This window comes from Schistocerca gregaria, chromosome 3 (assembly GCF_023897955.1).
Source record: "Schistocerca gregaria isolate iqSchGreg1 chromosome 3, iqSchGreg1.2, whole genome shotgun sequence".
NCBI lineage: Eukaryota > Metazoa > Arthropoda > Insecta > Orthoptera > Acrididae > Schistocerca > Schistocerca gregaria.
Genome location: NC_064922.1, coordinates 550,287,894 through 550,576,251, shown reverse-complemented (window position 1 = coordinate 550,576,251; position 288,358 = coordinate 550,287,894). Strand labels below are relative to the sequence as shown.

The following is a 288,358-nucleotide window of genomic DNA, read 5'->3' as shown; positions in this document are numbered from 1 at the left end:
ACATCGATATATTTACGATAATCTGTGGCACCTTCAGTAATGTTGTGATTGGAGCTCTGTAGTTTGCACCGTACTTTTCCTTTTCCGTCATATATAAACAAGTTAAACTTGGATTCGTCAGAAAGTAGCACTATATTCCAAAACTCAACGATTTACTGACGTAACCTTTAGCCAATTGCAAGCGATTTCTTTGATTAACTTCCGAAATAATTGGCTTCTTTCTGGGATATCTCCATGAGCATCAGCTGTGATTAAAAACATTTCTAATAGTTTTAGAGCTGACGTGTTTGTTGGACGTTAACTGGACGTCCGATACAAACGACCCTGCATTTTTAAAGGGTTCTTCTTGTGCAAGACGAACTATCCTTCGATGTTCCCTATGCCTAAGCTCTTGTACGTCCGGATCTGCGTTTATTGTCTTTTCTATCAGTGTCTTGAAATTTTTTTACCAAGCTTACGGTAACTTTTACCCTGCCAATGCATCACAACAGCCCTGTTGCAGATCGACACGGAACGTTTCTTTCTCTTCGGACTCATCGTGGCAACTTAATACCCCTTACACTGGCCATCATGCAAGCGACTGACTGTTTGAATCGCCGATTGCATGAATCTATTACGATCGTCGTTGTCTGTCACGTACATTAAAAAGTTATACAATGTGCCAATACCTTATAGAGCAGTAGAAAACCCTCGTTTAATTGATTACATGTGTAACTGTTGTGTTGGTAAAGTATTTTTATATATAAATTATTTGAAGATAGTAACTGTTCCGAAAGAATAGATACCAACACTGACCTTCCTTTTAATTTAGAAGAACAGCTTATTCATTATCTATGTGCTACATCCGTGCAGGGATGATAACATCATTTAAAGATGCCAGGTTGGCGGACGTTTTCAGAATTTCAGTATTTTGCTTTGATGCGAATAGGCACCTTACGGCCCTGCTACTACAGTACAGATGAAGACAGTTACGTGCACTCTATGCTAATACAGACGAGGGTTTCCATAAGCGCACTCCTCTGAAGACTGACTTACTTCACATCCGAAATTAGAATTATATATTAATACCTTCAGCTGTTGACAGGCGTTGATATACATCAACGGGGACAGGTGAAAATGTGTGCCCCGACCGGGACACGAATCCGGGATCTCCTGCTTACATGGCAGACGCTCTATCCATCTCAGCCAACGAGGACACAGAGGAAAGCGTGACTGCAGGGACTTGTCTCATTGGTATCTGTTCTTTCGGAACAGTTACTATCTTCATATAGTTAAAGGCTACCCGGCCATTGACCTTCTTCCGTGCGAATGCGCACACTTGCCCGAACTCTTACAGGAATCCCCAATTTAGTTGGCGTCAATAATGAGTGAATGGGCAAATATCATTTAGGAACATTACGAATGTACGTTGCGGACAGTTGGGAATGTGGGTCTTACGGGAAGCGTGCAAGGGATAAGTCCTTGCAGTCGCGCTATGCTCTGTGCCCTCGGTGGCTCAGATGGACGCCGGCACGGTAGCTCAGCGTGTTCGGTCACACGGCTACGTGCTCTCTGTAAAAATAAAATAAAAAAACTGAGTAGATAGATCATCAACGAACTTAAACGGATGTCTTACGACGCAAGAGAAGAGTCCCGGTGGGGCCAAACATTTTCAGCTGTCCCCGTTGAGGTATATCAACTACGCATGTTGGCAGCTCAGGGTTTCGATTAATTATAATTTCTTTCTACAGATTATGATCGTTTCTCAGTTTTGGTTACTGATAACTTGATACCAGTGCCTATGAGTTTAATTTGTACACCACAGCTCTGAAGATTATCACTATGTGATTGAAAATCGATTTTGCCATCAATAAACCATCAGTATTACGGCCAACGCTGACTTTCCTTTTAATTTAACATATATGGTCGTTGTGCACACAGCACTCCACGGAGTCGCCAGTCAAGCTGTTCTTTGCTGTGAGACTCTAATGGAGTACTAACGAACATCTCGAGTACATGAAAAACCCAGAAGTTTACGGATGTGCCATCGGCTTTTAATTTAAATTCTTTCAGGCAAAGCTTAAAACTGATTATAGAAATTGTATGCTAACGAACGTACACCTGCAGATCTCTCACGTGAAATAGCTCATCACCCTTCAATATAACTCACAATTAATACGTTTACTCTAATAAATATTGTAGGAATTGTTTGTCTTTCACAAATCACATCTTAAGCTTCATTACTCTCTGCCTTGCTAGCAGAATCGCGATTTTGTATGCACGCTCAATTATACAACTCGCCCCGGAGGGGTCAGGTATTTTCTCTGCCTCGTGATGGCTGGGTGTTGTGTGTTGTCCTTAGGTTAGTTAGCTTTAAGTAGTTCTAAGTTCTAGGGGACTGATGACCATAAATGTTAAGTCCCATAGTGCTCAGAGCCATTTGAACCAATTATACAACTCCTCCATGAAGACCGGCTTGGGTAGCACAAATAATTTCGTTGGGTGGTCATTCAGTGCGAAGCCAATGACGTGTGAACTGATTCGGCTCTATCTCTTTATTCAAATGCTTTGCAAAATAGATATTAAAAATGAAATATGGACTATGTGGGATTAGCTTATTTTTGAGAGGTTTTATCCTATGACTATAAACATATCGGAATGATACTATATTAATAATAAATGCGTACGCGCGCTGTCCCTACCTGTTCTATCACGGTCTCCAAGCAGTTTACAAGACCATAAAGCTCACTCAATTTTCTCCCTGTAGTTGTTTGAGGGCGTACAGAAAAGTAATATTTCCGAGTTTTTTATTCTGTTCTCAACATCGGCAGAGGTATTGCATATCGTGCATATTACTCAGTCAACATCCCAGTTTTGTTGACGCAAGTTGCAGTCCTCTGCTGTTAGCGGGCTCCGATCTGTAGCATGGCGTTTTGTAATGTATCTCTGTCGTTACATGAAAAACAAAGTGCTGTAATCAAGTTTCTAACCGCAGAAAACTTGCCTCCTTGAACTCCATGAAAGAATAATAGCTGTATACAGTGGTGATTACGTCGACATCAGTAACCTGCGACACTGAGCCATTTGTCCAAGTAATGAACGAGACGGTGATGGTAGCCTCAACGTGTGTGGCAGAGTTCGGAGTGGACGAGCGCGTACGGTGACCGACCAGGCTCATCGGAATCAGGTTGATGAAGTCACCAGAGAAAATAGTCGGATGACACAGACACTGCTCTCAGATAAGTGTGGCATCTCACTAGAGCGTGTCCAGGCCATCATTGCAGAACTACGGCAAAGAAAACTGTGTGTAAGGCGGGTACCACGAATGCTCATTCCTGATATGAAACACGTAACAGGGACGTCTTTCAACAATTTATTTTGCGTTTTGAGCGTGAGGGTGGTGTGTCCCTTGACAGCAGTGTGACACATGATGAAAGCTGAGGATCGTCATTTTGACCCGAAAACAATATAACAGCAGTGGAGTTCCGCTACAAAGGATCAATGACTCCCAAAAAGTTAAAAAGCATGCCATCAGCAGCAAAAGTCATCTTCATAGTGTTCTGGGATGTTAAAGGTGTGGTGCATTTCGAATTCACGTCTAAAGGCACCACCATAAAATCTGAAAGGTACTGCGAGACTCTAAGGAAGCACGAATTCGAATACTTCGCCACATATGGCGCACACTCTCCTTCACTACGGCAATGCCAGACCATACACCAAGCCCTGTGATGTGTGCAGCAATCAGATGTCTTGAGTTCACTGTCATCGATCATCCTCCCTAAAGCCCCGAGTTGGCTCCATCCGATTTTCATCTGTTTCCAAAGTTTAAAGAACATTTTCGAAGACTTCGCTTTGATACTGATGAATTGGTGGAAGCAGCAGTAAGGTTTTGGCTTCGTCAACAAACTGAAACATTCTTCAGTGACAATACCATCAAACTGGTATCTCACTGGGAGAAATGTGTTCGCCACCAGAATGACTATGTTGAGCAATAAAAAATGTAGACATGGAGAATAAAGATGTAGAATTTTATTTGAAGACTGGAACAATTTTCTCGTTAAAAATTGCAGAGTTACTTTTAGGCACACCCCTATTGTAGGAATTGTTTGTCTTTCACAAATCACATCTTAAGCTTCATTACTCTCTGCCTTGCTAGCAGAATCGCGATTTTGTATGCACGCTCAATTATACAACTCGCCCCGGAGGGGTCAGGTATTTTCTCTGCCTCGTGATGGCTGGGTGTTGTGTGTTGTCCTTAGGTTAGTTAGCTTTAAGTAGTTCTAAGTTCTAGGGGACTGATGACCATAAATGTTAAGTCCCATAGTGCTCAGAGCCATTTGAACCAATTATACAACTCCTCCATGAAGACCGGCTTGGGTAGCACAAATAATTTCGTTGGGTGGTCATTCAGTGCGAAGCCAATGACGTGTGAACTGATTCGGCTCTATCTCTTTATTCAAATGCTTTGCAAAATAGATATTAAAAATGAAATATGGACTATGTGGGATTAGCTTATTTTTGAGAGGTTTTATCCTATGACTATAAACATATCGGAATGATACTATATTAATAATAAATGCGTACGCGCGCTGTCCCTACCTGTTCTATCACGGTCTCCAAGCAGTTTACAAGACCATAAAGCTCACTCAATTTTCTCCCTGTAGTTGTTTGAGGGCGTACAGAAAAGTAATATTTCCGAGTTTTTTATTCTGTTCTCAACATCGGCAGAGGTATTACATATCGTGCATATTACTCAGTCAACATCCCAGTTTTGTTGACGCAAGTTGCAGTCCTCTGCTGTTAGCGGGCTCCGATCTGTAGCATGGCGTTTTGTAATGTATCTCTGTCGTTACATGAAAAACAAAGTGCTGTAATCAAGTTTCTAACCGCAGAAAACTTGCCTCCTTGAACTCCATGAAAGAATAATAGCTGTATACAGTGGTGATTACGTCGACATCAGTAACCTGCGACACTGAGCCATTTGTCCAAGTAATGAACGAGACGGTGATGGTAGCCTCAACGTGTGTGGCAGAGTTCGGAGTGGACGAGCGCGTACGGTGACCGACCAGGCTCATCGGAATCAGGTTGATGAAGTCACCAGAGAAAATAGTCGGATGACACAGACACTGCTCTCAGATAAGTGTGGCATCTCACTAGAGCGTGTCCAGGCCATCATTGCAGAACTACGGCAAAGAAAACTGTGTGTAAGGCGGGTACCACGAATGCTCATTCCTGATATGAAACACGTAACAGGGACGTCTTTCAACAATTTATTTTGCGTTTTGAGCGTGAGGGTGGTGTGTCCCTTGACAGCAGTGTGACACATGATGAAAGCTGAGGATCGTCATTTTGACCCGAAAACAATATAACAGCAGTGGAGTTCCGCTACAAAGGATCAATGACTCCCAAAAAGTTAAAAAGCATGCCATCAGCAGCAAAAGTCATCTTCATAGTGTTCTGGGATGTTAAAGGTGTGGTGCATTTCGAATTCACGTCTAAAGGCACCACCATAAAATCTGAAAGGTACTGCGAGACTCTAAGGAAGCACGAATTCGAATACTTCGCCACATATGGCGCACACTCTCCTTCACTACGGCAATGCCAGACCATACACCAAGCCCTGTGATGTGTGCAGCAATCAGATGTCTTGAGTTCACTGTCATCGATCATCCTCCCTAAAGCCCCGAGTTGGCTCCATCCGATTTTCATCTGTTTCCAAAGTTTAAAGAACATTTTCGAAGACTTCGCTTTGATACTGATGAATTGGTGGAAGCAGCAGTAAGGTTTTGGCTTCGTCAACAAACTGAAACATTCTTCAGTGACAATACCATCAAACTGGTATCTCACTGGGAGAAATGTGTTCGCCACCAGAATGACTATGTTGAGCAATAAAAAATGTAGACATGGAGAATAAAGATGTAGAATTTTATTTGAAGACTGGAACAATTTTCTCGTTAAAAATTGCAGAGTTACTTTTAGGCACACCCTGGTACTTGCAGTACTATCTTTTGCTTATACATCACTCTACTTTATGAGGTCAAGTGTCAACTATTGCATCTTCGTTCAAATGCGATTTGAAGTTTAAGAATAAATCGTATGACTAACAGAGTCAGAAATTTCACAATAGGCGTACTGTAACAAAATTGTGTAGCATGAGAGCGCAAGAGAGTCATAGGAAAAGGGAAAAGGTGAGAAAGGTAACAGAGACGGAGTGAAGTAGAAAGGTGACAACCCTTTGGGCACGCCGTCTTTCGCACGTTGTTACTTACGTAGTCCCTGCAGAGGCACTGCAGCCATCTCAGCTATGGAGCGAGTGATTATAGACATGGCAGGGAATAACAGAGTTAGTTTGTCTCTAGGAACAGTAGTTATGGCACTAGATTCTTCTGTATTGGAGAGGACGCCAGGGAGACTTGGCCATTGCGGCAGAAGTCAAAGAAACAGCCGTAGGCTCTTCTTGGAAAGCATCCGGGCCTTTACAAAAGCGTGACCGCTTTGCCTGTGAGCGCAGTAGATGTCTCTCCATAATGTCGGTCCACGAGGGTGGTCCGGTTTTCAGTAGGTCAATAGCCGGTGGACTGCACTCCGGAGGCGTATCGTCCACCTCTGGTGCGCAGCCAGCAGACGGACGATGAGCTTTGTCATTGCTCTGAAGGTAGTGCACTGTTCGTCGCTGGTGTGGAATGCATACTGGTTTCTCTGGCGCCAAGTTTAGCGGGAGAGAGCACGGATTATGGCGGCAAATTTTCTCACGCGAGTACCCCTAAGACGCATCTATGCGGGAGTTCTGGCGCAGTGTTATAAGTACGCCATTGGTGAACTTTGTGGTGGCAGCTTGGCCATTGGAGGAATACGTTTTGGTGATTCCATGTGAATATGATGTCGAAAATGGAAAACAGGGAAGATTTTGGTGGATTCAGTGGATGTTCATCGCAGAGGACGGCCTGGGAAGTTCGGCCGAGGTACACTGTACGCTCGGCAAATTGGCGGAGAGCCGCCACAGGGGAATGTCTCGTTTTTTTCTGCCCGTCAGCCGTAATTCTCTGCGCATCTCGGCGTGAGGGTATGCCGGCCGCGGCCTTTGTAGTTTCGCGCCTACGGCCAGTCTCCGCAGCGCCTGTTGGGCAGTTCAGTGGTGAGCTTATCGTCAGCCAGGAGCTGCTAGCAATCTTTGTCTGGTGACTTAGTCTTCCATCTGATTTGTAGCCCCGTATTTCAACCACCTTATGTCACATTGACCATCATCTATCGGTTCACGACCTCGGTCAGTACCTGACATACATAGTCACAAAGCGTAGTTGCTACTACCTTGACGGAGGCATCGGTTTAGCTTGACCTCCTTCCTCATCAGAATCATCTGTCACCGTGTATTTTGTTTCGTGTGTTTTTTAAAATTTGATCTGTGCGCTAATTTTGCGAATTCACATGCTGGCTCTGTAATAAACTTAATCAGAAAAGAGCAATATTTCATTTCAGTACCCAATTCATCTTAACCATTTGAATTACAGTAGATCTTTGTGAGCTGAGGGTACGTAATAAGGTTAGGAAAACACACAAAACGCAAAAGCGTCTTAGAATATTTAATGAACTGCAGTTGGCGATTGTCTCAGTCATAACTCACAGAACGAACACACAAACGCACAAACACCAATTCACCCCCCCCCCCTCCTCCCCCCCACCCCCTTCTCCACCACACACAGGTGTCACTTAATATGATCATAGACTTTAAACTTCGTTCCTGTGGTGGAAGAAAACGTTAACTATGAGGATCGAACTTTTTGCAAGAACACAGCGGTTTGTTTACCATATATCTATCCAAACGTGTTTCAGCAAGAGATGTTCATTTATTTCTCTGTAGATTAAATTTTGTATCTCCTGTGGGGGCTGTCTCTCTTCGATGCAATTTACTCAAAAATCATGTAGCTAAATTCGAAGCAGCTAGAGTAATGAACGTGTTCTAGCAAAGCCTAATCGAATATAGAAACGCAGCAGTAAGGTGTCGAAAAACGGGTGGCACCCCGTCAAGCAGTTACTATAAACATACGTCTGAAGTGGATCGACAGCCACAGTTTTACAACGTTGGGGTAAAGATTCCCACTGATGATGCTGTATCTACGCTGAAAGAAGTCTGGATGAAAAGTATTGTTTTCTCGCAAGGAGACGAATCCGACTGATCATTGTCATCTTAACCATTGATTGACTAACCTTATCATCGATTCCATAGATTTACGAGACAAATGCAGGTGTGTGTCGACGTGAGAGGTTAACTGTAACTGAAGGTTGTGTGTTGCCAGTAGTTACGAAAATTAAAGCTAATTAGGACTCAAGTGAAATCGTTTAGATGAAATTAATTGTTAGAAGTCCACTAAGTCTTACCATTCGGTTTTAGCTTACCAGTTGTCTAAACACTGTGATTCTAAACTCAATACTTGTGTTTTTAACATCAGAAAGAGTTGACCATCAACTCGCGGTTACTGCACATTTAACTTAATGTGCACACATGTTACATTGGGGAATTTTTACTGTAAGTTACAGTAGTTTTATGATATAAAATTACTTCATATCTATAGGCACATAAAGGATAAAAATTTAGCACCTACGGAACAAGAAATTCTACTAGCAACAGACCACCATTTGTTTCTTCTATAGCGAAGTTCTAACAACGATAAAACAGCTCACAAAAAACAAACATCACTGTTAGCAAGAGAGCAGTGAGAATTCTGGGACAGATAACGATCTTATCTCAAGGCCACTTGCAGTGTTTGGTTACACCGAAAGTATCTGAGCGTGTTACATTCAAGGTCAGCCCAGGGAACTCCCATCCTGCCCATGCACCTGCGGAAATTGTATGTCGACATCCAGTGTCATGATGTAAGCCAATAGTGATCGCATGGTCGTCGGGCACTTGTATCATATGCAGTCAAGGTCATCATGTACCAGGATACCCGTGCATACTTTGGACAATAATGTGATATAAAACTGACAGTAAAATGAAGTTAATCCTCTCTCCTCCCCTTGTATTTCTGGCCCAATAAGATTCAAGTTCGCCCTCGCCCCTTCTCGTTTTAAAAGTAGAGCAACTCTGTGGGATGTATTATTCGAGGGCTATACACTGTAGTGAAAGGATCAGGTTTCTTTCGGGTCAGAATTTGGCTATTTGTTATCAGTAATAATAATAATTTTTTTTATTATTCCAATTATTGAAGTTTTATCATTCAAGATCTGTGCACCGTAGTGAGAGGTCAGATTTGTTTCGGATTAGGGTGTGGGGTTTTGCAATAAATAATAACAATAAATAAATTTTATTATACACATGTTTTATCATTCAAGGTCCGGTCTCTGCAGTCAGATGAACATCAGCATCAGTACAGTCATCCCATTTAAAAAACGGAGGCCAATATTACTATAATTTAGTAAGTACGACACTTTGAAATTACATTGTGTGTATAAATTAATGAAGTCATGCCGGTTAACATTAATGTAATTTGCGATATAAGCTACTCTGACGGGCAGTATATGGCTGAATTACTACTCGTAAAATATGATGATGTCTCCGTATATTCTGCAAAATGGTGGAAAATATTAGTACATCCATTCCTCTAGACGAGTTGTGTGCGACCGGCCCTACTTACACTACTGGCAATTAAAATTGCTACACCACGAAGATGACGTGCTACAGACGCGAAATGTAACCGACAGGAAGAAGATGCTGTTATATGCAAATGATTAGCTTTTCAGAGCATTCACACAAGGTTGGCGTCGGTGGCGACACCTACAACGTGCTGACATGAGGAAAGTTTCCAACCGATTTCTCATACACAAACAGCAGTTGACCGGCGTTGCCTGGTGAAACGTTGTTGTTATGCCTCGTGTAAGGTGGAGAAAGGCGTACCATCACGTTTCCGACTTCGATAAAGGTTGGATTGTAGCCTATCGCGATTGCGGTTTATCGTATTGCGACATTGCTGCTCGCGTTGGTCGAGATTGTTAGCAGAATATGGAATCGGTGGGTTCAGGAGGGTACTACGGAACGCCGTCCTGCATCCCAACGGCTCGTATCACTAGAAGTCGAGATGACAGGCATCTTATTCGCATGGCTGTAACGGATCGTGCAGCCAAGACTCGATCCCTGAGTCAACAGATGGGGACGTTTACAAGACAATAACCATCTGCACGAACAGTTCGACGACGTTTGCAGCAGCATGGACCAACAGCTCGGAGACCATGGCTGCGGTTACCCTTGACGCTGCACCACAGACAGGAGCGCCTGCGATGGTGTACTCAACGACGAACCTGGCTGCACGAATGGCAAAACGTCTTTTTATCGGATGAATCCATGTTCTCTTTACAGCATCATGATGGTCGCATCCGTGTTTGGTGACATCGAGGTGAACGCACACTGAAAGCGTGTATTCGTCCTCGTCATACTGGCATATCACCCGGCGTGATGGTATGAGGTGGCATTGGTTACAAGTCTCGGTCACCTCTTGTTCGCATTGACGGCACTTTGAACAGTGGACGTTACATTTCAGATGTGTTACGACCCGTGGCTCTACCCTTCATTCGATCCCTGCGAAACCCTCCATTTCAGCAGGATAATACACGACCGCATGTCGCAGGTCCTGTACGGGCCTTTATATATACAGAAAATGTTCGACTGGTGCTCTGGCTAGCACACTCTCCAGATCTCTCACCAATTGAAAACGTCTGGTCAATGGTGGCCGAGTAACTGGTTCGTCACAATAAGCCAGTCAATGCTCTTGATGAACTGTGGTATCCTGTTGAAGCTGCATGGGCAGCTGTACCTGTACACACCACCCAACCTCTGTTTGAGTCAATGTCCAGGCGTATCAAGGCCATTATTACGGCCAGAGGTGGTTGCTCTGGGTACTGATTTCTCAGGATCTATGCACCCAAATTTCGTGAAAATGTAATCACATGTCAGTTATAGTATAATACAGTATATTGTCCAAAGAATACCCGTTTATCACCTGCATTTTTTCTTGGTGTAGCAAATTTAATGGCCAGTAGTGTAAAAATGGTGTAATAAATTTGATGCCTTCAAGTTTTGTATCTTAATTAACACGATTAGCATAAAAATATTGGGCATACTCTGCAAGCACTGCACCTCCTATTGTAATCTGCTATAATTTTAACCAATTTTTCCACAAAAACCCACCATAAGTACAAGACTGAGCAACTACCACAGTGAAGTTAACAAACTATTGCTACGAATAACACATCAGTACATTACTAATGTGTGATGTCACTGTAAAAGTGTCCACAGTAAAATCATTAATAACAACTAAAGAATTCACCCAGTGCTAAAATGACACTATAAAATCAATTACCCTTATACCAGGCAGAAAACTAATGTCATAGTGAACTAAAAAACGATAATGTCAATAATAGGATGCCTTAGAAAACTGAGACACAAAAAGAAGATAGTATACTTGTAAATAACAATAGAATAAAAGCAGGAGCGTTTCTACACATTGCTAAATTTTTGCTGGAAAGAGGATGGTCCGGCCGCAGTATACTAGGTGCTTCAGTCTGGAACCGCGCTGCTGCTACGGTCGCAAGTTCGAATCCATCCTCTGGCATGGATGTGTGTGATGTCCTTAGGTTAGTTAGGTTTAAATGGTTCTAGGTCTAGGGGACTGAAGACTTCATATGTTAAGTTCCATCATGCTTAGAGCCATCTGAACCATTTGAAAGAGGATGGATGGAGAAATTAAATGCACTTTATTTCAAACAAACTAAAAAAATTGTGATGCGGAGGCCTGCATGTAACGTCGTCACCATTCACCTCTCCAGCTGTCAGTAGCTGATACCAGGTCTACGCCTCAGCTCCAGGCTGGGGGAATCACCGACATGGACACTGGTACCCACAAACGGTAATTAGTGGACAGCAGGGAGAAACCGGCACATCCGCATTGGCCACGAGACAGAACCCACACCAGAGTATACGGGCCCAGTCACAATATACTGTCTGAAATAACTGTTGGTCTTCAGTCCAGAGAGTGGTTTCACGCAGCTCTCCATGCTACTCTATCCTGTGCAAGACTCTTTATCTCTGAATAGCTACTGCAACCTACATCTTTCAAAACGTGCATACTGTATTCATCTCTTTGTCTCCCTCTACGATTTTTCCCCTCCACGCTTCCCTCCAATACTAAATTGGTGATCCCTTGATGCCTCAGAACGTGTTCTACCAACCGATACCTTCTTCTAGTCAAGTTCCTCTTCTTCCCAATTCTGTTCAGTACTTCCTCATTAGTTACGTGATCTACCCATCTAATCTTCAGCATAATATGTAGCACCCCATTTGGAAAGCTTCTATTCTCTTCTTGTCCAAACTAGTTATCGTCCATGTTTCACTCCCATACATGGCTACACTTCATACAGATACTTTCGTAAAAGACTTCCTGACACTTAAATCTATACTCGATGTTAACAAATTCCTCTTATTCAGAAACGCTTACCTTGCCAAAGCTAGTCTACGTTTTATATCCTCTATTCTTCGACCACAATCAGTTATTTTGCTTCCCAGATAGCAAAACTCATCTACTACTTTAAGTGTCTCATTTCCTAATCTAGTCCCTCAGCATCACCTGATTTAAGTCGACTACATTCCCTTATCCTCGTTTTACTTTTGTTGATGATCATCTGATCTAACCCTTTCAAGACAACCTCCATTCCGTTCAGCTGCTCTTCCAGGTCCTTTGGTGTTTGTGACAGAATTACAATGTCATCGGCAAACCTCGAAGTTTTTATTTCTTCTCCATCGATTTTAATTCCTACTCCGAATTTTTCTTTTGTTTCCTTCACTGCTTGCTCAATATACAGATTGAATAACATCGGGGAGAGGCTACAACCCTGTCTTACTCCCTTACCAAACAATGCTTCCCTTTCATGTCCCTCGACTCTTATTACTGCGATCTGGTTTCTGCACAAATTGTAAATAGCCTTTCGCTCCCTGTATTTTACCCCTACCAACTTAAGAATTTGAAAGAGAGTATTCCAGTCAACATTGTCAAAAGCTTTCTCTAAGTCTACAAATGCTAGAAATATGGGTTTGCTTTTCTTTAATCTTTCTTCTAAGATAAGTCGTAAGGTCAGTATTGCCTCACGTGTTCCAACATTTCTACGGAATCCAAACTGATCTTCCCCGAGGTCGACTTCTACCAGTTTTCCCATTCTTCTGTAAAGAACTCGCGTTAGTATTTTGCAGTTGTGATTTATTAAACTGATAGTTCGGTAAATTTCACATCCGTCAACACCTTCTTTCTTTGGGATTGGAATTATTGTATTCTTTTTGAAGTCTGAGGGTATTTCGCCTGTTTCATACATCTTGCTCACTAGATGGTAGAGTTTTGTCAGGACTGGCTCTCCCAAGGCCGTCAGTAGTTCCACTGGAATGTTGTCTACTCTCGGGGCCTTGTTTCGACTCAGGTCTTTCAGTGCCCTGTCAAACTCTTCACGCAGTATCGTATCTCCCATTTCATCTTCATCTACATCCTCTTCCATTTCCATAATATTGTCCTCAAGTACATCACCCTTGTATAGACCCTCTACATACTCCTTCCACCTTTCTGCTTTCCCTTCTTCGCTTAGGACGGGTTTTCCATCTGAGCTCTTGCTATTCATACAGGTGGTTCTCTTTTCTCCAAATGTCTCTTTAATTTTCCTGTAGGCAGTATCTGTCTTACCCCTCATGAGATAAGCATCTACATCCTTACATTTGTCCTCTAGCCATCCCTGCTTAGCCATTTTGCAGTTCCTGTCGATCTCATTTTTGAGACGTTTGTAATCCTTTTCGCCTGCTTCATTTACTGCATTCTTATATTTTCTCCGTTGATCAATTAAATTCAATATCTCTTCTGTTACCCATGTAATTCCACTAGCCCTCATCTTTTTATTTACTTGATTCTCTGCTGCGTTAACTATTTCATCTCTCAAAGCTAAACATTCTTCTTCTACTGTATCTGCTTTCCTGTTCTTCTCAGTAGTTCCCTAATGCTCCCTCTAAAACTCTCGACATCCTGTGGTTCTTTCAGTTTATCCAGGTCTCATCTTCTTAAATCCCTATCTTTCTGCAGTTTCTTCAGTTTTAGTATACAGTTCATTACTAATAACTTTTGGTCAGAGTCCACATCTGCTCCTGGAAACGTCTTACAATTTAAAACCTGGTTCCTAAATATCTGTCTTATCATTATATAATCTATCTGAAACCTTCCAGTGTCTCCAGGTCTCTTCCACGTATACAACTACTTTTCATAATTCTTGAACCAAGTGTTAGCTATGATTAAGTTGGCTCTGTGCAAAATTCTACCAGGTGGCTTCCAGTTTTATTGCTTACCCCAAGTCCATATTCACCTACTACTTTTCCTTCTCTTCCTTTTCCTACTATCGAATTCCAGTCCACCATCACTATCAAATTCTCGGCTTCCTTAACTATCTGAATAATTTCTTTTAACGCATCATACGTTTCTTCAGTCTCTTTATCATCCGCGGAGGTAGTTGGCATATAAGCTTGTCCTACTGTGGAAGGCGTGGGCTTCTATCTTGGCTACAATAATGCCTTCACTGTACTGTTCGTAGTAGCTTATCCACGCTCCTATTTTTTTATTCGTTATTAAACTTACTCTGCATTACCCTTTTTTGATTTTGTATTTATAACCCTGTTTATATGGTTCAAATGTCTCTGAGCAGTACGGGACTTAACATCTGGGTTCATCAGTGGGCTAGAACTTAGAACTACTTAAACCTAACTAACCTAAGGACATCACACACATCCATGCCCGAGGCAGGTTTCGAATCTGCGACCGGAGCGGTCGCGCGGTTCCAGACTGAAGTGCCTAGAACCGGTCGGCCACACTACTACCCTGTATTCACCTGACCAGATGTCTTGTTCCCCCTGCCAACGAGATCCAATAATTCCCACTATAAGTAACTGATACTGATCCATTTCCCTTTCTCTAACCTGCCTGCCCGATTAAGGGACCTGACATTCCACGCTTCGATCTGTAGAACATGAGTTTTGTTTCTGCTGGTAACGACATCCTCCTCTGTAGTCCCCACCCGGAAATCCGAATAGAGGACTATTTTACCTTTGGAATATTATACCCAGAGGACGCCATCATAATTTAGCTATACAGTAAAGCTACGTGTCCTCGGGAAAAATTACGGCTATAGTTTCCCATTGATTTCAGTCTTTTTGAGTACCAGCACAGCAAGGCCGTTTTGGTTGATGTTACAAGGTCATATCAGTCAGTCATCCAGACTGTTTCTCCTCAAACTACTGAAAAGGCTTCTGCCCTTCTCAGGATCCATACCTTTGTCTTGCCTCTTAGCAAATACCCCTCTGTTGTGGTTGCACCTACGATACTACGGTACGACTATCTGTGTCGCTGAGGCCCGCAAACCTCTCCCAACGGCAAGGCCCATAATTTATGGGAAGGGGGATGGTGACTGAAAAACTAGACTACAAAAATATTCAGTCAGACCCTGATAAGCTTTCAAAATTGTACACCTCCCAATAAACAAAAAGTAATATTCTTGACTAAAATACCACTCATTTAAATACTAGATGCAACAATTGGTAGGAATATGAAATGGAACGATTTCAGTTCATTGTTAGGAGACTAAGAAAATCTAAGTTCAAATGGCTCTGAGCACTATGGGACTTAACAGCTATGGTCAACAGTCCCCTAGAACTTAGAACTACTTAAACCTAACTAACCTAAGGACATCACACACATCCATGCCCGAGGCAGGATTCGAACCTGCGACCGTAGCAGTCGCACGGTTCCGGACTGCGCGCCTAGAACCACGAGACCACCGCGGCCGGCGAAAATCTAAGTCTTCAAGATAAAGTGCTTTCAGAACACTTGTGTGAGACGACGCATAATATTGCTCAAGTGTGTGGGACCTATACCATACAGAATTAAGAGATCTAGAAGGGCTGGGCAAAAATATGGAAACAGAGGGAAATACATGTTTGGATATAAATGGAGATGCTAGACGAGCTCTCAGGTTGCGCCGTTGAACGACACCTGTGTCTTATCTTCAATACTTTGCAAATGTCACACGTGCTAGAACAGTGTTCTGTGTAATTGTGAGTGGAGTATGTCGAAGGTAAGTGAATTCGAACATAGACACAGGGAGATGACGTGTGGAAGAAGCGTGACAAGTGGCATCTTTGTTTACGACTCAGACAAGTAAGGCGAGGTGGCTGTAAGACCGTGATCTTGAATTCGACAAGAATGTGTTTCCAATTTCCATCCGGCCGTCAAGGTTTGGATTTTTTAAGGTTTTGCGAAATCGCTTAAGAAAATATCAGAACTTCATTTGAGAAGGCCGTGGCTGATTACTTTTCCTATCCTTCGACAATCCGAGCTTGTGTTCCTTCTTTAATGACCTCATGCTTGCCTCCTATTCCTCCATAGCCTAAATTCTAGTAAACGACTGCTAATGATAGTAGCTGACACTGCAGGTACGCACTGGTCCTGATCAGAGGCGCTATTGGTTAGTAATCAGCTATGTCAAACTGACGTGAGAAGGATTTGCCCAGGCATAATAGAATATAGTGGTTAATATTTTGAACGTATTCCGCATCGCTCAGTGTACCCTCAACAAACACCGAACGTGAAAAGATATTTTGATTTATGGCTTCTCATCAAATGATGCACCGAGTTATTCCAGTTTGACAGTGTATGACCCAGGCTTCATGTGAAGAAATGAAGATTGAGAATCTAGTAAACACAATACCAACTGTTTAAGAAGTCAATAGCAGGCCTGAGCAAAGGAAGTTTGTTCTGGGAACTTGACCTCATATGCAACAGAATTATTTGTTAGGCTGGAGGTGTAAATCTTTTAAATTATGTTCTGGGATGACAATCTCTCATTTCTCACTAGCGCAGGCAGAGTTGCAATTTTGTCATTTTGTCATGTTTATTGAACATCTTTCATTCGACAATGTTTTGTGGTATGAGAACTCGTTTAGGATGGCTTTCCCATGGTCTTCTTGCCGTTCTCGTTTTTTTTTTTTTTGTATGAAATGCTGAACATACCCTTTAGATCAGTTTCAGTTAAAGCACTATGTGTTTCTTTCAGAGAGAAACACTTCGAAACTTCTTCCCCTTTAATTGCCCTCTGTTACTACGTGTGCTATAATTATGAATCTGGTTATTTGACCTGGGTAAGAGGAGGCCGATCTCATGTCATGAAAAATATAATATTCTTGTTACATAAGTTTTATTTGCTCAGATCACAGAAATTACGACTAAGGACGACTATGGAAGATTTTTGCTGTCTAATATTCCAGCAGAAGGCCTGAACAAATTTAGAATATATTATGACTGTACAAAACTGTTGTCAACATAGTGTTATAAAAAATTTCGTTCAGATCTGAAGTTGGCAATAAAATTTGCCGAAACTAGTCGTCTACAGATGGAATTACTGCGATCGGGGGAAATAAATTCCTTAATAAGAAGATTACATTTTTAATTATGATTCTGCTTCACATTGTTATAGATGTTCAGTTTTCATCCTCCATTGATATACAGCTTTAGGTGGGAGCACGTCTTTGATGCTTGTAAAGCTCGATCACGTAGAGTTCGTAAGTACAGAGTAAAAAACAAAATTAGTCGGAGATCTGCTGTGCGCAGTGGGCTTTGGTGCGATTTGACATGTACTTCCATCCTGTCCGTTAATTATGTTAGTGTTTTCCATATGTTCATTTCAGCGCCGAGTCTACGAAGAACCAGCTCATTCCTTATTTAAGCATCCCACCTTTTTTCAACATCCGTCTATAGCACCACATCTTAATACCTTCGATTCTCTTCTACACTGGTTTTCCCACTGTCAATGGTTAACTACCATGGAGTGCTGTGCTGTGCTCCTAATGTACGTTCTCAGAAATTTATTCCTTAAATTAAGACGTAGCTAACTTCTCTTGGCCCGGAAAGTCCAATTTGCTTGTGCTAGTCTGCGTTTAATGTCCTGTTTGCCTCACCCATCATGTGTTATTTCTCTTCTAAGGTAGAAAATCCTTTCACTTTGTGCTCACCATTTTTTATTTTAAGTTTATCTTTCATCTCATTTCTGATACTCTTCATTATTTTCATCTTCCTTCTGTTTAGTCTCAACCCATATTCCGTGCCATATGCTGCACCCATCCTTTCTATGAACATTTCTATTTCTCTGTGCAAGATCTTTGTTACAAGCAACAGTTGTAAAGCGCTTGCTGGATGCTGGAAAAGTCTCGCTGTCAGAGTGTAAATTAATATAGTTTGTGTGGAAGTGTGTGTAGTGATATAACAACTGGATATCAGAATGGAGGCAGATTTTTTAGACGGACACTAACAGAAAAAAGCCGCCTATGCTGTCGCAGTAAGCAAAAAACTAAATTTACATCCATATCGATAGATAAGCTATAGTCATGGCGATACATTAAAGTGTATTCCATCTTTTTGTCATAGGATCAGCACCCAGCATTACGCTGGCAATAATGATGTATCTTCCTGAAACCATCTGAAGATGAACCTGAAAAGGTTCGAAAACCGGTTCATGGAATAAAACATAATTATTAAAAAAAAGTGACTGGTTGCAGTGTTGTATATCTTATTTACATTCAATATACAGTCACGGTTCTAAAATACCCGTAATGGATAAGCATAATTTCTATTTCAGTTTTTTCACATTTTTCCTAAAACCATTTCGCATTGGTTTTTCCGCCCTTCCTGTTTATTCCAATCCTGAGTGACATATTGCTGTGATCCTGTATTTCCCTGAACATTTGTGTAGTTCGTTCCCTCGTCGATCAAACGAAGTATTTTTTTTTTTTTTTTTTTTTTTTTTTTTTTTTTTTTTTTTTTTTTTTTGTGTCCCGACGGTTTCTCGGCAGCTATCCTCCTTCTACCAATACTTCTGTTTCCAGTTTCTGTGATTGTACTTTTAGTGATATCCATTCCTCTTCAACTGTATCGCCTACCGTGGTATTAATTATCGCAGTATTTTCATCTTCAGACACTTTCACTCGCACGCCATCATTCATGAGTAATCCAATATCCTACTTGCTTCCACACTGAATCTTCCAGACGATTCTCTTAAACTTCAGCCAATTCTTCACCTTTAGTAAATTGTGGTCTGTATCTATATTTGCCCATTGATACACCTTACAGCCCACTACAAGATCTCGGAATCTCTGTCTAGCCACGATGTAATCCAGCTGGAATCTCCCCGTATCTCCAGATGTTCTCGAAGTATACCTCTTCTTCCTGTCATTTTTGAATAGTATATTCGCTATTACTAGCTGATATTTGTTGCAAAGCTTAGTTACTCTATCTCTTCCGTCATTCCTACTACCGAGATCATATTCTCCCGCAATTCTGTGTTCTGATCCTTCCCCTACTACTACCTTCCACTCTTCCATGTGGTTAGATCTCTTCCCACTACATACTGATTTACCCCTTTAATGCCCTTATATAGTCTCACGTTCAGGAAACAACAGAATTCCTAGAAGATAGGACTTTCATATTCACAGAAGACGTACATTAGTATTTTCTTCGGAAATGATTAGCATTTCTACGGTCGCAGGTTCGAATCCTGCCTCGGGCATGGATGTGTGTGATGTCCTTAGGTTAGTTAGGTTTAAGTAGTTCTAAGTTCTAGGGGACTGATGACCACAGATGTTAAGTCCCATAGTGCTCAGAGCCATTTGAACCATTTGATTTGCATTTGGACCACGTCGGCTCGCGGATTCACGGTCAACATCGGTATCGTGGCGTAACACCACCTACAGGTCAAATGTGCCTGCGACTCTCGTTGTTACTATAGGCCGAAGGCAATGGATCAGTGAGACTTGAGCAGACGTGAAAATGGTTCACAGACGTATGCGCGAACCGTACCGTCAAATCAGTGAGATTGAAAGAGGGTGCATTATTAGCATGAGAGAATGTGATGCATCCATTCGGGAAATTGCAGCTCATGTGGAACGAAGTGTTTCGGCAGTGCAACGGATGTCTGCAGAATGATTCACGGAAGGCCGTAGAACAGGATGAGGTGGGTCAGATCGTACAACCCAGACCACCCCTCGAGCAGATCGACACCTCATCCGAATGGGCGAAACAGTCCAACAGAGTAACACACTGTACCCTCTATCAGGAGTGACAGCCCGGCACCGTTTATTACCAGACGACAGCGGAGTTAGGAAGGACGTCACTGGGGACAGGAACGACATTAAATACTGTTTTCGGACGAATCCAGGTTCTATTTGTTTGAAGACTATGGCCCTATTTTAGTTCGCTGCAGACAGGGGAAGCGGCATGATAGTAGCTGTTTCCGCACAAGACATACAGCGGCAAATCAAGGCTGTATGGTGTGGAGTGCTTTTGGGTACGACCACAAATCTCAGTTGTTGTGTGCCCAGGACACTGAGACCAGTGTGACTTACGTTAATGACATCCTGCGACCCGAAGCCATACCCTTCCATACAACACTCCACACGCCTTTTTTTTTTCATCAAGACAATGCACGAACACGTGCCTTCTTGGTGTCACAGGGTGTCAGCCTTTTGCCCTGGCCCCCCAGATCATCAGACTTGTCGCCAACCGAAAATGTGTAGGATGTGGTAAACCACGGGTGCAGTGCTGTGATACAGTGTCAACCACCACAGATGAACCTCGGAAGCAGGTGAATGCAGCGTAGATGACTATACCGCAGGACGCCATCCCACCTTATACGCGTCGATGCTACTCTCCTGGAAATGGAAAAAAGAACACATTGACACTGGTGTGTCAGACCCACCATACTTGCTCCGGACACTGCGAGAGGGCTGTACAAGCAATGATCACACGCACGGCACAGCGGACACACCAGGAACCGCGGTGTTGGCCGTCGAATGGCGCTAGCTGCGCAGCATTTGTGCACCGCCGCCGTCAGTGTCAGCCAGTTTGCCGTGGCATACGGAGCTCCATCGCAGTCTTTAACACTGATAGCATGCCGCGACAGCGTGGACGTGAACCGTATGTGCAGTTGACGGACTTTGAGCGAGGGCGTATAGTGGGCATGCGGGAGGCCGGGTGGACGTACCGCCGAATTGCTCAGCACGTGGGGCGTGAGGTATCCACAGTACATCGATGTTGTCGCCAGTGGTCGGCGGAAGGTGCACGTGCCCGTCGACCTGGGACCGGACCGCAGCGACGCACGGATGCACGCCAAGACCGTAGGATCCTACGCAGAGCCGTAGGGGACCGCACCGCCACTTCCTAGCAAATTAGGGACACTGTTGCTCCTGGGGTATCGGCGAGGACCATTCGCAACCGTCTCCATGAAGGCTACGGTCCCGCACACCGTGAGGCCGTCTTCCGCTCACGCCCCAACATCGTGCAGCCCGCCTCCAGTGGTGTCGCGACAGGCGTGAATGGAGGGACGAATGGAGACGTGTCGTCTTCAGCGATGAGAGTCGCTTCTGCCTTGGTGCCAATGATGGTCGTATGCGTGTTTGGCGCCGTGCACGTGAGCGCCACAATCAGGACTGCATACGACCGAGGCACACAGGGCCAACACCCGGCATCATTGTGTGGGGAGCGATCTCCTACACTGGCCGTACACCTCTGCTGATCGTCGAGGGGACACTGAATAGTGCACGGTACATCCAAACCGTCATCGAACCCATCGTTCTACCATTCCTAGACCGGCAAGGCAACTTGCTGTTCCAACAGGACAATGCACGTCCGCATGTATCCCGTGCCACCCAACGTGCTCTAGAATGTGTAAGTCAAGTACCCTGGCCAGCAAGATCTCAGGATCTGTCCCCCATTGAGCATGTTTGGGACTGGATGAAGCGTCGTCTCACGCGGTCTGCACGTCCAGCACGAACGCTGGTCCAACTGAGGCGCCAGGTGGAAATGGCATGGCAAGCCGTTCCACACGACTACATCCAGCATCTCTACGATCGTCTCCATGGGAGAATAGCAGCCTGCATTGCTGCGAAAGGTGGATATACACTGTACTAGTGCCGACATTGTGCATGCTCTGTTGCCTGTGTCTATGTGCCTGTGGTTCTGTCAGTGTGATCATGTGATGTATCTGACCCCAGGAATGTGTCAACAAAGTTTCCCCTTCCTGGGACAATGAATTCACGGTGTTCTTATTTCAATTTCCAGGAGTGTATTACGCATGGGACAAGACATTAGGGCCAATTGCAGACATTGTGCCTCCTAGGCAACAGGACGCTTACTGAACCGAGGTGACTGAAGTGCTAATCATTTCTGCAGAACATACTAATGTACATGTCCTTTGAGTATGAACGTCGTATGACTAGTCGTTCCATGTGTATTGTTTTCTTCTGAACATCAGTGTATTTTCAGCATTACGCCAACCCCCTCTCTCCCCCCTTTATCTATAATGTGCCTTCGTATTTCCCACATTAGATTTTATAACTTCCATTCCACGTTAAGATTTCTGACATTCCACATTTCGCTCATAGAATGTTATCCTTTCATTGGTTATGCAAACTTTTTTTCATGGCCACCTCCTCCTTGATAATCCCTTCCTGGAGATCCGAACGGGGGACTAATCTGAAATCTTTTGCCAGTGCAGAGATCATACTGACATTTTTTAAAATGCAGCTCACACTTCCCTTGTTCCTCAGATGCCGAATTGATGCAATTTCCATAGCAATGTTCGGTCATAGACTGGATGAGATGGGCCCGCATACAGTAGCAGTTCATATCGGAATTGAAGCATATTGTTGTTCACAAAGCGCAACACTTGTCTTCAGTCGCTGTCGGTTATGATCTTTTACGTTGTTTTACGGAACTGTGAGTGGTACACAATCAATTCTAGTCTCGTTGCGCAGTCCGTATTCATACACCAACAAATCTGGGAGCTTCATTCACGGTGCGGTCATGTGCATGTCCAAACACGGTATCTTACTATGCTGGTTCCGCACACCCGTGTGCCATATACGTACCACTTTACTGCCGTGATTTACGTTAGCAGTGGAGCGCTACGTGGCCCCATGGCACCAGTTGTACACATTCTGCTGCTCTTCGAAGCAACCAGAGAGCTCGTTTAAGAGTATAACTACTTTGTCCAGTGAACTTATCTGCGGTATCTAACCTTCTGGCTGTATAGCTGCTAGCCGGATATCGCGAACTTAATCTCATGCAGCAAGTCTGAGATGCTTCTGGAAAGAGAAGTTCCGGGAATAAAAGTCACAGAAATATGTCACTTAGGGAGGAAATAAACAGTTGCATTGCCTGCTCATAGTCCTCTTCTTTGGGGGCTGGTCTCACGGAGTGTATCGTTACAAGGAAGTGGCATTTACTTACTAGGCGGCTTACAGGCACCATTATGTATATAATGAAGCTGATATGAAACTTTCTGGCAGATTAAAACTGTGTGCCCGACCGAGACTCGAACTTGGGACCTTTGCCTTTCTCGGGCAAGTGTTCTACCATCTGAGATACCGACGGACGACTCACGCCTGGTCTCACAGCTTCACTTCTGCCAGTATCTCGTCTCCTACCTTCCAAACTTTACAGAAGCTCTCCTGCGAACCTTGCAGAACTAGCACTCCTGAAAGAAAGGATACTGCGGAGACATGGCTTTGCCACAGCCTGGGGGATGTTTCTGGAAACTGAACTACCCGATCAATATTCTCATAGATTTCATCTAGCTCTTCATTTTCTGTTTATGAAATCGACATGTACACATGAACTCTCGTTGTTGGCATTCACTAACTGCAGATTCTGATTACAATAACCCTACCACTGAACTTTTCTCAGTAACTCTCTCTGTACTACCTTCCTATCGTAATGAATCCTATTCCCGTTGTGCCACTTTCAGCTGATGTTGATATTATACTATATTCGTCTACTCTTAAAGCCTTGTTTTCTTTCTATTTCACTTTACTGCTCCCACTACCTATCTTTTCCTTTTTACATTTTCTAGCTTCATTACCACGTTGAAACTTCTGGCAATCCACGCTGCTACTCTTCGAATGATACTCTTTCATGGGTTATTCCATATTTTTCACACGGTCACCTCTTTCTTGGGAGTCTGCTCCCGGAGATCCGAATTGGGACTAATTCAGAATCTCTTACGAACGCAGAAATCATCAATATTCTTCTTCAATTTCAGGCCACATGTAATGTGGATATACATTATGCACTGGCTTCCGTTGCCTCCTGCGTTCTCATACCACTGATCACTGTGTCCTTTAGGAGCAGTTTCCCACCCCTAGGAGATCGGCTACTCCGCAGGCTTTGTCAACGCCGCTGGAAGAAAAAGGATGACTTCTTTACCTGAAGTCGTAGGCTGCCATTTTCTCAAATATTTAGTGGTTGGTATCGAACCGAGGACCCAATGTTTTGATTACTTGTTAAAGACGCTACCCCCTGACCAAAACGACGCTCTTACGCCTTGTACAAGAAATAAATGAAAGAAAATCCTGACTGGCAACAATAAAGGTTACTTTGTAACAAAACAAATTAGGCAATTCCTACCATAAATCATTTTGTGCCGTTAAACAATGTTATGAATGTTTACTTTGTAAATCCAGAGAAAGCAACAACTAAAAGCCTAAATGCAGTCGAGACCGGGTTGTAGTCGCGCTGCATCTGTTATACACTTTTGTTGTGAATTTATTATGAGCCGTGTTAATATCTGTTGGGCGTTTGAGAATAGCATCAATCCGAAACCAGACTTGTGTAGATCGCTAATTACAGTACAGTGGATTAATAGAGGAATTATGTTTTATTGGTTTCTGATGCCACCCATGACATTATGCACGAGAAATTACCTTTTTATGACACATTTAACAGGGTGCGTATCGCTTCAGTGTGCGGCAGTTAGGTATTGTACCATTTTCGTTAGTCACTAATCTTTCAACTTGTTTGTTGCTGTGCTCTACCTGGTGCTACTTAGCTCGTAGTATATTCGTGCTGAAAAGAATTTTGACGATGCGTTTATGTACATCGCGTCAGTGTACATCACTTAATTCAGAGTGACACTGTCAACAAAACGGGGCTGTATCTCTGGTGACAGGTATTTCCAAGTGTAGCTATCGCAGTGAACGAAGTTAATAAGAGAACCACACTTAACTGGATGATTTCTAAACCTGCAAGATGAGGTTATTTTGAAGAGAAGAGGCAAAACAATAAATAACAATCAGAATCTATCTTCCTCGTAACGTCCAGGAAAGGACATTTGATCTCTTTACATTTTTAGATTTTTGTTAGAAGAAAGCGTGTCAATGCTGAAAATGTATATAATAACAGGTTTGTTGTATGAAGACTCGTATTTAAAATATATAAACTACTTTAAAAGTCTTAATGCCGACTGAAGTGAAGAGAAGATTGCATTTATAAGAAAGAGCTATCGAGCGGCTCCCGTTGGGGCACTATTAGCTGAAACAAGACTTTAAGAAGATCAGGAAAGTTTGGAAGTCGTTTTGCTACAAAAGTCACACGTTGTTGTCCTTGCATTCCCTCTTTCACCTTCAAAAATGTAAGGGCACTTCACTTCTTGTACTGATACTTCAATGCAAACTGTAGCCTTTATGCGGTGTAATTTCGATAGTATGATTAACGAGGGTTTGCAGGTGCCGAATATCTGAAATTCTGTTTGTTTCAATATCTGATGATATAGAAATTAGCCTCTTTCTAAAAGTAAATATAGTTAAAAATTTTGGGGCCCCAGTAATTTTCCATTTTTCATTGCTGTAAATTTAAGTTTTGTAAGTATCAAACTACAGAACTGCCGACTCCCACGAGGGGTGGTCGGAGCTACGTTGAGAACGGTTGCAACGAGGAAGTGAGACGGAAGAGCGAAGCAGCGGACTGCGTCAACCTGCTACACGACATGTTCCGGACAGGAGATGCCGTTGGTCGGTATCGGTGACACCTTTTTGAATTATAGTGCGCCTTGGTGGATTGGAACGGTCGTCGCCCAGGGGTCTGAATACCGGGCTAGTTCTATGTGGCTCAGCTGTGGCATATACTTATCTAAGAGAACTCTGCGGGAGGGGGAATTCGAAAACCTGTCATCCGAGTCATATGTACTGTATTCAGATGGTTATTTTCGTTTCCCGTCCAGAGACAAATTCTGATAGTTGTGTTTTCTTTGTTAACAGTTCGCACTGAGCAAAGACAGACGAATGAGGAACTGCAGGAATTTTGACTGGATGAATGCATGTATTATACTAATTTCTTGTTGTAAAGTTTTTCTTGGTAAAGATACCACATTAAATTAAACTGAAGTTTCATTGTAAAGTTTTTTTGACATATTGTTTTAAATCAATTATTTCTTGTTGTTTTTACAAGTTTGGATGGTTATTACAATAAAATTATGATTAGAACTGTTGTATTACGCCCTCCTCCTCACTCCAGCCATTCCACTTAATGATCTGTAACAAACACTGTAGAGTATTCGACGGACGACTGTTCGATTTAGGTATTTCCTTACCTATCGTTCTGAGCTCGTTCCGACTGACTCCCAAACTGCTGCGATGATGACATCTTTTATCAACGTTTACTGTGGTTCGCTGAGAGCGTTCACCGTTGACAGATTCCTTTTTAGAGCCACACTCACCTCCTCAAAATTCTCAACCCGCCCCCGGTAGCCGAGTGGCCAGCGCGACGGACAGTCAATCCTAAGGGCCCGGGTTCTATTACCGGTTGGGTCGGAGATTTTCTCCGCTTAGGGACTGGGTGTTGTGTTGTCCTAATCATCATCATTTCATCCCCATCGACGCGAAAGTCGCCGAAGTGGCGCCAAGTCGAAAGACTTGCACCAGGAGAGCGGTCTACCTGGCGGGAGGCCCTCGTCGCACGCCATGGCGTGACAAAATGACACGCAACAATGACGTCCAAAACTGTAATGATGTTAGAATCACCGTCGTGCAGCATTCAGACTGAGACCATTTTTTTGAAATGGCCTTCACAGAAAATGCACGTTTTGTGTGTCCATCCCACGTTTACTGCATGGCAAGGAGTTGTGCGAAGAGATATGCCACCCCCACCTTTCTATCGACCACTCAGGGTTGCCGTTACTAATTTTAATTTTTTTCCGTTTCCCTGAGCAGTCTTGAAATTCAGTTTTGTTTTACACTAACTTTTATGTGGTGATGGGTATTCGGTTAGCTAAATCAGACAAATAGTTACTCTTTTCATAGATCATTTGAACGAGTCTTTGATCGAAAGTCCGCCCCGGTAGCTGGGTGGACAGCGCGACGGTCTGTCACGCCAAGGGGCCCGGGTTCGATTCTCGGCTTGCTTGGAGATTTTCTACGCTCAGGGACTATGTGTTGTGTAGTCCTCATTATCATTACATCATCACCATTCGAAGCCAACGGGAAACCTCCACTGGAATCACTTCCCTAGACGCTCATGCGGTGGACCTCTATGACGCTGTTTCCCCCATGGAAAGACCTGTCATTAGGAAGAACAGAAAGTGCTTTATCGAAATGATGTGCAACGAGTGAGTTTATAGGACATGCATATATGATTAGTGTACAAATGATCAAATAATTCTGGTGCTGCATATTTAATTCCTTTCTGAGCCTCTGATAGGTTCGGTAACGGTTAATAAAGACTATCTTTCCTCTAGCGTTGTAGATATCGACATCATTATTTTCTAAAATTGTGATGGATAATTTATGAGGAATTTCATAGCGAATGTACAGTACGTATTGTGATGGTGCAGGTACAATGCCTAACTCCTTGAAGAGGTACCTACACGACGACTGTGGATGAATACTACATACGATACTTACTGCTCGCTTTCTTTCTATGTGATGAGTTACCCCAGAAAATCGTTCAACAAGTAGTTAATTTTTGTATATATGCAAAGTATGTCAGGAAGTTGATTCGTTTGTGTTCCTGCGTAACAGCAAGCGCCAGCGCGAAGATGAAGAACGCAAGAGTAGAGAAGGCTGTGAGACGACGTCAGCCAATAGTACGCTGACTAGGAGCGGCCTCTATCCGACGATACTACACTCCTGGAAATTGAAATAAGAACACCGTGAATTCATTGTCCCAGGAAGGGGAAACTTTATTGACACATTCCTGGGGTCAGATACATCACATGATCACACTGACAGAACCACAGGCACATAGACACAGACAACAGACCATGCACAATGTCGGCACTAGTACAGTGTATATGCACCTTTCGCAGCAATGCAGGCTGCTATTCTCCCATGGAGACGATCGTAGAGATGCTGGATATAGTCCTGTGGAACGGCTTGCCATACCATGTCCACCTGGCGCCTCAGTTGGACCAGCGTTCGTGCTGGACGTGCAGACCGCGTGAGACGACGCTTCATCCAGTCCCAAACATGCTCAATGGGGGACAGATCCGGAGATCTTGCTGGCCAGGGTAGTTGACTTACACCTTCTAGAGCACGTTGGGTGGCACGGGATACATGCGGACGTGCATTGTCCTGTTGGAACAGCAAGTTGCCTTGCCGGTCTAGGAATGGTAGAACGATGGGTTCGATGACAGTTTGGATGTACAGTGCACTATTCAGTGTCCCCTCGACGATCACCAGAGGTGTACGGCCAGTGTAGGAGATCGCTCCCCACACCATGATGCCGGGTGTTGGCCCTGTGTGCCTCGGTAGTATGCAGTCCTGATTGTGGCGCTCACGTGCACGGCGCCAAACACGCATACGACCATCATTGGCACCAAGGCAGAAGCGACTCTCATCGCTGAAGACGACACGTCTCCATTCGTCCCTCCATTCACGCCTGTCGCGACACCACTGGAGGCGGGCTGTACGATGTTGGGGCGAGAGCGGAAAACGGCCTAACGGTGTGCGGGACCGTAGCCCAGCTTCATGGAGACGGTTGCGAATGGTCCTCGCCGATACCCCTGGAGCAACAGTGTCCCTAATTTGCTGGGAAGTGGCGGTGCGGTCCCCAACGGCACTGCGTAGGATCCTACGGTCTTGGCGTGCATCCGTGCGTCGCTGCGGTCCGGTCCCAGGTCGACGGGCACGTGCACCTTCCGCCGACCACTGGCGACAACATCGATGTACTGTGGAGACCTCACGCCCCACGTGTTGAGCAATTCGGCGGTACGTCCACCCACTATACGCCCTCGCTCAAAGTCCGTCAACTGCACATACGGTTCACGTCCACGCTGTCGCGGCATGCTACCGGTGTTAAAGACTGCGATGGAGCTCCGTATGCCACGGCAAACTGGCTGACACTGACGGCGGCGGTGCACAAATGCTGCGCAGCTAGCGCCATTCGACGGCCAACACCGCGGTTCCTGGTGCGTCCACTGTGCCGTGCGTGTGATCATTGCTTGTACAGCCCTCTCGCAGTGTCCGGAGCAAGTATGGTGGGTCTGACACACCAGTGTCAATGTGTTCTTTTTTCCATTTCCAGGAGTGTATAAGCGCTGCTCCTGCCACCCAAGGCCGCACAGTAGTAGACTCGGCCGAGAAGAAAGCACTAGAAGAGCCATGACTTGTGATCCGTATCCATTAGTTGCATGTTGCCAATAGCCTGCGAGACGACATTGTAAACCAAAGTTAGGTATTGTAAATTCAAATAATGTCATAAACTCCATTAATATGATTTGCTTGTATATTGTCTAGCTATCCGAGAAAACAGCTGCCCAGTCACCCTGTAAGAGACGAGTGGACAGGACACCACAGTTCGTTTCCAAGAATAGCAATCGTATGAAGAGCAAAAGAAGCTGAACTCAGCTGTCTGAAAAGTTCAGTAATATGTTTGTTGTAATTCATTTTTCACCAAATGTATATTCAGACGTTTGGAGAAATCTTCCCTGTTTACTGACGCCTGTTTATGTGCAACACGAATTGTTTTCACGACTCTGTTTGTTGTCCAGAACTGATGTTAGTGTGTTTACTCAACATTTTAATAGAAGCCATTTTAAGAGAACTGCTTAATCATTATTTGAAAAAAAATATTAATTGTCTCTTCGGTTGCTTTCTCTCTAACGTGATTTATTATAGCTTCAGTATCGTCTATAAAAAGTACCAAATCTCCTTGGTCAGTGTAGAGTTGGTCATCCACACTCATAAGGGGTAGGAATGACCTAGAGTGGATCCTGTAGGACTCCATTCGTGGTTTCTTCCCTGTGACTAAAATTTTGTCTCCTTCCAATAATGTCGGAATTATTCGTCTCAACATTTACATTCCGTTTTTTCTGTAAGATTCAAATGAATTCGTTGCAAAGCTATTAGTTTCATAAAACCTAAGTTTTCTAAGGAGGCAACGTGATCTATACAACGGAACCGCTTAGACAACTAGCAAAAATGACCAACTAGCGGTATTTTATTACTTAATGCTTTAAATATTTGGCGAATGCCTGTATAAATAGCATTCTCAGTCAAGCAATCCTTTTGGAATCCAAACTGCGATGTGCTAAGCATACTGTTTTTACTTTAATGTGAAACTGTTCTTGAGTACATTACTTTTCGAATATTTTGGAAAAATATGTCAGTAAGGAAACCGAACGATAATTGAGTTTTCTTGTCACCTACCTTATGAAGAGGTTTCACAATTGCATTTTTTTAATGCAAATAATGTCGGATCTTGACTTATACTGGTCTTTATGTACGTTTGCGTTCCCCCTCACGTGAGTTATTCATAAGTTATGTTTTTTTTTTCTTTTAATGGACTTTCTGGATAACTGTTTAGGAAAGCTACTTTCAAACAGGCAACTGACGCAAGTTTACTATGGAATATATAGACTTTTGGAGAATATACTATGGAATATGTTGAATTTCATACTAACATGTCTTACTACGTATACCTCATTCTACATACAATATCCTTTGACTTAGTCTTAAAACATTGTTACCTGCTCTCATCAGAACCTCACTGCTTTGTATGAGCATGCCCCAGAACTGTAAGATGCTACATTGTTCATTTCCATACCTTGTGAATCATGTCCAGATAGTTCGATAAAAGTTTCGTATATATTGTTTCAGCTTGAACATTATCTATAAAAGTACTATGAATCAGGGTCCTGCTATCTTGAGTGTAGTGTTAGTAATTTCAGGTAGATGCTCGCTGCGGTAGGGCCTAAAAAAAGGGAGGAAGCAAACATGGATGTACATAAGCAGATGCAAGAATAGTACAATTATTGAAAAATAAATAGAATGCAACATTATGTGAAGTTAACCATTCTAGAAATGTGAATTGCTCAATGGTGTTCATGTCTGAGGAGTTTGGTGTCAACGAAAATGTTTAAACTCATAAGAGCTTTCCTGGAACCACTGTGTAGCAATTCTAGACGTGCGGGGTGTCGCACTGTCCTGCTGGAATTGGGCAAGTCCGTCGGAATGCACAATAGACATGAATGGTTGCAGGTGATCAGACAGGATGTTTACGTACGTGTCACCAGTCAGAGTCGTACCTAGACGTATCAGGGGTCCAACATCACACCATTACAGAGCCTCCACGGGCTTGAACAGTCGCCTGCTGACATGCAGAGTCCATGGATTCATGAGGTTGTCTCTGGGCCGTACAAGTCCATCCGCTCCATACAATTTGAAACGAGACTCGTACTACCAGGCAACATGTTTCCAATCATCGACAGGCAATGTCAGTATTGACTGGCCCAGGCGAGGCGTAAACGTTTGTGTCGTGTAGTCATCAAGGATACACGAGTAGGACTTCGTCTCCGAAAGCCCATCTCGATGATGTTTCGTTGAATGGTTCGCCCGGTGACACTTGTTGACGGCCCAGCACTGGAATTTGTAGCAGTTTGTGGAAGGGTTGTACTTCTGTCACGTTGAACGATTCTCTTCAGTCGATGGTCCCGTTTTTGCAGGAGCTTTTTCTGGTCGCAGCGATGTTGGAGGTACGACGTTTTACCGGATTCAAATGGTCGTACGGGAAAATCCCCACTTCATCACTTACTTGGAGGTGCTGTGTTCCACCGCTTGAGCGCCGACTGTAATAGCACGTTCAAACTCACTTAAATCTTGATAACCTGCCATTGTTACAACAGTAACCGATCTAAGAACTGCACCAGACACCTGTTGTCGGATACTGGCGTTGCCGATCGCATCGCCGTATTCTGCCTGTTTTCATATCTCTATATTTGAGTGTACATGCCTATACCAGTTTCTTTCGCGCTTCAGTGTATATGTCATTCCACGCTGAGACCATTGTGAAACAAGAGTGGCGTATTGTGAGCAGAGTGTATACATTTCGGGCTTCCTGCAGAGGCAGTTCTGCAGCGGTGCTGATAACAGGTCTATAACAGTGTGGTATTGAAGTGGTACGGCAACTAGAAACGCACTCCAAAGTTGAAGTACGCGGGCCAATAAAATCCCTGTGAGCAAAACGTCTAAATTGCAGATTCACACTGAAAATGGCCGAATGCAACGTCGATCCAGCAGTAGGGAAGGGTGGCAAAAACGTGACCAAGTTGGCATAGACGTGGGTAATGCTGGCCGGGAAGCACTTTCAGAAAAAACCAAAACATCTTGAACGACTAGAGATAAGACGTTCATTTTTACAGGACATGTAGATTACTATGGGCAAAAGCTTTTCTGTATGATGAACAATATCTTTATCAGTCCCTCACAAATAACCGGCTGCAAGTCCTGTTTGTAATGTATTACAGTGGACGAGTGAAAACGCACAGAAACAAAAATGACTTGAAAATTCCAGAACAAAAATGAAACAGAATGCCATCGAGATGTATACGAAACGATTTCGTTTGATCGGAAGACTTTGAAAGAGAGACTGGATCTTGTCTAAGCAAGGTATTACAGAAGTCATCGATGTGTCTTTGTCGATGTTTCTAACTAATTAATATTAATAATCAACTATCAGTGATTAAAAATTCGTCTTCTAAGTAAAATTACATTTATTTATTTATTTAACCTGGCAAGATTAGGGCCGTCAGGCCCCCTCTTACATCTAACCAGGCATTCTACTTATTTTACATTCATATGTTTTAGTAGGCATGTTAAACTACATCTAGTACAAAAAGTGAAATAAACACTTAGAAAGGTACACCTGCAAAAATACATACATATAGAGTTTATATTCGTAGGTCATAAGTACTGTTATAATTAGACACTATTGAAGAGACAGATTTTAGAATAGGAGTGCAAACGTTTTTGTTTTGTGAGTGGGCACAGTTAGGATACCAAATAAGAGTGATATCGTGTTTCGATTATGATGGCATGACAGGTTTTTAATCTCTGAAGCAAGGTACTGGGGTGCTTGCGCGACGAGGAGTCGGTGAAGTAGACATAGAGTGTGGTAGTCACGCAATTTGTCCGGCCGCAGCCACCCTAGATCGGAGTAGAAAGCACTAGCATGATCATATCGGCGAATGTTGCAGGTGTAACGCACACAGGTATGCACGGTTAGCTCTAGCCGTCTTTTGTTTTCACTACTCATGCCTTGTTGAATCACTTCACAATAGTGGAGGTTCGATAGAACGAGTGCTTGCACGAGCTGGCGTTTCAAGTCCTGTGGAAATATGTTCCGAAACTTTTTGAGAGCATAGAGACAAGCAGACGTCTTTCGGCACACTGCGACTGTATTCTCCGCCCAGTTGAGATGCTCATCCATTTAGTTTAAGCCCCAGGTTTTTCGCCCATGTCACAACTGAAGACAGATCATCATTCATCTGAGAGATTGCAGTGTTTACATCTTCAGGTCCTACGCTTAGGTAGAGCTGGAGGTCGTCGGTATAGAAATGATATTTACAGGAGGACATAACCGACGAAATATCGTTGACATACAAAGAAAACAAAAGTGGCCCTAAGACTGGTCCTTGTGGCACTCCCGAGGAAACATGTTTCCAGGAATATTTTTCATTTATGCAGACAACACATTGCTGTCTGTCTTTTAGGTAGCTTTCAAACCATTTCATTGCACTATCAGAGAAATTAAGTTGTTGCATTTTTCTGAGCAATATGTCAAAGTTAACAGTGTCAAAAGTTTTGCTGAACTCCAGTAGCGTCAATATTGTTGCCTTTCGATTGTCGACGTCATATTTCAGGTCATCAGTTACTTTAATTAGAGCAGTGTTTGTGCTGTGATGTTTACGAAAACCGGATTGAAATTTTTCATATAGGCTGAATTCATGCAAGTGTTCAGTGATTTGGTCATGAACAATATATTCAAGTGCTTTGGAAGCAGCAGGCAATATACTAATTGGTCGGTAATCACTAGGCAGTTGCGGGTTTTGCATCTTAGGGATGGTTCGAATTATGCTTTTTTTCCATGCAGTGGGGTATATTCCGTTCACGAGGGAAAAATTAAATATGTCAGTTAAGACAGGTACTAAGATATTGGCAACATTCTTAATCATGGTTATACCGATAGTGTCGTTGCCCACTGCATCAGAAGAGATTCTCATTATTGCTTTTCTTGCCGCATTTGTTGTAACACGTTTTAGATAGAAGGTATCGTTGTTACTTATCCTGTTTGGGGATTCTTATGGACGGTAATTACCAGCCGTGCGGGTATTCAGAAAAAAAAACCAGAACATCTTAAACGACTAGAGATAGGTCGTTCATACCTACAAGACATTTACATTACTATGTTCTCTAGGAATGTTTATCATTTGAACCATCTCTGCTCTTGGGTTCAAGGTCAACATCGATATCGCGGCGTAACACCACTCACCAGTAAAATGTGCCTGCTGCTCTAGTCGCTGTAAAGAGAAGATAATGGATCAGTGTCATTTGAGCAGACTTGCAGGATGCTTTGCAGACGTATACGCGAACCGTACCGTCAAATCAGAGAGTTTGAAAGAGGGTGTGTTATTGGCATGAGAGAATGTGATACATCCATCCGGGGCTCTACTCCTCCTGTGGAACGAAGTGTTTTGGCAGTGCAGCGAGTGTGAGGAGAATGTTTCCCGGAAAGCTGTAGAACACGACGAGATGGGTCAGGTCATTCTCTCAGACCAGCCCCCTAGTAGATTGGCAGCTCAACCGAGTGGTATTGCAGGACAGATCTGTTTCCTCCTCGACTCTGGCGCAACAGTAGGACAGTGTAACAGATGGCACATCGTCAGGGATGACAGTCCGTCCCCGTTTATTACGGCGTGGGTTACGTGTGCGTCGTCTACTTCTCCGCCTACCTTTGACGAATGTGCAGAAACATACTAGACTGCAACGGTGTACGGAACGACGGCACTGGGAACAGGAATGGCAGCAGATAGTGTTTTAGGCCGAATCCAGGTTTTGTTTGTTTGACAGTGACGACCGCATTTTGATTCGCCACAGATAGGGGTAGCGGCACCACAATGACTGCATTCGCAGAAGACATACAGCGTCAGCTCAAGGCCTTATGGTGTGGGGTGCTATTGGGTACAGCCACAAACCACAGTTGTTGCGTGTCCAGAGCACTGTGACCAGTGTGACCTACGTGAATGACGTTACGCGACCCATAGCCGTACCCTTTCTGCGCAACACCCTAGACGCCATATTTCACCAAGACAACACACGATCACGTTTTACTTTACGAAGACGTGCCTTCTTGGTGTCAAAGTATGTCAGCCTTTTGCACTGGCCCGCCAGATCACCAGACCTGCCGCCAACCGGAAATCTGTGGGATATGGTGAAACGACGGATGCAGTGCTGTGACGCAGTGTCAACCACCACAAATGAATTTTGGGACCAGGTGAATACAGCATGGATGGCTGCAACACAGGACACCATTCGTGCCTTGCACGAATCGATGCCGTCACGCAGGGAACAGGTTACCAGGGCCTGTTCGGGAACCTGTGCCTACTAGGCAACAGGACACACGCTGAACCGAGGTGACTGAAATGCTTATCATTTCTGCAGAACATACTAATGTACATGCCCTGCGAATACAAACATCCTTTCACTAGTCATTCAAGGTGTTCTATTTTTTTCTCAATATGAGTGTAGCTATCACGATCGAAGTATTTTGACCTTGTTTCTCACTGAAAGCTTTTTCTATAAGTATCGGAAACATGAGCATTGTTGTTACATCAACCTTTGCGGTATTACCTGACGGAAGCTATCTCCTCCAAAACCTGTCATATCACTGCGAATAAGAGGTCGTTATAATTTCCGTTACACGTGTGTCAAACGGGAGATAATTTCTAAAATAGAAACAAATAAGAAAACTTGATGTACACGAAGAAACATGATAAATAAATACAGGCTAATACGTCGCTAAGGAAACGGATGGATAATTTCAAGAAATTTTATGTAGCGACCGAAAGTGTCTGCTAGATTACATCAATATTAACTTTTATTAGGTAGAATTTTAGATTATAGTTTACAAAACAGTTTTCATCTGAATCAATTGCCTTGGAACAAAGCAAGTGATCGCAGTCAAATTTGGTGTTTCGAAAAGAGCGGCGAGTTCAATAGAATTATATCACACTGATGTAAAGCCTGTTTTAGTAATTTTAGCCTATTATGAGCTGTTTGTTGGATGGCTAATAGATGGGGGTGCCATATTAATTTGCGGTTGAGCTAAGTTCACGATATTTTAATATGTTTTTAAGATGAGTGGGATTGCTGCGAATGGTGAGATGAGACTCAGAAAGGTGGAAGTGATATGATATACTTCCTACGGCTATTAATTTTGACGGGATTAATTGTGAGGTACCAAAGATTGAACCAGAAGATAAAAATTATAGTGGTGAACTTGGAGGTACTTTTGAGGAGCTTGGAGGAGTGAATGGAAGGCAAGGAAGTTGGTTTTGCCAGCATGCTGGCGCAGATGGATTGGGACAAGTGGATGGGGCATATCAGCTATGTAGAGGAGAGACAGAGAGAGAGAGAGAGAGAGAGAGAGAGAGAGAGAGAGGGAGAAGTGACGGAGGAGTGGGTAGAACTAATCCTTGGGATACTCCTGCAGGTGGATGGAAGTTGTGGGATAGGGTACAGTTGATGAAGCACTGATGAACCAAGACGGAATGACTACCTACTTAATAGCGTGTTGGTCCACCTCTGGAACGCAAAAGTGAAAAGATAGTATGGCATTGCCGGTCGGGAGGTCTCATCCGGGGAAGTTCGACCGCCGAGTGCGAGTCCTATGCAGTCGACGCCACATTTTTTTTAGTATTACAAAATGAGATTAACGATTTATTTATATATATAAACCGGACTGACGTAAAATTAACATTGTGATAAGAAGTAAGCTTTGAAAAAGAAATCATATGTCAGAAATGAAAAACACAATAAAATTACATTAAAAAGAAATACTTCTACAACTGTGCTTCAAAATTTCAATGAATGTCTTCCGCAAATTAAAACAAATCCTGGTTCAGATAAAACATTAAGGCGTCGTATCTTACTTTAAACAGTAGATCTGCACTCACAAAGGAATCGAACGCCGCCAGTATTCATTGTGCTATCGTCACCGGCATTACGAATACTTGAGCAAAATGCGGAATTCGTAGGTATTAATATACGTGACCCCCTGGACCATGTCTAATGCCCGTGCGATGTTCGCTCTAACGCCCGTCCGGATTACTGTAGTAGTCTCTTATAGTTGTGCGCTGCAGTGCGACATATGTCGTTGGAAAAACAATACCTAGACATTTCAAGGTATCCATGAGCCTACACATTCTTCAATTAGTCCAACGCCAATATTCATCGCTACAGACTTATCCATATTCATACGGTTGCCAGTGGCCGTTCCATATTTGCGTATCCAATCTAATGCCACACTCAAATGGTTTTCATTCTGTAGTATCACCACCAGGTCATCCGCATATGACTTGCACGTATATGTGTATCCTCGCATAGTCAGTCGTGTCAAGAGGTGTAGTAGTCCGCAAAGTGACGGGTCTACAGCCAATGCATATAATGTCGTTCATAAGGAACATCCTTGTCTGGCCGATCTTGCTACGACTAGAGATTTTGTCGTACTTCCATTGACGAGCAATTTGGAGGAGGCATTTCTGAGCAGCCGCATCACGACAGCGATAAATGGTCGTGAAATCGCATGTGTGTTAGGACTTCTGCAAGATAGTTATGGCTAACTCTATCAAAGGCTTGCACGGAGACGGCACCACTTTGCAAGGGCGATCATATCGCGATATTCAACAAGCGCCGTCTGGATGTTGTTATCTGCTCCGAGCGAAGTTTGATCAAATGAGAGTACTTGGCCCAATACTCTTCGGACACGTGCTGCTAATAATCTATTGAATATTTTAAAGTCGCACTTAAGGATCTTCAGTGGTTGGTAGTCCCGTATCCATGTACTACCCGAAGGTTTGTGTACCGGGACAATCAGCCCCTCCACAGAAGCCGGCGGTAAGGGCACGTCAGGAGACATTATTATTCGCGGCAGATAGTAGCCCATCGTGGTGCGATCACATAGCTAAAGGTCTTGTAGAATTCCAGAGGTAGATCATCTGGTCCCGGAGATTTGTTCGCCGCTGCCCTACTAATGTCCTCCATCACTTCCTGCTTTGTAATCTTCTCTATCAGTTGTGCATCCGCCTCTAGATCAATGGTGCCGAAAATCGTATGCGTAACTCGCGTGCCTATGATGAGGATGAAATGTTGATGGACAACACAAAACCCAGTCCACGAGTGGAGAAAGTCTCCAATCCGGCTGGGAATCGAACCCGGAATCGCTGTATGGTAGGTAAGCAGGTAACCACTGAGCTAAGCAGGTGGAATCTGGAACGCAGTACAGCAGCGAGTCGCCATGGAATGGATCCGACAGGTCCTTGGTAGGGTTTTGGAGGTACGTGGAACTAGATATCTACGCATAGGTAAATTATGGGCTCGTGGATTGGGGGCGGGCAGCTGGTGCGGAGCTAGTACTCGGTAGCGTCCCAGATGGGTTCCATCGGCTTCATATCAGGCGAATTTGGCACCCAAGATATCAAAATGAACTCACTAGCATGCTACTCAAGTCACTGAAGCTCCTATTCTAGCAGGGTGACACAGAAAATATTTGCTGAAACCAGCCATTGTGGCAAACATAAGGGAGAAGGGATGCAGGTGGTCCACAGTAATGTTCACGATCTTCACAGATGAGCCTTCAAGTGCTACCACAGATTTCATGAGAGCCCAGGTGAGTATTACCCATACCACAGAGGAGAAGCTAAGTTTGCATCCGTAGTGCGGTGCTTGTTTTGGGCAACCGTTCGCCTAGATGATGATGTGTCCAGACACGACCATTGACGTGGTGTAACTAGAAACGTGATTTATCCAACCAAGCGACACGTTTCCAATAATCCATGATCCAATCTTACAGCATACCATGCCGGTTGCATCGTAATCGTCGTTGAATCATTACAGAAACACTTAGAGAACGTCTGCTGCGGAGCTCCTTGTTCAACAATAAGCAAAGAATGGTGTACTTCAAAACACTAGAGCCGGATAGAGTGGCCGAGCGGTTGTAGGCGTTACAGTCTGGAACTGCGCGAAGGCTACGGTGGCAGGTTCGAATCCTGCCTCGGGCATGGATGTGTGTGATGTCCTTAGGTTAGTTAGGTTTAAGTAGTTCTAAGTTATAGGGGATTGATGACCTCAGATGTTAAGTCCCATAGTGCTCAGAGCCATTTGAACCATTTTGAACCAAAACACTAGCGCATGCACCATGATTGTATTCTGTTATGATATCAGCCACATGTCTTCGCCTATCCTTTGTAACAGAGGGGGTTACCTAGTCTCCACGATCTGTGATTGTGCGTGGATGTCGAACAACTCGTCACCTACTCGTGTTTCACTATCCATCAACCAGTTTCCATAGCCCTCACGAAAGTAGCAGGCGAGCTGACGACCACCTTCGCCATTTCAAAGATGCTTCTTCCCGGGCGGTGGACCATAAGAAGCTGCCCTTTGTCAAAGTTGCTTATGTCAGCGGATTTCCCCACTTGCGACCGGTATTGGCGCTATCATGATTGCCCATTCTTCTCCGGCTACATCGCCTGTCACCTGCTCGCAACGCCACCTGACGGTCGGTGGTGGTCAGAAATGTTTTGGCTCATCAGTGTCTTTGTCGAGACCGCAATGCCTTTCCACGTAGCAGCTCTGACGACAAAAATTAAGAATAGGGCCTAATCCCAATGAGTAACAGCCAGGAGCTAAACGCAACATTCACGCCCAGTAGCGCTAGGCCGCCCCGCACGGCATCAGGTGAATGTCGGGCGGTCTGCCGCTGCCCCAGCGCGGGCCGTGGTGCTCGGCGCGCCGGCGCCGGTCTTCTTCTTGTTTCCCGTTGGCGGCGCGGCGCTGTGACTTTCTTGTGATGCTGTTATCTGGCGGGCGGCCGGGACAAAGGAATGCGCCGCGGCGCAGCCGCAGCCGCAGCCCGGCCGCCCGCCCTCGCCTCGTTATGCCGCCTCAGCACCTCCCTCTTCATCTCCTACCTGCCACACGGACGCGTTTTTGCCCGTTCCTAATTGCAGCTGTTGCGGAGGCGGCGTACTACTGCGGCCGATGCACCCTCACGACCCAATAATTGAAAAGTTTTCCGCCACGAATCCATCAAGGAGGAGAAACTGATGAATCACCTATATCTATACTAATAACAAGCCTGTAAAACTGATGTGTCTGTGTGTTTGGCTGTTTGAATACACTAGTCTCCAAATCTACTAGACGAATTTTCAAGGGGCTTTCGCATGTACGAGGGGCGTCCAATTATTAATGCAACACATTTTGTTTCTTGGCTAATTTCCTTTGAGCAAACGCGTAATTTGTTGTTAGGCGTCGTGCAGTGTTCCCGCTTCAGCGGCTACAGCTTCACCAAGTTCCGGTTGGTGGCGGCGCTATACTTAGTCCTCAAATGGCCTCTGTAGCCGAGGTGCGTTCCAGGCAGAGAGCTATGATTGCATTTCTTCTGGTGGAAAATCAGAGCACCACAGATATTTATACGCTCTTGCAGAATGCGCACGGAGACCTGTCAGTGAACAAAAGTATGGCGAGTCCTTGGGTGAGGTGTATGTCATTACCGTAACAGGATCGTGCAAACTTGTCCGATCTCCCTCGTTCCAGCCGGCCGCACACAGCTACCACTCCTCAATGCTGGAACATGCAAACACCGGATGGGGTACTCAGTCTTGTGTGCCCGCTCTGTTTCTCGCCACCTAACGGAAGACCATAAAGAACGACGGAGGACCATCTGTCCGGAACTGCCTGCACGTTACGAGGCTGATCGCGACAATTTTTAGCCGAACACTGTCACAGGCGATGTACCATGGGTTCATCACTTCGAACCGGAAACAAAACGGCAACCCACATTGTGGCGCCATACCATCTCTCCTCCGAAGAAAAAGTTCAAAGCCGCACTCTCAGCCAGTAAAGTCAGTGGGATGGACTACTGGGACTCTAAAGGGTTTATTCCCTTTGATGTCTTCCCTCTGCAAAGATCAACTCTGAAGTGTATTGTGCTACTCTCATGAAATTCAAGAAACAACTTTAGCGATACCTCGTCACGAAAACTCAAATGAAATTTTCCATAACAACGCAAAGCCTTTCCAAGTCTGCGCAACCAGAGGAGCTCACAAAACTTCATTGGACTGTTCTTCCTCATCCACCCTACAGCCTGGATCACGCATCTTCCCCCTTCCATCTGATTAGCTGAGTGAAGGATGCACTCCGCGGGAAGCAGTACGTAGATGACCAGTAGAGCGGTACCATGCGGGCGCACAGGCATTCTCATTAAAGTGGATTAAGGCTATCGGATCGAACGGACGTTGTATTGAAAAATAGGGAAAAACGACACTACTCTGTGAAAAATGTGTTTGCATTATTTATTCGATGCCCCTCGAAACTTGAGCATAGCTTGTGGCTCCATATAGGAGCTATTTCATCAAAATCGAACGACAGACAAAGTATATTTCGTCTAAAATCACCGTATTTCTCTGTTTGTCTCTCTGAACACGTTAGTGTCACTTACGGGGTTTTGAACACAGCTTGGGGCACCATATGCGCTGTATTTCATAAAAATCTGAGCATGAAAAACGAGTAACTGTAAGTTTTATCCAAAGTAATATTATAAACGCAAAAGAAACTCTATCTGTCTCGAAACTTCCTGGCAGATTAAAACTGTGTGCCCGACCGAGACTCGAACTCGGGACCTTTCCCTTTAGCGGGCAAGTGCTCTACGATCTGAGCTACCGAAGCACGACTCACACCCCGTACTCACAGCTTTACTTCTGCCAGTATCTCGTCTCCTACCTTCCAAACTTTACAGAAGCTCTCCTGCGAACCTTGCAGAACTAGCACTCCTGAAAGAAAGGATACTGCGGAGACATGGTTGGCCACAGCCTGGGAGTATTTCCAGAATGAGATTTTCACTCTGCAGCGGAGTGTGCGCTGATATGAAACTTCCTGGTAGAGCACTTGCCAGCGAAAGGCAAAGGTCCCGAGTTCGAGTCTCGGTCGGGCACACAGTTTTAATCTGCCAGGAAGTTTCATATCAGCGCGGACTCCACTGCAGAGTGAAAATCTCATTCTGGATCTATCTGTCTCGTTTTCACTACTAACCCGATGAACCAATTCCGATGAAATTTAATATGGAAATAGCCTGAACCCTGAGGAAGTGTCTAGTACAAGATAGTAATTGATTTCAAGAATATTATGCGGATTAGGGAAAAATATTTGCCATTTGAAAAATCTATTTACTCTTTGACTTTTTAATCTTTATCATATTTGTGAAAATGCTCTCATTGGTTGATGTGTGCTACATGATACTATTCAAAGTAGTGAATACAATGCTTGCACAGTATTCAATGTGTTTAATTCATACTTCGACACTATTTGTTGTGTAACGTACATATTGTATAGTGTATAGCTCTTCAATAGCACGATGCATAAATGCGTGTTCCTGCCCACGCACCTCTGTGCACACTGTTCGGCAGCGACGCACACATGCCGACGCTTCGTACATTGGGGCATCTTGGGAGAAGGAAGACTGGGGCGCACATCGCGAGCTATGCTTACTCGAACAGGCAGCGTAACTTACTTACTTACCATCACTCATCCTAACAGAACTGGATACGCGAACGCAGCCACAGGTAACAGCTAGTATTACATATTTCCGACATCCTGTTGGCTGGAACGGCGAGTAACATATTAAGACAAAAAATTTCCTGCAGCCTACATGGTGTTCCAGGAGGAATGGCCAATATCCAGCATATGAAATGAACGATCATTCGAAGCCAAAACGTGCAGCAGACATGGTCTCTGAAATGAAAACCTTATAACCTAGGAGGACTTCATCTTCAATACTGTGAAGCAAATCTCTTGCTTTCGACATTTTTGCCGGACATTCTAAGACCAAAACAAAAAGAAATTGTGTGGCAAACATGGGGTTGGAAATGCATACCTTCTGGGCTACGAATATTTGTTCAGTAGAAGATATATGTTTCACAGTAGCAAAGATGAAGAAGTGCTCATAGCTCTTACGGTATGCATTTTAGACCCCATGTTTACTACACGTTTTGGATCGAATGATCTTTCCTGTCCTATCCCTGAATATTGACAATTCCTCCTGGGACACCCTGTATTGTCACACTTTTATTTAGCCTACTGGCTACAGATTTCGGTACTAAATACTCTCATCATTTTTCACGCTGTATATGACACACCTACCTGGGAATTGAGCTTGCGACTGAGCGCCAGGTGATGACCTGATGATGGCACTTGGTACCGAAACCGTAGCCAGTAGGCTAAATAAAACTCAGAATATCCATTAAAACAAATTACTCTTTTCAGATTAATCATAGGCTTATATTTTCCAGGAACTTCTATCCATACAGCTAAGCACATGTGACAAGTTCTCTCTGAAAGAGATCACACTGTTAAATTAAAATTAAATGTTGTACGGCATTGTTGGCTAGAATATGCAACGGGGTGGGTTCAGTTGCCTAGCAGAAAGGGTGTCTTTGCTCCATATATATTGGACCCTTTCCTTGCAGATATGTGAGAGTTGTGTTGTATGTGTATTTGCAGAGCGTAGGTGATGATGAGAGAAGGGTCATTTGATGGATGGATTACCAACAATTGTGCCACCTATCCTCACATCATAAGACGCTGTTGAGAAGTGTGGAACTCGATGCGGGACGACGGTGGAAATGCTGACGATTAGGAACTTAACGCCACCAGGTCTTGTCGTCTAGCTAGCTAAAAGTGGCAGTGGCTTATCTCCTAGCCACGCACCACTGTACAGACATGTTTGAGTGACCTTTGCTACAGAGGCAGGTTACATGATGCTAAAGCCCTGTATAACACTGTGCCGGCCGGAGTGGCCGTGCGGTTCTAGGCGCTACAGTCTGGAACCGAGAGACCGTGGGAGGATTTTATAAGATTATGAGCAGCAAATTTAACACTAAGTATGGAAGAATGTCACTTTTCATTCAAAGATGTTGTTGTTAGTGGCGTAGGTGTTACAACAGATTCAGTATTGATACAGGCAGCTTGGGAAATGGAAGTTCCAGTTATTAGTAATGCCAAGGAACTACAGTCTTTCTTTGGATTTGGAGATAGTTATAGAAAACTCATTAAGAGGTTTTGCAAAATTAACAGGGCCACTTGTGTGACAGTTAAAAAAGTGTGTAAAGTTCGAATGGATGAAGGAATGCCAGACGTGTTCAAGGAGATAAAGTATTGACATCAACCCCAGTATTAATTTTTCTTGAGTATGAGGAAGAGCTACTCTTGTCAACTGACAATTCAAATCAAGCTATAGGGGGCGTTCTTGATTAAGTCATAAATGGTGGGGTGCATCCAGCAGCGTGTGCCTCAATGCAGTTCAACTGAGCAGAGAAAAACTACTCTAACACAGGAAAAGACATTCTTAGCATGGACACTGAATAACATAATTCTGATGTTATTTGTATGGGAAGAAATTTAAATTGGTATCTAACCATGCAGCACAATGGGCTGACATGGAATGCAAACTGTACACATTGCACCTGCAATTCACTGCGTATGATAGGCTGTTGAGTAAGATAACAAGTCTGGGACTGTAGAGAGTAGTGGTAGCAGAGCTAAATGAGAAACTGCTGAAAGAATCACATGACCACTCATTGTCAGGACGTGTGGATTGGAGACCAAAAAATAGATGCGTAGCGGAATGTTTCTGGTGGAAGTCAAGAAAAGAAGATGTGGAACAGTTTATGAGGGGTTGAGTACAATGCATGCCATGACCAGAAATGAGCTATAAGTTAATACCTCTGCAGAGGTTACCATTACTGATGGAACCATTTAAAATTATTAGGTTGGGTATCCTTGGCCAATTCAGCAGGACTTCTGCTGGAAATCGATTTGTTCTAACTATTATTGATCATTTTTCTAGGTATATGGAAATGGTTGCAATCCCTAACCATCTGGAAACAATTGTAAGGCAAGTATTGCTCAACTGCTGATTGCTCAAATTTGGAGTGTCAGAAACTATGATTACAGATTTAAGGATAAACTTCGTCAGATTTGCTAAAACAGCTACATTATTTTCTAAAGGCTGGGAAGTTGAGGTCTATTCCACTTCACCCTCAGCCTAATGGTTTGATGTGGAGGGTACACCATACAGTTGTAAGTATGTTGAGTTATTATGTGACTTACACTATAACGTTTTGGACATGTATTTATCTTTCGTTGTAGGTGCATATAATTCAGGACTATCATCAAAAGAGGTAGTTTATGGGTGGTACATGCCTTTGTCACTTGACAAAATAAGGCCAGTTGGCAAGGATAGGCAGTCTGTCAAGGATTTTGTTAAAACAGTGAGGGAAATTTGGAAGCATGTTCAGGAGCAAACACAAGTGCCCTGAACACCAAGAGAGTTTGACAAATCGTGTGGGCAAGTTACTACAAGAGAAATTCAGTCAGTGGGTAAAGTTATCGAACCTTTATGTTCTGATGAGTAAGATCAAGAACTCTGTAACTTGATATTAGGGACCATATCAGGTAACTGAAGCATTGCTGGTAAGTGTCATGCTTTTATTGACTTGTACAACTATTGCTGATGCTGGATATCTGAAACCGTTTTAAGATGCTCCAGATGCATTGACACAAATGTCATCTTCAGCTGAGTGGTAAAATTGTTGGTAGTGAGAAGAAAGCCTGAAAACCTTGCACGACCTGTGTGGGAGATTCCATATGGATAAGACCAAGGAAGTAGGAGAGAATCGATTATGTTTTGTGTTAGAAGCTATATGGCTGGCTGAAGGTTTAGTTGGGTGTTCTGTTATTTAGAAACTTAAGTGATTAGTGTATCAGTTGAGTGTGAGGATAAGAGACAGGAATTTTGTTCATGTTATCAGCGACCTTAGTAGTCATTAGACATCGTGAGAGAGGAGAATGGGGTGCTCTGCGAAACTCTCGGACTTCGAACGTGGGCAGGTGATTGGATGTTACTTGTGTCATATGTCTGGACGCGAGATTTTCACATTCCTAAACAACCCTAGGTCAACTGTTTACGATATGATAGTGAAGTGGAAACGTAAAGTGACACGTAGAGCACAAAAGTGTACAGGCCGACCTCATCTATTGACTGGCAGAGACTGCCGACAGGTGAAGAGCGTCGTAATGTGTATTAGGCAGACATCTACCCAGACCATCACACAGGAATTCCAAACTGCATCAGCATCCACTGCAAGTAGTATGACAGTTAAGCAGGACGTGAGAAAACTTGGATTTCATGGTCGAGCGGCTGTTCATAAGTCACACATCACGCCGGTAAATGCCAAACGACGCCTTACTTGATGTAATCGTAAACATTCGACGATTGAACAGTGGAAAAAGGTTGTGTGGAGTGACGAATCATGGTACACAATGTGGCGATCCGATGGCAGGGTGTGGGTATGGCGAATGCCCGATGAACGTCATCTGCCAGCGTGTGTAGTGCCAACAGTAAAATTCAGAGGCGGTGGTGTTATGGTGTGGTCGTGTTTTTCGTGGAGGGTGCTTGCACCCCTTGTTGTTTTGCAGTGCACTACCACAGCACAGGCCTACATTGATGTTTTAAGCACCTTCTTGCTTCTCACTGTTGAAGAGCAATTCGGGGATGGCGAATGCATCTTTCAACAGCACCTGTTCATAATGCACAGCCTGTGGTGGAGTGGTTACTAGACAGTAACATCCCTGTAATGGACTGTCCTGAACAGAGTTCTGACCTGGGTCCTACAGAATTCCTTTGGAATGTTTTGGAACACCGTCTTCATGCCATGCCTCATCGACTGACATCGATACTCTCCTCAATGCAGCACTCTGTGAAGAATGGGCTGCTATTCTCCAAGGAACCTTCCAGCACCATATTGAACGTGTGCCTGCTAGAGTGGAAGCTATCATCAAGGCTAAGGGTGAGCCAGCACTGTACTGAAGTCCAGCGTTACCGATTGAGGGTGCTACGAACTTGTAAGTCATTTTCAGCCAGGTGTCCGGATACTTTTGATCACATAGTATATTAGTGAAGCACCTACTTTAAGGCACTAATTCAGGAGCATAATTTGAAAGTTCAGACCGATTAGTATTATTTATTTTAATATAAATTTAAAATGAAGTTACTTCTGTCTTGCACCAAAGTATGAAAAATATGTTTAAATATTCGAGAATGTCTCTTTATTTAAACCATTAAAATGGAAAATGACAAAGTTAATGTGAAACATAGACTTGTGAAGTCAAATAAAAAAAAGAAATAAAGCAAAAATAATCAACATAATAAACGAAATATTCAATATTTAAGCACTGTCTTCGTCTTCTGTAAGAGAGTCAGTATATTCTCCAATTGCTTCAAATGACTGGTTTGCGTCAGTGCCTCATAGTACCACACGTCATCACAGGGTATATACTGGTTCATCAGTTCCATCGTGTCTTTTAGTTTTAATGGCAGCTTTCCTTGGTATGCACATGGAGCAGTGAGGATAATATTCTTTGAGTGTCTCAATAGCCTGAACTGGTGGAAGAGAGACAAGCTTGCAGATACACAACATTCTTTCATATTACTATTGTGATTGTAAAGATAACCAGAAATCTGTCTTTGGTATCTCTTTTACAAATTTTTAGGAAGTAAGGTTTTAGGTAACTCACAAAGTCTTTTATCATAGCAGTGTTCACGCTGATTACATGAAACTTCGATGGTGGCGTCTTTTTTATTATTTTCTCATGCCCCTGTGGCAGAAAAATCCTCTCTGTTCTGCGCATGTTCTTCTCGATTAAACCGAAACACCTACCGCAGGGCATAAAACTATGACTTTTCTTTCCAGTCGATTTATCTTACATATAAGAATGTGCTGCCTTATTCTTGGCTTCGTAGACACAGAAGCTACACACCCAAAGCTGAAAACTGTAAAATGCATCAGTAGATTGTACCACGAAAAACACGACCACACGATAAGACCACCGCCTCCGAATTTTACTGGCAGTCAATACACAGTGTTTCAAGAGAAGCCTCCTCCCATGCCTCTGCTGATTTATCTCTCAGTTCCTTATACAATCAGTTAGCTTTTCTAAGACGCAACATTTTCTTCTTTTCTTCCTCAGTTGCAATACTTTTCATTTGATTTGTTGTTGCGTCATAGGTTCTACAAGTGTCCGTTTGAGTTCCCCTAAGTGCATAATTAAAGTTCTGTGGAAATACCAATAGTAGAAATCATACGAGACAATAGGTTTATAGATTCTACTCCCTACCTTCAAAATATGCTGGTCGCACTCATATTTTTTCAGATACATGTCATACATCTTGCTCAAACTCAGCATCTTGCTCAAACTCAGGAGACAAATAACTTTCATTACTCTGCTTCCTGCAATAGAGGAAAGAACGTTTTGGAAAACTTTTAATGTGACAGTCTATCTGTAGTCTAATGATTTGTGGAATGGGACTGGGCCTGATTTTATGTTTTCCTCTCTTGTCCTGTGGAGGTGTAATGTTTGCCGCTATGTAATTTGCAATGCGCTCGACTCGCTTTTTGGTGGGCACAAGGATTATCCTGATTCCTGTCCAGCACAGCTGTAGTTATTTTGGTCCTAGTCTAACCTAAAAAAGCAATATAGTACGAAACTCCACTAATCTACATAGTTACATATAAACAGACATAGATTTCAGAAAGTGTTGCATTTCACACGTACCTTATGCTCTAAACTGCAAGGTGGACAAGACCTTGCCCCTGTTGTTGGTCTGCACTCACCACACCGTGTACCGTTACTAAACCTCTTAAGTATGAATCTTGTTGTGTTTGATTTTGTACTTCACAGAAATATGTCAAGATATTACTTTCCTCATCATCTGTAAATCTCGACAAGCAGTTTCCATTGCATTTGTAGTCTTCAACAGGCTACTTACTTGGTGCAACTTTTCCAGTAACGCCTGTATATTCTTCACCCCTAGCACGTTTCAACTTTCTCAGATTCCTTTTCCACTTTATTTGATTTGTAAATCGCTTTTGACGGCTTTGACAACTCACATTTATATTTTCTCGAGAAGATCCACTTCCTATATCATTACTGCAGTTAAATTCACTGCCCGAAACCGCACAAGGTTCACATGACTATCGTCTGCCTTCTCCAAGTAACCTTTGGAGAACGCAACGAAATATTTATATGAGACAGAACGGTCTTCTCCGTACCGAACGATTGCTGAAACATTTTTGGGCAAGATAGAGGCACATCCTGGAGGTGCCCCTCTCTTGCCTCAAATGAAAGAGAGAGTAAAGCTGATAGGATGACCGTCAGTTTCCAGTCGACCTACCTCATTCTTGCATAAATATGCAACTAATTTTACTGCACACATAAGTCCGATAAACAAGTTTACGTGACTTTCTGAGTTACCCCCTTAGAGCACCAAACCCTTCACTTGCGAGGCCAGATGCAGCAGCTAACGGAAGTACTGCCACGCACCGTAAGGCGACGTAGGCGAGGTTGGTTAGTTGGAAGGGGAATGCTACTGAAACGGTTTTCGGGACTGCCGATGTCGGTGATATCTGGGAAGTGCATCGTATGATAGAGACCGAGTGATATAGCAAGGAGAAATAGGGCCACCACAGAATGACACAGTACACAATTGACCAGTTTGAAACAAGGGCATTACGAAGGTTAGCAACTGAGGTGACGCACGTGTGGAACAACAGTAAATACTGTGAATCAGGACCTGGAAGCTATACAGACTCGGGTGGATATTTCGGACAAGATGACGGCAGTATCAAGATTATTGCAGTCGTTAGCCGATAGCTTCTGACATGCTCGGGTAGTGGCAATGTAGTTGCAGGAAGCAGTCTTACATGCTACACGTGAGCAGCTGAGTCCAGTACTGTCAAAGCCGGATCACTTCTTGGCAGAGCTGCGGAAAGTGCAGCTACCGGAACTGCAACTCGTAACTGAACCAGACACACGTTGTAGCTCAAGACTAAATAAAATAAGTTATCAGAAAGGACGAGCAAGGCGAAGGAAACTGAAACGCCACATAGACAACAAAAATGCAAAAATCCATTTTGTATATTTATGTTAGATACCAGGCATGGACACAGAGCAAAAGCATTGTACCAACAACTGATGTGAGCTAATTATTATAGATCCTAAATATTATTGATATATTAAGTACGCATGTAAAGGTAAGTTGTATTTGGGCAGGGGGGGGGGGGGGGGGGGCAAGGAAGAGACTCGGTACTGGACTGATTCACACTGAACCGAAGTCTGAACTCACTCCTAATGGACCTTCTTTTAAGGGCACAACAAGACACAGAAACAAAGCAATCCGTTAACAACCTTGCAAAACATGTGAGCAGCTTCTTTATCGTAGGGGAACTGAATAATTCAGAGACGTTTTCTGCGGTGCCAAAAAAATCATTTCGTTGGATCGGTAGGAGTACGCTGAACTATAGCATGAGATTAATTGGTTCAAATGGCTCTGAGCACTATGAGACTTAACTTCTGAGGTCATCAGTCCCCAGATTAATTATTAGTGCAATGTTGCCGAGTTGGAAGACAATATTCAAACGTAATTTGTGACCGTATCCTAATAAACGTGCTAGAAGCACCGTTATCAAGTGTTTGATCCCTTTTCCCGTTTTCCTCTACCCACGCCACACTCTGACTGCTTACAGTGCCACCTGGTGGCAAAAAGTGGAATTATTACTTTTTTCAGCGTACTCCTTGCCATGTATACAGCCGGAACTACAGTACGTGGTATACCGTCAGTTTGATCATAACCATCTAGTACCTGAAATTAGTTATCTTTGGAATATCTACACCATCGCTCTTGATGTTATCCATGCTATTTGCGCCTGTTGACAGGTAGTAAGTCTGCTTTATACTGAGGTATAGTGCAAATTGTTAAAGGTGGTTCTTCTATTCCTGACCTTGTCGTTGAAGGTCATTCCTATTTTCAGAGGCCAGTAGAACATTTTTAGTATACACCCGTGTCCAAAGTGCTAATTTATGAAGATTTATTATTACTGTGAGAAGAAGAGTAAAAGATCGCTGGTGGCCACCCACAGAAACAAGAGTCATCCAATACAGCAGCAACAGCTAGTACTCACCGTTTAGGATTGTAGTAGAGCAGTTGGACCCATTCACTTACTTTTTCTGATATTCATGCCCTCGGAGGGTAAACCATATGAGATGTGATACTCCGTTGAAAGTCATTTCCAGGTCCAGGAAAGTTAAAATGATTAGATTTCTCACAGTGTTTTTAAACAGGCAAGCGAGTTGCATAGATGGCATCGGTAGTCCCGCAGCCTTTTACAGAATCACTTTTATTGGTGGTAATATTGAGAACTTTACTTATTTTGCTGTCGATGATGTGCTGTAAGACCTGCAATGTAAGTAATAGTGTTTGTTCTGTTCCGTGTCTTTTCTCCTCTGTGACACTTCTGCTGGCAGAGATACCCTGTGTCCTTCCCAAGTTTCACCTACTACAGGGCTTCTAAAATCTCAGGCGTGTTGAACGACATGACTACTCCTTGGGCTTGTGTCAACTGGCGTAGTGGGGAATGTGGGAACACCTCACTGCAGAATGCTTCGAAGTACCGCTCCCAGCCTTCTTTTAGTCAACGATAAGTTTACCGTTTCCGTCACTGACGGTTAGTGGAATTACTCAAAAAAATAAATAAAAAGCAAAAATGTGAATGTACTACAATATTAAATACTTAGTTAACCGATTTTCAACTCACAAGTCCACCATCAGACTATAACTGGCCACCGTGATCAAAAAGTACCCTCCTTTAGCACCTTCGTATGTTTACATAAACAAGCACAGAAAAGTACCCAACGTATAGGAGTCATCATGCCTTGGCGTAATTCTCTTATAAATGGGGCTACGTGATCTTAACAGGATGCATTGTTAAATATTTGTAAACCAATTAAAACTGTCACCTGTTTCTCATAAACTTCACTTAAAGAATCATTTCTCGCTCTTGGACTGGTCTTATAAATTATTTCGTCTATTTGTTCCAGAGCCACTGCGGTGCTGTGAGCACAGAGAACAGTAAAATGTAACGACAGTTGAATAGAATACTTCCGAAGCAATACTCTTAAGAATCAATTGTTTCAAACGGACGCATTTTTCATTTGATCACCGCCAAGACTGGAAGTTGCCGCGACGACAAACTCTCTGAAATTGAGGCGGTCATTTGGGATCATCTTCTGTAAGTATCGTGATTGTCTTCCACCGCCTTGTACCTCTTTGACGTATGGCTCCGGTGGAAACAATAAAATTGTACGGCTGCTTCGGTAGCACAAATGACGTGAAAAGTTGTTCCTTCCAGTGACAAGGTCACAATGACAGAATGGTTTCTTGGAAACTGGCCCAAGATACCTACGCCCGTTTACTCTCTTAGTAATAGCTTTCAAGGAACCTGAGTGCCTATAATGTATTTTATCAGTCCATCATCGAGACATGGGGACTAGCAATTTCTTATCATTACCTATTCAATTTCGTTTTTCTTTCGTACAGTAAGCTACAGAATACTTTCTTGAGACTTGTACAAATAAATAAATAATGGTCGGTTCAAGAACCAAAAGAAACAGCATGAAACCGCTTAATTTAATTTATATATTAACTATGAGTACTGTCTTGACTACCGATTATGTTACCAAAACTACCTGAAAATGATATCAAACAGCTTTCAAAGCAGTCTCATGAATTCGACTCACAGAGGTCAGTTTTAAGTTGTCCCATAGTCTTATCTCTGTGAAATTTTACTTCCGATCACATACGGAGAAGTCGTAATTTGAGACTTCCACCTTTTGGACGAAGAACACTAATGAGGGTAAATATCAGAGAGATTCTTTAAGCTATGGAGTGATAATGACGTACCAAGTCAATCCTCGTGTTTCAGTCATTTTCTAAACATTTTACTGCATAATAGTTACATTTTGCATAATAGCTACATAATAGTTACATTTTATTTCCTGGCCTCGCCCTTTGATAACCAAACTCATGTGCAATGATATGCCAAAAACAAAATTCGTAGGTGATCAATTCTTCGATGGTGAGTAGCTTGTAAATGGTCAGATATTCATATAAAATTTCCCACATAACGTTCTTAAGTAGCACAACAGAGGATTATATCTTCTAGAGGTTCAATGAACCTTCCCCAGGCACTTAAGTATAAATTGCGGAATAGGCACGTAGATGTAGATGCAAAACAGGACCGCAGGCTTTTCACTGGACATCCTACAACTCAAAAGTTTCCCTTGAAACATGTAATGAGTTTAGTTGATCTATTATTGGTGAAATATGAAAATTATTTCACTTCTGCTCAGTGTTATGTGGTTTTGTGATAGGAGTCTATACAACCTCATGAGTTGCTGTGACTAACATTGTTCAGAAACACAGTTAGGAGGAAACAAAATTTTCATCCCTCATTCCAAAGGTCCAAATAATAAAAAACCATACTGATAAGAAGTACAGTTAATTCGTTTCAATAGGGATGGAAATTTTCCTGTTGTCATTGTGGTTAAAATTGTCATGTAGAAGAAGGTGTAGTTAGATGAATGACGAACACTAACTTCACTTAACGAGGGTTTATTCAGCACTTGCACATACAAGAGTGCGGAGCGAACTGCCTCCAGCCAGAACACATACAGTATATATACAGCCACAGAACATTCCAATACAATGACTCTTGACATTTGTAGATACTTCTAGAATGTACTCGAACCGAAATACAGATATTAAAATTGGACGGCTTAAGTGCGTTTTGAACCCATGACTGTCCATGCAACAGTTTACTATCATAACCACTACACCGTGGTGATACTCAGCTTCCTCTGCAACAATATGATCAGTTTTGAACTATCAGTGTTCTTTCATTAGAAGTTTGTGAGGGTAAGAGAAAATGCTGTTCGTACGACATCTACAAGTAACTCATCCACGTATTAAAGTTTTGTAAAGCACATTAACCTACTTGGTAATCCGCAATTCTAGTGTTCTGCTTTTATATATAAAAGTAAAATGTATGTGTGTAAAGTCGGATCTCCTCCCAAACCCTTGGATTGATTTACATCACATTTGGCACAGAAACAGCAGCACTCATGACTATCAGCACCGTGGGGTTTATAAGTTCTTAGCTCCAGTAGGAGCAGAGATATGGAAAAAGCATGTTATTTGCAGGTTCCTGGCGTATCGGCTGCCCTGTAAGACAGCGATATTGTGTGGGAACTTCAGCCCACCAAATCAACCTTCGTTGCAGGGGCAGCCAATATGTCAGGGGCGAGAAAAGGTTTTCCAGGCTGCGACATGTGGGCTGCCCCACGTGACAGGCATGTTGTGTTGGCATAGTATCAGCTTGCTTTATTGACCTGCTTGTCTTGCAACTTGTCGATCAGGGACAAATGAATGATTTTCAAGCTGATATGTAGCCTGTCCGACATGAAAGTGGGAGTAGTATAGACCTGCTAACAACTGGAGAGCCACTTCCAAGGTTTACCTTGTGGGATAACTTCCCTCCCACCACCAGCTCGCCTCATATGTAGTTGAAAAACAATGGTCTGTGCAGTGTCTAGCATCTCGAAAAACCCGTTCTACACTTCAGGATAGAGAACAAAACGAATAAAACCAAATTTATAGTTTTCGAAATCTTCTGTCTCACTCCTAGAATTCTAAGGTATGTCTGGGAAAAATTTTCAATAGCCTGCTCCGCCCACTTGGGTAGGAAATAAAAAATTAAGAGAAGAAAGAGACCCTTAAAACTGTTCTCATTATTTAATTCCCGTCCTTGGTGTACGAGGTGGGAATCGAAAAATAAACAGAGCTATTGGGTTATACATTTTGTATATAACGGAACTGTGGTGTATAACCGGAAGCGTTTCGTAGTACAGGAACCTATTCTTTAATTTCTGCTATTAAGATAATTTTTATTTCTCACAGTACCTCACGCAGTCATTCCAGCAAGCGAAAATCATGAAGCTATGTAATTTCTACCCTTGAGGATCAGATTAATGTTTGATTACCGGTTGACGTGGAAAACAAAAACCAACATGGTTCATTTTAGGTTGTCGCTAATTAGATTGTTTTCGTTGTGTTCAGGCTGTTTCGTAACGTCCCGTGGTACTTGCTTGCTTGCATCAAAAACCGCGATGAGCAGTTATGCTGTTAGTCCCATGCTAAGAAACTGCTTTAAATATGCTACTTTTATTCTGCCCAGTTTTCAGTTACTTACGGAATGATAGATTTGTTGCATTACCCAGGTTGAGAAGCTATTTTATGTTGATGGCATTTTTAATGAGAAGGAATTGCAATTGTGTGCGACATTTGAGCTTTTTTTCGAGTCATCAGTTTTTGACTGATATAATGCGGCCCGCTACGAATTCCTTTCCTACGCTAACCTATTCACCTCAAGAGTAGGATTTGTACCCACGTCCTTAATTATTTGTTGGATGTATTCAAATCTCTGACTTCCTTTACAGTTTTTGCCCTCTATACTTCCCTTTAATAACGTGGAGGTTATTCCCTCTTGCCTTAACGCAACTCCTACCATTCTGTCCCTTCTTCTTGTCAGTATTACACATATGTTCCTTCGTTCGCAGATTCTGTGGAGAACCTCTCATCCCTTATCTTTACAGTCCACCTGATTATCTACATTCTTCTGTAACACCACATCTCAAACGCATCGATTGTCTTCTGTTCTGGTTTTCCCACAATCTATCATTCTCTTCATACAATGCTGTGCTTCAGACGTATGTTCTCACAAACTTCTTCCTGAAATTAAGGCCTATGTTTGTTACCGGTAGGCTTCATTTCGCCAGGAATGCCCTTTTTGTCAAAGCTAGTCTACTTTTTATGTCACATTTGCTTCGTCTTCATAAATTCACCTGATTCGTGGAGCCAAATTTTGAAATTAAATTTCCCACTATTCTCATTGCTGCTACATCTATTACCTTTGTCTTTTTCCGGTTTACTCTCAATCCATAGTCTGTACTCATTGGTCTGTTCATTCCATCTAGATTGTCATCAGAGAGTCTGATCCTTGATATCTTTTCACCTTGAATTTTAAGCTCACTCTTGAGCGTTTCTTTTGTTTCTGTCATTGCTTCTTCGATGTATGGATCGAACAAAAGTGGCGCAAAACTGCATCGCTGTCTTACAAATTTTTTTCTTCAAATCTTACTATTCCTTGTTGGTTCTTGTACATATCGTATATTACCCATCTTTACCTATAGCTTACTCCTATTTTTTTCAGTTTCTAACATGTTGCAGAAATTTACATCGTTGAACGCTTCTTCTAGGCCGACGAACGCTATGACCGTTTCTTGTTTTTTGTCTACAGCTTGCATCCGTGATCAAGTGCAACTGCCTCTCTGGTGTCTTTAGCTTTCTTAAAACCAAACTGACCGTCATCTCACAGTTCCTCACTTTTCTTTTCCATTCATCTGTACATTAGCTGTGCAGCAGCTTGAATACATGAGCTGTTAAGCTTATTGTGGGATAGTTTTCGCTTTATCTGCATTTGTCATCTTCGGACTTGTATGGATGGTGTTTTTCCGAATGTTTACTGGTTCACCTTCCAAAGCAATGTTACCTATTCCTTCTGTCTTCCAGAGCTCTTTGAAATTCTAATAGTGGATCCCCTTCGCCATCCCAATAGACTTGAGTGTCCTCTTCTTTCACGTCATCAGACAAATTCTTCCTTTCATAGAGGCCCTGAGAGTACGCTTTCCACCTATCTATTCGCCCTTCTGCGTTTAACAGTGAAATTGCTGTTACTCTTAATGTTATCACCATTACCTTTAATTTCAGCGAAGCTTGTTTTGACTTTTCTATATTCTGAATCAGTCCTCCTGATTATCATTCCTTTTTGGGTTTCTTCACATCTTTCCTGCGGCCCTATATTTGCTGTTTACTTAATTCCTAATGGATTTATATTGCTATACTCCTGTCGTTCCCTGAAAGTTTCCGTATTTCCTTCTTCAGTCGCTCAACTGAAGTATTTCCATTTGTTACCTAAGTTTTTTTCGCAGTTACCTTCGTTGTACCTATCTTTGTCTTTCCAACATCTGTCATTGCCCTTTTTAAAGATGAACTGAGCTGCCTTTTATGGTGTTTCTTAGCATAGTATCCCCACCCTCAGCGAACATCAAAGCCTCTCGCAATTCCTCAGTAGTTCGGTATCCCACTTTCTTCCACACTGATTCCTTTGGGCTATTGTCTTAAAACTTATTCTACTGTTTATCATTACTAAATTGTGATGTGAGTCTGGATCTGTTCCTAAGTAAGTATTTTAATCCAGTATTTGATTTCGGAATCTTCGCCTGACCTTGATGTAATCCAGCTGGAACCTTCCTGCGTTTCCCGGTCTTTTACAAATATGCCTCCTCCTTTTTGATTCTTGAACAGAATATTCACTTTTCACTATTCCCTGCAATTAAAAGGAAATAAAAGGATCAGTGTCCTAGCCGCTGGAATGTAACTAGATTAAATTATTATTAGTGCATAAGTTGTCTTTCTTGTTGTTGTCAGGTCCCGTTTTTACAGTCGAAGCGAAACAAGTATACCATTTTTTGCGATTGTAAAAACAGTAAAAAAAACGGCTCTAAGCACTATGGGACTTAACATCTGAGGTCATCATTCCCCTAGACTTAGAACTACTTAAACCTAACTAACCTACGGACATCACAAACATCCATGCTCGAGGCAGGATTCGAACCTGCGACCGTAGCAGGAGCGCGGTTCTGGACTGAAGCGCCTAGAACCGCTCGGTCACAGCGGCCGGTTGTAACAAAAGTCTTATTTAGACCATACTCGTTTCACTTTATTTCAACGCTTTGTCATTGGTCACTATAACAACGTGCCTTTTCTTACAAATGTGTTTGGCAAGGTCGTAGGACGATAGACCACAGCATCCTGCAATAGCAAACGAAAGTACATAAGATGTAAGAGGATCTATACAACATGATAACGTTAATGTATTCAATGTCATTCAAAATGCAGTGTTCTAAAATCGAACACTATGTGTAGAATAACATTAGGAATGTACTAAACGACAAAAAAATCTTAAATAGTAGGAGCAGTTTAATAGTGTTTCAAGGCAGCAATTTAAAACGTGAACGGTTTAAAATCTTGACATATAGATTTGCAAGAAAGACCACATTCTTACAGTAAGCAGTGCCGATGCTTTCATATAAAGCGAAATGCGTATGGTAGAAATGAGTCTTTTCTCACAGTCGCAAAAAATGAATGTTGGCCTATTTTGTGTTATTACTGTTATTTTCACATAATGTATCTCTTTAGATTCAGTGCTAGATTTTTTGCACACATCTGTCAGAAAACTTATAATGGGAAGTCGTCATAATTTCGCCATCCACTACGATTGTGCTGAAAACTATCTTAGAGTCTTCGTTATCACTCAAAGGCTACCAGAAGATTGGCAAGTGGACATTCATGGAAGTGATTTCCTTCCTCTAATTATCGTACAGTTAGCTGGTGTCATGGTGACATGGCAGCCTCTGCGACCGTCAGTTAGTTAGCGGGCAGCAGCCATTATGCCACTGCAGCTGTGGACCAGGCTGGGCCGGCACTCTGTTATTAGCACAAGTCACTCCCATTGACTATCATTGCTTGTGTCCTTGACCAAAGTCCAGCGACGTAGAGGGTAAGTCAAAAAGGGCTTCGCAACTTCGGAATGGTATAAAAATGTATTGAGATAACTTACAGAATCGGTTGATGTATTGTTTTGTAGGAAACAACCTCTAATTATAAATAAAAGTATCATTTTGGTTCAATGTGAGTACCATTTATGATGCTACAGATGTCCAACTGGTAATCATTTTCCTCCCATGCGTTTGGCCCTTCAAGGCCAATCCACCGACCTGAGAAATGATTATCGAGGAAACCTCGAACTTCCGTGAGGAAATGAAGTGGTGCACCGTCCTGCTGGCAGTAAATCGTCCCATCTCGGTCATCTTCATCCACCTGTGGAGTTAAAAAGTTTTCAAACATATACCGATACACAATACCAGTAACGGTTTTCTCCATGAATAAGAAAGGGCAATACACATTCAGTTTTCTATGGGCACGAAACACATTAACTTTGTGTTGCATGTTGATTTTCGCTGCACCATGCCGGCTACACAGTTTTTTTCGTAAAACCAAAACACATCACGAACACGCTTTGTACCAGTGAACGTAGCCATTATAACTGAGCTCTACACTGGCGCCCCCGGTGGTGGAATAGGATACTGATGCATTACTTGAATCAAACTTGAGGTTGTTTGTTACAAAATGAGACATCTACCGAATCTGTAAGTTATCCCAAGAAATTTCTGTATCATTTCAAAGATGTAAAGTGCTTTTTGACTCACCCTATATTCCATCCGCTTTTAAAGTGGCTCACATAAGACCTAAGAGGAAAACGATCCACACAAGAAGAATCTGATCCATAGTATTCTGCACAATTAGTACTGGTGTCTAGTATATCAAAACAGAAATATTACTTGTTAGGGTACGCACTCCTTACAGCTCCCAAGGCAGGTCGACGTCAGGGCTATTAGATTTTCATTTGTGTGCGAAGTGAAATCCACAGAGAATGAGTAAACTCAAGGGACAAATCAATGAACAGTACTATCTCTATAAATATAGGCAGACTAGCGGCACTTAACTTAGGAACATTTTGGAACCATAAGAAGATTCTGAACAACGTAACTTTGCTTCAGTAAACTGTTATTCTGTTCCTGTCATTTCAAAACTGTATGCTAGAATGGGCCTCGATCTCAGAATCTTGCCTTTAGCGGGCAATCATCTTGTCAACTGAGATACAAATTTAAAAAAAATTACTTTTGAATTGTAGACAATAAAATATTGCCACCTGCACAGAAGTCCATCCCACCAAAATCCATGGGGACCCTTGTCAATGAGGTCTGGGGATCTTGTGTTAAAAGAAAAATAACTCTTGGGGGACTTAAACATTGATAGTCCTACGGCTGCCAGAGCAGTGGCCTGTTAATCAGAGCGAAAACGTAATTAAAAGGATAGCAATTTCATTACAAAATGCAGGGTTCACTCATTTTCTGCAATAGTAAGTAGCCGGGGGAGTGGAATCGAAGGGGAAGGTGTGCTTGGTCGTGAATTAAGGCGCTCCATTAAATACCAGTATTGAGGTACACGTTGAGCGTTGAAATCTTCACTGGTGTGATGTGCGGTCTGTAGGGCGTAATCAGTTCGCTCCTAGCCAGACGCATCTGTAATGTTTGTCGGGTGGGAAGAATTCCCAATCCGACTGAACTAGTGTGGTACAATGATCGAGTGGGACGCCATCCTGGTGACAAGTTCCAAATGACGCTATGATCTCGACAGTAGAGCTAGCCCAGGTACGACTGACGATTCATTTCACCTATCCACTTCTGCTAGTACTCCTGCCTTTCTCTCTATCATTCCAGACTCCACAGAAGTTTATATTTATATGGATATGGTGTCTGACACCATTGATGACCTGCAGCCGTCTAGAACGAAATTAGAATTATATATTAATACCCTTAGCTGCAGACGGGCGTTAATATATATCAACAGGGACAGGTGAAAATGTGTGCCCCGACTGGGACCCGAACCCGGGATCTCCTGCTTATATGGCAGACGCAGTATCCATCTGAGCCACCGAGGGCACACAGGACAGTGCGACTTCAGAGACTATCTCGCGCACGCCTCTCGCGAGACCCACATTCTCACCTTAAATGTCCACACTCTACATTCTTAGTGTCGCACTATCCAATGTGCCCATGGTGGCTCAGATGGACAGAGCGTCTGCCACGTAAGTAGGAGATCTCGGGTTTGGGTTCCGGTCGGAGCACACACTTTCACCTGTCCCCGTTGACACAATATCAACGCCCGTCAGCAGCTGAAGGTATTAATATATAACTCTAATTTCGTCCACAGAAGTTGTCCTCCGTTCCCCGAGGACCATCCCACTTGAAAGAAAGCATATTGCGGAGAAATGGCTTGGTCATAGTGTAGAAGTTTGTCGATTCGTTAATAGCATGCGCAGTTGTCTTAACTCTACCATTTAATCGTGAACGCGACGTGTATAGGGAAGCTTTCTGTGATGGACTGCAGTGACAAGAGTATCGTGACTCCTGAGCATCACCTATTTCGCCCATATGCAGGTCTTAGCCGAAAATGAAAATAACTGAAGTTGGAGCTCCAGATGGACAAGCACTTAGAAAAAAAAAATAGCAATTTTGGATCGAGTTTGGTGAAAGATGAGTCATTTACCTAGCATAAATGAGCCAGTCTTTGGTGCAACGGTAAGAACAGAGAACGGTAAACAGAGGTTCGTGAGTTCGAAACCCTAGAATGATTTTTGAATTGTTTATTTCTACACTACTTACATTCAAATAAAGCGAAAAAATGCTCAATATACTGTATTTACTAACAATTTTCACAGAATTCATGAAAAGGGAAGGCAAAGCAAAATTAAGCATTTTAAATAAATTACAAAGGGACGATTGCACTTGGAGCTTCCACGAGGGCTCTGTAAATTACATTCCAAGAAGGGATGGTAATTAAAACGTACACGACTTCATATTCCGTTAGTTTCATTTTGACTTTCGAACAGCCCCCGACAACTAACGCATCCCTGCGACGACTGTTTTTGTCGTCAGGTAAGTAATTTGATCAAAAAGCTGTTCTTCTCTTATCGATAAGGAAAAAGAAGTCACATGTGAAGAAAGCCGCATCAAAATATATTCATTGTACATCACCGGCTGTCGTCCCCAATATTTGCGAAACGATGCGCTACAGGTGGTTTTTCAGCTAACTATCCGATGAGAGAGAACCTTTTAAGAAACATAAACCAAGTCTGCTTTTCTGTAGAAACTTCGAAACGACGACGTAATTGTAAAAATGTGGCGTTTACAATGTGTGCAAGATGCCATGAACATTACTGCTTCCCCTGTTTTTACGGTGAATGCCACCTCAGGACATCACTGTAAAATAATAGAAGTTTCTAATTTGTCACACGAAGTTCTCCTGTACACCTTATAATCCCGTCTTGGAAATTTACGCCCGCACACACACACACACACACACACACACATATATATATATATATATATATATATATATATATATATATATATATATATATATATATATATATACTCCTAACTCACTAAACCACTGGACCGGTTTCAACCAACCTTACTACACATATCGCTGTGGGGGTGACAACAGCCTACCTATGAAATGCACGGGGTTCGGAGTGAAAAAATACTGTAGCTGTAGACTCGCGAATTCACTGGCATTATTTGATAAAGAGAGCACTAAGTGATTTGCAACACTGAATGTACCTGCAAAATTATATCATTGTACAACACATTGTTCTGGAGATATGATGTCATACACAATGAGCTGCGTGAAATCGAAACATCTGGATCAAATTCTCTACAGAAACGGGTGAAATATGTATACAAATATGTGTGAAACATGTTAAATATATGTGAAATATATCTGATACGTGCGTCCTTTGGCAAAGCTGCAACTGAAATGCTGCTCCTGAGCCCCTGGATCGATTTCTACCAAACCATCCGGAAAAAAATACTGTAGGGTTAAGAACCAACAACCTCCTACTGTGTTGCGTGTGATAATGTGGAGGGAGAAGGGGTGAGGAGGAGAGGAACAGACTGAGAGGGGGAAAAAGGACAGGGACGCAGATATGACAGAGGGCTAGAAGGGTACAGTTAGGGGGAGGACGAAACAGACAGAGAAAGGGAAGAGGATGAAATGGACAGAGAGAGTGGGGAAGAGCAGATGGAAAGAGGAAGGAAAGAGGAGAAGATAGACAGAGGGGGGGGGGGAGGAGAAGTGGACTGACAGTGGGTGGAGGAGCACATTGGCAGAGAGATGGGGAGGAGGAAATAGAGAAAGGTATGAGGATATAGACAGGGAGAAAGTGGAGCAGGAGATGGACAGAGAGAGTGGGCAGAGTAGATGGAGAGAGAGTGGGGGGAGGATGATATGAAGAGGGAGTAGGAGATAATGAAATTGAGATGGAGGAGCAAGAGGAGACGAACTCAGACAGGGGAGTGGGGGAGAAGATGGAAAAAGAGGAAAGGAGTCAGGTGGAGCAGGTGGACAGAGAGAGTAGTGAGGAGCAGATGGGCAGAGAAAGGGGAGGGGGTGGGAATAGCATATGGAAAGAGAGAGGGACAGGTGGAGATAGTGGAGGCCGGATGGGGAAGAGGTGGGGGGGGGGGGGAGACTGAGATGGACTGAGAGGAGGGTGGAGGAACTGGACAGACAGAGGGGGAAGGAGGAGAAGAGTTAACAGAACCGCAATAATATACACATAACCAGGATACGCCAACTATTATGCTAATATGAATTGCTCACGCCTAGCCCGATCCGTGACAAATATACCATTATTTTCTAAACACTACGACATCTGGAGTTCCCACTTTTGTTACTTTCACTCGTGGCGAAGCCCTTTATATACCACGAATATGGACGAAACCGATGATGACGAATAGGCGCGATCCACTTGTGAGTGGAAGAAGCGTCTATTACGAAATGACGGTGGGGCTGCTGAAAGCACGTTGGGACCCGCGAGCTGCATCTGCAGGCCGGCGCGGACGGCCTCCGAGCTGTGTGCGCTGGTGGCCGGTGGCGGCTGCGCTCATTTACCGGCAGTTCGCTTCGCCACCGCCAGACATTGTCACGCTCGGCGTGAATTTGGGATCGCAGATACGGTGGAGCGGGCATGCGTGCTTAGCTTTATTATAACTACGTGCACGGCCGACTCGCGATGTAATGACCACCCGGCGACGAGGCGAAATTGGAACAAGAAATTGAGTTGCTTAGCGGAGCTAGAAAGACTTTAACCATGAAAATACCGGTTCTACCGCGGATACTCCTTTGTTTCAACACGCAAAATGAGCTGTACAGCTCGCCTGGAATTTAAGTGTGCACTTGATTCCGTGTCTTCTTGTTATGCGACGGTGAGAAACTGAAATCGGCAAAACACCAGCTCGACTTCACAGGAAATATTCCGAGTGTGACAGGATTCCAGCAACAGCGGAAGCAAATTACAGAAACTCAGAATGAAACTTCTGTGGTTGTAATGCAGTGCCCTTTGAATTGAACCTGTGAGGAGGGCTGGGGATGCATCCGTGCTTTCCGCTGGCAGATCTCTGGTGACTGATTTGGACTTTGAGAAACAAGAAGAGTGTTAGGTAACTAGGGAGATATTCCGTAGACACGTTATATATACTACAGTTATGCTACTGTCGTCTGATGCATGTATGTTGGGTTTGTTATATTTGACAATTTAATTTGTTCGTAAGGTGTGCTCTCAGTTTATGGGAAAGAAGAGTGTGTTGAAACCAAATTATTTCCACAGTGCTACATGATTCAGTACTCGTGTCATTTTTCTCCTTGTATGCCGATGACATCTTCTGTAAATTCTATTCTAAACTTATCATGTCCAGCCTACCTTATGTGCCATACCGGAAGACATAAGTACTTCTGTCGTCGACATGAATGGCGATCTGTCTTTGGTATTCAGAACGGGGTACATCCTCCACTTAAACGAAATGCTAAGACGTTCAAGAGAATTGATCTCATCCGGAGCTAATTGGTCTCCAATTCCGAGATTAATTGTTTCTTATTTTTCTCGACTGTATCACAATACCGTATCCTAAAAAGTAGAAGAACTTGGATGTAGGTTTGGACGAGTAGTGAAACGGACGGAAAACACTGTCTCTTCTCCATGTCAACGCTTGATAAACCCGGTTATGGCAGATTCTGCGAGAAGAGTAACGCGGTTACCATGTGCTATATTTACTTCACAGACTCCACATGTCAGTTTACGCCTTCCAAAATACCACTGTTCATTACCATGCATTAACATTTTGCCGTCACAGCACCAAGTCACCGTTATGTAACATTCTCAACCTTCTTCCCAAATGCTGCTGTCCATTTCACGAACAAATCAGTCCTACAATGTAGGCACAATTGGCTCTGTTGTATTTAAGAAAAGATTTAAGCAGTTACTTTTGTCATACGTTTCCCCTCAAAAATTAAAATACATCGCTATTTATTTCTGTCAAACGGCTTAGAAAATTCGGGGGAAGAAAATGCTCTCTACTACTTTTTCCGTTTGTCAGTCGTTTCATTGTCCATTCTCTCTTCTTTACTTGTCTCCACTCATAACTTTTATCCCTTACTGTTCCACGTCTTATCTCATGCCCAGTGCTGTCATTGACCACAGTATAAAGAAACTTTCCTGTTCATTTATTTTCTTATTTTCCCTCTCGTAAACAAATGTTAACATATTTTCCTGCGCCTATTATTATTTTTATTAGTTGTGAAATAACTACACTGTAGCAAAAAAAAAAAAAAAAAAAAAAAAAAAAAAAAAAAAAAAAAAAAAACGTTTGCCCTCTGCGAGACGGAATGCCGCTCCGTGGTATTTTAGTCACGTGACGCGGATAGGAAAGTGCATAATGGGTGCAGAGTCTAATTGGAAACAATCTAGCGACGATGCGGGCTGCGAATACGGAAATGCACTGACATGAACGACTTCGACTTTTTTTTTTTCAATAGTCTCATACGCGAGGAGTTAGCGTTGGGGGAACGGATGTTGGAATCCTGGTCCGCCGATCACGCAGGAGGCTTTCCGTCTCCTACCTCTGACCTGTTATGAAGTGTCAAGTGGGTATCGGTGTCGTGTGGTTGACTGTGACGAGCGCCTGTACAGGGTGGTGTTGTTATGGCTGGGAGAGGGTGAAACTCTCTGCCGACCACCACCTGCTCTTCTCGAAACGCACTAAGAGGTCCACCGAGGTGCACGTCTGCAACCTATGGACGGATCCCCATCAACAGTGTCACATACTATCACTTCATGAGACACTGCGGAGGGGTTTGGAATGTAATCAAGGACACTGGCACAGAGATTGGTGACCTGAAACTCCGTGCAACCGTCTGTCCTCTCCTTTCCGGCCAAATACTAACAGTGAAAATGTCGTCCACCACCAGGGTTTGAAAGAGAAGGGTGACTCTGATATAAGGCACATTATTATGGTTCGGCGCAAGGGAACATCCGTCAAGGAAACAGCGAAGCTGTTAGGTTGTTCACGTCCTGCTGTTGTGAGCATCTAAGGAAACTGGCTGACGAACTTTTGAAGAAAAGATTTTTCGCCATCGCCTGTGTATATTTAAATGTATTGTTTGCCGTTTCCGGTTTTTATAATCGTTTTCATTGAAGACTAACTGACAGCAACAGAAACACACATGTAGTGTGCACAGACGGAAAGGAGCGAAACATTTTTGACCGACGTGCATGTTTACATTATTTACCAGTAGTAATAAGTAAATAATATAAACTTGTTCATTGGTCAAAACTTTTTAGCTATTTTTTGGCAGTGTACACTACATATGTTTTCTGTTGTTGTTTAGTCTCCAGTTACGATGATTATAAAAACCGGAAATGGTAAAGAATAGAGTGGGATGAATACTGGAAATACCTATAAAAACGCTTTTCTTCAAACGTTCCTTAATCAATTTCCATAGATGCAGCACCTAAGATGTGGAAATAAGGAGTGTTGGGTTGGAGATATATGTACGATACATATGTATAGATTTGTTTCTGGAGAAGGTCCACCTTGAGAAGAAAAAAAAAAAAATTGTTTCTCCATGTTTTGCTGTAGTTTCAGTATCATCAGTGGGCCGTTTATCACCTTTCTATAGGAAAAATGTTTTTACTACTTTTACGTAGGTAAATTTGAGTTTCTAAGGCTTTATTTACATATCTGAAAAAGAGACAAAGTTCTGTATAAGCATCTTGTTACCACGCTCTCTGGATTTCCTGGATTTTATGTTATTTAATGCAGTTGTTTTGTTTCACAGTTTCTCATCTGCAACTATATAGAACTTAATGTAGAACAATTATTCGCTTCGATATTTTACGACTGTTCATGTTACGGTTATGCCTACCATGAACTAATACTGTGTGGAAGACTATCTCTCTCTCTCTCTCTCTCTCTCTCTCTCTCTCTCTCTCTCAAATTCGGGAAGTCTAGAGCCAGAATGTGGTAAGAAGGTAATTATACAAAACTCTGTCTGTTTTTCAAATGTATAAACACTATCTTAAAAACTCAAATTTATATGTGTAAAAGAAGTACAAAGCATTTTTCCTGTTTTCAGAAAGATAATAAAAAGCTACTGATGATGCTGAAACTTAAGCGAAACGTGTCTGGGAACTAAAAATAAAAATTGTGATTTGATTAAAGCGGACCGTCCCTAAAAACAAATCTATTTGTAAACAAATATGGACAGAAGAACTTCAGCCTCAACCTGATATGTATTTAGATTCTGACTTGCGCAGGGAAGTGACTCGACATTTAGATGTCGCTAAACTTGCAAATGTTGGCATCTGTACACTCTACTAATTGATTAGTATAGTAATTTCCTTCAGCAGGTGACTTGGGGCGCTGTTCCAGCGGCCTGCCGCAGAATCTTCGTTCCACTCAGGAACGTCTCAGGAGAGACATTTCGGATCAGATGAGCTAACGCTCCTTTTCACCACTCACCGATCGCTCACTCCTTACACGGATTTCTCTCTTTGAATCAATTCAGGATCGGATCGTCCATCTCTAGTTCATCAATGAATTTTTGGATTAATTTAGCGGATGGAGAAGAGAAATGGTGTTTCCTATCCAAAAACTCTGAAGAATCATTACGCTTCCTTTAGTTACCGTTTTCTTTCAAAGGACGCTAAGATCTTCCGACGATACCTCTTACCCATACGACAATTTTAAAAAATAAAAATTATGTGTTCACATATTGTCAGGAAGACTGGCCAATGACAGTAGACGGAACGCAAGAACAGATATTCAACACAGATCCTACAGACATCATGAAGATTGTTCAGTAATATATCCTCTAACGTGCTATATCCCTCGGAAATCGTCTCAAAAATTTTAGGTAAAATAACTTGATTATTCTGCTTTTTCGGTAGACGTTCTAATATAAGCTGTCACGGTCCGTTTATCCAAATGTTGACATACTTGTGTAAGTTACCAATAACAAAAACATAGCAAGAATTTCTAATCTGAATATGATGTACTGGAAAAATTTTTGGTCTTACACAATGTTCCGAGTTATATAGTCTAGGACTGTGTACGTTGTAGGCACAGAAGAACATGTCCCCAATGAATTATATCAACGCCTGTTTGCAGCTAGGATGTCGATTTAATTATCACTTCATTCTAGAGAAGCTGCATGGTCATCAACGGTGTCTGTTCGTTCAGGAACAGATACTACCTTCATATATAGCTAAAATATGGCTTCCCGGCCATTGAACGTCTTCTGCGAACGCACACTCTATGCCCCAACTCGTACGGGACTTGGTAGATTAATCTGCTACGAGTAATGAGTGTGATGGGCAAACATCTATAAGGCGCATTACGAATGTTATGGTGTGGACATGTTGGGAATGTGGGTCTCACGGGGAGCGTGCTAGGGATAAGTCCCTGCAGACGCACTATCCTCTGTGCCCTCGGTGGCTCAGATGGACGCCGGCACGGTAGCTGAGCGTGTTCGGTCAGAGTGTTAGCTGCCCTCTGTAATAAAAAATAAACTGAGTCAACGGCTCAGCACTGATCTTTAACGGGTGTCAGGGGACACCCGCACCGAAAGATAAAGATGGATACAGCGTCTGCCATGTAAGCAGGAGATCCCGGGTTCGAGTCACGGTCGAGGCACACATTTCCAACATGTCCCCAATGATGTATATAAACGCCTGTTCGCAGCTAGGGCGTCGATTTAATTATCATTTCACAGAAGAGTTGATTGTGCCTACATTTAATTTATGTGATACAATAGTGCTGCATTTAAAATCATTATTTTTCACGATTACTATACATTCATAACAAGTCTTTTGAATAATGACACACGGTGATATAAAAAGGAAACGAATTAATATTTTGGGTAACATGGAGAAGTAAGTCAGTGTTGAATCATAGTTACAGGCTTCCCCGAAATGTTCAGAGGGGGCAGCAAAGAGTGACAGAGATCTTGCAGAAGGTTGGGGAAGAGCATACGTAGAAATATACTCTGCGTTACAACTATGTGTCTGATGTTTAAGAAGCTACAGAACAACCATTGCTTCAGTCACGGCTGCTTCAAGAATTAATCCCGCATCAGCATTAAGCCATCCTTGTTGTGTTTATAAGCAAAAGAGGAAAACACCAACCTTATCTTCTTCGGTGACCTAAATAATTCTGTAAATGCTCTGCTACACAATCTACTGAAACTGTAACGTCACTTTCCTACTTGAATAACGTTATTGTTATTTCAAATGTCCTACAAGGTGTCCAGAGTTTTATTCAATACGTTTTACTTAACTTGGTAATCTGTCTTTAATGTGAAGTTATTAACCAAGCGTGTGTTCTGTTTTGTTAAATAGTAACAAATTGTACACTGTTTACTAGACTGCATAGTTTTTCTCGACGTTATAATGAAACAGGCATGTAGCACAGACTTATGTGTGGAGAAACTTTGTTGACACAAAAGAACATTTGGAATTAGCAAGCGAGGTAGTTCAGTGGTTAGGGAATTGGACTTGGGCTCAGAACGAACGAGGTTCAAATTCCAGTCCAGACATCCCGTGTAAATCACTGCATGCGAATGTGAGTAGAGGTCCGTAAATGAATGCTCATCCGCTTTCCCTCCTCCAGTCACACCTCCAGCTTTCCATTCATCTGCTAAGCTCGTGGTCCGCCTTTCGTGATCATAACCTCAATGAGTCGTCAAACTGTAACCTCCTTTTCGTTCCTGAAAATGATATCGGCACCCGAAAACTGTGGCAACTCTCTCTTACATCAAACGCTTTATAAAATATGAAAAGAGCCCATGAATATGCTGTACAGCGTGTTTACTGTTGATATTTTCCCCTTGGGCGGTGTAATTTGAATATTATACATGGAAGGCTGCACGCATTACAGTTAACTTTTACATCTTTCCAAAAAAGCTTCTATTTGCAAATCAGCACCGATTCAGATAGCAACGGTCGTGCAGAACTCGGCTTGACCTTTTCTCGCACGATATCCACGTATGAAGGGCAACAGGCGGATTCCATAGACATCTTGAAGCATTTGACACAGTGCCACACTGAAAATTGGTGACGAAGGTCCCAGAATGCGGATAGCGTCTGATATATGTGAGTGGTGTGAGGACTTTTCAAGTAACAGAAACCAATATTTTGTCCTGGTCGGTGAGTGTTCATCGAAGTGTCACAGAGAAAATGTGATAGGACCAGTCTGACGGATAGAGTGCGAAGGGCACTGCGACTGTTTGCTGATGACGTCGTAGCCTTCGGGAAAGTGTAGTCATTGATTTCCTGCGGGAGGATACTAGATGACTTGAGCAGAATGTCTATTTGGTGTGATAAATGACAGCTTGCTCTAAATATGGAAATATGTTAAGTTAATGCAGATAAGTAGTAAAAAAATCCCGTTATGTCCGAATACGTTACTAGTGGTGTGTTACTTGACGCAGCCACGTAATTTAAATTTCTTGCAAAGTGACATGAAATGGTGCGGGCACGTAATTCCGGCTGTAGGGAAGGCAAATGGTGGACTTCGGTTTATTGTGAGAATTCTAGTACAGTGTAGATAATCTGTAAAGGTGTGTGCGACACATTCTTGAATACTACACGAGTGTTTAGGATTCCCACCAGGTCGGATTAAAGAAAGGGGTGTGCTGCTAGATTTGTGGTCGGACAAGACCCGCGAAGACAGAAAAGTCGGAGCCGAACGGAAGCATATACGACGTGCATCCACAAAGTAAGTTTCCCTATTTTTTTAAACAGATACAACATACTTACATGTAAAACTTTATTGGCAACAGTACAGCAATGTTTGAGCTAATTTTAAACATAGTAATCAAAAGAATTGACACTTGTCATCTCGTGGGATAAACTTTTGTATTCCTGTGTCGTAGAAGTCTGGCGCCTGTGAATGGAACCAGCGTGTGGCAGTCGTCTTGAGATATTCGTTGTTGTCAAAACGCTGGCCAGAGCACAGGAGTTTCTTGAGGTGCAAGAACAGATGAAATCGCTGGGAGCAAGATCAACATCATACTGCTGTAGAAAAGTCAGTGGGGCTCCAAAGCGTTTCGTTCTACGATCGAGTGTCAGGTTTTTCGGCACCCGCCTGTCACACAATTTCTTGAACGCAGGTGCTTAGTTACAGCTTCATGCAACAAGGATCGCGATATCTGCAGAAAATGGCTGCTGAGATTTGTAATTGTGAAGGGACGGTTCTCCAGGGTGCGCTGTTTCACCAGCTCAATCAGATGATCATTGCTGAGGGACGGCCGCCCACTGCCCTATTCATCATGGACACTTTGACGACCTTCGGAGATAAGCCTACACCAACGTTGCACCATCTGTTTTCTCATGATATTCTGCTCGTAGACCTGAAAGGGTTGGTGATGAATTTCGATGGACGCTATGTTTTGTGCAATAAGGAACCTAATCACTGACCGAACCTCACAGGCGGCGGGAGAACGAATAGGAGGCACCATTTCGGGCCACTGTGTCCACGATACTGGCACCAGGAGGGACTTGTGTGACCGGAATTTGACTGTCACATTAAGGATCTGTTGCGCATGCGCAATTTTTCTGGCTAAAGGAAGCATAATCGGGAAACTCACTTTCAGGATGCGCCTTGTAGATAGATACTTTCCTTCGCTCCGTTTGCTTGTAGAACACCAAAGGGAAGGAGTAACAGCGTTGCAAGACACCCTCTGTGATGCGCTGCTTGGTGCCTTTCGGAGTATGTACGTAGATTTAGATGTGCTTGAGATCTCAAAGACATTCCAAAGCAGAAGAAGACTCTGCTTCCCAACTGACACTCTCTGAGCAACCGCTGCAAAGTTCTGGTGGTGTTAGCAGCGCGCCCACTTGAGTGACGGGAGACGTGGCCTGATTGTAGTCTGTTAGGAACATGACTCGGGTATGAGAATGTTAAGGCATATGTGAGGCTTAACCACCACTGAAATCATTTGCTTCAGTGATATATCAATGTAAGTCACAGTATTGCTTTCGAAGTGTTTAATGAGAACATGTTTCATGACTGAATCTAGTCGGTATGCACTACAGAACATGGAGATTTCTACATTTAGGCGAATAACTGGAAGACGAACAGAAAGAAAAGCGGTAGGCATAGTGGAGTTTGTTGTTTTAAAATGCAGTACAGAGTTTATAGTCAGCAGTGGAAAGATAAAAATATGAAAAATTACATTACTTTTTAACGTTTGAGGGCTTACAGGAAACTTTGGACAATCTGTAGTCTGAAAGGTGCTCGGAATTCTTAAGGGAGACAAGAAAGAGGATCTCTTATCACAATGTACGCTAGAAAAGGTCTTGTTAATTTTCTTGCAGCCCTTTGCACTACGAAGAAACATTAGAGTAAAATAAAATTTTGCATGGTGCATTAAAACGGATGTGTGAAAGATACCAAAGCTAATGTGTCCATTCATATTGAGTTTATGGCTAACAGTAAAACAGGCAGATAGTATTTTATGTGTTAAACATATTAGTTGTACATAATAGACTTCAGTTTCAGGAAAAATATGAGACAGGCAAACGGTTACAACGAGACAGGATGGTACACATGACAATAAATTGTAGTTAAAGTGTATTATATTTCAGACCATAACAGACAAAACGAGAACAAGCTGTAGAAATAACCGCACAAGAGAGAAGCTTTATGCAAGAATACCGTAGGTACAGTCGGCATTTATATATCGCAGGGATTATGTATATCTACTGTGCACGGTGAGACGATGGTTTCAGATACCCTCTTTGAACTGTCTTCCTCCGTGCACTCTTAATACAGTGATTTCATCCGCTTAGTCATTTTTTATTCAGTATATTCACATTCACAGCACTGTCCCCGACTGACCACATCGGAAATAATTACACTGATCCAGCCATTGCTACAAAAATTGTCCACAAACGCGCTAAATTGGCATTGCTAATAATCCACTGAAACACAGTATAAAACTGTAGTTCCTCATCCTGTTTCGTTGAACTGATTATTTCCTTTTAATTAAGTAGTGCGGATTGTAGAGCAACAGTTCAGCTCTTCAAAATGTGATGTGCGTGATGAGCATTGCCGAAGAAAATGGAAAGCTGATTCGACTGATAGCCATCTCTCAAAACTGAACCCCTAGTTATTTTGTTCTGGGTGAAAAACTGAAGCAGGTGTGTGCCGAAACCCTGACTGTTAATGCTTAAAATAGGAATATGAAATGTGTGATGGTAGTGACACACCAAAATACAACAGTAATCCGTTGTAGTTGCTCCATATTTTATTACAATCAAAAGCGTTATAAAATCACAACCACACTAATACAGGAGACTGTCTTACAAGGCCATATCACTTGGACAAATAACAAATAAATTTCTTTAACCGGAACAAGACCCATAAAACTTGAAATTTGAATATTACTAGATAAAATACTCAGGTAAGGCTTTACTTAAATAGTACAAATGTCCATACAATTCCCATCACAACTCTCATTACTTCCAATCAGCTGAGGAACAGATTAAGGGTAAGAACACAGATCTTTTACGGTTTGGCTAACCAACTTTCCTAAACAAACAAAATACAAAATGACTAAAACAATTAAGGAGGTGCTTTAACTTTGACCAAACCAATCTTCAAATTAACTCACTCGCTTGAATAATCAACAATATTCTTAGAATGATTACAACTAGAACATGACCATATGACAATCCCTTAACATGAAGATGCTTCAATATTGCGTGTGAATTAGCAATAGATGCGAGCAGACCAAGGATTCAGATCAATACGAGAGATCCACGAGACAGGAAATGACATAGAAATGTACTCAAATTTGCCCTGCACTTGAACTTCAGATGCTACAATTCTCCACCGGAAAGATGGAATCACTCCACAGTGACAACATAAACCCATATGTAAAGGAGAGGACTGGGCCTTAAATATCTCGCTGCTCCCGTGGTGCTCTGCTCCCAGTGTGCTCGCGTCGACCGCTGCAAATTATCTCTAACACAACACACATCAGCGGCAGACAGTATTCTAAAACATAAACGACACAATCTTATCTAGAGAACAGGTGATCAATACAACTGAATAGAAACCAATTAGCCTCCGTGAGTTACTTGGCCAGGGCCAGCCCTTGAACTTTGATTAATAAGTTCGCTAAAAATCATGCCTTAAAGTTAAGATGACAAGAATTATCTCGGCGCACATTTACACGCCAAACCACGAAATGAACTACAAGGTAGAATAGAGGACGTATCTCGGCGTCTCTTGAAACGCCAGAGCCGGATTTACTACTCGTTGCACTTCTAGCTACGTCTTTAACCGCGCTTCATGTCGAATGGTTGGGCGAAGCCACACTTTCTCAACGGCCAACAAGATAGTTACTCACGACACCGAGGTAAGTGATAAACAACTAAAACAATTCCAAAGTATTTTTAATACACTGGCATATTCAATTAAGCCGCACGAAACTCACTGAAGCAACTCGGCGACTCCAATTCAATCGGCCGGCGTAGCCTCTAACAAACTCGAAGGAGGTTGTCCTTCCGACCTCTAGGAAAACCAAATCACCACGGGAGGTGGATCTGCACTCACGACTCAACACGCCGTAGCCGCTGGCCGCGCTCCTTCGTTGTCCGACTCGTCCTCTTGCCGTCCTGCCTACGTACACAGTCGCACGTGACTCTCACTCGCCGCCGATCCCGACACACTTCCCCAGCAGAGCGCACGCGCTGCCGTTAAATCCGCGCCGCCAAAGACAAAGAGAAGACAAATAAGCATCGAAGTCGACTCAAAGATCAAAATGACGATCGATGGAAACTGGCGCCAGAAACGCACCAGCTCAGAATCTATCTACAAAATGAGAGAAATTTAATAAAAAAAATGGTTCAAATGGCTCTGAGCACTATGGGACTTAACAGCGGAGGTCATCAGTCCCCTAGAACTTAGAAATAGTTAAACCTAACTAACCTAAGGACATCACACACATCCATGCCCGAGGCAGGATTCGAACCTGTGACCGTAGCGGTCGCGCGGTTCCAGCCTGAAGCGCCTAGAACCACTCGGCCACTCCGGCCGGCGAAATTGAATAGAAAAAATAAACATGAAATGAGTTCAGCGATTATTTTCTGAAAGAAACTCACTGTCGGTCCATCCTTTCCACTATGTCTATAATTACCACAACGTCTCCGGAACGATAAACTCCCAAATCTTCCTTCCAGCTCACGCCCTCTTGGACACCAAATCATTTGAGAAGAATGGTAGTATGGTTCTTTCACCAAGAAGGCTGTCCCTTTGTCTATCTGCGACGCAAAGTCCACCTGTCACATACAACTTGTTGTAGGAGTTGAATATGCCTCAGATTCATAAGAAGAATCCTAAATAATTGCTCTTGATGCATGCTGCTAGATATTTAATGGTGTGAGTGTTTCGTGAGAATGGTAATATGCTCGGGTTTGCTGCCGGATACTAAAATCAACAAGACTCGATATTTCGACGATCCAACTGTGTGCCACCATCGTGAGAAGACTGTTGCTGAGTGCCGCACACAACTGATCGCAAGGCTGCAAATCGTTTTCCTATACAGGCCTTTGTAATGTACATGCCGCTTGCGCCGGTCACAGTCGTTGCCTACCGAGACTCGGCGGGTGCCAACGCCCCTAGTAGAACACCGGCGATAGCGATATATCGCACTCACACCCGGACCGGCCGTACCAAACATTCAAAGAACTTTGTGTTTTGATGCTTGATTATACAAGTTTCCGCGTCTTGCTAAGAGTAATTTATCAATCATATTGTCTTCCTACCTAATGTCAATCTCTGTATAAACACTATTCCAAAAACCGGAAGTACTTGAGACTGTCAGGGTCCTGTCAGATTTCATCCCGCGTCCTTCTGTCACAGAAAGTTTCGTATGATTGTTCACCAATCGTGTAATCGATCAATAACGGATCTTTCGGCTTTATCGATGAACAACACGTGACGGCTGATAGTGTTGATAGTCAATTTACTCCACTGAATTTCGATTCCTTGCAGGTCTTTCTGCATTTTCTACATTTTTTTCCGGCGCTCTGACTTCGTGTGGACTACAGCGAGCGATCTCGCGGTGCTTCTATTCTGACTTGTGCACCAGTTACTTATACAGGTTATTTAGAAACAGTCTGGAAACCTTTTAAGGGCATTGCAGATAGGTTGCACTGAGAAACAATTGTTCAGAAAAAAATCTGATGCTTTGCGCCGTTTCGAGTTAATTAACGCTGAAGTTGCCCGGGTTCGATTCCAGGTGGGGTCAGGGATTTTCTCCGCCTCGTGATGGATGAGTGTTGTGTGGTGTCCTTAGGTTAGTTAGGTTTAAGTAGTTCTAAGTTCTAGGGGACTGATGACCATAGATGTTAAGTCCCATAGTGCTCAGAGCCATTTGAACCATTTGAACGCTGAAGTTAGGCAACCAGGCTGTTGCGAGTGGAAAGTCGTGTCCTGCCAGAGATGGTGCCGCTATACACGCTTTTCGTCTGGTTTCCTAGGATGAAACAAGAGAGTGATACAAAAGTTGGACATGGGACAATAGTAAGAATCGAACACGAACAAAAGGCTGAACAGTGTCGTGCGCTATCATCTACAACTGAATTTACGCGTGCAACGAAGGAGGAGGAGGAGAATATAGGTGTTTAACGCCCCGTCGACAACGAGGTCATTAGAGACGGAGCACAGGCTCGGATGAGGGAAGGATGGGGAAGGAAATCGGCCGTGCCCTTTCATAGGAACCATCCCGGCATTTGCCTGAGCGATTTACGGAAATCACGGGAAACCTAAGTCAGGATGGCCGAACGCGGGTACGCGCGCAACGACATAATTGGTTGGTAATTAACTTAATCATAGCTAACACTTGGTTTAAGAATCATGAAAGAAGGTTGTATACGTGGAAGAACCCTGGAGATACTAAAAGGTATCAGATAGATTATATAATGGTAAGACAGAGATTTAGGAACCAGGTTTTAAGTTGTAAGACATTTCCAGGGGCAGATGTGGACTCTGACCACAATCTATTGGTTATGACCTGTAGATTAAAACTGAAGAAACTGCAAAAATGTGAGAAATTAAGGAGATGGGACCTGGATAAACTGAAAGAACCAGAGGTTGTACAGAGTTTCAGGGAGAGCATAAGGGAACAATTGACAGGAATAGGGGAAAGAAATACAGTAGAAGAAGAATGGGTAGCTCTGAGGGATGTAGTAGTGAAGGCAGCAGAGGATAAAGTAGGTACAAAGACGAGGGCTGCTAGAAATCCTTGGGTAACAGAAGAAATATTGAATTTAATTGATGAAAGGAGAAAATATAAAAATGCAGTAAATGAAGCAGGCAAAAAGGAATACAGACGTCTCAAAAATGAGATCGACAGGAAGTGCAAAATGGCTAAACAGGGATGGCTAGAGGACAAATGTAAGGATGTAGAAGCTTATCTCACTAGGGGTAAGATAGATACTGCCTACAGGAAAATTAAAGAGACCTTTGGAGAGAAGAGAACCACGTGTATGAATATCAAGAGCTCAGATGGCAGCCCAGTTCTAAGCAAAGAAGGGAAGGCAGAAAGGTGGAAGGAGTATATAGAAGGCTTATACAAGGGCGATGTACTTGAGGACAATATTATGGAAATACAAGAGGATGTAGATGAAGACGAAATGGGAGATACGATACTGCGTGAAGAGTTTGACAGAGCACTGAAAGACCTGAGTCGAAACAAGGCCCCCGGAGTAGACAACATTCCATTAGAACTACTGACGGCCTTGGGAGAGCCAGTCATCACAAAACTCTACCAGCTGGTGAGCAAGATGTATGAGACAGGCGAAATACCCTCAGACTTCAAGAAGAATATAATAATTCCAATCCCAAAGAAAGCAGGTGCTGACAGATGTGAAAATTACCGAACTATCAGTTTAATAAGCCACGGCTGCAAAATACTAACGCGAATTCTTTACAGACGAATGGGAAAACTGGTAGATGCAGACCTCGGGGAGGATCAGTTTGGATTCCGTCGAAATGTTGGAACACGTGAGGCAATACTGACCTTACGACTTATCTTAGAAGAAAGATTAAGAAAAGGCAAACCTACGTTTCTAGCATTTGTAGACTTAGAGAAAGCTTTTGACAATATTGACTGGAATACTCTTTTTCAAATTCTAAAGGTGGCAGGGGTAAAATACAGGGAGCGAAAGGCTATTTATAATTTGTACAGAAACCAGATGGCAGTCATAAGAGTCGAGGGGCATGAAAGGGAAGCAGTGGTTGGGAAAGGAGTGAGACAGGGTTGTAGCCTCTCCCCGATGTTATTCAATCTGTATATTGAGCAAGCAGTAAAGGAAACAAAAGAAAAATTCGGAGTAGGTATTAAAATTCATGGAGACGAAGTAAAAACTTTGAGGTTCGCCGATGACATTGTAATTCTGTCAGAGACGGCAAAGGACTTGGAAGAGCAGTTGAACGGAATGGACAGTGTCTTGAAAGGAGGATATAAGATGAACATTAACAAAAGCAAAACGAGGATAATGGAATGTAGTCAAATTAAATCGGGTGATGCTAAGGGAATTAGATTAGGAAATGAGACACTTAAAGTAGTAAAGGAGTTTTGCTATTTAGGAAGTAAAATAACTGATGATGGTCGAAGTAGAGAGGATATAAAATGTAGACTGGCAATGGCAAGGAAAGCGTTTCTGAAGAAGAGAAATTTGTTAACATCGAATATAGATTTATGTATCAGGAAGTCGTTTCTGAAAGTATTTGTTTGGAGTGTAGCCATGTATGGAAGTGAAACATGGACGATAACTAGTTTGGACAAGAAGAGAATAGAAGCTTTCGAAATGTGGTGCTACAGAAGAATACTGAAGATAAGGTGGATACAGCACGTAACTAATGAGGAGGTATTGAATAGGATTGGGGAGAAGAGAAGTTTGTGGCACAACTTGACTAGAAGAAGGGATCGGTTGGTAGGACATGTTTTGAGGCATCAAGGGATCACAAATTTAGCATTGGAGGGCAGCGTGGAGGGTAAAAATCGTAGAGGGAGACCGAGAGATGAGTACACTAAGCAGATTCAGAAGGATGTAGGTTGCAGTAGGTACTGGGAGATGAAGCAGCTTGCACAGGATAGAGTAGGATGGAGAGCTGCATCAAACCAGTCTCAGGACTGAAGACAACAACAACAACAACAATGGTAATTAACTCAGAAACAGCCCAACGTATCAAACTTTTTATTAAGAATTATTTCTCAGTGCAACTTGCCCTGGAACATCCTTACAAACTTTTCAGACTATTTCTGACCACGCTGCATATAAGGGGCATTCGAATCAAAACTAGACAGATGAAAAGAAAATATGACCAGTGTTTATTATTTCAGAAGTAAAAGTAATAGCACTGTGAGACAACATGCTCAGTGCCTTGGTGGAAAAATGTTTTCTGTTGGCTACTGGACCAGGATCGTGTCCAGGCGTGCTCCTCTTTGTCCGAAGCACCTCGACGACCACGAATATCTTTCTTCAGGGCCCAATAAAATTGGAATCGTATGAGGAAGATGTGTAAGGACTTCACAAAGAAAATTTCTGCCAGGATAGTCGAAACAGACTTGGCATCACGTGTCCCCGTCGTGAAAATATCCTAATTGACAAGGACACAGCTTGTCACTGCCAGTTGCATTCAAATGTGATACGAATTGCTGCTGTTTCTTAATGCAGGTCCATCTCAGTCAGCTTCCGAGCAAACACTGCGAAGAGAATTGCATCCATTTGGAAATGTTTATCTTTAAAAGACTTTGTTCACGTCAGCAGATAACGAAGCAAGTCTTCAGTGGACAAAGCAACACAAATACTAGGCAGTAACTGAGTGGAGGCAGTCGCGATATTACCTGTTTTTTTAGATGTTGAAAGGTGTCTAGTGCCTCGACCGCCCAATGAAGTGTTTAACCTGCAGTGTGCACTGGAGGATGGAGATGGTTCAAATGGCTCTGAGCACTATGGGACTTAACATCTGAGGTCATCAGTCCCCTAGAACTTAGAACTACTTAAACCTAACTAACCTAAGGACATCACACCCATCCATGCCCGAGGCAGGATTCGAACCTGCGACTGTAGCGGTCGCGCGGTTCCAGACTGAAGCGCCTAGAACCGCTCGGCCACACCTGCCGGCGTAAGATACTTATACCAAAATTCTCTGTTGTCCTTTCTCCTATGTCTTCATGATGAGTGCGCTGAGAAAACATTCAGGGAGATAGCAGCCGTGTCCACAGGGATGCACACATACTTTCATGGGTTTACGAATACTGGCCCTCTAAATCACCCAATTGTAATCCCATGGAAGAAAAAAAGATAAGTGTTTAACAAGGCCATTAGAGACCAAGCAAAAGATCAGATTAGGGAATGATGACGAAGAAAATGTGGCGTGCCCTTTCATAGGAACCATCCTGTCATTTGCCTTGACCGATTTTGGGAAGTTACGGATGTAGAGAAATCAGGAATTTATGGAGATGTGAATGATCGGAGGAGATATGAACCGTCGTCTTCTCGAATGCTCCTTAGCAATCCCACAGTATCGCAGCTCTACAGAATATAATGATTAGTGAGTGATTTCAACAGTATATCGCATACCTGAAGAAACCTGTGGATTCTCTTCCTTGCTGAATTGAGGCCATTATCAAGTCCTGAGAGAATGTTACACTGTATGACCGTGACGTCTCCAGTGAGTAATTTCCTCTTAATTTTTTTTTCTAATTTTGACAATCATTATTTATAAGAATATGCACACTTTCTTTTTTCGAATATCGAATAGCATAGGTGACAGTGCGCATCCCTGCCCCACTTGGGTCGTAATTTTGACCGGCTGTTGATATGTCTACACCTGTAGTGGAGGACCAGTCGCGGCGTGCTCGTCGACCGCGAGCGCTTAAAGAGCGCGAGAGCAGGGCGGGTGGCCGTCGATGTAGCGATGAATGGGCGGCGTGGCGGCGGCTCGGGTGTGGCGGAATGCCGGCCGGTGGCGGCGGCGGCGGCGGCGGCGGCGGCGTCGGGTTGCGCCCGGGCCAGGGCAAGCAGGCCCGCATGCGCCGCTCGGGTTTCCGCCGAAACCTAAAACAGTCGTGGGACCGCCGCGGGCTGCTGGCGCCCTCTCCGCCGCCATGGCACCGCCCGGAATGCGGGGCTCCCGGCCGCCTCTTTGTCATCAATGGCGCGCTACACTGGCCTGAAGTTGCCCGGAGCAGAAGAACGTCTCCGAACTGTGGCTCTAGTCGAGAACGGCGACACCCTGCGGAATCTCATGATTATACGGTTCAGTCACATTATCGTGTCAATAACCTAAATAACCACCTTCTGCAGCGGGAAACGTGCAGGAAGAAAGTCAGTGGAATTCTGGAAGAGACCGAGAGGGATATGAAGCCATGCCGACTCCAGTGGCGTGGCCAGCTGCACTAGGTTTCCCGGCTGAGAATCCGTGGCGCGAACAGCCCGATCGCAGTGGTCTCACAGATTCTCGATTAGATTTAAATCCGGTAGGTTTTCTGACCAGGGGAACAGGGTAAACTAATCCTGGTCCTCTTTGAACTACGCACGTATACTGAGAGCTGCATGACACTTTGCGGTATCCTGTTGGTAGATGCCATCGTAACAAAGAGAAACAAAGAGCTTATTTGGGGTGGACGTGGTCCCCGAGAAGAGATGCATACTTATGTTGATCCACTGTGCATTTCAGAATGACGAGATCACTCAGGAAATTCCACGAAAACATTTCCCAGACCATAACGCTCTGATGACTGATGCAGGGCGTTTGCTTTCAGATGTAGCAACCTGTACACGGCCCTTTGTCCGATGGAGCATAATAAGTGAATCGCCACTCAGTGGACGTCCAGTCAGTATGGGTGTGTGAACCAGGCACCAGCAGCAGGGGTACATATGCAGCCACTGAATAGTCACTGAGAAAATACTGTTGACAGTCCCTTGGTTTATCTGGGACGCCAGTTACTCAAATGTTGCATGTCTAGTCCAATTGCATCGGCACCGGTTTTGGATAGCGCCGTTATACCATGCAAGATACACTTTAACCATGATCGCACGCGGACAGTTTACAAACTTAGCCGTTTTGGAAATGCTTCTACCCTTGGCCCGAAAGTCAATGATCATGTCCTTTTCGACGTCAGATAAATTCCTCCTTTCCCGCATTACGATAACAACTGCGTTGTTTTCCGCTTCCCTCCAGCGCTGTCTATAACTCTCCAATGCTTGTATTGCCACCTGCTGTCTGTAAGTCGTTAGTGCACATTCACGTCGAACACTGGCGGCTGTCCAGTGTGTGGCGGACGCTTCTCACTATTTGTACCCTTCTCCCCTTTTCCATTTGCGGATGTTGCATATGAAAAACGATCGTCTATAAACTTCCAAATGAGCTCCAACTTCCATGATTTTCCCGTTGATGTCATTTCGCAACACGTACATTAGATGATCCAAAATATCCGGACACCTAGTACTATAGGGTGTCTCTATCTGTTGTTGGCTTGAACTCTGCTGGGGGATTTCCAATCACGAGCCAGAATTTCTGTGCAGGTCCTCAAGAGACGGAACCAAAGAAGACAGTGATGTTGGACACTAGGGTTTGGAGAGAAGTCGACGTTCTATCTCATCCAAAAGGTGTTCCATTGGGTTCAGGTCGCAACTCTGGTCATGTAATCCATTTCAGGAATGATTTTGTTTACAAATCATTGCCTCAAGGAGGCTGTTTTACGATAAGGTGCATTGTCATTGTGATAAACACTATTATTATCTCCGATGAGCAGTACACAACTACATTTACATCTACATCGCTACTTTGGAATTCACACTGACCTTCAAACTACTTCTCTACGTTCCGCTCTCTAAGAGCGCATGGGAAAAATGAACACTTAAATCTTTGTGTACGAGCACCGCTTTATTTTATTTTATTACGACGATCATTTATGTCTATGAAGGCTAGTGACAGTAAAATATTTTCACACTCGAAGGACAAAATTGGTGATTGAAATTTCGTTAAAAATCCCGTCGCTACGAAAAACGCCTTTGTTTTAATGATTGCAGTGTCAACTCGCCTATTATACTCGTGACATTCTCTCACGCGTTTCGGGATACTGCAAAACGAGGTGCTCCTCTTTGGACTATTTCGATGTCCTCCGTCAATCCTATCTTGTAAGGATCGCATACCAAGTAGCAATAGTTTAACAGAGGACGGACAAGCGTGGTGCAGGCAGTCTCTTTAGACCTGTTTCATGTTGTTAGTATACTAGCAATATAATGAAGTCTCGGTTTCTCTTCTCCACAAAATTATCTGTGTGATTCTGTATGTAACTGAATTGAGGGCCTGTGAATTTATGTAATTTGTTGTGTAACCGGAATTTATCGGATTTCTTTTCGCGCTCATGTGGATGACCTCACACTTTTCTTTATTCACAGACATTTTCCAATTTCGCACCATAGAGATATCGTGCCTAAGTCATTTTGCAATTGGTTTTTATCTTTTGATGACTTTACTAGACTGTAAATTACAGCTTCACCTGCAAGCAATCTAAAAGGGCTGCTAGGATTGTCTCCTATATCGTTTATATATATTAGAAACGGCAAAGGGCTTACAACATTTCTTTGTTCAATGCCAGATATCACTTCTTTTCTAATCGACGATTACCCGTCGATTACTACGTACTGCGACCATTCTGACAGGACATCGCGAATGCAGTAGGACAGCTTCAGAGATATTACACTGGCACGCAATTTGGTTAGAATGCTCAAAAATGTGTTAACATTTTCTTAAGCTTAGTAGGACAGTCGTTACCCATACCGTAACACCACTTGCTGCATGTTCCGCTGTTGTCACTACACATGGTGGCATCTCCACGAATTCGCCAAACCGGAACCCCTCCACCGGATTTCCACTAGGTATAGCGCGATTGATTCATCACTGACAATCACTCTTTTCCAGCCATCCACTGTTCCAGCGGCGCAGCTCTTTACGCCTCCCAGAGAGTTGCTCAGCACAGACCACAGAAAGTGTGACTTGCGTGACGGTGATCCACCATTGTGCCCCATTCTTTCTAATACGCCACGCACAGTCACTGAGTTAGCTGGCCTTCCGGTAACTCACTGGAACTCACAAGCTTTTCCTTCCGCTGATCTCACGTGATTTTGTATGAATACACTCCGCAATGCTTGATGGTTCATATCTGTCAGTACATAAGATCTAACTGGTCCTGCTTTAGCTACGGTTGTTTCTTCACGGTTCCACTTCTCTGCCACATCATTAACTGTCGACTGGTGCAGCTTTAGAGCGGATGCACTGTGCTTGGCGGACTTTACACTCATGTGGCACATTCTAAGTGAGCTCCCCTGACCGACGCCTTCTGCTTCTCTACTGACAGCACAGTACTCTCCTCCTCCTTTTGGGCTGACGGGTCCGCCTCGCATGATATCTAATAGTCATTTCCACATTACATATCTATGCCCGGGTACTTTTGGTCAGATAGTGTATGTGGCTTGTAGTAATATATTGTGCAACTCCTCTTGGAAAGTTCGCGCCTGTAATTTCAACGGCATACCTCCCGGTGATGGACGCGCCTCTCTTGTATATTTGCTAATGGAGATGGGTGAGCATGTGCATAATACTCTTTCGCCGTCTAGATGATGCCGTAATGAAATGCTCTATTCTTGATTCACTTGATCTTCGCTATCTCTTCCAGTACTCCAATTTGATCCTAGACCTATTAACATACAAGATAGTCCACCCCCGGTAGCTGAGTGATAAAAAACTTAGTGAAAAGATCAACAACGAACTTTAATAGATGTCATGTGACGTCCGTTTCGACAAAATACAAAGGGAAAAAAAGTGGTCAGCGTGACAGAATGTCAATCCTAAGGGCCCGGCTTCGATTTCCGGCTGGGTCGGAGATTTTCTCCACTAAGGGACTGGGTGTTGTGTTGTCCTAATCATCATCATTTCATCCCCATCGACGCGCAAGTCGCCGAAGTGGCGTCAAATCGAAAGACTTGCACCCGACAAACAGTCTACCCGACGGGAGGCCCTAGTCACACAACGTTTACATTTAACACACAAGATTAGATCGAACAATCGATTTGTAAATATTCTACATGCCATCTTCTTTCCTTTAATGTCTACAGAGCATGATGGTGTAAGCGAGGTAATACGACAGAGAAAGGAGCCTGTGACCACTAGGTGTACTTTTACGTTACTTATTTTACTTTCACATTTATATTTTCGTCCGTCTTTTTAGTCAGATAATTATAAGCCATGTACTGCAATTGTGTTTATTCCCTTTCCTCCGCTAGACAGGGCTACAAGTTATTCCAACGTCGTAACACAACACATACATGCTATATTAATCTTCATGAAACCACGTGCTGATCGATATTTAGCTCTTCGTGGAAATTAATAAACAGTGAGTGGTAACAGTACACGTGTTGTTTCATTCGATGTCAATAAAAATCATGGCAAAGCTTAATCATAAATGTTCGCATTTAAAGATTTAGCAAAATACGTTTTTATGTATTGGATCAACTCTATCTTGTATGTTTTATGGAAGATCATTTATACATAGCAAGTACAAGAGTGGCTCAAATATAGATCCCTATGATATCTCTTAAGCAATTATCGACAACTGTAAAGACACTGTTCATTATGTACATTCCCTGAGTTTCTTAGTTCACATCCTTTTGCTTAAATAGAATGAAAACCAGTTACTAGGAAAACGTGTGATGCAATATTTAATGTTCAGATGTGTGTGAAATCTTATGGGACTTAACTGCTAAGGCCATCAGTCCCTAAGCTTACACACTACTTAATCTAAATTATCCCAAGGACAGACACACACACACCCATGCTCGAGGGAGGACTCGAACCTCCGCCGGGACCAGCCACACAGTCCATGACTGCAGCGCCCTAGACCGCTCGGCTAATCCCTCAATATTTAATGTTTTCTAATACTATGAACTCCACTATAAAATGCTATTGAGAAGTCACAGAAAAATCAACTGTTAATATTTCTCATTAGAATTTTGTATTAAGTGATTTTCGAATATAAAAACAGCGTGTTCTGTGGATAGACCTTTGTTAAATCAAAACTGTAAGTATTTTATATTGAGAGAGGTATGTTAAGATTCTTGCGTACACATTTTCTCCGTTGTCTTCGAGGAGGAGTTAAAAATGTTTTCGCCTGGCGATCAGTGGCTGTTAATGGAGACTGGCGACTGGAGTGACATGCACTTCCTGCCCAGCACGTTAGCTCAGATGTGGCAGTGGCTTTTAAATGGCCGCCACGCGAAGCCAACCACCGCCCGGGGCGACCCGGGGCTGTCGAAAGCCGTAATAAAGTTACCCTGGGGGATACGGCCGCGCGGCCAGGTAACCCGAGAAGGCGGGTCGTTTGTTCACAGGCCACGTTAAACCAGTATTTACCTTGCGTCGGGTTTGGACAAAGTTCTCATGTTCCTACACAACACACTAAACAAGTTCTCTCGCCCTTTTTTACTTAGGGCCCTTAATGGTTGATCATAATTTAATTTAAAAATCTACTGAACTGAAATTCCGTTATGTAAATTTCGTCCAGTGAAGCTCCACCGCCACTGTCGGCTACGGTAGAAGGCAAGCAAGTACTACTTCATGCGGACGCTGTTCAGTGACTTGTCTTGTATTGATATGGTATGACATTAATAGTTAATAGTATAATATTGACAAATTATAAAGCAACTAATCGTAAAATTTGAAAAGATAAAAAGTAGAAAATTACGAAGTGGACACGGGAAGACTTTCTTATATAGAAGACTAGCAGAAACAGACTTGAAAGCTGTACGGCATGGAAGGGCTATAATACTGAAACTAAGTGGAATTCGAAGATTCTTTATTTCGTCCAAGGTGAACTTTTTGGAAGCTGCAACTGTTTATACCATAATATGAAAAATTAAAACAATTATTCGTGTCAATATCTGGTTTCTTCCACGGCCGTTTCGAGAGCTAATTTTCCGAGACAAAAACAGAATCGTTGAAGAAACTTGTAATGTACAGGTTTCAGCATGTTTATTTGATACTGACTTGGTCTGATGGATCGAGCTTCCTTTTATGGTTTCCCATTTCACTCATTTTTAAGGCAGAAAGCAGTAAAAGTTGTAGGATGTCATACGGTATGCTTCGATGCTTCTAAAAACGTTCATCGACAACATTACAACTTTGTTATCGAGTTCGTTCTGCCTCTGATTTCTGTTGTTGGGTTGCGTTAATTGGGGGAAGAGACCAAACTTGTTCTGTTGTGAATGATGATTTGCAGCACTTTAAATACACACCGTGGTCTATGTATAATGAAGTTTTATTTGATTACCGTATATCTTGTTAAAACATGGTACATACATGCACGTCAATACGCTGGTGCGGGCAGTTCGTTTTGTTCCTGTGATGACAGAATGACAAAGTAGTAAAACAGCTGATTCCAAGCATTATGAACCACTACAAAGTTCAGCACACGTATGTTCCTGTTTCACTTACGATGTTTGTGCTCGTGTTACTACTGTGCTACAATTCATACTACTTTATGTACACTGATGATTAATCATCTTATGGTACAGTCAGATAATGGCATGCGAAACTGTGGGTTAATAACAAAGGGTGAGTAATTGTTCGTATGCCAGTTCCAGACAATTTAATATCTCTATTGACAACTCTGCCTGAAGTAGGCATCACTTTTCAAAAAACGTATAACCTTCTGGTTGCTGTTCACTAGAAGGTAATGGTTACCTCATGTGGGCCCCTTCGTTCAACAAACGTGAACAAGTGACTACGACGCTGGGATGTTTCAGAATCCCGAGTCTCCTAACGCTGACCCAGTACATACGTGCTGGTCCCTGGTGGCTTTACAATTAATTATGCTAGAGCAAAAATAGTATTTGACGTATTTTGTGGCCTAATTGGTGGGCACTCGCCTATACTGGAACTGAAGAGTTCAAACGAGGTTGCTGTGGAAAGAAAGCACTGATATTATTATATAAATGTCTTGAGATGACAGTTTGCTGTGTTACGTTAAAATTTCTTTGTCTACGAACTACACGTGCGAAACTCTACGTGATCGGCAGAACAAGTTGGACGCCTGAAAGTCGTCTGCAAGGTTCTTGCAGTTTCTTTTCTCAGGGGGTTGCGGCTTCATGCTGGGTTTCCGGGATTTCAGCACGTTTCACTGCTTCATTTATTGCATTTTCCTATTTTTTACTTTCATTAATTAAATTCAGTATATTCTCTGCATTACCCTGGGTTCGGTGTGGGGCGGCGGAGGGGTGAAGTGGACTGCGGTAGTCGTCGTGGGGTTGTGGACCACTGCGGCTGCGGCGGGGACGGAGCCTCTCCGTCGTTTCTAGGACCCCGGTTAATACATACAATATTCTCTGCAGTCCAAGCAAATTTATGGTTATTGTTAAAATGTCGATTTTAGTGGAGGACGAAAACTGTGTTGAGAATACTGCCACTCTGAAGCTGTTTAAGTAATTATATTGTCACTTTTAGTCTTGTCACAACAGTCGTAAGCACGAAGATGCCTTAAACTGTAACTTGTCACACAGTTAGTTTTTGTAAGCAGGTACAATCCTGACTGAGTTACAGGTTGCCTATCTAACTACATCGAGACTCAACAAAATTTTGATTTTCTGTATTTCGTATAATTATTGAGCGAATGTAGAAATTTAAAATGCTGTCATACTCTACTCATTAAAAGGTACAATCTTACGTTAAAGGTTTAACACAATAAGCCAAGTATCAAAGTTAGAAACGGTACATATATCTTGAGATAGTGTAACATAGGAGCACAAATGACCCATAACATATTCTTCCACTATTTGTGAATGACAGCAGTTTGCGACTTCCAATAAGATTGACACATAATTGCAATCCATTTTGAAACTTTCTGTTGCTGACAAGCCCACAAAACAATTAAAAGAAAAAAGTTTATCGCTTACTACATTTCCGCTGTTTTTACAGTAAATATTCAGCATCAAGCAAGAAGTTTCAATTTTTACAGCTCTATTGGCAACACATTTTGCAGACAGAATCCAAATATAACATTTAATGTACTTGCAAAATTATAGAATTGTGCAACACATAGTCAGGAGACATGACGTCATAAATATTGTGATGAGTGAAAGACTAGCTTATCTTAAAACGGTGTGCAAATTACCCAGACTGTGCTTGACAAATTAACTCAATTGTAAAGTAATCAGAGGCTTGAAGTTGTTTTACAGACGGGAGTTTGGTTCTGTAAGGAATCATCGGCTGGGCAATGGGAGGGGAGGCAGTGGTTGTGAGGTGAGGTTAAAGCAGAGCCCTATGGATGTCAGAAAGATCTCTACCGGGTGAGCTTAGCAATACCCAGATCACTCGCCCATAGGTTTACGTGACTTTAATTAAATGTGTAGCGCAATGATTAACTTAATGAATTTAATTTATTAAACAGCATAAATGAAATAAAATATGGATGCTGTAACTCACAACATGATAAGAACAGAGAGTTCATAAAACTGCTGAATGAAACAATGGTCGCCATAAAACTCTCTTTATTGGAATTTGCTGTGGTTTATAAGTCAGACACAATTGTACAAGGGTAGGAAAACGTCACGTTCATTGGGTATTAATACAAGTTGCAATGGAATTAGAATATCAATACCTTGGCAAAGATTGATTAATGCGTGTGAGGTGAATGCGTAAAAGCCAATACATTTCGAAAAACAGCTAAGTTTACAGAAGTTGCACAGTGATTACCGAATAGTAATCAGTGGGGAAAGAAAGAACTACAGAAAGAATCATACATGCACTCGCTGTCTTGAGCTGGTACATGGTGAGTTCGGGATTGTTAATAAACGAACTTGGATTAAAAAAGTGAAAGCTAATATCAATCTGAAATCTTCGTGTGCAACTTATCACTCGGTTGCGGAACGCTGAAGTTGCTCACCATACTGAGGATTACCAATGCCCGCGAGTGGTGCATATTGTGGCTGAAAATGCGAAGTCATTTGACTTGCACCGATGGCTGCTCTCCCTCAGGGTCCGGAATTGAAGTCAGCTAAAGCATCCCCTAATGAGTATCGGATGGAAGTAAGTTTTACACAGCGATTCCAGCGAGAAGCAGAATATTTACTCCATCGTTTTGAGTATGAGCCTACTTCATGATTTTATTCACCAGTGACAGTGATTATGCTGAGTGCCGACCAATCAGGTTCGTTCTAAGAAGAATGCAACAATCCCCCTTTCATATTCAGTTTCAATATAATTGCCAATTGTGGAAGTTTTAGTGCTGGAATTCAAAACCAGGCAACGTCTGACATCCACATTCCTGATTCTAGCGTTTCTTAGAATATGGGTTACCACCAGAGCGCAAGGCATTGCGATAATGCGCTCTCCGTCATTGTTAGCTAGCAGCTCGCACATTTGGTGCTAGCGGGCTCCTCAAATTAAAACAGTACCTTCCATCGTTTAGGACACGAAAACGGATGACATGTGCCCAACAGAGCTTCGCCCGCACACAATATATTGGTTCCAACTTATATCTGGCTTCTCCGCCCCTTGTCCAAGAGTGGTGGTGTTTGTCCTTTGAAGAGTACTGGGCCCCCTCCCGCCGCCTACTGGCTGAACATTGACTCACTCCCCCTTGTTCGGGTGGCTTCTGTTCAACGTGTATTCAATAGGATTACTAACTACTCATTTAAACAATACTCCACAGTAAGAAATTAATATGGAAATTTAGTAGTTTTTATAGTGATCACTATTATTAACCTTAACTATACTTGTACTCTCATTTCTCACTGGGAATTAATTTAGACTGCATTGCTTTATTACAGAATTGGAGTCTGATTATGGTATGCAGCAGCTTTTACGAAAATTGTCGTGTAGCAAGGTTACTGGTAAACTAATATTCAACAAGGGTTCTGTGACGGGGTGAGGGATGAACCTTTAATTGCCTGCCATAGCTGCTACTTTACTTGAAATACACTCCCGGAAATTGAAATAAGAACACCGTGAATTCATTGTCCCAGGAAGAGGAAACTTTATTGACACATTCCTGGGGTCAGATACATCACATGATCACACTGACAGAACCACAGGCACATAGACACAGGCAACAGAGCATGCACAATGTCGGCACTAGTACAGTGTATATCCACCTTTCGCAGCAATGCAGGCTGCTATTCTCCCATGGAGACGATCGTAGAGATGCTGGATGTAGTCCTGTGGAACGGCTTGCCATACCATGTACACCTGGCGCCTCAGTTGGACCAGCGTTCGTGCTGGACGTGCAGACCGCGTGAGACGACGCTTCATCCAGTCCCAAACATGCTCAGTGGGGGACAGATCCGGAGATCTTGCTGGCCAGGGTAGTTGACTTACACCGTCTAGAGCACGTTGGGTGGCACGGGATACATGCGGACGTGCATTGTCCTGTTGGAACATCAAGTTCCCTTGCCGGTCTAGGATTGGTAGAACGATGGGTTCGATGACGGTTTGGATGTACCGTGCACTATTCAGTGTCCCCTCGACGATCACCAGAGGTGTACGGCCAGTGTAGGAGATTGCTCCCCACACCATGATGCCGGGTGTTGGCCCTGTGTGCCTCGGTCGTATGCAGTCCTGATTGTGGCGCTCACCTGCACGGCGCCAAACACGCATACGACCATCATTGGCACCAAGGCAGAAGCGACTCTCATCGCTGAAGACGACACGTCTCCATTCGTCCCTCCATTCACGCCTGTCGCGACACCACTGGAGGCGGACTGCACGATGTTGGGGCGTGAGTGGAAGACGGCCTAACGGTGTGCGGGACCGTAGCCCAGCTTCACGGAGACGGTTGCGAATGGTCCTCGCCGATACCCCAGGAGCAACAGTGTCCCTAATTTGCTGGGAAGTGGCGGTGCGGTCCCCTACGGCACTGCGTAGGATCCTACGTCGCTGCGGTCCGGTCCCAGGTCGACGGGCACGTGCACCTTCCGCCGACCACTGGCGACAACATCGATATACTGTGGAGACCTCACGCCCCACGTGTTGAGCAATTCGGCGGTACGTCCACCCGGCTTCCCGCATACCCACTATACGCCCTCGCTCAAAGTCCGTCAACTGCACATACGGTTCACGTCCACGCTGTCGCGGCATGCTACCAGTGTTAAAGACTGCGATGGAGCTCCGTATGCCACGGCAAACTGGCTGACACTGACGGTGACGGTGCACAAATGCTGCGCAGCTAGCGCCAATCGACGGCCAACACCGCGGTTCCTGGTGTGTCCGCTATGCCGTGCGTGTGATCATTGCTTGTACAGCCCTCTCGAAGGGTACAGGGGCAGAACTTGCCATGGAGAAATTCTGCGAAGTACCTCGGTGTCACACTTGACAGACGCCTGACATGGAAGTGTCACATAGAGGAACTTCGCAGAAAGACTCACGCCAGGATGCAGATCCTGTACCCTGTATTAAACAGCACCAGTTCCCTCGACCCCGCAACAGGAGTAGCTATCTATCGAAGTCTAATTCGACCGATACTGGAATATGCGTGCCCTGTATGGGGCTATGCAGCCAGATCGACGATAGATCGCTTACAGAAGGTCCAAAACAGAGCGCTAAGACGGGCCTTACACGTCCCCACGCGCTTCCCCGCGGCGGACCTGCACAAAGCTGCAGACATAGAGCCGCTAACAACACGGTTTCGTGCCATGGCAGAAGTCTTCTACGCCACGGCACGGAATTCACAAAATGACCTAATAAACACCCTTGGGCAATATGAACAGAATGGGAACAGATACAAAAGACCAAAGTCGCTACTCCTGCAGTAGCACAATTAGTTAAATGACATCTCTCAAAAAATCAGCAAAACACAAAAGACCAGTATTAAAAACAACAAAAAAAGAAAAGAGGAGGAAATGTCCAAATTCGACAACAACCTCCACCAACATCCCCCTCTAACAGCAGAGGAAAAAAAGAGAGGAGAGAGAGACATAGTTAGAAAGAAGATCAAAAATGCATGAAACTCGGAGTGAACAACGATTAATGAAAAGAACGGCAATTGACCCTCGTCTTAAATAAATGTAGTGTGATCGGCATACAGAGACGAAAAGACGTTGACCAGATCCTATCGACTGTGCAAGAGACTATTAGCCACTGCAATAGTCACAGTCTCAAGTATCTGTAAGTATCTGCCTGCAGTCAAAGTACAACGACCATATAAGTGTAGTCGTGGGAGAAGAGACCGAGGTTTACTTGAAAGAGGTTTAATTCAACCACAGATAAAGTCACTCACAAAATCATCAGTTATTATTTTTCATTGGTCTGGATCTTGAGGGTCCTGTAGAATCGGACAGAGGTGATTTAGCAAAAGCCGTCAGCTTCGTTAGCTTTTTTTATTTTCAGGTTTAACAAATCCTGTATGTTTTTATGTAAAAATGAGCTATGAATAGCGAGAAGCCTTATTCTACTTTCTCTAGGACATATCTCGAGTAGTGACCATGAGGGTAAAATTTGAAAAGTCAGACGTTTACACACGTGTACATGATCTTTCTTCCCATGCATCAACCAGGAATATAATAGAAATATGGAAAAGTGATTATGATGTACCTTGTATCTTCTGCAACGCAACCTGGGTTGACGTCTAAAGTGCAGATACATACAATGATGAGGCAAAACATAGCGACCACTATCCACCGCTAGTCTCAATGCCGCCTGGTGGTACTGAACATGGCCAGGAAATTTGTGAAAGGCACAGTGCGAGATTCCTGATCTGCATAAACTGGACCAGAGCGCTCCTTTAAAGCCAAATGCTTAGTGAAATTATGCAACGAAGTTGAATTTAACGCAATTGTAATAACAAGGCAACCCTAGCATAGAAATTCAAGTAAAGACATTTCCACAATTATTTTGCTGATCAATTTCGTGAGAGGGATCTACTGATTACGAAATTAAATGCATGGTCTAGATAGATCCCAAGTTTATAACACTTTATTTTATGTCTGTAGATTAATGGAAAACATTGCAACATTTCATTGCACACGCTTCAAGAGCATTCAGCTGATACGTGAATTAGATTTCAAAAATCTGCACGTGCTATCAATATGTTATTGGCTGTAACCTGGATTTTTCCAAACTTTTTGTCAAGTAATTTGATGACGACGTAGCCGAGTACTTTCAGAACACGTACTATCACATGAGAAACATTTTCTCAGGGGTTACTGTATTTAGCCCTTTCAATATGTTGTAGATTATTGTGTAAAAGAGATAAACAAATCTGTATATCATCTTTTAATATCAGCGTTAGAGCACTCGCAACAATTTTTTAAAATTTATGTGTGGCGCATAGAAATTTTTATTTCACAAAAATTTAAATAAATTCGGCAGTAATGCACTTTGAAAAAATTTGTAGCGTAGGAAATTTTTCTAGAGTATGTATAAAGTCTGTAGCAAATTGCACCTTTTTATCTGCGATGGTACAGCAGAGAAAGTTCTTTATACACTGAAACATGAAAGTTGCAGGAAATGCAGAAAAAATATTTTATTAGAATTTATGCCAGATACGAGTGTGGTAATCTTGACCATAACCATACATTCGGTCTTTTTAGTCTTCATGCAGCTCCTTTCTTTTAGTCTGATCATTCTGGTGTGACCTTTCGGCAATGTCCTTCACTGACATTGCAGAATTAGCAACACGTAGATCACCATCCTTTTCCAGTAGGTCGTCAGTGAATAACCTGCATCGAATCCTAATCTTATAAGAGTCCTGACTCTTCCAGTGTTACCATGATTGAACACGAGACAAGCATCGCATTAGGGAATTTTAACAACAGTAGAGAAGCAAAACGTCGTCTTTGGGCGACTCTTCTAAATGAGGGTATCAAAGCTTCCGTCAGGTTCTGTGTTTCACCATGTGTCCATTTCTTTACTGAATCCAAATTAATCGCATCGTCAGTGGGTTGGGGGTTGGGTTGTTTGGGGAAGGAGACCAGACAGCGAGGTCATCGGTCCATTGGATTAGGGAAGGACGGGCAAGGAAGTTGGCCGCGCCCTTTCAAAGGAACCATCCCGGCATTTGCCTGGAGCGATTTACGGAAATAATGGAAAACCTAAATCAGGATGGCCGGACGCGGGATTGAACCGTCGTCCTCCCGAATGCGAGTCCAGTGTCTAACCACTGCGCCACCTCGCTCGGCAATCGTCAGTGGACTCACAGCCTCAGTACTCTGAAGATGTCTTCTCCGATGTTAGCAAATAATAAAATATCTTGAACAAGGACAGTGTCGTATGCAGAAGGAGGCGTGGGTGTGCGCAGTGGTTGAAACAAGACGGTTTTTACGTAACTTGTACCACGAATTAAACTCTGAAAACTGGTTCAAAGTGGTGCAAATGGCTCTGAGAACTATGGGACTCAACTTCTGAGGTCACCAGTCCCCTAGAACTCAGAACTAATTAAACCTGCCCGAGGCAGAATTCGAACCTGCGACCGTAGCGATCGCGCGATTCCAGACTGTAGCGCCTAGAACCTCTCGGCCACGCCGGCCGGCTGAAAACTGGAGACACTATTCCTACACAACTACCTGACGGCAAAAAACATTTCAGCATTTTTGAGCAATTTTACATTCACAGTCCCCCCTTAAGAAACAGGCAGTATTTTCGTAGAAGGGCTGCACAATGACAGCGGGTTGCTCGTCCGCATTTGAAGATTCGCTACGGTGTCGTCTTAACAGGAGACGAGTCTGCCAGTATTGTCCCTCAGCTGTTGAAAGCACGCCATGACGCCACACCTGAATGCATCAACTGTGCTTACCTGCGGTGCCCTGCGTCCGCTGCCTCCATACCAGCCGGGGGCAAGTGCCGCTGTCGGCCTCCACTGGCGAAAGACTGAGTTCCACAGGTGGAATCCCACCTCTTCGTAAACCTATTTTCTTAATTAGAAAAGAAGTTGACAGTCTCACCTTATACTAATTGGTATTACTCTCTTATTAAACCAGGGAAAAATTCGATCGATCTGAACGTGACTTGTCGAATTGTTAATTGGTTTTGCATACCACAAAGAGAAAAAAAAATGACGATAGGCAAGCCAGGGAAGACCTGACGCTTTTAAACGAGTAAAGGGGGAGGAGAGACAAATGGGGAATCATTCTGACGATGATAAGACCCGCAAATAGGGAAATTCATTGTGGCATAAGCGGCTTTGACAAAGGGCAGGTTGCCCTAGCCTGGGAACAAGCATCTTGGAAACGGCCAAGGTTGTTTGCTTGTCCGCATGCTACTGTTGTAAGCATCTGTGGAAAGAGGCTGAAATAAAAACATGAGTATGTAGAAACACTACAGAATACAACAAACTGAATTGTCCAGCACGGTTTTAATAAGTTCACGACACAAACTCAACTAAATTGGAGAGTGTAGGAAAAACGGCAGCGACAGTGAATGGTGAACGGTGAGTGAATGGGAAGCGAAACTTGTCGTTTACATTGTTGGGCACCTAATCCAGATTTCAGCAATACTGAACACACTAGAAATTTCTTCAAGTTGAAAATACACTGAAGCGCCAAGGAAACTGGTACAGTCATGCGTATTCAAATACAGAGATATGTAAACAGGGAGGATATGGCGCTGCGGTCGGCCACGCCTATATAAAACTAGTGTCTGGCACAGTTGTACAACCATAGATGGAAACATAATAGACCAAAGACACTATTAGCAAGGAACCAAACTAATATGGTCCATAGCATACTAACACGACGGTACTGGCAAGCCCCTGCAACACAGCTACTACTGGCAACCCCAGATGCTCGACCCGCCGGAAAACAGGCAATCGCAGGGAAGCCGTACTGTACACAACACGCAAGCCAGCCACACACACCCCCTACACTGTGAGCTGACCTATGACCGATCGCCCACTAATGTATGACGCCCTCAGGCTGTTACAGGGACGCAGCCGCAGCAGCAAGCCCTACAACAAGCAACCGTAATGAAAAAGGTAACGATGCACGATACCTCGCACTAATATAACTTCACCTTGCATGGTCGCAGCTAGCAAGCCGCTACTGCTCTTACTACCCGTCCTACTGTCGCAGAAGGCTTTACCCTTGGTGCTCGGCATGGCACTTTTTTCCCTCTGCCCTTACAAACCGCTACCCTTCGATCGCTTTCGTCCAATTTCTGTCCCCTGATGAACCAAGTGAATGAGTAATCCTACCCAGACGCATAGACAACATTACAGCCCGCATCCTGTGACCCCTGATTCGAAAACTAACATGCTATACGGAGGTGACAATAGAATTTCTGGTTTGGTCACCACGTCGTTGTGGGCGTGAAGGGGCTCCATCCTATAAATAAATGGCGCAGTTGTTAGATCGACAATGGCTGCTACGATGGCAGGTTATCAGGATTTAAATGAGATTGAATGTGGTGCGATGGGGCACAGCATGTCCGAGGTAGCGTCCCGTAATTCCTGCAAATTTCAATGCTCTGCCATCAACAAGTGTCAGCGAGGGAACCATTCAACGACACGACATCGATATGGGCTTTCGGAGCCAAAGACCCACTTGTGTACTCTTGATGACTGCATGACACAAAGCCTTACGCCTCGTCTGGGCCCGTTGACACCGACATTGGACAGTTGATGTCTGGGAACATGTTGCGTGGTCGGACGAGTCTCGTTTCAAACTGTATCGAACGGATGGACGCGTCCGGGTATGGAGACAAACTCATGAATTCATGGACCCTGCACGTCAGCAGTCGACTGTTAAAGCTGGTGGAGGCTCTGTAATGGTGTGAGGCGTGTGCAGTTGGAGTGTTATGGGGTCCCTGATACTTCCTGATACGACTCTGGTAACATGTACGTAAGCATCCTATCTGATCACCTGCACTGTGCATTCCCACGGACTTGGGCAATTCCAGCAGGACAATGTGACACCTCACGTGTACAGATTTGCTATACTATGGCTGCAGGAAAACTCTTCTGAGTTTAAACACATGGGCTGTCCACCAAACTCCCCAGACATGAACATTGTTGAACATATCTGGCATGCCTTGCAACGTGCTGTTCAGAAGATATCTCCACCACCCCGTACTTCTATGGATTTATGGACAGCCCTACAGGAGTCATGGTGTCAGTTGCCTCCACCATTACTTCAGACATTAGTCGAGTGCATGCCATGTCGTGTTGCGGTACTTCTGTGTGCTCGAGGGACCCTACACGACATTAGGCAGGTGTATCAGTTTCTTTGGCTCTTCAGTGTAATTCTGGATGGTGAGACGCGTTTTTGAACCGACGCCATTGTGGTAATCACTACGCTGCCTCACTCGGACCATCGTATACGCCGTTCTATTTGCGGTCACATTCAGTTTTCTTACAATGGTGGCGCAGTTAGTGAAGCTGTACAAATAAAGCTTTCATGAAAGACTCATATTTGCGATCTCCGTCAGAAGAAGCTGTGGCCTAGAGGTTCTAGGTGCATCAGTTCGGAACCGCGCTGCTGCTGCGGTCACAGGTTCGAATCCTGCCTCGGTCATGGATGTGTGTGATGTCCTTAGGTTAATTAGGTTTAAGTAGTTCTAAGTCTAGGGGTCGATGACCTCAGATGTTAAGTCCCATAATGCTTAGAGCCATATTTTTTGTATTTTACCAGTCACAAATATCTAAAATGACAACAAGGGACATTTATAGTACGGAAACTATTTCGTGACAATCGTCCACGATCGTAAACAAACGATACATATAAATTACTTCGATATTTTGGCGTAAAGTCTAAATTGACAAACCTAATCAGCGAAACACGCACAGATACAGTCCGTATAGTAAAATTGATGGGAGGCATCACATGGCCTTTCAAAATAAGAAAAAGCTGTACGTTAAGACAATGGCCTATGCGAAATTCTTTTTAATGGTGTGTTAGAGAAAACAGTTCGAATTTGGAACGAAAAACTTATTAACACGTCACCTCGCCTATAAGGTTAGGAAGAGGAAGTAAAAAGAACGAAATCAACTGTCTTGTATTTGCAGACGATTTTGCTATACTCTCCGAAAATGTGGCATATGCTATAACACGAATAAATCTCCTAGAAGAAATGGCCTGCAGAACTGGCTTAAGAATTTACGTAGAAAAACAAAATTCGTAACAAACGTTAAGGATGCTCCAAAATTCCTGTAAACTTTTGGCCAAATAGAGAGGGTAAGAAAATTCAAATATCAAGGGGAGATAATCCAAGAAAATGCTTAGGGAAAATCTGCAGTAGAGGAAAGGTTGAATAAAACGGGGAGAGCATATGGTATTACCAAAGACTTCTAAAATAAAAAATGCCTATCCAAAAATTCAAAAATAAGGCATTACAACTCAATAGTGAAGCCAGAATGCCTATATGCAAGCGAATACCTGACACTAAACTATAATTTGGGAGATTAGAAGTACTGTACAGGCGAATTATAAAGAAAATATTAGGACCACGAAACACAGCAGAAGGTTGGAAATTACGAAGTTATGCTGAAATATACCAAAATATAGAACATATTTCAAATGTAATGAGAGAAAGAAGGTTCATGTTTTTTGTACATTTATTTTGACTGCAAGACAGTAGATTAACTAACATGATTTTCATATAGGTGTGTCGTAAGAAGTCCACAACAAGCTGGGTCAATGAATTAAATGGGTTTACAAAGAAACAATATAAAAACAGAAGATACAACTAACAGGGAAGGCCTTCGGGAGAAATTATTGAAAATAGAAGGGTTCCAAGGCAGGGTAGCTGAAAAGACTAGTTTAAATGGTCTGAAGACAAAAGAAGAAATGTAGCGAACAGATGAAATTTTCTATAAGAAAAGGAAAGAATAAAGAACGAAGAACTGAAATTGGAACGTGGTTCTCAGTTGGCCTATTCGCAGTAAAAAAAAAAAAAAAAAAAAAAAAAAAAATCCTAATGTCAGAATCCCTCAAAATTATAATTTTCAGCATATTTTCACGAGAGGTGATGATTGTAACGGGCAGTTTTTCAAGCTCTGTGTGTGTGTGTGTGTGTGTGTGTGTGTGTGTGTGTGTGTGTGTGTGTGTGTGTGTGTGCGTGGGGGGGGGGGGGGGGAAGGAAAACAATGAATCCTCTATGTGTCACTGACAGAGCGTAATTTCTCTGAAACTGATTGTGTTGAAATGGTGTTGGGATGTACCAAAGGTTTCCATATTAGAAGGATGCACAGTCGTTCCCGTCACAGCGGTCTCGTGCATTCCAGAAACTCTCTGTTACGCTGCGCCTTGCAAGTATTGTCGCACTGTCCGCTACTCTCACTGTGTCATTGATATTCAAATAGGCACCTTTTGTTGTAGTGAAACATGTAAACACTGCAACTGAAGCATTTTATTGCTGTATAAGGAATAATTCTGACACCTCAAAAGCGCACCTTAGCGCGTATGGTCTATTCCCTACAGTTGGCCAGCCGGTTCGGCTGAGCGGTTCTAGGCGCTTCAGTCTATAACCGCGCGACCGCTAGCGTCGCAGGTTCGAATCCAGCCTCGGGCATGGATGTGTGTGATGTTCTTAGGTTAGATAGCTTTAAGTAGTTCTAAGACTGATGACCTCAGATGTTAAGTCCCATGGTGCTCAGAGCCATTTGAAACATTTGAACCCTATAGTTGTTGAGGTACGAAACTGATTATATATACACATGAAGTGATCAACGTAGATAACATGGTTAGATTGTTTTAACGGATACATGACGATCAGAGCAGTTGTGGAAACAGAATATGAAGAGAAGAAGACTGAGATCAGTTTCCATTTTCTGGAATTAATTCATATATCTTTAGTGACAAAAAAATTGTTAGTATAGATGCATCGAATTATTAATGGAATTATTCTAGGCTTTGGAACTACTCATTTTTTATGTTTCCTCATACATTGTATTTTTTAAAGAAAACAAACACTCACATAATTATTGAATTTGTTTCGTACTTAACAATCGAGGAATGAGTTATGTGATGCGTCATTCGTGAACTACTTCGCTTTTCAACCATCACCCCTTTAACAAATGTAGAATATGTAATATGATTCCCACCTTTATTAGTGGTATGAAGTGCTGCTGTAAGTATAATCATATTCATAGTTAGTACTTGGTTAGAGGTCTTTTTTCTTTTTATTGCGTTTGACACTGCTGCCTTCGCAATACAGATTCACTTGAAATTATTTTTGCTAAAGTGCCACTTTCTTTAATTTTATCTCCTTGATACCTAGAAATTATGTACTTGTAACGTTTATTTAGTTATAAGTAAGTCGTATGCCCCACTCTGCGTGGAGTACCTCCGTTACCGTACGCGTGATTAATATACGAGCGTAATTCTCTTCAGCTGTGAATACACGCTCGCGTTCGCCTACAGGCTTGCTCCATATGCGCGGCCGTAAGTACCGCTTATGCTGGTAATTACAAGACCAACCCGTGGGCCGATCGATTTATAATGGTATGTTATCTGCTGCTTACAGAGCGCGAAATTGGCAGTTACTGCCTCCGGCCACCGTGTTTGCGTTGTTTGTACTCAACTGAAGAGCAAACTGCGGTATGCGCACACTGCCAATTTGAATTCCATCAACATACTACGCACCTCGTACTGCGCATATAATCTCGTATCTGGTTAGAGACATTACGTTCATTGTAAACACGAATATGATTCTCTTCTCGTAATGCCTGGTAAAATAGAATTTCCTCCATACGCTATACGTATTTTCACAGTTCATCTTGCAACTACTACTGATCGAAAAGGAATTTTCGGAACAGTGAAAATGTTCAAAGTCTTTCGAGTTATTAATATTTCAGACATAAAATTTACTGTTGTATTTTTCTTTGGTGTTCCATATAGTGTGTAGTACTTTAAACAGTAAAATAAAGGAAAGAATTATAAAGTGTTCGTAAGCGCATTCTAGTGTGCGAAATGCGCCAGAAATAACAATATTAAGTGCTGCGACCACAAGAACAAGTGAACGAATATTTCACCAATACTGTAAAATAGAACAGCTTGGGACGTGATCTATTCCAACTTTTATAAATATTATGAATCATAATGCAGATGATACAGCGAATAAAAAACTGAATATCTAAAGACATTGGCGACAAACAAGAGTAGCTTTACCTCCTAACAGCGTTTGTATATCTGAATCAAGGATTGAAAGAAAGTATATTTTACGCTTATGATGCAGAGTGTCTAAGGGGCCCAGTACAAGGCTGCATGTGTGCAAATGACAGCACTCATTTTAAATTAAATCTCTCGTAGAATTAGTAACGAGAACGTCTCCTGAATTTTTCGGAAACATTTCATTTGTATTTCTGATTATAGAAGTTTCGTTACTGTCAGTGTTATTCCTTTCGTTTCTTCATCGCTTTGTCGGTGCACTTCTTCAGACCCCTTACACGATTAGATCGCCGTTTGCGGACAGTGTAAGTCGAAGCGTTGTGCTATAATTTCATGAAGTTCACCTGAAATCGCTCTGAGCTCTCTCTCTCACACAGCTTTGTTATTAGTATTGCTTATTTCTCGATACCCTTTTTTTCGTCGCCCAATACTGGAAAGGAGTCATCGTCGTACAATATTATCAGGTGTGGCTATCCATCATGGAAATCGTTCTTGTTATGGTCTTCAGTCCGAAGGCTGGTTTGATGCAGCTCTCCGTAATTTGTGTAAATTTTTTCTTCTCTACATAACTACGGCAACCTATATCCAGCTGAATCTCCTTACTGTAGTCAAGCTTTGGTCTCCTACACTGAAGTGACGAAAGTCGTGGGATAGCGATGTGCACGTATACAGATAGCGGCAGTAACGCGTACACAAGGTATAAAAGGGTAGTGCGTTGGCGGAGCAGTCATCGGATGATTCATATGGAAACGATTCCAACGTGATTATGGTTTTACGACGGTGATTAACAGGATTTGAACGGGGAATGATTGTTGGAGCTTGATGCACAGGTAATCCCACTTCGTAAATCGTTAGGGAATTCAATATTCCGTAATCCACAGTGTAAAGAGTGTGCCGAGAATATAACATTTCAGACAGTGCCTCTCACCACGGACAACGCAGTGGCCGACGGCCTTCACTTAAAGACCGAGAGCAGTTGCGTTTGTAGCGTTGTCAGTGCTAGCAGACAAACAACACTGCGTGAAATAACCGTAGAAATCAAAGTGGGACGTACGACGAACGTATCCGATACGACAGTGCGGCGAAATGTGGCATTAATGGGCTGTGGCAGCAGACGACGATCGTAAGTGCCTTTGCTAACAACACGACATCGCCTGCAGCGGCTCTCCTGGGCTCGTGACCATATCGGTTGGACTCTAGGCGACTGGAAAACCGTGGCCTGGTCAGATGAGTCCCGATTTCAGTTGGTAATAACTGATGATAGGGTTCGAGTGTGACGCAGAGACTTCGAATCCATGGACCTTGGTTGCCAAGAAAGCACTGTGCAAGCTGGTGGCGGCTCCATATTGGTGTGGGCCGCGTTTACGTGGCACCTTTATGTTCCCAAAAAGGGACGGATTTTTTTATCGATGATAATGCGTCATGTCACCAGGCCACAGTTGTTCGCGATTGGTTTGAAGAACATTCTGGACAATTCGAGTGAATGATTTGGCCATGCAGATTGTCCTACATGAATCATATAGAAGATTTATGGGACATAAAAGAGAGGTCAGTTCGTGCTCGAAATTGTTCGCCGGCAACATTTTCCCAATAAGGGGCGACTATACAGACAACTTGGCTTAATATTTCAGCACGGGACTTCCAACGTCTTGTTGAGTCCATGTCACGAGGAGGAGATAAGTGTTTAATGTCCCGTCAACAACTAGGTCATTAGAGAGGGAGCACAAGCCTGGATTAGGGAAGAATTGGGAAGGAAATGGACCATACCTTTTCACAGGAACAATCCCCACATTCACCTGAAGCGATTTAGGCAAATCACGGATTGGCCGGACGCGAGTTTGAACCGTCGTCCTCCAGAATGCGAGTCCAGTGTGCTAACCATTGCGCACTCGCTCAGGAGGAGGTTAGGAACAATGTATATTAGGACGTATCCCACGACATTTGTCATCTAAGTGTATAATTTCTACTCCCCATGCTTCCCTCCCTTACCAAATCGTTTACTCATTGATGCTTTTGGGGTGTGTCTTGAGATTCAGAAAATGGCCGACAGTGGACCAGTGATGCTACACTGCAGATGCCATCCTGCTGTCAAAATGCACCGCGATTAAGCAGCAATATATGATGCGTTTTTTTTGTATTGAAGGTGTCAAACCAATCGTAATTCGTCGAAGAATGACAGCGCAGTGTGCTGATTCGTGTTTGTCGTTGCAGCGTGTATACGAGTGGTGTAAGAAGTTTAAAAGCAGTGTAGTTTTTGTGCAGGTTGCCCCAAGACCAGCGCAGGCTCACCGGTTGTTTCAAACGGCTCTGAACACTATGGGACTTAACATCTGAGGTCATCAGTCCCCTAGAACTTAGAACTGCTTAAACCTAACTAACCTAAGGACATCACACACAGCCATGCCCGAGGCAGGATTCGAACGTGCGACCGTAGCGGTCATCGGTTAGTGTCAGACGACAACATTGCATTAGTAGGGCAGGTTGCAAAGGATAAGAGACGCGTAACTCTGAACACGTTTGATGATTTATATTGGTTCGGCGCAGATAATTGTTCACAAAAGTACTGCACTTCAGTAAGGTGTCTGCAAGATGGGTGCCACGTCATTTGAGTGCCCGTCGATGGCTGCGAAGAACTTTTGCATCGTTTCCACGTCGAAGCTGATGCATTTCAGGGAGAAACAGTTGCGAGTTATGAGACATTAATACCAAACAGAAATGAAAAGGTAACGCAAGGAATTGCGCCGCAGCTCGTCATCTAAACCAAAAAAATACCGCACTCAGCCGTCTGCTGAAAAAGTCCGTAGCTGTGAAATACGTCCACAACAACAGGGAGATATGCTGAAAAATGACATGTAAATTTTTGGTTCATTATTATAATTAAAAATAATATAGCGCTTTTAAGATTTTATTTTGAATCATCATCGTATGTTATCTATCCTTTGCTTCTTATCTGTACTGCTTCACCGCCAAGATCTGATTTCCAAATAATGCTACTTTCCAGACAGTACTTTCAGCAAACACTTCCACACACTTAAATTTTTTGTTCGATATTAACAATTTTCTCTTTTTTAGGAAATCTTTTCTAACTATTGCCTGTCTGCATTTCTCACTTTTCATACTTCATCTGTAGCCTGTAATTCTATTGACCGAATAGCAAAACTTGTGTTTTATTTTTAGCGTTTTATTTGTAATGTAATTCGCTCACTTTCATGATTTAATACTGTTATCCTTGTTTTACTTCTATTCTCGTGCGCTCTTTCCAAGACACTAGGGTAAGGTGGGACAATTTAGGTATAGGTGTACAAGGGAGACGAACTTGAAACCAATATTGTAGAAAGGGAAGAGGACGTAGATGAGAATGAAATGGGAGATATGATACTGCGAAATGAATTTAACAGAGTATTGAAAGGGTTAAGTCGAAACAAGGCCCCAGCAGTAGATGACGTTTCGTCAGAGGCACTCATGGCCTTCTGGGAGCGAGTCATGACGAAATTATACCATCTGGTATGCAAGATGTATGAGACAGGCGAAATACCCTCAGACTTTAAGAAGAATGCAATAATTGCAATCCTAAGAAAACAGGAGCTGACAGGAGTGAAAATTACCGAACTACCGATTTAGTAAGACATGGTTGCAAAATACTAACATGAATTCTTTACACAAGTATGGAGAAACTGGTAGAAGCCGACCTCTGGGAACATCAGAGAAACAAGACGGCAGTAATAAGAGTCGAAGGCGATGAAAGGGGAGATTTGGATGAGAGGCGAGTGAGGCATGATTGTAGCCTTCCCCGATGCTATTCAATCTGTACAGTGAGGAAGTAGTAAAGGAAACCAAAGAAAATTTTTGAGTAGGAATTAAAGTTCAGGGAGAAGAAACAAAAACTTTGAGGTCTGCGATGACACTGTAATTCTGTCACAGACAGCAAAGAAGGACAAGACGTAATTGACAGTGTCTTCAAAGGAGGGTATAAGACGAACATCAACAGAAGCAAGACAAGAGTAATGGAGGGTAGTCGAATTAAATCAGGTAACGCTGAGAGAATTACACTACTGGCCATTAAAATTGCTACACCACGAAGATGACGTGCTACAGACGCGAAATTTAACCGACAGCAAGAAGATGCTGTGATATCCAAATGATTAGCTCTACAGAGCATTCACACAAGATTGGTGTCGGTGGCGACACCTACAACGTACTGACATGAGGAAAGTTTCCAACCGATTTCTCATATACAATCAGCAGTTGACCGGCGTTGCCTGGTGAAACTTTGTTCTGATGCCTCGTGTAAGGAAGAGAAATGCGTACCATCACGTTTCCGACTTTGATAAACGTCGGATTGTAGCCTATCGCGATTGCGGTTTATCGTATCGCGACACTTCAGCTCGCGTTTGTCGAGATCCAATGACAGTTAGCAGAATATGGAGTCGGTGGGTTCAGGAGGGTAATACGGAACGCCGTGCTGGATCCCAACGGCCTCGTATCACTAGCAGTCGAGATGACAGGCATCTTATTCGGATGGCTGTAACGGATCATGCAGCCACGTGTCGATCCCTGAGCCAACAGATGGGGACATTTTCAAAACAACAACCATCTGCACGAACAGTTCGACGACGTATGCAGCAGTATGGACTATCAGCTCGGAGAACATGGCAGCGGTTACCCTTGACGCTGCATCACAGACAGGAGTGCCGGCCGGTGTGGCCGAGCGGTTCTAGGCGCTATAGTATGGAACCGCACGACCGCTACGGTCGCAGGTTCGAATCCTGCCTCGGCCATGCATGTGTGTGCTGCCCATAAGTTAGTTAGGTTTAAGTAGTTCTGAGTTCTAGGGGACTGATGACCTCAGAAGTTAAGTCCCATAGTACTCAGAGCCATTTGAGCCACAGACAGGAGCGCCTGCGATGGTGTACTCAAAGACGAACCTGGGTGCGCGAATGGCAAAACGTTATTTTTTCGGATGAATCCAGGTTCTGTTTGCACCATCATAATGGTCGCATCCGTGTTTGGCGACACTGCGGTGAACGCACATTGGAAGCGTGTATTCGTCATCGCCATACTGGCGTGTCACCCGGCGTGATGGTACGGGGTGCCATTTGTTACACGTCTCGGTCACCTCTTGTTCGCATTGACGGCACTTCGAACAGTGGACGTTACATTTCAGATGTGTTACGACCCGTGGCTCTACTCTTCATGTGATCTATCCACCTTATCTTCAGCATTCTTCTGTAGCACCACATTTCGAAAGCTTCTATTCTCTTCTTGTCCAAACTAGTTATCGTCCATGTTTCACTTCCATACATGGCTACACTCCATACAAATACTTTGAGAAATGACTTCCTGACACTTAAATCTATACTCGATGTTAACAAATTTCTCTTCTTCAGAAACGCTTTCCTTGCCATTGCCAGTATACATTTTATATCCTCTCTACTTCAACCATCATCAGTTATTTTGCTCCCCAAATAGCAAAACTCCTTTACTACTTTAAGTGTCTCATTTCCTAATCTGATTCTCTCATCATCACCCGACTTAATTCGACTACATTCCATTATCCTCTTTTTGCTTTTGTTGATGTTCATCTTATACCCTCCTTTCAAGACGCTATCCATTCCGTTCAACTGCTCTTCCAGGTCCTTTGCTGTCTGTGACAGAATTACAATGTCATCGGCGAACCTCATAGTTTTTATTTCTTCTCCATGGATTTTAATACCTACTCCGAATTTTTCTTTTGTTTCCTTTACTGCTTGCTCAATATAGAGATTGAATAACATCGGGGAGAGGCTACAGCCCTGTGTCACTCCCTTCCCAACCACTGCTTCCCTTTCATGCCCCTCGACTCTTAAACTGCCATCTGGTTTCTGTACAAATTGTAAATAGCCTTTCGCTCCCTGTATTTTACCCCTGCCACCTTTAGAATTTGAAAGAGAGTATTCCAGTCAAAATTGTCAAAAGATTTCTCTAAGTCTACAAATGCTAGAAACGTAGGTTTGCCTTTCCTTAATGTTTCTTCTGAGATAAGTCATAAGGCAGTATTGCCTCACGTGTTCCAGTGTTTCTACGGAATCCAAACTGATCTTCCTCGAGGTCGGCTTCTACTAGTTTTTCCATTCGTCTGTAAAGAATTCGCGTTAGTATTTTGCAGCTGTGGCTTATTAAACTGATTGTTCGGTAATTTTCACATCTGTCAACACCTGCTTTCTTTGGAATTGGAATTATTATATTCTTCTTGAAGTCTGAGGGTATTACGCCTGTTTCATACATCTTGCTCAGCAGATGGTAGAGTTTTGTCAGGTCTATCAGTGCTCTGTCAAACTCTTCACGCAGTATCGTATCTCCCATTTTATCTTCATCTACATCCTCTGCCATTTCCATAATATTGTCCTCAAGTACATCGCCCTTGTATCGACCATCTATATACTCCTTCCACCTTTCTGCTTTCCCTTCTTTGCTTAGAACTGGGTTTCCATCTGAGCTCTTGATGTTCATACAAGTGGTTCTCTTATCTCCAAAGGTCTCTTTTCCTGTAGGCCGTATCTACCTTACCCCTAGTGAGATAAGCCTTTACATCCTTACATTTGTCATCTAGCCATCCCTGCTTAGCCATTTTGCATTTCGTGTCGATCTCATTTTTGAGACGTTTGTATTCCTTTTTGCCTGCTTCATCAACTGCATTTTTATATTTTCTCCTTTCATCAATTACATTCAATATTTCTTCTGTTACCCAAGGATTTCTACTAGCCCTCATCTTTTTACCTGCTTAATCCTCTGCTGCCTTCACTACTTCATCCCTCAAAGCTACCCATTCTTCTTCTACTGTATTTCTTTTCCCCATTCTTGTCATATGTTCCCTTATGCTCTCCCTGAAACTATGTACGACCTTTGGTTTAGTCAGTTTATCCAGGCCCCATCTCCTTAAACTCCCACCTTTTTGCTGTTTTAATCTACAGGTCATAACCAATAGATTGTGGTCAGAGTCCGCATCTGCCCCTGGAAATGTCTTACAATTTAAAACCTGGTTCCTAAATCTCTGTCTTACCATTATATAATCTATCTGATACCTTTCAGTGTCTCCAGGGTTCTTCCATGTGTGCAACCTTCTTTCATGATTCTTAAACCAAGTGTTAGCTATGATTAAGTTGTGCTCTGTGCAAAATTCTACCAGGCGGCTTCCTCTTTCATTTCTTAGCCCCAATACATATTCACCTACTACGTTTCCTTCTCTCCCTTTTCCTACTACAGAATTCCAGTCACATATGGCTATTAAATTTTCGTCTCCCTTCACTATCTGAATAATTTCTTTTATTTCATCATACATTTCTTCTATTTCTTCATCATCTGCAGAGCTAGTTGGCATACAAACTTGTACTACTGTAGTAGGCGTGGGCTTTGTGTCTATCTTGGCCACAATAATGCGTTCACTATGCTGTTTGTAGTAGCTTACCCGCATTCCTATTTTTTAAATTCATTATTAAACCTACTCTTACCTTACCCCTATTTGAGTTTGTATTTATAACCCTGTATTCGCCTGACCAAAAGTCTTGTTCCTCCTGCCACCGAACTTCACTAATTCCCACTGTATCTAACTTTAACCTATCCATTCCCTGCCCGATTAAGGGATATGACATTCCACGCTCCGATCCGTAGAACGCCAGTTTTCTTTCTCCTGATAACGACATCCTCTTGAGTAGTCCCCGCCCGGAGATCCGAATGGGGGACTATTTTACCTCCGGAGTATTTTACCCAAGAGGACGCCATCATCATTTAATCATACAGTAAAGCTGCATGCCCTCGGGAAAAATTACGGCCGTAGTTTCCCCTTGTTTTCAGCCGTTCGCAGTACCAGCTCAGCAAGGCCGTTTTGGTTAGTGTTACAAGGCCAGATCAGTCAATCATCCAGACTGTTGCCCCTGCAACTACTGAAAAGACTGCTGCCCCTCTTCAGGAACCACACGTTTGTCTGGCCTCTCAACAGATACCCCTCCGTTGTGGTTGCACCTACGGGACGGCTATCTGTATCGCTGAGGCACGCAAGCCTCCCCATCAACGGCAAGGTCCATGGTTCATGGGGGGCTGACACACTACTTAACCTAAATTATCGTAAGGACAAAGACACACACCCATGCCCGAAGGAGGACTCGAACCTCCGCCGGCACCAGCCACACAGTCCACTACTGCAGCGCCGTAGACCGTTCGGCTAATCCCGTGCGGCTCTTCTCTTCTTGCCTAACCTATTTACCGTCTGTGTCTCACTTCTGTACATGGCTATACTCCACCCAAATACCTTCAGATAAACTTGCTAACACTTAAATGTATATTGCACATTGACAAATTTCTTTTTTTCACAAATTCCTTTCTTGCCATTGGCAGCTTACATTTTATATCCTCTCTACTTCCGCTATCATCAGTTACTTTACTGCTCAAGAACGAAATTCATCTACTTCTTTTAGTGTCTCGTTTCCCTCGGCGTCACCTGATTTAATTCGACGACATTCTATTACCCTGGTTTTCTTTTGTTGATGTTCGTCTTATAGCCTCATGTCAAGGACTGTCCATTCCAATACACTACTCCTTTGCTGTCTCTGACGGAATTACTGTGTCATTGGCAAAACTCAGACTTTTTATTTCTTCTATCTGAACTTTAATTCCTTCTCCAAATTTTACTACTTGTTCGATGTACAGAGTGCATAACATCGGAGACAGGCCAACACTGTCTCGTCCCCTTCTCACCCGCTGGTTCCCCTTCCTGCCCTGCAACTATTGTAACTTCCTTGTTGTGTCAGTACAAGTTGTAAATAACATTTCGCTTCCTGTATTTTACCCCTGAAACGTTCAAAATTTCAAAGAGAGTACTGTATTCAACATTGTCAAAAGCTTTCTCTGTGTCTACAGACACTATAAACGTAGGTTTGCCATTCCTGAACCCATCGTCTATGAGTCTCACGGTCAGTACTGCCTCACGTCTTCCTACATTTCTCCGGAATCGAAACTGTCGTTTCCGGAGTTTAGCTCCTACCAGTTTTTCTATTCTTGTGAGAAAGAATTCGTGTTAGTGTTTTGCAACCGTGACTTGTCAAACTGACAGTTCGGTAATTTTCACACCTGTCAGCAACTGCTTTCCTTGGAACTGGAGTCGTTACTTTCTTCAAGAAGTCTGGTAGCATTTTTCCTCTCCCATACATCTAGCACACCAAATGGAATAGTTTTGTCATGTTTGGTTCTCTCAAGTTTATGAGTAGCTTTGACGGAATGTTGTCTACTCAAGGGGCCTTCAGTGCTCTCTCAAATTCTTCTCGCAGTATTGTATCTCCATATAATCTTCATCAACATTCTGTCTCCTTTTCTATAATATCGCCTTAAAGTTCATCTCCCTTATATAGACCCCACATAATCCTTCCACCATTGAACTTTCCCTTCTTTTCTTAGGATTGGTTTTTCGTCTGAACTGTTGATATCCATACAGCTGCTTCTCTTTTCTCAAAGACGGCTCTTTAATTTTCTAAACATTCATGGTGGTGTCTGATTGTACTATATCGTGTCTCCCAACCACTTTCGGGCAACGACGCTCTGAGCGTGTTTTTTAGGGAACTAGTTTGAACCTGGGACCTGTTGCTGGTAAGGAGACGCCAGACCACACATGACATGTAGAATTCAGAAGAGTTCAGTGAGACTAGCGATGATATAACCAAATACTAAATGATCTCAGCGTCAGCTCCACTGCACTCCCTGTGAAAGAATCTTAATTCTAACTAAATATAGTGGACAGGGTTCAAGGCTTTCCTATTTTTAGTTAGCTGGTAAAATAACGTCGAAAAAGCAGTTAAGTTAACCATTGGAAATTTTTTCTACTCACAAAATATCGTTTATAAATTGCACTATTGATAAAAGGAAATGTTTTAGTACAGGATGGTAAAAACCAACAGCGTTAAACCAAAATGTGAACGAATATTCCCTAAATGGGTTTCCAAGTTCTACAATCGATCGAAGGATGACCTATGCCATATCACATCTATAATCTAGATTTAATTTAAGTTTCAAAAAAGAGAAAACTATCAAAATGGTCTACAGTGACCCTCAATTATCTTTAATAACTTATCTAACTTGTCGTAAATTACAGTGGCTGATGTGGCTTCTCAATAACTATATAAAAGAAAAATCATCGCGTTTCAGATCTGTTCTTCAAGTGGCAAATGTGAACACCATGAGTTTTAATTAACGATCACCATTAGTTTTACGGAAAAAAGGGGTGTAACAGATGAGACTTCTGCAGTTCTGAGTGAAGCCTTATGCGCTCAAAAACGCGGCATCGCGTGCGTTCATTACCTTGTCGGTGTCTAAGCAGCGTCAGGGCGGCAGCGGCCGGCGCAGCAGCCATCCAGCCCGTCGTCTTGGAACTAACTCTACTCTAACTTCTTGTTACTACAATTTACCGAATTTGGTTTAAAAAAACTATCTGGCTGTGTTTTCATCTGACCAATCAGGGTCTCAATGTTAACCTTTAGCTCCGCCTACAAAAATTCTGTCTATCCAATGAGAAACGTTATACTTTTCGTGGTGGGGCAATGTTTTTAAAGTTTGCAACGTAACAGAGACGCTAAAAAGTCTCACGCTAAAACCTGCAGCTAGTGTGGTCCTTTTAGCGTTATCGTGAGATCTATACTGCTCTTCTGGAGGGCTCTATCTTTTAACAGGGGCTGGGGAGTGATCCTAATGTAACAGACACGCGAAAAAGTCTCACGCTAAAACTTGCGGGTGGTAGTGGCCCTTTTTGTGTTATCGTAAGATCTATACTGCTTTTCTGGAGGGCTCTAGCTTTTAACATGGGCTGGGGGTTGTCCTTGACATACCCGAGACGCGAAAAAGCCTCACGCTAAAACGTGCGGGTTGTATAGTTGTACAGGTAGGCTCGCGGCGTGGGTGCCCAGCCCCTCTCTTTTCTAGCTTAACACGGTTCTGCTCTCGGGTTCTGTCCTCGTTTCTCCCCTCGGAACTGCGTCTGCCTCACGGTGGGAAGGTACGACATGCATTTAGGCATTCTTGTGTTACTCTGTGGTATTCCATTTGCTCACTCGTTACTCGTATTACTTTGGTTAATTTAATGTCACGATTTATTCGGAGCTATGTGACATACTAGTAGATTTGCTTATTATGTCAGGGTTTTCATGTGAGGTATTGGATTTGCCTGACACCTTACAATTTTCAGTAGGCGATATGCGGTAATGTATCCATGGAGAATGGTGTAATGTTTTACAGCCTTCCACAATACTTCTGTACATCTTGTACCGTGATATGGTACACAAAAGCTTTCGAATGCACCCAAAAATAAATGTTGGATTTACGTCAGAATTGCGTCTAGGCCAAAGAATTGCTCCACCTCTGCCTATCCGTGTATTATGGAATCTGTTATTTAGAAGCCTGAGAATGTTAACACTAAAATGAGAAAGAGTTCCATCGTGAATGGTGTAAATGTTTCGCCGCACTCGTAAAGGCACATGTTGTAGCAGAAGGCATTGTAGGTTTCTCCATTGAGTCTGGGTGGAGAAACAGTGGCCCCAACGCTCACTAACAATGCCGGCACAAACGTTGACACGAAATCTTCGTTGATAAAGAGGAAACCCTCAGGTATTGACTATGAAAATTTGCAATCTGATTTTTTGAAACAAAGCCTCGTCTGCTAGGAGCACATTTGTCCTCAAATGAAGGTTGACACAATACTGAATAAATTATTTCGTTGACGTGTGCACTTGCAGAAAAATCAGCTGCTGCTGGTGCTTGCACACGCTGTACATGGCACGGATACAGCAGGTTTTCAAGCAGCACACTCCAGTCAGTCATGTGGTCATCATTACTTGTTGCAGCTAATTGTCTTACGATGACACTAGGGTTGTCATCAACTGCACAAAGATGTTTCTCATGCAGCTGAGGTGTCCTCGACAACAACCGGTCACTCCTTCTGGGGCATCGTTATTCGGAAATCTCGCCAGACTCTCACACGTTGAGAGCCACGGCCATTACCAGCTATTAATCTGTACGACAAATGAGTATTTGCCAACTATGCATTTGAGAACACTTCCATTACACTGTACCGAAATCCAAGTCCTTGATGAACACTAAAACGTTGATGCGCCCTGCTTGGTGCTAGTAGAATAATGAGGTTAGTCGCATGTCAACAAGAGCTATGAAGTGAGTCACATGTCAACATTATCTTCCTCCCACTGGAATAACAAACATGGGCGGTTAGTCTAAGAATTACAGCTTACTGTACATTCTAACCAAACGTAACCAAGGGGGTATTTTGAATATTTTATGTAAGAAAACATTTCGTCTAATGCTGGTACGCGCTGTTTCTGTGAGTTTTCCATGACTGCTGTGATTATAAACAGATGCAGAAAGTGAGCTCTACCATGGAAGTTTCTGAACCCATGTTCATGTAACACATTTTATTTCTCCTGTGTCTGAGGAATGCTACTTTGTTACAACCTTATAATCGAAATAGAGATGAATGGCGAATCATTCCAGCGACGATACCGATTGAAAATGGTGTAATATACTGACATAAGAGACTTTGACAACAGACAGATTGTTACGGTTCGGTGCTGGGAAGGACCATCTTGGGCCGGGCTAAACTGTTCGGCTATTCTACTACTGTACTGTCGTGTACATCTGTGAAAAGTGGTTGAACCGCTGTGAAACCACCAGTAGGCGACAAGGGGGCGGAAGTCCACTCCTCACCTCAGGATGTGCAGGTTTGACGCTTGCCCACCTTACAAAGCAAAAGAGAGATATAAGTGGCAATTTGTCGACAGATTATAATTGTGGTTCAGGCTGTAATATTTGAGAGCACACAGTTCAGTACACGTAGTTGAACGTGGGGCTCCGTCGGTGGCGATTCGTACGTGTTCCCATGTTACCCAAGACCATAGTCAAGTATGACTGCCCTGGGCATTGGATAATCGAGACTGGATCGTGTATCAATGGTAACGCGTCAACTGGTCGGATAAATCAAGTTTCTTGCTACCTCGAGGTTGAGAGCCCTTTCCGGTTACCCATCATCCAGGCGAAAGGCTGCTCGAAGCACGCACCCCATCACGGACGCCGGTCATTAAGGGAGTATTATGCTACGGGAGATCTGGGGTAACAGTTGAAGCCACCACGACTTCTGTGGACTACATGAGCAAAGCTGTGGGCCACATCCACTACTTCGTACCTTTTGTCTTCCTGAACGACAACGACATCTGCTAGCACCACACCTGTCCGTGTCACTAGGCCAGAATCTTGATACGGTGGTTTGAGAAGAACGATGGTGAACTTCGTTGTTATACTATCAAAAGTATCCGGACACCCCCAAAAACATACTTTTTCATATTAGGTGCATCGTGCTGCCATCTACTGCCAGGTATTCCATATCAGCGACCTCAGTAGTCATTTAGACATCGTCAGAGACCAGAATGGAGCGCTCCACGGATCTCACGGACTTGGAACATGGTCAGGTCATTGGATGTCACTTGTGTCATACGTCTGTACGCGAGATTTCCACACTCCTAAACATCCCTAGGTCCACTGTTTCTGACGTGACAGTGAAGTGGAAACGAGAAGGGACACGTGCAGCACAAAAGCGTACAGGCCGACCTCGTCTGTTGACTGATAGAGACCGCCGACAGGTGAAGAGTGTCCTAATGTGCAATAGGCAATATATCGAGGCCATCACACAGGAATTCCAAACTGCATCAGGAACCACTGCAAATACTATGACAGTTAGGTGGGAGGTGAGAATACTTGTATTTCATGGTCGAGCGGCTGCTCATAAACCACACATCACACAGGTAAATGCCGAACGACGTTTAGTTTGGTGTAAGGAGCGTAAACATTGGACGATTGAACAGTGGAAAAACGTTGTGTGGAGTGACGAAACACGGTAACCAATGTGGCGTTCCGATGGTAGGGTGTGGGTTTGGCGAATGCCCAGTGAACGTTATGTACAAACGTGTGTTGTGCCAACAGTAAAATTCGGTAGCGGTGGTGTTATGGTGTGCTCGTATTTTTCATGTAGGGGGCTTGCACCCATTGTTGTTTTTTTGCGTGTCACCACCACAGCACAGGCCTACATTGGTGTTTTAAGCACCTTCCTGCTTCCCAGTGTTGAAGAGCAAATCGGGGATGACGATTGCATCTTTCAACACGATCGAGCACCTGTTCATAATGTACGGCCTGTGGGGGAGTGGTTACACCACGATAACATCCCTGTAATGGGCTGGCCTGACCTGAATCCTATAGAACACCTTTTGGGATGTTTTGGAACGCCGACTTGTGCCAGGCCTCACCGAGCGACATCTACACCTCTCCTCAGTTTTACACTCTGTGAAGAATGGGCTGCCATTCTTCAACTAACTTCCCAGCACCTGATTGAACGTATGCCTGCGAGAGTGAAAGCTGTCATCAAGGCTAAGGGTGGGCCAACACCATATTGAATTCCAGTATTACCGATGGAGGGCGCCACGAACTTGTAAGTAATTTTCAGCCAGGTGTATCTTGGTCATCAGGTCGTTTGCTTTGAACGCGATGGTGGTCATCTGGGATTGTGCCGGCCACCATCTCCGCAACTACAGGCTCGTAATGCGTAACCTTGTAGAAAGCGACTTATACCACATGCCTGCGGATATCTTTCGTGGAGTTAACGTAGTCTATTGGTCATGCGGGAGTGGGCGTGTTTTGTACCATCCATCATTTTACTTTGTGTCTTCTAACGAACTTGACCTACTACAGTACTGCAGAATTAATGATACATCCAATTAATTACGGCATTTAGAATTTTTAACTGATAATCAGAAATATTCAGCTGCGAGTAAGATCAGTGTCCTTGGACTCGCAGTATCATTCCATTTAGCTAGGAATGTTGAAAGTACGCATGAACCAGTAATGTAACTTCACTTTAGTTAGACATGTTTTAAGATTCAGTAGGTATATACAAATACAATCTTTATGTAATCAGGACACTGTTGGAAGCCACCACTGAGGAAATTTCTTGGAGAATGTGTACTGATTAATAATTTGAAATCGTAAGATGGTGTTACTGCTTTACAAATTTAGAGACCTTATCAGAACGGTCCGCCCCAGGTAGCTGAGTGGTCAGCGTGACAGACTGTAAATCTTAAGTGCCCGGGTTCGCTTCCCGGCTGGGTCGGAAATTTTCTCCGCTCAGGGACTGGGTGTTGTGATGTCCTAATCATCATTATTTCATCCTCATCGACTCGCTAGTCGCCGAAGTGGCGTCAAATCGAAAGACTTGCACCAGACGGGCGGTCTACCCGACGGGAGGCTCTCGTCACACGACATTTCATTTCATTTATCAGAACGTACCGCGGCGTCGAATAACAGGGTTGGAGATTCAATTGGTAGAAAGAGCCAGCAGCAACGATCAAAATTTTCGTTCTTTCCCGCGGTTGTATTTTAATTCTACGTATCGGGTCCATCATCAATTGGTAAAATGAGCCTGCAGCTACGATCAAAATTTTCGTTCTTTTCCGCCGTTGTATTTTGAATTCTACGTATCGGGCCCTTCATCCATTTTCCATTGATTACACTGCCTCTACACATAAACGGATTCCGGCCGATCTATGGAGATAAAATTACAATCACGGTGCCTTTTACAGTCTACAGCTTCTTACAGAAATTGTAGCATCGTCTCCGAGCAGCCATTCAGTCATTTTCTACAGCAAGCCTGGCAGCCAGCTACACTACTCTGAATTACAGTATGAGGGATTAACGACATTTGTTTTCAAATTTTATTATGTGTTATTAGCAGAGAGATCATACTACGCTAACTGCGAAAATATTATACAAGAATTTGATTTTTCGTAGATCTTTCCTTAGAATTTTACGATATGAGGTCGGTTAGTTAAAAATAGGTTGTAGTATTATACCGTAAAAGGTGGATCAACACAATGTTTGGTGGGTGCTATTTTTCTCATCAGTGTATTTTGTCCGGAACTCGAAGTATTATTATTATTATTATTATTATTATTATTATTGTGTATATTATATTTTGTTTAAATAACGACTTCGTACATTATCTTTCAAGGATGGATACGAACCGTAGTAAGAACAAGAAAGTTCATTCATCTAACTTGGCGCTTTATGTGGGTATGCTGGTCGCTTGTTAATTTGATACGATTTGATGCCCACCACTAAGCATGGACAATTGCCAGGTAAGCTGGCGTGTTTGCCTCAACGATAGAGACCGCTGTACCGCAGGTAGAAGATTCAAGGGGGTAACAGCCTTTTCAGTAGTTCAAGGGCAATAGTCTGGATGATTGACTGATCTGGCCTTGTAACATAGCCAACATGGGCTTGCTGTGCTGATAATGCGAACGACTGAAAGCAAGGTGAGACTACAGCCGTTATTTTTCCCGAGGTCATGGAGCTCTTCTGTGTGATCAATGATGTTAGCATTCCCCTGGGTAAAACATTCCGGAGCTATAATAGTCTGCCATTCGGATTTCTCGCTGGGGACCACTGAGCAGATTGTCATCATTAGGAAATCAAAACTGGGGTCTTACGGGTCGCAGCGTGGAATGTCACGACGATTAATCGGCTTAGGTGGATGAACCCCGGTGTCATTGACTTTTCCCGCTGCTATCTTCATTTGAATTGTATTTCCATGTAAAGGCTCGTACAATTTTTGGAAATAAAATAAAATATTAATACGTATCCATTCCGAAACTGTTAATATCAAGAGCTTGTGTGGGGCACAGTTATAGCTATATTTAAACTCAAACTTTGGTGTCGGTATTCATGTCAAGCTCCAGACTTTACTTGTTGAAAAAAATCAGCAACAACTTGCACAAAATGAATTTTATTCCTTGCTGGTTTCAGACATTTCTTGCAATGATATCTGCACTTGTTTGGTTTTCCACTATCGTATTTGTACATGTACTGTTACTCGTATAACTTGCAGTTGCTGAAGACGGGAAAGCAGTACTAGAGTCTGATATACATTACTTTAGTTGGGAGCTACTCTAGACATAAGGAACAACATACGGCAAGTTCTCTTCAAAATCTATATGTCTGATAAGCTGCACAGTGCTAAATGGAATTTTATTTCTTGGTAAAGGAAACATTTCAGCCTTTTAAACGAGTGATGAGAGACGGTAACGGACTTTAATGTTTTTAACACAGATCGCAGTAGCTCGATAATATTGATGTAAGGTGTTTGTGGAGGTTCGTATCATTTCATCATGATGTTAATCAAACCAGTTTTGTATACAATCATTACCTGGTATTGTACTACGAATAACCTTTTTACGTCTCTGCTGTCAAATGATCAAGGTCATTTAAGATGGTTTCATAGAGCATATCAACTATCATTATATTATTTACAATCAAAGGAAGCAAACGGTAATATAACCCTCCAGCCTGCCACAGAAGGTGCATAATGTACTCAGCCATCTGTGTTCTCCATAAGTAAACCTGTTATGCCGTGTGGAATAGTCTAAAAATAGAGTCATCAGACTGTATTGTACACTGTATTTCCCTGGTAGTCCATATTTTATGCCCGTCGCACATTTTACTTATTTACCACAGGTTTGACACCGACAGTTTCGCAACGAATATTTTATTTTTACAGATTCCGTCACACTATTTTCGTCGACACTTTGTCGAGTGGAGGGATATCAAAGTCAATAATCCGTTTTTACTAGTGACCTTAACAGAGACACGAAATTTCTTTAAACATCCCTCATCCCCATGAGCAAGCTTAATTTTTCTTCAAATATTGTGTTAAACAATCGTTCCTACTACTTCAGTGACATGAATAAGTTTAGTTTTTCTTCAAATATTGTGTTAAACGATCTTTCCCATTACTTCAGTACGGATTTAGTAACTGTGGACACAGTATCTCCAGACAGCACCAGTAAATTTGAGAATGTTCTCACGGATGCGCTTCCAAAAGAAACTCCTATAGTTACGCCTCGTTGAAGTCTCATAAAGATTTGACAGGGGGCGGATCACATCAAAGCGATCTCTAATGTATTGGCAGCTCAGAATACTTTGACAAGTCATATATATATATATATATATATATATATATATATATATATATATATATAGAGAGAGAGAGAGAGAGAGAGAGGGAAGTTTAAAAAAAAGTAAAAAAACTCCAGATTAGTGTATTTGTATCAGAGTGTTTGTTTCGTATTGCAAAATCCCCGTAGCCTATCGAAATTTTCATTAATTAATATTTTTTTGGTGTGACCAGTTTCTGCAGCAAGTAGACAAGTATTCGTTTTCTAAATTTCAAATCCTTTTACGCCTGAAACATAAATAAATATACATTTCTGCAATAAAAAGTCGTTTCAATTCAAGAGATAACCCTTTTGTTTTATCTTTTGCATCTTATAAAATGTGTGAAAGGTGCCATTCATTCGAAATATATGGTTCCCTTTTTACAAGAGATTCGATCCCTCAGTCACAAGCACTGTAAAGTAGTTTTGATGTGTACGTCAAGAGCATGGTGAGAAAAATCTGATTTTTAACAAGTGTGTGCTATAGTGCATTTTCCATTGGACTGAAATTAAGGCTATTATACGCGGGAAATACATGAAAATAGTATTGCTGATATGATTTGGGAAAAATAAAAGAAACTGCCAACACGAACGGTACGAGTGTTCGTGCCTGACGTGGCACGAACAGCTGTTTCAGTGATGCAAACGCGAATATTCCCAACTGGCAACAGTGTCTGAAAACGTAAAGCTAATGTCAACAGCCGTTGTGCAATTAAGTTCTCACCCGATAAGAAAGGGGAAATGTGTGTCCAAAGTCAAGCAGTGTCTGTGTTGACGAAAAATGAGCAGCGCGCAAGCGGCAGATAAACGTCCCAGAATATTAGCAGTCTCGCTGACGTTGACCCCGTTGCCTCACTCCCAATTAGTGCTGGCCACACATGTCTGCAACTAGAAAACAGCTGACAATGCTATCGTGCTATCGTTTTCAGAAAGAATAAGAACTTCTGATCAGGACTATCGTATTGAAATACTGACAGTTAAAAAAATTCAATTTTTCTGCTTAATTTCGTTCATAAGAGGGAAGAAAATGATTGTGTAACATTCCCAGTAGAAAAAAAAATACACGAAAAAATTAGTTAAACCAGAGCTAAATTGTTTGATTTCTAATCTAAGGTGGACAGTATTACGGTCTCTTAACAACTACGTACAAATAATTAGTATTTCTTTCGTTTGGTAAGAGTTTGCAAGAGTAGTTAGCCTTGATAATGCGCTACAGATGAATATCGACTAGTTATCCGTAAATCAAAATATCGTACTAATAATATTAACGTGTTTGGAACCGAGCGAGGTGGCGCAGTGGTTATCTCACAGGAATCGCATTCGGGAGGACGACGGTTCAATGCAGCTTCCGGCCATCCTGGTTTAGCTTTTCCGTGATTTCTCTAAATCACTCCAGGCAAATGCCAGGATGTTTCCTTTGAAAGAACACGGCCGACATCCTTCCACATCCTTCCCTAATCCGATGAGGCCGCTGTCCTCGCTGTCTGGTCTCCTCCCCCAAACAACCCAACGTGCTTGGTACCAAGGTTAATACTTGCACAATTATTTGAACTGGCCATTTTGAAAAGGTCCACTTCCACAAAGTCTAGTTTCGGAAAAAACGTGAAAATATGTTTGAATATCAATCTGTTAGTTACAGAGATACAACTTTTTTTTATTAAATAACCGGCTTTATGCAATGACTCAGAAAGTTGCTTTTTTATGTCTCAATTATTCAATAGTTTAGCTTCTTAAAAAGAGGAATCCACATAACAGTATTACAAAATCACTTATTATATGTTTATTTTGCTGTTGGTAAACAAGTATCGTACATTACTTAGCTTGGAATCTGCAGTTGCCCCGTAATGTGTTAGTCTATGATACTAGTCCTACGATACGTGACTGTCAGTATGTTTTAATAATGCTGTACATAACATGTGAAATATTTTTCATAACTTTCTTGAAGGCTTTCACTTTCCCATGTTTGTTTGGAAAACTTCCAATGTACTTGAACACTGGATACTGTGCACACTGGACACTGAGAAATAGTCACATGTTTTTCCATGTACAAATTTAATGCACCAGTGGTGTCGCAGTCGTGTTGTATAATGTTTTGGTTAGGCAACATTCAACGACCGTTCAGTGACTGAAGAAACGAATTTTAACTATCAACTGTTTTTAGTTGAACCTCAATACCTACCGGTTACGGTCGAGGAACATCTTCAAAGGATGAAAAGCAAAAACATGTCAGGTGAATATATAAATCATTTTCTTTCCTGGCTGATAGAAAATCTAAAACGTCACAATAGGTCTAAGAAAAGAACACAGAATGTACTACAAAAGGGTAATGGATCTCTTTGGTTTCTTATCTTTTTTTACACCATTAAGAAAACTGTTGCTACGTTGAATACGTTGAGCACATATCTAGATACTGAGATTCAAATAAAAACAGTGATGGTCAAAATGCATTTCTCCAATGTTTGAGCTGTCCTGAATTTTGAATAGAGGCCTCTTTAGTTGATTGTGAAGCATCTACCCCTTGAGAACTAAAAACCACTATGAACCACTCTCACACGTGAATTTGAGCACATAATTGCGATTTCCATTTGTATGCAACTGCGCTGAAGTTACAACTAGTTTCCTTAAAATTGTTTGATGCGTAATTGAGCACAATAAAAGCCGAAGCTGATTGTGTCTGAACGCCCCTGAAACGTCGAACAGTAAACGGGATGCTGCAGTGGTTAGTATGCAGGACTCTCTTTCGCAAGGAGCGGGAGTCAGTTCTCTGTATGACTGTCCTCTTTTGGATTGCCCGTAGTTTTCCGAAACTTATGAAGGCGAATGTTAGGGGGATTCCTTAGTAGACACGACCTATTTCGTGCACCACCCATAGCCCACTCTGACTTTAAAGACCGAAAGCTACATCCTACACTTGCTTTTTTAAATTTCATACTCCCATACCAACAGTCTTATCAGTGTGAATTTACTTCATACTTGTGTGCCCACGTGACAATGAATTTTTATTTTGTTTGGTGTCATAGATCCCAAAACAATATTTTATCTAGCATCAGCATCGCTTTAAAGAGTAAGTTTCACGACCCGCTATTGTAACTCATCATAGTCAGTTTCTCGACATTATCTCTGTAGAAACGGCAGCGTTTCTTCTGTATTACGCACCCAAGTCGGACGAGTTGTTAACGCACAACGGATTTCCCATTTGCAACATCTTTCGTGCGAACTCTGTGTGTTCCTTCGCGTGTTATAATTAATGTCAATGAATTTTTTTTGACCCATCAGAGTCCACTGATGCATCTACGCCTGTCTGCCACGAATTCCTCTCTTGTGTCAAATTCTTCACCTCAGACTACCAACTTCACCCTACACCGCCATTTTTTAAATGTATTCCAATCTCTGCCTTTCCTTTCAGTTTCTGCCTTCTACAGCTCCATCTACTGCCATGGATGTCTCCACAGATGTCTTGTCATCCTGTACCATTTTCTTGTCAGTGTTTTCGTATGTCCTTTACTCACTGGTCTTGTGGAGAACTTTATCATTCCTTATCATGTCAGTCCACATAATTTTTAACATATCCGCCCCTGGTAGCTGAGTGTTCAGCGCGACGGAATGTCACACCTAACGGCTCGGATTCGATTCCCGGCTGGGTCGGAGATTTTCTCTGCTCAGGGACTGGGTGCTGTGTTATACTTATCATCATCATATCATCCTCATCGACACGCAAGTCGTCGAAGTAGCGTCAACTCGAAAGACTTGCACCAGGCGAACGGTCTACCCGAGGCCCTAGCCACACGGCATTTTTAACATCCTTCTGTAGCACCACATCTCAAAAAATTCGATTCTCTTTTTTGTCCGGTTTCCGGTTTTCACACAGACCATAAACTACTGCCATACAATGCTGTGCTCCAAACGTACATTCTCAGAAATTTTTTCTTCAGATTAAGGCGTGTGTTTGATACTAGCAGACTTGTCAGGGCCACAAATGTTCTCTTTAACTGTGCTAGTCTTCTTTTTACACCCTTCTTGCTTCTCCGTTATACTCATATTTTATTTTGCCCCACGAGTAGCAAAATTCCTTAACATCGTCAACTTTGTGGTCCCCAGTTTCGACGTTAAATCCATTCCTATTCTTGTTTCTGCTAACCCTCATTACTTTTGTCTTTTTTTTGCTTTACTCTTAATTCGTATTCTGTATTCACTATACCGTTCATTCCATTCAATAGTTTCTGTAATTTTTTTAAATATGGTCTCCATACACACTGCGGTACATTTCTGAATAGGTATTTAGGAGAGGAAATGAATTACCGAATAAAAGAATACAGGATGTCATTTAAAAAAGTCATACCGCCGTTCATATCTTTGGGAAAAAAAACAAGCTGCAACGAAGGCAATCATGTTGATTGATGTCTCCCTGACTGCTAAAGAACATTTGCTTGAAAAATTTTATAATTTGCATCTGGACAAAAAGTTCTTTAGGGTGGTCAAGGTAAATGGGACACCCTGCATAAGACAACAAATGTTTGGCGCAGTTGTTAGATCAGTTACTGCTGCTACAATGGCAGGTTATCAAGATTTAAGTAAGGCTGAATGTGGTGTTACAGTTAGCGCCCGAGCGATGGGTCTCAGCATCTCGGAGATAGCGATGAAGTGGGGACACATCTTGCATGGGACATAGGTGCCATAATACGACGTTGGTTTTTTGTTGCTAGGTGGGGATGTGTCAGAGATATAAAGGTCAACTTTGTTTTCTTCTTAAATGGGATGCTGCAGTTTGATACTTATTTTCTGGTAACGGCTATCGAGACGAATCCAATGATGTTTAACAGTAAGGTCTTTGAAGGTACGCGAGAGAGATTTGTTAGAGCATGTGCTGATGTGATAGGAATACCACTGCACTACATTGATACCAATGGTCATCACTTAGAATACCTTCTGTAAATGAATTTTCATTCCACCTTTGTGACCTTCATTGGTCTTCAAAGACCTCACTGTTGCACATCATTGGATTCATCTCGATAGCCGCTATCAGAAAATAAGTACCAAACCATGGCAACTCATTAAAAAAAAAGCTGACTTTCATATCTTTGAAGCGACCCCACCTAGCAACAAAAAACCAGCGTCATATTATGGCCCCCGTTGTCCCAAGCAACTTTTGTCCCGCAAATTTTTCAGCTCCTATCATACTTTCATAGTTATTCTTGGTGGTAATAGTTGATGACTCACCCTGTATTTATTCGTAACACATTTCGCAGTCAGTGTCCACCTATGCCGCTGAACCTTCATTAGTATCATTATACGACACATAGTCAGGAAATATGATGTCAAATATTGAGATGCATGAAAATCTACCGCATCATGTACGAAGTTTCAGTTTATTGTTTCCTTACTACTAAATCTGTTTCACAGACAGTACACACATATGTCGTTGAATGTACCTACAAGAATATACAACTGTTTAAGACATACTTGACAACATTAGATGTCATAAACACTAAGCTTCGTGAAAATATGAAATTGTAGGGGGAAATTCGCTAGAGATACAGCTGAACTATGTGCACAAATACTTGTGAAATATGATAAATAAGTGCGGAATACATTTGACTTGTATGTACCTGAACAAAAGCTCATCCTAAACACCTGGAATGATTTCAAATTTTGTACACTTGTTAGTTACGGCCTGGAAAGGAATACTGTGACAGTGAGAACTGCCAGCCTTCTATTGGGGTGAGGTTGTGGAAAAAGAAAGTGGTAGGAGGAGATGGACAGACAAAGAGGGGAAGGAAAAGTTGAATACAGCTGGGGGAGGATGATATGGACAGAGAGAGGGGAGTGGGAAATGGACAGAGAAAGGGAAGAGGAGGAGACACGGAAAGAGTGGTGAGGAAAGGATGGAGAGGGAGAGGGAAGAGGAGGAGATAGAGAGAGGGATTGAGGGGAGAGAGGGGGGAGGGAGGAGAAGATGAACATCGACAGTATGAGGAGGAGGAGATGGACAGGGAGAGGGTAGTAGGGGATGGACAGGAAAAGGAGGAGATGAACAGAGAGAGGGGTAGGATGAGATGGACAAAGAGATAAGGGAGGAAGAGATGGACAGTGGGGCAAGGAGCAGATGGACAGTGGCAGACGAGCAGATGTGCAGAAAGATTTGAGAAGAGCAAGTCGACAGAAGAGGGAGAGCTCGTAGGATGCAGACAGAGGGAGGAGCGGAAGGAGATGGTCAGAGAGCGGGAATGAAGGAGGTGGAGAGGGAAATGAAGAAGGAGGAGGTAGACTAATAGAAGACTGGATTAAATATATACCTCAGATAGTAAGTTATAAAATAAATATGAGTAAAACTGGGTGTAATCATATTTCGTCCGAATGGCCAAAAGTTACGTGAATTGTGCCTCAACTGAAGAGTATCACTCTCACATCTATCTGTTAGGCACGGCTTATAACAGCATTGTAACACGATATCTAAGTAGTCTGTGACAGACAGGTGTGTGATGAGCATGGCAGCACGTCAGGAGCTGAACGTTGTATGATAATCGGTGCAAGATGGATGAGTCACAATTTATCGGAGATTACACGAATATTTGAGTTTCGACGTCAGCAAGTCAAGAGAGAATATTCGGTATTGCAGAGGACTACAATAAATATTTGACAAACGGAAGTCACATAGTCTCTGCAGAGTCACACGAAAGGATCGAAGGTCTGCTGTGAGTCAGATCACAGTCGATTTGAATGCGGGGTGTCAGTAATCCATTTCCACCAAGCTGCACGGAGACAAATGCGCCGCATGGACTTCAGCTGCCGACGACTGAACGTCACATGGAGTGACTGCACATGAGTCCTGAACACTCAGTGTATAGATGCAGTTGTAGGTTTTCATCACTATTAGATTCTGTTCGCTAACCTCGGCGTTGAGCGCCTGTAAACTCCTTCCAGCGTCTGTTGCTGACCGATGTTAAAAATTATACTGACCTTGTGATTCTGGGCGCTCATTATTTTTTCCATTTTATACACAATATTTCGACTACCGGCGCCGTCGTCTTATTCAGGTGCTGCGAGTTTTTCTGATGCGCGCACTCAATGGCTGGGCTCCAACCGGACTGTGAAATATTGTTGGCACCACCGATTTTCTGTTCCCACTACGTGTTTTGATGCTGTTTTGTTTTTCACTGATATATCGTGAACCACACAACCTATCAGCGCTACCCACCTCTGGTGAATGTAATTAACTGCGGGATCTAAATAATTGAGTGCAGGACGCCAAGTACTATTAGTTTTTTTGTCTTCTCCTTCTTCTTCTTCATTTCGTTAATTACGCTGTCTCAGAAACTTGGCGTTTGCAGCACTATAAGTATCTGATTTCATGATTATATCCTAGCCAGTGCGCGGTGACAGTTAATCTGCTGGGTTGTTTTAGTAGTGTGTGCCGATAATTATCTGTTCTTATAGTCCGCTCCACCTAAAACAGGCCACATTCGCATGGATTTCTGTACGCATTCGGTTTCCGGAGATCTATATAGTCCTTAAAAAAAAAGGAGACTTATCTGTAACGACGGGATCGAAATGCGCAGGACACCATATTTGCGCAGGAGTCTACTGATATTGATGGAAATTCGACCAGCACGAGGTAGATCATCCACGTCCGTAGTCGAGTTTGGAAACGCCCACCACTGCGATAGCAGTCCACTCGGATACTGTAGATCGTGATCCATCCGTTGGATGAGAACGTTCAGTGTACTCCTTGGTGCTGTTCGAGAGGTTTATGTATCAGGACCGGTTTCACCCTCTCTCTTCCCTTCATCCTTAACAACACATACCGGACCTTACATTTCGCAAGGTCCACACTAGACACATCGTAACAGGTCGGAGGAAGGAAACGGCAAACCGCTGTAGCAAGATCCTGCATAGAACAGTGTCCAGAATCCCTACATTTATTCCCCTACTCTGATTCCCTGAGTAAGCGACTCCTTTCACTTCTAAAAAGGTAGGAAGTGGTTCCAAGATGCTGCTCCAGGCGGGTGTAAAATGAATGTGCGCAACGGAAAATAATAAAAGCTAAAATGATGATTTGGCCCTGTCTGACTATCCCCTGAAGCAGATATTAGGATCTCTTAATGCTCTTTAACATATGAATTACAATCTAAACATAAATGTACGATGAAGGCAACTAATACTACTAAATGATAAACGTTGTTGTTCAATATATATTTATTATAGATTAAAACTAACCCTTTAAGTAAAATTGTCTATATTTCCTAACAAAAATTATTAACCAATTGCCCAACTCTGCCCATCATTATGACTGTGCGATCAAATAGCAATAATGCGAAATGACTCACATCATCTACATATCAAACACTAGAAGACGCTACTTTCGAAGATAATGTACGTTGGTGTGGAATCTCAGTGGAAATAAACTAACGTGATCACAGCTGTTTAGCTTTTATAGCCCTAATAAGCCGAAACAATTTGCGATATCACCGTATGTACTGCGTCCGCTGCGTCGAAGTGATGTTCCCATACTCGTCTGTGACGATGGAAGAACTCCAGCCACAAATAAACTCTTTCAAACACTAGGACGGCAGAAGGCGGTCCTCTGACTACTATACTCTAATACTGTCTTCTCTCTGTGTTGTACAGACGAGAAACGCTAACTCGCAGCCACAAGGACGGATTTCAGATAACGTCTCAACGTAAGTGTAGGCAGGGAAAGTGCTCTCAATTACTGAACGCTGCGTACTCAACAACGAATTCTAACCCGGAGGTCAAGTCCAGAATGGTATTGGTTCGCAACACTACAGCGCCTAACTGTTCTAACTATAAAATCTCCTGAGAGCAAAGACAGCAAGTCTGTCTGTACCAACAAAAGCTGATACGGAGTGACCGTCACACAGGGGCACTCACAATGGAAGACCTCGTCCTTTCACCACTGGCTTCCCAGCAAGGCTCGGCTCTCCATCCTCGTAATTCCGAAAAGGAATCATATTGCCGAAACCACGGATTATTCACCCTCTCTACAGATTCTTCCGAACGCCGACCAACCATATTTTAGTCTTTCGCCGTCCAGTGAGGAAAGTTTGTGAGGAAAAACCTATACTCGTACAATGGTACGCTTCTGAGTACAAATCCTTGCAAATAACGCAACCTGCATGGTTTCCGAGGAGCCGCTTCTTCATTCCTCTCACGTGCGTCAAATATGTGCAGAGTTCCCTGTTATCTTTCCGATCCTGCTACAATAGTGGCCGGCCGTCACCCTATTATGCTCCAGAGCTCAGGTGCCACTACTTTCGTCTTGCTACTTCCTGTTTTTAAGCAGGACCAACACCTGTGCGGGCCTTCCACTCAGGGCTTGAGTTCTGCCTGCCGTTTCATCTCCACTGGCGTTCCAACCTCTACTAATATAGGCAGTCATTCATTAGGCCGTTCTGATAATAAAGACAATCCGTAATCTTTCATGCAGTAAGTGTTAACAATCATTTACAAGGCGTACGTGACAATGTCAGTCTCCTTTAAATATTCATATAAATATACGATGTACAACCTATCAAATGATACCTAATTGTGGTTGTAGTTCACAGCAAAATATGTGGATGACTGCTTGTAAGGTGTGAAATTATAGCCACCTTACATGGTTATTGGTTTCTCTTTCTGAGCCTCAGATCGTAACTTTTTCTCGGTTAAATAACGGGAAGTACCAGTTCAGTCACACTGAGAAAACCTCAGAAACCACAATAATTATCTGTTTTTGTTCCAAGGTTTTGTCGCAAGTATTGCACCTTGTACGAAGGACTTTCAGTGAGTAATGCAACACATTTTTTCGTGAAAGCAGGTTCGTTTTATTCAGGATTACAAAAAATGGCTCTGAGCACTATGGGACTTGACTTCTGAGGTCATCAGTCCCCTAGAACTTAGAACTACTTAAACGTAACTAACCTAAGGACATCACTCACATCCGTGCCCGAGGCAGGATTCGAACCTGCGACCGTAGCGTTCGCGCGGTTCCAGACTGAAGCGCCTAGAACCTCCCGGCCACCCCGGCCGGCCCAGGATTACAGTACACCCTGTTATTCATCACTTTTTTGGCTACAAAACCCTATTTGGACGTAATCTCCCTTCAATTCCACCTTACTGGCAGGGCCTGTATGCCTACATGGTACCACCCTACTGGTCGACGCCGGAGCCAACGTCTTATTGCGCCAATAACATACCCATCATCCACGTACTGTTTCCTGCAGAGTTCATCCCTCATTGGGCCAAACAGAAGTCGGCAGGTGCGAGATCCGGGCTGTAGCAGGAACGAACGACAGCTCAATGAAGTTTTGGGAGCTTCTGTCGGGTGCTCAGACTTCTGTGAGGCCCTATGTTGTCATGAAGATATTTGTTTGCATTAATGTGGCAACGAACACGTTGAAATCGTTTTCTCAGTTTTCTGACAGTAGCACAATACGCTACGCTTCCGAGTATATCGTTGCACCATGAAGGAGGGCATCAACCACTTCAGAGTCCCAGTAGACGGTCACCACGATCTCGCAGGTGGGCGCTGATGACCTCGATGTTGAGCGCCCATAAGCCCCAACACACATACCACCGATCTCGCAGGCTAAGAGTAGACTCTGAAATTTTTCTTCACTGCAGCCGTTGTGTAGTGCCACTCCATGGAACGCCGTTTTTTCCGGTTCGAAGTGATGTTCGACAAAAAAATGTCACGATCGGCCTCGCGACGAGCAAGCAACTCCGCACAGACGGTCCTTAGTTGCACTTTATGGTCTTCCGTTAGGCATCGAGGAACCTGATGGGCACACAATTTTGAGTGCCCCAACTGGTGGACGAGTGTTCAGCACTACCAGCAGAGAGCTCCAATTTTGCAGCGCTCCGTTGATCACCTCGTATAAGAGGCTCAGCAGTTTGCAATATTTCAGGAGTCACAGGTAGGCACGCCGGATCGGACACGTTTGTGCGACCTTGTTGCGATGATGACAGACGCCTCGCCCGACGATTCAACGTGCTTTTGTTCACTGACAAGTCTCCGTAGACATTCTGGAAACGCCTATGAATATCTGAGAAGCTCTGGTTTCCAGCCAACGTCATCTATTTGAAGGCTACGTAGGACGCCGCCACCTGTCGGAATTTCTTTAAACTAGAGGCGCTGAAGTAGGAATATTCAGCGATGTGCCACAACAAATTACGCATGTTTTCAACCGAAACTGGGCGAGGACAAAAATATGTTGCATTATTTATTGAACGCCCCTCGTAACACTGTCTTAACTGTTTGGTATATGTACGTCGAAAAGGGCGAGAAAAATTTCGTTTACAAACCATCCTATTGACAACAGCAGAGTCATCGCTTCGGCAGTGGTTCCAGTACCGCCTTCAGAATTTTTTAGACCCGTGTCTGTCTGAAAGCTTTATCACATGGCTATTATCAACTGCAACCAGTTATTATCACAGCAAACCAATGACCTCGATATGGTACCTGCACTACGTATGTAGGTAACGCTTCCTCAATACGAACGTTTTCTGTACTCTATAGAGCTGGGTAGCAGGGATTCTGCCAGGCACTTGGCACGAGGTGCCCAGCCACGGACACCTCTTGCCCGGCAGCAGCCGGCAGTCCGGGGCTGCCGGTGCAGTGTGTACGGACGGGTTGTTGCCTTATCTGGCGAACATATGAGCGCCGCGTCTCCGCTAGCCCGCTGCTGATAAGGCCGTGACGTCAGGGACAGTCTGCTCACAGCACGATCTCGTCTACAGCGACCGCCGGGGCTCAGTTTCTCCGCTACTCGGTACGTGGGGATCACCTTGCCGTCACTTAAGCTAGAGTACAGCGTAGCTGTTCTACATCTATTTAGTTTAAGAGAAGTCGAAGAAATGACAGTAACTAAGGAATAATAAACTGTGCAATGCAGCGAGAACTAGTCACTTTATCCTGCATAAACGTGAAACCATGAGGCCTAGGCTGGAACCTGTGTGTCATGGGCGAATGCACTCCAGAATAGGCCGCTCACCAGATCTTTGCCGTACACGTGTAGTCCATCATTCGTGTAGGGATGGAACCTACTCTTACCTCCAGGTAAATGAGACAAAACGGGGTAAATAATTTATGAAGTTTTCAAATATGGTAAAACACCAATAAGAGTCGTAGTAGTTAGAAAGAGGAAACTTCTCTCATATAGCGAATGAGCAACCTCTACCCCCCCCCCCCCCCCTCAATCATTTTGCCTTTTTTCAATCTTTATGAAAAACGGTTAGTTTGTCCAAGTCGTTTATTCTGACAAAATTTTTTTTAGTGAAATTCTGCTCAAAGAATATAATATGCATGTTTAAACCAAGATAACCAGTTTTAGAGACATTTGATGTAGGAGATTAAAAATCAATCATCCTAAGAATTGAGCATAATTTTTAACTTCGGTTTTAATTAAGTTAAATCTTTCTTTGGTTCCTCCACAACTACTCGTACTTATATACTACTCTTACAAACATACTTAAGAGCCAAAGAAAGTGGTACACCTGCCTAAAATCGTGTAGGGCCCGAGCGAGGACGCAGAAATGCCGCAACACGACGTGGCATGGACTCGGTTAATGTCTCAAGTAGTCTGGAGGGAATTGACTCCATGAATCCTGCACGGCTGTCCATAAAGCTGTAAGAGTACGATAGGATGGAAATCTCTTCTGAACAGTACGTTGCAAGGCATCCCATATATGCTCCATAATGTTAATGTCTGGGGCGTTTGGAGGACAGCGGAAGTGTTTAAACTCAGAAGAGTGTTTCTGGAGCCACTCTGTAGCCATTTGTATGTGTAAGGTATCGCATTGTCCTGCTGGAATTGCCCAAGTCCGTCAAAATACACAGTGGGTATGGATGGATGCAGGTGATCAAACACGATGCTTAAGTACGTGTCACCTGTCAGAGTCGCGTCTAGACTTATCGTGGGTCACTCCAACTGCACATGCCCCACAGCATTACAGAGCTTCCACGAGCTTGAATAGTCCACTGCTGACATATAGGGTCCATGGATTCATGAGGTCGTCTTCATACGCGTACACGTTCATCTGCTCGATACAATTTGAAACGAGACTCGTCCAACCAGGTAACACGTTTCCAGTCATCAACAGTCCAATGTCAGTATTGACGGGCCCAGGCGAGCGGTACAGCTTTGTATCATGCAGTCATCAAGCGTGCCGAGTAGGCCCTCGCGCCCGAAAGCCCGTATAGAATATGTTTGGTTGAATGGTTCTCACGCTGACACTTGTTACTGGCCCAGCATTGAAATCTGCAGCAAGTTGCGGAAGTCCTGCATTTCTGATGCTGGACGATTCGCGTCAGTCGTCGTTGGTCCCATTCTCGCAGGATATTATTCCGGCGTCAGCGATGTTTGAGATCTGATGTTTTATGGGATTCCTGATATTCCCGGTACACTCGTGAAATCGTCGTGCGGAAAAATCCCCACTTTGTTCCTTCCTCGGAGAAGCTATGTCCCACTTCTCGTGCGCCAACCGTAGCACCAGGTTCAAAGTCACTTCGCCGGCCGGTGTGGCCGTGCGGTTCTAGGCGCTTCAGTCTGGAACCTCGTGTCCGCTACGGTCGCAGGTTCGAATCCTGCCTCGGGCATGGATGTGTGTGGTGTCCTTAGGTTAGTTAGGTTTAATTAGTTCTAAGTTCTAGGCGACTGATGACGTCAGAAGTCAAGTGGCATAGTGCTCAGAGCCAGCCAAAGTCACTTTCAAACTTCATAAATTATTTCCGAATTTTCTGTTATTTTGACTATTTTGTCTGCGGTATTTCTCAGCACTGAAGACTACAGAGCTCCATTCCAATCTTCAGACGACCCTTTCACGACACCAGAGTAGTCGTGCTTGGCGTTGTTCTGGTGTCAGCAGTAGCCTGGCCAGAGGCACGCGCGATCCTAAAATTGCTGCAAGCAGGCGGTTCCCTGTGTTCCCTGGTGACACTGTAGGTGCATCATGTGTCCGTATATTTTCCGTCGATGGTATTCGTTTGGCCACTGCTGCTCGCACAATGTGTCAATATTGGTGTGAGTCTGTACTGCGGGGAGGTCCAGATCCAGGTCTGGGATGTTCCACAGACCATTGCTGAAATCATTGAGTCGCCATCGACGCACTGTGCCCAACAAGAGCAGCAATCCGTCGACACGTCCATCCAGCTTCACGTTTTCTCACACCTGGATCCTGTGCAAATGTCTGAATTTGTCCAACAGGAGTACTTACTCGTCGGTGGGACATGGTTGTATCCTAGAAGGAATGTTGCAAACATTGTTCACCTCTAGACTCAGCACATGTACCCCAACAGCGTCAAAACGTAAGCCACACAGGATACCACTGACCGCCGATGGCTGGGACAAATGAATCTCTAACACTACAACCCCTTATACTAGAGTGCCCTGAAAAGTACTTCTTCTGAATTTTTAACGTAAAAACTCTAATTGTTTTTTAACTAAAACAAACGATATTAACTTTCCACGTCTTTAAACTTCACGTCTACACATTTTCAATTCTCTGCCGCTACACGGCTCCGAACTGTAATGTGTAACACGGCAATGTGTAACGTAACTATGTGAGAAAAACCGTGCTATAATCGAATTTTTAATTAGAAGAGTTTGTCCACACATGGAGCACCCCCTCCATCAGCATGACAAAGCCAGATCACTCGCGAAAGCTGCGATATCTGCCGCAGTCCGACGCTTTTGGTTCAATGTTATCGATCACCCTCCATATGGACCCGACTTTGTCCCATACGATTTTTATTTGTTCCCTAAAACTTCAAGAATAGCTTCGAAGACTTCACTTTGACCGTGACGCAGCGGTGCAGGCTGAGGTGAGTTTGTGGCTCAGTCAACAAAGTCAAACCTTCTACGGAAACGGTATGAACGAAATGCGTTCGTCGCCGGGGTGACTAGTTGAGAAATAATTCTCTAGACCTGAAGAATAACGTTGTAGAACATTAATAACGTTCGTTTTATTTAATCACTTTCACAATTTTTACATAAAATGATTCGGAGACATTACTTTTCAGCACGCCCTCGTACCTCGGTGCCACTGAACACAATCATTGGGGGTGTTGCATTTGCTTCCGGCATTGTAAATCGTGTACATACGTCAGTTCCACTATTCTCCTTAAAGCGCTTTGAGACGACTGAATATAACGCTATGATTTGTAGAGCAAGTAGCAATATCCAACTCTATCTTGACAGATATCAGCTGGTGTAAAGACTGATGACTAATTTTTAATGTTGAGAAAAAAAACTACACTAGAGGTAAGACTGAACCGGCCCACCTGTCTCATTCTCCTTCTCAAACGAAAAAAGGAAAAAAAAAACCGAAAAAGTGTAGTATTATGCGACTATAATACCAGTGATTCACATTTTGTATCGATCAACTCATGCATATGACTGGGTTTAACAATTTATAGGGATATTAAATAGAACGATCACGTAGTCCCAGTCGTAGAGAATGCATCAGGTGGCAGGCAGACTGAAGTTATTTGGTGTCATATTAGTGAAATGCAGTCAGTCTTTAAAGGAGAACGCATACAAAACACTCGTGCGACCCAGTCTAGAATATTTTGTTTGCTTAGAGTAAAAGAGTGAGAAATTTAAAAAGGAAAACAAAATGATTTCCATATTTGTACCACTTCGTCTAGACATTGTGTGGCGTAAAAGTTCCTGCAGGGCGCTGGTTTCTTTACAGGTTATGTTTCAGGCCTCGGCGCTGTTATAGGAACCACACTTTCTTGCGCAGACAGTGGCATTAGGATCCCTTCAGCGATTTTTATTTTACAGCGACGGGTTCATTTCTTTTTGAGTGACTCTAATAATGACAATTTTTCAAATTAATTATGAATACTCTTACATAGTTCAAAACTGAGACTGAGGTCTGTGCATTTAGAATAAAAAAACAGATTGTTTACCATTATTCAAAGACAATTAACCAAAGAAACCAAGACACTCGAAAGGAAAAATCGCAAAAAATATTAAAAACATTTTACAAATAGAACTTACTCTAAAAGATTGAGTAACAGTATTATTTCATCACTCATACAGAAAAGGAGAAAGAACTGATTCAGTTAACTATGGAGGAATGTATTATCATTCGCATACAACATTTTGCTCATTATGTCTTCCAGGCAGACAAATTGAGTGGAAAGAATATCATGCTGGTTTTAGTCAACTCAGATCTTTTCCAGGGCAAGTTATGGACATAAGAGCAACATTAGAGCATCAAAGGAATTATGGATACGTGGCTTGTACATTATAAAAAGCTCGTTGTTCAGTTGATTGTGTCATTATTTCAAGTTTAGAATGAACAATGTATAAACCTCAAAAGCCATGCAATCATGAAGCGGATGTTAACAAACACAAAATCTGAAGAGAAACTTAAGGCAAAAATATTCACAATCAAAAATGAAATGGACTGCCTCCATTACTTGCAAAATACAGATATGAGCCACATTTTTTATTTTATCTATGCCATGATGTGCTTCTCAGGTTGCCCCAATTCCCATTTGGCATAATGTAGTTAGACATTCATCACCAATATGTTTATTGCAACTGAACTTTAAATACTGTAGCTGCTCTGTGCAAAATAACAGCTTCCAAATCTAGTACTTTTCACACTCATATATTTTCATCGAATTGACAGTTAGGTCTGATCTCTTTTATTTTGAACCCTCCATATCCTTGTTTCATTATTACCTACACTTCACATACTTTTTTGTACGTTCTAGTATACTGCTAAAGTTCATCATTCACCATGTTGACAACTAGTACTTTTAATTATGTAATAACTTTCACATGAAATCAGATTACAATTTTGATGTATATTGGGGGACTACTTAAGGTGCTAGCGACATTATTGTTTTGATTATTGACTAAGTTCATACTTGATACAATCCTGTGTATAAATGAAGATAAGGAACTACTTACGATCTCATATTATTCACTATATGTTATGAGTATACTGTGATGACTATGATTTGCTTCTTTGGATGACTGGAACAATGACATTTTGAGTTACACAAGTAGAAAATTAACACATCGAGTGAATGACACAAAAGACAAATATTTTTCACTAAGGGAAAGTTTACTTCAAAACTGATTTTAAATGCTTATCGAACTAGTTGATCAATATCGATTTGGAAAGCAAGTACCACATGATGACTAAAATCTCATGAACAACAGAAAAGTTGTACACTCCTGAAAATGGAAAAAAAACACATTGACACCGGTGTGTCAGACCCACCATACTTGCTCCGGACACTGCGAGAGGGCTGTACAAGCAATGATCACACGCACGGCACAGCGGACACACCAGGAACCGCGGTGTTGGCCGTCGAATGGCGCTAGCTGCGCAGCTTTTGTGCACCGCCGCCGTCAGTGTCAGCCAGTTTGATGTGGCATACGGAGCTGCATCGCAGTCTTTAACACTGGTAGCATGCCGCGACAGCATGGACGTGAACCGTATGTGCAGTTGACGGACTTTGAGCGAGGACGTATAGTGGGCATGCGGGACGCTGGGTGGACGTACCGCCGAATTGCTCAACACGTGGGGCGTGAGGTCTCCACAGTACGTCGATGTTGTCGCCAGTGGTCGGCGGAAGGTGCACGTGCCCGTCGACCTGGGACCGGACCGCAGCGACGCACGGATGCACGCCAAGACCGTAGGATCCTACGCAGTGCCGTAGGGGACCGCACCGCCACTTCCCAGCAAATTAGGGACACTGTTGCTCCTGGGGTATCGGCGAGGACCATTCGCAACCGTCTCCATGAAGCTGGGCTACAGTCCCGCACACCGTTAGGCCGTCTTCCGCTCACGCCCCAACATCGTGCAGCCCGCCTCCAGTGGTATCGCGACAGGCGTGAATGGAGGGACGAATGGAGACGTGTCGTCTTCAGCGATGAGAGTCGCTTCTACCTTGGTGCCAATGATGGTCGTATGCGTGTTTGGCGCCGTGCAGGTGAGCGCCACAATCAGGACTGCATACGACCGAGGCACACAGGGCCAACACCCGGCATCATGGTGTGGGGAGCGATCTCCTACACTGGCCGTACACCTCTGGTGATCGTCGAGGGGACACTGAATAGTGCACGGTACATCCAAACCGTCATCGAACCCATCGTTCTACCATTCCTAGACCGGCAAGGGAAATTGCTGTTCCAACAGGACAATGCACGTCCGCATGTATCCCGTGCCACCCAACGTGCTCTAGAAGGTGTAAGTCAACTACCCTGGCCAGCAAGATCTCCGGATCTGTCCCCCATTGAGCATGATTGGGACTGGATGAAGCGTCGTCTCACGCGGTCTGCACGTCCAGCACGAACGCTGGTCCAACTGAGGCGCCAGGTGGAAATGGCATGGCAAGCCGTTCCACAGGACTACATCCAGCATCTCTACGATCGTGTCCATGGGAGAATAGCAGCCTGCATTGCTGCGAAAGGTGGATATACACTGTACTAGTGCCGACATTGTGCATGCTGTGTTGCCTGTGTCTATGCGCCTGTGGTTCTGTCAGTGTGATAATGTGATGTATCTGACCCCAGGAATGTGTCAATAAAGTTTCCCCTTCCTGGAACAATGAATTCACGGTGTTCTTATTTCAATTTCCAGGAGTGTATGATAAATTTCATATATCAGTCTTTCTTATCTTAAAGGCAGAGTGATATTTGTATACTAGTGAACCAATGGCATTTGGATGACACAGATATACGATGATCTATGGCCGTCAACAAATGAAAAGTAGTATGACCTACTTCACATACAGTTTTAGATTGTCTTATGAGACTAACATTTTAAAATTATTTAAGCAGGAAGTAACGTCACTTACTTTACATTCAGTTATTAAATTTTCACACTGGAAAGGCGAAGAAAAAGGTTTAACTTATTATTAGAGTAACATGTCTCTGTAAGGACTATATTGATGCGTAGGTGCATGAGCAGATTATGAAACTTTTTCTTAGAAACATTTTGTTGAGTATAATTGGTTATCTAGTATGTCATTTTGTTATGTCAGCTTGATGGAATAAATTTCTATGTCATCGAACCTACTGTCATACTGCCTTCGTTGGCCAGATACAATATTGAAGGTTTTTCTGCTACATCTGTTTTTATCTTTAGTACATTTAAGTCAAAGATGGATATGCTCTAAGCAGAGAAGTTCCATGTATTACATCGATTTTACGGAACGGAGGTAAGAGTTATAATTTTAACATCACACTGGCTAACGTCAAAGTTGACTGTGCGAGAATTACTTTGTATCACACTTTCATTGTTGGACGTTGGTGAGGATACTATTCAGGACATTATCCTTTTCTCATCTGTCTCATCTAAGTTCCTTTTTTGGGATGACTAGCTTTGTAGATGAGGTGGCGATTGTTGAATTCCATCCGGTCCTAGAGAGTGGTCCCATTTCCGTCTTCTACACATCCCCTCAATGGCCGTTAGGATCCCTACCATATGTTACAGTGTGACTGAAAGAACGTAATGATGGGTCGCATAGGACAGCAGAGTCTCAGAGAATCGCAAACAACTAAAATCGACAACGAGGATAAATCAGCAGAGTCTTGGAGGGTTGTAAACGCCTAAAGCCGACAGCCAGGATAAATAAATCTCAATATCTGCCTTCATGAGTTACGTTTAAATCTACATCTTATGTCTTAAGAAGTATATAGCAATTCCATACTGCTCATTGTTATACGCCACAGCGTTAGTATACTCAAATATTTTCCCTCTCCCTTAGAGATACGCATCGTACTTGGCATACATCTACTGTACACCTATTACTTTTATATCTACGTCATCACAGATGTAAGTTTGAATGAGGCCTTGTGGACCAATACTAGATCTGTCAGATTAATTTTGACTCAGTGCTTGCCTGTTATGTCCAATAATGCTCCTCCGGCTGTCAGAAGTAAAGATTCCAGCGTATAGATTTCTTCAGATGACGGAGTACCAAAGGAATTATTTTCTAAAGAGCGTTCTCCATAACCCACAAACTGTGTGCCTGGAGTCACGCAAGCTACCTTGGGCTGATCTTCGGGACACAGACGTTTCCGATGTCACCGAGTGATTGAAAATACGTTTGAATTTAACATCCATCCTAAATCACCCACGAGTTCTAGACCCAAGGAAAACTTTTGCAGAGTTTAAATGACCCTCGGCCACACCCGAATAGGACAAGAAATAATTACGTTAGTACATCGCTGAAAAACTGGGGTTGTTGTGGAAGTACTGCAAGTGACTATAGTGTGACAGGACAGAAGATAGAGCACTGTGGTGAACAGTACACTCCATTCTTTAAAATGTGGTCTTAAGGCCTTGCAGGCACCTATTGCCAAGATATATCTGTCTATCTAAATCTTGTTAATACATTGTGGAACGCCATACGATAATATAATAATAGTAATAATAATCCATGTGCTCTCGGTGACGTATGTTGAAATTTATTCTTCTAAATGTAGTTCCTGGCATTGTATGTCCTTTGACGGTTCTATGGCTTTCTGTTTTAATTGTCGCTCTGATTGGCTTTGTCTCTTTTTGTTGTGTAAAATCTGATTCTAATATCAGTCACGTATGATAGTATTCGTAAATACGATATACTCATGGGCATATCGGTTACTTTTGGACTGTATTGTAAGCAACTGCTTTAGTGGTGTTTAGCTCTCAGGTTTGGTCACTTCATCGCGACGGCATTTTCTGCATTCTATAAATCATTGTGCTGTAGGAGGCCAGTTTCAACTCAGTAACTTGAAGTTTTATTGAGTGAAATATCTGTATATGTATGTAATAAAATGGAACACCTGCATCTGTCCTTTCGATGTTATTTATTGTACAGCTACTAGTTTTGGTGATTATATGCCACCTTCAGGCCTTAACTGACGCTGGATTTAGCCCCCTCAGCATCATTTAAGGCCTGGAGTTGGTGAACTGAATCACCGAAACTGGCAGCTATATAATAAATGACATCGAATGGACAGCTGCAGGTGTTCCATATCACTACATAAGTGAACTGCCAAAGTCCCTCAAATCTACTATCAGAAGGATAGACATAGAAAAAATGTGTATACGTTGTCTTCCTGTATGCATGATTTTGTTATTAGTGTTTGCACCCCTTACGTCCTCACAAAAATTAAGACATTAATCGGTTTATTTTATTTCTACCACTGCAAGGACTTCAAAAAAGTGCTAGAAGTGAAATATCTCCAAAATATCAGTCTTGAAATGATTTGAAAGAATTAATCATTAACTGAATTGAAAGATAAGCTGGAAGGTCAATTAACGATAATGAACACAAAAGAAAGTAACTGAAACGAGGGCGAGAAATAGCTAAGGATTGAAACTGGAGGAGATTCAATGGAGTTAGTATTGAAGTACTGTTACACAGGCAGCGGAAACAATGTTGACAGAGGATAGACTACTACCATTAGGACGGTATTGAAATTTCAACAGTGGTTTTATTCTTATTCCTCTAGTATAAGCTAATAAAGTAAGAGTGTTTACAACAGGTGTGAAAATAAAAGGATTAGAGGCAGCGGAAGGTGATGGAGACACGAAAGGAACACCTGCTCAGTAGCACCAATCTGGTAGTTGTGCTTCATTATGTGAATGGTTTTAGTTAGTTGTTTGTTCATCTGCAGATCATTTCCAAAATGATATCAGACGTGCCATCTTGAATGAAAAATGAAACATTATTCAAAAGTTAGTGAATTCATTCATACAGTAATGTTATCTTATCAGAAAATACTTTTGGACACCTTATTTTACAGTATTATTCTGTTGTAGAAAAAGCGATTTTGTGGATTTGTTTGTTTACTACAGTTAGATGTAAATTTATTCTTCCTCTTGTTCCATGACCACGAGTGCTGCTGTTTGTGATACAATTGCTAAGGTTCATCTTGACTCGCATAACAGAGTAGTAGACATACACACGTGGTGCAGATAGAACCGTCAGGTGTGTAAACAAATCTTTACAGGGATCTGAGTTACTGTTTTTAGTTTTTTTTCTGACTACCTTTTACTGTATTGTTTTAAGAATTTCTTCATGTTTTGTGAATAGGACCCCAAAAATAATTCCGTAGCTAGGGCTCACAGGAATAACTGGTAACTTTAAAGCATTGTCTGGTACACACTGACGACAGGACTGTAAGGCCATAGAACAAAGAGGGCGTTTTCTTTACTGGTATATTTGTGTGTTCATTCCACTTCAGCTGACAGTTGATATTATTTCCAAAAATTTTATTTTTGCTATACAGTCAATTATAAACAGCCTTAAAGGTTTAAATTAACTTTTGTACTATCAGTCCTGATGTTTTATCTGGCATTACAGTGTTTCTGCCGAAACCAGAAACAATTTTTTCCCCATGTCTGATATTCCCTAAAAGTGTTAAATGTGTACATAAAAAACAATACAGGTCTTGAATGTTGCTCTCGCAGAAGCCTATATTAATATACTTGGGACCTGTATGTATCACTTCAAATTTTGTATTAAGCTTTTCAGATATGACTGGTACCAGTTACTGGCCCTTCCTCTTATTCTCATGAAAGAATTTTCTGATTATCAGTATCAAAGGCCTTTTATACATCTAAAAATATAAATGCGACACTTCATTCTTCTCTTTTGCATCAAGTACCACTTTTGTAAACACTGCTATGGTTGATTTTGTACTTCTACTAGTCTGCTAACTTAACTGTGCTTCATTGAAGATGTTATATTTAATCAAGTAATTCATTAATCTATATTTCATAATAGATTCTACATTTATAGCGATGATGACAGCAAAGAAATTTAGCTATAGTTTTTTGTATCTTCTGCATTACGTTTGTTTAATAGAGGCACAATTCTCCCCTGTTTCAGATATTAAAGAAGTTACCTGAGATGAAGTATTAATTTCTCATGTCAGTTAACGCATTTCGTATATTGCCTATCCACTGTCTAAGTAAACAGACCGGCCTTTCATCTATGCTTGCTGTCTTCTTACTTTTTAATTTTTGTACTTCATACATTGTGTTAAGGAGCATTATTGTGCATGCTACATAATTTTAATAGAATAATATTTGATTTTGGGAATTTTTGTTGTCGTTTCTCTGATTTACTTTGTGTTAGTTGTTTGGTGGAAGGGTACGTAAGACATATATTTCAGACTTAATCCGAAGCGATTATTGAAAGCGGAATAAAAAGCGAAACAGCTTCCATGTCTCTCCCATCTGTAACTGTGGCACCTTAAATTTGTTTCTTCCGCTGTCGCATGAACTGCCAGCTTCTGTAGCATAACCAGTAGTTTTGTGTACAATGCCAGTGTAATAATTTTTACGTATACTGACAGAGAGAACATATCTTCTGGTTTTCGTGACGTCGGCAGGTGAAAATATCCTCCAAGCTTATTACAGATAGACAAGGCTTACATTTCTTGTTGTCTTATAATTAAAGATACATTCGTCTCATAGTAGATTTATTTGTGATATTCACATGTCCCATGTGAACCTTTCGTAATGTTGATGTTAATTCCGTATCTATTATTATTAATACCTCCTGGTTACAAATATAAGAATCGTTAATTTAAAAAAACGCATGAATCTCAAAGTAATTTCTTGGTTTTATAGCCATAATTGGGCATACAATGCAGTGACAACAGTTGTACGTCCTTTGCAATGACAAATGTTTTTTACGGTGTTAAAAACAAAAACAGACCGAGCATATCTCCATAAAGCTACAATCATGAGTGACAGGGTGCAGTGGTTAAGACACTGGACCCTCAGACCTTCATTTTGAACCCAGATTTAGTGTATCCTTGCTTTGCCTAAATCACTTCGAGTGAATGTGGGGATGCTTCCATTTAAAGCAAATGGCTGATTTTTGTCACCATCCCTAATGAGATAGAGCTCCTGCACTGGAATAAAGAGGATCCAAAGAATGAAAACGTTTTTTAATTCCGAGGAGAGTCCTCTCAGGCAAGTATAATCCTGAACCGAGTTTTCACTGGAATTAGGAGGGTTTTCTCGTTGACTTACTCAGTGAATCGCCCCCACCTTTTTTAAACCTTCACTTCATTTTGTAGTAAGTTGTACTGTTAATACTGGTTTGTTAGGTAACGATATTTAAATTCGCTCATTAATTTTTCAGTGATGAATGAATCTTATTTTACTTGTATATCGTAATGCTCGTCTGTTGCAACAAAATGAGAGGATAGAGATGAGCAAAACGAGGATAATGGAATGTAGTCGAATTAAGTCTGGTGATGCTGAGGGAATTAGATTAGGAAATGAGACACTTGAAGTAGTAAAGGAGTTTTGTTATTTGGGGAGCAAAATAACTGATGATGGTCGAAGTAGAGACGATATAAGATGTAGACTGGCAATGGCAAGGAAAGCGTTTCTGAAGAAGAGAAATTTGTTAACATCGAGTATAGATTTAAGTGTCAGAAGTCATTTCTGAAAGTATTTGTATGGAGTGAAGCCATGTATGGAAGTGAAACATCGACATTAAATAGTTTTGACAAGAAGAGAATAGAAGGTTTCGAAATGTGGTGCTACAGAAGAATGCTGAAGATTAGATGGGTAGATCACATAACTAATGAGGAAGTATTGAATAGGATTGTGGAGAAGAGAAGTTTGTGGCACAACTTGACCAGAAGAAGGGATCGGTTGGTAGGATATGTTCTGAGGCATCAAGGGATCACCAGTTTAGTACTGGAGGGCAGCGTAGAGAGTAGAAATCGTAGAGGGAGACCAAGAGATGACTACACTAAGCAGATTAAGAAGGATGTGGGTTGCAGTGGGTTCTGGGAGATGAAGAAGCTTGCACAGGATAGAGTAGCATGGAGAGCTGCATCAAACCAGTCTCAGGACTGAAGACCACAACAACAACACAGATGAGCGGATACAACGACTTAGGTAATGGTGCCAAATCACTTAACGCAAGCAGACGTGTGCTTTTTTTTGTTACAGATACTACATTATAACGTATGTATTTTAATTATTTAGAAAATGAGACGTAATCAATTAACGATACTGGTGTTGAAGAGATCAGATGATGTAAAAGTGTGAATAATCAGAATAATACAATTAATCTATTAATTTACGTACTAATAATATCGCGAAAAAATAAATGTTGCACGTTGTTGTTTCTTTTATCCAGTTACAATTCCGTAAGTTTCCCTGTGTATTTTTAACTCATGTCATGTCTAAGGTAGACAGAAGCTCACGTCTCATTGATGTAGTCCAGGTAGCGGTGGACATCAATTCTTCTTGGCTCTGTCCAAAACATGACTGAATTTTAAAGGGCTAGCAGATAGTGATATTTGTGTAGGAAATGTCCCTTACGTCACAGCAAGGACATTGCTTTCCCTCTTATCACGTCTCGATAGCAGACACGCAATTAAATATTTGGAAACAATTGTCTCAAATGACCGTGGGATGCTTCCCTCCCTAATGAGCTTTAAAGTCCTCGCTTGTTTACAAATATCACACCGCGAGTTGTAAACATTGAAATACCATATATCAGGAAGCACGTGAACCGAAATTCCTTCTGTGTCTCGATCCGGCGAACGTTGAAAGATAAACTCTGTGACTAGTGAAAGGTTCCTCGGACTCTGATAGAATTTGACGTATCAAAACCACGTGGATCAGAGAGCGGTCGCTGAACCCACATGTCAACAGTCGGGATTATTGACCTACTTAAAACAAAACTCACACGTGTATTGTGTACCCTTGTTATCGGATGCGTGCAGGCAGATACAAGACAACACGTACCACGTAAAGCACGCAAAATAATGACGGTAATACTGAGGGCACAGTAAATGCTACAGACTTATTAGTGTAACGGAAGGAATTGTGGACTGCTCATTGGAGGCAGGATGTAAGAAAAAGGAATTTGAACGAAATAATCATAGACTGGTGTGCTTGAGGAAACTAAAAAAAGACATGATGTGAGATACTTTTTCATACTGATTACAACGTGCCACGCATCTCATGCTTGGTGGTACACGTCACTAGGTGCGCACCCACTGATGGGCAGGATGTCTCGCACTTTCCGGAAAAAAAAGAAAAGATTTTCGCAAATTGAACTCGCACTATTCCCGTCAGACAGACATTTCCATCAATGTAACTTCAGTTTGAAGAAACTCAGAACATGTAATGAGGATTGACAAATAGCAAGTGTAACCACAAAACTATTTCTACTGTTCACCGTTCTTCACCTTACAATTGACAGTGCATCGTGACTCTAGTAGCGCTGTACTTTCAGTTCTCTATATTTTATCTTGTATTACAAGGGAGTAACTGTTATAAATAAGAATACAGAAAATATTCATAGGTCTCTGAACATTTCCTGCCTGTCATGTAGACAATACTTTGCCCGTATGGTACAATGTATGTAATACTTTCTTATTGAAAAATCCTAGCATTGGCATGTTGGATGTTCCATAAAAGCACTTTTTCAATAGATTTCAGGTGTTTTAATCAGAAATTATGCTTCCCTCTTCGTTCGCTACCACTTTTCCCGATGAATTAGTGTATTCCATCTTCCCATGCCGCCCATTGACTCAGTTCTTGTCATTGCTTCTTCGATGTGTGTACTGAGCGGTAGGGGCGTACGAATGCATCCCAGTTTTACACCCTTTTTAAACCGAACACTTTGTTCTCGGTCTTCTTTTTTTGTTAACCTCATTTTTTATACATATTGTACATTACTAGTATTTCCCTACAGTTTATATACATATTTTTCTGAGACTTTTATACATTTTGCATCATTTTATTTTGTCGAACACTTGTTGTAGGTCAAGAAATGCTATGGGTGGCTCTTGCTTTTCTAAGACTTTGTTCCACTGTCAAGCACAGTGTCAGAAGTGCCTCCCAGGAGAATTTACCTCACTTAAAGCCAAACAGATGGTCATCTAGCAGATCATCAATTATCTTTTAACATGTAATAAAGAATCTACAGAGCATCCGTTTAAGTCTCGTGACGCTACAATTTGAGATTTTTTTAAAGTCTGCATCAATTTAAAAATATTTCTTTATCTGCCATCTTCACATCAGTTCGACGTTCGAGCGCAGGGACTGTATTATGATCATCTCTAGTTAAAAAGTCTCGGAAGACAGAATATAACATTTCTGATTTTATCAGCTAGCTTTTGTCCATTTTCCATTTCCAAATATGAAACGGAAGATCAGAGCTGAAAGTCTCGCTGATGGTGTGGTCATTAGCTACGCAACACAGCTTTTTAAGGAAACGATCCTGGTGTCCACTTCAGTGACTTACAGAAATCACGTTGAACCTATGTCTGGATGGTCACACATATATTAGGACCTTACACACCATGTTAAAATAACATCTTTTGGAACAGAAAAATGGCATGTAACCTATAAAAGCAATGAATAAGACTCCTTAGGACGACCTGTAGTTAGGGAAATGTCAGATAACGTAGAAGGTGTCGAATCTCTTTTTTTTCTAAAAATATTTGTTCAGTTTCTGAACCACAAGAACATTTTCCAACGTGATGGTTTACTTAATAACCATCTTGACAGAACTTTTATCAGTTACGGTTCACAGCACGTTTTCAAACTGGTGAATGTCAACAGCAACTACACTTTTTCAGAAAGAAGCAGGTCACCACTATGTAATGCGGTATTTACCACCAGGTGTCACTAGAGGCGTATCCGCCAGTATAAAAGGAGACGGGGAGAGTACTGTGTTGTCAGTAGAGAAACAGTAAAAGTGAAATGGGTCAGTGACTTCGTACCTCACTAGCCATTGAATTGACCTGAGTTACAAATCCATCAGGGATATTTCAACCTTCTAAACCAAGACCAGACAGATCTTAACTACTGAGGGCAGAGAGGGACGGTCGTGCAATGCGGGTGGTGGTTATAAAAAATCGCATGGAATTAGCGGAAAGAAACACTGCTAAGTTCCAAAGTGCTCCTAGAAGTCCAGCTAGCGCAGTGACTTTGGATTCGGAGTTAAAAAGAATGGGATGCAATGCTCGAGCATCTCCCCGTAAACCACGCTTTTGCGTGGTCACTGCTAAGCTTGAGGTGGTATAAAGAGTGACCCAAATCGACAGTGAATGACTGCAAACGAGTGAGTGGAGCGGTGAGTCGCGCTATATCCTTTCGAAATCCGATGGAGGAGTTTGTGTTCGGCGAATGCCTTGACATCACATGTAGTGCCAACACTAAGGAAAGGAGGAGCTGGTGTAACGGTATGGGTGTATTTTTCGTGGTTGGGTGTGTGGTCTTCTTATTGCCCTTAAGTAAACACTAAGTGCTTTGGGACTGACAGCATTATGTACTGTGTACAGTAGAGGAGCATTCAGAGACGATGATTTTGTGTATGAGCAAGACGATGCACCCGCCTCGTAAAGGAACGCATGTGAGGAAATGGTGCATGGACAATAACATTCCTGAAATGGACTAGCTCGCACAGAGACCCGATCTGAGCGCAACTGAACACCTTTGGTAACGCCAACTTTGCTTAAGACCTCAGTGTTCAACATCACTGGTTTCGGCTCTTGAGGAAAAATCAGCTGATATTCCTCGACAGACTTACAGGTATCTCATTGAAAGTGTCCTCAACTCAGTTCAAGTCTTTATAAAGGATCTACATACCCCACATCAGTGTCTAACAAGAACTGTCAGGGTACTTCGATCAGATATTCAAATGGCTCTGAGAACTATGGGACTTAACATCTGAGCTCATCAGTCCCCTAGAACTTAGAACTACTTAAACCTAACTAACCTAAGGACATCACACACATCCATGCCCGAGTCAGGATTCGAAACTGCGACCGTAGCGGGCGCGCGGTTCCAGGCTGAAGCGCCTAGAACCGCTCGGCCACATCAGCAGGCGCATTTTTCACCAAAGCAATGCACGACTACATGTTCGTGCACGAACACTTGCCTTGCTGATGACACAGGCTCCGGCTCACCGGACCATGAGACTTTTCGCCAATCGAAAATGTGATGCAGAGCCAATCACCACAGATGAACTCTGGAACCAGGAGAATGCAGCATGGATGGCCATACCACACAATTTGCACCTTATACCCGTCGATACCATAACGCATGGAACAAGTTATCAGGGCCCATGGCGAACCCTGTGCCTACTAGGCAACAGGACACATGCTGAACGGCGGTGACTGAAACGGTAATCATTTCTTCAGAACATACTAATGTAAATGTCCTGTGAATATGAACGTCATATCTCTAGTCGTTCAAGTTGTTCTGTTCTTTCTGAACATGAGTATAAAAAAAATCAGAGAGCCATTTTCAATACAGGTCGGTGCGTATGCGGATATGCGCGGTAATACTGGCTACCTCAATTATATGGAACACCTTTGGGGAAAGTTAGAACGTCGAGTTTGCTCAAGACCTCAGCTTTGACAGAGGGCTGCGACGATGCAGACACCAAAGGGTGCATGTGCGGTTATCTCCCATAATGATAACTTTGTAGCTAAAAATTTTAAAAGGCAGTCTCATTAATACGATTTTTGTCAATTTTTACAGAAAGGGGAATGATACTTGTGATTATTATATTCTAAGACAAAGTTATCGACCTTCTCGACGAAGAGACGCTATAATGCCTTAAATACGGGGTTTTCCGGGGACAGCAGATGCGTTGTTGACATCTGCAACAGACACAGATGGCGACGTGACGGTCACCCAAATTTTCTGCTTCCGTCGTACCAGCAGCTGCCTTACGTATGTGTCATTTCCGTTTCATCTGCGTTAACAGAGGTCACTTGCGTAATTACTGGAATTGACATAGAGTGACACGACAGCTGTCCTAGAATACTCCACCTATTGAAATCTTCGCTTTACGGTCTCACATGTGTTGCTGTATCACACACAACATACGTAATAGTCGGTATAAACCCAGCAAATTTATCAGCTGTTTCTTTTCAATATACTGATAGAGGAAACGCCAACACAAAAAAATAATAAATGTGGAACAACGAAATATAGGGAATACATTTGCCTAGGTAACGTATTTAAGTGATTAACATTTCAAGATCTCAGGTTAACGCAAGCGCAAGATAAACCATTTGCAAACGTCAAATACTTGTACGTTAATAACGAGTGTAACCAACAAATTGTTGAATGCAAGCCTGCAAACATCCTTGCATTGTGTTGTACAGGTGCCACAGTTTGTGGGATGGAGTTCCATGAGCGTTGCACTTGCTTGTCAATGCAAGGACGGTTAATGCTGTTTGTGGATGACCGTGTAGTTGTCGTCCGATGTGGTCCAATATCCACTCAGTTGGATACAGATCTGATGTTCGAGGAGACAAAGGCAACATGTCGACACTCTGTACAGCATGTTGGATTATAACAGCGGTTATGTGGGCGAGCGTTATCGTATTGAAAAACACCTCCTGGAATGAAAATTTACAGTCAGGTTGTGTGGTATGACCACGAGAGTGCTCCTGCTGTCATACGAAGTCGTAACCCAGAACATAACTCCAGGTTTAGATCCAGTGCGTCAGGCAAGTGGATAGGTTGGATACAAATTCACAACTGGCGTCCTTCTAACCAACACACGGCCATCACTGGCACCCAGGCAGAACCAAGTTCCAGCAGAAAACACCGCGACCTCCAATCTGCCCTTCGATGAGATCTCGCCTGACACCACAGAAGGCGCAAATGGATCTGGTTTGTTGTCAGTGGATCAGTGGAATGCACGCTACAGGACGTCTGGCTCGAATCTGTCCTTGAAGTAATTGATTTATAGCAGTTCCTTGTGTCAATGAGTTGCCAACTACTGCTCATATTGCTCCAGCAGACGCAGTCCGATGCGACAAACCAACACGTCGAACAAGATGGTCTTCTCTATCAGTAGTGCCACGTGGCCGTTCCAACTCCGGTCTTCTTGCGACTGTACGTTCTCGTGACCACCGAACTGAGTGAGGAGTTGATAATGGCGTCTTTGTCTTCTTGTCTGCAATATCGCGGAAGGAACATCGTGTTCCTCGTGGTCCGATTACTACACGACCACGTTCAAACTGAGTGAGGAGTTGATAGTGGCGTCTTTGTCTTCTTGTCTGCAACATCGTGCAAGGAACATCCAGTTTCTCATGGCCCAATTACTACACGACCACGTTCGAACTGAGTGAGGAGTTGATAATGGCGTCTTTGTCTTCTTGTCTGCAATATCGCGGAAGGGACATCCAGTTTCTCGTGGCCCAATTACTACACGACCACGTTCGAACTGAGTGAGGAGTTGATAATGGCGTCTTTGTCTTCTTGTCTGGAATATCGCGGAAGGAACATCCAGTTTCTCTTAGCCCGTTTACTACACGACCACGTTCGAACTGAGTGAGGAGTTGATAATGGCGTCTTTGTCTTCTTAGAGGCATTCTTACTAACATCAACTCACTACATCTAGTCTCAAACTAACGCTCATGACCGTTAGTGTGTGTGTGTGTGTGTGTGTGTGAGAGAGAGAGAGAGAGAGAGAGTGTAATTGAGGCAAACGTGATATGCATCTTCCTAGTGGTGTTACTAGCTCCACTCTTATGTCACTGAAGCGAAATTTGAATAGACACCATCTTTCAGATGTAGAAACACGCCTACCAACTTTCGTGTGTGTCACACTCCTTGGTGTTGCAATTTAGTTTCCGTCAGTGTGTAGTTACAAATACACAATTCATCTCTTATTAAACTGAGAAATTTAACAAGTAAATATGCCTTAAAGTAATGGTGAATTAACGTACGTTTGATAAACTAACTTTACAATTAACATTAGACAAAACATAAAATGTGACAGAAACTTGTAACACTTCATTCGACTTCCCAATGTTGAGAAACTATAGTGCAGAAAATTTCAAAACGTCGGTGTCAGTAACAACGACAGAAAGGTGTAGGTAAAGGAACATATCAAGACTGTTGACATGAAAATGTGGTCATGATCGGCATATCCGTTCGCAGTTGAAGGGAACGCAAATTTCCGATGTCGACAGGCGAAATTTCAGGAGAGGTGCAAGTCTAACTTCAGAGCTTAAGGGCGCCGAACTGCTTTTTTTATTCTAAGATCCGCAGATGCAGGCGCAGATGAAAGACTTGGGGATATGGACGAGGAATAGAGTCTTTCGGATGTGGTGCCGGTGATAACAATATTAGTCTCACTCTCGCAAACTTCTACTATTAAAATTCTGTCAATAATGGAGCTCGTACTGTAGTCATTTTAGGTTGTCGGGTGTCAATTGTGCAATGTACTCTTTGTCTTCACCACTCTTAATTAAAACTTATGATTATGAACTTGAGCATATTATGTTATACTTGAGAGCAGCTCTGAAGGATTTATCTACGATTAAGACCTCCTGTGAAATACATTAGCTTTCAGTTGAGATAAAAACGTCAGGATTGCATGAAGTAACGCATCAAAGAGAAGCTGAAACGGGGTGAAGCAAGTCTAGGTGTGTAAAAAAGAAACAGAAGCAGTTATTAAAAACTAAATATAAACAGTATGCTAACAATAGTGCGGTGCTATGTACTGTAGGAATTGGAAAAAAAAAAGAGATAACAGCTTTGTGAATGCATCGTTGAACATAAAAGCAGGTGCATGTTACGCTGTTTTATTTTACCACGAACAGGACCTGCGCAATCTTCTCAATACATTACATGTGTCAGTCGTGTTCGGAACGGTATTGTGTGTAGTTGTGAGTGCATTATGTCGAAGCCAAATGAATTCGAACATGGGCAAATTGTTGGTCGTGGTTTCGTGGGTGCCTCCGTAGCTGAGGGACCCAAACTGTCTGGTATTTCAAGGTACACCTTATCGAAAATGTATTCCACATACAGCGAAAGCGGAAAAAATATTATCCGCCAAATCACAACGCGAACGAAACTGTGTGCTGAGTTATCGTAAACAGACGGTAATTGAAGAGGTTTGTGACGAAAAATGAGAGGACGACAGCTGCAAAAGTCACTGCACAACTGAATGTCGCACTCGCGAACCCTGCCAGCTCCAAAAAGCACGAAGGTAGCTCTATGAACAGAAATTTCAGGCCGAGCTGAAATTCGAAAACGACTAATCAGTGATTCAAGTGCCGGTAACAGGAAAACATGACGCTGAAGCCATATAAACTTGCCAGTGGTGCAATGCAAGAAAGTCATTTGGTCGATCGAGTTTACGTCCCAAGAGTGAAACATGGCGAGGTTTCGGTGAGGGTATGGGTTGCCACATCACGGTATTCCATGGGCCCCAAGGTTAGTCTGCATCATCGCACTACTGCCAAGTATTACGTTACCATTTTAGCTGATGAAGTCCGTCGTTTGGTACAATGTTTGTTCTCCAATAGTGACGCTGTGCTCTAAGTTGACAGGCTCCTCTTGACACAGTTCGCACCATTCAGGACTGGTTTTGCGATTACAAGGATCAGTCGTCGCATATCCCCTCTCCATCACAGTCTCTATATCTCGGTATTATTGAGCCTTTGTGGTGTATTTTGGACAGAAGGGTGTGTGATCGCCATCCATCTGCGTATACGTTAACTGAACTTGCCATGAATTAGCCGGAAGAATTGTACAGGAATCCCCTGAAAACCATAAATGATCTTCTAAACCTGACAAAAACCATCTGTTCCCGCAAAACCAAAGGCCCTTCTCCGTGCTAAATAACATGTCCAAACTCCTAAAATACCTAATCAAAATTCCCCTGCAGCAACTCCTAATGAGAAACAACGTCCTTAGTACAGAACAATTTGAATTTACTGCCAGACATAGCAGCACACAGCAAGCCATTCTCCTGGTAGAGCATATCTCCCAAGGAAAACTCTAAGGAAACAGCATCGCAGCGATCTCTTTAGACTTTGAGAAAGCATTCGACCGTGTTTGGCATAGTGGCCTGCTATACAAATGTCGAACCACAACCACCCACTCCTGAAGATTGTCAGACCCTTTCTGACGAACGCAAAATTCTACTCCTCAATAGATGGAGTAGACAGAAAAAAAATATAGGAGCAGGAGTGGTACAAGGGTCTGTGCTTGAGCATCTTCTGTACCGTCTGTGTACAAACTACTTGCCTAATTTTTCCAGGGAACAAATAGCCCTATATATACCGCATTATATCACAGCGGCAGTAATGTCAACAATATAACAGAAAAAGTAATTATGTGGTGTAACATTTGGAAGACGAAAGCCAATGCTTCCAGGGGCCAAGCCCACAAGAGAGGAAACAGCCAACCACCAACATCCAGGTTACTTATAGAGATATACCCTGGAAAAACGCAGTTCTATAGTAGTGCTTAAAGCTGAGAAGCTTTTAAAATTCAAACTGCATGTAACTGAGGCATGCCACACAGGTTCAGTACATCTTTTCCAACTTTACCACCTACTGAAAGGAACGGGTCTTACAACTGCAGGCGAAATCAAACTGTGGAGAACCATCGTTCTGCCTCTCGTCCTCTATGGCTCGGAAGTCTGCAGCATGGCAACAGATACTAATTTAACAAAAGTCGAAACTCTGCAGAACAAGACCCTTCCCCTCATTGCAGATGCTTCAAGATATACAAGCTATGGAGAAATAAGAACACAATTACTAAACACAACTATATCTCCGATCATTATACAATAATGATCTAACTTCTATGAATCATCACCTCGCTAGTCCATCTCATCCGTTCCCTCGGCCAAAAAGAAAACAAACTTTCAAACACCCAAAACAACATTATTTTGACAATTTAGGAAGTAAAAATCAGAAATAAGTAAGCTTCTTACACACCTCACAAAAACATGATACATCGGGGCATACCCCTGAGCAACATACTAGCAAAACTAGCCTATAAATAAACCCAACAAACTGAGCAGAAGACAGCGTCACTGGAAGCTGGTTCTTACAAAAGCGCTAAGCGTTGACCTAGCCAATTCGATGTTTGTTGTATGTACCCATTCAGAGGCGACCGAAAGCTGTTAACAACACCAAAGGATTTCCTACGCCGTAATGGACATGGTGGACTTGTTCTTACATACGCTAACAACTGGTAGAAAAGCTGCTATCTCTCTCCTGCTTTTAGCAATTAGGAGAGGTCATGTGGATTCTTGTATTTAAATCCGCAGTGCTCGATCTCAACTACCTGCTCGGCAGTGAAATGAAGAGCTCCGAGGTGCAACTTTGTCATTTATTGGCGGTTGATGTATGTCGGCATTCCGGCTATACCTGCCGCTAAAAGCGATTAGTGAGTAAGCGTGTTGCGGCGCTTACTGCCACAAACCACTCAACAGCGGAGCTAAGGGGCAGAGCCTCCATCATCTGACAGGCGCCCGTCTCACGAGTACGACATAAAGGAGATGTTTTAGATCTTTACTGCGATGATGTGACGCTTTTTACTGATGAAACGGCTCGCCTTTGTATTCCGAGGCGGCGTTTACGTCCCGCGGAGCTGGTGTCATTAATGCGGAGCAGAGCGCACGGGGCGGCGCGGCACGGCGCGCTGTTTCCCGGTTGCCATCGAAGCTCGTTCCATAAATTGAAAGGCCCGATAGCATCGCGCCAGGAATGTGGCGCAGCCTCTGCCGCCGCCGCCGCCGCAGAAACCGCCGCCGCCCCAGAGCAATCTGGCGGCCGACCAGGGAACACCCCTACAGCCGTGACCTGCTGCAACACAAAGCACTCATAAAACTACTCTTCACTCAAGCAATTTGTATTTATCTATTAAGGTTTTTTTAAACTAGCAGTTATGAGGATTTTTTCTTTATTTTTATCCATATTCTACAGCTGTGAACATGACTGTATTCAATAAACACAAGGTCTGCATAAAAAAGTCTTCAGTTACAATTTTTTCGTGTATTATTAAATTTTGTGATGCATTTCACCTCACTCAAGAGCGAATATAAATTATATATTGGACGATTTTCACCTGAAGATGGACCCGTAGGGTCCGAAACGCCTAGTCTAATTTACTGAAACATGAAAAAATTGTGACTGAAGGTGTTTTTATTCACACTTCCTGTGTGGTTATGACGTACATGACACATTTATCTTCATTTCCACGTATACTAATATTACTAAAAGGCGTCGGCTGATAGGACATATCCTGAGGCATAAAGGAATTGTAGGGTAAGTGTGTGTGGGGGGGGGGGGGGGGGGGGGTATGAACTGTAGAGAGACACCAAGGCTTTGAGTACAGTCCCTCGGCCTAGTCGTTTAGTCGATTTCAACTCTCCGTAGCACCCTGAACTAAGACCCGCCAATTTTTTCTGTCCGCCTCTCTCTCCCGCAGACTTTACAGGTACGAATCCATTACTTCTGTGATACTATCAATCCAAATCATTCTTTACTACCCTCTTCTCCTTGTGCATTACATCTGAACCAACATTACGGTCTTTTCTAGCGAGTCATGTCTTCTCATAACATGCCAAAATGTGGTCGGTTTCTGTCTCAGTATCAGAGAGTAAATCGAAGGACGAAAATAATGAGATGATGGTAATGTTTCGTTTGTGGGACGCTCAGCTGCGCGGTCATCAGCGTCAGACTGATATAAAACTGGAAGGGTATTCAACCATTCTATTTGCCAGAAAAGTAACTGAAATAAATGAAAGATCTAGACTATAAAAGAGGTCCCAGCGTTCAGTATCCACACTCACGCCAAAATTGTTACGTTAAGCAGCGACATTGATTTCACCACGAAGTAAATTTTTCGCGCAAACGCCTCTACGGTTCCTCAGAATGAAGTGACGGCTTCCACGCATTGCTGAACACGTATTTCTTGCAGTACTTATGGGTATTGTAGTTGTAAGATATTTTCTACTTTTCACGCCCTCTTTAATGATATATATCCAGAAGTTTGAAGAGAGAGCTAGAATTAGTGTCCGTCCAGGCAAGCGTGAAGTGTTCGACACTCAACTTGAAAAATGCTCTTACTTATTCTACACAATAAAATAATAGTCACAGTGCAACAAGTAGCTAGGTCGTAAGCCGTCCGTGTCGAGTCAACGTCCGATAGATCCTAAAACGAAATACTGTACTTTAACTAAATACCTTGGTATCCAACGCCAAGGCGTCGTTTGCGACAGCAAAGTCCTCCAATACCGCTACCATTACCCTAATTCACAAGCAACGGCGGGTTTCCACGATAAACTCAGGCGATGTCACTATCTGATTGAAGATCCAAAGTGCTGTGGCACTATCGATGCACGTTTTTAAATAATAGCCATAAACCGGAGTTTGTGACACCACCGTGGCTGTCAGTGACTGTGCCGTGTCGACACCGATTTCTGAGTCAGAGCCTGAGTTGCTTTAGGTCAGGATAAAAGAAAGGTCAAATGCTTATTCATGAGACAGTGTTCGGTCTGTGCTGACTTTTCCGGATTTCTGAACTTGATATGCCGCTGTTGTTCGTCGCAGTGCCTCAGCACGTGAGACTTGATAATAGGAAGGAATATCACGAATAAGTGCAATCTGCACCCGTATTGTCCTTCACGGGGTGCAACATCACTTCAGTACTCTTCAGTGACCTTAAAACGGCGTTATTAATCTCTTGTGTATGATTCGTTTAATTTCACTCCACCTACAGCTATATATATATATATATATATATATACACTTTATCTCGGAGACCTGTGTATTTCGGAGAGCAATTCTTACCAATATTAGTTAGTGATTTCTAACCCAGAAAGGCAAAATGTCGGTCTATATGGTAGATGCTCTAACCTCGTATTTCAGTCCCGTTGTTTCTATGCATGGTATGCCGTCTGTTATATGCCTTTAAATAAATTTATATTTCAAAACTACGTATTTTGAAATTACTGTCGGCCACATCTCGTCATGGAAGAGATATTCGAGGAACTCGACAAGATGAGAACACCACTGAGTCAGTTACAAACGTTCTAGCTACAGACCGTGACTGGAACTTGGGACCTCTGCCTTTCGGTGGCAAGTGCTACCCAAGCACGACTCACGACCCGTTCTCACAGCTTTAATTCCGCGATACCTCGTTTCCTATCTTCCATACTTCATAGAAGATCTCCTGTAGACCTTGCAGAACTAGCACTCCTGGAAGAAAGGACAATACGGAGACACGGTTCGTCACATCTTGGGAAATGTTTCCAGAATGTAATTTTCACTCTACAGCGGAGTGTACGCTGATACGAAACTTTGTGGCAGATTGAAACTGTGTGCCAGACCGAGACTCGAACTCGGGACATTTGCCATTTGCAGGCAAGTGCTCTGCCATCCTAGGTAGGTCTGCGCTACAGCTTATATGAAGTTTTGAAGGTAGGAGACGGGTTACTGGCGTAACTACAGCTGTGAGGATCGGTGGTGATTCGTGGTTGGGTAGCTCAGGTAGTAGAGCACTCGGCACCGAAACGAAAAGTTCCCCAGTGGCAGTCTCTGTACGGCACACAGTCTTAATCTACCAGGAAGTTTCATATCAGCGTACACTCCGCTGCAGAGCGAAAATTTCAATTAGGTTTTAGATTATGGGCTAACTCTGTACGAAGTTGCTAGGTGATCTCATTCTCAACTAATGGACGAAAATAGCCGGTTAATATGCGCCCCGTGAGTTACGCTCCCTCAAGACATGCACACCGTTTCTAATTTTAATGCTCGTCTCATTGTATTAAACCCTTAAACCCTCATCAGTGTGATGACTTTATGATCCAAGTTTGGTGAGGCCAACATAATAACTGTTTCAATAGAGATAGTACTTATTAGTGTTTCAGTTATAAACAAGAGTAGAACTGCTCTACAATTATTTTCCTTTATCTTAGACCCTGTTTATAAGTTACTGTGGCAGTAAATAAACATTAAAGAAATGTAATGCTACTCTTTGGTCAAATAATTACCAAGTGAAACGTGCCAGCTTGTAACTAAAAAACTTCAAGCAATAGTTTTAAACCTTTGTAAACAATGTACATCAGGCTATCTAATAAATTTAAGAAACTTTGAAGAAAACAGAAAAATTACTATACAGTCCTTGCACCCAATTTCAATGTGTTCAGGATAGCTTTATTTCTTACAGTTCCTGCATGCTGCTTCATTTTTCTGTCTTGTTTTGACGCACATGTAGGACATCGGGCCCTTGGTCTTGTTGCAATCTTTGATCTACTTTGCAGAGCTCGGAAATCCTCTTATGCGGAAGAAGAGGAAAATTTGTCGTTGCTGCTCTAGCAATAGGATCATTTCTTGCAAGGCCGTTTCCTACTTCAGCGGGAAACACACAAATGTTAATCAGACTGCAATGATATTGAGTTAAACATACCATTTAACTAACACCCAACAACGTTCTGGCACTGTGAAGTTAGTGTGGTTGGTTTAGAGAACCGAGTAATGCCTTGTTCACTACACAACAGCCTTTACCGAACTGACTAAATTGCGGTGCATAGAGTAATGTGAATAAGAAAGGTACACAGCAAAACACGTCGCACACCCTATTGGTACAAAAAAGTAATCAACGATGTTGAAGGGGTCGGTCTGCGAAACTGTACCACACTAACGGATGGTAAACTTTAGATTTTATCTCTTAATGAATAGATTATGATAACATTTTTAAACATGACTGTTGTATGTTAACCGGGGACCAAGAAACGTTAGAGAGGCTCCGTCCCCGCCGCAGCCGCAGTGGTCAACAACCCCACGATGACTACAGCAGTCCACTTCACCCCTCTGCCGCCCCACACCGAACCCAGGGTTATTGTGCAGTTCGGACCCTGTGGACCGCACCCTCCCCCCCCCCCCTCCCCTTCCCACAGGGAACGTCTCACACAAACGAGTGTAACCCCTATGTTTTCGTGGTAGAGTAATGGTGGTGTACGCGTAGTTCGAGAACTTGTTTGCGCAGCAATCACCGACATTGTGTAGCTGAGGCGGAATAAGGAGAAGCAGCCCGCATTCACCGAGGCAGGTGGAAAACCGTCTAAAAACCAGCCACAGACTGGCCGGCTCGACACAAGTCCGCCGGGCGGATTCGTGCCGGGGACCAGGCGCTCCTTCCCCCTCCGGCAAGCCGTTAAATATGGTTAATGATTTTATGAAACAGTGAAAATCAGATTTCTGTTGACCTTGGGAACCTTTAGATAGGTAACCTGCGAATGAGTCCGGGTGACCGTAGCCATTTAGTGGTATACACTAATGTGACAAGTCATAGCACAGCGATATTCACATATACAGTTGGCGGTAGCATCGCGTACGCAAGACTTATAAGGGCAGTGTTTTGGCGGAGCTATCAGTTGTGCTCATCTGGTTCATGTGAAAAGGTTTCCGATGTGATTGTGGCCACACAAAGGAAAGCAAGAGGCTTTGAACGCGGATGGTTCTTGGAGCTAGACGCATGGGACATTCCATTTCGGAAATTCTTAGAGAAGGCAATATTCCGGGACCCACAGTGTCAACAGTGTTCCGAGACTAACAAATTTCAGGCATTACCTCTCACCACGGACAACGCAGTGGCCGGCGGTCACACTTACCGACCGAGAGAAGCGGGGTTTGGGTAAAGCTATCAGTTCTAACAGAAAAGCAGCACTACAGTAAATAACCGCAGAAGACAGCGCGGGACGTACGACGAATGTATCCTTTAGGACAGTGGGGCGAAATGTGTTAATGGGCTCTGGCAGCAGACGACCGACGCGAGTGCCTTAGATAAAAGCAGGACATGGCCTTCAAGGCCTCTCTTGGGCTCGTGACAGTATCGGTTGGACCCTAGGAGACTGGAAAACCGTGGCCTGGTCAGATGACTCGCTATTTCAAATGGTAAGAGATGACGGTAGGCCTCGAGGACGGCGCATATCTCACGATGCCATGGACCCAAGTTGTCAACAAGGCACTGCGCACGCCGGTGGTGGGTGCTAATAATGTGGGCTATGTTTACATGGAATGGACTGGGTCCTCTTGTGGAACAGATCATCGACTAAAAATACACTAGTCGCCATTAAAATTGTTACACCAAGAACAAATGCAGATAATAAACGGGTATTCACGGGACAAATATACACTCCTGGAAATGGAAAAAAGAACACATTGACACCGGTGTGTCAGACCCACCAGACTTGCTCCGGACACTGCGAGAGGGCTGTACAAGCAATGATCACACGCACGGCACAGCGGACACACCAGGAACCGCGGTGTTGGCCGTCGAATGGCGCTAGCTCCGCAGCATTTGTGCACCGCCGCCGTCAGTGTCAGCCAGTTTGCCGTGGCATACGGAGCTGCATCGCAGTCCTGAACACTGGTAGCATGCCGCGACAGCGTGGACGTGAACCGTATGTGCAGTTGACGGACTTTGAGCGAGGGCGTATAGTGGGCATGCGGGAGGCCGGGTGGACGTACCGCCGAATTGCTCAACACGTGGGGCGTGAGGTCTCCGCAGTACATCGATGTTGTCGCCAGTGGTCGGCGGAAGGTGCACGTGCCCGTCGACCTGGGACTGGACCGCAGCGACGCACGGATGCACGCCAAGACCGTAGGATCCTACGCAGTGCCGTAGGGGACCGCACCGCCACTTCCCAGCAAATTAGGGACACTGTTGCTCCTGGGGTATTGGCGAGGACCATTCGCAACCGTCTCCATGAAGCTGGGCTACGGTCCCGCACACCGTTAGGCCGTCTTCCGCTCTCGCCCCAACATCGTGCAGCCCGCCTCCAGTGGTGTCGCGACAGGCGTGAATGGAGGGACGAATGGAGACGTGTCGTCTTCAGCGATGAGAGTCTCTTCTGCCTTGGTGCCAATGATAGTCGTATGCGTGTTTGGCGCCGTGCAGGTGAGCGCCACAATCAGGACTGCATACGACCGAGGCACACAGGGCCAACACCCGGCATCATGGTGTGGGGAGCGATCTCCTACACTGGCCGTACACCTCTGGTGATCGTCGAGGGGACACTGAATAGTGCACGGTACATCCAATCCGTCATCGAACCCATCGTTCTACCATTTCTAGACCGGCAAGGGAACTTCCTGTTCCAACAGGACAATGCACGTCCGCATGTATCCCGTGCCACCCAACGTGCTCTAGAAGGTGTAAGTCAACTACCCTGGCCAGCAAGATCTCCGGATCTGTCCCCCATTGAGCATGTTTGGGACTGGATGAAGCGTCATCTCACGCGGTCTGCACGTCCAGCACGAACGCTGGTCCAACTGAGGCGCCAGGTGGAAATGGCATGGCAAGCCGTCCCACAGGACTACATCCAGCATCTCTACGATCGTCTCCATGGGAGAATAGCAGCCTGCATTGCTGCGAAAGGTGGATATACACTGTACTAGTGCCGACATTGTGCATGCTCTGTTGCCTGTGTCTATGTGCCTGTTGTTCAGTCAGTGTGATCATGTGATGTATCTGACCCCAGGAATGTGTCAATAAAGTTTCCCCTTCCTGGGACAATGAATTCACGGTGTTCTTATTTCAATTTCCAGGAGTGTATTATACTAGAACTGACATTTTCACGCAACTTGAGTGCATAGATCCTGAGAAATCAGTACCCACAACAACCACCTCCGGCCGTAATAACGGCCTTGATACATCTGGGCATTGAGTCAAACAAAGCTTGGATGGCGTGTACACGTACAGCTGCCCATGCAGCGTCAACACGATACCACAGTTCATCAAGAGTAGTGACTGGCGTATTGTGAGGAGCCAGTTGCTGGGCCACCTTTGACCAGACGTTTTCAATTGGTGAGAGATCTGGAGAATGTGCTGGCCAGGGCAGCAGTCGAACATTTTCTGTATCCTGAAAAGCCCGTACAGGAACTGCAACATGCGGTCATGCATTATCCTGCTGAAATGTAGGGTTTTGCAGAGATCGAATGGAGGGTAGAGCCTCGGCTCGTAACACATCTGAAATGTAACGTCCACTGTTCAAAGTGCCGTCAATGCGAACAAGAGGTGACCGAGACGTGTAACCAATGGCACCCATACCATCACGCCGGGTGATACGCCAGTGTGGCGATGACGAATACACGCTTCCAAAGTGCGTTCACCGAAATTTCGCCGAACATGGATGCGACCATCATGATGCTGTAAACAGAACCTGGATTCATCCGAAAAAATGACGTTTAGCCATTCGTGCACCCACGTTCGTCGTGGAGTCCACCATCGTAGGAGCTCCTGTCTGTGATGCAGCGTCAAGGGTAACCGCAACCATGGTCCATGCTGCAGCAAACGTCGTCGAACTGTTCGTGCAGATGGTTGTTGTCTTGCAAACGTCCCCATCTGTTGACTCAGGGATCGAGCTGTGGCTGCACGATCCCTTACAACCACGCGGATAAGATGCCTGTCATCTCGACTGCTAGTGATACGAGGCCGTTGGGATGCAGCACGCCGTTCCGTGTTACCCTCCTGAAACCACCGAATCTATATTCTGCTAACAGTCATTGGATCTCGACGAACGTGAGCAGCAATGTCGCGATACGATAAACCGCAATCGTGATAGGCTACAATCCAACCTTTATCAAAGTCGGAAACGTGATGGTACGCATTTCTCCTCGTTACACGAGGCATCACAACAACGTTTCACCAGGCAACGCCGGTCAACTGCTGTTTGTGTATGAGAAATAGGTTGGAAACTTTCCTCATGTAAGCACGTTGTAGGTGTCGCCACCGGTGCCAACCTTGTGTGAATGCTCTGAAAAGCTAATCATTTGCATATCACAGCATCTTCTTCCTGTCGGTTAAATTTCGAGTCAGTAGCACGTCATCTTCGTGGTATAGCAATTTTAATGGCCAGTAGTGTATGTTCGGCTGCTTGGAGGCCATTTACAGCGTTTCGCGGAGTTCTTGTTCCCGAACAACTTTGAAATTTATACGGAGGACTAAGCATCATGTCAACGGATCACAATTGTTCGACACTGGACCGAAGAACATTCTGAACAGTGAGACATAATCGAGATGTCAGTTCACGCACCTAAGCCTGCACCGACAACATTTTCGCAATATAAAGAGTCAACATGCTCAATATTTCTGCGGGAGACTTCCAAGGACTGTTAATTCCATGCCACGTCGAGTTGCTGCACTAAGCCGGGCAAAAGGAGGCCTGACACGACATTAGGAGGCACCTCGTAACTTATGTCACCTCAGAGCAGGGGCCGAAACAACGTGATGAATTCAACGAGGAAGTACGTTACGTGGAGCAGCTGGATCCATGCACAAAGCTTGATAATTCCACGCAGTGAAGTTTTCCAAATTTAGGTGCGCTTTGTAGCATCAATTACGAGACTGAGGTCGTCCTAGGCACACACGCCCTACGAGGAGTGCGTTAGGTTGCCTGGCGACAGTACCAGCTGATCGTCATTGAGGAGGCAATAGGCGAATAGTTTCGTAACGCGGCGGCGCGGTGGCTGCCGTCAGAAGGGCGAGCGACGCTGCAGATACTGAGGGCCGCACCGGGAGCGCGTGTGCCGGCCGCCGCGCCGCCGCGCCGGATCACCACATGCGGCGCCTTATCGCCGGCACTCGCGCTTAATGAATGACCGTGCCATTAACAAACACCGCGCCAGGCCGCGCCCGTCTTATCAGCTCGGAAATTGCTGTCCGATACAAATGGAAACATTCTCCCGACTGAGACATTCATTTCATAACCTTTATCTGTTCCTCGATTGTTATCTAATACAAGCACGCAAGGGCAGAGATCTTAATTAGCAACGTAATCGTGCCTTCGTTTCTTTATCTGGATAGAACTGGTCACTTGAAAAGCGCGCCGCTGCGTTTCAGCGAGGGTTGTAATTAAAGAGCAGCTACTCACGGTGACCCATTGTATGCGAAACTTGTTTCATGTGCTAACGCTTTTATGCAGAAGCGAATTATGCAGAAAAAAAGTAGTTGCAATTTTGGCCACCAGTAACAAATCTGGCGCTGTACAACATCTCGCCCTCGGTGCTCATGTTGAAGAAAGTGTGTAGGCGGTGGTCAATAAAAAGATCAACGTTATGCCTTTCTCATTTGTCTTACCCTTTCTGCCATAAAGCATCGACTTCACACAGACCAACGCAGCGCCGCGAACGGCATAAAGAAGGCTCTGACGCGCTCGCAGATGGAAAAAGTGGACAGCGCCACACCTCCAGGAAGACAGACTTAATAGACCTATGTCAAATCTGAATTAGAATGAGATTTTCACTCTTCGGCGGAGTGTGCGCTGATATGAAACTTCCTGGCAGATTAAAACTGTGTGCCGTACCGAGACTCGAACTCGGGACCTTTACATTTCGCGGGCAAGTGCTCTACTATCAGAGCTACCCAAGCACGACTGACGCCCCGTCCTCGCAGCTTTACTTTCGCGATGGCTAAGCCATGTCTCCGAAATATCCTTTCTTCCAGGAGTGCTGCAAGGTTCGCAGGAGAACTTCTGTGAAGTTTCGAAAGTAGGAGACGAGGTACTGGCGGAAGTAAAGCTGTAAGGACGGGGCGTGAACGTCCTAGGGTAGCTCAGTGTTAGAGCACTTGCCCGCGAAAGGTAAAGGTTCCGAGTTCGAGTCTCGGTCCGGCACACAGTTTTAATATGCCAGGAAGTTTCAAACCTGCGCTGTGCGAGTAGTAGTAGACAGTCAATGTAATTGCATGTAGGAGGTACAGGAAGCCACCTCATAACGAGAAGTTAAGTTTCTTTCCTTTTTAGAAATAAAGTTCCATTAATTTGAAAGTATTACGTGCAGATGGTTTTGGATTCCTGCCACTGGTCATTGCAACTTCTCTCCTTCCTTGTTTGTGTCGGTGCGACTCCCACAGTAGCCGACGGAACACTACGCGTCCGTTTCCTAATGCATTACGTATGGAAACATTTCTATACGACTTCCTGGCATTCACAGCGTCAGATTTGCACCTGGTGGCCTAAATTGAAATTAGTTTTTTGCCGACGTAAATCGGTTCCGCATTATAATATGTACCAAGTTTCGCTACCGTGCGATAATTGCAGCCCACACGAGACCTCCGCGACTGTAATTACAAGCATCCTGTATTTTGTACGTTTATCTCTTCTACCTTGGATACAAGTGCTTCTATACCCACCTCCGCATCAGAGGTCGCTATCACACGCTAGTGTGTAGGCACCTGAGTTACACGTAACCGGTTAGATTCATGGCGATAGCAGTCTTCTCCGGTAGGCCTTTTAAACGAAGAACTCTCGCGTTTTCTGCCAGATGAAAGTGCTTGGTACGACTTTCGGGTGTTTGACCAAGGCAATCGCATGAAGTGACGAAGTGTTTAACTTCTTGTGGCAGTGGTTCACATTGAAGCACAATTTTTTTTTAGGGGCATCATGATTGTTTTCCACTGTAAACGCTACTTATCGATGAAATCCACCATTGAAATTTCGGCTGTGTGTCCACTATGAAATGGAACACCTGATACTGGTCACAGGCGGACATACCAATATTGGATTTTATGACCAAATGAGGTTTAAAACTGAATTCGACCAAGATGAGGTAGCTGTATCCACAGACCAGATGTAACATGGCTGTACACCGTAGACAAACATCAAGTTGCGCTCATGTTGCTTACAAGTGTATAGCCATGTTACATATGCTGTAGCGGATACTGGTTCGCTTTTCCATGCTATTTTGTCTGGCAGTATAAGCTCGGCCATTATGTTACCACAGAAGACCTGATGATGGCATAACAGAATACTGGAACCGGTTGCCACTGGAATAAATCAGGGATGAAAATACAGCTGTTGATTTATTGCTCTTTACATGAAAAACACAGGTTTCGATTTCTGATAACATGTGATACAACTTACAATGAAAAATCATTCTTCTTACAAAATATTGTTCTGAAATTCATGTTTTTAAAACGTATTTCTTTTCATGAAAACAAAACCACATGATTTAATACAAACAGCTGGTGCTATCGTCTGTCCCCGTAGCAGGGACATCTCGCTCCCTAGTTCTGCTCGATACATACCGGCTCAAGTCGGTAATCCTCGTGACAATGACGCTGTTTTCAACCGCTGCCAGCCGCAGCATTCAAACAGCTGCATTGTAGCTCCTCGGTGAAGCGGAAGTTTTGGGCGTATACTGGTACTCCCCGCGTGCCGCATGACGTTGGTCATCCACTGTCAGGTTCACTGGTGCTGTCGCAGGGGCAACGTTGTGATTTCATACGCGTGTACTATTTTAAATCTCCGGTGCATACTTGTGCAATGAGTTTAAAAAAATTCCTTGAGATTTGCCGGAAAGTAATTCCGAAGCGTTCCGGCCGAAATTAAGCCCTGGTGTGTTGTTGTTGACGCCGGAGTGGCCGTGCGGTTCTAGAAGCTGCAGTTTGGAACCGAGCGACCGCAAAGGTTGCAGGTTCGAATCGTGCCTCGGGCATGGATGTGTGTCATGTCCTTAGGTTAGTTAAGTTTAATTAGTTCTAAGTTCTAGGCGACTGATGACCTCAGAAGTTAAGTCGCTTAGTGCTCAGAGCCATTTGAACTGGTGTGTTGTTCGTTCAGGGTTCTGCTCCTGGCCTTCATGGAGAGATACTTTCAACTCTAGGCTCCAGCACTTTTCCGTGGTTTTTCAGTCCCTGTCTGTGTCGGGAAAGGGCCAGGCACCCTCATTAGACGACGTTATGCTGTAATGGATGTATAAATGCCAACGATATGCAGAAAATGTCTGCAACCCGTAGTCTTGCGGTAGCGTTCTCGCTTCCCGCGCACGGGGTACCGTGTGCGATTCCCGGAGGGGTCAGGGATTCTTCCTTTCTCGAGATGACTGGGTGGTGTTGTGTCGTCTTCTTCACCGTCATTCATCCCTATTACGGTCGGAGGAAGGCAATTGCAAACCACCTCCACTAGGACCTTGCCTAGTACGGCGCTGCGGGTCTCCTGCACCGCCCCCTACGCTTCTCGGAGTATGATACCTCATCACCATCATATAGAATATATCGATATTTTGTGAATACTGTAGTTTTACTATGATATCAATACATACTGTCGATAGGTCTACAATATCGATACACTTCCCTAATATATCGTGCTTTAAGGATTCAAATCATTTCTTTTAATAGGTACATACGATGTCAAAAAATTTAACAAAACAAAGATCCTTTTTTCCCATTATCACACTTCAGCTCAACTTTATGGGAAACACTTAATTCAATTTAATTCAATTAATATATCTTTACTTCTTGGCAATTTAGATATTTTATATTTTCATCTCTTCATTCTATACAACTTATTCATAAGTACCTCCAGGGTTTCAGAAGACCATTGCACGAAAGCTGCAAGACGTACAGGAATCAAATATACACTCCTGGAAATGGAAAAAAGAACACATTGACACCGGTGTGTCAGACCCACCATACTTGCTCCGGACACTGCGAGAGGGCTGTACAAGCAATGATCACACGCACGGCACAGCGGACCCACCAGGGACAGCGGTGTTGGCCGTCGAATGGTACTAGCTGCGCAGCATTTGTGCACCGCCGCCGTCAGTGTCAGCCAGTTTGCCGTGGCATACGGAGCTCCATCGCAGTCTTTGACTCTGCTAGCATGCAGCGACAGCGTGGACGTGAACCGTATGTGCAGTTGACGGACTTTGAGCGAGGGCGTATAGTGGGCATGCGGGAGGCCGGGTGGACGTACCGCCGAATTGCCCAACACGTGGGGCGTGAGGTCTCCACAGTACATCGATGTTGTCGCCAGTGGTCGGCGGAAGGTGCACGTGCCCGTCGACCTGGGACCGGACCGCAGCGACGCACGGATGCACGCCAAGACCATAGGATCCTACGCAGTGCCGTAGGGGAACGCACCGCCACTTCCCAGCAAATCAGGGACACTGTTGCTCCTGGGGTATCGGCGAGGACCATTCGCAACCGTCTCCATGAAGCTGGGCTACGGTCCCGCACACCGTTAGGCCGTCTTCCGCTCACGCCCCAACATCGTGCAGCCCGCCTCCAGTGGTGTCGCGACAGGCGTGAATGGAGGGACGAATGGAGACGTGTCGTCTTCAGCGATGAGAGTCGCTTCTGCCTTGGTGCCAATGATGGTCGTATGCGTGTTTGGCGCCGTGCAGGTGAGCGCCACAATCAGGACTGCATACGACCGAGACACACAGGGCCAACACCCGGCATCATGGTGTGGGGAGCGATCTCCTACACTGGCCGTACACCTCTGGTGATCGTCGAGGGGACACTGAATAGTGCACGGTACATCCAAACCGTCATCGAACCCATCGTTCTACCATTCCTAGACCGGCAAGGGAACTTGATGTTCCAACAGGACAATGCACGTCCGCATGTATCCCGTGCCACCCAACGTGCTCTAGAAGGTGTAAGTCAACTACCCTGGCCAACAAGATCTCCGGATCTGTCCCCCATTGAGCATGTTTGGGACTGGATGAAGCGTCGTCTCACGCGGTCTGCACGTCCAGCACGAACGCTGGTCCAACTGAGGCGCCAGGTGGAAATGGCATGGCAAGCCGTTCCACAGGACTACATCCAGCATCTCTACGATCGTCTCCATGGGAGAATAGCAGCCTGCATTGCTGCGAAAAGTGGATATACACTGTACTAGTGCCGACATTGTGCATGCTCTGTTGCCTGTGTCTATGTGCCTGTGGTTCAGTCAGTGTGATCATGTGATGTATCTGACCCCAGGAATGTGTCAATAAATTTTCCCCTTCCTGGGACAATGAATTCACGGTGTTCTTATTTCAATTTCCAGGAGTGTATATCGGAGGACATAGTGAGTAATACCCGCTTGGATGCTCTTGTAAATAATTTATTTACTACCGGTTTCGTAGCTTAGAAGCCATATCAACTAGTTAGGTGTGGTCTTACCTATACTTTTTACATTTTTTATTATCTTCTAGGCACTTTGGACGGATCGTGACCCTCGGTCTAATGGTTAACAGTTTATGTTGGGCCTATTGTCGCCCTTTCCGGATTCATGGTAGGCGTTTTTCATTTTTGACTGAGTGTCCCACCGTTATTGGTTTTACACTGAGGTGAAAAAAGTCGTAGGACTAGCTATAAATAGTGTCGGACCTCCTTCTGCCAGCAGTGGTACAGAAACTTGCCTTGACAGCGACTCAAAAAGTCGTTGGGTATCCACTGCAGAACTATTGGCCTATGTCGTCTCTATAACCGTCCATAACTGCGAAAGTACTGCCAGTGCAGGACGTTGTGCAACAACTGACCTCTCGATTATGTTTAATAAATGTTAGATGGGATCCATGTCGGGCGATCTGGGTGGACTAATCATTCGCTCGGGTTGTCCAGAATGTTCTTCAAACCAACTGCGAGTAGCTGTGGCCCAGTGAGACGATATCGTTATCGTTGTTTGGGAACATGGAGTCCATGAATGACTGCATATGGTCTTCAACTAGCCGAACATTACCATTTCCAGAAGTCATCGGTTCTGTTGTGCCAGAGGACCCAGTGTACTCCATCCAAACATAGCCCAGTCCACCATGGAGCCACGACCAGTCTGCACAATCCCCCACAACTTCGTGGGGACTGCGCCACATTCGAAACCTACCACAGCTATTACCATCTGAAACTGGGGCTGATCTGACCAGGCCACAGTTTTTCAGCCGCCCAGTGTCCAACCGATAGGGTCAGCTGCAGGTGATATCCTGCTATTAGCAAAGGCACTCGCGTCGGTCGTTCGCTGCCATAGCCCATTAATATCACACTTCGCAGCACTGTCCTATCGGATACATTTGTTGTACGTTTATTTCCGCGGTTATTTCACGCAGAGTTGCTCGTCTGTTAGCACAGCCAACTCACGCAAACGCAGCTGCTCTCCGTGGTCACGTAGAGGCTGTCGGTCACTGCGTTCTTCGCATGAGATGTAAGGTCACAGATTTGGTATTCTTGGCACACTCTTTATATTGTGGATCTAGAAATGATGAATTTCCTAACGATTTCCGAAACGGAATGTCCTATACGTCTAGCTCCACCTACCATTCTGCATACAAAGTCTCTTAATTCCCATTGTGCTGCCATATTCACGTCGGTGACCTTTTCACGTGAATCACCCGAGTACGAATGATAGTTCCGCCAACTGCACTGCCCTTTCATATCTTATGTACACGGTACCTATCCCATGACTTTTGTCATCTCAGTTTTTGTCACATTAGGTTGGGCGGATATATCTTGATCATTATTGCAGATTCTAAAAAGTTTCTTAGGTACTCCTGAGGGAAGGTGGAACCATGCTTTCCGCTTATCTGATGAATCGGTAATTGCGTCATTTATTCGTAGATAAAGAATGTTCGGTCCCATCCATGTAGCAAGTTTAACGTCATAATCTAATATGTAAATGATTTGGTCTATTTTTCACAGTTGATTGTAACTATAAAATGCCATAATTGTAGCGCACTTTCTATTTGTAATTTGACAGATCCAACCTGATGATGCGGCTTCTAAGCTACGAAACCGGTCGTTAAATAAATATTTACAAGAGCAGCCAAACAGTTATTATTCGAGAAGTCTACTTGTCCCTCATACATGACAGCATGTAACTTATCAGTGAACAGAGGATCTCTCCAATTTTTAACTCACATTCAGGTGCTCAAGATGAGCACTATTCCTGACACAACAGACAGTAATAGTTGCATGAAATTCATTGAAGCCAATGATATGAATTTCCTGGGAAGACATGGCAGCAGCCCGCTTTGGAAACCATTTCACTGTGTCCCCTACCTGGCACAACTATGTCGCGGCGTGGGTTACGAACTGAATCTTGGGGAGGAGCTCTGTCCACTGGCAAGAGCATTTTTCTGCATGTCTTGCTGTTTCAACGCAGTCGTCGTCTGAAACCCCATAGTTACTCAAGAGTAGCCCTGTATAACAGTTGAACAACTTGGTTGATTTCCAATGTACACTACCTGATTAGAAAAAGTGAAGCACCAAGGAAAAATGGTCGTATGTTAATGTAACTTCGCACACATACAAACTATCAGTGGGTCTATAAATGATTACAGTCGCAATTCTCTGTGACAAGTAGAACAGGCACCAGAGTGTGTTAGCGTTGTTTGTGTTTAATGTTATTATCAGGTCTAGTAGGATATATAAGGGTCGAGCAAAGCATGAGAAGTTGAGTAATCACTGTGAAGGATACGGAGAAGAGGTGTACTCAGGTGAAACAGTGTTATCAGCACCTGACAGAATTTGAAAGCGGTCTCGTTGTATATCTCCATTTAGACAGCTGTTCGAATTAGTCGTACCTATATTTATGAGGAATTTGGATGTGACGGACATGGGAATTTGAGGGCAGGCGTACTCACCGTCAAGGTACCGGTGACCACGTCTGACCACCAATAGGGAGGATCAACACATTGTGCACCGAGCACGTAGTAAACCCTTCACGTCTGTTCCTCCCATCCAAGAAACCTCACTGCAACATTCTGTGTCACCCCTCCCTCTTGGTTGGAGGCCAGCAGCAAGCAGACTAAGGAATTACGAATTCATGCGTTGGTTGCCAGTAACACCTCAACACAAACGGCTGCGTATGGAATGGTGGCACAACTCAGTAGCGTGAACTGATGATAATGCCATCGAACTGTGTTGAGTAATGAGTTGCTCTTCTTCACTAACCTGGATGACGATCAGTGGTTAGTATGGCAGAAACATTGGGTGAGGTCCCATTATGCCATTGTTTTGGAGAGGCTCAGCATTGTTCCTCCTGGCGTCGTATTGTTGTAAGCCATTCGGCATGACCTCAGGTCACGACTAGCGGTGACTGAAGGAACTCTGATGGCTCCACGGTACGGCAAAGATATGCTGTTTCCTCAAATGTTATCTCTCACGCCACAGTGTCGTGGCGACATTTTTCAACAGGACAATGCGTGTCCACACATAGAACGTATCTCTATGAACTGTCTAGTGTGTAGGTACTGGACAGTGAGATCCCCCTTCCTGTCTCGGCAGAACTTGTGTGACCAGCTCGGACGCCAAAGCCATTCATGTGTCAGTACTGGGATGTCAAGGATAAGTTGCAACATATGTGGGCCAGCTTGCCTCAGGAGAGTATCCAACGGCTTCGTGACACCCTTCCCAACCGAATCAGTGCATGTATCCAAACCAGAGCCGTGCAACGTCATGCTGATAAGTGGGCTCATACTGTCAAGTTCTTTATAAATCTGGGTCGATTTTGTAATCACTGGAATAACGTCGCACACTCTCTCAGCCAGTGACATTTTATTTTGTTTCCTCTTTCTCTTGCAGATGCTTCACTTTTTTGTCAGCTAGTGTATTTGAAACTGACCAGTCGGTGAAAAAACCTATCCCAACCTACTTAGTAAGTAACTCTCGGAATTATGGAACGCTCAGAAATGATCCATGTCATTCATGTGTAACCACCCCCCCTCCCTCCCCCAGTCTGTTCAGTAATCTCCATGTGCTGTGATGCATGAGAAACTTTGACTTGCAGTTGAAGAAGCGACATATTGCGTGTTTTTGTGGTGTATGGTGTAAGTTAGTAAAATGTTCTAATGAGACATGGCACCTAAAATGTACAGTACGGAGGTACTTTACAAAAACCGATGTTACTGATGCCAAGTGTAACACTTGTGAGCAAATGTTGGAAAATTCACTGATATAACACTGAAAAATCCACATTGTGTAGAAATAAAGAGAATGGTTGTTTGGTACGTCTTCAGACCGGGCCTTTCTTGAATTGCCAATATTCATTTGCATATAAATAGACGAAAACTTTGAATATCATTCATTGCTTTTGAACCAAGGTATTAAATGTTAATATTGCTGTTTCCCATACACTTTTGTCATTTTGATGAGCTAATATCTAATTTAGCGAAAGTTGTGTATGTTGCTGTTTTGGCGGATTGTGTGCCATTGACTAGCGTTACGATATGACGTTGCTATAAAAATGTTCTTACTTATTAAGTCTGAATATAGCAAGGTGGTTAGCCAGATTATTATGAAACAACACACAACAGATTTATAACCCTAGGGGAAACTGACTAAACTCTCCCTAGTAAGTAAACCAATCTACAATCATACGAGGTGAGAGAGTGAAATGCTCGGTACGTTCGCCGAATAATAAGTAGCTATCATCGTCACAGTGAGAACAACCAACTTAGGTGTACAACAGGATATATTTGTTGTTAGTGGGTCGCCTAAACATGAAAAAGTTGCAGGACAATTAAAAAATATTGAAATTTCAGCCAAATCTGCTTAAAACAGGGTTTTATTTGCTCTAATTGATCGGCACAGTTGACATGAATTTAACAGACAGCAAAGTTCCCTAAAACTTCGATTGAATTTACGTTCTCTAAAGCTTTGATTTAACTTATACAAAATATGGCTGACGCTGCGAGGCAGTACCAAATTATATGGAAGACTGCGAGATATCCGTATCTGGACATCTCACAGATTTAATGTGGAATAATCATAATTTAAAAATCAAATCGGCAACTCAAGTTACATACCAGAACAGGTAGGTAACGAGTGCTCAGAATTCGGATCGCACAACTGCGGACTGCAGCCCATACACTTCCCCAATACTAGCGAAGTGTGTGCCCATCAACACCAGATGGTGGCTGGGAGACAAATTAGCCACAAAGCTTACTCCTCCTCCTCCTAATCTCTTTGCTGCATTTCTGTTAAGACTCCTGTTATTCTTTAACAGATAGATTTCCGTAACATCACTTTCTCAGATGTAGAAAGCTACATCTTTTTAATTACTCGTTTCATTGTCCCACTGGATACAAAATCGGCTGCTCTTTGTCCTAAATTAATAAAAACAGTTAGAAAAGCTTTAGAGGATAATTTAAATAAATTTGAAGCTGAGAAGTTCAGAAATTATAAAAGCAATTAGTGAATATGGCGCTGTTAACGATTTGATGGCTTTACTTTGCGGGCGAGTAAGTAGCTGCCTTTGGTAGTTGTACATTGGTGGATGAGTGGTAAAATGGTAAAGTGGATACCAGGACTTAGTGAGAGAGTTGGAAACATAGTTGCTTATTAACCTCACGGGTGGATTGCGAGGATGAGGTGTGGAATGGAAGATGGGCTTACAGCGAAGAGTAGAAAGTAAAGACTATTATTGACAGAAAGAGTAGATATGCGTAGAGATTTTTGTGTGGGGAAACGAGAGCTGTCTACAATTACCTTGGTGCAGGGTGTGGTGTATGTAGAAGTGAAAGTGTGCTGCAGTTGGTTGAAGGGAATTAGCAGCTTATGATGAACAAAGAGTGGGGATACATAGCGATTATGCTGTTAGGTTTACAGGATTCTTAGGACTTCTATAGGCGCCCTGTGAACTTAAGGTAACAGTAAGATGTGAGGAAATCAAAAATTGAATCAACGTTGACAAAGGTAACTATGGTTAGGATAAAGACTTTGTAGGTTTAAAAGTTGGACCCACGTAGTTGGACAACAATTCTTGATGCACAGCATTTCATCGAATGTTAGATATGAAAAACTGTACAACAGCAGATTTTTGATTCTACAGACAGAAGTGTACTAATAACGGTTCGGTGACCTCCCAGAGCTATTAATGACGAATAAGGGGGGAGGAACTAAGTATTCTGGCAGCGTGAGCTACATGAAACCAGTATGTTAGTATGTGATGAAGAACAAAAAATCCTATTGCTGTTTGTTTTTGCTAATGAGTCAATGCAAGGGTGGCCAGATGCCTGAGCATCAATGCTTAATACAAAATAAGAGAATAAGTCCTATGACTTTAGGTTGATGTGAGGCTGTCTGTTATTTAAGTGAAGATTTGCACCAGGCAACTGTCAAAAGGAATCAATGTCTCTCAGAGACAAATGAGGCTAATGGTTTTGGCTAATCTGGAATACTCTCTTTCAAATTCTGAAGGTGGCAGGGGTAAAATACAGGGAGCGAAAGGCTATTTACAATTTGTACAGAAACCAGATGGCAGTCATAAGAGTCGAGGGGCATGAAAGGGAAGCAGTGGTTGGGAAAGGAGTGAGACAGGGTTGTAGCCTCTCCCCGATGTTATTCAACCTGTATATTGAGCAAGCAGTAAAGGAAACAAAAGAAAAATTTGGAGTAGGTATTAAAATTCATGGAGAAGAAATAAAAACTTTGATGTTCGCCGATGACATTATAATTCTGTCAGAGACGGCAAAGGACTTGGAAGAGCAGTTGAACGGAATGGACAGTGTCTTGAAAAGAGGATATAAGATGAACATCAACAAAAGCAAAACGAGGATAATGGAATGTAGTCAAATTAAATCGGGTGATGCTGAGGGAATTAGATTAGGAAATGAGACACTTAAAGTAATAAAGGAGTTTTGCTATTTAGGAAGTAAAATAACTGATGATGGTCGAAGTAGAGAGGATATAAAATGTAGACTGGCAATGGCAAGGAAAGCGTTTCTCAAGAAGAGAAATTTGTTAACATCGAATATAGATTTATGTATCAGGAAGTCGTTTATGAAAGTATTTGTTTGGAGTGTAGCCATGTATGGAAGTGAAACATGGACGACAACTAGTTTAGACAAGAAGAGAATAGAAGCTTTCGAAATGTGGTGCTACAGAAGAGTGCTGAAGATTAGATGGATAGATCACATAACTAATGAGGAGGTATTGAATAGGATTGGGGAGAAGAGAAGTTTGTGGCACAACTTGACTAGAAGAAGGGATCGGTTGGTAGGACATGTTTTGAGGCATCAAGGGATCACAAATTTAGCATTGGAGGGCAGCGTGGAGGGTAAAAATCGTAGAGGGAGACCAAGAGATGAATACACTAAGCAGATTCAGAAGGATATAGGTTGCAGTAGGTACTGGGAGATGAAGCAGCTTGCACAGGATAGAGTAGCATGGAGAGCTGCATCAAACCAGTCTCAGGACTGAAGACAGCAACAACAACACATACATTCAAGTGGTACGGGGTTAATTAACCACCGAAATGGTATTAAGATAAAGTCGATTATTGCAAATTTATTTTACAAAGATATACATGCAGGGGAAAAACTGAACATGGCGAACGTCCACGTTCATGAAGTATTAAACTGCACATACGTAGGAAAAGAAATCCACTACTGTATAGCCTAACTATAGATGACAATCCGCTGGAAACAGTATGTGGCGTAAAATATCTAAGAATAACCATCCCGAGCCGACCTTAAGTGGAGTGACCACATAAAACAAATAGTGGGAAAAGAAGATGCCAGACTCAGAGTCATAGAAGAATCGTAAGGAAATGTAACTCATCCACGAAGAGAGTGGCTTATAACGCGTTTTCTCGACCCATTCTTGAGTATCATTCATCTATCTGGCATTCTTACCGGATAGGACTGATAGACGAGAAAGAGAGGATCCAACGAAGAGCGACACTTTTCGTCGCGGGATCGTGCATTCGGCTCGAGAGCGTTACGGAGATGCTAAAAAAACTCCATTGGCAGACGATACAAGAGAGGCGCTGTGCATCACGGAGAGATTTACCATTGAAATTTCGAGAAAGTACTTCCCAGGGAGAGTCGGACAACGTATTACTTTCCCTTACATACGCCGCGAGTAACGAACATGAGGAAATTTGAGCCAATACAGAGACTTGCCGACAATCGCGAGTGGAACAGGGTTGGAAGTCTCAGTTTGTGGTACAAAAAGTACCCTTCGCCACTTACTATTAGATGGCTTGCAGAGTGTGATGTAGATGTAGATGTCTCAGTTATAATCAGTGCACGTATAGTGGGGCCTACAAGGTACTGGGAAACACATTGTACAGGAGGTGTCACTTACAGATCCCCAGTGATTCGGCCTTAAATGATGTGACAAAAATAACTCTTGTGCCCAAGGTACAGAGGAGAGGTTAATCGACTGTCGTTTGTCGACTGTCGTATGCGTTGTGAAAATTTGAAGAGCTTCAAGAGTGAGTTGCCTCAGGGCTACAGCACCAGAGCATAGACTGCTGGACCGTAAGTGTATAGGTTAACACACAGATCATACCTGAGTCACGTGTTTGCTTAGATTTTGTATAGTATAGGAGGCATTTATGGTTCTCTTGACGATTGGAAAGCTGTTTTCAGCGCTGTTACCTTGTTACAGTTTGATCAAGTTTCACGCATATTATGTTCCTGGAGTCCTCTTTAAATGCTACAAGTAAGGACATGGTTCCATAAAATATTTGGTGTCATATTTTGTCAGGAATAAACGTTAATAATTACTTTCGTACATAAGAAAACTCGTCAAATTGTCCGTTATAACTTAACGAAAACAGCTGTTTGGTGCAGTTAGTCGTTTTTATTTTGGGTGCCACCGTGCCCAAGAGCGGTTGTGGGATGCACTTGATGTTAGGCGTTAGATTCTGCGTAAAGCAGTGAGGCAGTTAACGCGTGGTTCGTAAGTCTGGGATTCCTCTGTCGGCAGGCGCGGTCTAAGGTGATAAGCTCGTCTTATCTGGCGATGACTGTACGCATTCGGTTAGAGTCCTGGCGGCACAACGAAGTTTCCTCATTGCTATATAGCTGTCTAGGATAGGAGACGTGGTTACCAGGCCACAGGAGTGCAAGTCTATACTGTAGAGTAAGTCCCGAACCTAACGGATTCAGAGCATACAACACTGTTAATGACGATCCCTTCGTTAGACAAGGACATCAAGCATCGCACACAGCTAAATGTCGTTAAATGAAGGAGGCTATGTGCCGGGACCTTGTCTTTCCCCTTCAATCACCAACAATGAGAATACGACAACGCATTTCACAACAGCTTATGATCACCACCTACAATGAACAATTTTAAGACGCGAAAGTCACACTTACAAAACATTCCAATGTTCCCGAACTAATAAAATATTTCTGACTACGGAGAAGTAGCTCATCTACGTCCTTTACCACGAGAAAGACCTTCTTCTGATTTCCTGCTCTGTTCTACGGGACTGTACTAAGCAATTGTCAGTTAACATAAATTGTTGTTGTTGTCTTCAGTCCTGAGACTGGTTTGATGCAGCTCTCCATGCTACTCTATCCTGCGCAAGCTGCTTCATCTCCCAGTACCTACTGCAACCTACATCCTTCTGAATCTGCTTAGTGTACTCATCTCTCGGTCTCCCTCTACGATTTTTACCCTCCACGCTGCCCTCCAATGCTAAATTTGTGATCCCTTGATGCCTCAAAACATGTCCTACCAACCGATCACTTCTTCTAGTCAAGTTGTGCCACAAACTTCTCTTCTCCCCAATCCTATTCAATACCTCCTCATTAGATACGTGATCTATCCACCTTATCTTCAGTATTCTTCTGTAGCACCACATTTCGAAAGCTTCTATTCTCTTCTTGTCCAAACTAGTTATCGTCCATGTTTCACTTCCATACATGGCTGCACTCCAAACAAATACTTTCAGAAACGACTTCCTGATACATAAATCTATATTCGATGTTAACAAATTTCTCTTCTTGAGAAACGCTTTCCTTGCCATTGCCAGTCTACATTTTATATCCTCTCTACTTCGACCATCATCAGTTATTTTACTTCCTAAATAGCAAAACTCCTTTACTACTTTAAGCGTCTCATTTCCTAATCTAATTTCCTCAGCATCACCCGATTTAATTTGACTACATTCCATTATCCTCGTTTTGCTTTTGTTAATGTTCATCTTATATCCTCCTTTCAAGACACTGTCCATTCCGTTCAACTGCTCTTCCAAGTCCTTTGCCGTCTCTGACAGAATTACAATGTCATCGGCGAACCTCAAAGTTTTTACTTCGTCTCCATGAATTTTAATACCTACTCCAAATTTTTCTTTTGTTTCCTTTACTGCTTGCTCAATATACAGATTGAATAACATCGGGGAGAGGCTACAACCCTGTCTCACTCCTTTCCCAACCACTGCTTCCCTTTCATGCCCCTCGACTCTTATTACTGCCATCTGGTTTCTGTACAAATTATAAATAGCCTTTCGCTCCCTGTATTTTACCCCTGCCACCTTTAGAATTTGAAAAAGAGTATTCCAGTCAACATTGTCAAAAGCTTTCTCTAAGTCTACAAATGCTAGAAACGTAGGTTTGCCTTTTCTTAATCTTTCTTCTAAGATAAGTCGTAAGGTCAGTATTGCCTCACGTGTTCCAACATTTCGACGGAATCCAAACTGATCCTCCCCGAGGTCTGCATCTACCAGTTTTTCCATTCGTCTGTAAAGAATTCGCGTTAGTATTTTGCAGCCGTGGCTTATTAAACTGATAGTTCGGTAATTTTCACATCTGTCAGCACCTGCTTTCTTTGGGATTGGAATTATTATATTCTTCTTGAAGTCTGAGGGTATTTCGCCTGTCTGATACATCTTGCTCACCAGCTGGTAGAGTTTTGTCATGACTGGCTCTCCCAAGGCCGTCAGTAGTTCTAATGGAATGTTGTCTACTCCGGGGGCCTTGTTTCGACTCAGGTCTTTCAGTGCTCTGTCAAACTCTTCACGCAGTATCGTATCTCCCATTTCGTCTTCATCTACATCCTCTTCTATTTCCATAATATTGTCCTCAAGTACATCGCCCTTGTATAAACCTTCTATATACTCCTTCCACCTTTCTGCCTTCCCTTCTTTGCTTAGAACTGGGCTGCCATCTGAGCTCTTGATATTCATACACGTGGTTCTCTTCTCTCCAAAGGTCTCTTTAATTTTCCTGTAGGCAGTATCTATCTTACCCCTAGTGAGATAAGCTTCTACATCCTTACATTTGTCCTCTAGCCATCCCTGTTTAGCCATTTTGCACTTCCTGTCGATCTCATTTTTCAGACGTTTGTATTCCTTTTTGCCTGCTTCATTTACTGCATTTTTATATTTTCTCCTTTCATCAATTAAATTCAATATTTCTTCTGTTACCCAAGGATTTTTAGCAGCCCTCGTCTTTGTACCTACTTTATCCTCTGCTGCCTTCACTACTACATCCCTCAGAGCTACCCATTCTTCTTCTACTGTACTTCTTTCCCCTATTCCTGTCAATTGTTCCCTTGTGCTCTCTCTGAAACTCTGTACAACCTCTGGTTCTTTCAGTTTATCCAGGTCCCATCTCCTTAATTTCCCACATTTTTGCAGTTTCTTCAGTTTTAATCTACAGGTCATAACCAATAGATTGTGGTCAGAGTCCACATCTGCCCCTGGAAATGTCTTACAACTTAAAACCTGGTTCCTAAATCTCTGTCTTACCATTATATAATCTATCTGATACCTTTTAGTATCTCCAGGGTTCTTCCACGTATACAACCTTCTTTCATGATTCTTAAACCAAGTGTTAGCTATGATTAAGTTGTGCTCCGTGCAAAATTCTACTAGGCAGCTTCCTCTTTCATTTCTTAGCCCCAATCCATATTCACCTACTATGTTTCCTTCTCTCCCTTTTCCTACACTCGAATTCCAGTCACCCATTACTATTAAATTTTGGTCTCCCTTCACTATCTGAACAATTTCTTTTATTTCATCGTACATTTCTTCAATTTCTTCATCATCTGCAGAGCTAGTTGGCATATAAACTTGTACTACTGTAGTAGGTGTGGGCTTCGTATCTATCTTGGCCACAATAATGCGTTCACTATGCTGTTTGTAGTAGCTTACCCGCATTCCTATTTTCCTATTCATTATTAAACCTACTCCTGCATTACCCCTATTTGATTTTGTGTTTATAACCCTGTAGTCACCTGACCAGAAGTCTTGTTCCTCCTGCCACCGAACTTCACTAATTCCCACTATATCTAACTTTAACCTATCCATTTCCCTTTTTAAATTTTCTAACCTACCTGCCCGATTAAGGGATCTGACATTCCACGCTCCGATCCGTAGAACGCCAGTTTTCTTTCTCCTGATAACGACATCCTCCTGAGTAGTCCCCGCCCGGAGATCCGAATGGGGGACTATTTTACCTCCGGAATATTTTACCCAAGAGGATGCCATCATCATTTAATCATACAGTAAAGCTGCATGTCCTCGGGAAAAATTACGGCTGTAGTTTCCCCTTGCTTTCAGCCGTTCGCAGTACCATTACAGCAAGGCCGTTTTGGTTAATATTGCAAGGCCAGATCAGTTAATCATCCAGACTGTTGCCCCTGCAACTACTGAAAAGGCTGCTGCCCCTCTTCAGGAACCACACGTTTGTCTGGCCTCTCAACAGATACCCCTCCGTTGTGGTTGCACCTACGGTACGGCCATCTGTATCGCTGAGGCACGCAAGCCTCCCCACCAACGGCAAGGTCCATGGTTCATGGGGGGAAGTAACATAAATTAAGATGACAAAAATTACAGGACAGCTAGTAATATAATGACGGACCTTCTTTTATCCGGCGTAGTGCAGCAACTCGAGGTGGCATGGACGCAAAAAGTCATTGGACGTCACCTGCACACAAATTCAAACGGCCGGCCCAAAGACGGTGTCGCCAAACGTGTTCTTCGGTTAGTTTCCTAAAAATAAACAACAGAGCGGTGCAGTAGAGTCACAGTAATTATAGCGAATTGCAACAAACTAGGATAATACGGAAATGTCACTAAATAAATGGGTACATCATGAATAAATGAGCACAATAATGGTTAAAAAATAAATAAAAACAGTGTAGGACATAGCGGTGTTGTATGTACATATACGGGCACACATTTCCAAGTTCCAAAAATATAGTCTGCATATTAAATAAATCGCCCATAGTCCTTTGTTTTAAACCAGAACCTCCTTTTCTAGCAGTAATGTCACGTCATCTTCTAAAAAGCATGGTGTCAGTTGGAGTAGCTTCTGCTTGCTGTTTGATATAACGCAATGTCACATAAGACCCTGCCAAACCCTCGGTACAGTTTCGTCAAGCAATTCATCGCCGTCACTGTATTCAGCGGGTTTGCTATTTCAGCAATTTCAAGATAGGTCACTTCAAACTGTCCACCACTGTTCACCCACTCTGAAACATGACTCGCATTCGCGTTTTCACATCCAGCAAGCCTTCTCATCAGTTCTGCCGACGGTAACTCATCTTCTTCTGTACTGCAGGTATCCGTTTCATTCCGTAAAATCTGGTTGCAAGACTTTTTTAGTGTCTCCACCTTTATGCCTTTATTTCAGACCATGAATCGGCTGTCCAGTAAACTACGTCTTTACGGTTTTTATCTTTTTTTTTAGTAATTCTTTGGTGGTGCATCTGAAGCAAATGAGGATGACACTGTTTTTTTTTCAGGCATTGTAAAATACCTTGTTTTATAGGTTGTATTAAAGTAGTCGCGTTATGGGGTAAGAAGAAAACACGAATACGGTCACATGGTAATTCTTCCTCATCATCGCGTGAACCAGCATTGTCAAGCGTTAACATTGCTTTGGAAGGCAAGCAAGTTGCCTTTAGGTATCTACTGGACTCTGGAGCAAAATCTTCGAAGAAACACTTCTTAAATATATGATTTTGATGGTCTATATAACAGGAAGTGCAGAAGCAGTGACATTTTTACAGTTCTAGGCTTATCAGACTTCCCTATTAGCAGCCGCTTCAGTTTATGGTCTCCACTTGCATTCGATGCGGCAAGAAATGTTATCCTCTCTTTACGTTTTTTGTAGCCCAAGGCAGTCTTTTCTTCTTTTGACGCTAGAGTTTTAGATGAAAGCATTCTATAATTTAATCCTAATAGTTGATCATAAGTACGATTTTCTTCTTGTATATTTTTTCTCAATTTCTCACAAAACTGTGTAACAGTTTGAGAATCTGCATAAAGATTTTCGTCGCAAATTTCAAGCTGTCTTACGCCGTATCACTTCCTCCACCTGTCCAACCATGCTAAACTTGCAGTAAAATCCTCCTCACCTTACTGTAACTCTAATCTGAATAATACAGCTTTTACTTGCAGAATAAGCCCTGAAACTTGATTTCATTTTTCTCTTTGTCGCGTAAACCAAACAAACAAAGTGTTACTCGTTTTTTCATACTCAGATTTCTTCATTGACTTCCGTTCAAAATGACGAAATAGAACATTTGTTTTGATGAAAACTTCTCAATTTAGTCTCTGTTTCTAAGCGAATCTCCATCTCTTCACTGACTCAATGCTGTGATGACAGCCACAGTGAGACGACAGACGCATACTCAGCACCAAGTATTTTTAGTATTTGTTGCATTGATCGTGACCGGGCCAAATACCCCACGAAATAAGCGTCAAACGAAAAAACTACAAAGAACTACACTTGTCTAGCTTGAAGGGGGTAACCAGATGGCGCTATAGTTGGCCCGGTAGATGGTGCTGCCAAAGGTCAAACGGATATCCACTGCGTTTTTTTAAATAGGAACCCCCATATTTTAGTACGTATTCGTGTAGTACGTAAAGAAATATGTTTTAGTTGGACCACTTTTTTCGCTTTGTGGTAGATGCTGCTGTAATAGTCACAAACTTATAAGTACGTGGTATCACGTAACATTCCACCAGTGCGACAGGTATTTGCTTCGTGATACATTACCCATGTTACAATGGACCGTTTACCAATTGCGGAAAAGGTCGATATCGTGTTGATGTATAGCTGTTGTGATCAAAACGATCAACGGGTGTGTGCTATGTATACTGCTCGCTTTCCTGGACGACATCATCCAAGTGTCCGGACTGTTCGCCGGATAGTTACATTATTTAAGGAAACAGAAAGTGTTCAGCCACATGTGAAACGTCAACCAAGACCTGCAACAAATGATGATGCCCAAGTAGGTGTTTCAGCTGCTGTCGCGGCTAATCCGCACATCAGTAGCAGACAAATTGCGCGAGAACCGGGAATCTCGAAAACGTAGGTGTTGAGAATGCTACAGCAACATCGATTGCACCCGTACCACATTTCTATGCACCACGAATTGCATGGCGACGACTTTGAAGTCGTGTACAGTTCTGCCACTGAGCACAAGACCAATTACGGGATGATGACAGCCGGGCGGGGTGGCCGTGCGGTTCTAGGCGCTACAGTCTGGAACCGCGCGACCGCTACGGTCGCAGGTTCGAATCCTGCCTCGGGCATGGATGTGTGTGATGTCCTTAGGTATAGTTAGGTTTACGTATTTCTAAGTTCCATAGTGCTCAGAGCCATTTGAACCATTTTTTTGGGACGATGACAGATTTTTTGCCCGCGTTCTATTTAGCGTCGAAGCGCCATTCACCAACAGCGGTAACGTAAACCGCCTAATATGCACTGTTAGCCAACGGAAAATCCACGATGGATGCTACAAGTGGAACGTCAGCGACCTTGGCGGATTAATGTATGGTGCGACATTATAGGAGGAAGGATAATTGGCGCCCATTTTATCGATGGCAATCTAAATGGTGCAATGTATGCAGATTTCCTACGTAATGTTCTACCGACGTTACTACAAGATGTTTCACTCCATGACAGAATGGCGATGTACTTCCAACATGATGGACGTCCGGCACATAGCTCGCGTGCGGTTGAAACGGTAGTGAATAGCATATTTCATGACAGGTGGATTGGTCGTCGAAGCACCATACCATGGCTCGCACGTTCACTGGATCTGCTTTCCCCGGATTTCTTTCTGTGGGGAAAGTTGAAGGATATTTCCTATCGTGATCCACCGACAACGCCTGACAACAAGCGTCAGGGCATTGCCAATCCATGTACGAGCATTACGGAAGGCGAACTTCTCGCTGCATTGAGGTTGACGGGCATAATTTTGAGCATTTATTGCATTAATGTGGTATTTACAGGTAATCACGCTGTAACAGCATGCGTTCTCAGACATGATAAGTTCACAAGGGTACATGTATCACATTGGAACAACCGAAAAAAAATGTTCAAACTTACCTACGTTCTGTATTTTAATTTTACAAACCTACCTGTCACCAACTGTTCGTCTAAAATGTGAGCCATATTTTTGTGACTATTACAGCGCCATCTATCACAAAGCCAAAAAAGTGGTCCAACGAAAACATTCATATTTCTTTACGTACTACAAGAATATGTAATAAAAAATGGGGGTCTCTATTTAAAAAAAAAAACGCAGTTGATATCCGTTTGACCTATGGCAGTGCCATCTAGAGGGGCCAAACATAGCGCTATCTGGTTTTCCCCTTCATGCTAAACAAGTTTCGTTCTTTGTACTTTTTTCGTTTGACGCTTATTTTGTGAGATACTTGGCGCGGTCACTATCAATGGCCACCCTGTATATAGAGTTAAGGCTCACCGACCATTTGACCATCTTCTACTGAGCGGAGGCACAAACAGTGCCCGAACTCTTACGGGGATCGGCAGTAAAGCCGCGAGTAATGAGTATAATGGGCAGGGGCACTTGGAAAATACTGCGGGACAATAAGTTGCGGTTGCGGATCTCAAGGGAGGCTTGGCAGAGATATGTCCCTGCAGTCACACACTGCTCTGTGTCCTCGTGGCTCTGATGGATGTGCTACAGCACCCTGGCATTAACTGGCGAACAGTTTGGGGGTGTGTACATGCATCCTTTTTACCGTCGTCTGTTTTAGTCTATGGCAAATTCCCGACTAATAGTCGACTTTATAGCATAGGACTGGCCACCTCCCCACTCTGCCCTGATTAACAGCTCGAAGACACCGACGAGCACCGTCTTACGTGCCCAATGAACGAAACGTATGGCTCCTCATCCAACGAATCGTGGGCTTTTACCTCCGTGCCCTGCCAACGACGGTAACCCCGGATTTCCTGTTGTTGCCCCAGACATTTCACTACTCTCTTGCTAAGCACCATACCCTCATCTGGTTTCGAGGACAGGCTTTAGAATACCTCTTTCAGAGTGGTCCGCTCACAGTCGTTGACTTCTGGTACAACAAAGTTGTGACCGCGCATAGCACCCTCACCCGAAAACCATCTTACCGACAAACTTTTGCTGGTTATCTCCGCAGCGTCTTCCTTGACCCCCCTTGACCCTGACCCCTCTCAGAACCCCCCTCAGAGTTGGAGTGTGCCATGCCTACCCGTCTCATGATGCAACGATGCAACACCCTTATCCACTTTGTCATGCACCGACAAAAAAAAAAAAAAAAAGCGGAATAAGTTTGTTGTATTTAATGTTTTTCTAATATTTTTTGTTTAACTATCATTTGTATATGTTTAAATGGTACCTTGTAGAACTGTTGCATTGTGTATATATATGAACTGTTAGTTTGTTCAATAAAGATTATTGAACAAAAAAAGGAAGAGAAAAAAAAGCTGTATGCAGCTAGGGGTATTCAAGTCATTGTCATTCGACAAACTAGAAATTTGTTCATCGGAAGACTGACTATGTTGAGAAAAAGCTATGTAGACATGAAGAGCAAAGATACAGAATGTTGATAACGGTTGTTTTATTTAAAAAGCTTTAAGAGTTTTTACAGAAAAAGTTCGGAGGCATTAGTTTTCGGCACGCATTAGTATGTACAGCATCTAAGAACAGTTCTCCGACTGCACAAGCTGCGACGTGCTCGCTAATGGGCCATTGACCCGAAATTGTAGAATAAATTTCTTTTATTTCACGACTATGGTCACAAACGTGTAAGTCCTCAGTGAATCGGTTTGTGTTTAGCATTTGACGATGCCACTATGGCTCCAGTACATTAGGACATGTTTTTATAAAACAGATCTGAAGATGGTCATTGCTGACCGAAACTGGTAGTCCGAGGACCTACAAGTTCGTGAACATAGGCCTAAAATAAAAGAAATTTAGTTCTCCGCTTAATACTGTGAATTTTTTGTAAGTAGTCTCTTTTTCAGTTAAATCGCAGTTTCCCTGTTCCTGACCACTGAATCGAAGGTCTATGTCTGAACCTGTGGAATTATTCCCGTTCACGTCGCAAGGTATTGTTACTCCAGGGAACTGCGCTACTAACATAACACAGATGTGTCTCATGTCGTGTAGTGAAAAGTTATTAAGTTTCCACGAACAGATGAAGTGCACATTAAATCTGTCCAACTTAATAGTTAGAAGCTAATATATACGCTATATTATCAAGATCTGGCTACATTTTACTAAAACCGTTTTCAGACAACACTTCTTCAGTACCAAACGCGTCAGTTGTGGAAAGTCTGAGATTGCACCTATTTGAAAAAAAAAGAATATTATATGACTTAAGGAATATTCTGGTTAGTTGATGTGACTGCTTCGGCAGCTGATACCGTGTACATAGAAGTAATAAAAAGGGCAAAAATTCTGATATGTATGAATGGCACTATAATGTTTTTGTGGTAGACAGATAAATTTGACTGTAGATAACTTCCATATTCTGTAGGCTAGAACGTAAAATATATATGTTGCTGTATTGTTAGAGTACTGTTGAAAGGTTGGCTGAGAATGAAAGAGGTATATAAAAGCAATTTTCGTGTAGCGTAGCATAAAATCAATGAAGAGGAAGAAAAGTTAAATGTATCGGTATTGGAAAGTTCTGACCAATATAAATACGGTTTGTGTGAGGTACGTCCATACTGAACCTCATCAGTAAATGAAAGTACAACACACGTTATTTACAGGATATTGCGAAACCGCCGGTGATATTATAATGTCGGAAAAAAGTGGAATATTGTTTTGGAAGCAAACGACACTTTATCCTATAAAACTTGACACTGAAGTCTGCAGCCATATGCACTTTTAGACAGTACAGATAACGAACGCGGAAAACAGTCGGACTCATTTTTTGCCGCGCGTGGTAACCCGGCGGTCTTAGGCGTCTTGCACGGTTCGCGCGGCTCCCTCCGTCGGAGGTTCGAGTCCTCCCTCGGGCATGGGTGTGTATGTTGTCCTTAGCGTAAGTTAGACTAAGTAATCAAATTATAAACAGCCGACCAGTTGCAATGGATAAAGAGTTCTTTATACATTGCAACTGGTCGGCTGTTTATAATTTTATTACGTGGAACCGGTGCTGTTTTGCAGCTATGTTTAAAATATTTAGACTAAGTAGTGTGTAAGCCTAGGGACCGATGACCTCAGCAGTTTTGTCCCATAGGAACTTACCACAAATATCCAAATTCTCATTTTCGGTCTTGTTAGGAAAGAAAATATTAAGTTTTCTAAAAGATAGCAGGAGTGTTGATTGAAGTAAACAGAAAGTAGTCATAAAAATTCTGTGTAGAAATCACAGTGGTGGCTGTCGCTCATCCAGTTACCCAAAGTGTTTTCCTATAGAGCAAGACAGCTCCTGTGCCGCATTTGCGGCCTGTGAGGGACTTTCATTCATATCTCATCCGTTCTCCTTGGTACTGAGGTCAGGAGTTCTCGTTGTTTAGCCACTCCATTACTTGGAGATCATTCCGAAAATGGAACGGAAATGTTTGTTATTCGCAGTTGAACAAAAAAATGCAACTACCTGAAATCGGCCTTTTTCACGCACCAGCTGTTTTCTTTCGGGAGACGATTTATTGTACCGGTGCTTGGGAGTAAACACACAAAATTCAAATGAAAGTTTGAATGCGTGTGTTTGGAAGTTAGCCCCCAAGGAGTTGCATTCTGGTGCGAAGACTGTGGAGATTGCGACTTTCCTGGCAGCGAGCAGCTTCAACGAAGGGTATTCAGAAATTTTGAAGACCATGAGAACGATGGACGTCACCCTGGTACTCTATTCGACACAGTTCGCCAAGCATTCAGACGACTACCAGATTCAAGCGGCCGAAAACCGCTTGTCAAAGGCCGTACAAGCGGCTCTGGAGCGGCGCAGGATGGCCCAGATCGAGCAGAACGCCCTCTTTGAGGAAGAGGAAGGTCTAGATTATGGACCCGGAATAGCAGACTGAACGTAAGTTGCATAGTATTCCATTTATATGTAGCCAAAACTTCAAACGCGTTTTTCTCGAAATGACTTTTGTTTTATCGCGTGGTATGCTAACTTCAAATCTTCTGAACCGATTGGAATGATTCTTTGTTTCTGACGAAGCTAACTAAATTGTCTAGGAGTTGTACCACTTTCATTCCGATCCATCAACTATAAATATTTTTACTTGCCCGACGAATTCGAAAAATCGATTAAAAAAAACCTATTTTCCAGTACTTGAAGATCATACCGTTACAGTGCATTAAATACACCCCCGTGACCTCTACAGCTGCAAGACGAACCCTGACCACGGCAAGACCTATGATGTACCTCTCCATATAGACGGTCCATATTAAGAATCTTATATACCTCGCTAACGCAACTCAATTTTGATTTCAGACGAGCCAGCTGACCTGTGACATACTACGCGTGGAGGTCTACATCGAAATGTTGTTTCGTTCCTAAGGCACTTGCGCCTTTTGTCTTCGACATTTCCGGTATAAAAATTCCAGTTTGCAGAGGAAATATCAATAAAAATTTTGACCAAATTTGACATTGATATCTGTAACACATCCCGAGAAAAAAAATCTCAAAGAACATGCTTTTTCGGGCCAAAGATAGTAAACCTCCCCTTAACGTGACTATGTTCGGAGTCAACTTGCAATAATCAATTACGGCAAGATGTAACATCGGCAGTGATGGGTGACATGGGAAGGGGGGATGGAGAGGGGGGGGGGGGGGTAAGCGAGGAACAGTACAGTCGTCGTAATGTGGGAATGGGGAATGGAGCGATTTATCTGATGTCGAAAATGTCATGATCATTGGCTTTCGGGCCAAGAGTGGAAGCTTATTTTTCTTAGCGTAGACCTAGCACAGCAAAATGGCGCTATACGAAACCGGCGTCGAGGCGACTGTGGTGCACCATGGGCGATAGATGACAGGCTACGCAGATGTCTACGGGCGAGAAGACTTGCAGCTGTTGAGCAGCTGGCCGCCCGGATGAACCAAGGGGCTACCAACAGTGTGTCCGCAGTAGGCGCCTTGTTACTGCACCTTTGCTGACTGCTGTTCATCGGGAGTGAAGACTGGACTTTGCACGCCAGTATCGCAACTGGACGTCCGCTGAGTGGTGACAGGTGGCCTTTCCAAATGAATCGTGTTTTATGCTCCATCGCACAGATGCCCGTTGCCGTGTATTGCGTGGAACGTCTGAAAGCGAACACCCAGCAACAATTGCCGGAAGGGTCCATGTCGGAGGAGAGCAGTTTTGCAATTCCTGGATGATCTCGTGTTTCTAGAAGGCACAAAGAATCATCACGAGTATGCATTTACCCTTGGGGACCATACCCCCCACTACATGGAATTTGTTTTCCCCAGGTACGACGGCATCTACCTGCAAGTCAATGCAATGTGTCACACAGCCCGCAGTGTACATGCGTGGTTCGAAGAGCACCCCGATGAGTTAACCGTACTCCCCTGGCAAACAAACGCCCCGAATTAAAACTCAGTTGAGAATTTGTGCCACCAGCTCGACCGCTTTTTTTGCACCATGAAACCTCAGCCGAGAAGCCTCGCACAGCTCTCCATGGCACTTGAGTCGACATGTCTCCACATATCAGTCTGTACGTATCGCAGCAGTTTGCGCTGAAGAAGGTCGTTATTCAGGCTTCTGACAAGTGGTTACATTAATGTGACTGGACAGTTTATATTCTGATAGCCGCTGTAAAATGGATAGAAGAAGGTATTTTGAACCAGTTTTATCGATTCTCTATCCTTTGCCATTCGTATACGTGTACGTGACTTATCTCCCCCGTTCTCATGACCCCTGCGCGAGACACATTGGGGCGGTAGCAACGGGCTTCACGAGGGTTACGAAATCCTTCTTCTAACAATTCCTGTTTAAGTTTACTCAGCATCTCCGTTGCACTTCCGCATTCCGCATTTCATTTGTGAGTGTTATCCAGAAATAATTATAAGACTTCAACTAAAATGCAAAAATGTCAATGTTGTACGGAATTCTCGGCTGGGATAAACCCAGGGGGAGGGTGCAGCAGGCTTTCGGTGTTCTTTCTCCACCCACATTCACTCCTTTCATTTCGGTAATATGAGATATGTAGCGTATGTGTATTTGTAAATTGTAGATGAGTGTGTACAATGCGTGTATAGTGTAGTGTTATGTATATATTTTGCGATGATGATGAGAGGACGATGAAACTCGGTGCCGGGACTGTCGAATAGCACCGTGGGGAAACTTAACATCACCATCCGACGGATGGAGCACCGTCAAAAATGTCGCATGCCCTCACTTCATGAGACACTGCGGAGACGTTTTTTGAATTTAATCCAGAATCTTGGCGCAGAGTCTGGTAATGAGGAACTTAACACCACCACCACTCCTCCCTTAGCCGAAAGAGACTGGCAATAAAAATTTCATCTACCACCAGGATTCCGAAGAGCTTACCTTCGAGTGTAATTCCACCGCATAGAATTGCGGTTTTTTTTCGGAGGGGTGGAAAGCAGGGCGGGGAGGGCAGAGTGGGCAGGGGTCGTAACCCGAGGCGTGGCTACAGTGCCCCCCTCGCTCGGCAAGGTATCAGGGGAAATAAACTGAGGGATTTTTGTTTATTTATTTATTGATTTTTTATTTACTTATTTAAAGATATTCGTAATTTGCATTAACTTTATACAACAACAAAAATAAATGTACCTAGCACCGCATCGTGCCCTGAGTAAACAAAACAATATCTCGCTACTTTCTTACACCGAACTAATATATATGGGGAAAACGAAAAAAAAGTGCTTCGTACACGATGTAGAACGGTGTGTCGCTACTCTCCTTACGCTTCATCATCCAGATCGTATGTTATTCCACGGATAATCGGATATAGTCTTGTCAACGCAGTCAATGGGTGTCTTCTCCCACCCGTTGATGATCCAACTGCGTGGAGGGTCACGTAGGGTACTCCCTAAGTAATTAGGAAAGCTTAGTCCGTATTTTGGGTTCCGTACGATCTTGAAATGACGTTCTTGTAGGTAGTTCCAAAAGTCTAACGCAGCTTTAGGCCCATCGTGAAAAAAGTATTGTACCTGAAGTTAAAATCTTCTGGGTTATTAGGCTGCGTCATGTTTCTTCTAAAATGTTCGACGTTTCGACCCCTCTGCTGAGATCTTCCTCAGGAAGAGGGAGTACGGAGCTGAGGACTCCAGCAGCAGACCTGTCAAACTTTCCGAGTGGTGGCGCTACAGCTTGATGTGCGAGCTGACAAACAGGGCCACAGCTCTGTCGAGGAAATGGCCAAGACCTCCCCTTTCTATAGGAAGGGTCAGCGACTCGTATCTGAAGTTGAAGAGCATGTCTGTACTGACGTAGGCTCCGAACGCTGTTAATAGACGTCGAGAAATCAGTAGCGATATTGGAAGGACACGCGCCATGTGTGGAAGGCGCGATGTGAGGTAAACATTGACGACGTGTGCTTTGAAGCATGTCGAGGGTCTACAGACGAAGGGTGAAGATCTGGACCCGAATTTGTTGTAATAAGCGGGGGTAGTTAAGGGCCGCAGTGCGCCGTATGTCGTGGTGAAACTCTATTCCGAGACATTTGCTAGTGCTACTAAGCTGTAGGGGTTTCTACACACTCTGGGGTCAACCCGTCTCCCATGGCAAAGGCGACCGTTTTGATGACGTTGAGACAGCTGCCGGAATCCACACCGTATATGGTAATCCTTTCCGGTGCGCTGGTTGCATCGTTACGATTGCGGAATAAGAGAACCAGGTCGTCTGCATATGCTGTGCAGCGAAATGTGACGTCGTGTAGAGTCCGGTGAAGCGTTGACGGAGGCCACAGAGGAGGGGTTCCAATGCTAGAGCATAGAGTAAGGTCGACAGGGGGCAGCCTTGACGCACGGATCTGAAAATCGGGAGGGACTGCGTGAGACGCTCGTTAATGAGCACCTTGGAAGTTGCCCCTTGGAGGAGGTGCATCACGACGACTGTGAACTGTTGTGGGTACTGCACGTGTTGGAGAACGGACGTTAGGTACGCGTGATCGACTCGATCAAATCTTGGCTAAAATCTAGTGATGCTGGTTCTCCCAGGATGCGGCGTGCCCTCGCTAGGGCTATTATGTCACGGTATCCACCCAGTGCTGTGTGGGTGTTGTTGATGCCCCCTAAGGAAGCTTGATCTGGTGAGATGACGTGAGGCAGGGTCGGTCACATACGGTTTGCTAATAGTCTGGTGAATATCTTCATGTCGCAGTTGACGAGTGTTAGCCCCACCATTAGAATTGTGAACTGGCATAATTATTCCTTCTACGAATGTCGCGGAGAGGGGCACCGTGGGGGACATAAGCTCCCAACAGATGTCTGTCAACTCCGTCTGGGCCAGGAGACTTGTTCGTCGCTCCTTTACCTATGGCGTCGATGACTTCATCTTCTGCAATGTAGTTCAATAATTCAGTTTGTAAATCCTGTGGGACAATGCCGTAAACCAGTTGTGAGACTACTGTCAGCGTCGTCGGGTCGGAATATTGAGCAGAATAAAGTTGTGCACGTAATGATAGAAGAAGGCTGCAGCAATATCGCGTTGTGTGGTGTGGGGACGGTCGTCCTCAGTGGTGATGGCCTGTTTCAGCGCCCGTCTTTGCAGTTTACGTTCTCGAATGACGTAGTACATTGTGGGTCGTTTCGATACGAGTCTATCATGTGTTCGCGCTCAGACGATCGTCCCTTCGAGGTGCCGTCGCATATGGGCTACGATCTGTGACTTCGCACGCTGTACTGTCATCTGCTGTTCCGGTGTGGGTGACAAGAAGACACATTCGCGAAGGACGGTGAAGTAAAAACCGAGGTTCTGCCGCCTCCAAGCAGTGGTCTCACGACCATGCGTAATAAGGGTTCTCCGTAGGGCCGACATGGCGCAGTTTAACGACCAACTGTCGATGCAGGATATGTCGGGAGGCGGCGGACGCACGAACTTCACGTGTCTTCGATGCCGCGTCGACATTCCGAAGAAGCGAAATGAGCAAGGTTTAATTTCCAGAGATATCGGCTGCGCCACACCCATTGGCGACGAAGGCTGACGGCACATATATAACCATCGTGATCAGAAAAGGCTACGAGCCACACCTTCCCGTCGCTCACTGTTGCCGCGAGAGAACCGAAGATGTAAATCCTATGGACACGACAAGACGAGTGACTCGTGAAATGGGTGTATCCCGCCGATTTCCTTGGACATGTTCCCATGTATCTTCCAGCTGGAGATCGCTGATAGGTGTGCCAAGTTCGGGGCACGGTGAATGGCATGACAGCTGGTCTTTAGATGCTTGAGTGCTATTGAAATTATTGAAATCGCCCCCTAATACCAAATCATCGTGCCTGCCCTGAAAAAGCAGTGCTATTCCTTCTGTGAAGAAGAGCGATTCGTCGCGACGGCGATTTGTTCTGGAAGGGGCGTACACATTGATAAATTGGACACCTAACAGCGTTACAGCTATTCCCCTAGCGTCGGGGAGATATCGGACTTCGTCTGCGTCGAGGCCCTCTCTGAGGAGAACTGAGACTCCACTGTTAGTTGGGGAGGCGTGGAACAAATGGGCCTTATAACCATACATACCCAGGAAATCGGAGACGAAGACTTCTTGGAGAAAGACAGTGTAAACGTCTGCTGTATTGGGCATGTTTTGGAGCAGCGACAACTTCATACGTGTCCGAATGGTGTTAATGTTGATGGTCGTTAAGCGATAGGTTTCTTGCAGTGGGGTCCGCCGTCAGCGTCGCCGTAAAAGGTGGTGCCCGTGATCTACAGGCCGCGTCCGCGCCGTCATCTGTTGCTACTCGGAAGGGACCGAGATGTGGGAGTAGGGACCCCTTTCCTCATCCACCACAGAGAGCGTAGAATCGTCTTCAATGTCGTCCGTCCAAGGTCCGTAAGTCAACAATGGCGGTAGACCACGTGTGAGCTGAGTGACTGAGGGTCCATCCGTAGTTGTTTCCGGTTGTGTACCAATGGCGGGCGCTGTGCTTGTGATCTCTTTGTCCGAGAGAGCGGAAACGGGTGTGTCTAAATCAGACAAAGTGACAGGGGAGTTTGATCCCGTGTCATCCATTTTTCTCGTCTCGTTGGCCTTCCATACGTAAACTGGAGAAGAAGCCCACTGGAGGCAATCGTCTGAGTGAGTGCGATGTCGCTTTTTATGTTTTCTCTGTGACCTTTGTATTCGGAGGTGGGTTTCTGCGTCCGAAAGAGTTTGTGGCTCCCATATCGCATCCCCTTCAGGGAAGAAAGCAGAGGTCGGTACAACCCTAGGGTCGAGTTCCACTTTCTCGTTCGAATCTTCTTGTGGAGTCGATGGGCGGCTATTTGCAATCTCTGTGGACTCCGTAATGTTGTTGGTCAATCCAGGACTGGCGACAGGTGTGCATTCTAACGTGTCCTGTCTTCCAGGTGGTCTTTCGTCTGCCATGATGGTCGATCGTGTCACCCCTGCGTAATTAAGGGTGAGGGGGCGTGAGCGTAGGAGGTGGTGGCGTGTCATATAATGGAATTTGTGTAACACGACGCTGAATACACGTCGTGCATTCATGACCATTCAGGCAGCAACCAGAACAGGTACGAGGCTGTCCATCGTACATTAATGTTCTCGACATCTACCTATGACTAAGTTGGATGGCACGTGTTTCTTTAATTTTATTTTGACTTGTCGGACGCCGTTGAGGACCTGATATATCTCGAAGGTGTTCCATTTATCGGGCACGTGTTTAATTACCGTTCCATACGGGCGGAAAGCTGAGGTAACTACGTCCCGTGGCACTTTGAACGGGAGTTCGGAGACTCTTAGTGTGCATAATCCTAGTCCTGCATGGTCAACGGTAACCTCCCACATCGGAGTGTTAGAACTCTAGAGTGTTCGCACATCTTTTCACAACTGCGTCACATAACTCATCATCGAACATCTTGATGTAAACGACGCTACTTGTGATGGATAGGTGGATACCGATGATGTGCTGTGGTGGTATTTTTACTTCGTCACGGATGAATCATTCGATTTAAAGGCTCGTGGTCTTGCGTAGTCGGTCTGGATGCCGATCTTGATGGAAGCTTTTTTTGTACGAATGAGCTGTAGCAACTCAATGTCGATGGACGCGAGTACTAGCTGAGGCGAGGAAGTAAACAAATTACGCGCGCTCGCGACTCTGCGGATGGATGAATACAAGATGTTCTCGCCGCTACCGGCCTAAAGCAGACTGAGTTAGCGACCTCGGCTGGGAAAGGGGGTACGATGTGAATTGCTCAAGATGTTCGGCGTTAACCTTATGATCGCATACTACGACCATCGATAGAGCACTAGCGTCGTCACAAAACCACATCTTAGTCTGTGGACTTTCTGGACAAAGTTTGGCATCCAAAATTCACAAAAGAGAACGCCCCTTCACTGCGCGCCAGGGTAAAAATCTGAACTTTTCGTTGGAAACACAGATCAGAAGACGCAAAACTGAACAATCGAACAGAACATGAGATGCTCTACATCGAGGATTTTTCCAGGAAACACGTAAAACGCACCGGGCTTGTTAATTCGTTCATCTTAACTGTTCCCTTAACCGGGTCGGAATTGTAGCTCTAGCTACAGACATTTCTGGTCTTCATGGTGATCTATGGAAGTGGATGTATGGCGCAGTAAATCAGAGATGGCCAGATATCGATAATCAGGTGGAGCTGAAATGAATATACAATTTTCATTGTAACGGTTCCACAAAGTGTGAGTGATACAGGTAGATACTTCAAATTCGCCACAGCTCGATGGATAATCCAGTGTTCTAGAATCAACGTGAGTATGCTAGTGATTTGTAGGTCGTCAGGAGGCCATGATGAGCGTACTCAGCTAAAAGGGTTTTAGATCGACTGCAGAGAAAACGGTCAAGTGAAAAGACTCTTGTATTCGGCATCCAGAAGGATTCCGGTCTTGAGTATCTCGACGATATTCTATGGACACTCTCTCCACAAATGACTACTGAAACCTGTGTTCCTCACTATCACTCACAGATAGTATTGTTCTTACTTTGTTTTGAGCGGTTAACTAACATTTTAATGCTGGGATATGCCTCTAGATCAGAGGTCGTTAAACTGCAGCCCGCGCGTCGCATGCGGCCCTAATCAAGTATTCGTGCGGTCCGCGGTTCGCAGGCGTACTTTATAAAAATGGGAATCTAGCAAGTAAGAGTCGAATCGAGAAACATCACCTAAAGTTAAGAGCCTGGTAAGAGTGTTATTTTCGTGCTTAGCAAGAAGTAAAATTACCGTTGGAGTCATTAATATTTTGAGATGTGCTTAATTTTCATTGCCATGGGTGAATTCGGACAGTGAGCTGATTTAAGTCGGTTCTTTATCTCAGGAGCAGAGGGCAACTAGTGCGGCCATTGCGGGGTTAGAGGATGTGAGAGGAGGAATATTTTGCTGTTTGTCTTGCAGTATGGACACTCACGGGCGTGTGCGACTTGTACCGATCAACTGCTGTTGTATAAATTGGTACGAAAGTAGCACGGATTTGTGAACGTGCATAACAGATACGGTCACCGTCAACTGTCATATTTATTTGTAGCAAGGATTATGAAATTAAATTAAGAGAGATGTAATATAGGATGTTTATAAATTAGTGATAGGAAAGTAACATTTAACTAACAGAAATGTTTGATGCAGTACTGAATGCAGTACATCTTCAAGTTTTATTTACAAATGTTCAATGTGTCTACCTTTTGTAACACGACAAATGTCCCATCTGTAATCAGTTTCCTGCCAAATGCTATGAAACAAGTCTTGTGTATGGTGGCAACTGATTATGTTACCCATTGTCGCAGCTCGTCGATGTTTCCCGGATGTGTAGGAGCATACCTTCTGTCTTTATTGTAACCACATAAACAGAAGTCTGTCATCTTCAGTCTGAATTTTGTGAAACACTTCTACTCAAAACTCATCTCTTCTTTCTTTGTCACTTTTTCTTAAAGCTTGCAACAGCTCCAATTTGTGGGTTTCTGGATAACAGGCGTTTCCGTAATATCTTCCACACTGTGACCCTAGGCATATTCAGTTCTAAGCTGGCGTGTGTTGTTGATTTACCCTGACCACGAATGTAAGACTGTCGAATTTATTCAATTGCTGCGTCAGGAGACTGCTGACCGATACTGACTCGACAACCTATGTGATACACAGCCAGTTTCGCTGAAACGGGTGTATTTTAGCCCTGAATTGTCTCTGAACTGCAGTAGAGGATTTGGATTCATGAAACCATAAACAACACTGTGCACGCTCTGCACCGTTATACGACTTCACGATGACTGTCGGAATAACTCATCCACGCATCCCACCTAGTAGGAAAGTCGGGAACTAACAGTCTGACGCGGGTATAAAGCTTGAAGCTATATTGGATTCATTGCTGTATCAATCATTTCTGTAAGTTATTAACCCTATTCACAATTACTGGTTACTTTTGTATATCTAATTTAAAAACCCTCTGTACAATGAAAAGAGTAGCAGAAAAAATGCCATTCAAATCATTTAGCAAAATTTTGTGATCGTTTCTCTTATTGCATAATTCATTTTAATTACTGTTACTAATCAGCTAATCATTTTCACACAGACAACGGAGCAAAACTTCGTCAGGCAATTATAGTGCGACACCTCTGGGTCGCTGAGTGTGACACCAGTCAGAAACAGAGAACAGTTCGACACTAACAATTTGGAATGGTGTCGACTTCAGGCTCGGAAACCACGTACGACGACCCTAGTATACGGTTAGCCTAATGGGGACTTACAACGTATCGATTTATGTACGTTACCAGTTAATAATAAGATCAGTACTTATACTTCCCGACTTGCTATCCCCACAGTGTCAGCATTGGTTTTGAAGGCAACACTCCGAAACCACTGTTGTAGACAAGGCACGAAATGGATACTGAATACGCAGAGTAGCCAAGATCTTCAAACTATGCAATACGGCACTGTCAAAGGATAGTTCAAATCGTAAATGTTCAGTAAGATGATCCGCTAATGTTTTCGAACAGTGTTTTCGACTGATTTGGAATGATTGACAGAGTGGAGACCATTACGAACTTCCGGTGAATCCCCTTTTTCTGCGAAACAGATAGAGGCTATCGCAGACAGCCGTCATGCATCAACGCGTTCTGAAGTATCCGCCGGCGCCACTGTGGGTGCACAAATAGCCTCTGCTGGTACTCTTTTTGGAATTTCTCAAGATAACCCGTAACCCAGGCAAAGGCACAAAATGTGCAGCATACTTCTGATACAGTTGCTAAGGTTGAATCCGCCGTTGCCTACGAGTCGTTTTTTTCTGATAGTGCTACTCAAATATGCAGACGATATGTTCTATGTAAACAATTAGAGCTAAGAGACTCATACCACTCCTTATCCGTGACGGAAGCCGCTTCTCTTTAGAATTCCTGGTCAAACAACATTTTCTCAAAATAAGTGGCACAGAATTTTTGATAAGGTCCCCGTTAATATTGCCCATCATTTTCTTTTCTTTCATAATCAATGTTAATATTTCCTCGTTGCAGTTTGCTTGATACTCTTCTTGCTACACCATTTTTACACCTGGAAACGCTATAACATACTTTCTTTTTCCCATTCCATTTGCATGTAACAGTCAAGTAGCATCTACCGTCTTTGTTGCATTTCAATACGCGAATACGTTGAGGGACAAATGTCCAGCCTTATTTCTTCGAGCGCGGCCAAAACTCTCTCATCCTGTCTTTAGAATCCAAGACTCCGTGAGCGAAAGATACACTGCAGTAAATTTGAGAGAATTAGGTACGTCAGCACTGTATAGTGCGTTAGTAAATATGATAATTGCAAATCGTTAATGTTATGTCGTAAATTATCATTTCTTTGAACAGTGGTGCTGATAAACAAGTATACGAGGTGAACTCCCACTCCACCGCTAATATTGTGGGGGTTGTACAGACTAATTCCATTGCATTTGATTTCTTTTCTCTATTTATCTTTATATTTACGAGGATAATCCCAAAAGTAAGGTCTCCTCTTTTTTATAAGTAGATAGACCTGTTTATTTCTACAATGGTTCACATCAGTTTACACCTTGAACATTTAGCTATTTTTCGACATAATCACCATTTCTGTCGATGCATTTTTGTAGACGCTGTGGCAGTTTTTGTATGCCCCTGTCATACCAGCTCGCCACCATGCTGTTCAAAAAGTTGTGAACCTCTTCTTTCATCTCGTCGTCGGAGCTGAATCGCTTTCCAGCCAAATGTTCTTTTAACGTAGGGAACAAGTGATAGTCACTGGGCACCAAATCAGGACTATAGGGTGGTTGGGTGATTTTGTTCCACTGAAACTGTTGGAGGAGAGCAACGGTTTGCCGAGTGATGTGTGGGCGAGCGTTGTCATGGATAATGTGTACGCGCTTGCTCAATATTCCTCTTCTCTGGTTCTGAATTGGCTGTTTGAGATTTTTCGGAGTCTCACAGTACCTGTCAGCATTAATTGTGGTCCCAGCGATTCAGCTCCGACGACAAGGTGAAAGAAGAGGTTCACAAATTTCTGAACACCATGGCAGCGAGCTGGTATGACATGGGCATACAGAAACTGATACAGCGTCTACAATAATGCATCGACAGAAATGGTAATTACGCCAAAAAATAGCTAAATGTTCAAGCTGTAAACTGATGTAAACCATTGTAGAAATAAATGGGTCTATGTATTTATAAAAAAACAGGGGACCTTACTTTTGGGATTACCCTCATATATTGCACTGAATAAATCTGCACAACAATTTAAATTACAACGGTATGCACTGGGCGTCTTATATTGAAACAAAACTTTTTCATTATTTGTCGGGCGAAGTGGCCGAGCGGTTCTAGGCGCTACAGTCTGGAACCGCGCGACCGCTACGGTCGCAGGTTCGAATCCTGCCTCGGGCATGGATGTGTGTGATGTCCTTATGTTAGTTAGGTTTAAGTAGTTCTAAGTTCTAGGGGACTGATGGCCTCAGCAGTTAAGTCCCATAGTGCTCAGAGCCATTTGAACCATTTTTTCATTATTTCACAGTACCCCCTGTTGATAATACCCTGTACAGTCACACCAATGTGACCATCTTGCAAAGGCCTGACTAACCACCTTCTGCAACGCACCCCGCTGCGAGACGTGCAGGAAGAAAGTCAATGCGTTTTTGGAAGGCACCGACGGGAGTGTGGAGCCATGCCACGAAAACATTCCTCTCAGACAATAACGCTCCCTCCTTTGGCCTGGACCCTACCGACGATTGTTGCAGGATCTTTGCTTTCGAACATATCAAGTCCGATGGAGTACAAAACGCTATTCATTTGAAAAGGCGACCTGTCGTCACTCATTGGACGACCAGTTGCGGTATCGGCATGCAAATTCCAGCCCTGGTAGCAGAAGAACGGCAGTCAGCATGGGTGCGTGAACCAGGCGTGCCGGCCGCTGTGGCCTAGTGGGTGTAGGGGCTTCAGTCCGGAGCCGCGCTGCTGCTACGGTCGCAGGTTAGAATCCTGCCTCGGGCATGGGTGTGTGTGATGTCCTTAGGTTAGTTAGGTGACCTCCGATGTTAAGTCCCATAGTGCTCAGAGCCATTTGAACCATTTTGAACCAGATGCCTGCTCTGGAGGCCCATACGCAGCTAAGGTCGCTGATCTGTCGTTGAGGAGACACTGCTGGTTGCCACTTGGTTCTTCTGGGCGGTCAGTTGCTCGACAGCTGCACGTCTATTCGCCAGTACTCGTCTGGGCAGCCGTCGTTAACCACTGTCATATATGGTCCGTGGTGAATCACAGTTGCCTATGCGTCGTTTTTCAGTAACGTCATTTTGCTATGCACGTTATACTCTAACCACGGCGACACGTGAATTGTTTACAGACTTAGCCCATTCCGGAATGCTTCCATCCTAGAAGTGAATTCTAATACTCATGGTTTTTTGGGTGTCAGATAAATCACTCCGTTTCCGCATTACATCTGTTGCACAGTTCCCGCGTCCTCCAACACGTTTTATGTACCTTCCGCTCTACTGTTAGTACTGCCATCTGGCGTGTGTGAGTAGGTATTGCAGTTGACACAGTCAGTGGTGACACTGTCGTGATTTGGACCGTGTAGTAACTCCCTCTTTGCTCATCGCCCTCAAGATTCCAATCAGTACTGCTCGGTTCTACCTCGGGTTTGTTTTTTCGGCTGTGGCACACTGCAGTATGGTTAGGTCTACTGAAGATGAGTTGGGCGAAACGCACGTCACGTATGGATTCACTGAATGGGATGGAACATCAGCACAACGACACTGTGCTGAGATGTTCCCACAGCGACGGCAACCACGTCATGTTACTTTTGCGCCTCCGGATTGTTACATTACTCTGAGGTTTATGTCGTGCGTTTTGATGACTTCATATTACAGGCGCTTTTTACTACTATAAAGGTAACTAAGGTAACAAACCGAGTAAAAAATAATTACTTTAGTACTGTGTAATTAGACTTCAGAGACCACGATTTCCTTATACTAATATATTCCTGAACGACCTCCGAAATTCTGCCAGTGGAGTTCGTGTTCACGCTGTACAGATCACTGAAATCAAATTTCGATTGTATAAGCTTCTGCCCCTTGAAGCTTCTAATATGACAGACTTTAAATTTTGCCATGATGAATATTTTTCTAAATAGCTTCTAGATGAGTCAGGATGCAGCTCTATTGGCTACTAGGCGACAGTCAGGAGAGAAACACCTAGCAAAATAATCCTGAATATGTCTGGTCCTTAAATAGAATCTAATAGACAGTTTTTTTCAGGTTTTATTCGAGAAGATCTTGTTTGAAGAAGGTTATTCGTTCATAGGTTTCACATCCATTGCTAGCGCGGATTTATACCTTGAGAAGTTCTGGTTAAAAGTCTCAAACGATAATAAATATCCAGAAATTGACTAATGGAATGCAGTGCATACTGAACATTGGAAAGGTCACTTCATGAATTCTTTCAGGGGCTCATCCGACGAATCTGGTTCTCAGCATGTTGTTAGTTGAATTATATTCGCCATAAATTTTAATTGCGCTTTGATGACGCTATAAATCGTGTTCTACGAAACACATAAAGCATTGGGAAGCCACCTTAATCCGTGGCTGTTCATCTGTATCAGAACTCACACAGACTGATCAGAGCTAGGTATAAAGGGCACGCAACTCACTCTATGGCGTCCCAGATGTGCTCAGCATGATTGCGGTCAGGTGATTTGAACATTCACGCAAGAAGGCAGGAAGGCCTACTGAAAGTTCATTAAACCATTCCAACAATATTCGGGAGCAATGGCGCATTATTTTTGTAAAAATGGATTTCACCTGACAGAAAAGTGTGTTTCTCTGCCGCTCGCGTGAGAGAACGGAGGATGACTGAGATGTGGTATCGTCCCTACCCTGTACCAAACATGTGGTTCTAGAATGAATAGCAGCTCGACAGTCGCCGACGCGCACCATTCTACTGGTGCTCTATAACCTCTGACTCAGTGCCACACAGACGCTTACTAACGAAAGTACGGTTAAATGGTGTACCAAATGACTGGACTGATGATTTCTTGGTAGGGAGACTGGATCACGTTTTATCAGATAGTCATCGACAGAAGTAGAAGCAACTTCAGATGTGCCCAAAGGAAGTGTGTTGACATTTCTTGGTTCGCTAGTACGCTACTGGGAAAATACAATAGATCTGAACGTATACAAAGAAGGGCGAAACGAATGAACGCCACAGAAAGCGTCAACGAGATGTTGAATAATCTGAACTGGCAGAACAAAATGTGACCTCATTTTATTCAAGTGACTCGTCGAGTTGTTCCATACTCCATCAGGACAGCTATCAGTAATTCAGTTGCTCATTTGTGTAGTTTTCGAGCAAGAAATAAGATGAATAATTTCTATCCTCTTTTGCCGAACAATTCCATTTGTACCTTTCAGAGAAAAAAAATATTTTGCCCATCTGATTTTTAACTAAGTATGGTTATTACGAAAAAATTGCTATCGTGCTGGAAGATTACTGTCTCACAAATGTCAGTTGGTAAGGCAAATCCCGTAACTGGTAATCCATATTATTTATTTCCAGTTGGAAAACTGAATTATCCGTAGTAAGTTGCGCATTTTAGGTACTAAATATCATTGACTCTACTTCAAACGATGTTTGGAAAACTGCAAGACCCGTGTGAAATTTAATTTTACTGGATGTAAATTTCCATAATATACTGCGTTGCGAAACGGTTATGCGAAGGTTAGTGGTTGATTTCATCAGTGAAATCGAAGCAACTAAAGTACTGCTGAATTAGCGAAGGTACCAATATCATTCGATGAACCCGAGCAATTATTAAATCATACTGTTATGGAGAGACGATTCTACAGTGGGTCGGCAGATTCGTCGTACCTGGATTTTTTTTAAAAAACTTGTTCGTTTTTTGACTGATCCTACACTATTCTCCGCCTTTTAGTTTCTTCTTTACGTTCTTTTCATTTCTAGAGACGTATTTCATCGAATATCATGTAAAATCTATTTCGTGTTCTAGTATACTACTTTTCTCTTCTACTGTCTCTTTCAGTACCCAGTTAACTATTTCTGACTCCAAATTAGACGTCCCACTAACCCGTCCCTTTTTATAGTAAGGAAGCGTCATAGACTTTCTTCCTCACCTATTCCTCCTAGTGCTTCTTCATTTCTTATCGCAACTTCTGTGGTCTTAGTCCCGCTGAGCACCGTGCACTATCATTAATTTTACAACATGCATTACACTGTGCTGTCTGTAATAATGAAATTTGTTCTGTTACCAGTTTCGGTCTTATACCATCCTCAACGGCCGTTGAAGATGGTCTAAGACCGAAACCGGTAGCAGAATAAACATCGTTATCACAGACAGCATAGTGTAACGCATTTTGTAAAATTCGTACATGCTGTTGATCAGCGGCTAAACAAGATGTTCACTGTCATTAACGTATTAGTGTCGCTAGCTCTTATAGCTGTAAATCTAGCAGTTGTCATAAAGATGAAGCAAGTTATACGTATGAAGCTGCTAATAATCTGTAGTACACCCTCATAGATTTATGTAGCCACCACACCTGCATTCACGATCCATCTGATCCCCTCCCCCCACTTCCGTCGGTCTCCAAAAAAATAATGCACAGCGACGCCATCGACCATTTGTTGGCATTCTTACAGCTCTCACTCATAATTCTGAAGAGTAAGGAATGTAAAGAATGAAGGATAGTAGTACGTCTGAAAAACAAAATGGTATCCTAAAGTTTTGTTATGCTTTTAGCAATCCAGTGCAAAACACAAGAGAAACTTCTGTGTAATGTCTAAGTGCATTCTCAGAGTGCAGAGGAGAGGGGGGGGGGGGGGCGGATTGCGGTTGGAGGGATTTATGAAAGGGAGAGGGGGCCATGCGTAGTGGGGGGAGAAGAAGACAAGGGAAGTTCACTGCAGGTATTTGCTCCAGAACCTTTCGACATAACGTTGCACCCCTGTTTATCAATGACTTCCCCAGTAAAATGATAAAGAGAGCAGGTCGATCTCTTAAAAATAATGGATAAATGTTTAGTTCATTTAATAGTGAGACTTTTAGCATGCTGTGATGCTGTCATGGTTAAACGACTGGAGTGAAAACATATCTACATTTGGATAAAATCTTACTGTTCCCATATGGTCACAGACCACGGTGACTTTCTGCTGACCAACAAGGACGTATACGTTCGCTGTCTGATACTCTGGAATCAGCTGGTGGCGTCTGTGAAGAACTGATGCATTAACCACATACAGGGTGGTGCATGGAAAACCGATCCCCAGTGTAGACTGCACGCCAGTTACACACGAATGCTTGCACGACGCGAACAGATACAACAACAAATAGATAAATATTTAATAATTAGATAATAAAGAAAAAAAACATATAAATTAATGAAAAGGTCCATATTTACTTAATTGGTTTTGTCATTTACATCAGATTACATTACATTACATTAGGTACTGAACAAGACCTCCTTTGCCCCCACCCTAACATGTACGAGGGTCATTCGGACGGTAAGACCCACAGTGAAAATCCAATAAGCATTCAGACACAAGTGTTGAGCAGTGTCTCTAGCATGACCGCCGATCGCGTCACGTCGCTCTTTTCAGTTTTGACCGCACAGTGATCACATAAAGATGCCCAGAAAATACTGTCCCCTAACTAGTATCAGTTCTCGCTAAAAGATTTCGCCTGATTTTATGCAGCCCTTTTAACACAACTGCCATGCGTTTCCTTCTTCATGTCAATTCTCAGCGGAACTGTAGGGTCAATGAAGATGCGTTTTCGGTGGATGTTTTCGATCACCCCCTATACAGGCCGTGACTGGATGCCCCTGAATTTCATTTCCGTTCACATGAACCGCTGTCTTTGAAGGTAATTTCTAGCACAGTCAACGAGCCTTAGACAAGCATAGAGAATTGGGGAGGGGGGGGGGGGGGGGGAGTGGCCGCGCCGTTTGAACCGCCATGTCACGGATTGCGCGGCCCCTCCCGCCAGAGGTTCGAGTCCTCCCTTGGGCATGGGTGTGCGAGTTGTTTTAAAATTGACATCCTGACTTCTAGAGTAGCACACGACACCAACATGGATATGCATTGTATAGCACCACTTACAGTACTGATGTTGGAGATTGTGAAATGATGTAAACATAGGTACGTTGGTGTTCCACGTATTGTAAATTTTGGATATAATTATGTGTGCCGTTGTGTTAGTAGCTGTATCCTAACATTTTCGGTCCCGTATTTTGCAGATCCGAGGATGGCAACAGATAACGGCCGAAACCGATCATCTATATGAATAAATGACTTTTGCGATCTTGGCAGTTGAGAATTTATTCACTTCAGATCGGTCTCACGCTGACGATGTCAGAAGGGTATGTACGCCAAATTATAGGAGTTGTATGAAATTTTGGAGGTTCATTTGGTTTTTTTTAAATTCTAGTTGATCATTCAGCACATGCAGTCAGGTTAATTGTGAATTTGGCTGTATATTTCTAATTCCTCCAACAAATTCATCTGTATTCCTTTGTCGGAAAAATGTAATATCTCTAAGTTTCCGTGTTGGCCCATGTGAGTAGCCCAATCAAACAGGATAACACAAGTCTCAACGGCTTTCGTACCGACAATACAAAATGTAGTCGCAACAGCTTCGAAACAATAGATGACAATTAGCGGGCGAGAATGAAAGTGTAGTACTCGGGACCAGTTTTCTGTGGGCCGCCCCTTATTACAACGAGGTGGTGCCCGCTGGCATCGGCCTGCCCTGAGGCTCGTGGGATGAACCACAGTTGAAGACCGGACAAACAAAGTAAGACGGACAGTTAGGAAGTGTTTCCGGCAGGTCACGGGGGAGCAGGTGTGGCGAGGGAGCTGGCTGGCGGCTACGGCTGGCCGGTGCGAGGCACGCGCGCCTCCAGATAACGGCCGTATTTACTGGCTGGGCGCCGCTGATAAGGCCGCCTCTGCAGCGCCTACGGCTCCGCTGGCGCCGCCACCGCCGCCTCCACGTGACAGTGCCGGGCCGCACCGCGCCGCGAGACCGACGCCGCTGGCTGCCGCGTAGCACCGCTGTCTGCCCAACGGGCGCGGATCTGAGGCTCGATTCTGGGCCCTGGGGGGGGGGGGGGGGTCACCGTTCGGAACTCTCTCTCTCACCCTCCCACCCCACATGTAATGAGTTAATGCATAAGTTCGTAAAGCTCTTCCATAAATTTGATAAACACAACAGTTACGAATAACAGTGACTTTAGCCATCAACAATACATTCTCCATCAATATTGGCAATAATCTGCCAACGCTGGGGTAACTTATCGTTTCCGCGACTGGGGAAATCACGTGATTTAGAGCCGCGGTCGCAGCGCATTCTCATGCGGAAAGGAAGTTCTTTGAAGGTTATTCGACAGAGAGTGGAAAAGATGAAAACCTGAGGGGCAACATCGGTTGAATGGGGCGGGTGCGGAATGACTTACCAACACAACTCCTGTACAGAGCTATTTGTCTATCTAGCAGCATGCGGGCGAGTGTTATAGCGGTTAGAATCACTTCACGCATGAAACCGATAATAGTGGCTGTTGTTGTTGGTGTGGTCTCCAGTCCTAAGATTGATTTGATGCAACTCTCCGTGGCACTCTATCCTGTGCAAGCTTCTTAATCTCCCAGTACCTACTGCAACCTACATCCATCTGAATTTGCTTAGTGTATTCATCTCTTGGTATCCCTCTACGATTTTTACCCTCCACCCTGCCCTCCAATACTAAATTGACGATTCGTTGATGCCTCAACACATGTCCTACCAACCGATCGCTTCTTCTAGTCAAGTTGTGCCACAAACTTCTCTTCTTCCCAATCCTATTCAATACTTCCTCATTAGTTATGTGATCTATCCATCTAATCTTCAGCACTCTTCTGTAGCACCACATTACAAAACTTCTATGCTCTTCTTGTCCAAACTATTTATCGTCCATGTTTCACTTCCATACATGGCTACACACCATACAAATACTTTCAGCAATGACTTCCTGACACATCTTTTTAGAGTCTGAGGGTATTTCGTCTGTTTCATACATCTTGCTTACTAGATGGTAAAGTTTCGTCAGGACTAGGTCTCCCAACGCTGTCAGTAGTTCTAATGGAATGTTGTCTACTCGCGGGGCCTGATTTCGACTCAGGTCTTTCAGTGCTCTGTCAAACTCTTCACGCAGTATCATGTCTCCCATTTCATCTTCATCTACATCCTCTTTCATTTCCATAATATTGTCCTCAAGTACATCGCCCTTGTATAGACCCTCTATATACTCCTTCCACCTTTCTGCTTTCCCTTCTTCGCTTAGGACTGGGTTTCCATCTGAGCTTTTGATATTCATACAAGTGGTTCGCTTTTTTCCAAAGGTCTCCTTAATTTTCCTGTAGGCTGTATCTATTTTACCCCTAATGAGATAAGCCTCTACATCCTTACATTTGTCCTCTAGCCATGCCTGCTCAGCCACTTTGCACTTCCTGTCCATCTCATTTTTGAGACGTTTGTATTCCTTTTTGCCTGCTTCATTTACTGCATTTTTATATTTTCTCCTTTCATCAATTAAATTCAATATTTCTTCTGTCACCCAAGGATTTCTATTAGTCCTCGTCTTTTTACCTATTGATCCTCTGCTGCCTTCACTATTTCATCCCTCAAAGCTACCCATTCTTCTTCTACTGTATTTCTTTTCCCCATTCCTGTCAATTGTTCCCTTATGCTCTCCCTGAAACTCTGTACAACCTGTGGTTGAGTCAGTTTATCCAGGTCCCGTCTCTTTAAATTCACACCTTTTTGCAGTGTCTTCAATTTTAATCTACAGGTCATAACCAATAGATTGTGGTCAGAGTCCACATATACCCCTGGAAAGTCTTACAATTTAAAACCTGGTTCCTAAATCTCTGTCTTACCATTATATAATCTATCTGAAACCTGTCAATATCTCCAGGCTTCTTACATGTATACAATAACGGGCATAAAGTCTAACAATCAAGGAAGTAAAGAACCACTAGGATCGGGCGTGGAAGCAAGGTCAAGTGCTGGTAGAAGTAACAAAACACCTTACTTCTAATGAATTTATTAAAATTAGCTAAAATACAATATACAATCTGCCAAGATAATGAATATAGGGAGAACCAAACCTTAAGAAACTAGTTCAACAATTTAACATTTTACCACGCAACATAGTACTGCGTATGCCTTAAGGGCTGCATTCGCAAAGAAAGCCGAAGGGCCAAACTAACAAGATAAGAAAATCTTTAAAATATCAACTGGAAACTTAAGAGCCAGGTAATAAATGAAATTAAACAAACAAATTCTGCAATAAGTAAATAATGGCCAGTAATTTATCAGTAAGCCGGCCTTAGGGCCCCAGTACACTAACAAGGGAGGTTAAGTATTAAAACTGGATTTCAAAGCCTTAAGAGCTGTAGAGCTTCAAAAAGAGAGGCCTGAAGGGCCAATTCATCAAGGTACTTAATAAACATCTCAGCCTGAAGGGCTGGCCTATGGTTAAGGTTAGGCAAGTTCTCAAAAATAGAAGGCAAATCAACAAATTTATCAGTAATCGAGCCTTAAGGGCCACAGTACATTTAGAATCGACATTAAGCATTAAGAACTATCATACAGCGAAGCAATTCCCTAAAACGTAGCAACCTTACATAAATCAATTGATACTATCCAGATAAAACCTAGGGACAGGAATACATGCATATAATTCTAAAAGGTAAACTAGCATAAAATCTAAATTTAAAATGCCAACAACCGCACACCAATATGGCTAGCAAATTTACAAAAGTTTAACCACAGTTACTGAGTCTGAAATACAAGCAGCTGCACGGCTACCAATCAGTCATCGTGCCCCAATATCATGATTTACAATCTTCAGGTAGTACGAAACATGAAAAATACAAGGCGAGCCCCAAAGAGGAATTAAATTATGCTCTTCAGTTACAAATCATTAAACGGCAGCGTAAGATTGCCACATTTCACAAACTGGCGTAAAATCCACCGGCTCAACTGACACTGTTCATATAGGCAAACATACAAATCAAATTCTCTTACCCTGTAAAATTTTCAGTCTAAAAGGGGGCTGATAATAACATTTAAGGTGTGCACAGTCACGTACTTCACAAATTTCTTTTCTTTCTCTCATACATAGAACACGTAGGCTTGGAACTGACTACCAAATTGGTCACAAGAATCAATAGACAGCCACCAATACACCAGTACCTAATTAGACAGTCTCCTAGTGTGACATGACAAAGCAACAGTTCCCCTGTAATTGCTTTTGATTCAACATGTTCTACTATCCTCGTTGTACAGCATCGACCATGGCCGGAGTGCCTACTGCAAATTTTAACCAAGCAATTCACGCTCACGTCTACGCCTAACCGAGGAACCAGCCCAGCAGTACAAGAACAACCTAAACACTCGAAGTCAAACTGGGCAAACGCAGTGCAGAACTAACATCCAACCTTTTCCTTCATAGGTTCAGAACCGGCGAGCTAAACCGGTGGACAGAAAACACACAATGTCGGCGGCAGCAACGTAAAGGAAGTCGCAAACACCGTCCTAATACAAGGCAATAGCAAGTCAAAAGCACAACGGCAATAGCGAAATATACTCAACTTCAGTCCCGGGCGAAAACCTGCCGCCCTCAGTGCTCAAAACATTCCCGGAGCAACCGTCCTCGGCGACTCCCACTATTCTCCGGACAGCAACATCACAGCTCCTTATTTCAATTCTCTTCCGGCAAGAACAAGCATAATTGGAGCTAACGGCTTCTCCAAGTCAGACACGCTATGCCGTAGAACCTCGCGGTGGAATAAGCTGGCCGACACCACACAAACCACCCCAAGTAAGACAAACAATCACTTCCGGAGTCGATGGCATACTGCCACGCTTCACGATTCAGTCACTCCACTCCACCGACGCAGAGGGCGGGGCATGAGACAAGGAGAACAGAAGGCGCCGCCACGCGGAAAAGCGCCGGCGGGAAGCCGTCGTAACTAGGGCGCGTGTTTAAACGAGACGGGCAGAAGCACGTTTAAACGCAGTCTTCCTGGTCGTTGTTCTTAGATTATGTCTACAAGAGTCTCAGATGTTGAAATAAATGTCAGCAATGATGGTTACACCTCAGGGAAGCAATTCTTAGTACACTGCATCGTCGCTGTTCCACAAATGCTTAACATTATCTTTTGTGTAAATGTGAAGGTCTTTGAAAGTGGTGTTGCCGCTTACCCACTCGTTTCTATTCCCAATGCTCGCGCAGAGACATACTTTCTCGTCACCAGAGACGATATAGAATAGAAATGATCGGTACTGTTAGCGAGTCGATTGATTACGAGCAAGCGGAGCTACGTATGTGGCCACCCACTGATTCTTGTGATTTTGGCTTAGAACATGCGATACCCATACACCTGACTTTTGAACCATCACCATTGCATGAAAATGTCGCACGATGTTGGAATGATTACAGTTCATCACATCTGCCAGGTCTCGTGTACACTGCTGTGGATCATTGTGGATTAATCCGTTTAAACAACCTTCATTAAACTCTGAAGGTCTTTCTGAACGTGGACAGTCACTAATATCAAAACGATCCTTCTTAGAAAGAGAAAAGCATTTTGTTGCCATGTTATGTCCAGTGGCATTATACCAATACACAGCTTCATTCTGATGAAGACATCCTTAGAGGTATCGAAACCAGTTCATGGCGGCAAACTGTTATTTGCAACCAGTTGCATGTGATTCCTATGCTGAAATTAATATACGATTGCAGATAAACAGCCACGTTTAAAACTGACAGAAAAAAGTCGAAAATGCTCCGATTCTCCAACTTGGCACCCCATTTTCTACCGTCCACAACTCCACTCTCTATCTGAAAATCACAAAATGATAATATTTAAACTCAAATAGGAACAGTGAACTACAAATAAAAAATTACAGTCGGTAAATAACCCCATACCTACTAGAATAGCAAAATACAAAATAAACGCTACGAACTTTTTCACCTACATAATATTACTTCCATTTATCATTATTATTACCATACATCATATGCCTACGATTGTAGTAATATTAGCGGCATACAAAAAAAAAAAAAAAAAAAACGAACTGGAGGCTATAAAACGAAAATCGCTGAAGGGATCGTAATCCGATAGCCTATGGAAGTACGTACGGTTCCAAGCGAGCGCTGAGTCCCAGAATTCGCTGCTAGAGGGGCGTGGGCGAATTCCAACGTGACGACAGAGCGACTGGGTGCAAGTGCCGACTGGCCTCTCCCCTCACGTGGAGAACACAGCAAGGGTCATAAACCAATTTCACAGAAACTTCGTTCATTGGAAGAGGGATGAAAATAAGCGAAAATGTGATTCGGCTTATCCGTAGATACTCGAAGGTTTCTGAGAAAACGGAGGTCAAAGTTTTCGAGGTACTTTACGTGTCTGTTAGCGTGTAAACAAGTCAGTCGAAGCTGTGCCAAAGTGTGTCGCGGATTCATACTTTTGCACCCCTTGTACGAAACCCGATCATTACTTTTACTGTTTTTTTTCATTCATCTACCTATGTCCATGGAAGATGTTACCCAATGTACAATGAAGCGCCAAAGTAACTGATATAGGTATGGGTATTCAAATACAGAGATATACAAACAGGCAGAATACGGCGCTGCGGCTGGCAACGCTTATTTAAGACAAAGGTCTGGCGCAGTTGTTAGATCGGTTTCTGCGGCTACAATGGCAGATTATCAAGACTTATGCTAGTTTGAACGTGGTGTTACAGTCAGCTCACGAGCGATGGGACACAACATCTTCGAGGTAGCAATGAAGTGGAGATTTTCCCGTACGAGTGTATCGTAAATATCATTCATCCGGTAAGACATCAAATCTTCGACATAACTGCGGCCGGAAAAAGATCCTGCAAGAATGGGACCAACGATGGCTGAAGAAAACCTTTCAACGTGACAGAAGTGCAACCCTTCCGCAGACTGCTACAGATTCCTGTGCTGGACTATCAACAAGTGCCAGCGTAGCGTGCGGACCATTCAACGAAACATCATCGAAATGGGCCTTCGGAGACGAAGGCCCACTCGTGTACCCTTGACGACTGCACGACACGAAGTTTTACGCCTCGCCTGGGCCCGTCGACACCGTCATTGGACTGTTCATGATTGGAAACATGTTGCCTGGTTGCACGAGTCTCGTCTCAAATTGTATCGAGCGGATGGACGTGTACAGGTGTGGAGACAATCTCATTAATCCATGGACTCTGCGTGTGAGCAGGGTACTGTTCAAGCTGTAGGAGGCTTTTAATGGTGTGGGGAGTGTGCAGTTGGAGTAGTATGGGAATCCTGATACGTCTAGCTACGAGTCTGATAGGTGACACGTACACCTGCATCCATTCATGTTCATTGTGCATTCCGACGGACTTTGACAATTCCAGCAGGATAAAGCGACACCTCACACGTCCCGAATCGACACGGAGTGGCTCTTCTGAGCTTTAAACGCTTCCGCTGCCACCAAACTCCCCAGACATAAACATTACTACGAAGAAATTTCGCTGTGGCAAACATGCCTTCACGCGATTTTCGTGGTGTCCAGAATTTCTATGTTTTCGAATGTTTTTACGAGAGAGGTCGTCGAAGGGAATGCATCAATTCTTTGTAAAGAATAAACATAAGAACAAAATATAAGAATTAATATAATAATGATAAAAGAAGAATATGAGACTTTAAAAATATTGTAACCCTTGAATATATTAATTACATACATATCCTAGATATTATGCAATAAACGTTTGACACGTATTGAAACCCAGTTGTAATATTACAGTTAATAAAACACCCGTATATCACGTAACTTGATAAGAGATTTTCATGTAGTATCCTTCTAGAACATGGGTAGATAAAAGACAAGAAAAAAATAAAATAAATACAAACAATAATCGGGATTCGACTAGCGGGACTGTACCAAAATTTCAGGTAGCAACATCGTGCTCTAATAGATATTAGGTCGAATACTTTAACCGTCGCTTTCTCAGAAATGGTCGAGACACATATTCGCTTGAAACGTCCTGGCAAATTAAAACTGTGTGCCGGACCGAGACTCGAGCTCGGGACCTTTGCCTTTCGCAGGCAAGTGCCGAGGACGGGGCGTGAATCGTGTTTGGGTAGCTCAGATGGTAGAGCACTTGCTCACGAAAGGCAAAGGTCCCGAGCTCGAGTCTCGGTCCGGCACTCAGTTTTAATCTGCCAGGCAGTTTCATATCAGCGCACACTCCGCTGCAGAGTGAAAATCTCATTCTCGAAACATATTCGCTTGTTTTAACTCCTCTTCCACCGAGTGAAATCTCTGTGATATGTGGTTGCGACACTTGCCGTGTTCTGCTCATGAGTGCAGAGGCCGATCGACGCCTGCACCCAGTCGCTGCTGACAACTTGAGAAATGTAGACTGAAAATGGTTCAAATGGCTCTGAGCACTATGGGAATTAACATCTATGGTCATCAGTCCCCTAGAACTTAGAACTACTTAAACCTAACTGACCTAAGGACATCACACAACGCCCAGTCATCACGAGGCAGAGAAAATCCCTCACCCCGACGGGAATCGAACCCGGAAACTCGGGCGCGGGAAGCGAGAACGCTACCGCACGTGCTTCTGTGACACTCTAGCGGCGAGTTTGGAGCCTCAACGCTCTTATAGCGACCTCCCTTCTTCCATGGACAATGGCACTACGACCCCTTCAGCGGCTCTCATTTTAAAGCCTCCGGCTCGTTTCTTGTCGACTGACTCTGTCAATAACATTCTTATTATTTTTTTCCGAACTTATTCCGTATCTCCACGGGGCAGCCTTGTGAATCCGGATTTGGCAACGTTGGGGGTAGAGGGTTTATTTGTTTTGTTTTGGGACGTAAAAACAACTAGGGTCATACGCGTCCACGTCAGAACTGTAAAACACGAAGACGAAGAGAAGAGTTTCAAACGACTACATGTTAATCCCAGTCGACGGAAGAGAAGACAACTGGAAACAGGAACATGGAGAGAGGTGGAAGAGAAGACAGCTAAAAACAGGGACATGGAGAAAGGTCTATAAATTTCGCCATAGAGGAACGGAGGTCATGAACTAAAATGGCCTTCGCCGTATTGCTATGATGGATAAAAAGTAAAACGCGGTCGTCACCCGTGCGTCGTTCGCTAAAACGCCCGATAACAACGGAAAACACTAACGAGAACGTGAGTGGTTAAAGAAAGGGCCTTCTGGCAGGAAATGGAGGACCGTCAAAGGTTGAGTGCATTGACTACAAACTGATGGGAGAGCGCCAGTTTACATATTCCGATGTCTAAAAAGATAGTGCCCGATACGCAACTTAGCTAAACTGATCTCACGGCGAGAGTGCCGAGAGGAAGTCGTCCGAGCCGCAGGGAGAGGCTTAATGACCCGGAGCTTGTTTCCGTGAGGGGAGGACCAGTGGCGATGCCAAAGTGACACCACCTGCTGACAGACGGCAACACGGAGATCATCGGATGGAACGTACGAACTAGCGGGCTGAGATACGAGGACTGCAGCCTTGGCAGCAGAGTCAGCGGCCTCGTTTCCTGTCAGACCGACGTGACCAGGAACCCACATGAACATCACAGTCGCTCAAGGGTGAGCAAGTGATAGCTTTCCTGGATCCGTTGCACATTGGGATGGACGGTATACTGCACACGGAGGCTTTGAAGGGCACGGAGAGAGTCGAGTAGATGACACAATAGAATAGCCTGTGCCGCAGGATGTAATGCATGGTTTGATACAGGGCGAAGAGCTCTGCAATAACTACTGAGCAGTGTTCCGGAAGCCGATAGCGGAAAAAGGCGGTGGCAATGACGAGGGTACGCCCGACACCACGGTCAGTCTGAGAGCCATCAGTGTAGAGGATGGCTTGGTGCCCTTCCTGTCGCCACATATTCCTCCCAGGGACGAAATTGTGGAGACCTTCTATCTCCGTCTACTGCTATCCCATGTGAATGTTTGGAAGGGTTTTCGAAAGGTTTCCGAGTCGTGTAACTGATGTGCAACGTAGGTACCAGCACGTTATTCATCTATATGGATGTGAGAAACCGCCTAAAAGCCAAACAACATCTACAATTTCCGGCATACCGTCCTTCGTCGCTAATCCATTGGGCGGAGTCGGTCCAAGTATGTTCACCTCCCCGAATCACTGGAGCGACGTCCTAAAGCGTGCTTCAACCACAGTAATTTATTTATGTCTGTAGGGTGTTTATAAATACTGGCGCTGCTTGAGCCCGTGTAGACGGAAAGCTATTTATCATATGGGTACCCGACTTTATAGGTGTGATGTTCAGACTGCGATGCAGGAATTGCATTGTTGGGACTGTTAGTGTCATGATTTGTCGTTAGGCGCCGGTGGGACTGTAATACAAGCATCAGTGTGGATTACAGTTGCAGACGTCAACGTGGGTCTGGACATGGCGAGCAAGGATTTACTCGTATTAAATACTGCACCAGGGAGTGAGGGCGCTTCAGGTGGCATATCGTGAGTTTTTATAATGATATTTCACGAGGACACGCTGAACCACTTGATAGTATACCCACAACTGTCTTGTAATCATTAACAGTGGGATGTGCTTTCCTTGATCACCGCTGTATTTTTTTATTGTAACGCGACACGTGTTTCTGGTAATGGCGACGGGAGGCCGAGTGCAACAATATCGTGGTCGACTTGTAAAGCTGCTTTACATCATCATCATCATCATTTAAGACTCATTATGCCTTTCAGCGTACAGTCTGGAGCATAGCCCACTTATAAAATTCCTCCACGATCCACTTTTCAGTGCTAACATTGGTGCCTCTTCTGATGTTAAACCTATTACTTCAAAATCATTCTTAACAGAATCCAGGTACCATCTCCTTGGTCTTCCCCGACTCCTCCTACATTCTACTGCAGAACCCATGACTCTCTTGGGTAACCTTGTTTCTCCCATCCGTGTAACATGACCCCACCATCTAAGCCTGTTCGTCCTGACTGCTACATCTATAGAGTTCATTCCCAGGTTTTCTTTAATTTCCTGATTGTGGACACCATCCTGCCATTGTTCCCATCTACTAGTACCTGCAATCATCCTAGCTACTTTCATATCCGTAACCTCAAACTTATTGATAAGGTAACCTGAATCCACCCAGCTTTCGCTCCCATACAAAAAGTTGGTCGAAAGATCGAACGGTGCACAGATAGCTTAGTCTTGGTACTGACTTCCTTCTTGCAGAAGAGAGTAGATCGTAGCTGAGCGCTCACTGCATTAGCAATGCTACACCTCGCTTCCAGTTCTTTCACTATGTTGCCATCTTGTGAGAATATGCATCCTGAATACTTGAAACCGTTCACCTGATCTTACTTTGTTCCTCCTATTTGGCACTGAATCCGTTTATATTTCTTTCCCACTGGCATTACTTTCGTTTTGGAGATGTTGATCTTCATACCATAGTCCTTATATTTCTGATCTAGCTCTGAAATACACTCCTGGAAATGGAAAAAAGAACACATTGACACCGGTGTGTCAGACCCACCATACTTGCTCCGGACACTGCGAGAGGGCTGTACAAGCAGTGATCACACGCACGGCACAGCGGACGCACCAGGAACCGCGGTGTTGGCCGTCGAATGGCGCTAGCTGCGCAGCATTTGTGCACCGCCGCCGTCAGTGTCAGCCAGTTTGCCGTGGCATACGGAGCGCCATCGCAGTCTTTAACACTGGTAGCATGCCGCGACAGCGTGGACGTGAACCGTATGTGCAGTTGACGGACTTTGAGCGAGGGCGTATAGTGGGCATGCGGGAGGCCGGGTGGACGTACCGCCGAATTGCTCAACACGTGGGGCGTGAGGTCTCCACAGTACATCGATGTTGTCGCCAGTGGTCGGCGGAAGGTGCACGTGCCCGTCGACCTGGGACCGGACCGCAGCGACGCACGGATGCACGCCAAGACCGTAGGATCCTACGCAGTGCCCTAGGGGACCGCACCGCCACTTCCCAGCAAATTAGGGACACTGTTGCTCCTGGGGTATAGGCGAGGACCATTCGCAACCGTCTCCATGAAGCTGGGCTACGGTCCGCACACCGTTAGGCCGTCTTCCGCTCACGCCCCAACATCGTGCAGCCCGCCTCCAGTGGTGTCGCGACAGGCGTGAATGGAGGGACGAATGGAGACGTGTCGTCTTCAGCGATGAGAGTCGCTTCTGCCTTGGTGCCAATGATGGTCGTATGCGTGTTTGGCGCCGTGCAGGTGAGCGCCACAATCAGGACTGCATACGACCAAGGCACACAGGGCCAACACCCGGCATCATGGTGTGGGGAGCGATTTCCTACACTGGCCATACACCTCTGGTGATCGTCGATGGGACACTGAATAGTGCACGGTACATCCAAACCGTCATCGAACCCATCGTTCTACCATTCCTAGACCGGCAAGGGAACTTACTGTTCCAACAGGACAATGCACGTCCTCATGTATCCCGTGCCACCCAACGTGATCTAGAAGGTGTAAGTCAACTACCCTGGCCAGCAAGATCTCCGGATCTGTCCCCCATTGAGCATGTTTGGGGCTGGATGAAGCGTCATCTCACGCAGTGTGCACGTCCAGCACGAACGCTGGTCCAACTGAGGCGCCAGGTGGAAATGGCATGGCAAGGCGTTCCACAGGAGTACATCCAGCATCTCTACGATCATCTCCATGGGAGAATAGCAGCCTGAATTGCTGCGAAAGGTGGATATACACTGTACTAGTGCCGACATTGTGCATGCTCTGTTGCCTGTGTCTATGTGCCTGTGGTTCTGTCAGTGTGACATGTGATGTATCTGACCCCAGGAATGTGTCAATAAAGTTTCCCCTTGCTGGGACAATGAATTCACGGTGTTCTTATTTCAATTTCCAGGAGTGTATTACTCTGCAAACCTTCAATCGAATCTGTCATCACAACTAAGTCATCCACATATGAAAGACTGCTTATTTTGTGTTCATATATCTTAATCTCACCCAGCCAGTCTATTGTTTTCAACATATGATCCATAAATAATATGAACAACAGTGGCGACAGGTTGCAGCCTTGTCTTACCCCTGAAACTACTCTGAACCATGAACTCAATTTACCGTCAACTCTAACTGCTGCCTGACTATCCATATAAAGACCTTTAATTGCTTGCAAAAGTTTACCTCCTATTCCATAATCTCGTAGAACAGACAATAACTTCCTCCTAGGAACACGGTCATATGCCTTTTCTAGATCTATAAAGCATAGATGCAATTCCCTGTTCCGCTCATAACACTTCTCCATTATTTGGCGTAAGCTAAAGATCTGGTCCTGACAACCTCTAAGAGGCCTAAACTCACACTGATTTTCATCCAATTGGTCCTCAACTAATACTCGCACTTTCCTTTCAACAATACCACAGAATATTTTACCCACAACGCTGATTACAGAGATACCTCTGTAGTTGTTACAATCTTTTCTGTTTCCATGTTTAAAGATTGGTGTGATTACTGCTTTTGTCCAGTCTGATGGAACCTGTACCGACTCCCAGGCCATTTCAATTATCCTGTGTAGCCATTTAAGACCTGACAGTCCACCGTATTTGATGAGTTCCAACTTAATTTAATCCACCCCAGCTGCTTTATTTCACTGCAATCTATTGACCATTTTCTCCACTTCCCCAAATGTGATCCTCTTTCCATCATCATTCCTATCCCATTCTACCTCGAAATCTGAAACATTGTTGATCGTATTTTCACCTACATTGAGCAACTCTTCACAATATTCCCTCCATCTGCCCAAGGCATCCACAGGATTCACCAGCAGTTTTCCTGATCTGTCATTTCCTTCTTACCTCCCTTTCGAAGACTGCTAATTACACTCCAGAATGGTTTTCCAGCAGCTTGACCCATAGTCTCCAACCTTTTTCCAAAGTCTTCCCAAGATTTCTTCTTGGATGCTGCAATTATCTGTCTGGCTTTGTTTCTTTCTTCAACATAACTTTCTCTGTCTACCTGAGTTCTAGTATGTAGCCATTTTTGATACGCTTTCTTTTTCCTTTTACTGGCTGCCTTGACTGTGTCATTCCACCAAGCTGTTTGCTTCTTCCTACTTTTACACACTACTGTTCCAAGAAATTCTTTAGCCACTTCTAGTACTGTGTCCCTGTACCTTGTCCATTCCTTTTCCAATGACTGTAATTGACTACATTCAACTAACTGGTACCTTTCTGAGATCGCTGTTATGTACTTGTGCCTGATTTCCTTATCCTTAAGTTTCTCCACTCTTATCCTTCTACATATGGACGTGACCACCTGCACTTTCGGCCTCACAATCCCAATTTCACTGCAGATTAAATAATGATCAGTGTCATCAAAGAATCCCCTGAATACACGTGTGTCCCTCACAGCCTTCCTGAATTCCTGATCTGTTATTATATAGTCAATGACAGATCTGGTTCCCCTTCCTTCCCAAATATACCGGTGAATGTTCTTATGTTTAAAAAAGGAGTTTGTGATTACTAAGCCCATACTGGCACAGAAATCCAAGAGTTTTTTCCCGTTCCTGTTGGCCTCCATATCCTCTCCAAATATACCCATAACTTTTTCATGCCCTTCTGTTCGATTTCCAATCCTGACATTAAAATCACTCATGAGCAGAACACTGTCCTTGTCCTTCACTCTAAAAACTACATCACTGAGTGCCTCATAAAAACTATCCATCTTATCTTGATCTATCCCTTCACAATGCGAATAAACGGACACAATCCTAATTTTCTTGCTAGACACTGTGAAATCTATCCACATCAGTCGTTCGTTTACATACCTTATTGTAACTAAGCTGGGTTCCATTTCTTTCCTGATGTACAGCCCTACACCCCATTGTGCTATTCCTGCTTTGGCTCCTGACAGGTAGACCTTGAATTCTCCCACTTCCTCTTCTTTCTCACGCCTTACCCGAATGTCACTAACAGCTAAAACGTCCAGCCCCAGCCTCTGCCAGCTCTACCTTCTTCCCAGGGTAGCCCCCATTGATAATAATAGCTCCCCATCTCGTTACCATTTGTTTGCCAAGTCGTATCTTAGGAGTCGCTGGTTTGTCAGTTAGAGGTGGGACTCCGTCACCTCCAAAGGTCCGAGGCATTTTGCTCTGATTGTTGCCAGCATCATATTAAAATACCAGGGAAGCAGGCTGCTAGCCTTACTTGCCCTGAGTCCCATTGGGTATTACCCCTAACGGTTGAGGGACTAACCGGTGGATTTGGTAGTCTTTGCCGTATGAGCACAAAGGCGACCACGACTCAGAATATGTCCGAGATGCCCAGCCTTATTACAAAGTAACTGGTATCCCGACTTTCGGGACCACTTACTTGGCCACTCATACGTTGCCCGTGGTTCATGAACTAGGACATGACTACAGGAACCCACACCATGAACCACAAAAAAAAAACACCGACAGTCCTGCTGCTCTTAGCGAGTATCGACGCATTAAAGGAATAGTGAAATGTCGTCTTTCGACAACGTCGTTAAAAAACATAATCCGGACCTTCGAATTAGAGATCGTGACAAAGTGCGTGGCCACCAAGATCACTAGACTTGGTGATCTGTGATTTCTGGCTGTGTGTTTACCTGAAGGACGGGGTTTGTGAACAGGACGCCAACACATGTTGGAGGTCAAAGATGAACAAGGCGAGGGAGGTAGCTAACATCCCACCTCAGATGTTTCGGGCAGCAGTAAAGCAATCTCTAGTGCGGTTCCAGGCTGTCGTGGATGCAGATAGTCGTCACATTGAACAACGTTTGTAACCAGGGACATAAACGTGGTACGTAATTAACAAATATTGGCCTCTCATGCCAAAATTGAAATGTGTTCCTTTCAATGGTGTATTTGTTACTTCTCATGCGGATGTCCTTACAAAACTTTCCAAAAAGTTTCATGGTTCTACGAACACTGGTTTTTTATGGGGTGACATCTCAAGTAGCAAAGTATAGTTATTACCACCCTGCAAATCGGTGTAAGATATCCAAGGGAATGTAATTGAGAAAAACATAGTATCTCAGAGGCATTCTTCCAGAAATTTGAGAAGAATATGTGTCATACAGTCCATCTAAGATCTATATCAGCAACGATCTCTTTCCCAACATTGGCAGCGCCATATAAAATCGAAGTGTCTAGTCACCATTATCAATGTCGCACTGGCACTAAAACAGTGAAGAAAGGTCTTCCAGACCATGGCTATGCAGGCGCGTGAACCAGCGGAAAGCTCTTTCTTCCAGTCGTTTCTTTTTATGCTTTGGAAGTCAGTACTTCGGAAATTGCCAAGAGTTATTGTCTATCGAATGCGCCAGCGGCTAACGATAAATGCCGAAGGTGCGGCTATATGACGATCACAAGACTCTGGTGGCGAATTATGACAAATGTGTAGTGCGTTGTCAGGGGAACATAGTTTATTGTTTTCGTTATCAATAGCAGTGAGTGAAAGTGTTGCTGTTTCGAGTGCCGATAGGCCCACATGGCAAAATCTAATTCCTCGTTTACGTTGAGCGAAAACTTACACTTCTTCCAATACCAATATTTTCATAACTTGAGACTGAGTGGAAAAATTGACCATCGTGATACTCTCTCGATATTTCTGACTGGCAAGGTAAGAGTGTACCCGGGTGGTAGAAGAAGGAATTGCTGCTGAGCTTATACAAGACGAGAAATAGTGCGTAAAGAAGACGTCGCTGACGAGTAAAATAAATAAAATTACTACTTTCATTTGTAATTAATTGTAACACAGTAAACTTTCGTCTTTTGTTGCTCTAGTGAATGCGCAAACAGTATCCGTAACTCGCGCCACCAGAGTCATGTGTTCGACATTCGATATACATTGTCAAGGGCTCGGGTGCGTTCGATTGACAGTCATTCTTGAAAATTACTAGTGTTTCTGTTATTTCTCCCGTTTTGAAGATTGCCGATTGTACCGGCTGACTCACAAACCGTGTCGGATTTGTTGCTGACAGCAGGTGCGCCTTTACCTGGCTGAAACGACATCGGTCAGGCCGAAAGCTCAACCACGTGATTAGGTAATCACGAAAGTACCCAAAAGGTGTCCTGCGTTAAACATATCTCGTAACTTCTACCAATCCTTGCCTTTTGCAGAACTGTTCACTCTCTGAAAGTTAGCAGGGAAATTTGGAAACTGATGTACTTCTTAAAAAAAAAAAAAAAAAAAAAACCACGCTTCTACAGAAATGTTGTATGATGTTGTATGGGGCGAGGTGCTTCAGATCACAGCATCTTCTCAGAAAGGGGGTAGAATATGATATACCGGTACGGACAGCTAGAAATAAAGCTCATAATAGAGTTGGTGAAAGAAGTAACATAACTGATTAATCTTTCATTCGATGATTCTCATAATGACACAGTAACCAATTTTCATTATTTTAAAAACCTATGACGGCCGTCTACATGTTTTTCCTTACGTGATCCTGTCCATTATACTGCGGAATTATCGTGTACATGCAACATTTTAGAGCAATAATGGATACTGTTTTGCCACCACCTTAACACTTTACATGCTATCGTTTCCCAGTTACGCTCTGCGGACTACGAGGACATCGCTGGATTGTCTACAATATCAAATGACATATCTGGCTGTGCTGTCGCTTAGCAACGTTACACCGCCCAGTCAGTACAGAGGTATGCTGCGATGTCGCTTAGCAACGTTATACCGCCCAGTCAGCATAGAGGTATGCTGCGACCATTCTTTCTTTGAACACATCGCTGCCTACTTTTTCAAAGTGAATATCTTTGAAGTTACTGGTCACTTGCACTATCTGCAGGCTAGCATGCGAGTGGCGACGCCTGACCTTGAGGAGGTGTGATGTCCTACGTTCTGATGCAGCCGTCGGGTAAGAAGCTGTATGGTATCACTCTTAATTGTTGTAGTGTAGTCAAATGGTTCAAATGGCGCTGAGCACTATGGGACTTAACATCTGAGGTCATCAGCCCCCTAGAACTTAGAACTAATTAAGCCTAACTAACCAAGGACATCACACACATCCATGCAGTATTCGAACCTGCGGCCGTAGCGGTCGCGCGGTTCCAGACTGAAGCGCCTAGATCCAATCGGCATTAGTAATAGTATTTGTGCTACTGATAGCGATAATGGGTGGGATAGACACAAGGACGTAACTAGCTTATGACAGCCGTCCCACAAGGCCTGGACACATTTTAAGTGTGATGTAGTTTTGAAAAACGCGAAAAAAATGAGGAAAGGCAAAATCAAAGAACAGCAAGCGTCAAATGGGAGTCGATAGAAGAGGAAGGAGGATGGCATGGGTTGCAGAGGCTTGAAGCAGGAAGGAGACGAAGTTGTACGAAACGAAATTATGGCTATGATTCGGGTTTGGCTGTGCTGAATTCCGTAAGACTTAACCTTTCCTGGTGGAAAGTATTTTCCTGAAGTACGGGAACCATTGCCGTTGTGCCTAATTAGCCAACAGAACGAAAGTTTAAATCGAATTACAGATTTGTACTGAACTGCAATGAAATGAGAATGACAATTTTGTTGCAAGCAATGCGACATCGGTATATGTGTTGTAATGTGAACTGTACCACACAAACAGCATTTACTGAAATGTGTACGTTTTGCTTCATTGTAAAGTCGTCTTGATCCGAAACAAGTAAACCGGATGTAGGGTTTGAAGGTTTAATTAAAACAAGTAATTAAATAAATAAAAAGTTGTTGTTGTTGTTGTTGTCTTCAGTCCTGAAACTGGTTTGATGCAGCTCTCCATGCTACTCTATCCTGTGCAAGCTGCTTCATCTCCCAGTACCTACTGCAGCCTACATCCTTCTGAATGTGCTTAGTGTACTCATCTCTCGGTCTCCCTCTACGATTTTTACCCTCCACGCTGCCCTCCAATGCTAAATTTGTGATCCCTTGATGCCTCAAAATATGTCCTACCAACCGATCCCTTCTTCTAGTCAAGTTGTGCCACAAACTTCTCTTCTCCCCAATCCTATTCAATACCTCCTCATTAGTTACGTGCTCTATCCACCTTATCTTCAGTATTCTTCTGTAGCACCACATTTCGAAAGCTTCTATTCTCTTCTTGTCCGAACTAGTTATCGTCCATGTTTCACTTCCATACATGGCTACACTCCAAACAAATACTTTCAGAAACGACTTCCTGATACGTAAATCTATATTCGATGTTAACAAATTTCTCTTCTTCAGAAACGCTTTCCTTGCCATTGCCAGTCTACATTTTATATCCTCTCTACTTCGACCATCATCAGTTATTTTACTTCCTAAATAGCAAAACTCCTTTACTACTTTAAGTGTCTCATTTCCTAATCTAATTCCCTCAGCATCACCCGACTTAATTTGACTACATTCCATTATCCTCGTTTTGCTTTTGTTAATGTTCATCTTATATCCTCCTTTCAAGACACTGTCCATTCCGTTCAACTGCTCTTCCAAGTCCTTTGCCGTCTCTGACAGAATTACAATGTCATCGGCGAACCTCAAAGTTTTTATTTCGTCTCCATGAATTTTAATACCTACTCCAAATTTTTCTTTTGTTTCCTTTACTGCTTGCTCAATATACAGATTGAATAACATCGGGGAGAGGCTACAACCCTGTCTCACTCTTTTCCCAACCACTGCTTCCCTTTCATGCCCCTCGACTCTTATGACTGCCATCTGGTTTCTGTACAAATTATAAATAGCCTTTCGCTCCCTGTATTTTACCCCTGCCACCTTTAGAATTTGAAAGAGTGTATTCCAGTCAACATTCTCAAAAGCTTTCTCTAAGTCTACAAGTGCTAGAAACGTAGGTTTGCCTTTTCTTAATCTTTCTTCTAAGATAAGTCGTAAGGTCAGTATTACCTCACGTGTTCCAACATTTCGACGGAATCCAAACTGATCCTCCCCGAGGTCTGCATCTACCAGTTTTTCCATTCGTCTGTAAAGAATTCGCGTTAGTATTTTGCAGCCGTGGCATATTAAACTGATAGTTCGGTAATTTTCACATCTGTCAGCACCTGCTTTCTTTGGGATTGGAATTATTATATTCTTCTTGAAGTCTGAGGGTATTTCGCCTGTCTCATACATCTTGCTCACCAGTTGGTAGAGTTTTGTCAGGACTGGTTGTCCCAAGGCCGTCAGTAGTTCTAATGGACTGTTGTCTACTCCGGGGGCCTTGTTTCGACTCAGGTCTTTCAGTGCTCTGTCAAACTCTTCACGCAGTATCGTATCTCCCATTTCGTCTTCATCTACATCCTCTTCCATTTCCATAATATTGTCCTCGAGTACATCACCCTTGTATAAACCTTCTACATACTCCTTCCACCTTTCTGCCTTCCCTTCTTTGCTTAGAACTGGGCTGCCATCTGAGCTCTTGACATTCATACACGTGGTTCTCTTCTTTCCAAAGGTCTCTTTAATTTTCCTGTAGGCAGTATCTATCTTACCCCTAATGAGATAAGCTTCCACATCCTTACATTTGTCCTCTAGCCATCCCTGTTTAGCCATTTTGCACTTCCTGTCAATCTCATTTTTGAGACGTTTGTATTCCTTTTTGCCTGCTTCATTTACTGCATTTTTATATTTTCTCCTTTCATCAATTAATTTCAATATTTCTTCTGTTACCCAGGGATTTCTAGCAGCCCTCGTCTTTGTACCTACTTTATCCTCTGCTGCCTTCACTACTACATCCCTCAGAGCTATCCATTCTTCTTCTACTGTATTTCTTTCCCCTATTCCTGTCAATTGTTCCCTTATGCTCTCCCTGAAACTCTGTACAACCTCTGTTTCTTTCAGTTTATCCAGGTCCCATCTCCTTAATTTCCCACATTTTTGCAGTTTCTTCAGTTTTAATCTACAGGTCATAACCAATATATTGTGGTCAGAGTCCACATCTGCCCCTGGAAATGTCTTACAACTTAAAACCTGGTTCCTAAATCTGTGTCTTACCATTATATAATCTATCTGATACCTTTTAGTATCTCCAGGGTTCTTCCACGTATACAACCTTCTTTCATACGGAAAATGTTCTAAGTGCCATTACTTTCACAGAATCCGTCCTACGGTGTTCTCGTTACTCTGTTGCGTATCTCTAATCTTGTTTGAAGTGTCAGATTACAGAGAGAATGTACTGACATTCATTACTAGATAGCGTATAGTCTTCGTGCTAAGTAGTGCTTCCCAATGAAGTTCCAAGTGCCGATCAAGATTCCGCTCCTTTTAGCCTAGGACGGTTTGAAGAGATAATACTCGAGTTTTTGGTGAGTGTGCACAGCGTTTTATAGCTACGACAGAAAATTTGAAATTACAGGGAAACAAAGAAAGGTAAGCAAGCCCTTTGTCCGGGAAGATTTACGCAAGATTGTTGAGTTAGCTAAAGCTATGAACTCATTTCAAGTAATTCCATGTAGTTCCAGAGCAAGAAGTTGACTTCTACGAATCTGAAGAGTTGGTGCAAGCGTGTAACATCTCTAAATGCATTACAATCAGAGTGATTCTTAATCGTCCATCTCAAATAGCTATGCAAACATGTTAGATTGTAACAGAAGAATGGAGAAATGTTATTGTTTTAAAAGAGAAAAGAAAGTGGCAGATTTATGCCATGACGAACAGAAAGACCTATTTGCAGTGTTGAAATTTCTTCCTTGAGAAAACATAGAGTTTTACAGTAAACTTCGCGACTTATGAGCTCAAGAAAGTTGTTTAAGAAACATAATGTAGCACTGAGATTTTTTTCTTGAATTTAAGTTTGTTGTTCTTCGGAGCAAAAGTGATGTAAATGAGAAATGGTTTTTGTTGATTACAGTCCTACAATTTAATATATGACAGCAGTTTTTCAATACTTGCATTGTCATAAATAAAACATGGAGCATTAAACAAATACTTTCGCATTTGCACTAAGAACCAGTTGATTCTCTGGTATGGCATCTTCTGTTTTTTTTTTTAGATACACTTAATGTATGTACAAAAGGAAATACATTATTATCTAATTCTCTTGACAAATTTGAGATTTGTCACTTACAACATTTCAAACTGCAATTCTTTAAATGGTGAGATGTTACCGGGGACTGTAGAGAGAGCAGAAAGTCTAAGTTTACCATAGTTACCACAGTCACGCCACAGTCACGCTAACTTAATGGCTTAGCCCTTTGGATTTACGAAACGTGATTATCAAGTGTATCCACGTGGTCTTAAGGTCAGTAACAAAGCAACAAGATAATGTCTCGCGAAAGTTAACGGATCCAAAAATACTCACTTTATTCGCGAAATACTGAATGGAGTACAAGACTCGCAGAAGGAAAAACAAATGCACGAAAAGCGGCTGAATTTGCTTAACGTTATTTTCAAGTGTCTCCCAGTGCATGAGACCTAACTAACAAACAAAAACTGGGGTGCTGAGTCCAACAAAGATCAACATTCAATGAATTTTACACTCAGTATAAAATTTTACACCCAGTATAAAAAATTGGGCTAAGAATAAGTGGACGAACAAGAAATTTCTGATGCTCTCAAGTTTACTGGATTCCTGACTTCATACACGCATCGCAACTTAGCCTGAATCTGTGAGAACTAGGAACACACGCTTACCCATCGACGGTAGGAACACTACTCCACTACCGAAGTGTGCCTCTGTCCTTCGTTCAAAGTGGAGACACGACTGTGTGGGGACGAAACTTGGCTCTCGCCATTCTGACCAATGCGACCACGCAAAATGGCCGCGTGAATTATATTCTGTTCTGGCAAGTAGCCCGAATGCATCGAAATGGCTTGTGATTCGCCAAAATTTAGGCAGGACGACCTCTTTGCGTCACCAAACGTGCATTAGAGGCAGGTTTCAAAGGTTGGTACTACTACTTGGGAAATGAAATAAAGGGACTTCTTTGGTCTCCACGAGGAAATCAGATGAACAAGCTATGCTTCCAAGCTAAATGGTCTTGGAGGGAAAAGGACCCCATTATGGTTAATTGAGAGATAGTGCAGTTTTAAGAGAATGAAAAAGAAATATCTTCCTTTCATCCTTTTTCACTAAACAGTGTGCTTTTTAGTGTAGAAAATTGAGGACCACAGGGCATGGCAATGCCACGTCAAGAAAATTATAAAGACACCGTGCGTTCGCACAAGAAGGTCAATGGCCGGGAAGCCATATTTTAACTTAGGCGCACTCGAATGTAGTGGTATGGACATGTTGGGAATGTGGGTCTCACGGGGAGCGTGCAAGGGATAAGTCCCTGCAGTCGCGCTATCCTCTGTGCCCTCGGTGGCTCAGATAGATAGAGCGTCTGCCATGTAAGCAGGAGATCCCGGGTTCGAGTCCCGGTCGGGGCACGCCTTTTCAACATGTCCCTAATGAAGTACATCAACGCCTGTTTGCAACTAGGGTGTGCATTTAATTATCATTTCACTTCTAGCAAAGCTGCATGGTCATCTACGGAACTGTTCTTTCGGGAACAGATACTATCGTCATGTATAGCTTACGGCAAATAATGGAGAAGTGTTACGAGTGGAACAGGGATTTGTATGTATGCTTTGTAGATCTAGAAAAGGCATATGACCGGGTTCCTAGATGGGAGTTATTGTCTGTTCTACGAGATTATTGAATAGGAGGCAAACTTTTGCAAGCAATTAAAGGCCTTTACATAGATAGTCAGGCAGCAGTTAGAGTTGACGGAAAATTGAGTTCATGCTTCAGAGTAGTTTCAGGGGTAAGACAAGGCTGCAACCTGTCTCCACTGTTGTTCATATTATTTATGGATCATACGTTGGAAACAATAAACTGGCTGGGTGAGATTAAGATATGTGAACACAAAATAAGCAGTCTCGCATATGCGGATGACTTAGTTGTGATAGCAGATTCGATTGAAAGTTTGCAAAGTAATATTTCAGAGCTAGATCAGATATGTAAGGACTATGGTATGAAGATTAACATCTCCAAAACGAAAGTAATGGCAGTGGGAAAGATATATAAATGGATTGAGTGCCAAATAGGAGGAACAAAGTTAGAACAGGTGAGCGGTTTCAAGTATTTAGGATGCATATTCTCACAGGATGGCAACATAGTGAAAGAACTGGAAGCGAGGTGTAGCAAAGCTAATGCAGTGAGCGCTCAGCTACGATCTACTCTCTTCTGCAAGAAGGAAGTCAGTACCAACACTAAGTTATCTGTGCACCGTTTAATCGTTCGACCAACTTTGTTGTATGGGAGCGAAAGCTGGGTGGATTCAGCTTACCTTATCAATAAGGTTGAGCTTAAGGATATGAAAGTAGCTAGGATGATTGCTGGTACTAGTAGATGGGAACAATGACAGGAGGGTGTCCACAATAAAGAAATAAAAGAAAAAACTGGGAATGAACTCTATAGATGTAGCAGTCAGGGCGAACAGGCTTAGATGGTGGGGTCATGTAACCCTCATGGGAGAAGCAAGGTTACCCAAGAGACTCATGGGTTCAGCAGTAGAGGGCAGGAGGAGTCGGGGTAGACCAAGGAGAAGGTACCTGGATTCGGTTCAGAATGATTTTGAAGTAATAGGCTTAACATCAGAAGAGGCATGAATGTTAGCACTGAATAGGGGATCATGGAGGAATTTTATAAGGGGGACTGCGCTCCAGACTGAACGCTGAAAGGCATAATCAGTCTTAAATGATGATGATGATTGTGATTAATCTGCAAAGCATCCACTTTTGGAATGACGGATACAAAAGAGAATAGAAGGACGAGAGGTCAGTGTTCACTGTCCCGTCGTCGACAAGGTCATTAGAGAAGGGGTACATTTCCGGAGTAGGGAAGGATAGAGGAAGAAATCGACAGTATCTTTTTCAAAGGATCCGCCGCTGCACTTGCCGCAATTGATCAGTCGAAACCACTGAAAACCAAAATCTGGATGGCCGGTCTGGAAATATAAACCGTCGTCCTCAATGCGAGCGCCACGTCTTACCACTGCGCCATCTCGTTCTGTTCGATGAACAGAAGCCTTCAAGATGAGATGGCCGAGACGTTGTGCAGGAGCACCACGTTCGCCGTTGTTTACCGTTACTTGAATGTAGGTCACCTCCACGCTCAGTGTCTCACTGGCCGATACGCAATAGGAGCGATAAGACGTGGGTGCATCAAGTGCGTGTTTTCACGAGCTCGGTAGTAAATGGCGGGTAATTCTGGAGCTGCGGCAGGCAAGTTGCCTCCTACTGGCGCCGTACTGATATCCTGGCGCCGGTCCAAGGACTGGCGAGCTCAGGGAGTGTCTCACCCTGGCTGCTGCGCTTGCTCTGAGCAAGTGAACGGCAGGCGGTCATCTTACACATCGGCTGCTCAAGCCACAGCGGCAGGAAGAGAGTCACTGCTTGAGCAAATGACCACGCCACGGACTACACGTCAATAAATGCGGAGACTGTTACGTCTACTTCTCGGTGCTTCCGTGGCGTCACGTGAAGTGACTCAGTCTCAATACAAGCACTCTTAGCAATGTGCGGCACATGGGACGTTACGCTGCAAAATACTCCGCGTATTTACTCGTGAATGTTTACTGGGTGCTCGAATTAATTCTCTGCACTGCTACAACGATAAATAGGTCTAAATAAGGGTCGCTAGATTTGCTTTCACCCGCTAGACGACGTTAAAATGTTCACTGCTCCCATATCACTAATAAATGTCTTGGGCACCGACCGAGGTGGCGCAGTGGATAGCACACTGGACTCACATTCGGAAGAACGAAGATCCAAACCACAGTCCGGCCATCCTGATTTAGGTTTTCCTTGATTACCCTAAATCGCTTCAGTCAAATGCCGGGATGGTTCCTCTGAAAGCGCTCGGCCGATTTCCTTTCCCATCCCTTCCTAATCCGAGCTTGTTCTCCGTCTTTAATGATATCGTTGTCGATGGAATGTTAAACACTAATCTCCTCTTCCTCCTACCATGGGCATTTCAATGTAAAGGTGACAGATAAAAAAGGTAAATAATCTGTTTATTACTTCAAAAGTAACAGCCGTACCTGATAATACATTTATCCCACTGTGAAATAATGCATTCATGGAAAAATGTTTGCGGTTGCCTACGGAACTATGATTGTGCCCAGGCGTGCAGTTCTTTGTACGCAGCAAATCGACGGTCACTAGAGATTTTCTTTAGGGCTCCGGAAACATGGAAATGGCGTGAACAGATATCGGGACTGTATGAAGCACATGTACGGGCCTCCCAGCCAAACGTATGCATCGTAATCGAAATAATCTTGGAAATATGTGGTCGGACATTGTCCTGCAACAGAGCGATGCCATTCGTCACCATTCCCAGGCGTTTGGACTTGATGGTGCGCTTGAATTTTTGCAAAGTGTCTACATATTGCTGTGCTTTAATTGTGATGCTGTCTTCCAGAAATTCAATGAGCAGTGGGCCCTTGCAGTCATCAACACTTTCTCGGAGCTGGCGTGTATGTTGTTTGAAGTAAGCTACAGAAGTTTTTCTGGGAAGCCCTCACACATAATTCATAGAGTCCCTCTCTCTCCCCATGCGATTCCCATATTTTTGGAATCCTGAACGAAGACATTCGTGGCGGTCGGTTTGCTTCGGACGAAAATGTGCTCGTCTGGGTACATAATGATTTCTTAGGAAAACGCACACATCTTTCCATTGAGGCACTGACTTTCTTCTCTCACAGTCGGATAACTTTATTAACAGCTATGGCTATTGCTTTCAAAATAATAAACTGTTTACCTAATGAAGCAACAAGTATACTGTTACAAGTTACTTTCTTTCGCATCCACAATGTGTTTCAAAGATTTAAACCTGCATTATCAGGTGGATTTATACAAATATAACTGCCACGTTACACTCATCACCAAATACCTACCCTCCAGATACATCGATACCCCGCACGCACCACCACCACCTCCCCTCCCCCATATTAAAGAACTAGTAAAGGTTTTGTGTGGGCGAGGGTAGAAATGTGCGAAAATCAATACGGTGTGTTTGGCGTTCCGGGATCTGAGGCGAGCGACAGAACAAGCGAAAAACACAAGACGAGAAAAATCGAGGTTTAATAGTTGACAGATGCTAAAACTCATGTTGGACCAGTTTATTATTATGGTCTTCCTTGGGATTTCTAGACAAACAGTAAGCGACCATCTTCAAGTGAGCTAAATATACTATTTGGCAAAATGTATAGGCTCTAAGCAGAATGACATGACAAGATGATTACGATCAACAGTTATACGTAACAGATAATTACCGATTTACACTACAGGCTTGAGGAAGATTTCTTGGCGCCAAATATATACTAGTTTATTAGTTGCAGAATCTACATGAAATGGTTAAAAATAAAATATGCGTAAAAACTAAAGTATCAGGTATGGAGATACACACACAGACATGATGTGTACTGAGGAAATAAAACAGTCGCAGCAGGCCGAAACCAGCTTAGCAAATACAGGCGCGAAAGTATCCGGAGTGGCGGCCGTCCACTCAGGGGCTGTGGCTGTAAGTGACTGCTCCAGGAACAGTCCCTGGTTCTAATCTCCCGGTGGGAACACCGCAACAACAAGATCACAATCAACCATAGCTTGTGCGAAAAATAACAATAGTACCCCATGTGGTAACCAACCCAACCATCAACAGACGGCAACTAGGAACTTCGATTCTGGCGAAGCCGGACTTAAACGATCACAGAGAAAGTCGGAGTTCTGTGGCAAACTTCCATAGAAAAATCTACTTTTATTGGAACCTTCAACATAAGCGCACTGATCCAACTAGGAACGCTGAACAATCTAATATTAGAGACCGGTAAACAAAAGATGATGTTACTTGCTCGGCAAGAAACGCATATAATACAGTGGATTATGGAAACTACTGTATTTTCAAGGTCAAGACTGAAAAACGTGTCGCCAGGAATACTCAACTTCTTCGCATGGCCTTCGTGGTACACAAGAAGAAAATCAGTTCAGTCAGGGAAGTCACTCACGTAAACAACAGACTAATGGCAAACCACCTACAGTGCGGAAACAAGAAATACGCCATGATCAACGTACGCCTCTGCACGAATGGAGTCACAAAACGGAACCCAGATCTACAGAGGAATTCACAACCACAACACGGCAGAATTCAACACGAAGATACGTGGCTACACACCTCAAAACTTATCTTTCAAAAAATAAGATGGACGCTAGCATTTACTAATCAACGTAATTGTGGAGAACTGTCATGTTATTTCTCTGATCTCCTTAACTGCCTGAAACTGAAACAAGATTCTCAGTGCAGGTTGCATTTCCACTCATCCAGAATCACTCCCGTCAACATGTGAAGAGATGCACAAACATATACTTAAATTAAGAGACAGCAGGACATCCAGTGAAGACTGCATCTTTGCAGAACTACTAAAGAACCGCGGACGTATTTGTTGGATGACTGTTAGGCGCAGAGAAAAAACAACAGTACAATGATGTGTTTGCAGATTAAAGTACCACATACAAAAATGTCTGCGCTTATACCGGTTACACCCTGTGTATATAGATCTTTGATTTCCATAATTTGGAAGGAGGTAGTATGTTCCGCAAACATGGGCTCCTAAATGCGTTTTTTAATACCTATCAGTGCTTTCTCATCTTCGTTACTATAAAACACATTTCTTCTGTTGAACAAGTGCTCTTAAGGCACACGCTTTGGAGCCTATGTTTACTGTACTTTTTCTTGTTTTTGTCCATAGCATCTGCTCCCAAAATATGGAGAGCAAACAGCTTGCAGTAGAAGAGACGTATTTCACGGTATCAAAGATGTGGAAGTGTTCATAGCTCATAAAGTATGTATTTTAGAGCTCATGACTATTAGGCTTTTTTCTTGTTTTGGCGTAGGGAACTGGTCCTCAAAGTCTGTAAAGGAAATTTAGTTACACCGTATACACGCAGGCGGGGCGGTAGGGTTGTAGGTAAGGACATTGTAATCATTGGTACCCACGTCATGGAGTCTGTTGTTTTTTCTCTGTGTCTAACAATATACCCGCAAATACGTTATACAATTTACTACTTGATGTTTTCTGCAAAGTCGTATCTGCACCAATAAGTGGACTATGCGTACTACTGTGGGTTACATTCTGCCCCCAACCTTCCGCACTTCAACACTGACGTGCTGCCCAAGGGAACTTAGCCATTAATGTCTTGCTATTGCCAGTTGTAAGTACTAACCAGCAGGGAGCACACTACTCCAAATGGCTACAATTATTACTCTGCAAATAGGTAAAAACTGACGTAATGTTGTTCTGTACACCGTTCTCAGTCATCAATAGAAGTATCTGTACTTATTCCCCTAACACACTGTACCCAGGATGACATTTAAAGAAAACGTAAATTAGGTTCAAACTGCTGCGCCGGTCGGAGTGGCCGAGGGGTTCTAGGCGCATCAGTCTGGAACCGCGCGACCGCTACGGTCGCAGGTTCGAATCCTGCCTTGGGCGTTAATGTGTGTGATATCCTTAGGTTAGTTAGGTTTAAGGAGTTCTAAGTTCCAGGGGAGTGATGACCTCAGCTGTTAAGTCCCATAGTACTCAGAGCCATTTTCAAACTGCTGCGTGCACACACTTGATTCAACATGTAAACGTCGCTATAGATATTCGAATTTAGGTTATGACATGTTCGCAATGCCTGCCATCATTGGCGATGATGTGGCGCAGACGAATAGCGAAAGTCTGCAGGATGCGCTGAAGTGTCGGAATATCGATGTTGTTGATGACTGTTTTCAGCTCAGCAATGATTTTGAGGTTATTTCTGTACACCTTGTCTTTAATACGGCCCCACAAAAAGAACTCGTATGTGTTCATATCTGGAGAATATGACGGGCCATTGAGGCCAAATCCAGTGGCCTTTGATACCTCAGAGTCTGAATGCGGTCCTCAAAGTGCTCCTCCAGGATATCAAACACCCTCCTGCTTCGTTGGGATCCAGCTCCGTCTTGCATGAACCACATCTTGTCGAAATCAAGGTCACTTTGGATCATAAGGATGAAATCTTCTTCCAAAACCTTCACGTACCGTTTGGTAGTCACCGTTCCATCAAGGAATGTCGCACCGATTATTCCGTGACTGGATGTTGCACTCCACACAGTCACCCTTTGAGGGTGAAGAGACTTTTCGATCGCAAAATGCGGCTTCTCAGTCTCCCAAACGTGCCAGTTTTGTTTATTGACGAACCAATCCAAATGAAAGTGAGCTTCGTCATTAAACCAAACCATACTCACATCAAACTAATTCCTGTCATGCTCCGCGACCAACCGTGGAGATAGAATGTCCTAACGAAAAACCGTTCCGAAGTTATGACGATTTTATTTCATTTAGTTCAGTAACTGTAACCCCGTATACACTGTGTGTCTCTCCTAAGAGTCGTCAGGCGCATTTTCTCTGGCGTTTCGGCAGATATTTGCAATTTAGTTTTCGTAATGTGAAGGGGGTGTGAGCCAAAAAAAAAAAAAAATAAATAAATAACTGTTCATCATATCTTACATGCAGCGCCCAGAGTCGATGGCAAGCGTTGGTTTTTTTTCGTATTACAAGCAAAATGCTTTTAAAACAAAATTCAACGTGGCCATAAGATAGAGCTGTCCCAAATTAGCCTAGTGCAGTATTTGTTTTTTAGATATGTATTAACTGGAATAATAAAACACGGACAACAACCAACACTCCAGGAGTGAATGGGCAGCGCTGCTATAGGGTGGTAGCAGTCAGCACGGGCCAGGGCCCAAGGAAATGGAAGCAAAGGCAAATGCTTAAGTTCACACTTGTCTGTATAAATCCCAACTCCGACTTCAATGTTGTTCGAAGTTCTCTTCACCACACTATGTTAGCTGTTCTGACGTCGTCTTGGCGTTAGCTTATGAGGGTAGCACTATTCATAACCAACACAGTCAATATTACTCTCTTGGATTTACTTTTCTTTGTTATATTTCGCCTTTCAATCATCCCCAAGGGCAGAAATTTAAAGGAGAAAGGCGGGGAGTTTATTGGTCAAGCAACGTGATCATTTCTGCGATCCATGTTCCGGAAGATTGTTAGGTTTAGATAATGCGTTAGCTGACTATTAAAATTTCCAGGGGCACCGTCATGATGGAAGAAGATGCATGTCCTTGTACCCAAAACCCGCTTCCAGTAATGCTCGAAACACGTTTTCAAGAAAGTCTAGGTAACGTGGCCCTGTACGAAGGCGCTTGAAGACAACAGGCCCAAACAACTTACTGTGAATCACACCTCACATATCCAGAGAAACGTTCTCGAAAATGTGTCTCCAGAAAGGCATGTCGGTTTCCGTCGGGGCACCGAAGAGAGTTACAAATGTAACTGATTCCGTCACGAGTGAAAGTGCATTCATCGGTAGAAAGTACTAATAATATTTCCAAGCGATTTGCAGCTAGCCAACGAAAAATTCCTATCGTCCGCCTCTTATCTCCTTCTCTGAGGTCTTGAATTCGCAGTAAATGATAAGAATAGAGGCCGTACATAAATAATGTTCTGTATTTTCTTGTTCGTGGAACGCCTGTACCCTGTACGTGTAGAATTTCCTCGTGTGATTGTTAAAGTACTACGATATATCAACAGTATAATATCTTCTACTTCATCCACACGCTATTCATTTGCTTGTTTAGACGAAATATCACAACTGGGCGTTGTACACTTTTGAATATGGTGCCCTGTGGATAGAAAATGGTCTACCGTATTCTCTCCAAATAACATGAGCAGCGTTTCCGTTACAAAATCTGTACCGAGTAACGATATCGGCTTACTCAGTATTTGTAAATATGTGCTTCAACGATACAATAAAACTGGGCAACAAGTCGCAATTACAGATGAAAATCCCAACTATGTAAATTGAATTATAGCTTCTCAACCTGAACTTCAAAACAAAAATGGCAGTCGATAAATAAACCTCTAGCAGCAAAAGTACCATCAAACGATATAGGAAGTAATCTGCAACTAATAAAAGGATGAAGCATGCTTTAAAGAAGTCAAAGATTTTCCAGCAATCACCAATTGCAAATATTGACAGTATGTGAAAGTCGTGCCATAAACTAACTGAATGAGCTGATGGCTTCTCCCTCACGGGAACAGAAATATTTCTTATAAGGCAGCATATCGAAAGACACGCAGAAAAGCGATAGTAAAATTCTCAAAGGTATCTCAAGACATCTACGTCTTCTGTTATGGGCGATGATAAATTTTGTTGTTGAAACAGAAGAGGTAACATTTGCGGTCAAACCATATAAGGAGTTGACTCGATTGATTGATTTGAGTAACTGGAAAGTGTAAAATCATTCATGGAACATTTTTGTCTTCTGCGTAGCATTGACAAAGCTAAAACACATCACTCATATTAACATATCACCTAAGAAAATTTGGATACATTGCGCCTTTTCGTAGAATTATGTAACATCGACAATAATTCATATTAAATGGAATAAAAATACAATACTTGGCTATTTCAATACGTAACCGTTTTAATATAAAACTGTCAAAAAAGTGTTAGACTTTACATCAGAACACTGAATGGTATATACTTGTGAAAGGCACGAAATGCACAAGTGGAGAAAAGAGTAAGCGTGATAAGTGTATTAATAAGACAGGGAGGTGGTTTATCAACCCTAAATTTAGTTATGCATTAGGGAACGTAGTAAGAGTACGGAGAAAATCCGTCGATTCTAAAGGTGTTCATCTAGGAAGCAACCCACATGAAATCACCGTAGATTTTCTAGCTTTTGCAGATGACGTGGCGTAATTACTGACTCAACATATAGTGCCAAAGAACAAATAACAGAACTACAGGAACAAGCAAACAAAATAGGACTAAAAATTATCATTTAAAGAAACACATTTCATGACAAATATCAATTATGCTTCTCCAAATCTTAAAATTCGTAACAACAGAATATCTAAAACAAACTGTTTTAAATACCCAGGAGAATGGACAACAAACAACACAAAAGAAAATATGTTGTTGTTGTTGTTGTCTTCAGTCCTGGGACTGGTTTGATGCAGCTCTCCATGCTGCTCTGTCCTGTGCAAGCTTCTTCATCTCCCAGTACCTACTGCAACCTACATCCTTCTGAATCTGCTTAGTGTATTCATCTCTTGGTCTCCCTCTATAATTTCTACCATCCACGCTGCCCTCCAATACTAAATTGCTGATCCCTTGATGCCTCAGAACATGCCCTACCAACCGATCACTTCTTCTGGTCAAGTTGTGCCACAAACTTCTCTTCTCCCCAATCCTATTCAATACCTCCTCGTTAGTTATATGATCTACCCATCTAAACTCCAGCATTCTTCTGTAGCACCACATTTCGAAAGCTTCTTTTCTCTTCTTGTGCAAACTATTTATCGTCCATGTTTCACTTCAATACATGGCTACACTCCATGTAAATACTTTCAGAAAAGACTTCCTGACACTTAAATCTATACAGGATGTTAACAAATTTCTCTTCTTCAGAAACGCTTTCCTTTCCATTGCCAGTCTACATTTTATGTCCTCTCTACTTCGACCATCATCAGTTATTTTGCTCCCCAAATAGCAAAACTCCTTTACTACTTTAAGTGTCTCATTTCCTAATCTAATTCCCTCAGCATCACCCGACTTAATTCGACTACATTCCGTTATCCTCGTTTTGCTTTTGTTGATGTTCATCTTATATCCTCCTTTCAAGACACTGCCCATTCCGTTCAACTGCTCTTCCAAGTCCTTTGCTGTCTCTGACAAAATTACAATGTCAGCGGCGAACCTCAAAGTTTTTATTTCTTCTCCATGGATTTTAATACCTACTCCAAATTTTTCTTTTGTTTCCTTTACTGCTTGCTCAATATACAGACTGAATAACATCGGGGAGAGACTACAACCCTGTCTTACTCCCTTCCCAACCACTGCTTCCCTTTCATGTCCCTCAACTCTTATAACTGCCATCTGGTTTCTGTACAAATTGTAAATAGCCTTTCGCTCCCTGTATTTTACCCCTGCCACCTTTAGAATTTGAAAGAGAGTATTCCAGTCAACATTGTCAAAAGCTTTCTCTAAGTCTACAAATGCTAGAAACGTAGATCTGCCTTTCCTTAATCTATCTTCTAAGGTAAGTCGTAAGGACAGTATTGCCTCACGTGATCCAGTATTTATACGGAATCCAAACTGATCTTCCTCGAGGTCGGCTTCTACTAGTTTTTCCATTCGTCTGTATAGAATTCGTGTCAGTATTTTGCAGCTATGGCTTATTAAACTGATTGATTGTTCGGTAATTTTCACATCTGTCAACACCTGCTTTCTTTGGGATTGGAATTATTATATTCTTCTTGAAGTCTGAAGGTATTTCGCCTGTTTCATACACCTTGCTCACCAGATGGTAGAGTTTTGTCAGGTCTTTCAGTGCTCTGTCAAACTCTTCACGCAGTATCGTATCTCCCATTTCATCTTCATCTACATCCTCTTCCATTTCCATAACATTGTCCTGAAGTACATCGACCTTGTATAGACCCTCTATATACTCCTTCCACCTTTCTGCTTTCCCTTCTTTGCTTAGAACTCGGTTTCCATCTGAGCTCTTGATGTTCATACAAGTGGTTCTCTTATCTCCAAAAGTCTCTTTAATTTTCCTGTAGCAGTATCTATCTTACCCATAGTGAGATAAGCCTCTACATCCTTACATTTGTCCTCTAGCCATCCCTGCTTAGCCATTTAGCACTTCCTGTCGATCTCATTTTTGAGGCGTTTGTATTCCTTTTTGCCTGCTTCATTTACTGCATTTTTATGTTTCCTCCTTTCATCAATTAAATTCAATATTTCTTCTGTTACCCAAGGATTTCTACTAGCCATCGTCTTTTTACCTACTTGATCCTCTGCTGCCTTCACTACTTCATCCCTCAAAGCTACCCATTCTTCTTCTTCTGTATTTCTTTCCCCCATTCCTGTCAAATGTTCCCTTATGCTTTCCCTGAAACTCTGTACAACCTCTGGTTCTTTCAGTTTATCCAGGTCCTATCTTTTTAAATTCCCACCTTTTTGCAGTTTCTTCAGTTTTAATCTACAGGTCATAACCAATAGATTGTGGTCAGAGTCCACATCTGCCCCTGGAAATGTCTTACAATTTAAAACCTGGTTCCTAAATCTCTGTCTTACCATTATATAATCTATCTGATACCTTTTAGCATCTCCAGGGTTCTTCCATGTATACAACCTTATTTCATGATTCTTAAACCAAGTGTTAGCTATGATTAAGTTGTGCTCTGTGCAAAATTCTACCAGGCGGCTTCCTCTTTCATTTCTTATCCCCGATTCATATCCACCTACTACGTTTCCTTCTCTCCCTTTTCCTACACTGGAATTCCAGTCACCCAATACTATTAAATTTTCATCTCCTTTCACAATCTGAATAATTTCTTTTATTTCATCATACATTTCTTCGTCATCTGCAGAGCTAGTTGGCATGTAAACTTGTACTACTGTAGTAGGTGCGGGCTTCGTATCTATCTTGGCCACAATAATGTGTTCACTATGCTGTTTGTAGTAGCTTACCCGCATTCCTATTTTCCTATTTATTATTAAACCTACTCCTGCATTACCCCTATTTGATTTTGTGTTTATAACCCTGTAGTCACCTGACCAGAAGTCTTGTTCCTCCTGCCACCGAACTTCACTAATTCCCACTATATCTAACTTTAACCTATCCATTTCCCTTTTTAAATTTTCTAACCTACCTGCCCGATTAAGGGATCTGACATTCCACGCTCCGATCCGTAGAACGCCAGTTTTCTTTCTCCTGATAACTACATCCTCTTTAGTAGTCCCCGCCGGGAGATCCGAATGGGGGACTATTTTACTTCCGGAATATTTTACCCAAGAGGACGCCATCATAATTTAATCATACAGTAATGCTGCATGCCCTCGGTAAAATATAGCCACAGAAAATAAGCGTACATAAAACGGAAGGGCATTCCAAATGATAAAAAATTCTAAAGGAAATACTGAGACCTATAAGTAATAGTAATGTCGTATACAAATTAAGATCAGAGAGACAGGTGTACTGAAAAATGGAAAAGCTAAATGATGGGATGAGAAAAAGGGCGACTACAGTTTTATGACCACATATACCTAACATGATAGCAAACCAACCAAACATATCTTGAAATTTCTAAAGAACTACAAGTTCACGTGGTTCATGGAAACTGGGAAAGATATGAAAAACACAGGAATCAGAATGGACATAACAGTTAACAGAATACTTTTTAGTGAACCAACGCAAAAGCAGGATATCAGAAAGGAAAGGGACCTGCAAAAGTAAGCAGGTGCACCCAGGAAAAAAAGGAACGATACTTTCGAAGGTTAAAGAAAGCCTGGGAGCAACGAAAATTAAACATGAAGAATGAAAACGAAACTTGATTTATCGTTTGTTCACTAAAAGGGTTTTTCAAATAAATAAATAAATACCCCTTTTATTACGAAGAAGCATGCAAGTGGGCTAAGTGCTAAGACATCCAGACGGATCTATAAAGTGACACCTGTAAAGCTGAGAAAGAGTGGACAAGGCAGCTCAGATTACTGAACTCTGAGTGATGCAGGTGCGAAGAGAGGAAGTATCTCGAACATGGTGTAAAGGAACGAAGGACTGTGTTGACCAGTCAGAAGACTCAAGCAACTGACATAAAGAATGGATGAAAACTTTTGTGGTATTAGGACGAAATATGTAAGGCCATGGAACGATAGTTATCAGTTAACAGTCCAGGAGAAAGGTGGAATATTCCATGGAAAAGAGAGATTACCGACAACGGTTTCCTCACATTTTACCAGAATAAGTGACGACGTTAAATATTTTTGGAGGGACTAAAGTTCAAAGTCTGAGTGTTTAGAATCATCTTTATATTTACGTACAGAAGCTGATAGCGTTTCCACAGCTGCACCAGAGGCCAGTTTTGTTTGAGTTCCGTATCGCAGTCCCTGAGAAGTATCTAATCTGGATTTATTTGTTTCTGGTGTACCCAACTCTTCTTCTGATTGTTTAAGTTCTGTTACATGACGCACGCTTTCACAACAGTCAGTAAAGAGTGTTTTAAGGCGTTTCTTAGTCTGTGACCGCACACAAAAGTTCCCCCACTCTTTCAATTAATTAGTAGGTAAGGTAAGTGAGTACAATCATGTGCTTTCACTTTCTACTTTAACGAGAGAAAAATGGACACGTTTACTTCCAAATACCTTTTTTGGTGTCGCTATGATACAATATCAGTATTAAATATTTAAGGAAAAAATAAGGACATCGATGGTGACACTGTATTAATACCAGTACATAAGAATTTCACAATACATTTGCACTTAATTTCTGTTTTCACATCTCTTCAGTGACAGGTTAGACACGCCTGAAACTAAGGAACAGCAAAGATTTTTATCGGGGTCTGTATTTTTCCTTTTAATATCAAGCCACTCTGCACCTTGTTGTTTTAGATAGTTTTTAGAATCCGAATGAACTTCTCGTGTCAGTAGTTAACCGTTCACTGGAAACTTGAAGACTGACCCTGTGGTTTTTATAGCGTTACATTTTCGGATGGTGTCCCATAGCAAGCAAGTCAGCAAGCGATAGCGAAACCAAGAACCTTGAGAAAAATTTTCATATTCTTAAATGTAGTGCCATTTTCACTGTGTCTTTCTAATACATTTACTCGCCATTTGCTTTAGGAAATTTAGCATTGATCTCTTCGTTACTCCCAAATATCTTCTCAGTCCATCGATTTTATGACACTCGATAAGAATGTTGCAGGATGCCGGAAACGCATTTGTAACATAATAAGTTGTTGAAGTACTTACAGAGGCATTTTAACGAATGAAATCCTGCAAAATATTTTATAAATTTTCGTTAAAAAGACGAACTACAACCGACCGTGAGCTGATAAGATTTACAGGCAAATGAGACAGACCGCAATGCATGTCACCTCACGACATCTTTGTAACAGTTCAGAAAATACATCATCAAACTGACTATTTTTAATCGAATTCTCTTATTACGTAGATTTTTCTGTCCATACTTTTCACTACAACATACTATCAGGTATGTTGGTAGAAACGTTTCTCATTTTGCTTAGTCCTATTTCCATATATAAAGAACTAATTTTCCGCCTGCATTAAAACTGATTATTTCGGTAGTTATATCTGCAGTATGTTTACGTCCGGTTTGGCATAAGCCAGTACGACATACACTTGGAATGCGAAAAACCAGAACACGAAAGAAAGGATTGTTCGGCTGTCAATGGAAAGATGCATGTTAATGGACCAGGGAACAGGTTAGACTTCATCATAACGGCAATGAAAACTAAATAGAGTTGGTTGGGACATATAGTCAGGCGATGGTCAATATACCAAAGTCCTTTGCTTGGTTCCAGGGGAAAACATGTAAGTACAAGATAAATGAATATTACGGAAGAAAGTAACATATGGGAAAATTGAGTTAACAATCTATGCCGTCGTGTTTTCGTCAAAAGAAAGCTTCGAGAAGATTCAGCTAGTATTTTGTCGATTGAAGTGTAAATATTTTTAGACGTTACCGTCAAGTGAAATTTATGCCATTAGCACATGATGAAATATGTCATTTGGAAATAAGGGGCCACGTAATCGTCACTTTTTATTACCAAAAAATAACACAGGATTAGTCATGAAATGAAATTGTGTTCTCCGTCACAGATATATTATTTTGTGATAACCAAAAATATTGCTTTATCCTCTTTTATGTGCTCAAACGAGCCATTATATTTCGCCAGTGATGCTTGCATGACTTCAAGAAAGAAGACAGAAATATATTAATGGAAAGTCTATTTGTTAACTGTGCTTGATCCAAGATTTTGTCGCTAGAGAGTGTTAAAAGTACCTGATTCATGACACGCATTTATTAATGTAGATTAAATATTCAGAAACAGGTTCTTAAAATAACCAGGCTGTTAGCTTTTTATGGACTTGTGGCAAGATCATCTCCCAACCTACTGGCAAAACAAAAAGTAGTATCTCTTGGTTGGTGAGGAGAGTGAGAGGAGGCCGACAGACTTGAATAAAATCTTTAGTTTCCAGAAACGTTAAATAATAAATAAAGTTATCCACGATCAGATGAGAAAAAGGGCAGCGTGGAAAAAAAATGTAACAATACTAGCCAACGATCACAGCTCAGTGGTTGAAAGACAGTGGTTCTAAATAGTCCCATCCGAGAGGAAAAAATTAAGACATAGCACAGTTCTACAGGAGAAATTAAAAACAGTGTTTTCGTCTCTTTAACGAAGTATTAGAAAACATTTCTGACTGTGGTGTTACATTACGCTTTACAAATACTACTCAGTACTGCACGACAAGCTTCTAGTCTCAAAAGAGCATATTTAGGCGACCATAAGCGACAACAAAATTAATCAAATATCTGTTTGTTCAACTAAACACACTTTGTCTCACCGTCTACACAATAAATAAAAAATATCTTTACGATACAACATGCGGCTATCCTCCATTGAAAAGCTGAAGTAATCCATCCGACATTAGTGACATCGCTTGCGTCGTAGCCAGAAGCGCAAAGAGTACTGCCGCACCTACTTTCTCTTGATTGATTAAGCTGCGTTTTGATGTGTAATCCTCCAACAGCGTCGTGATTAGCGGCTCGCTCCACGATAACAGCGTGTGTAAACTAAGTGACGAAGATAAATCAAACTGGAGAGGCTTTCTGGGACCTCGTGCAAATAGATGGCTGTCACTTGTGAACCGAAGACAAATACTGTAAGTAATAAACACACGGTGTCCAGATTTCGGACGCTGTCTGGGACTTGCAAAAACTGACTTAGGCCCTCGGGGGTAGTATCTGAACTCACAGGTTTTTAAAACAGATTTATTATCCGTCTTGATTACATTTTTTTATTTTATTTATTTTTTGTTTTTATTTATTTATTTATTTGCAAATGACTGCTGTTGCTTCCACATCAGCCATCTCCAGACGTTATTGAATAGATTACAAGAGTAATACTCGCTAGTACCAGCAAAATTTACATGCTACTTGACGTAAGGGTGTTTGACTTCCTATTCCGTTGCACTTAATCCGTCTTCTTTCGCTGATGTTTGAATATAAAATCCTGTGTTAGAAAAGTTGTACACTCTTTGTAGTGGCCTAATGAAGACGCAAAAAAAAAAAAAAAAAAAAAAAAAAAGTGGAAGGGCAGAAGAAAAGATGAAGAGAGATGGCGAAGTAGGAGACAGAACAGTCAGATAAAGAGGAAGGAATAAAAGAACAAGAAGAAGAAGAAGAAAGTAGAAGAGAGGGAACGACTACATCGAATTAATATGCGAATGCGGCAGAGATGTACGTGGGCTATTAGGATAGTAAGGTCCGACCGGCCGCAAAATGGAACCCACAGTGAAAATCAAAAATGTTTTATTTGAAACATTTAACTACACTTTCCAGCTACATATTAAGTAGTCGACGTTCGATTTAGACATTTGTCGCTGCGTGGTACCAACTTTCCAATAATCCTTGTCAGAGAAGGCAGCCGCCTGCGATTTCTGCCAGTTGCCTACACTAGTATCTAGTTCATTGTCTGTACCAAAATACTATCCACATAGCAAGCGGTTCATGTGAGGAAGAGATGAAAATCAGAGGGAGCTGTTTGGTGAGCGATTGAAACACATCTCAGCGAAAACGCTCAGGAGTCTCTTTATTGCCCCTGCATTATTATCTTAATTGTTATTCGGAAAGAAACCCATGACAGTTACATTATGTGGGCTACATGAAATCAGGTGAAAGCCGTCAGCAGGTCTTGACACTTGGAGAGCGACACTATCTTCTAGGCATCTTTAAGTGCTCACTGTGCACTCTGAACTGAAAATTCCGTCGTGAGGTGAGAGACGGGCATACTGGAGACATTGCACAACACATCTCTGCAAAGCTTCGACAAGATCCACTGTAGTTTAAATTCCACGAGTGACTGGTGGCTGAAGAACATTTAGCCCTCTTATATTTCGCTTTGAAGACAAGAGAATATTGCACTTCGTCTATAATGTGGTCCCAGTTCAGATGTTAACTTTACCATTGTACTCATTTCTGCTGCTCCTCATTAAATTTCGTTTCTTTTTTTTTCAGTTCGTCCCCAGTCCATATTCTGTGATCATAAAATTCCATACCACTATAATATTGGGAAGAATGGAAAAGAAAATACATCTGTTAGATAACGATCACTTTAGCTGTAGGATATACACACATCAAAAATGTTTTACATCACCTCGGTTTCTAGAGTTCCATAACCTTTACAGAAAATTGGAATAGAGATCAACATACACATCATTTCCGTCCTTTTTATTGCTCATAAAAACCACACATTGCATGTTGAACCACCATACAACGAGACCTTCAGAGGTGGTGGTCCACACTGCTGCACACGGCGGTACCTCTAATACCAAGTAGCACGTCCTTTTGCATTGATGCATCCCTATATTCGTCATGGCATACTATCCACAAGTTCAGCAAGGCACTTTGTCCCATTCCTCAACGGCGATTCGGCGTAGATCTCTCAGAGTGGTTGGTGGGTCACGTCGTCCATAAATGGCCCTTTTCAATCTATCCCAGGCATGTTCTATATGGTTCATATCTGGAGAACATGCTGGCCATTCTAGTCGAGCGATGTCGTTATCCTGAGGGAAGTCATTCACAAAACGTGCACGATGGAGGCGCGAATTCTCGTCCAGGAAGACAAATGCCTCACCAATATGCTGCCGATATGGTTGCACTATCGGTCGTAGGATGGAATTCTCGTGTCGTACAGCCGTTTTGGCGCCTTCTATGACCACCAGTGGCATACGTCGACCCCACATAATGCCACCCCAAATCAGCATGCCTGAGCGAGGCATGTTATATCGACAGTTCCTGTCTCTCTGCATCTCCTCCATATCCAGACAACATCGCTTTGGTTCATTCCGAGACGCCTGGACACTTCCCTTGGTGAGAGCTCTTCCTGGCACAAAGTAACAACGCGAACGCGATCGAACCGCGGTACTGACCGTCTAGGCATGGTCGAATTATAGACAACAGGGGCCGTCTACCTCCTTCCTGGTGCAATGACTGGAACTGATCGGCTGTCGGCCACCCTCCATCAAATAGGCGCTGGTCATGCATGGTTGTTTACATCCTTGGACAGGTTTAGTGACATCTCTGAACAGTCAAAGGGACTGTGCCTGTGACACAACATCCACAGTCAACTTCTGTTTTCAGGAGTTCTGGGAACCGGCCTGATGTAAAAGGTTTTTTATGTTAGTATATTTCTGGTTTTACAAGAGACATTTCTCGCGTTTGGCTTGGTAATTTAAGCAAAACGTACAAAATAAAATCACTTTCATGGAATTTATTGATATGGAAAAAATTTTCAGCAACTTAAAATGGGTGCAACATATTAAAAATTTTCAGAAAAATAGGTATAAGCTAGAGGAGAAGACGTGTAGCATACAAAATGGTCATGAACCAAGAGGAAACATTAATAATTAAAGACACATGTAATTTTTCTCCCCTACTGCACAATTTGTATATTGACGAAGCCACGGCTGAAATAAAAGAAAGGTTCGGGAATAAGATTTCACTAAAGGTGAAAGGATATAAACAAACATTAGGAAATGCTAAACACACACACGTACTTTATTTCCTCTAAATGGCAGTGGTGTATTTGCACCCTAGTGGGGCATAATTTTCTGCCGTTGCCCTCAATAAAGCATTGAACTCGGGTTTTTAAACTTACATGACAATGTAATGCCTACCGGCCAGTCGCAAGGACATCATCTCGAAGGCATTGTCTCAAGCAGATAATGTCACGCTAGACACGCAGTATAACTACAAAATCAATTGACGTTACTCTCTTGCGACGCAGATGCCTCAGTTGTGATGCCCGGCGAACACCTGGAAAGACGCAAGCCGAGATGGACGTGCCTTCTGCCAGGTACATTGATCTGCACTGGTTGGACCTACTAAAAGGTAGGTCGCTCACCGCGCCGGCCGCGATGGTCTCGCGGTTCTAGGCGCGCAGTCCGGAACCGTGCGACTGCTACGGTCGCAGGTTCGAATCCTGCCTCGGGCATGGATGTGTGTGATGTCCTTAGGTTAGTTAGGTTTAAGTAGTTCTAAGTTCTAGGGGACTAATGACCACAGCAGTTGAGTCCCATAGTGCTCAGAGCCATTTGAACCATTTTTTTTCGCTCACCGTTTTCTCAGACATGATTATGAAACCTGGGCGGTGTGGAAACTGTTGTGCAACGGAATAATGCGATGAAAAGGATGGGCCTGACATGTAAATCCTGTGGGTGTTGCTTCTTTCAAACAGCATTAGCAACTCAATAAAATGGGGTCCTATCTACTGAAAGGAAAGATCGGTCCAACTTGACCCTGACTTATTACAGAACCTCTGTGTCAAATACGTAACACTGATTTTCGGACAAGACGATATCGAGAGTAATAACAACACAGGGCAAATAAAACTACTAATCTTTGTGGATAACAAACAAACTAAACTAATGATTGAATCACTCTACAGAGACAGCGAGGAAAAAGGAAGAAGAGAACACTCGTCATCTTACAAATCAATAATTAAAGGAAACGATCAGAGTGGCGCAATGATTGCTCCGATCTTGCCAAAGGGCGCAAAGGGTGTCACATTCACCTACCATAACTAACTATGTCCTTAATGAGCCTCTGAAAACCTAATCAAAAGTATCGCGTTTCCAATATCTAGCTTACAGCGAGACCACCTGGCAATTAGATATCTGTATTTTTTTAATATCTGTAATAAGGGGAGTTCACAACTCGAATGTGGGTAATAGACTTGCAGGCTTCCTATGAGACAAATGCAGGGAGAATCACCTAAAACTTGCAGCGAAAATATCACTAAAATGGAAAGCGCTATTGATGTGTGGTTTTCACAGAATAAATTGGTAGTCAGGGGCTCAATTCGTAAGCCAATAAAGAGATTGTAATAATAATTGGAAAGGGTATTTTCGTGAAAACATACACTTTATTAAATCGAACACTGCCTATTGTCATTAACAAACTAAAGGTGGGATAAATTAGAATGACAGTGGTCGTTGTTGCAGGAGTTTACTGCGAGTCGTTGAATAATACCATATTTTGAGACGTTCCCACACCGGAACATGTACAATACCTGTGGTAGCACTTACTAAATAACAACACAAGTGCAAACACTAGTTGTGTGGATTGCGACCAGCGACAAGACATCTGACCATCACAAGCTGCGCTCTAAATGACCAATGGCAGTGGAATTCCAGTCTGGTATGGAACAAATGCTGTATACGTGGTAGTATTTCACCAGAGACGTCCGAGCAAGCTGGCGTAATACGTCGTTGCACATCATTTGGTGTAGTTACTATGTCCTTGTAGACAGCGTCTTCCGACTTTCCTCACAGAAAATGTCTACAAGCGTCAAATTCGGGGAACGGGCCGGCCAAAATGGCTCCGAGCACTACGGGACTTAACATTTGAGGTCATCACTCCCCTAGAACTTAGAACTACTTAAACCTAACTAACCTAAGGCCATCACACTCATCCATGCCCGAGGCAGGATTCGAACCTGCGGCCGTAGCGGTCGCGCAGTTCCGGACTGAAGCGCCTAGAACCGCTCGGCCACAACGGCCGGCGGGCCAGCCAAGGTTCAGGTCCGCTGCATTCAGCTAAACAATATGGAAGCAGTTCATGGAGACATGGTGTAGTACTTAGTGCACTTTGGATTGGAAATCCATAATGAAGATACCGCAGGTTCCTCCTAGTCCCCAGAGGAACATCATCTAGCATCCGTGTAAGATAGTTTGTCAGGAGACTGCAATACTAGTGCTCGTTCACTGCTCATCTATGGAACATGGGCCTATGAATTTTTGGTTCACTATTCCACACCACACCCTTACACTCTATGGACGCTGACTTTTCATCTGACAAAGCCAACGAAGATTGTCAACTGACAAATAGCGCACATTTCGGTGAGGTATCTGGCCATGATTGGTAAATGTGGCTTCATCACTAAAGAAGATAAGTGATACATGTGGGGTATCCTGTCTTAATGTCCATGTACAGAAGTTAGCACGATTCTCATAATCGTTTCCATGCAGTTCCTGATGGAGACAGATGTGATAGCGAAGGTACCTATGTGAATGGAGAATACATAAGACGCTTGCCTGACTCATGCCACTTCTTCGTGCTGATGCGTTTGAGCTAAAGGGTGTGGATCAATTGCAACAGCAGCAAGAACATTAATTTCCCTCTATTCTGTCGTCACTCTTTTTATTCTATTACGTTGTCTAGGTGCTACACTAGCACTTTCACGTAATTGGTGTAAGTGGCTGAAAAAAAATTGCCGGGATGTTTGACGTTTATTGGCAGCTCTTGCTGCATACACCGTACAAGAACGATCTGCATTCTTCCTACACTTTCTATGCACCATGAGAATGTCAGCTTTTTCTGCATTGGTAAACATCACCGTCCAATCACGACCTGCTGCTTGACTGTCACTCACTGACTAACAAGTCACAATGTAGTCAACGAACACACATGCACACATTAATCAAAAATGACAACATCGCACCTAGCAACTACGCAGGTTGAATGGCACAAACAAGTGTCGGTGTGGAAACTTTTCACAATTCGATATCTCATAAATAACTCGCACTAAAATCCTGCAACAAACACCACTGTCATTTTGGTATCCCCTACCTTTAGTTTGTTAATGTCAGTAGGCACTGTTACATTTAAAAGGTATATGTTTGCACAAAACGTACACTTTAGAAGGATTATTTAATCTATTTATTGGCCTCCAAAAGGTGGTTCTGACTACCAATCCATTTTGTGAAAACCGCACTTCACTAGCACCTCCCATTTCCGCAGTAGTTGCGATGCAAGTTTTAGATGAACCACCCTGTATATTAACAATCTAGAAAACAACAATTTTAGATCTCAAAGCCAACTGGAAGATAAGCTGCTTTTCTACAAACGCTGTGTTGATGACACTCTCATTTTGTGCTACAGAACAACAAAAGAAATAGAAAATCTATCCAGATAATTTAATAAATAAAACGATAACATTCAACTCACTTTGAACATGAATCACTAGATGGCATTAACTATCTTGATTTAGAGCCTCAAATAAAAATGAAAATCCAGCCGGAGTGGCCGAGCGGTTCTAGGCGCTACAGTCTGAAACCGCGCTACCGCTACAGTCGCAAGTTCAGATTCTGCTTCGGGCATGGACGTGTGTGACGTCGTTAGGTTAGTTAGGCTTAAGTAGTTCTAAGTTCTAGGGGTCTGATGAAGTCAGAAGTTAAGTCCCATAGTGCTCAGAGCCATTTTGAACCATTTTGAAAAATGAAAAGCTTAACTTCCAAATTTTGTGGGAGCCAACAACAACCAGTGTTATCACTGTTAACTCTTCTTGCCATTAAAACCAATATAAAAAATCAATTTTCAGAACAATGGTTAACCGCATGCTTAATATCCCAGTGGGTACAAATGAAAGACAGAGAGAAACAAAAATTATAACATCATTTGCCTCCGCAATGAATGGAATTCCGTAATAATAGATAAACTAATTCATACAAAAAATTAGACAAATCACCTATAAAAAGCAAGACCACATTTTTATGCTACCCTCCCTAAAGACGACTTCATACCAAATTGCCAACCTCTTCAAGACGTACAACACAGAAATAAGTTTAGCACAAAAAAAGGAATAAAATCATCCACAGTACCAGAACCACTATCAAAGAGTATCAAAAGTCCTCATGTCCAAGGTCACACATTGGACAAACTGTAGAAGCCTGACGACAAGATTTAAAGGACGCATGGATGGACAACCTGAACATATCCAGCTTTGCCACACATCTTGCCCAACACAGTCATTCTGCAAACAGCATAAAACAGGATCTCCAAATACTTCATCTTTCCAACAAAGACATAAATGTTGACGTTCTTGAGGAATATGAAATTTTTATCAACACAAATACAGCATCTGACTGCATACTCGATAACCAAACTGAATTGAGAAACAATTTTTTTCCTTCAGAATTTCTACGACTCACTAGCTCAAAACAGCTAATCAGTCAATCACTCGTCACCATGCCCCCCTCCCCTCTATTCCTCTGTTTACATCCTAACTACGTTGATGTCAACGTAAATAGTCTACTATAGAACAAATCCTGAACTACGTGTCTAAATATCCATGCCTTCTACTGTTAAAATATATTAGTACTTATATACATATTACCTGTAGCTGCAATAGTAAAAGTTGGGCCACTTTTTTTACTCAGCATAAGTTTTGTATGTTTTTCAACTTTTTTTTACCTCTGGTGGTATGTTCATTATAGAGTGTCATATAAACTTAAGCATAACATATTATTGAGACAGTGCCATATAAAGTGAAAGTATAATAAAATGAAAATATAAATGAGTGGTCCATGTCATCCACAGGTGTGTGGATGAGATGGACCAGGCTACTTGGAGAGATGAACCATGTGGAAATGGCTGTACATGAAGAAAAATGTCAATTAAAATTTTATATTCATGATTGGAATGTATTATAACGAATGCAGGATTCTACTACTTTAGTCCAAAATATTTCATCACTTTATTATAAATCTTGATTGAACATGGGTCTTTCTAAGGAGTTGTTGGTTTTGCCCAAGCATCAGCCCTTCATTCTCTCACCAATTTACACCTATTACCAAATGTTGACCATCGTGAACAGGCTACGTACTGAATCCACCCGTCATTTTTATTACGTTTCAATAGATTTCACCACAGCCAACAGATGCATTCTCCTGTCATTCATCGAAGTTGTTTTTGTAATCTTCTATATGTCTGCATCTGATGAACACGGTGATCTATTAGGAGTATTTTTCTTACTCAGCTTCTTCAGTCTGTTTTTCTCTTCACTAGTATTTCCATTTGGTGTCTTTGCGCCCTTTTTCTGTTTCTCTCTCTTCTTATCCCTCTTTTTCTTTAAAGTTTCAATATTTTAAGCAGAGTTTAGCCCTTTGGTTTCAGTTGCTTCCTTCCTCTCAGAATACGTGTCCTTATCAAAAGAAGGACAAGTAATACTTCTTCCAAAAATTTCGTCGTGTGTTGTCTTAAGAGCGACCAGTTTTTAGATGGTAATCGTGAAAGTGGAGTCAGTGAACGAATTTGAATTGTGCAGATAACTCTGCTGTTTTGATGTTGTTGGGGTCAGTAGGCTTTTTTGTGAACTTTCAAGTTGTTGGTTGTGATGTATGTGAAATCTGCTCCTTCATTGCTTGGCACAGACATATCTTCCGGCAAATTATTATAGTCTCAGACCATGGCTACCGTCACTGTGATTATTGAACATGCCTTGAAGCTAAATTTAATTGGGGTCCATCTTTTTCACATTAAAACAAGTGATCCACCCTTCCAAATAACATAGGTCTGGGAGAGATGGATCACTCGTACTTCCGTCTGTGGACAGCAAACTCGGCAGCCCTTTAATACTAGTTTCATGCTACACATTTTTCAGGCTCGCAATAAAAAACTACATCAATATTATGCAAGCTATACCTTAAAATTCAAATTTTGTCACCAAACGATAAAACTTTTCGTCTTATCAGAATGGGAGTTTCCTCCAGAATTAAGACGAAAATGACAGCAGCACTTCTGCTAAACGTTCCCTCACAAAAGAACTTCCTCACAAGCTACGTGTGCAGCTCCCCAGAGGCGTATTTGGAAAACACCACTGATCTATATCTCCCGGCCTTGAGCTATATTATTTCGGTTTTGGGCATTCCTGTTAACACCAGTTTTGATTAAGGTATTTGTCCTGAGATTGACAGTATTATATAGCAATGTAAGAAATGAAATAATGCGGCTTATAATTTGAAGTTTCGTTCTTGTTGTATGCAATTGTAAGGCTCAGGTAGAGATAAACAGCTGTAATTCTCTAAAAATGTTATAATTTTATTTTATTTTATTGAGATTCATGTTAACGCCAGTTTTGGATAAAGTATTTGCCCATACATCGACTGTAACAAATGCAATCAAAAACAGAAAAATGTTTCTGAGCAAACGAAATTATATATTGATAAGAAGATCTTTGTATCAGGCACCGGTTGTACAATACACGCTGGATGCTGGCAAAGTTTCGTAACTATCGGAATGCATATACACTGAAGAGCCAAAGAAACACTACAGGTACACCCCGCGAGCATTCAGAAGTGCCGCTGCGCGGCGTGGCATAGATTCGACAAATGTCTGAAGTAGTGCTGGAGGGGATTGACACCATGCGTCCTGCAGGGCTGTCCATAAATCCGTAAGAGTACGAGGGGTTGGAGATCTGTTCTGAACAGCACGTTGCAAGGCATTCAAGATATGATCAATAATGTTCATGTCTGGGGAGTTTGGTGGCCAGCGGAAATGTTTTAACTCAGAAGAGTATTTCTGGAGCCAGTCTGAAGCAACCCTGGACGTGTGGAGTGTCGCCTTGTCTTGCTGGAATTGTCCGTCGGAATGAACAATGGACATGAATGGATGCAGGTGATCAGACAGAATGCTTACGTACGTGTCACCTGTCAGAGTCGTACCTAGACGTATCAGGAGTCCCATCACTAAAACTGCTCACGCCGCACACCATTGCAGAGCCTCCACCAGCTTGGACGGTCCCCTGCTGACATGCAGGGTCCATGGATTCATGATGTTGTCTCCATATCCGTACACGTCCACCCGGTCGATACAATTTGTATAGAGACTCGTCCGACCAGACAACATGTTTTCAGTCATCAACAGACCAATGTCGGTGTTGGTGGGCCCAAACGAGAGGTAAAGTTTTGTGTCGTGGTGTCATTAAAGGTACACGAGTGGGCCTTCGGCCCATATCGATGACTTTTCGTTGAATGATTCGCACCTTCACAGTTGTTGATGATCCAGCATTTAAATCTGTAGCAATTTGCAGGAGGGTTGCACTTCTGTCACGTTGAACGATTCTCTTCTATCGTCGTTGGTCCCGTTCTTTTTCCGGTACCAGCGATGCTGCAGATTTGATGTTTTACCAGATTGCTGATGTTCACTGCACACTCGTGAAATGCTCGTACAGGAAAATCCCTACTTCATCACTACCTCGGAGATGCCGTGTCGCATCGCTCGTGCGCCGACTATAACACTACGTTCAGGCTCACTTAAAGCTTGATAACCTGCCATCGTAGGAGTAGTAAGCGATCTAACAACTGCGCCAGACACTTGTATAGGTGTTGCCTACCGCAGCGCCGTATTCTGCCTGTTTACATATCTCTGTATTTGAATTTGCATGCCTATACCAATTTGTTTGGCGGTTCAGTGTAGATATCCTGTAGAAAGTAAATGATATGTTACTAACTGTTAATTACAATAGAAGTTGATAGACGGATATTAATAACAATTTCGCCCATACGGTCTCTCTCAATACAGAATTCATTTCTAGATCAAAACCGCCATGTAAACAATATTCATGGAGATATATCAAAGAATGTTCCATCTTCTTGTCACAGAGCCAGCACCAGCATTACGCTTTGGACTAGTCATGTAGCCTCGTGTGCACCGTCTGAAAATGAGCCTGAAAAGATTCGAAAACCGGTTTATGGCGTAAACAAGTATTTAAAAAAGTGCTTGATTGCAGTATTTTGTAATTATATCAAATATGTATCACCCAAACCTGTTAGATACAACATTCAGAATTTTTTTTTAAAAATCGAGGGTTCACAGTACGCTAAAATAAAGCCGTTTTTCCGACAGGCTGTGTGGCTCTCTTGTAGAACGCTCGTCTGACATGTGGGCTGCACAGGTTCGGTTCTTGGCTAAGATACATTTTTAAACAATGGTGTGTGTTCTACGAGAATTTCTGTGAAGCGTAAAATCTGAGAGCTATTCGGAAGTAAGGTCAGATCGGTCGCGAAATAGAAACCACAGTGAAAATCAACAAAACTGTTGCTGCAGTTAGCTATAGCTTCTAGCTTCGTGTCTACACAGTCGTCGCGCCGACTTAGTTATTTGCCGTAGCATTGCACCAACTTTCCAAAAGGCTCGTCATAGAAAGAAGCCGCCTGTGCTTTGCGCCGCTTCCCGACGCTGGTCTGAAGCTCCTTGTGTGTGCCAAAATGTTGTCTTCACAGCTAGCGGTTCATGTGAGCAGAGATAAAAATCAGAGGCAGCCAAGTCCGAACTGTATGTTGGTCGACCAAACACTTCCCATCGAAACAACTGTATGAGCGTCCCCATTGTCTCTGCAATGTGAGACCGAGAACTGTCATGGAGAAGGAAATGTATGACAGTTACGTTGTGTGGGCAGCTTGAAATCAGGCAAAATCTCTCAGACGCACTCTTACTTGGCGGGAGACACTGTCTTCTAGGCATCTTTACGTGCTCACTGTGCGCTGAGAACTCAAAACAGCGAAGTGACGCGATCATCGGGCATTCTAGAGACATTGTCCAACATATCTAAGATAGGCTTCATCGTATTTTGACTGAGGTTTCCATTTGGAAATCGATCGGACCTTACTATCCGAATAGCCCACAGAAAAAAAATCGTTATCGTTCAGCACTGGTAATCAGTGGATCGCTGTTTCCAGTTTCTTTCGGTAATTTTTTTCTATTTTTTCTCATTCAGTTCGAATACCTAAGTCATTTAAACATAAAATTCATCAACTATAAGCTAAATAACACTTATATAATAGTTATTTTTATAAATAAAATGCACGTGCCCTTGTTTCTAATTAAATATTGCCCTCCGAAATCAAGTTTTCTTCGCAAACAGAAATACATAATTACCGATCTTTTATAAAACATTGTTAATTATCACTGCTAAAATTTTAAAAAGCTACAATTTTTTCATGTTTACGTGTTTTACGTCCCACTGAAATGCTCACAGAACATACACTATTGTTTAAAAATTTACCAAGGCTGGGAAAAAGAGATGAGCCACCCATGTGGCCCAAATGGCTCTAAGCACTATGGAACTTAACATCTGAGGTCATCAGTCCCCTAGACTTAGAACTACTTAACACAATTAACCTAAGGACATCACACACATCCATGCCCGAGGCAGGATTCGTACCTGCGACGGTAGCAGCAGCGCGGTTCCGGACTGAAGCGAGTAGTAGAACCGAACGGCCACAGCGGCCGGCCCCACGTGGCAAGGGAGCGTTCTACCATAGGGCAACGCGGCCAGACGAAAAAATGTCTTTGTTGTAGGATATGAACGGCGATCGGAAAACTTCAAAGTCGATTTTCTCGAAAATGTTCGAGAGTTGCATAGAATTTCTTTGAAAAATTCATATATGAATTCTTAATTTCACTTACGTTAAAGATAAAAAATACAGAAGTTCGACTCTGGGTGGCCTCTTTGTTAGTCAAAGCCATGTGACTGCCAAACGATTCATATACCGTCTTCCGGTCGCCTGTACCCCAGATTCTCACTCTGATTTAAGCTGCAGGATAAAACAGTGAAGACGACTGCCGACCGAATGGCTACTGGGTATAGTGTCCTCCCTCAGAAATAACCCCCATCTCCATCCAGACACACGAAGGGAGCTATGGAATGAAAATGATCTCATAGAGCTGTAGAACCTATTTGTTTAAGGAAAGCTGCCGAAGAAGAGTGCCCTCGGCAGAGCCGTATCCTCGCTGCTCTCCGCAAAGTTAATGTAAACTATTTTTCGTTCATAGTATAACTCCAATTAATTCTGTCCAACTTAAATTTTCGTAAAAGAACAGATCACCTCTTTAGGAAAAAAATTTATCAGCCAGCCTACGGCTTGTGTTTCCAAGTGCACTATTTCTACAAGTTAAGCGCTAAATTCCGACTTTCCACAGGTATCTTTATTTCAGCCGTTACGCAGTTCTCCTGCATCTGTAATTCTTAGAAAGTGACCTGCTGTCTCCCACTCCATAGAATATTTATAGGGACAACCAATGGAAATCTTTCTCGCATTTTCTACGACATGAGAGATAGCTCATCCCGGATGGACAAGACGTCATGCTGGTGGCACCTTGCCTCCAAAAAGTGTAAAAAGAAATTCTGAAACGAGCTCATCCCACGAAAAAGACAGACATTTTATCTGAAAGTAACGTCCTACTCTGTTGCTTTCAAGGAAGGCTGCCAGCCATGGCAACCGAATTTTATAGAGTCGTGCTCTGATCTAAAACGTGTCGGTGGTAAAAATGGGCAGGATCCTACACATAGCCAAGTCTTCGTTATGGCTCATTATATCGATGTCTTATACTGTGCTAATCACGGTGTTCCGGGAAACCCTATGCGACTGCTAGCAGTTGGCGACTGTCCTAACAAGAACAGAGGACGGCCTACCCGCCATGCACGAGGTCCACTGATCCCTGGTAGCTTCTCTAGAAATGGAACTGACCTTCGGCGACTACGAATATCTTGGGAGTCACTAAACCTCTCCTGTCCCACCGGCCTGGGTGGCCGAGCGGTTCTAGGCGCTACAGTCTGGAACCGCGCGACCGCTACTGTCGCAGGTTTGAATCCTGCCCCGGGCATGGATGTGTGTGATGTCTTTAGGTTAGTTAGTTTTAAGTAGTTCTAAGTTCTAGGGGACTGATGACCTCAGGAGTTAAGTCTCATAGTGCTCAGAGCCATTTGAACCATCTCCTGTCCCTTCCTTCTCTCATTACGCGACCCAGACATGCCGTACAGAAAAATTACACACGCAGTAGCAAACGAGCGAGAAGATGATAATAAAACTTGAATTGATGGCCTTATCGTTGGAATCACTGTGACTGCTTGTAATCAGCACTGACCTGTATAATCTCAAGAAGAATGTCTCATCCGAAAGCTGAATTAAAGAAATGAAATTAAAATGAGAAGAGTCAGTCGAGAATAGACTGACATGATCAAAACGTTTAGGATTTTACGGCCGGCGTCTTCATTACTTAAAACTTCCAGGCTGAGGGGCCGTGACCGATATGTAAATCTCTGACGTTTTGTGGCCAAATGCAAGCAACATCTTCCGAGGTGATTCAACGACTGGCTGCCAGGCCGCGGAGGTCCCGTTTATATAGAGCGCATAGAGGGCACCACCATACGTCACGTGTGGCAGACTGTAAAATGAAAAATAATTTGCGAACGTCTTTTAAGAAAAACGGATGCGCTGACGACGAGGTACACTATGTGATTGTTGTGTCCATAGTTCCGCGTAGTCAGTGCGTACACAACTTTCCCACTAGAGCGCGCCCTGCTAAGCACAACAGCGCAGGCGCAGCGCTCGTCCGTCTCCGCACTACGAGATGGCGCTGCCATAGAGACGGACCAAATACTGCTTCCGCCGATCCGCGTATTAATATGTAACGCAGCCAATGAGATTGCTGCTAACGTAGAACCTTTTCTCCTCGCGGATCACACTCGCGCAGTGATACATGAACGCGCGAGTTATTACAACGAGTGTACAGACCTCCACTTAATAAGTCTGCATTTGTCTGCACCAGCCTGTACCAGTCTGCATTAGTCTGTACCAGTCTGTACGAGTTCTACATTTGTCTGTACCAGTCTATAGTCAAGTTTCAGTCTGTGTCTAATAAGATTACCATATTCCTGTACACTTTTGTCAAGTATCAGAGATATATGTGTGAATAAGATTAACGTACCAATACAAAAGTAACATCAGACTGTCAATTGCAAATAGCATCCAGAACCAAGTTAAGTAATTTTTATGCTTGTTATTATTTTAATAAATGTGTGTGAAAATTAATCAAGTTCTGTTTAAAGTTAGTCACCGTCAATCTTCTACTCTAAGTGTGCAAGTGGCATTTCTATCGTCTGACCTAACGGCCGAAGGTAAACAAGGCACGATAAGACCACGAGACATATTGCTGACACTCGCCTACTTCGTTAGAGCGACGAGTCAAATAATCTGATGGTATGTGTACTGAAGGTACGCACACCACAGTGATCAAAAGTATCCAGACACTTGACTGAAAATGTCTTACAACATCGTGGCACTCTCCATCGATAATGCTGGAATTCAATACGGTGTTGGCCAACACTTAGCCTTGACGACAGCTTCCACTCTCGCAGGCATAGGTTCAATCAGGTGCTGGAAGGTTTCTTGGGGCACGGCAGCCAATTCTGCACAGAGTGCTGCACTGAGGAGAGGAATCGACGTCGGTCGGCGAGGCCTGGCCCGAAGTCGGCGTTCCAAAACATCCCAAAGGTGTTCTATAGCCTTCAGGTAAGTACTCTGTACAGGCCAGTCCGTTTCAGGGATGTTATTGTCGTGTAACCACTCCGCCAGGCGCTCGATCGTGTTGAAAGATGCAGTCGCCATCCCCGAATTGCTCTTCAACTGTGGGAAGCAAGAAGGTGCTTAACACATCAATGTAGGCCTGTGCTGTGATAGTGCCAGGCAAACAACAAGGGGTGCAAGCCCCCTCCATGAAAAACACGACGACACCATAACATCACCGCCTCCGCTGGCAGATGACGTTCACCTGGCATTCGCCATACCCACGTCCTATCATCGGATCGCCACATTGTCTACCGTGATTCCTCACCCCACAAAAAGTTTTTCCACAGTTCACTCGTCCAATGTTTACGCTCCTTACACCAAGCGAGGCGTCGTTTGGCATTTACCGGCTTGATATGTGGCTTATGAGAAGCCGCTCGACAATGAAATTCAAGTATTGTCACCTCCCGGTTAACTGCCATAGTACATGCAATGGATCCTGATGCAGTTTGGAATTCCTGTGTGATAGTCTGGATAGATGTCTGCCTATTACACATTACGACTCCTTCCAGCTGTCGGCTGTCTCTGTCAGTCAACAGACGAGGTCGGCCTGTGCGCTTTTGTGCTGTACGTGTTCCTTCACGTTTCCACTTCACTATCGGATCGAAAACAGCGGACCTAGGGATGTTTAGCACTGTGGAAATCTCGCGTACTGATGTATGACGCAAGTGACAGCCAATCACCTGACCACGTTCGAAGTCCGTGAGTTCCACAGAGCTCCCCATTCTGCTCTCTCACGATGTCTAATGGCTACTGAGGTCGCTGATAAGGAGTACCTGGCTGTAGGTGGCAGCAGAATGTACATAATATGAAAAACGTTGTTCGGATACTTTTGATCAAATAGTGGTCGCGCACTTCATCCGAAAAGAAATGTGTCTGACAACATTCAGCAACAACAACTGTCAGTTGGAAAAGTTTTTCTTTCATTTCTTCGCAATATTACGGACCGTAATGGGAAAGTTCAGGCCAAGCTTCAAGTTGAAACAATCTTTAGACCTATTAAATATGTTAATGAGTATTTAAGATCGGTGAAAGACGCACGACGTGCCTTAGCAACTCCTGGGGTGTATAATAATCCTTGTAGGTGCGGGAAGATTAATATTGGAACAACGAAAAGAAGTGTCAATTGCCCCTTAACCGAACACAAACGGAACTGTCGACTAAGACATATCGACAAATCAGCTGTGGCGAAACATGTTTTTATAGACGGTGATCATAAAATAATATTCAGTGAGAGGAGCCTGCTAGCCAGGACATCGCATTATTACGCACGCATGTATAGAGAAGCAATAGATATTCAGAAACATCGCAATAATTTTAATAGAAAAGGGTAAGGTTTTGACAAGATATGGCGGTCGACTTTGCACCAACAGAGAATAATGACGTTAGTCAGAGATAGACTTACACTCGGCACCACGTGACGTATGGTGGTGCCCTCTATGTGCTCTGTATAAACGGGACTTCCACGGCCTGTCAGCCAGTCGTTGACTCGCCTCGGAAGATATTCCCCGCAATTCGCAACGAAACGTCAGGAAGATGTAGGTTTACAGATCGAACAGGCCTAACAGCCCGAACGTTTTAACTAACGAAGACGTGTAACAAATGATTTTCTGGACGCACCTTCATGTCGTCATATTCCTTACTGTGCATACTATAGCCAGCGGAATGGGACCATTCCTTTTTTCTGGGGAGGGGGGGGGGGGGGGGGGTGAGTGGGGTGCTTCATCACTCTTCGGACTGGTTTGGTTCGGCCTGCCACGAATTCCTCTTCTGTGGCAACTTTTTCATCTCAGAGTAGCACTTACTGCTGGATGTATTCCAGTCTCTGTCTGCCTCTGCAGTTCCCTCTAGCGCTATGGAATTTATTCGCTGACGTCTTAACAGATGTCCCATCATCCTATCCCCCTTCTTATCAGTGCTTCGCAGCTTCCCATACATTCAATTCTTCGCCGATTCTGCTTAGAACCTCCTCTTTTCTTATCATTTCAGTCCACCTAATTTGCAACATTCTTCTGTAGCATCACATCTCAGATGCGTCGATCTCATTCTGGTTCGGTTTTCCGACGCCCAAGTTTCACTATCATACAATCCTGTGCTCCAAATGTACATTTCATAAATTTCTTCCTCAAATTAAGGCCTACGTTTGACACTAGCATACTTCTCTTGGCAAGGAATGCCCCTCTTTCAGGGCTATTCTACATTTAGCTTCCTACTTGCTGCATCAGTCATGGGTTGTTCTGCTTCCTATGTAGCAGAATTAATAATCGTCCTAAACGGGTTGTCAGCGACGTCTACTTAGGTGGCTTCAGGGCTTGTGTTTTCCACATCGTTGTAGATGTTATCAATCATCAACTGGAAAGGAATTTTTGAAAGTTTTGGCAGGAAATCAGTGAGAGCAGGAAATGATCAAGAGAAACACTTCTATTCAGCTCCTGAAGGTAAAATATTTTCTTAGAACTGTTTGGAGCTAACGAAATCAAGAAGCCATCCATCAGTCCTTGCAGGGTACGACATTAGTTTTGTGTCTTCTGATGCGGAATTTGTGTTTTAAAGTGTCTATGATTTCGAACGTCTGAAATCAGTAATCTCTCGTAATGATCGTTGTTACCTTTCCTGTACGGAAGGAGTATAAGCTTATGAAAATTTGCAACCTTGCATAGGTTGAAAGTCTGCTTGGATTCTTTCCCGTTTTCTGGGAGACTGCTTCGGTTCTGTGGGTGTGTACGCGATCACTAGGCAGAGTACTCAGACTGTGGAGCCAGTGGAGGGAGTGCTTGATAAAAGTGATGGACTTGGCGGGGTTTAACTGAAGCCAATGAAATGACGTGTGTCGTTTTTGTACGGGTTTTACCTGTTGGCTTTGAACTATTGTTCCGTTCTTGTTCCCGTAGAAGATGTCAGTGAAAGCTGCTACGAGCCAGTTGGAGGTGATGTACGAACTGCTAGTGGTACACTTTTCCAATCCCTTGATAGGATCTCGGAATATTTCTGAAAGTAACTAGACAGCTACACGGCTTCAATAATTTACTTTGAAGTAGTGAGTAGCTTAACCCCGTCTCGCGGGTCAAAGAGCGGCTGATTTAATTCTGCAGCAGTAATGAAGATAATTTCGGGTCTGCCATTAAACATTTTTGACGATATCTGCGGATCAGTGCGTCACGTAATTTGTCTCGCGCTCCGCACTTCTCCACGCTACGCTACGGAAGCTCCGAGACGGGGTGAATGGAATGTGCAACTCAGTGTTTTGCTGTGGTGCAAAGTTCGAGAACAGGATTACTCATCCTTGTGAGTACACCGGACAAACTGCTTATATAACAATAAGCTGACGCCCATGTGCCGAAGTGGTGTCAAATTGAAAGATTTATTCCGGTTCTTTTGTATATTGCTAAAAACTGGCTTGTATCTGCATGAGAGAAGTTAACGAGAAAAGCGTCTTGGAGAGAACAGATAATCCAAGAAAAAGATCAGTTTGTAGAATTTTCGTTTGTTCGTGCACACATCAAACCGTAAGGCTCTGACTAAATTTTACTGTATTCTATAGTTTTACTCCCAGAAGCATAGGGAGCACACAAGTATTTTAACAGTGATTCATTCGATGTAAGATAAATTATTTGCAGTTAATATTTGAGACCAACGAACGATTTTCCTTTTTTACGTAGTGTACGTTATGAAATAAGTCGAACGTGGCATTCTTGAGTAAGCCCTTACATAGAACTCAATAACACATAACTTTAACTTAAGGATCAAAATTTCAGTCTGCACGAGGTACGGGGAAGGCCATATAGAACCGACGGCACCGGATCCTGCGCAGAATACTTGAGAATCCAAGGGTATGATTTTTTAAGCTTCCTTTGCAATCTGTATTGAACATGAACCAAACTTTCTATTCAAGCAAATATTTTTAGTGGGAACGTTTAGGTAGATGTTGTTTTGCAGAATACACATAAAATTGTGAGAGTATACATGAAAATATGTAGCGCTTAATCTCCCAGTTAGTATGACCTTCTCTATGGTAGTTTCAACCCTCCTATTTCTCCCGGTATACGCTTTAATCAGTCACGAACGCGTACTTAATTTGTCGAAAAGGCATCGATTCCGAAGTGCTTTGGCGGAAACGATATACAGACGCGCACAACATCACTAAAATGGCAATTGAATACATAGTTTTAAATAAAGATTAAGTGCAAAGAAATACAGTTAAAAAGGTCAGTTCAGATTGATTAGTTGAATTTATCATTAAATGAAATTTGTATTTTAGTGACATTCCAATCATGCAATGAAATAATTTGGTTGCTAGTCCTAAAAGGATCATATATTTCACAAACCAAAAGGTTATGATCAGACTTAAGGTCATGTAACAAAATGGTTTAAATGGCTCTGAGCACTATGGGACATAATATCGGAGGTCATCAGTCCCCTAGAACTTAGAACTATTTAAACCTAACTAACCTTAGGCCATCACACACATCTATGTCCGAGGCAGGATTCGAACCTGCGATCGTAGCAGACACGTGGTTCCGGACTGAAGCGCCTAGAACTGCTCGGCAACCGCGGTCGGCGTCATGTAACAAACATATACATATGTGCTGACGACGTCACTCATCAGTAGCTGCATTGGATTAAATTCTCATGTTCAGAGGATCTAAAAATATTTAAGTCAAAGTCCATACTAAAACCTCTAAGATTATTTCAAAAATATGTAAAAGAAAATTAAAAATGAATGGAATACGGCAGTACACGATACGATTATACTTATTTTATGTAGCCTCACCATTACCTTAACTTTTATAGATTTCGATAAACAGACTTTTCCAAACACTTAAACTTAACTCTCATTATTACTTTATTTAAACATTAATCACATCAAAGAAACAATAAGACGCAATGATAACGTTACTATACGACAGTCAAGACACTGATACGGGAAATTTCCAAAAACATAGAAAATTAATTATTATAGTCCGGTAAGAAATAAAAATGTACTATGATTTACTACATTCAAAAGGTTTGGACAGTGTTAACTTCAGAAGTTCGTCGTTATTGTTTCTGGCTAAAGTTATTGGCCTTGATATTAATCAAGCTTAGCATTCATAATGTGATCTTAGAAACATGGTACAACTGGACATGAATCTTGTTGGAGATTTTCTCCGCTCAGGGACTGGGTGTTGTGTTGTCTTCATCATCATTTCATCCCCATCCGGCGCGCAGGTCGCCCAATGTGGCGTCGAATGTAAGAAGACCTGCACCAAGGCGACCGGACCTGCCCTGCAAGGGGCCTCTCCGCCAATGACACCAAACGATCATTTCATTTCCAATGCCTTTCGCAAAGACAAGAAACTTCTGCACACGTATTCGCGGTTCTGCAGCCACTCACACTTCCATGCTCACTCATTCGTAAGTGTTCCACTTCTCCCTTACGGATTTTTGTTGTCAAAGATCGATTACACACCGCTGATTTTGCTTTAACCAGTGAGACAGTTTCTTTGACTCGATACAGTATAAAGTCTCTGACACTGACTTTGTGTTTACTGTAAAGATTTTAGAAAATTGTTTTGAACCGTTTGAGATAATTTTTCACTTAGAGCAAATACATTTATCATGTTTAGTTTAGAATGCTTACATAATATCGAAATTGGTCACGCATAATAAAGAGATACACCACCTGACAAGAAAAGTGAAGCACCAAGAATGGAAGGAGGAAACGAAACTAAACTTCACAAATTGAGAGGGAGTGTGATGTTACTTCAGTGATTACAATACCGGGTCAAGTTTATTACGAACTTCGTAGTATGGGTCTCCACCTACAATGGGCTGTTGCAACTTCTGTGCCCTGGATGTATGTACTGATCCCAGTGGAAGGTTGTCATGAAGCCACTGTATCCTGTCCTGGGGCAAACTTGCTCACAACTCTTGTAAATGGATACTGACGCTGGGACGGGTTGATGTCTGAGCTGGTCCCACAGATGTTCTATAGGGGACAGATCTGAGGATCCTCACCTTCACACAGGCAGGTCATAGAATCACGTGACACGCGTGGACGAACATTATCGTGTCCAGAAAACGCACCGTGACGCTGTCACACATGAGGATGCAGGATGTCTGTCACTTACTGCCGAGCTGTCAGACTTGCCTCAACGTTAGTAAGAATATCCCTGTATATCCGACCAGGCTTGGTAACTACACTAATGCACTCCGGTGGCCCTTTAACCTCCTAGTAAGACTTGTAGCCCTTAATAATTTACGTACTCACCACTGCTGTGTACCTACAGTAAAACATTTTGTCAAGCGACAATGTCTTTTGGACACTTAACTTATTTGTCAGACAGCGGCAAAAAAAAAAAAGAAAAAAAAACACAAAAATGAGGCTAAATACTTCAAAAGTAATTCTGTGTTAGAGTTTCATAAGTTGCTCTGAATTTAACTTCTGATAATCTTGTGTGTAATGAAAAATGTTCCACTGTTGGACTACGTCTTACATGACTGATGTGTCTTTTGCCTTAGTCAGCCGGTAGGAAGCAGACAGAAGCACATAATATATAACATTGTGGTTTTCAAGACAAGCTACACGCTGGTTACTTACGTAGGTGATCATATTTTGTCACTGTGCAGCTCGTCATCTGTTCCAGCAGTGCGGAGGTTAAAAATGTATCATTCTTCTGGAGCGTAATTAATTTGAAATGTACTGTAAACTACGTGCCGAGTTAAATGGTAACCTGTATCGCCGTATAAAATGGTTCAAATGGCTCTGAGCACTATGGGACTTAACAGCGGAGGTCATCAGTCCCCTAGAACTTAGTACTTAAACCTAACTAACCTAAGGACATCACACACAGCCATGCCCGAGGCAGCATTCGAATCTCCGACCGTAACAGTCGCGCGGTTCCAGACTGAAGCGCCTAGAACCGTTCCGCCATTGTGTCTTACTCCTTTTGAAAATTATTTATTTACAGGATCCTCGCAGCTCCCAGCACTGACACAGTTCAGATGCATTTAATTACATATGACACAATGCATTTGGCCGGAGTGGCCGAGCGGTTCTAGGCGCTACAGTCTGGAATCGCGCGACCGCTACGGTCGCAGGTTCGAATCTTGCCTCGGGCATGGATGTTCGTGGTATCCTCAGGATAGTTAGGTTTAAATAGTTCTAAGTTCTAGGGGACTGATGACCTCCGATATTATGTCCTATAGTGCTCAGAGCCATTTGAACCATTTGAACATAATGCATTTAATTACATATTTCATTACTTTTATTACTAGACGATAACGTATTTTGGTCTTCGCATCGAGTAAGTAGTTGGCAGCGTTACTCATACGGCGTTATTTTTGAAGGTATTCTGCTGCATTATTTCGACTTCAGAACCAATTCATCCAGCCAGTTTTGAAGCACCTCTGATTGCACATGGAATACCAGCAATGACATGCACAAAACAATGCCATATATGAAAACCGCGTTAAACACAGGGTAAAGAAACTTGTAGGTGCAACAAACGTCAGTACGCCAAACCTCTGCATCAACAGTCTGAGAATACAGTGATAAACGCCTTCTGATCGACTACACTTTCGCGTTATGTCAGTTTGGTTAATGATGGTTGTAGTGCAATACATATTTTCTTCAAATGATACAGATTCTCAACAATCGGAAAACTGTATCAATCTGCGCTAAAAAGGCGACACAGGTAAGAAACACACCTTTTATTATTTTTTTCCCTTTCGCTGTGGTTCAGGACAGACCGACTGACAGTTTTTTCACAGTTCTACGTGTTCATTTGAATAAAAGAAACAAGTTGCACGCTGTGAACGCGCAACCAAATATTCATAGCTTGAAAAACAGACGAACAGCGTCTAAAAATAAGTCCCCTCTGACAAAGTAACGTGGCAGTATTACCCATTACTACATGTTCGAAAACCTGCGAAATGAATGTGTGGCGATAACCTTCAATCATTATTTAATTATTTTATTAAAAAAGGCCTCTTAAAATCGACGTAACCTACTGTATTAACTTTTTTTATTTTCGACTACTTTTGATCTTAAAAATTAATTGATAAATTTTATTGTATTTTTCAGCAGGCTGTTAGTTTGGGGACTTCGATGCTTCATCACATTCAAAGTGACAAAGACGTGGTGGGAATATAAGCAGTATTGTATGGGAGAGTTGAAAGGCAACTTTTGGTGCTGTTTCACATTCACATTGACAAAGCTGTGGTATAAATACATACTCTGTCAGTTTGGAGGGTAAAACAAAGCAGAAGTTGCAGACAACAATAATCAACCTATTTGGGGGATCTTTATTTGAGAACATACAACCATGTTCACAGTAATAATCTCATTATTAGAGACCGGATTACATGCATTTGCATGTTGCATATGCGTTTGTATATTTGGCCCCTTTTCACCGGTTACTACGTATTTTAAATAAAAACTAGTGACGATGCATATTTTCTCTCTGTGTTTAAAACATTTTAAAAATTTAGACTCGTATTTTCTAGCTCGATCAAGTTTTGATGTCTCACAGATTGACCGCGACCTAGAATTGCGTGCGATCGCTAACCGAGAGGCCACTGCCTAGCGAAGTCATTACAGAAGAGGAAGAGGAAGAGGCACACAGAGTCAATGCTCCTGCGCCTGCGCCCCCGGTTAATCCTCTCCGCTGTCACACCGTACGCGTCGGCAACAATTAAATTAAACTACGCAAGCCTTTAGTCGCACATCCATTGTTTCAGTTTAGCTTTGTTTACATGCACGCAGTTGAACGTGTTTACGACGCGTAGTGTGTAAAGTGTTGTGCGCCATGCCATCCAAAAAAGAAACGTCGTTTCGTGGATAGCTGACCATTGTGGAACATTTAGATATGACGGAGTTGTTTTATATTGTCGAGTGTGCCAGAAAAATACTTCGTGCAAAAAAAAAAGTTTCGAATAGACCAGCATACAAGACAAGTCTTCATATCGCAGGAATGCAGAAGAAAGAACCACGACAACAACTTGTGACAACAGCAAGTTGCAGTAGCAGGGATTTGTCCAAAGGTAACCAAAAAAGTCGGTTTGAATGGATCTATGTGAAGCATTCATTGCAAGCAATATTCCTATTCACAAACATGCAAACCTTATCCTCAAAGGCTTCCTGCGCTGTTTAAATTATAATATAGCAATTGAATCAACATTGCGTAAAAATTATATACCGACAATTTACGTAAATGTTCTGCAAGAAATACGCAATGAACTCAAGGACAGAATTATCTCTCGCGGTTCTAGGCGCGCAGTCCGGAACCGTGCGACTGCTACGGTCGCAGGTTCGAATCCTGCCTCGGGCATGGATGTGTGTGATGTGCTTAGGTTAGTTAGGTTTAAGTAGTTCTAAGTTCTAGGGGACTGATAACCACAGCAGTTGAGTCCCATAGTGCTCAGAGCCATTTGAACCATTTGAACAGAATTATCTGGATTTCAGCTGGCGAAACTACAGACACTTGAGGCCGTCACATTGCAAATTGAATTGTTGGTGCTTTGAAAGAAGAGCCTCCTTCTCCCTATTTGACGGCCTGCAAATAACTTGAAAAAGTAAATCATTCTACGACCGCCAGATATGTGAATGAGGGTATTAAAAATATTTTCAGAATCTTCTGTAGATGAAATGGTGTTTGTGTTTATTTCAGATGCAGCTTCCTATATGATCAAAGCAGGAAAAGCCCTCCGAGTATTTTATACCAAATTGATTCACGTGACGTGCTTTGAGCATGGAGTATATTGTCCAGCAGAAAAAGTGCATTCCACGTTTGCAAATGTAGATAAACTGATTTCATTCAGAAAGAAAGTGTTTCTAATTCCTCCTGCTTGCATCAAGACCGAAAAAGAAAAATTACCAGATGTGCCTTTACCTCCCGAACCAGTGGTAACTCGGTGGGGTACGTGGGTCGAAGCTGTGTTGTTTTAAAATGAAAATTGCGATGCCATTAGAGGGGTAGTAAACGACTTCGATAGTACAGAGGCTTTGGCAATTTTCCAGTGCAAGAAAGCTGTTAATGAATCCGATATTAAAAAAATACATTGCTGTGATTAGCACTTATTTTTCCCATACACCTGCAAGTATTAAAAAGCTTGAAACTCAAAGTTTGGCGTTGAATGAATCTGTTCAGATGATGAATAAAATCATTCTAGTGAACTCCTCATTGCCGGAGGTGTTCCCAAGAAACCTTAAAGAAAAAATTGAAAACATTTTATACAATAACTCAGGCTTTAAACTCTTTGCCAAATCGATAGTTTTATTAATGGGACGGGTGATGTTTTACCAGAAACAATAAGTGCCAACATAGCACCGAAATTTAAATACTGCCCAGTTACCTCACTCATTTGATGTAGAACGATCCTTTTCTGCTAATAAAAATGTTTTGAGTGATCGCAGACACTATCTTACTACCGAACATTTGGAACAGTACTTGGTCATACATGTTTACAATAGTAGAAAATGCAAAATAAATTGTAAATAATGCTTAGGTCCAATGGTATTAATTAAAAGTTGATGATGTGGAAAAAATTCATGATTGTATGTTGTTTTTTAAATAAAATATTACGAAGTTTTTGAGCGTGCCCCTCTGCGTGCGATATATCTCGAAGCTTTTCCTGTACCTATTAATTGTTTCGCTGCGACTAACTCGCATCGCATCCGCTTGTTACCGATAACAACAGTATAGAAGGAACAATTCTTGAAACACGGTATGCGTCCCCATTTTGCAAATTTTTAGAAAATAACCCCAGAATGGCCCCTTTCTAATCTCTACCAGAGAATATTGAGAAAATGATATCAGCGTCCTGAATGTACCGATTTTTCGCGCGGCCGGCGCTCTCCCTCGTAATTGATATGCACAGGTTCGACTTTGAGATATGATGCACGCAGTAACTACCATGTCTTTTTCTTATTTGATCTTGCATATTTCGACACTCTCCATGCGTTTTTAAACATTTTTCATGCATATTTACATGCAAAATTTAAGGTCTTTACGATGCACGTAATCCGGACTCTAGTATTGTATACGAATGCATAGCTTCGCGGCGAAATATACTGATAAAATTTTATTAATAATCTCATTAATTAAGTAGAGCTTCCGTGGGTGCATTAACCACATATAGTGATGGAATGAGAATCCCTTTCTTATAAAATTTCTATTGTTATTCCGCCTATACTGGTCTCAGTAACGTACACCCGTCTTCAAACCAACATGTCACCTGGTGGTCCGTTCTAGATTCAACTCTGCAGTAATTCTTACTCCATTTCAAGTAAACATACAGTAAGACGAACTGTAGTGCACGGTTATTGGTTCCAACATACAGCCATTGTCTCGCATAAGGAAAAAATGTTCAAATGGGTGTGAAATCTTATGAGGCTTAACTGCTAAGGTCATCAGTCCCTTCGCTCACACACTACTTAACCTAAATTATCCTAAGGACAAACACACACACCCATGCCCGAGGGAGGACTCGAACCTCCGCCGAGACCAGCCGCACAGTCCATGAGTGCATGAGAACAACGACAAGTTTGTATTTTAGCTTACCGCGCAAAACTCACTCCGTCGGAGTCCAGGTAGATGGAAACATAAAGCCTTGGTAACCTGTCGTGGCGTTACTGGTGAAACACCGCGGCAGACCGGAAGTTGTTGCTCAATTACATTCTGAAAGTAAAAGGGGCAGTCAAATGAAAACTAAGCACATGGATAAAAGTAAGGAAACTGTTCGTTATTTCAAAAATAATCGCCATAACTGGTAATAAGTGTTTCCCATTGTGAGACAATATGGTAACTGTCTTCATGGCGAAACGTTTGCAGTTGCCTCGCAACCATGACTGTATGCAGGAGTAAACTGCTTCCGCCGAAGCAACTCGAAGGCCACGAATGTTCTTCTTCAGGGCTCCAGAAATATGGATATTGCATGGGGAGAGAGCGGTACTAAGTGGAGGATATATAAGGGCTTCCCACAGAACCTGCAGCATATTTGGGGGAAAACAGCCGCCGGCCGCGGTGGTCTCGCGATTCTAGGCGCGCAGTCCGGAACCGTGCGACTGCTACGGTCGCAGGTTCGAATCCTGCCTCGGCATGGATGTGTGTGATGCCCTTAGGTTAGTTAGGTTTAAGTAGTTCTAAGTTCTAGGGGACTAATGACCACAGCAGTTGAGTCCCATAGTGCTCAGAGCCATTTCAACTATTTTTTTGAAAAACAGCCTTGATTGGGCAGTTTGCATCCAGCATAATTGCAAGAGAAACACAGACCGAACACCTCAAGTAAATATTGGCGACGAAAGAAGAAAAACGCGCTCTGATCGGTGTATCTGAAGAAGTTAAGACTAGCGGGCATGTTAGGTTTTACAGGAGAATATTTAATTGTTATAAATTTAAACATAAGGCCGTCAATAATGAAGAGTGGACAATTTTGTCATAGTGTTTCGTACCAGGTTAGATGCGATGCGTATTAAGAAAGAGAAAGTGTGTAATGCGGAGCAAACAATAGGCCGCCAGTCCAAAAAGTTCGAGACTAGGGTAATAAAAATTAGACGAACATTAAGACGGTAGTTTTAAAGCTTCAGGGTTTCTACGAAGTCACTTCCCACTTGCGTACGACTCTCAGAACGTTCGCGCAACCATGCGAAACTGTCAAAAAAGTCCTTCTTTGGAATATTGCTCAATTCGCGCCTCAAGCTGGCTCGAATGTCGATTAATGTCGTCAAGGTGTTCATTCTTCAAGTGAAATTCCTGCAGTTAGCCTTTGTGGTACTTAATATTGACAACATCAAGACTCGTCACTGGTGGTTTTTTCCAGAAACGATTGTCCGGATTTTACATTTCTTTCACGTCGTGGCAGGTGTCAATGCGTCGCTTTTATTTATTTGAGACGCACTTTTCTCTTCTTCAAGACGTTCTGGAGGACGTCTCGCATACTTGGTTTAGAAATGTTGCCCCACTGAGATTTGTGACACAAGAAGTTGATGCGCTACAGCTGCACGTCCACTACTTAACATTGCCTGCTCACAGCAGACTGGTCGAATGGCAATCTGTAGTCTACATTTATTAGTTCAAGTTGTTAGTTACCGTATTCAAGTCGCTTGTACACCAGGGACTAAAATAATACTTTCTCCCAAAACATACAGTTATTTGGGGAAACAGAGGTATCCTTTGTCTTGCGATCCAACGTCCAAAAATGGACGAAGCAGCGTCAGTCTAGTGAAGAAATTTTAAAAGCGGCAATAAACTTAATTAAGGCTAGATCAGAACAGTTGAACAGCTATTAAAACATAACTGAGATATATCTTTTCTATGAAACGTAACTCTTTATTCACTTGACAGGGGGTCTAAAGTTCATTCAGTATTGTTACATTTTCAGAATACTTTTGACACCGTTTCTCGCAGGCGGCTTCCAGTCGAATTGGGTGCATATGAAATTCTGTCTCAGTTGTGTCACTGCACTTGTCATTTCCATCAGAAAGATCGCAGCTGCAGCAAGTGACGGAAATTAACGCAGAGGAACCGAAATGATATCTGTGGTGTTATAGACCCCTCAGCTGTCCTATTATTGTTATTACTATTTGTGTGTGTGTGAAATCTGATGGGACTTAACTGCTAAGGTCATCAGCCCCTAAGCTTACACACTACTTAACCTAAATTATCCTAAGGACAAACACACACAACCATGCCCGAGGGAAGACTCGAACCTCCGCCGGGACCAGCCGCACAGTCCATGACTGCTGCGCCTTAGGCCACTCGGCTAATCCCACGCGGCTAATACTATTTACAAGAGACTCTGAGAAGCCCTCTGAGTGTTTGTGGATGGTGTTGTCGTTTAACGTCAAGTAAAATCGTCAGAAGATCAAAACGAATTTTATAGTGCAAAAAGTGGAAACTGACCGCGTACAGTAAGAAGAGGAAAAGCCTCCAAATGAGTGCTGAAAAAAATTCCTTAATTTTCGGAATCACAATAAATAAGAAAAAACTTAATGTTACAGATTCAACTAAGTTTGTAGAGATTGATAGATAGATATTCAGCGATCACAGGCCCTGCAGACCACGCGCTGCTTCCACAAACTTCCTCCATTCCTTCCTGTTTTGTGCCTGGTTTCTCCAGGTGTCTTCAATGCCCAGTGCTGGGTTGGTCGTCGAATGGGGCGTTTGGTGTTTGGTTTCCCCCCTAGTGTCATCTTCGCCTGTCTTCCATCTGGCATACGGGCTACATGGCAGACCCATTGTATTCTTTTGCCCTTTACCTTCTGTAGAATAGTTGGTTGACGCATCAGAAGGTAGATTTCCTCGTTTTTCCTCCACCATTCTCCGTTATATAAAACTGCTTCCGATATATTCCTCATTACTGTTCTTTCAAATATTGATAGTTTTTCCCTTTCTCGCTTACTCATGCTCTATGTTTCTGAATCGCACATTACTTCTGGGCATATCGCTGTGTTGTAGATTTTCATCTTGCTGTTCACTGAGATCGATTTAGAGCCCAGCGTCTCTCTGAGGGAATGCGCGCATTTCATTCCCACTGCTATTCTTTCATTGATGTCCATTTTTATGTTGTTGTCCGTGGTAAACCAAGATTCCAAGTATTTGAACTGGTGTACTCTCTTGAACATCTTGCCATTTATCTCAAGAAATTTTTCCTATTCTAGTCTTCTTCCCAATTGCATGAACTCTGTTTTGTCTCGATTCACTTTGAGCCCTACATTCAGTGCATAATTGTCCATTTTCTGGTACGTTTCTTTTAACTCGTGCTTTGATTCACTTAGTAGTATTATGTCTAAGATGACATTGAGCAGAACACATGAGAGAGTATCCCCTTGATTGAGACCTGTCTTAATCTCGAATGTTTCTGATGTGGCTCCTCGGAAACGTATTTGAGATTACAACTGCAAATATCTTAAACTGGATCCATCACACTGAACGTGCGTTTTCTTTGCAGAACTCCTAGAAGACGCAAAGAGAGAAAATGCGCTATTGATACTGCTACTATTGATGCTACCTTCACTGCATCTGGAGTATTTCTACCTTGTAGGATTGGAAGAGGAGATCTAAAAACTCTGAAGAATGGCGATCTTGTTCTGTATTATCCCGAAATACGGCAAAAAGTGTCACGGATATGATAAGAGAACTGGGATGACAATCATTAAAGCAAAGGCGTTTCTTGCTGTGGCGAGGTCTTTTCACAAGGTTTCAGTCACCTGTTTGCTCCTCCAAATGACAAAACACTTTGGTGACTGCCACCTACACACAAGATACGTTTGTTCAGTTTTTTCACTCACTATTCGAGAGTGAAATGGCCGAAAAATAGACTGAAAGTGGTTCTGTGCAATCCGCCAAACATTGAAGTGTGATCTGCAGAGTAATCACGTGGATATGAATGTACATGTAGAAGAAGTTTCCGTTTTTACGTTGGATGAAATGAACGTTGATACTTGAGTAACCTCAGGGCATCTTCTAATATGACATCTGGTCAGCACATAATACTCAGGTGAATGGCACGCAGCTTATTTGGGAAGTGGAAGCAACCAGTATACTATGACTTCTATTTCTACGAGACAAAGACATGTAAGTCCTTAGAAAGAATAACGAAAAGAACTGGAAGGAGATGGACTGTGGGACTGCAGCTGTTACTTGCGACATGGGTGCCCATTATTTAAAAGTATGGAAACATGTTTGTTATCCTGAAATAAAAAATATTTTCCGAACGCTGCGCGCAGCGACATGAAAGTGTGGATACTTTCTGACGTGCCTCAATTATTAAAATTTTGTCCGACAGTACTTAATAGAAGAGAGAATATTTTTCGAAAATTATATTCATGTTGACCTCATAATTCTTCTAAACGGAAAACGCTACTGAGAGGTTCTGTAAAGCCGGTTGTGCACCTTTCCGTTAAGTTGTTCAGTCTCGATTTAATGTCGAGCAAGTAGAATAACAGTTACTTTAAATGTTCCATAGCTGAAAATCGTGACTGTTTATGATATGTGCGAAAAAATTACCCAGGAACAGCATTGCAGTCAGCAATGGCAACGTACTAGCCGGGTTTGGCCTACCTGTTAAATTTCTGACGAGCTTATGAGTATGCTTCGTAAATATTCGCTCACTATTCCCAGCGCCAAAATCTCCCTACAGTACTCTGCTCTCTGACAAAAAGAATCAAGCAATGGCTTAAATAAATGAAACACTATTGCCGAAATAGTCGTCGCGAGAGGTTCCGTTACTGTGTTGAAATTGACGATATATCCTTTATTTTGTCGTCTCAGTTGCACACTTAACTTTATGATATGACTAGTTTCGGTGAACTATGTAGTTGCGTAGGACGGTGAAATAAAAAATATAAAGAAAGAAATGTTATAAAATATTAACAGTTTCCACTCCATTTCATCTTCATACGATATTCAATGTGTTTGTAGTTGACTTCATCTCAGTTCTATCCGCTACTTAACGTGTACAAGACAAGCTGTAAATTAATGCCATTTATTAAGTGGCACACAAGCAAGCACTTTAACAGCTTGAACTTGGCGGTATTATAGGATACACGCGGCTCATATCATGTACTGAGAGGAGTGTATTTTTTGTTGGTTTTTTTTCCCTAATGGTGACAGAAGCGTGCCGTGTTTAGCAGCGTTAGCGTTAGCTCGGCCGGCGGACGAGGAAAAGGGCAGAAGTGTGAAGGCGGACGCTGTGCCAAGCCGCCAGATAGCGGCGTGTGTGCGTGTGTGTGTGCAGATAGCAACAGCTCGCTTGCTATGTGATAGCGGTCGCCGACCAGCTTCCTGGAAAGCTGGCGCAACCAGAGGTAGCCAGACGCCGCGTCGCGCACTTCCGCACCTTCCGTCAATAGCGAACGACAGATGCGGCCCTGCTCGCGTACTGAGTTACCACGCTGCCTGTATCACTCGTTCTACTCTCGAGTCGTGACCACGTCCTAAAATCATTGCCCAACAATTCAGAATACTACAGTGATGCACAAAACTTAAGGACGAAAGAAACTTAAGTTTGACGTGTCAGTGCCAACTAACACACATCGAAGAAGAATCATACATAGAAGAGCTGCTACCTTACAGTACAGGAGGTAACTGAAAGAAATATGCAATGTGACGAACAGAAATGACACTTTCATTCAAAGACAATAAACACAATGAAGTCACAACGTTTCATGATAATCCCTAGGAAATTACAAACGTTGCGACGTGGTTCTTAATAGGGTGTGTGATCACCCGAACGGCAGCGCATGCTGTGCAACGTTCTCCCATGCTGATCGCAAGGTTGTTAAGGAGTTCTTATGGTAGAATGTAAAGTTTCTCCACTAGCAGCCGCGCTGATTAGCCGAGCGGTCAGAGGCGGTGCAGTCATGGACTGTGCGGCTGGTCTCGGCGGAGGTTCGAGTCCTCCCTCGGGCATGGGTGTGTGCGTTTGTCCTTAGGATAATTTAGGTTAAGTAGTGTGTAAGCTTAGAGGCTGATGACCTTAGCAGTTAAGTCCCATAAGATTTTACACACATTTGAAATTTGACCTTGACTAGCGCGGTTGACATCTCCTGGACGCTGTCGATGTGCTGCAATACGTGTCCCCAGCGCATTCCAAGCGTGCTCGATGGGATTTAAGTCGGGCCAATGGGTAGGCCAGTCCATTCGCCGTATATCCTCTCGTCCCAAATACTCTTCCACCTGGTCCCTTCGACGCAGTCGCGCACTGTAATCCATTAAAATGTAGCCTCGGCCGAGTACGCCCCCTGAAAATACGCACTTGGTGAAGGACTAACGCTTCTACAGTGTTCACAGGTTTGAAGCCCAATAAACACACGCAACATTATGCCTCCTACAGCAATAAACATACGGGCCACTAAAACGATCATTTTCGACGATGTTCCTATGTGGATTACGTGTTACCACATTTCACCATGTGTGAGTACTTCTAGCATTCTCTAGCATGATGTTTTGCGAGTCTAGATGTTATGCCATGAGGAGGTTAGGATCCTTTACTGTTCTTACGTCGAGTTACGTGACTATGACAGGTACGCCAGTCCTTTTGGGTATCTTCTGCAGTCTGCATTGATGAAACAACAGATCTGCCTACTGGAATAATGGTGTGTTCATGGATCCTTCCAAACCTGATAGCTCCTTTCTGCTATTTTGTCATGTTTTCACGTCGATCTCACTGGCACTTAACCCTTGACTATCATGATATGTCAGCAGTGAAGGGTCACATGACCGATTATTACAAGTTCTACTCCAGCGACAGCTATCCAAAGCGTTCAGTGCGCTCATTTAAGTGGTGGTTAGGAATATTACTCCGTGGAGCTTCTAAGCTCATTTTTATGCCTATATCTGCAGCTATACTCTACGAGGCGCCGTACGGCGTGGGACGTAGGCAACATTGTCCGACAAAAGCATTTCGTTCCCATCTTGCGTCAGTCACCAATGGTACGTCGGAAGAAATCTCAAACATCTCAAATTTTATCCTTGAGATTATTATGGGGGATGTAAGATCGAGAAAGTAACATAATTGATACCTATTATTAGAATTTAGCCTCGTGGATATCTGAGAGTAAAGTTCCCCACAATACACATCACTGTACTTGTATTATCTCTAATTGGAGTTTATTAATAATTTCTCTAACTAATAATTTCTCGAACGCTTTCAAAGTTTCTACAGAAACCCGTGACTAATCGGGCAGCTGTTCATCAAATTCTTGTTATTGCAATGTGTCAAGAGTCACCGAAAGACAAGAAAATAGTCTAAACTTAATCGAACAAAATGTTTTGTAACCGACTTCTTTTGTGGATGAACTATATTACCCAAGTGTTCTTTCCAGTAATCTTACTGTGGTGTTTGTCTTCCCCAAGGCTGGCTTTATCTGGCCATTCTTTGTCAAACACCTGTAGAATCTGTATGGACAATTATAGATACATTGTAAATGTGGCACATTTAAATTAAGTGGCCAAAGGTCTTGGAAAAGGCTGACCATTTCTAACACCTGCTGCGTAGGACACCTGAATGTTGTGACTAGATGCGGCGCATGATGCGACTTTCATACATTTGGTGAGTAGCCTGATACAAACAGATGTGGAGTTAATATGACAGCGAGTCGGGTGTTAATCGAATCTGAACATCGAATGATAGTCGCTACAAGGCGCATGGCTCATAACAAATAGGAGATTACACAATAAATAACGTTTCCGAGGTTAACAGTGTGGGTATTCAGTAACGGAGGGACAATGTTCTCACACAAGTCAACCGTGTCAAACAAGTGTTTGACGTTCCCTGGGTCACATGGGGCCATCGACAGCTGCGGATTTCGATGCGGGACGTTAGGTACCCGTTTCTGGCAGAGCAGTAAGCCGACAAAAGCGCCACACAATTTCAGCAGTCGACGATCGACTTGTGCCCCTTTGCTGACACCTCGACACAGACTTCAATGACTAACATGGGCCGGCAGAAGTGGCCGAGTGAATCTAGGGGCTTCAATCTGGAACCGCGCGACCTCTACGGTCGCAGGTTCGAATCCTGCCTCGGGCATAGATGTGTGTGATGTCCTTAGGTTAGTTAGATTTAAGAAGTTCTAAGTTATGGGGGACTGATGACCTCAGCTGTTAAGTTCCATAGTGCTCAGAGCCATTTGAAGCATTTGAACCATTTGACTAACACGGGCCTGTTAACGTCGCCATTGTACTACAGAACAGTGGCAACGTGTTGCGTGGTCCAATGACCCCAGTTTCGATATAATGATTTGATGGGTGCGTGATAATGTGGAGTATGATGTGGAGTATGCCCAATAAAGCTACAGGGTTTGGACAAATAGTATGGAATACCCGCGAGAAATGGGTGCTTGAACATAAATGCAGATGCTAGCCAAGTCAGGTCAGCAGATACTCCTGTTGTATTTCATCACTAACGGCACCTGTGCAAAGTCCTCAACACGTTGCAAGCGGCAGTCGTGGTCAGTACAGTGCCGTGCGTAACCGTGAGTGCATTATTTTGGAGCTAAGTGAACGTGGGCAAATTGTTGGTGCTCCTGGGAAGGGTGCTCGCGAAACCAAGGCAACCGAAGTGCTTGGTGTTTCAAAGAGGTACCGTAGAGAACATACAGGGAAGGCAGAAAAAATCATTTGCTAAGTCACAACGCCGGCGAAAGAGTCTGTCGAGTAATCGTGACGGACGCTCGTCGAAAGCAATTGTAACGATAAATGAGAGGGCGACAGCTGCAAAAGTCACGGTAGAACTGAATGTCTCACTTGTAAAAGCTGTCAGCACCAAAATAACACGAAGGGATCCCCATAAGCCGGGAACTGTAATGCGAGCTACCGAGTTGGCATCCCAAGAGTGAAATATGGGGGAGGTTCGGTAATGATTTGGACATTCATATCGTGATATTCTATGGGAACTGTGTTTCCTCTGCAAGGTCACTTTGCTGGTAAGGAGTACGTGAGAATTTTGGCTTACCGAGTCCATCCCAAGGTAAAATGTTTGCCCCCATTGGTGATGCTCTGTTCCAAGATGTCACGGCATTTGTTCACACAGATCGCGACGTCCATGACTGGTTTTTGTGGGCACGAAGATAAAGTGTCGTAGCTCCCATGGCCAGATATTTATATTATTGAGCCTTTGTGGGTCCTTTGCAGAGAAGGGTGGTGCTCGTCGTCGACCTCCGTCATCGTTACATCAACCTGCTACTACGCTACTGGACATTAAAATTGCTACACCACGAAGATGACGTGCTACATACGCGAAATTTAACCGACACGAAAAAGATGCTTTGATATGCAAATGATTAGCTTTTCAGAGCATTCACTCGAGGTTGGCGCCGGTGGCGACACCTACAACGTGCTGACATGCGGAATGTTTCCAACTGATTTCTTATACAAAAACAGCAGTTGACCGGCATTGCCTGGTGAATCGTTGTTGTGATGCCTCTTGTAAGGAGGAGAAATGCGTACCATCACATTTCCGACCTTGATAAAGGTCAGATTGTAGCCTATCACGATTGCGGTTTATCGTATCGCGACATTGCTGCTCGCGTTGGTCGAGATCCAATGACTGTTAGCAGAATATGGAATCGGTGAGTTGAGGAGGGTAATACGGAACGCCGTGCTGGATCCCGACGGCCTCCTATCACTAGCAGTCGAGATGACAGGCATCTTATCCATATGGCTGTAACGAATCGTGCAGCCACGTCTCGATCCCGTTTGCAACAGCATGGACTAACAGCTCGGAGACCATGACTGCGGTTACCGGTGACGCTGCATCACAGACAGGACCGCCTGCGATTGTGTACTCAACGACAAACCTGGGTGCACGAATGGGAAAACGTCATTTTTTCGGACGAATCCAGGTGCTGTTTACAGCATCATGATGGTCGCATCCGTGTTTGGCGACATCACGGTGAACGCACATTGGAAGCGTGTATTCGTCTTCGCCATACTGGCGTATCACACGGCGTGATGGTATGGGGTGCTATTGGTTACACGTCTCGGTCACCTCTTGTTCGCATTGGCGGCACTTTGAACAGTGGACGTTACGTTTCAGATGTGTTACGACCCGTGGCGCTACCCTTCATTCGATCCCTGCGAAACCCTACATTTCAGCAGGATAATGCACGACTGCATGTTGTAGGCCCTCTACGGGCCTTCCTGAATACAGAAAATGTTCGACTGTTGCCCTGGCCAGCACGTTCTCCAGATCTCTCACCAATTGAAAACGTCTGGCCGAGCAACTGGCTCGTCACAATACGCCAGTCACCACTCTTGATGAACTGTGGTATCGTGTTTAAGCTGCATGGGCAGCTGTACCTGTACACGCCACCCAAGCTCTGTGTGACTCAATGCCCAGGCGTATCAAGGCCGTTATTACGGCCAGAGGTGGTTGTTCTGGATACTGATTTCTCAGGATCTATGCATCGAAATTGCGTGCAAATGTAATCACATGTCAGTTCCAGTGTAATATATTTGTCCAGACTAAATGGTGTAAGATTCCCTTGGAAACCAGACAGGACCTGTATTTATCCATTCCAAGACGACTGGAAACTTTTTGAATTTCAACAGTTTTCCTGCACCATATGCGGTTGGGTAACGTGTTGCGTTTTTTCCATCCCGTGTACGTGTCAACAAGGTTACGTCCAGGAAGATATGCCTCAGTTGTGGTCTAGGCTTTGTTCTCATTGTCGCAGGTGTACTGCCCCGCTCCACGGACCAAAGACAGGTGCATGTTATGTGAATATTATTGTAGACCACCCGCATCCCTGGCATTTGAGTACTTGGACGGAGGTGCCATGTTTTGACAGGGGAATGCGACATGTCAGCACTCTTCCTTCGATCGCACGCAGCTGCCTCGATAAACACTCCAGTGAATTCACGTCCACGTCTTGCAGGGATGACATACACACTGGCGGACGCTCCATGAACTCAGCACCAACCAGGAAAGAATAATTGTAGGAAGCAGTGGGAGATGTGTGGAACAATATTTTTCCATATCGATTCCAACATCCTGTAGAGCCCATTCCTCAAAATGTTACAACAGCTTGGGGGGATCACGAAATGGCGACTCGCTATTAATATCACATCCAGCACCTTTCCATGATTAACCACTCATTGTGTCTTTGAGTGTATATACAGAAGGTATATTTGGTTTTAGGATGAACAACTGGCATATGTAATATCACCTAAACATGTTCAGATCTCCCTGTACTATGCATAGTCATTTCTAAATTTAACGAAAAGATGGCATCAACAGTTTCAAGACACTCGTTTATGTACGAGAAATTATGGGTGTTTGTGAAAGAGTCTATCTATATGACTTCCCTCCCAACGTCTTAGAAGAACAGCGACACTGCATAGCACTACAAGAGTGAGTGCATTAACTCCAAACACTCTCGTAATAGTTTGAAATGAGTTTGTTGTCAGAATATTTCTCGGGTATCCGTGGTAGCAAACATCCAGTGTTTGCAAAAGGTAAATGAAAACATTTATCCCAAGTGTGATTGCAAAAAGTTATGCTAGACTTTATATGCATGCATACAAAAGATACACGAACGTAAAATAAGATGGTTGGTTTTGAAAGCGAAAACTTTTTAGTCTTTCGGGTAAGTAAAACTGTATCCAAAGTTACTATCTTCACTCAGATACACGATGAACCAGGACTCCGTTCACAAACCTGCGGAGCAGTCAGTAAAGGGCAAAAATAAAGAAAAAGAGCAATGAGCACTTGTTTTTCTTAGCTACTGCGAAACACATCTCTTCCACTAAAGAGAGATTTTAATGATACGTCCTAGTGCCCATTTTTCTATATCTTTTTTCCTTGTTTTCTTCCTTAGTACGTCCTGTGGAAATTTGTCGGTGGAGTTCTGATTCAGTCTGTAAAAGATATAAATTTGTGTAATCGGATCAATCTTTTGGAAATCCCCTGTAGAATATTAGAGGCGTTGCTGACTATTATTATGTTTCCACTAAAATAAAAATAAAAGTAATTAAACGGAATTTACTGCCCAACTCAAAATAAAGAAGAACTGTGCTCGTATATTCATCCCTTGCCTTTATTCAAGAATGCAAAACAAAGACAACAGAAATAAAATTACATAAACATTGTTCTCTGACATTAAATGTAGTTAAAACAATTGTCTAGAACAAATGTTACTGATTAATGAATGTACATGCACACGGAAATGCAGTCACTCAATCGACATACACTGATGGGCCCAACCGACGCAACTCGCGTAATATTGAGAACAAACCAGACCCAAACACATGTACACCAGCTGTCAGGTACACTGTCTAGTCACATTAATGTGACCACCTGTCAAAAGCCTGAATAACCACCTTTTGCAGGGCGGAAGCGCAGGACAGAGTCATGAGGTTCTGAAAGGTACCGATAGGAGCCATGCCGACAGCAGTGTCATGGTCAGCTGCGCTAGCTTTCTCGGTTGAGGATCCGTGGAGCGAACAGCCCAATTGAAGTGATACCGCAGATTCCCAATTCTGTTTACATGCGGAGAGTGTTATGGCTACGAGAGTACGGTAAACGCATCCTGGTGCTCTAAGAACCACGTTCGTACACTACTATCTGATACGTTACATTGTCCTGCTGATAGATGCTATCGTGCTAAGGAAAAACAAACTGTATGTAATGGTGGGCAAGGACCCCAAGGATAGATGCACACTTTGTGTTTATCCATTATGCCTTCCAAAATGTGGAGATAACCCAGGGAATGCCACGGAAACGTTCCCCACATCAAAATACTCCGTCCTCCAGCTTGGATCGTTCGACAACTGTTGCAGTGCATTTTACATCTATGCGACGGAGAATAACCCATCCACAAAGCCAGCTGTCCCTACTCAGTGGGCATCCAGTTGCCGTAATGGCGTGCTAAAATCCAACTTTGGTCGCCAATGAAAGGCAGTCAGCGTGGTTGCATGAACCAGGCGGTCCGCTACAGATGCCCACACGGAGCAGTATTCGCTGAATGGTCGTTAAGAAGACACTGTTGGTAGCCCCTTGGTTCGTCTGGGTGGTCAGTTGCTCAACAGTTGCACGTCCGTTCGCCCGTCTACGTCTCCGCAGCCGTCGCTCACCCTCGTCATCTGTGGCCCGTGGTGCGCCACACTTGCCTCGGCGCCGCTTTTGAATAACACCATTTTACCATGCACGGTATACTTTAGGCACGGCGGCACACAAATAGTTCTCAAACTTTGTCATTTCGTAAATACTTCCACCCTTGCATCGAGAGCCATAATCATGCCCTTTTGGGCGTCAGATAAGTCACTCCATTTCCGCATTACGGCAGCGCGCTTTCCGCGTCTCCAGGCACACTTCATATACTCTCCATTGCTAGTGGTCAAACCTGCCATCTGTGAGTGGGTATTGCGCGTTGACTTCGAACACAGCCCATTACCGCCTTGCGTTGCCATATGACGGCGTTTGTAAAACTTTCTAAAAATCGTTGATTTCACGACATCGACGAAGTGAGAGTGTTGGCAGCACTTGATTCCGTTTTGCAAAGACTGTAAAGATAACTAAAATGCAATAGTTTTAACAATATATTTGAATTCTGCGGCGTAAGCAGTGTTGGAACTCGTTGTTTGCTGAATGACGAAGAATGACGAAGAAAAATGGAGTAAAGTTCGAGTAAGTATGCTTTACACAGTAACTTATGATATATAATTTGTTTTTTTAGTATGGTTGTGCTATACCAAACTTGCTCCGGACACTGCGAGAGGGCTGTACAAGCAATGATCACAGGCACGGCACAGCGGACACACCAGGAACCGCGGTGTTGGCCGTCGAATGGCGCTAGCTGCGCAGCATTTGTGCACCGCCGCCGTCAGTGTCAGCCAGTTTGCCGTGGCATACGGAGCTCCATCG

At 43.1% G+C, this 288,358-nt stretch overlaps 1 protein-coding gene and 1 non-coding gene across 2 annotated transcripts; both read left to right on the top strand.

The window, feature by feature from the left end:
- The first annotated feature begins 81,423 nt into the window (after positions 1–81,423).
- Positions 81,424–208,759, top strand: LOC126355459 (uncharacterized). Its single transcript, XM_050005775.1, has 2 exons — positions 81,424–81,726; positions 208,538–208,759. The coding sequence occupies exons 1-2, from the start codon at positions 81,424–81,426 to the stop codon at positions 208,757–208,759; spliced, it is 525 nt and encodes a 174-aa protein (XP_049861732.1).
- Positions 208,760–231,007: 22,248 nt separating this feature from the next.
- Positions 231,008–231,082, top strand: Trnat-ugu (transfer RNA threonine (anticodon UGU)). The gene has a single exon. It is a non-coding gene; the product is annotated as a tRNA-Thr (tRNA).
- The last annotated feature ends 57,276 nt before the right edge of the window (positions 231,083–288,358 follow it).

What these genes read in the sequence shown, in the direction of transcription:
- LOC126355459 (XM_050005775.1), top strand. Translation starts at nt 81,424, where the DNA reads ATGCCGGCCGGTGGCGGCGGCGGCGGCGGCGGCGGCGGCGTCGGGTTG. An exon ending in CGGAATCTCATGATTATACG is followed by an intron (nt 81,727 to 208,537) that starts GTTCAGTCACAT and finishes TGTTTCCGGCAG; the next exon opens with GTCACGGGGGAGCAGGTGTG.